Consider the following 285,556-nt stretch of genomic DNA (forward strand, 5'->3'; position numbering starts at 1 on the left):
GAGCAGTCCTCTACATTCTGTATGTATAATAGGTCCAAGGATATTTCGTTGCTAGGTTTAAGGAAGGTAATATTCAGAAACAACAGATAAATGTTAGGAATTTTTCCAAGGGAATATTGGGAGGGGTGGGGGAGGGAAATGGGGACAAAAACATGAGAAGTGCTATCAACGTGTGAAAAGTAATGCACCTACTATCTGGCAAATGGAACTGTAACCCCTCTGTACATTACAATCATAAAAAAATCCCTAACAATATCTATGATGGTCAGTGCCACAAACTTGTATGCTCATTAGAACTCACATGAAAGGATGAGTACAATGTGTATCCTTTTCCTCAGTTGTGAAGCTTAGCTCACTCGAGAGAAAGAGGGATTTCCAAAGGAAATTGTTTAGCCTTTTCTAGAAAATGTGGATTAAGGAGTTTTGTCATTTAAAATAAAATAGAAGTTGCATCAAATACCTGCTAGTTGCATTGTGCATACTGCTCAAGTTGAACCAATAAGTTGGGGTTTGACTTAGTTATTATTGAAACCTGAAGATGGCTTTTTTTTGACATATTACAATGCAAGAGATTCAAGGACCTTAGAGATATTTTTATTTTACAGATGAAAAATCTGAGAGTCTAAGAGGGCAAGTGAATAATTTGCCTGAGGGTACACAACCAGAGATTTAATTTCTACTGGATTTGCTATCCAAATAATCTCTAAAAAGAATGATTTATGATGAACTCTTCTAAAACCACAATAGCTTTAGTTTCCTGCAACATGTAATTGGATTGTATCCAAACACCCCATACTGAAGACAAATTCATTTAGTTTCCTAGAATTACATAAGGAAATGGATTTATTTCAAAGCATTCATCAGGAAAGTGCAGGAGAAAAGTTACTTATTTTATAACTGCATGATAGAAATTGCTTTATAACCATAGCATGCAATTGACAAATGTGCTCTCTGAAAAATTTCAGGTCAAAGTGATTGTTTACAATCTATGTTCTAGAATATGAGAGCTTCAGTTGTCCTATATTTTTCCCTGCATTAAAAGCAAACACTGGGCTATTTTCTGAGAAAAATCTTGCCCTTTTCTTCAATGCCTCTTTTTGCAGAGGTAGAATGACTTCTTATAAGGATTTTAGTTTCTGGTAAAAAGAATTTCAGCTCATTCTCTAGATGATTGATTAAAGCATAGGGATTTGTACATCACATACTCATCAAAAATCTTAACCTTAAACCTCTGGCTGCAAAATTCTGACAAAAAGCTTCCTAATGAGACATACTTAGAACTCTGCTTAAAAAGTTCATCATTTACCTATTACTTTAAATATTCTAATAATGATGATAGTAATAGCTCCATGACACTGGCAAGGTTAAGCTCATATCAACTAGCACATCAACTTTCATATAGCCTTTGGGTTTGTGGGGTTGCTTTGTTCCACAGTAGGAGCCCAAAATTTGCATTTTAAAAATAAATTCCTATGTGATAATAATGTTGTTCTGTGAATATATATATATATATATTTTGCCAGTCCTGGGTTTTGAGCTCAGGGCCTGAGCACTGTCCTTGGACTTTCTCAAGGCTAGAGCTCTACCACTTGAGCCTCAGCACCATTTCCGGCTTTTTTTTTTTCTATGTATGTGGTACCGAGGAATTGAACCCGGGTCTTCATGCATGCTACGCAAGCACTCTACCACTAGGTCAAACTCCCGGCCCTTTGTGAATATTTTTGACTATAGTTTGCTACCAACATAGAAGACACTTCAATCTGTACTTCTTAGATGGGGAAACAGACATTGAGGTTATGTAACTCATTCAATACGTAGCTAAGAGTAGTAGAGTTTGAATTTCAGCACTTGCTCCTTTGATTCTAAGTTGACATTTTTTTTTTGTAAAGATCTTATTGTTATTCTAAAGGTGATGGCCAGAGAGGCTATCATTACATAAGTCAGGTAATGAAGACATTTCTTTTTGGACAATGTCACCATTCCTCTCTCCCCATTTTTCTCTCCCTTTCCCACACACAAACTGCATAATATATTCTCAAGTGTCTAATGAGAACCATTGCTGCATTTTTTTACCCTTTGTCCCTCCAGTTCTGTGTCTACAATTCTTTTCTTTTTGATGGTCATGGGCCTTGAAATCTGTGCCTGGGTGCTGCCCCGTCCTTGCTAAGGTTAGTGCTCTACCATTTTAAGCCATATCATCACTTCCAGTATTCTGGTGTTAACTGGCCATGAGTCTCATGGATGTTCCTGCCTGGGCTGGCTCTGAACCCTGATCCTCATATCTCAGCCTCTAGCTAGGATCATAGGCTATGAGATATGAGCACCTGGCTTAGTCTTAATTTTTTTTTGCCAGTCCTGGGCTTGAGCTCAGGGCCTAAGCACTGTCCTTGGACTTTTCTCAAGGCTAGAGCTCTACCACTTGAGCCTCAGCACCATTTCTGGCTTTTTTCTATGTATATGGTACTGAGGAATCGAACCCGGGTCTTCATGCATGCTAGGCAAGCACTCTTACCACTAGGCCAAACTCCCAGCCCCTAGTCTTAATTTCTTTACTAAGTGGTTTCATCAGTATGATATTCTGGATAAAAGAGTAGCACTCTATAGCAATAGTAATGGAGTAGGAGCTTACTGCTAAGGCAGAACTCAATGACTTCCAGTAGAGAAATGCAAGAGTATTAAAAAATGTGGATATTCAGCCATACCACTCCTGGGCATCTACCCTGAGCATCATACTCAGGATATGATAAGGACAGTTGCACAGCCATGTTCAAAGCTGCACTATTCACATTAGTCAAGTGATGGAAATAACTCAGATGCCCCACTACAGAAGAATGGATAAAAAAAATGTGGTACATATATACAATGGAATTCCACATAGCCAACAGCAAGATAAAATAATGGCATTTGCTGGGAAGTGGATAAAATCAGAACAAATCATGTTGAATGAGGTAAGTCAAAACCAAAGGAACAAAAGGCGCATGGTATGTGCCTTGATAAGTGGCTATTAGATCCAAACAGTAAAAGAGTGATGACTCAATATTTGGGTGCCCAAGGTTACTGACAGTCTTGGAGATAAACGTAACTATATAGACATAAAAGTCTATGTTGGATATATACTCTATATCTATCTATGACAAAGTCTCAGCTTAATTTTAATTATGTTCTAAAATTTATGTGCCAGTGATTATATATAGAGATTCCCTTCTTGTTAAACATGGCATTTGAAATATGATGTAAAAAAAGTTGGAAAAAATATGGATACTGTATGATGGTTCTAAATGAAGCTAGGGTATTAGAGACCATGACAGGGAGGGACTTCCTTATGAAAGCAGAAATGAACTAGCAGCTCCCTTCACCAAAGGTTATATGACAAGAGGAAGACTTGGTTCCAGGTGTGCAGTGTGTAATAATAGACTTTACCTGCATCAGCCATCCTGATTATCTGGGAGTATTGTCCTTGTGTTGATAAATTTTTGTGTGTCTCAATGCTGGGCCTTGAACTCAAGGGCTGGGTACTGTCCTTGAGCATCTTTCTGCTTGCAAGGTTAGCACTCCATTACTTGAGCCACAGAGACACTTGTGGCTTTTTCTGAGTTTATTGGAAATAAACCTCATACTTTCCTGCCCCAACTGGCTTTGAACCATGAGTCTCATATTTCAGCCTCCTGAGTATCTAGGATTACAGGCATGAACTACCAGTGCCCAACTTGTGTTTGTAAATTTTATAAACGCTTGTGCTTAGAGAGCTATACTTTCCAAGAGGCTGTGGTTGAGGGTATTATGCAAGAAATAGCTTTCTTTCCTCATATCCTATTGCTCTGATTTCTGGTCGGAGGTAAAGCGGGTAGGCACTGGGGCTGTGCAATGTTCGATGAGGTGGAAAGTGGAAGCTGGAGGTCAGCAACAGCATAGGGTTGGCCACATAGACCCTGTATAGTGTCACTGTATGGGTTCCTATCACTTGTACCATCAAGGAATCTCTCAGGTAACCCAGGTAAGATTTTGAGTTTTGATAAACATGATTTCCTTCAATTAAACTACATTAAATTAAAAAAACTACATTAAATCAGCCCACTATAGCTATCTTCTGTAGAATGTTACCTCTAAGGACAAGGTTGACCTTCCTATTTTACCAACTTTCAGCAGAGTAAGCCTTTATTTCACTGCAGTAGCTACAAATTTTCTAAGCAACTTGAGGTAAGGGTGTAAAATGGGGTGGAGGACTCTTAAAACCAGTAGGTGAGGGAGGTAATTGGTGGACATAAATGTCTCTGCAGAATGTCTCTGAGAAATGTACAGGGGAGAGCTAACCTCTGCTTTCAGATGACACAGTATCAGAAAGAAATCAGGCAGGTTCAGTCATTGAATCTCAGAGTATTAAAGAAATCACGTTCATTAATGTTGAGGAAAACCTCAATGAAGCTGTTACATAAAATGTAGTGAGTGAGGGTGAGAACTCTGGCCTTTTCATTCTGGCTTGCTGCTTAATGAAGTCTTCTGTGCTCCCTGTAGAGTCTATGAGTGGCTCTCTGCTCAGTGGCCAACATGCATCTCTCTGTGAGTAAATGGTCAATTTGAAGTTTGGTCAGATTTGCCATTCACAAATAGCAACTGAGCAGGCTCTTCTGTATACTCACATTTTAATCATTGTTTTCACAAATTTACCTTTTTCCTTGTAGGTGGCAAATCTTTTCCTGTATAACATTTTTGAAAGGGAGAAGGAATGTGTTCAGAGATGGGAGAAAGGGGAAGTAGAAAGAAAGAGAAAATTTTAATGAAAAATCTACATTGAAAAGCTTCATGGAAATATACTACTAATAAAGGTAAATGACTTTAGATTTGAAGTATACCTATAATCAAGATATCCAACCTATAATAAGTTTTGCAAAGTCAAATCACTGATGAGGACTGTACAGTTAATGAATCAATGGGAAAAATGAAAAGTATGATTTGTCTACAATATTGATATGCCAAATCAATGTCAGTGTTTCTTAGGGTAGCTATACATACTGACACCATAGCTGAGTCGGTAGTAATTTGCTTATAGAATATTAGAATGATTCAGGCCTCAAAGGGCTTGCTGCTACTCAGCATCAGGTATAGTGTGCTAGATGGTAAGGATACAAAGTCTCTATTTTTGAGCTTGGCTAAGGTAGAACATACTAAGGACTCAGGGCAAAACATGTCAATCCTGTGAACATATTTTGCCTAAGGTAGTTCAGAGTATCTTCATAGTGTTTTTAAGCTTAGACAAATGAGTGGGTTTTTAGGTGAAGCAGACTAGAAACTAAAGACAAAAGGCAAGCAGGCATCCAAGTGCTTATTGTTGGAAACTACATTTTACTAGTAAGTCTGACTAGGATAAACCACTTCTAACTTGTGTATCAGACTCTGAGAAAAGTTGCTTAAAGTCTTTTGTGTTGTTTCCATAGCCCTGAAGCTTCTTGGAGACATATCTTTCCCTAGACTTCCTGTAATTTTTACTACTTTGTTTTGTTGGAACTGGGCTTCATGCCTGCTTGGCAAGTGCTCTTCTTGGGCTATTCCTACCCCAACCAGTAATCACTAAACACTTGTTGTTGGCCGAGTAGTTTGGTTTGTATAAAACCGGACATATCCAAATGTTAAAGTGGGTAGATCTCTGAGGCTTTGCTGTGTACTACAGCTATAATCCTGGGAAATTTACCTTTTTGGAAACATTGTTGCTCAATTTAGCACTAACAACACTTCTCTATTTTCATGTATAAAAAAAGCACATGTGCATTTTCCTGGAGATGTGGTTAGCTAAAATTACCTTTATTGAGCCAATCGTCTGTGGTCAGGTTCTCATAGGTAGAAGTCAGTTCCAGCTCTGAAGTCCAAAGCCCAAAGGCCAGCTGTGGCCAAGGGTGGTACAGCTGTAAGTTGGAAGAGGAACTCTGGTATGCTGATACTCTCCTTTCCCCCTTTAAAAAGAATTACTGCCACTTTGCCATACTCCTGTAAAAGCATGGTACATGCTGAAATCTTCACCAGGCACCTTGAATTATCTGATTATCTGATTGGAAAAATGAATCAGACTGTGAAAGAAGAGTTCTTGTGAAAGTACATAGTACTGTACCTACAAAATCTGTTCATTTATTTTCATAGCTTTCAAGATTTTTATTTAGCAAAGACTGATATTTACTCCACTGGCTGACAATAACAACTGCTCGAATCACTCATTTGGCAATCCTAACATAGATTTGTCATGTGGTTGAGCCTATCAATATGACCAGGTGATTTAATCATGGTTACTTTCCTTATCATGAACATACTCCCTAAAACTATCAATGTTTGGTCTGCCTCAAAACTAAGCCTCAAGTCTATTTATAATAGTTCTATTTCAACAAAGATCAGAAAGAGGGTAATGATTCAGATAACTCCTTAAGAAGCTGGTACTGCAAACTTTCCCAAAGTCTCACAAAACATTACAGTTGAGGGAAAATTAAGACTGCTCTTTAATTTTGCAAGGTCTTTGTAAAAATCTCTTACCATGATTGTTAAACCAAAGACTCTAGGAACATTTAACTGGAAACCCTTCCAAACAAAAATATCCCTCCTCAAATTCATAACATTCCTTCACATATCATGATTTAAAAAAGTGAAAAATACCACAATATTTTTAAGGGGGCAAAGTGGCAGTAATAAAAGTCTAAAAACAAAACCAGGCGTATTTTCTCTACTACTAATCCACTTCACAGCATTCATATCAAATAATTAGGAACATAAAAGATTTAGCAACACAATGTTTATTAGTGAAAAATTAGAAACCTAAAAATTCCACAGTGGTTTAATGATATGTGGCACTTATGAAACACCATGCGGCCATTAAAAAAGATGTAGAAACACAGGTGACACAGCAACACAGCAATGAGTCATGATACTGTTGAGTGCAAAAGTTACAAAACAGCTTATACAATTGATCCTGTTTTTTTTTTTTTAATCTATAAATAAACAAGTCTAGGCTAAATAATAGTGCTTATCTCTGGATGATGTCTGTAGCTGTATTTTACTTTTTGCTAACATTGCTAGGACACATTAAAAAAAAAAAACTAAACAAAACTGACAATTCTTTTTAAAAAAAAGTCCCAACTAGGAAAAAGAGGTGAGCATAGCAACCTGAGACACACCTTAGTCTACTGCGTTAGTGGTGTGGCAAGGTGTTTTGATGTTGGTCATCAGTTAAAAGGCACTGTACTGAATGAAAATGTAGGTGGTGTAGACTGAGGGATCCAAACTCCTAGAAACCTTCCACGGTACCCAGGTACAGATGTTCTGATATTTAACTTACACTAAACATACTCACACTTTGTACCCACTTGTAATATAGACCGGAACACTTCCTCTACCGTGCTGCCAAGAGTTACAGATGACAATTTTCAAGTGATGTCAGATAGTAGGCCTAAAGGTGAAAGGTGAGTTCTGCAGTTATTCTCAAACTTAACTGCGGCAACCTCATTCAAATGGCTTGTTAAAGATTGCTGGGCCTCACTCCTAGTGTTTGATTCTGTTTGTCTAGGAGCAAGGCTTAGTAATCTCTGTTTTCTTTTTTCATTCAACAAGTATTTATTGAGTATATGCTGTGAGCTAGGTCTTGTGATAAGAGCTAGGAATCTGATACAAAAGAATTAGTTTCTATCTCAGGAAGCCTGCATTCTAGTGCAGATACATACTATAACAACAATTTAAGTACAATTATTAGCATTAGAACATAGAAAAAAACCTAGTTTTTGTTGTAAGACATTTGAAAGCTATCACATTCAAGAGTAAAATCAATTACACAAGCCCTTGAAAACAAAAGAGGTACAAATAAATATTTGAAAACAGCAGTTTGCATTTGAAATAACTATCCAAGCAATGGGGATTTTGCTGGTGTGCATCTGAAAATCATTGCTGTAACTAGAATACTGGGGAACTCCATCCCAGCCTGTGTAGTCTCACCACAAGGAAAGAGCAAGAGAGGGTTAAGAAAAACTGGTTTTGGGTCTATCTCTCCTTTTTACCTTTTTTTTTTTTTTTTTTTTGGTCGGTCGTGGGGCTTGGGCTGTGGGCCTGGACATTGTCCCTGAGCTCTTCAGCTCAAGGCTACCACCCTACACCTTGAGCAACAGTGCCACTTCCAGTTTTCTAGTGACTAATTGGAGGTAAGAGTCTCATGGCTTTTAGTGCCCAGGCTGGCTTTGAATCAGGATACTCAGATCTCAGGCTCCTGAGTAGCTAGGATTATGGGCATGAGCCACTGGGCCCGGTTTCCTTTATAGCTTTTTAAACAGACTTCATGTGCAAGTAGGAAAACATATTTCAAACTGTCATATGTGAAAGACAGGGGATTCCCCCCCCCATCCCAAATCCCATCAACAAAGAATGGAGATATGCCGGCCTTTCTTAGAAATTAAGTCTGCTGCTTCTTGGCCCCTCATCATTTCCACTTTCCATTTACTTCAGATGTATGCTCCCCAAACCAGCCTCCTCTGCTCCTTTATTCTGGTGAGGGCTCACAGCAGACTAGGAGGATGTTATTAGCCCATTAGGGATGCTGGCCCCAGGTTCCTTATCTTTCCGTGTTGTCAAGCATAAGGCATGTTCCCATTTTGGGACCTCATCTTCCACAGTATCAGTCTTTTTTGATTAGCACCATAAAACCCTTGTAACATAACAATCTTGCAGGTTAGATTTAAGCACAGAGAGATACAATTCAGTCTTTTTATCAATTTGCAAAAGACTAGGTATTTCCAGACTTTAGTTTACTCATATGTACATGCTTCACGTTACTGTCCTTTTGAACTAAACTCAGGGACATATTTCTTTAAACAATTCTGAACTGCACCATGAAATAAAAGGCCTCCCAAGTTTTTTTTTTTTCCCTTATGCCTAAGAACCTTCTCAGGACTTCACCTGAGTAAAAACTAAACTATGACATTAAGCCCAAACCCAAATAAAACAAGAACCCAAGCAAATAAAACCCTACGAAAATAAAAATACAACAAACTTAAGAAGCTCTCTTATTAGCACAAATTTGTTGTAGACAAAGGTACAAGAAGACTCTGAACCTAGTAACACTATAGTAGCACATTAGCATGTTACTATAACACACTACAACAATATATCCCATTTCTCTGATGAAAGGCAGATGTTTCTAGTAAAGAATTTATGCCGTGGTAGGGTTCATTCAGGGTCTCATTTAAAGAATGTGGAGGACTGAAATGAAATAACCAGAGCACGGATGCAAGAAGAGACCCTTCTCATCCAGTCATGAGCAAGGTCCCTCATCTGAGTAGGTCACTAAGCCACAGGGACTGACGAAGGTTAACAGAATGGGTCTACTAGGTGCCAAGGCTTTACCTAAAGCACACTAATACAAATAACATTTGCTGCATAATGTTCTAACAGCATTAAGGAACATAATTATCTAAGTTTACTCATAAAGAAATGGCAATCACCTATCTTAAGATGAAGCCCAAAAGAGCTTAGTATATGAGGAAGGCTGGATATAGACTCAGATCATTTCATTCCGCTATCTGTGCTTCATCCTTGTTACTATACTTTCTATAAACCTGATTTGGGGTTGCTATGACTTTTTATTTCAAATGGCAGCTTATGTTATTTAAAATTTCCTTTCTAGATGAGGAGTAGCTCTGTCCATTTGGTTTTATAGAAAACTGGCAGCTTCTGAGGTGAAGTGTAATTCACACTGTGAATCAGAATTTCTTTCCTAATTTTTTTAAATTATAAGTTTTTTATAGCACAGAAATGAAAGTTTAGACTGAATTAAGTGATTAAGATGCTTACCAAGCTTTTAAGAACTTAGATATTCTAAGTGTTTAAACATTTAGCATGCATACTTATTCAGTCTTGCTTGCTCAGGTGGTGCTCTAATACTAGAGCCACAATGCTAGCCTGGCTTTTTGTTTTTGTTTTTTTTTTTTTTTTTGAGATACTATCTTAAAGACTCTTCTATCCAGGCTGGCTTCAAACCTGGATCTGAGATTCCTGAGTAGCTAGGAGAACAGGCACAAGCCATCAGAACCCAAAGTAAATACTCAGCATTTTGAAATTAAAAAAAAAAAAAAGCCACCAAATTAATAAAGATTCCCTGAATAAAAGAACTACATTTTGTAATTTATTAAGCCAAACTCAAATACTTATGCTGCACATCTTTTCCTTTCTATGTGGGATATTTCCTTCCAAAATATTCTTCTGTCCTCAGATTTGAGTTAGAGAATTCCTAACACAGTATAATACTTCCTATTTCTTCAACATAATACAAATCTTGCTTCAGAATAATTATTTACTCTTCTGGCCTTTAAACTCTGCAGGGGCAAGAACTATATGCATCTTGTTTATAATATACCCAGTGGACCAACAAAGCAGCTCTTTTTTTTTTGGCCAGTCATGGTGCTTGAACTCTGGGCCTGGTCACTTTCCCTGAGTGCTTCAGTTCACTCTATTAATTATGCCACAGCGCCACTTCCAGTTTTCTGGTAGTTAACTGGAAGTTAAGAGTTTCACAGACTTTAGTGCCCAGGCTGGCTTTGAACCATGACCCTTCCTCAGTTTCCTGAGTCACTAGGATTATAGGACTAAGTCACAGGTGCCCGGCTAAGTAGCTGACTCTTAACAAATGTTTTGTTGAATAAATATGAGATATCCTAATATAGAAAAAAATTTTCCATGTTAATTTAGAGCAACCACTGATTCACACAAATGTCTCAAATGACAATTCTCTGGCTCCAAATTTGTCACCAATAATTTCAATAGTGTGCTCTTGATAATTAGAGATCCTAACCATGGTTGCCTACCTTCACCAATAAAATTTCAATGTTTTACTAGTGAGCTAGAAGGAAGCAAGTTAAATTTTTATACAGGTGCAAATTATTCCATAGTGAATATAGTCCAGTAATTCACATTTTATATAGATTTTGTTTAATAAAAAATCTTTTCTGTACTAGTGTAGTATATTCTTAATGGATCTTTTTCTGATTATTAGGCTTTGTGCCAAATGAATGATCTAAAATGTTAACTACATCAGAGAAATAAAGTAATGCTTTAACTTAAAAGAATCTATTCACAAGTGTTAAAAAATAAAAATCCTAAACATAAAATTCAACAAAACAAACCCCCCCCCCCAAAACTCAGCAAAACAAAAAAATCTCCCCAATATGTTCAACCTACTAAAAACACTGTACTGAAATAATTTTATTTCTACTGGGCACAAGGTAAAAGTGGTATAATTTCATTTGTTTTGGGAAGCATTTAAAAACATTGTTTTCCACAAAAGATCTATATCTTAAGAGTGTTTTAAAAACCAAAAGTTGAAAATTTCTTTTCTATTCTTTGGCTATTAATTGTCCCTAGTAAATGAGCCAAGTATATCAAATTCACAATAAATTTATTTTACATAAAAGAAAAGGCTTGCCATTAAGGAAAAATTCAGTAGAAAACAAGTCTGCTTCAAGTTGGGGCTCAAAAGAAGAGTTGTGTATTAACGAAACTTCAGTAGAAAGAGAATTTTGTAAAAAAACATTTGTGGCATGAAATTTCTAACATAAATTTTGTAAGGAAATATTTACCATGCAATTTAACTAGTAGAAAGGATAGTTTCTAATGGTAGGATTTTTTCCTTTCAATCTCTTAAGACATTAACATGGAAGATACTTAAACCAGCTTTATTTAGAATTAATTGTATATAAATATGGTGTCATGATGGGTAATCTTTCATAGTCTCCCTATTTAATTGAGCAGTTCTAAGTAGGTAATTGGCACCTTGCCCTTCTGATTTCCTCTTTCCCCCATTAGCCAGTCTGAATCCATTCCAATGATACTGAACACAGTGATCACCTACAAAATAAAAATTCAAGTTATTAACTATACTAAAAAATAAACACATAACAAACAAATCAGCTTATTTAAACTGCTATTGTTAAAGAATTGTACTGCAGGTAGATTTATATACAACTATTCAGCAGTTAAAATTTTTGTGACATTCTTTTATGTTTAATAATAAAATCTTATAAAACATCTATATAAATATCTGAAATCCATGCAATGCTTGTGACAAAGTACAGGTAAGTAACAAGGAATCTGTTTTTTCCTTTACTTATAGTATTGGAGTTTGAACTCAAAAGACTTATGCTTATTATTAGTCATGTCTCCAGTCTTTCACCCTAATATTCTATAATATTTCTTAGAAAGTATGTCAATCTGTTGTATGTATTTCTTTTCACCCACATTACCCACCTCATCAGCCAAAAGTGATAGTTCAGTACTGTTTGCAGCATCATAATCGTAGAGAACCCTGGCCTTTCTGCTGCCACTTGACTCTTTAAGGTCACTGATGTTAGGAGATGTGATTACTAGGCCACTTGTTGAAGCCATAGCAGACGAACCAACCACATTTGGTAAAGCAGATGGCATAGGTGTCCCAGAATTGTGATTGTTGTTACAAAGATAATTAGAAGGAAAACTGCTGAAAAGAAAACAGCCGATTACTAATTTCCAAGAGACTAAAGGCTTCTTACTATCACCACTTGGTGGCACTGCTGCTATCTACCAATCTCAACTGAAAGATATTTATAGAAGCTATTTTAATACTGTAATGAGAAAGTATGTTGTCTACCTTCTTCATCCTTTTTGGGCCCCTTAGCCAATTTAAGTGGCATTCAAATATAAATCCTTAAAAGTTTATTTCAAAATTGTCTTTTTAATACTGACTTTAGATTTTTCTTTTTTGGGGGGGAGGGGGATTGGTCATGAGACCTGAACTCTGGGCCTGGGCACTGTCCCTTAGCAATTCAGCTCAAGGCTACTGCCCTACCCCTTGAGCTACAGCACCACTTCTGGTTTTCTGGTGGTTACTGGAGATAAGAGCCTCATGGACTTTAGTGCCCCTGCTGGCTTTGAATCACAAAGCTCAGATCTCAACCTCTTAAGTAGTTAGGATTACAGGCATGAGCCACAGGAACCCACCTCTGACTTTAGATTTTTAAGTGGTTATATTCCTGCTAGAAAATGGTTAATCCTGGGCCGGCGGTTTGACCCAGTGATAGAGTGTTTGCCCAGCATGCAAGAAGATCCAGGTTCATTTCCTCTGTACCATATACATAGAAAAAGCCAGAATTGGTGCTGAGGCTCAAGTGGTAGAGCTCTAGCCTTGAGAAAGTCCAAGGACAGTGCTCAGGCCCTGAGCTCAAGCCCAAGACTGGCAAAAAAAAAAAAAAAGGTTTATCCTCCAAACATTGATAAGAACTTCTATTATATATTACTAATCTGTCTCCTCTCTTCAATGAAAAGCTACATTTTAGAAGTTTTCTTGATTCACACTCAAATGGTATAACGAAATAATTAAAATGAAATATGAATAAACAGGATAATTCAGAAACATTACAGGCTCATATTGCTTTTTTTGAGAGAAAATAAATCTATTAATGTCAAAAATCTTTCGACTAATATGTTTACAAACAATTTGATAAGGCCACGGTTTCTTAAACAGGATAAAAGTAAACTGCATGCAAAGCAGTATAAAACAGCTGGCCTATTACCATTCTCATCCAACCATTTCTAAGGTCAGAAACAGGGACTGGACCCAAGGCCTAAACATATTAAAAGTATTTTCCTCATTATTACATTTAGATTTTTTTTTCTCTTTCCTATTCTCCCAATTTTCACTAACTTTATTCTTTCATGGGAAATGGTGCTGTAGCTCAGCTTTGAGCTGAGAGCTCAGGGACAACATCCAGGCCTAGAGTTTAAGCTCCATGACCAACAACAACAACAAAAAAGATTTCAGTGCTTAATACTTTCACTGTCTCTTGCTGCAAATGTCTCATCTCTAAAAAAAAAAACAAAACAAAAAAAACAAAAAAAAACCCCAAAAAACTCTTGGCTAAATTGTAGCTTAGTTCTTGGTAATTTTCATATCCAGTTAGACAATTTTCCAACATTTAGCCTCAGATCAATAAACTCTAGCAATTCAGTTGTCTCCCAATCCCCACACCGTCAGATGTACATACAACTTAGCATTTCAAATAACTACATTTTTCTATTAACTGAAATTTCTAGCATCCCATCCTCTCATCTTTCTAAATAAAAAGCACTTGCACTTCAACAACCCTATCAGGATCTATGACCCTACCAATATATATGTACATATACATGCCTGTTCTAGGGTCTGAACTCAGGACCTGGACACTGTCCTAGAGCTTCTTTGGCTCAAGGCTAGTACTGAGGAACCAAACCCAGGGCTTCATGTATGCTAGGTAAGCACTCTACCACTAAACTACTTTCCCAACCCAACCCTACCAATATTTCATTCTTTTATTACTATTTTTTTTAATGCCAGTCCTGGGTTAGGCTCAGGGCCTGAGCTCTGTCCTTGAGTTTTCTCAAAGCTAGAGCTCTACCACTTGGGTCACAGCACCACTTCTGGCTTTATTCTATGTATGTGGTACTGAGGAATTGAACCCATGTCTTCATGCATGCTAGGCAAGCACTCTACCACTAGGCCAAACTTCCGGCTCCCCAATATTTTATTCCTATTTATAGTTAATTATGATACTTACATTTGGGCATACACCCCTCTCTTAGGCCATTCACATCACTATACTTGATAAAAATTCCAAATTTATCTGTACTTAGTACGCATGCATCTACTGTGACATAAAAATTAAATAGAGGGCTTGGAGTTTAGCCTAGTCATGTAGTGCTTGCCTAGCATGCATGAGGACCCGGGTTCAATTCTTTGGTACCACATACATAGAAAAAAAAAAAAGCCAGAAGTGGTGCTGAGGCTCAAGTGGTAGAGCTCTAGCCTTGAGAAAGTCCAAGGACAGTGCTCAGGCCCTGAGTTCATGGCCCAGGACTGGCAAAAAAAAAAAAAAATTTAAATAGAAAACCATACAGTAAAGCCAGGTACCAATGGTTCATGCCTTTAATCCTAGCTACTCAGGAGGCTGAAATCTGAGGATTGTGGTTCAAAGGTAGACTGGGTAAAAAAGTCTCTGAGACATCTGCCTCTAGTTAACTATCAAAAAGCTGGAAGGGGAGCTATGGTTCAAATAGCACAGCACTGCTCCTGAGCACAAAAGTTCAAGGATAGCTCTCAGGCCCTGATTTCAAGTCTCAGGACAGACACAAAAATCCATACAAATAACAAATGCCCATGTTATTAGGTGATTGTAGAGCCTCAAACAGCTCTGCAATGCTGCCTGCAATGAACATTCTCTAGTCTATTCATTTTTTGTTCTCCCTTAAATTTCAGTAATTCTTCCCTAAACTTATGCTCAATTGATGAGTTTGCTTTTTAACTAAGAAGAAAAAGAACCATTAGGAAATTGGTCACTTCTGAGACTTTTGCAACATTTTTTTTTGTGTGTATGTCAGTACTGAGGCTTGAATGCGGTTTTGGTTTTTTAAGGAAGACAGACTCTCTACCACTTGAGCCATAGTTCCACTTCTAGCATTTTGCTGGGTATTTGGAGATAAGAGTCTCTTGGATTTGTTTGGCTTCAAAGTGGGATCGTCAGATTTTAGCCTCTGTGTAGCTAGGATTATAGGCATAAGCTACTGATGCCTGGCCTTGAAGCAATTTATCTTGATAATTCCTCTGAAATATCATAAATCATTCCTCTTGCTTCAATAGCGACATAAAACTCCTAACCATAATTTATACTTAAAACTTTAATATACATGGATGGTAAGACTTTGTCTAACTACTCTAGACTCAACTCCCTTAATTCTTTTTTTTTTTTAATTTATTTATTTATTTTTTTTTGCCAGTCCTGGGCTTGAGCTCAGGGCCTGAGCACTGTCCTTGGACTTTCTCAAGGCCAGAGCTCTACCACTTGAGCCTCAGTACCACTTCGGTTTTTTCTGTATGTGTGGTACCAAGGAATCGAACCCGGGTCTTCATGCATGCTAGGCAAGCACTTTAACCACTAGGCCAAACTCCCGGCCCCTCAACTCCCTTAATTCTTAACTTCAATAATATGCCAGAATGAACTACTGTATTTTTTCCTCTAGTCTTTTTATAAACAGGTCCTGAGATTGTATGGAATATTCCTGATTCATTTTTATCTACATTACTACTAAAAAACTTCCATCTAGAAAATTTTGCTAGACACATCTGACTTACAGATGTTTTTAGGCATTCTGCCCTTCTTGTACTTTTCCATTTTATTTATGTTCTGTATACCTACGGCTTGTGTTTCTAAGTGTTGTGAGAATGGACAAACCTGTTCTGTATTATTTCCAGTTTCACCTTAGGAATGCTGTACAGGCAAGCATTTTTGCATGCTTTGTTGGCTAATTTAACTGCAAATATAAAACAGTTCTTGGTACATGGTTAAGTATTCTATAAACATCTGATGAATGAATTATATACCTTACAAACTATCATTTTATTTTAGAATATACTAACAGCTGGGTACCAGTGGCTCGTGCCTATAATACTATTTCTTAAGAGGCTGCAATCACAGGATTGACTTCACTTAACTAGAAAGAAAAAGGCTAGGTTAGAGTAGATGAGTGCCAGCCATGATCAAGCAAGGAGACAAGATCAAGAAGAACCAAGTTCAAACCCTGAAGACACACACACATATATATATTACATGCCTGAAACAAGCATGTCAGTGTGTCAGAGGTTTTATAGAGTATTCTAAAACTTTTTCTAATAAGCCAATGTAGTTCTTCCCTAATCAAAAAGCAGAAAGCATTCAGTAGGAAGAGAAAAGAGAAACAAACACTTTTCAAGTTTTCTTTATATGGTACTGAACAGATATTAAATCATCTTCTTATTTCTTAACATCCTTATGTGCCAGGAAACCTCAAAATGTTTTGTTACCTAAGAAGTCTGACAATTACTTAAATACAACTCTTTATAAGCTAATAAAAGCCTTTAATTCTTCTAATCCTCATCTTTATATATTAGTTCACATCTGTAAATTTCTTATCAGAACTTTTTATGTTAAAAGGAAATGTCTACCTTCCCAGTTGTTTCTGGAGGTCTAACATGTACTGGTAACACTGGGCATAGTAAGTCATCTGGGCTTCTACAAAGTCATTCAGACAGCGGAGATGATGGGCCTGTAAAGAATAAGTTGCAGTCAGTTCTCAGCAGTTCTTCAGGGGCAAGGGACAGAGGACAACACTGCAATGAGGATCATGCACCTTAGTATCTTTTTAAAATCTTAATAATAAGATTGACCCTGATGAAGAGTAACCAAGGTTGCTTAGTCAATAAAAAGCCAAAAAGACAATTTGGTATGGCTAAGTGATCAGTTATATACAAATAAATAGTTTTAGAATTATTAGTCCTTTTTTAAAAAATTTGCTTGTTTGTATAAAGACAGGGTCTTGCTGTACAGTTCAGACCAATCATGCATTCAGTCCTCCTGCCCTGGCCTCCCAGATACTACATCAAAATCAAATTCTTTTGGTCCAAATCAAATTCCAGTGGATAAATACTCACATGTGTACTGCTGATTCCTTCTAGCAGAAGTCTGGTAATTTCAGCTTGACGATCAAATTCACTTTGAGTTATTCTTACCTCCTGTTCAGCCTTAAATTAGGACACAGTTTGGAATCTCATTAGAAAATTTATTTTATTTACATCCACTTAGTTAAAATTCATCAAAAAAAATCCCAAATTAGAGTCTGGTAATTTCTTGATTCTACTTAGGCTCTAAATTGCTCTGTAGTTTCTAGGCTTTACCTTTCTGAATCACTTAATCTCAAAACACAGTGATTCCTTAACAGCAGTTGACTCAAAAGAATCAATGCCAAGGTTTAATGTTGTTCTCATGAAACCCTAGAAAACTTAAAATAGACAGCTGTCAATATATTTTCAAGTACCTAGTCTGCCAAATTTTATTAAAAAAAATCTGAGGAGTATAGTTTTGTGTATAAAATAATTGTCAAATACCTCTTAGTTATTAATTTACACCAAAATACACGACAGTGATTTCAAATACAAGACAGTGAAAGAATTTTTCAAAGAATTCTTTGTCCTATATTTTAAATTTTCTTTCTAAACTATGTATCAAATAGGCATTAAGTAAAAATACTATGTGTCAAAATTAGGGTTAAACAAGTTTTTATGCAAATTTTTTGGTGCTGTTGTCAGCTGTTGTTATGATGGCATAATGGTTCTCAAAAAGGTTCTTATAGCCTGTGATAAATTCTGTCTCCTTGGATGGTTTCAAACTACTAATGTAAAGCTTCTGACTTTGGAATTCAATATGCCACTACAAGTTCAAACCATTTGATACATTTATACTGAAAGAAAATAGTTCACTGAAAAAAAAAATCAAAATCTAAAAAGTAAACACTAACAAAATACTTTCTAAACTTCTGTCAGGAGTGACTGGTAATAAAGAAACAGAAAATAAAACTTCACTGCTGATTCAAATAGGATGCCCATCATAGGGCCCTGGTGACAATGTCATGATGATAATTTTTACCACATTTTTAGTAATAGTTTCCCTCTATGCAAATTATTTACAACATTTCTACGTATACTTGGACTTGGTGGTTTTTAGTAGAAATGATAAAAAAAGGCCTACTAAGTGACAATATTCCTGTACAAATATAAAATAGTAAGCTAGGGCTGGGCTGCTAGTGGCTCACACCTATATTCCCAGCTACTCAGGAGGCTGACATCTGAAGATTGTGGTTCAAAGCCAGTTTGGGCAGAAATTTCTGTGATATTCTTACTTGCAATTAACTACCAAAAAGCTAGAAATGGATGGATCTGTGGCTCATGTGACAGAAGGCCACCCTTGAGTGAAAAAGGTAGGAGAAGCTGGGCTTGGAAACTCACGCCTGTAATCCTAGCTACTCAGGAGGCTGAGATCTGAGGATCACAGTTCAAAGCCGGCCTGGGCACTAAAGACCATGAGACTCTTATCTCCAATTAACCACTAGAAAACAGGAAGTGGCGCTGTGGCTCAAGGGTAGGGCAGAAGCCTTGAGCTGAAGCGCTCAGTGACAATGCCCAGGCTCAGGGGTGGGGTGGTAGCCTTGAGCTGAAGCGCTTAGGGACAATGCCCAGGCCCAGAGTCCAAGCCCTATGAACAAAAACAACAACAAAAAAAACTCAAAAACCTAGAAGAGTGCCCTGACCCTGAGTTCAAGCCCCACTACCAGTACAAAAAGCAAAAAGTAAAAACAAAAAAAAGGAATCTAGATAGCAGATTTATGTGATCAGGGAGCCTGAGACTAAATGGAAATAATGTTTTTTAATGCTAAGAATACTGAATAAAGACAATAATTTCATTAAGAACAAGGCATCAGTATTCTAGGTTTTAAAGTAGAAAAAGATACTATGTGTTATTAAATCTTAAAAAGTCATTCTCTATCATTTACACTTTAAATTTAGGAAAGATAAATAATAAGAGAGGAATGAATCTCATTTCCCAAACAAGTTTGTCTGTATGTTCTCTGACACATAAAATTGAGCATAATAACTTCAGATGCTCAGGAAGTTAAATTAGGTTGAATATAATCAATTTACTCAGGAAGAAGATATGTATGTTAGAAGACAGATGAGTAAAGTTTTGAAGATCATTTTAACCACTGATCTGTGTACCAGAATGTTACTCCCTAAACTTCATTTTACAAATGAGGTGTAGAGTTCAAGGAAAAGACCTTTTATTAGGAATTACTGGTACTTAACTGGCTAATCCATGCTATTTGATAGTATACAACAAGTTAAGCATATAGTAAAATTTCTTTTAAGATATGACTTTTAAAATGGGCAAGAATCTGTTGGTCTGTGACATCAGAATTATATATAAGCTAGAAATTTTTGCTAATCTCTACATCTTTATGGACCTTCATATTCTAGAAACATGAAATTTTATGATTTATGTTTTCAAATTATAAAAATTTCAATTGTAAAATGACAGAAAAACCACAGAAAAACTGTTCAAATTCATTCACATGTTGCCTTAATATTTTTCTTATGTAACTATATAATATACATATTCATTTTGTGATTATTTACATCATCTATTTCCCAAGCTTGTAGAAGATGCAACATCAAGTCAGATATATATTTTGGGGACTGGGCATGCCTAAGAAATCAGAGGGTAGACACTCTGGCTTTCTGTTCAACTTATTTCTCTCTTATCTTCATGCTGAAAGGTTCAGGAGGAAATCAGAAGCCAGGACAGACTCATACTAAATTGATCAAAATATTCACAGTGATACGAGCATAAAAATTTCATAATGGATTTCTAAATCATAGAAATGATAGCTCAATAACCTATGCAAGAAAGAGACTACAACCAACAATCCTACAAGTGCATAAAGAAATAGTTGCCACCTGTCTTTGATCCCCACCCAGAGGATGACTTTGTTAGGACTAAGCTTCTGAAGATCTACTATGTAAAACAAATATACATAAGTGTCATAATTTTATTCTTTAAATTCTTGCTTTATTACTTGCTTTACTAGCTCAGAGAAGATTAAAGTGGTAACACACATCAAGAGACTGAAAACGTTAAGTCATACAGACAGCTTCTAGAATTAACAGTCTGACACTGAGAGAAAGGACAAAAAAACAACAGTTCCAACCATTACATCTGGGATATTTGTACTAATGATCTTAACTGTAAATAAAACACTTGTCATCCTGTGTTTAATAAAGCAGTAAAGTTGATATTTCATAGATATTTTCTACAAAGGTGACAGAAAAAAAATTAGCTTTGGTGATGGAGACAACTAATTTGTTTAAAAAAATAATTATCGGGGCCGGAAGTTTGGCCTAGCGGTAGAATGCTTGCCGAGCATGCATGAAGACCAGGGTTAGACTTCTCAGTGCCCCACATACATAGCAAAAAGCCAGAAGTGGTGCTGAGGCTCAAGTGGTAGAGTGATAGCCTTGAGAAAGTCCAAGGACAGTGGTCAGGCCCTGAGCCCAGTCCCAGGACTGGCAAAAAAAAAAAAAAATAATAATTATCAATGAATAAATCAAGTACTGATAGGCTCAGCAAGGTGCTATAAAACTACAAACTTAATTATTCCCTAGGATTCATCATGGTGTGTGTAAACCACATCTCCACAGCCTTTTTCTATTGCTCTGTGGAGATGCCACTAGCCAAACAGACTTGAACATTTCCTTAACTCTCAAATTTTTTTTTTTTTTTTTTTTTTTTTTTTTTTTTTTTTTTTTGCCAGTCCTGGGCTTGAGCTCAGGGCCTGAGCACTGTCCTTGGACTTTCTCAAGGCTAGAGCTCTACCACTTGAGCCTCAGCACCACTTCTGGCTTTTTTCTAGGTATGTGGTACCGAGGAATCGAACCCGGGTCTTCGTGCATGCTAGGCAAGCACTTTAACCACTAGGCCAAACTCCCGGCCCAACTCTCAAATTTTTAAGATACAGAAAACTAGATTGTGACTGGCTTCATGGTCGGTGCTCAGTAAATGCTTACTGAATGAATGGTAATTAAATTCTTGTTTCATAATTCTGTAGTTTAATGATTTACTTACTTTTGTCACTTCCTCTGCCCAAATCTAGCCAGCATTAAAAATTAGAGAAAAATATAGAGCATGAAATAAAGTTGGAATTTAACATTTTCTACAATTATAGAAAAATGCATTTTAATTTATATGGCATACTTTTTCCAGAATCATTAACAAATTATACACAGTAGTAACTAAATCAGTCAAGTTTAATATATTGAATATGCCTTCTATACCTATCAATATGATCAAATAAAAATCTGTATTAACTGAATTATAACTTTCCCATTTTTGAAATATCTAATCTGTATTAGTATGAATTCTCTCAACTAAAAAATGAAATGTTTGGGATGATTTTAAATTTCTTTTTCAGGTATAAATTATAAAATTTTAGGAAATAAAAAAACAAAGTAAGGATATATGGAGACTAGATGCTGCTGATATAGTCATTTTGGAGAGACTATAAAATAAAATAAATTTAAAATCACCAGAGTTAAATATATCTGACTATAAGTAGACAATAACTTATATAAAACAGTATTTATCACATTAAGCAAAGCATTGCTAATTGTTAGGATATTTTTACCTAAAATGGAAAAAATCCCTGTAATTTATATACTCAATTAGCAATAATTGAAATATTTTCATGCTTTTCACTTATCTATAGCTAGGACAATGATAATAAATGAATGCATTCTCTTGCTATCTAAGGAAAAGCCCAAATTTAGACAGGGTTTCAATAATTATAAATTTTGAAAAGATCAAATATGAATTTAAGAGAGATTTTTTTCAGCTTTTAGTTCAATGCTAATGAAATAAAACAAGTCAATTAACTATCAATTTATCTGTACTGCAGATTTCATGTCTAAATGGGAATCAAACTATAATACGAAGACTTAATTTACACCGGCTAATGAATGAATTTTTGCGATTTCCTACTGTGTTAAAATTTTAAAAGTTCTAATATCAAAAGTTCCCTCAAAGTGAACTCAATATGCACATTTAATGTTACAAACAATTTTCATTCTTCATTTTGTCCCAGACTATCACCCTCCTGAAAGTGAGTTAGCATAGGATATGGAATGGGTGTGGCCACTGTTGGACTATTCAAACTCTTGGAGTTGGTGTTAGCCAAAATTAGCAGAAGAAACTAATTTTGTTGGGTTTGTAAATAGTGAGTTTTGAAGCCACCATGAATCAAAGTCAATTCGTGTACCTTTCCTTTTTTTTTTTAAAGGTAAAGCTTGTTAATTTTTAATGTCAATAAAATATGAAGTGCCAGCTTCGTACCGTAAACATTTCATCTCTATAATTCTAAAATTTGCATCTGGCATTATCAGTATATTGAGCAATTAGAACATATACTTTTTTTGGGCCAGGAGTGTGGCCTAGTAGTAGAGTGCTTGCCTAGCATGCATGAAGCCCTAGGTTCCATACCTTGGCACCATACATACAAAAAAATGAGCTGTGGCTCAAGTGGTAGAGTACCAGCTTGAGAAAGTCCAAGGACAGTGCCCGGAGTTCAGGCACCAGAACTGGCTAAAAAAAAGGACATATATATATATTTTTTCCATGCCCCAAATTTCAGGTAATACATTTTTCCAGACATAGTGTGAGTGTATGACTTACACCTTTATTTTAGTTTTATATACAGCTAATAACAAGAGAAGGCACTTTATTCAAGATGAAGAAAACACAGTAGGCCAACAAACCTTCAGCCATTTTACATGCAGGAAGTTGAGCATGTAAAAGAAATTTACCATGTTATCTCCTTCAAGGCGAGCTGAGTTTAGTTGCTTAAATGCATAGGTAAGAGACAAAGAACACATTATACCAATGAACACAGTGAAATAAGATTATGTCTGCACAATAAAGCAAACACTAAACAAGTCTTTAAAAAACTATTGAAAATGTTTTAAAAAATACAACTTTATTATTCCATGAAATTTCATATGGTGATGCCTATTCAATTAGTCTCATTTTGAGGTCTATCACTTAAAAATTGGCAACTAGCTAAAGTTATTGAAGTTCTCACCAATGAAGTAAAAACTTCTACTAACCCACACTTTCCTACTTTAAAAATCATTTCTGTTTTTTGAATTTAAGATGTCTTCAACCATGTTCTTTCTGAACCAGTCTCAGTCAGGTTTTGCTCTGAGTCTCTAAATACTAAACTTTGAAACCAGCTAGCATTTCTTTTTTTCATTAATGATACTAGATTGATATTGGGTTATGGCTGACCAGTGGTCCACACCTATAATCCTAGCTATTCAGAAAGCTGAGATCTGAGGATCATGGTTCAAAGCCAGTCTGAGCAGGAACATCCACTCTAATCTTCAGTTCATCATCAAAAAGCCAGAAGTGGAGCTGTGCCTCAAGCGATAAGAGTGCTAGCCTTGAATACAAAAGCTCAGGGACAGGGCCCAGGCCCTGAGTTAAGCTCCAGGACCAGCATAAGAAAAGAAAAGGATTAGGGAAATAGATGTAGGTACAATGAAGTTTAATTGTATTTCACCATTATACCTCCAACCTAAGGTAATTTTTACTTTGTTTCTTAGATTTGAGACTGGACCTAAGACTTAGGAATGTTATTGGGCTCAATATTTTTAAAACTATATTTTTATTTATTCATTGTGAAACATTATATTTTTATGTTAAACTAGAATATTTTGAGACATGTGTTTGATATTACCATTCTTTGATATGCAAACTAGTAAAACAATTTACTAAAACAGCAAAATTAGATATAAGAATTTTTTTAAACTGATAAGTCTATAATTAAAAAGTCTGAGTTTGATCTAGGATTAGGAGCAGTGGCTCACACCTGTGATCCCAGCTACTCAAAAGGCAGACAGCAGGCAGAAGGAGAAAAAAAAAATTGAGACCTCATCACAAATAAACAGGTCAGGTGCATTGAAATACACAATAAATTAGCCAGTCATGGTACTGCCTGCTTTTAAGTGAAGATATACAGGAGGACTTAGGTAAGAGTGCAGCTAAGAATTTACAGAAAAATAAAGTACTGGGAGCAAGGCTCAAAAGGTAGAGTGCCTACCCATTGTAAGGCCCTTAATTCAAACTCCATAACTACCAAAAAAGAAAAATGTCTAATCTAATCCAATAAATTGTGAACTAAGTATGTTGGAAATTTTACATTTTTACCTCTGAAGGCTTCACAAAATTCACAATAAAAAAGTAGAGAAGGTAAACTAGAGATCATAGGAAACTATTAAAATGAAAGTTTTACAAAAAATTAGTTACATGTGTAAGTTTTTTTTTTTTTTTTTTGCCAGTCCTGGGCTTCAGCTCAGGGCCTGAGCACTGTCCTTGGACTTTCTCAAGGCTAGAGCTCTACCACTTGAGCCTCAGCACCACTTCCAGCTTTTTTGTATGTATGTGGTACCAAGGAATCAAACCTGGGTCTTTGTGCATGCTAGGCAAGCACTTTAACCACTAGGCCAAACTCCCGGCCACATGTGTAAGTTTTAAACCTTACTAGTAAATCAGAAATTAAAGTCTGGGGTTAGATAAATCTTTTCAGTTGCCACCTAGGAACCAAGGAATGTGTCAAAAAAAGAAAAGAACAAAAGTCTGAACAATCTGTATTAGCATTATTTATGTAAATAGAAAAGAAATATAGAAGAAACAACAAAATAATCAACAAATACAACATTCTTTAATGTTTTCTCAAGTAAACACAGGCAACTTTTCTTATCCAAAGTAAGTCATACTTAACTGATACCGTGTCTGAAATAAGTTGATTATCTAGAGGAATAAAACTAAAACCAGAAAAAGTGAGCTTTTGTCTAGACTAATATCTTTAATATTTGGCTATAAATTTTATTTTACATAATAATGAAATTCTAGAAAAGTTATGCATAAATGAAATGGCTGGATTATGTCACTTCTACCACCTTGAAAGTTAAATTTTAAACAAAAATTTCCTCAGAAAAAAAATTTGTCCTCTAAAATACACAGCACAGAAAAATTGCCAATATTTTCCCCATATGTATTAAAAACAAATTTCCACAAACTTGTCTACTTTATATTGTATTTATATTTTTATGGCACTGGGGTTTGAACTTAGGCCTTGAACTTCCTTGGCTTGCTTTCTGTGCTGGCATTCTACCAGTTGAGTCACATCTCTAGCCTAGTTTTTGCTGGTTACTTTTGGAGACAGAAGCTAGTGAACTTTCATGCCCAAGTTGCTTTGAATTGAAATTTTCCAGATCCCATACTTCTGAGTAGCTAGGATTCTAGTCAGGAGCCACTGGCACCTAGCTTACCATTATATTTAATTCTTATAAATCTTAATACTAAAAATAAGTAAAAAAAAAAAAAAGTAATAGTAAAAATGTCATTATGTACTTCCTGGCACGTTTCCAGGTAAAAAAGCAAACAATCATTATGTTATATAATGCGCACAATGTGTGTTAAACTTTTGTAATACAACTTTAAAATACTAAATTGAATAATCATCATTGGACATATACAGATATTTTTTAAGGTTTTGTTCTAGTTCCAACATTCATTTCTACATAATGGTTAACTTTCTCCTGATTATAAAATTAGTATCTTAAAAACCAATGTGTTTATAAGTTCATTCTTAACAACTAAAAACTAGTAAAATAATAAATTGTAGGGTCTTTTGCTGTTTACAGTATCTAAAAAAAAATAAAACCCAGGGCACTGAGCAAATTAGGTAAGCAACTTATTACCTGAGATATTTGTCAGCACTACTGTATCAAAATTTAATTCTACAACTCATCACTGTGGATATGTGACAGTAAGTTTTGAGGTAAAAACAAAATTGAATTTGAAATATCAGAGATAGCTCTTCTCCAGCAGTAATTAGTACAAAAGTTTCCAAAAGGCAAATCCAATAGAAAAAGCACATTTTAGCTGGGTGCTGGTGGCTCACACTTGTAATCCTATGTACTTAGGAAGGCTAGAATCTGAGGATCTCAGTTCACAGCCAACTTGAGTAGAAAAGTCCATGAGACTCATATCTCCAATAAAGTACTCGGAGCCAGAAGTAATACTATGGTTCAAGCGGCAGTGTTACCCTTGAGCACAAAGAATCTTAGGGACAAAGACCAGGCCCTGAGTTCAAGCGGCAGGACTGGCAAAAAAAAAAAAGGGGAGAGGGGAAGGGAAGCCTGGAAGCATGGCCTACTAGTAGAGTGCTTGCCTAGCATGCACAAAGCCCTGGATTTGATTCCTTGGTACCACATACACAGAAAAAGCCAGAAGTGGTACTGTGGCTCATGTGGTAGAGTGCTAGCATTGAGAAAGCTCAAGCTAGTGCCCAAGCCCTGAGTTTAAGTCCTAGGACTGGCAAGGGGAAAAAAAAAAGTGTGGGGGAAAGCATATTTTGCTTATGTACTGGGGTAGTATCATGTCTCACTATAACACCTAGTTACCAACTTTTATTTCATGCTATATTATCTCAATCAAATTTAAAAAACTGACTTCTATCAGCATTATATTAATGTATTCACCAAGGGAATGATCCTGATAGCAGTATGGAGTTAGAAATGAGGCTAGAATTTCTCTTCTCAACAAAAATATAAGCCTTTGCAAATTAAGAATTCGTAACAAACTGGATTTGTTACAGTAAAAACTATTCTAGTTTAACTCTGAATAAACTTTTTCAACTTTGGACTGAAAATACAAATAGTAATTAGATAACCTAAAAAGCTTGTAAGACCTTACAAAACTGGGCACTAGCAGCTTATGCCTGAAAATCCTAACAACTTCAGGAGGGTGGGGTGTGAGGAGCATGGTTTTGATGCCAGCTGGGGAAAAAAAAATCCATGAGAGTCTTATCTCAATAATTTACCTGAAATCTTGGAAGTAGGACTATGGCTCAAGTGGTAGAGCACTAGCCTTGAATAAAACAAGCTCAACAGGCCCAGAGTTCAAGCCTCAAAACTGGATTACAAAAAGCTATATGTAAAATCAATGAATCCTTTTATTTACCATAGTTTGAAAAACAAATCTGAGGTTGAATTCAGAACTTAATTTATCCAAATGGGCTTCTTTCCCTTCAATATAGCTACTTGGGAGTCTAGGTTGCCACTTTTTGAATCCTTTTGGAACTATTCTTGGTAATAACCCCTGAAATGCCTTGAGTCAAATACGGAAAGTAAATTTATTTAACTTTTTAAGCTATATATATGTGTTTTTAAACTTGATACTTTCTCATGTTAAATTCACTACTGACGATATTTATTTCATGCTTCACCCTTAGAAGGTACAGTTTTCAGGCAACAGTTGATTTTTCCTCTTCAGAGGACTACTTTGTACTGACTTGAATGAATTTAGTTCTGATAATTTTGCTTAAACTAAAACTAAGACTCTAAAAGAATATTCTTTTTGAACTGACAGTCTGTGACTTACATATTGGCAAAAAATATTGCACAAATTGAAAAGTTAGTAATCTAAACTTTCATTAAAAAAAAAAAAACGCTACTTACTGAACTTTTAGTTTCTGCAGTTTTTGCCTTTTTTAGTCTGGTTTTCGCAGCATCCAGATCCAGTCTCTTATTTTGTAATAGTTTTCTTTCTTTCTATAAATTATAGAAAAGAAAAAAAGCTTAGCCTTTATAACTAAAATAGTAAGAATACACAAATTTCAGTTACTCCTTTAAGTACATGTACCATCTGATAAAAGGATTTATGACTACAAAATTTTTTATACAGTAACTATACAGACAATTTTCCTTTTCTTGCCCTCTCTTTTAGGATTTTTCATTTTAAAATGATAGACATTTTAGACATTCTACATATATCTGAGGAAAAAGCAAAGGAATATTAGCTTTAATATTTTGCTAGTTTGTTTTCTTGCCTATAGAGAACACATGGCAAAATTTTTTTGGTTGCTAAAATTAGAGGATGTTATTAGTGGCTGCTGAGTAGAGTTGAGGATGCTACTAAACAAATGATAATGCAACACAGTTACCACAACAAAGACTCATTTGATCTGCAATGTGAGTGGTGGCCAAATCCAGAAACCTTTACATTTTTACAGTTTATCCACGAAGTACTTAGGGTGAAGGAAAAATAAACCCAGGGCAAGGTTTCTTGATGTCCTATGTGATCTACTTCATGGACTGGGAAGATTGTTCTTCATGCATCATAGCAGTGAATGTAATGTAACTGCTCTAAAACAGAATTTCAAACATAAATAATGAATAATAAGCAGTGGCTCACATTTTTAATCTTAGCTACTCTGAAGGCTGAGATCAGAGGATTGCAGTTCAAAGTCAACCCAGGTGGAAATATCTGTGAGACTCTTATCTCCAATTAACTACCAAAAAGCTAGAACTGGAACCATGGCTCAAGTGCATAGTACATTAGACTTAAGCAAAACCAAAAACAGAACCTCAGGAACAGCAGCCAGGCTCTGGGAAGCTCCAGGACTGGAAACCTCCCCCCAACCCCCCCAAAAAGAACAAATAATTATTAGTAAAATATAGTAAAATTGGTTATAACTGCCCATTTTATGGTTAGATTCCATACATTAAATTTTATGCTTCTGGTATCTTTTAAATCATATTTCAGATGGTAGTTCTTCTGTCACGTCAAATATTTTACACAGAAACAAATTCATGGCAAATACACTGATGAAAAGTTTCTGTATTTTGTAATAATATATAAATTTCAGAAATACCTATCTTATTTAGGAAAAATAGGATCTTGGTGAGTTGACTGATTTCATTAAGGATTAACTGTATACATAACACGATTTTAATACTGCATCTACATAAATGTAATTGTTCAAATATGGGGCTGCATAATTATGGCAACATACAACATATAAGAATAGTTGGTTTTCTCCTTTCAAACCTCACTAACATCCTTTTGTATAATAAATTACTTTGTGAAATTAGCAGAAATCTTTTGTGAAGATATAAAGTAGTATGTATGTATGTATGTATGTATGTATGTATGTATGTATGTATGTATGTATTTTTTGTGGGTCATGGGGCTGTCCCTGAGCTCTTCAGCTCAAGGCTAAATGCCCTCCCTTGAGCCAAGCCCCATTTCCTGTTTTCTAGAGGTTAATTGGAGATAAGATTCTCAGGTCCTTTGTGTACGGGGCTGGCTTTAAATCTGCATTCTCAGATTTCAGCCTCTTGAGTAGCTAGGATTACCGGCTTGAGCCACCATGTCCAGCTTAGTAGTAACTATATTCTAATTTAACAATGTCAGTTTTTCTTCTCATTCTTCTTTTTGAATACATACAATGATGTCTCTGGTAATACGAATGGGCACCTGACATTCTAGTCACAACACTCAAGCCATATAAACATACACAAATTATCCAGTATTAACTCGAAATAAATATTCAACATAAATTATGACCTTCCTCCACCTCCAAAAAAGAAATATGAAAATTAAGTCAAAAGTTCTATTTACAACAAAGAACAACAAAAATCTTAGGAAAAAAAATCTACCAAGATCTTCATTATAAACAGAACAAATTAAGCTAAAAATAAACATTAACAGATTAGGTTTTGTAAAAAATGGTGATAATGTTTATACTTTGGAAATAAAAACAACACTATGAAAAAAAACTTCTAGGATACATGTGGACATAAAGTATAGTAGCAGAAATATACATTCCAATAGTTAGGTTTATGGCTTGGGCTTAAATAAATACATAATTCATTATTTTCTATACTCTATTTTCCCAAATAATCCATGAACTTGAATACAAACTTTAGTGTTGGTAATAAGTGAGAATGAATGTAAAGATATCTTTATAACCGTTAATGGTATTAATAGTCCATTGTTTTAGTTTAGCTTTGTGTTTTGGAGAGTATACCTACTTAGAATACTTAAGTGTTGGGGTGAGGAGTCTGGCCTAGTGGTAGAGTGCTTGCCTAGAATGCATGAAGACCCGAGTTCGATTCCTTGTTATCACATACACAGAAAAGGCTGGAAGTGGTGCTGTGGCTCAAGTGGTAGAGCTCTAGCCTTGAGAAAGTCCAAGGATAGTGCTCAGACCCTGAACTCAAACCCAGGACTGGCAAAAAAAAAAAAAAAAAAATACTTAAGTGTTCAGTTACATATGCAGTCATTAAAAAGGAAATTATTCATTAAAAATTAAGCACATATCTAAATTACTAAAGAAAAAAAGACAAGGAACATTTTCCAACTCACTGCAATTGTTTTGTAATCTCCTTCTATGAAGTTTCTTAAAGGGGTGAGAAAATTTAAGGCTGATGTTTGAATTAGCTCTCTGTCAGCTGTTCCAATTCGTTTTTGTGTTTCTCCACATTTAATAAGGGCATTACCTGCAAAGAAAAAAAAATTAGTGATTAGTTAGAAAGTTAAAAATTGTAGAAAGGTATTTCACCTCTTAGTTATGCTTAAAAGTTATTTGTGCCTTTTGTCAGTAATGAGAAATTTATTTAAAAGTAAATATAAGAAAAACATCTAAATGAGAAAGACAAATTCCATATCATATTAGTTGCACAAATTCTATCAATGACTTTAAAGAGAACAGATATAAAATAATAATTTTTAGTTATAGCTCAATTAGAGTAGTTATACTCAGAAAAATATAAACTTGGGCTAGTAAATAATGTTCAATGGTAGATTTTTGTGTATTTTAAGAAAATGTGTTTTATATAATCTTTACCTAATATTTAAATAGATTATAGCATAGTTGCTGCAAAGTAGAGTTAAAAAACAGAGCAGAAGCTGGGTGCCTGTAACTCTTACCTGTAATCCTAGCTATGCAGGAGGCTAAGATCTGAGGATCAAAGTTCAAAGCCAGAACAGGCATGAAAAGTCTATAAGTAATCTCTAACTACCAGAAATGAATGGAAACAACAGAATCCATGTTAAAAAAAAAAAAAAAAGATAACTTGTACTCCCAGCACTGAGTAGGCTGACACAAAAGAATCTTGCATTCAAGGTCAGACTGGGCCACCTGCCTGATTTCTGTCTCAAAAAACTGCCAACAATTTCAGGACTTATGACCATCAAAGTAGTGCTTAGCCCTATGCCTGGGATATTCATTTTACTTTTACTACTAATAGGTTCTCAAAGCCCAGGCTAAGCATCAAAATATATTTCCCAGAACTTCTAGAGGTTCATACAGATTAAGCAAGTTTAAAAAGGGAGAAAATATAAAACCTTTTTTCATTTCGTGCCAGTGAGCGTCTTGGGCTCAAGTCTAGCACTTTACCACTTGAGCACCACTTACAGCCTTTTCTGAGTAGTTTATTGGAGATAAGAGTCTCACACATCTTTCTTCCTGGCCTGGCTTCAAACCTTGATCCTCAGATCTCAGCCTCCTGAATGGCCGGCTATAAAAGTTTTTCTAATGTGTTTATATTCTAATAGGCTATTAGCTTGGTAGATGAAGAGAGCTGAATCTCCTTCATATAACTTTAAGAAGAGAACAAAAAAGCTTAATAAAACATGTTTAAAATATTTTTCTGAGGGTTAATTCCAGAGATAATTTCAAGTTTTAAGTATTTTCAGACATTTGAAAGGATTAAAATTTGAAGAACACACTGTAAGTATCCTAATGCTGTACATCTAAGAAAGTCATTCAATGGACCAGTAACTACTAAAACTTGACGGCAATGTAATTCAAGAATTTAAGAGCTATTTCATAAACCAAATCTGCAGAAATTCACTAAATGCCTCTATCAGTTCATAGTCAAAAAGGAATAACTTTTTTTTTTTTAATTGTAGGGGTAATGTATAGAGTGGTTACAGTTACATTTGCCAGGTAGTAGGTGCATTACTTCTCACACACTGATACCCCTTCTCATGTTTTTGTCCCCCTTTCCTTCCCCCTACTCCCTTCCAATCATCATGTTTTCCCCCCTTCCCTTCCCTATTTCAAATAAACATATATACAACACACCAGGTAGCAAAGTCAGATACAGTAACTACATGAGATTAACCATAAGGGAGAAAACAGAGAAAAGAAATAACTGCATATAGTATATTGAGAACAACAATCACAAAGATAAACCTCCTTTCCATATCCTAGAAATCATTTGATCATTTTGTACAGTCTCATCCTATATGACCATATGTACATAGCTTTTGAGCTATTGTGATCCTCTGCTAGGAGAGTCCTAGATGTGTACTAATTATTACAAATAAGGGAAACCATGCAGCCTACATTCTTTTGGGTCTGGCTTATTTCACTTAATATGATTTTTTCCAAATCTTTCCATTTCTTTACGAATGGGGCGATGTCATTCTTTCTGATGGCAGCATAGAATTCCATTGTTTATAAGTACCACATCTTCTTGACTCATTCATCTACTGAAGGGGCATCTAGATTGGTTCCATTAACTTAGCTATAGTAAATAATGTTGTAATGAACATTGTTGTGCTAGTAAGTTTTGTATGCCCTTGTTTCTGGACATGTGGGTAAATGCCAAGGAGTGGGATTGCTGGGTCACAGAGGAGCCCTATGCTTAATTAGTCTTTTGAGGAATCGCCATACTGCTTTCCAGGTGGTTGAATGAGTTTACACTCCCACCAACAGTATAGTAGTGTTCAAAAGGAACAATTTTTAACATAGTCTTAAAGAAAATTATTAGCTATATACATCAGAAAGTCATATATTGTTATGAAAGTAGCTATGAGTGATAATAAAGCTGTAAAACATCAACTTGAGAGCTGCATATTTGAAAGTACGGCAACTAGCAAAGCTAGCTTGACTGAAAAACAAAAATATAAAACGTATACAGAAAAAAATTGAAATGAAATATAAATCCAAACATGGAATTATTATCTAAAGTTAATAATTTAGGGGTAGTGATTATTAAACAAAATGTAAAAAAAAAAAAAACAGCCAACATTTACCATGTGTAAAGTGCTTTAACAGAAAAGAAAAACTCATACAAGAAAGCACAAAAAATGCTGGGCATGGTGACTCACACCTATAATCCTAGCTACTTAGGGGGCTGAGCTCTGAGGATCTTAAAAAAAAAAAAGAAGAAAGCACTAAAAAGAAAAAAAAGAGGATACATATATAAATAACTGAAATATAACACAAGAAGTATGAAAATAGAGTTGCTGGGAGATTGATAAGAATGTAAGTAACAGATTAAAAAATCTAAATGTAAGGTATTTATCAGAACCTTTTGTCCTTTGCTTACCATAAGCTGTTCCTGGGCCAAACTCAGTTCCTGCATCGATCATATATTGTCCCAAAAGTTCTGGGTTGTTTACACGACTTGGTGCTTTTCTATCCAGTTTTTCATAAACAAATTCTTCTATCCTGGCATCTAGGAGAAAGGTTAAAATTATTAATAGTTCCAAAAGAGCAAGTAGTCGGGTATGGTAGGTATCCTTGTAATCCTAGCACCTGAGAGGCAAAGGCAGGAGAACTGTAGTTCAAGGCTAGCCTGAGCTATAAAAGCAACAGCCTGACTGAAAAAACAATTTAAGTAATTATTTTATTCTTCTACCAGCAACTTACCCCCTTAAATAATATATAATTTATAGATCTAAGAAACATATTTTGAAGCCATTGCGGCTGCATTTTAAATTGTAAATATAATTACAAATTTCAATTTTTTAAGCTAGTAAATATACTTATCTAAAAGAATCAAAGACTCATATTTGACACCCTTAGTATGATCATGCACTCACTCTCTCTTGCCAGGTCTAAATATAAATGTAGAAGCTTAAGAACTGGAACAATCTAGTCTTAGAATAATCTCAGAAGTACAAACCCTTAGATTTAGTTATGCTTAAAGTACATAGGTTTCCAGGTATTAACCCTGAATATACATTCATTTAAAACAATTTAATCGTTAAAAATGTTTAAGGAAAAGGCGTGTATGGTATCCTTAATATATGGCTATTAGATCCACATAGTATAAGTGTAAAGACTCATTATTTGCGTACCCAATGCTATGGACATGGCATTGGAAATAAAAATGCAACTACATAGGCCTAAAAATTTATGACTCTATAGACATAATGTTTTATTACATAGATTAAAATGTATCTATGACATATAAACCCTCAGCCTAATTTTAATTATGTTCTAAAATCTAAGTGCCAGTGATTGTATATAGAGATTCCCTTCTTGATTACTTGTTTGTTAAATATGTCATTTGAATATGATGTAAAAATCAATGTTAATAAATTCTTTAATTAAAAAAAAAATGTTTAGGGCCAGGAGTTTGGCCTAGTGGTAGAGTGCTTGTCTAGCATGCATGAAGATCTGGGTTTGACTCCTTGGTACCACACACAAGGTAAAAACCAGAAGTGGTGCTGTGGCTCAAGTGGTAGAGCTCTAGCCTTGAAAAAACCCAAGGATAGTGCTCAGGCCCTAAGCTCAAGCCCAGGACTGGCAAAAAAAAATAAATAAAATAAATAAACATGTTTAAAATATAAGACAAACGATAAAAGGAGTAACAGACATTACAACAAATGGGGAAGGAAAAAAAATTCAAACTAGAAAAACCTAATAATGCTTGGTTAGGGTGATATTTAAGACCCAAGAAATTCGCATTTACATTGCGAACAGCAAAGTACTTGAAGATTAAATAGATGAAAGTTTCAGAAACAAAAGTAAATATAACATAAAATTATAATCCAAAATTCAGCAAAATCAAATAGGTTCCTTGTAAGTATTATACTGTATACAGATTCTTACGTAGTCATAATTTTCACAGTGTGCTGAAATTTTAAGTGTGTTGAATTAGCAACAAATTCTCCAGAAGTTAATAAAAGGTTGTAGTATATAAAAGGGATAATATGAAATATACATAATATAATAAGCCTGCCTTTTTTATATTACATGAAGTCTGACCATGGTCAAAACAAAAAACAAAAAAAAAATGAGGCCTAGAGTTTAACTTTAGCCTAGTGGTAGCGTTCTTGCCTAGCATGCACGAAGACGTGGGTTCTTCAATTCCTTGGTACCACATACATAGAAAAAGCTAGAAGTGCTGCTGTGGCTACAGTGGTAGATATCTATCTATCTATCTATCTATCTATCTATCTATCTATCTATCTATCTATCTATCTATCTATCTGGATAGCTAGCTAGCTAGCTATTTTGCTAGTCCTGAGGCTTAAACTCAGAGCCTGAGCATTGTCCTTGGGTTTTCTCAAGGCTAGAGCTCTACCTCTTGAGCCACAGCACCACTTCCAGCTTTCTTCTACTTACGTGGTACATAGAAAATTGAACCTGGGTCTTTGTGCATGCTAGGCAAGCACCCTACCAGTAGGCAAACTCCCGGCGCCAACAGCTCTAGCTTTGAGTTCAAGCCCCAGGATTGGCCAAAAAAAAAAAAAGCAGATGAAAAGTTAAAAACCACCGATTTGTGCATATATTATATAGCTTTTAATGTAGAGAAACTCTCGGTCAATCCTTCCTTATTGTCAGTTGTGTCTAAAGTATGAATGTTCTGCTGTTTCCCTACCCTTAAGGGTACTCCAAAAACACATTTTGTTAATATGCTTAATTTAAGTGATAAGGGAAAATCATCGATTGGCTGAAAGGTGGTATGTCTTTAGCAGAAGTTGGGTGGTATCATGGGGAAAAATGAATCCAGCATTCATAGTACAGTACTAAACTTTACATCCTGAGTATTTGTGGTTATCCTTTCAGGTGGTTTCCTTAGAATCATAAATCCATAGAAGGTTGGAATAATATGTCCTTTATAGAAGATTCTTATACAAAAATTAAAAAGCAAAATTTGAAAGGCTTATAATAGCTAAAGTCAAAGAGTATCTTAATTTCAAAACAAGCATTTAGGAAATGTTCATGAATTTTTTTTTGGCTTTTCCCTCATCTTTAAAAATTTTAAAGACCAATCTTATGCTGATCTGATGATTCAGTCAATCAGATGTTTGGCTTATTAATAAATAACTGATTAATTTTAAAAGGTCATTCAATAGATCATAAAATCATAAGAATGAAATTCTGCTTTAATTGAATACACATATGTATTCAACTTTTGGAAAGAATGTAGCTTATCAAAAAAAAATCTAACAGTAACAATAACAAGGTTAAAGAGGTGGATGTGGCTCCTGAGGCAGAAGATCAGTTCTGAGCAAAAAAGCCAAGTGAGTACAGGCACTGAGTTCAAGCCCCAGAACTAGCATAAAAACAAAAGAAATACCAAGACTTATAGGTCAATGAAAATGTGACTGTTCACTTAAAAATCAATGTAACTTTACACAGAAGAAGCAAAAACTTGTTACTATTACTTTACATTAATGGAGACAGACGAATGGGGGCAGGGGATAATTATATTTCTTACTAACTCATCATGTAAAAGTTTATTTGCCCTTCGGAAAAACAAGTGTGGGGACACACATGTTTCCTATGGGGAATCTCTGCAAAGAATAATGAATGAACAAGAGGGAAAATGTCTGCTACTTTTTAAAATGGGTTCTAGTATGTAATTTAGATGGCCTTAAATGAATAAGAAATATTATATGATGCCAAAGACAATAATCTTCACTTAAGGGTCAAAAGGCTTGCTTATAAAGAAAATTATAATTCAAATGTCAGAAATTTGCTAGTATTACTAGCATTTTTTAACCTGGTCATTTAGGACCCATGGGGGGGGGGAGAGGAGAGGGGAGAGGGGAGAGGGGAGAGGGGAGAGGGGAGAGGGGAGAGGGGAGAGGGGAGAGGGGAGAGGGGAGAGGGGAGAGAGAGAGAGAGAGAGAGAGAGAGAGAGAGAGAGAGAGAGAGAGAGAGAGAGAGAGTGTGTGTGTGTGTGTGTGTGTGTGTGTGTGTGTGTGTGTGTTTTCAGTCCATTGTGGGGTTTGAACTTTGGGCCTGGGCACTGTCCCTGAGCTCTTCAGCTCAAGGCTACACCCTATATCTTGAGCCATAGCACCACACTCTGGTGGTTAACTAACTGGAGATAAGTGTCACACAGATTTTAGTACCCAGGCTGGCTTTGAACTATGATCCTCCTATCTCAGCCTCTTGAATAGCTAGAATGACATGCCCTGCCTGTCATTCAGTTTTGATACTTAAAGTTTATAGCAAAAAGGGCATCAGTACTTTTTGATTTTAGTCATGTTCCACTTTTAAGTAGCTATGCTACGTTGGTTAAGAGGCTAACTGGGAGATTTCATTCAACAAGTAATTATTGTTATCTAATTGGATAATTGGTAAAACTTCATAGATATCTAAAAATCAAGCAGAATAATTTATGTGAAAATATAAAATATAAAAAATACAAAATATAACAAATTTTGGATTCAGCAAAGGTTTGAATAATGCTATTTGTAAATTTCTTAGCAGCTAAATAAAGAAAAGTGTTTATCATTTAATCTTTATCCAAACACACATGCACACTCAGCAAAGACCCTAAAGCCACAAAAATTTTCTTTGTAACATTAAGAAGACCTACTAGCAATATTTTAATAAAGATAGATTAAAAGTAAAAAATTTCTTACTTGGATTTGGCTGCAATAGTACTTCTGTTTGTTTCATTATTTTTTCTGTCCATATTTTGGTACATTCAGCTTTGCTAAGAAGGTTTTCTAAGTGAGCATCCAATTCTGTCTTCTCTGCTTGGCCAAGCTTTTCTTCCGTAAACTATTTAATAAAACACACACACACACACACATATATATAAAAGCTCAAATGTTAAAAATTATTTCAATCAATAGTAATCAAATTCAAAGCCAGGCAACCAGTGACTTATACCTGTATTCCTATCTACTCAGGAGGCTGAGAACTGAAGACTGAAGTTCAAAGCTAGCCAGGCAGGAAAGTCTTAAGAGACTCTCATCTCCAATCAAATCACAGAAGTGGTATGCTGTGGCTCAAGTGGTAGAATGCCAGCCTTGAACAAAAGGAGCTCAGAGACAGTGCCCAGACCCAGAGTTCAAGCCTCAGGACTGGGAAAAAACAAAAAACAAAACAAAAAAAACCCTCCTCAAATCCAAATAATCATAAATAAGCAACTGTGCTTCCAGTTTGTTGGTATGATAGCAAAAACTGACTAAGAGCCTTCAATCAGATGGATATGAAGTCAAATCCTGACTGTACTGCTTGTAACCTGAGAAGGCACTGAATACATATTTTAGTAACTATGATAAAAGCAAGACAATACCTTTTCATTTAGAATAAGAGTCCTGTTATCAGAGAAAATGTCCCCTCAATCTTAACTTTTAACAATGAAACTTTAAAAAAATATTAAACACATTTTAGTCATTTCTAACCTGTTCCCTTTATTCTAGTATGTTATCAAGCATCTGGCAGACAAAGTTAAGGGTTTTTTTTGGTGCTAGTCCTGGGGCTTAAATTCAGGGTCTGGTGAAGTTTAACATTCCATATGGTTAAAAAAATTAGGCCTGAGGCCAGCAGTATGGCCTAATGGTAGAATGCTTGGCTAGCAATCATGAAGCCCTGGGTTTGACTCCTTGGTATCACACACACAGAAAAAGTCAGAAGTGGTGCTGTGGCTCAAGTGGTAGAGTGCTAGCCTTGATGCTTTAATCATGCTCAAGTAGACAGAATATGAGATGTTTTGGAAAAGTGTTATTTGTTATCAAGTGTATATTCCAGAAATTCATTCTTTTTTTATTGGTTATTTTCTAATTTTTGTGATGGTATAGGGCTTGAACTCTGGGAAGATCTTGCTTAGCATTTTCCACTTAAGGCTGGTGCTTTTTCACTTGAATTAGTTCTCCACTACTGGCTTTTTACTGGTTAAGAGAGCAGTGTTTCAACTTGCATACATGGTTGGCTTTGAACCACAATTCTCATATCTCAGCCCCCTGAGTGGCTAGGATTACAGGCACTAGCCGTCAGGTCCCCAGTTGTGGAGGTGTATTATAGCCAGTAGAAAGGAAAAAGGGTTGATTTTTTTTTTTTATGGCGCTTACTGGAAACTTAATTCAACACTACATATAATGACTCAAGCAGTTTATCATGTATAATTTTCCTTTAAAACATATGATTTTTCTCTTTATTACAGGCATCCGGCAGTCTTTCTATGCTCAATCATGACTCATTTTTAGCTAACAGACCTATAGCTACCTTGACTTCTCATTTTCATTCCTTAAAATCTTTTCTACTTTCCTCTTTTCTGAGTTTCACTATCTGTTTCTCTGGGCTATCCCAAATCAACAAGCCCAGCTTATCTTCCTTCGTTTATTCTCCACCTCCTACCCCATTACTGAGGTTAACCTGGGACCTTGTATTGCTTGCTATTTTGTGAGGTAAGGCCTAGCTTTATGCTTGAGCTGGACTGTGATTCTTTTACTACTGTGCTTCCTGGTGTGACATATCCAGCCATTGTGCTTCTCCTGTAGCTAGGATGATAGAAACCAAGTCACTGGTGAAAATAGAATATGGCATATTATTTTTTGTTTAGGGTAGCCTTGAACTTCCACCCTCCAATCTTTACCTCTCAAATAGTTTGGATAACAGGAAAGAGCCATTCTGCCCAGCTCTTTATCTCCTGTTTTTAGCAGGCCTGAGTGCTCGGCTATTTATGAATTAACAATACCTGGACTTAATATGTTTAAAAAAATTCCATCTATTAAGCATTCATTAGGTACTCAAGGAAATCTTACAGGTAAGAATTTTAATTTTAGTGCTGAATAAATAGGAGTTTATAGCAGTGAAGCATTCTGCCCAAGGGTCAGTACTGACATTTAATTTTATCCATGTTAGAGTTATTAAGTCTTATACTATACTATTTTTACATTGAAAACTTGATAATTTAAAGAAATTAGTATTTACTTCTTCTACCACTATCTATTACACATTTTGTGCTTCCTTGCCTGAGTTTATTTGTATCTCCTCCAGCTCATTCCTGCCTTTAATGACTCTAAATAATTATCAAATTGAAGGCCACCTAAATGAGTTCTTAAACTGTATTACGTGTTAACAACAAAAAGTACACTTAATACATACATTTTTATCTACAACATTCTAAAGAATGTATAAACTACAAAAGGTTATTAAGTAACTAATTACTTATAAAAAAATTTATTTATGGGCAGGCACTGGTGACTCATCCCTGCAACCCTAGCTACAACAAGAGGCTAAGGATTGTGTTTTGAAGTTAGCCTGGGCAGGCAAGTCTATGAGTTTATCGCCAATTAACCAACGAAAAAGCTGGATGTAGAGTTAGGCTAAAGTGGTAGAGCACTATCCTTGAACAAAACAAGCTCTGGGACTGGCCCCAGCCCATGAGTAAAAAAACCAAAAGTAATTATGTGGAGGAGAATGATGATTGATCAAGATGCATTATACTCAAAACTGTATGGAACTGTAACCTCTTTGTACAATAATAATTTTTAAATAATAAAAATATTTAAGGAATTATTCTATTACAAGATGATCAGCCTATGATGTGATTTTGTCACAGAGTTTATGTTCTAGCTAGAGTAATAATGCTACTTATGGCAAATATAAAATTATAAATAATAGTACCCTTTCCAGAATACAGAAGACGTGATATTTCTCTTCTTTTTCTTAAAGATTCCTTTCCTGTTATTAAAGGTTTAAAAATAAACAAAAAATTTTCATTTTCAACATCTTCAAGTCCACATCACCACTGACTTTGTAGTTACTTGGTAATAAGACTTTATTAAAGACCAGAACTAATTTAAAGTGATTATTTTAATAAAGAGACAGTGGTAAATTATTAAGAACTTATAGTAAAAGTCAGAACCTAAGTAGGTTATAGAAATTCAAAGCTTATGTTCCCTAAATATTCAGATTCATAATCTTTTCATACTACTTCACTTGTAGCATAGTAAAATAATATGAAAACACAAAGTTTAATTCTCTCTTCTCTTTATATTTTTCCTAAATTTTTTTTAATTTTTATTTTATTATTGGGGTGATGTACAGAGGGTTTACAATTACATTCATCGGGTAGTAGGTACATTACTTCTTGAACATTGTTACCCCTTCCCATGCATTTCTCCCACTTTCCTTCCCCGCTACCCTCTTCCAACTAAATATTTTTTTTTTTCCAGTCCTGGGCTTGGGCTCAGGGCTTGAGCACTGTCCTTGGGTTTTCTCAAGGCTAGAGCTCTACCACTTGAGCCTCAGCACCACTTCCGGCTTTTTGCTATGTATGTGGGGTACCGAGGAATTGAACCCAAGTCTTCGTGCATGCTAGGCAAGCACTCTACCACTAGGCCAAACTCCCGCCCCCCCCAACTAAATATTTCTTTAAGAAAAGGATTGTAGCTGTCTTATGCCAGACACAGCAATATTTTTTCTTTTTTTTTCTTTCTAAACAAAATAGGCAAATAGCCTACAAAAAAAAAGAGACTAGATTCATACTTTTATAAGAAAGAAGAAAAGGTGGAAAATGTTTTTTAAAAGAAAGCTGTGTGATAAAAGACATCTATTTAATGTACACTGTGACTACCAATTCATTGGCTAGTAAAAGTCTAAAAATAATCTAAACTTCTTTGAAGAAATCAGTAACAAACTCTGAGTATATTAATTTACTAATGTGGACTGTTTCTCAATGTGGGCTGCTCTTTAGCATTACCTGAGGGAGGGGAGTTTCAAAAGCAATGTTGAGCAATAAATCCCCAAATTCTAATTTCATATGACTAGGACATAACCTACATATGGGTTGAAGATTCCCCAGATAAATTTACACATAGTCATGACTTAAAACTATGTTTTAGGCTTCTAATTATTTAAATGTGCATTACTTATTTTAGTGCAGTTGGCATTACTTTCCTCTTGGGCACTTTCAGGCTTGATTGTTATTACTGTCTCTTCACTGTAAAAGAGTTTTGCTTCAAAAACATTAGTTGGAGAAAAGGGAAAGGGTGGTTCAGGGGTGGTGGGGTAGCTGAGAATGTTAAAAGGGGTGACACTGATACATTGTATTCACAAACTGCTTTGTAAAATGGCAACTATTTTACTACTAACAACTATTTAAACATTAAAATTAAGAAAGTCAGTTGTGTTGAAGTTCTACTATGAAATCTGTCTTCAAATTAAATTTAAGTAATAGACCTACTGTTTCATCATTTCAAATAGCATAAGGAGTGAATGAATAAGGAAAAAAATAGTTTAAAACCATTTGTGACTTTTGTAATCACTTAAAAATATTTTCATGAATTATGATGAGTTGAAAACAACTTTTTAACTTCTGTTGTATAAGTGAAGCAGTACTTTGGCATAAATTTTAGCATCAGCTAACAAACTATCTTCTATCTAGTAGTTTACTAAATTAAAAGGTTGATGCCATCAAAGGATGTGAAAAGTTTAAAGTAACAGTAAACATGTAGGGCTATTATAAGAAAATGCAGAGATTGTAAATGTGGTATGTTTCATTAAAATTGAAAGATATAGTGACCTTATCAGTTTAAATTCTAAAAAGGAAACAGGATTTAAGAACAACAGAAGAAAGTTATGGAAACTGAAACTCCAAATAGGATACAGCAGGAGCTAATCATGGTATTATCTTTACATCTCTGGGTAAGACACTCCATTATGCTTGGTGAAAGAATGTGAAGACTAAGACCAATCTTAACTATGTTTTTAAGACCTACTCCCCAAGAAAAGAGCTGACATTCATAAAATTCATAGAATAACTGTGGTAATTAAAAGAAATCTTACAAAAATTTAAAAATGAGCTCCTTATCTAAGTATTTTAGTTTGAAAAAGAGTTTGGAAAGTATGTGTTCCCTTATTTTAAAGCTGGGAAATATCAAGTGTCAATTAAAAATGCACTCCTTATTCAATTATTTACTTAAAAGTTATCAGATGAAATGACAACCGTAATTCAAAAGGTAGATATACAAAAAATAAAATATTAAACTATGACAAGTTTGGTGCTAAATTATGAACCTGGTCTTACCCTTTCAGTGCCAAATATTTAAAGGTACCCAGTAAATGTGTGCTGAAATGAAAAGGACCCATTTTCTTTTAACATGCTAAATTTAACTTGTTAAATTCCGGTTGCCCTAAGAGTAAACTCCTCTAACTTCCTTGGCTAAAATGGTACAAAAATTAGGATAAACCATGCCTGATATTAAAAGAGGAGCGGAAAATAACAAGAGTTGATTCCTTAGGATATATCTTATGAAAGATGTAAAACTATAGTCACAGAATTTGAGAGCTCCAAAGGATTTTATATAACACTTCATTATAAGACAAATGTCACATGAACATAGAAAATTTAAAAATGTCAAGTGATTTCACATCAAATTCATATGTTTTCGGAAACTTTCATAGTTGCATTTGAAGCTGTTGTTTTGAAGGAAAAAAACTAACCAGAGAGGGATGAATGGCATTCAAGAAGAGTTTTTCAGAAGCCCATATTTAGACAAGTACCAGGCATTTTGGAAATAGAAAGAAATGGTACAGTAAGAATAGTCCTTACTATGTAAAAACAAGTTTACAACTTGATTATTTAAAGCTCAATTAAGGAACTTAGACTAAAAAGATTAAGTCTAAGAACTAACAAACAGCTATTAAAAAACCAGTAAACTAAACAAGGGATAAATTACCTAATGATTTTCATTTCATTGCTTCTTGTTTTTTAAAGCAACAAGTATACAAATAGACTAAATTCAATATTTGAACTTACTTATTCTACCTTAATATTTTTTAAATATCAAGGTTTACTCATTTTAGACAATACACAGTAGTGATAACTCATATACTTTTGAGCTGATAGTTTTTAAAACAAAACAGTTCAGGGTGTGTGTGTGTGTGTGTGTGTGTATGTGTGCTGCTCTTTAGGTCTGAAGGGTGAGTGTGTGTATGTGTGTGTGCTGCTCTTTATGCCTAAACTTAGGGCCTGTGTGCTGTCCCTGAGCTTTTTGTGCTCCTACCACTTCAGCTACAGCTCCACTTCCTGCTTTCTGCTGGTTAATTGGAGATAAGCATCTCAAGGACCTCTTAGCCTGGGTTGGCTTCTTGTACCTCAGCCTCTTGAGTAACTAGGATTATAGGCACGAGCCACCAGTGCCTGTTGTGGAAGTTTAAACTTAAAATTTCCAAAGCAAAATGGAAAAAAAAAAAAAAAAGGAAAAAGCAAAGTACAGTAGGTGGCTTAGCACAGGATTCTTTTAAAAGTACAATATGAATTAAATGGAAATTATTCAGGAAAGAAAGCTTAGACTCTCACTTGACAGTTTTCTACACTTACATAGTAACTGGCATAGCTCTGAAATTTTTTACTTTGGCAGCATAATGATACCATCTTAAGGGTAGCAACTTAGTTATTGACAAAATAATGAAATGAGAAAGCAGTCTTTTAAGGAAAGTTAACACAGCTTTTCAAATTTCACATTCTATTTTGGAGATATCGTTTTCCCTGATTTTATTTTTAAAAATCCTGTGGAAAATGTCAAACATATACAAAAATACAACAGCAAAGATGAAAATAGTACAAGGATGTTTTTATGACCCTTATTAACTCAGTTTAAACTATCAGCATTCTGCTGATAGATGTGCTCCAGAGCCACTCTCCTAGTCAATTCTGGACTATCATCTAAGTCACAACCACCTTCTTATTTGTCTTATGGCCACAGATCCCTAACTGGTACCTTCAATATTCTTGAAGTCCCAGCCTTTACACTTGTTTCTTCTCTCTGAAATGCTTTGCCTTCCCTAAATGAAAACAATAATAACATAAACAACACACTCAAAGCTGTATTTCACTGAGGTCTCTGAATTTCTTTGATTTGCCCTGACCATCTTATCTGAACAAGACAAAATCCACCATGATTGCCATTAGCCTATTCTCTGTCTACACATGGTATGTTAATAGCTTGTTCTTGGCTAAAATGTAAGCACCAGGAGAGTAGACACTCATGATTTTATTTACTGCTATATCAATGGTATTCATAATACTAACAGGCAAACTGGAGTATGCATCAACACGTGTAAGACTGAAGAGAAAATCCTCTGATGACCAATAGCTAAAAAGATAACTTAAAAAGCTTTTCCTAAAGCACTGAAGCAATAATTAAAATTCATCTACAAAGTATATCTTTTGAGAGATTTTCTAGATTTACCTTAAGTTGAATCCATCAACAATTTAGGTTTTTAGTAAATATATCCTATTTAAACAGTATGGAATATATCCAATTACATTGCATTACATCGTGTCAAGTCTTTATTAAGCATCAGAATCATTCCCCACTAAGACAAATCATCACCGGTTTTAGTTCTCTACTACAATCAACATTAAGTCTAAAGACTTAAAGTGTTTCAGAAGTTGAAATTTATTTTATACTCTCAATCTCCTCTCTATTTTTAAGGAGAGGAGCAGGGAGAAGAACAGGCTTGCTACTTACTACAGATTTAGGAAATAAGTTAGATGGAATTCTCCACCTCTTGTTAGTTGCTGTTGAAAATAAAATATTCTGTTTGTACTAGATGATCTTTAAGGTTTCTTTAGGTCACATCCTTTTACAGTTCTACAGATCTTGAACCTGTAATGTTTATCCAGAAAGATAAAGCAGCATGCAGTAATAGGTCAGACAGCATCTGGTTATTTACTAGCCATGCAAGTTAATCAAGTTATTTAATCTCTGAGGCTGCTTCCTTACATATAAAGGGGAGTTAATAACATCTGACAAAGTGTCAGACAGGACTGGAGATTGTATATCAAGCCAATTGCAGTGACTACCTTGCTGTAATGCTCCCATTCCTTTGCCAAGTTTAACGCAATGTATGGGTGAACTGTACTATTAAAAATTGAGGTAAAGGAAAAATAGGGAAAGAAGGCAAGAGAACATATTTACATGTCAGTACCAATCTGGCAACACATTTGAGAAAGTTATTTTTGTTTTCTAAAAACAAAAGGGAATGCTGCTGATACTCTATGCCACTAAACAACAGATTGTTTATAACCCATGTTGTGAAATTTACATGTGTTCACAGATTTGCCGAGTTAGCGCAATGTGGGTGATGACTGTAGTGCATTATCCAAGTTCCTCACCACAGACACTTCCCTGATTACGGAATCTTGAGAAGCAGCGAACTTTTCCCTTTACAATGCACTTGAAATAAACCACTGTGACCACGGACGCAACATCACGAAATTGCTCATCTTCCCCCCCCCCCGGCTTTACCAACAGGGAGTTACCAACGGGGGGGGGATGGGGGGGGGTTCGGAAGACCTCCCCTCCCCTTAATTCTAGGGTTCCCAAGGCCTGGACACCAACAGGCGATCTCCACTTCCTCTAGGGGCTGCCAAGCCCAGGGACCGTCTTTGTGGGGTGGGGGGGGTGGTGGGGAGCTGGTGGGAGCGGCGTTGGCAGCTTCCAGGGTTGAGGGGCAGGAAAAGGAACCTCCCTCCATGACCACGCAGCCAAGGGGAAGAGACCCGAGGGAAGGGTGGGGGCGGCGAAAGCGTGGTGGGCGTCGTCCTGGTCACTTCCCGGGTCCCCCGAGCCAGGCCTCCCGAGGGGTGTCGCCGGTCCCGACGGCAGGCGGGGCCGCGCCTCCGCCCCGGGGTGAACTCAAGGTGTCCTCCGGCTGTGGAGGAAGGTCCCGACGACTTCGCGACCCGCCCGGCCTCCTCAAGAGCGGACGGTTGGGCAGAAGCGGGGCGGGAAACGGCCTCCGCGGCCCCGCAGGAGCAGCAGGCCGTGGCCCTCGCCCAGGCCCCGGCGCCCCAGGCCGGGGTCCGGAGGAGGCAGCCGCCTCGGAGCTCGGCCCTTCCCGGTACCCTCCCGGGACACCACCACCCCGGCCGCGGTACCTGCACGGCGCGGCTGAGGAAGGTGCCCGCGTCGGCCGCCAGCTTCTTCACGTTGAAGTCCATGATGTTCATCCTGGGCGGCTGCCGGGCGGAGCCGCCGGCCGACCTAGCTGGGAGGCGGAGGCGCCGCGTCGGAGCCGGGGCGCGGGGCGCGGCAGGCGGAGGGAGGCAGCGCCAGCCCCGCCGCCGCAGCTGTTGTTTCCGCGGAGGGGGCGGAGGCTGGGGCGAGGCGGGGTGGGGAGGACGCCGGGCGCCCTGGAGCGTTGTTCAGCTCCCGGAGACCGCCGCCGGAAAAACGGCCTGTCGGATCCGGTGAGCCGCCGCTAACGCCGACGCCGGCCGAGGCAGGCGGGCGGGCGGGTGGGCGGGCGAGCCGGACCCGGGCGGGCGGTCCCGGTGGTGTGGGGCTGGCCCCCGACGCAGGAGGCCGGCGTCGGCGCTGGGCGGGGTCTTCGGGACGTTATCGCGAGAACAGCGACCCCTAGAGGCTCCCGACGGCCCAGGCTCGGGGCGCGCCGGAAGCTCCGCGCCGCCCCCAAGAGACCCGGAGGGCGTGGAGCCGCCCCGCCGGGGACTTAGTTCCTCTTTTTAATGTTAAGCTTGGACACGGAAATTACAGCACAGAAAAACAATATCCATGACATAAGAGCCGATGGACTCAGTCATCTTACAGTAACGGTAATGTCCCACTGACCCCCGAGGCCTGTTTGCAGAATAAGATTGAATTATTGTCCTCCATGACACTGTTAATCTGTGACTCTGCACTGCTGACCTACTATGTGCTAGGCACTGGCTCAGGGGCTGGGGAGAGCCACCTCTTAGTTTCCTTACTTAACCCTGGGATTTAACTGCGTTAAGAAACACCATTCTAACTTACATGTGAACACCAAGTTCCTACCTGCACTTTAAAAGATAGTGACATAGGCTAGTCCATAACTATTGAGCTTGAATAATTTTCACATCTATGTGACATAGGTCACTTCGAAGAACTCTTAAAGTAGAATTTCCTACAAAACCTATGCTTGAAAGAGATTTAAAAGTTACAAGCGTAGAGGGAGGCATGTTGGTATTTCAAGAATAATAAAACACTTTTTATTTTTTTGGTGTGGCTATGCCAGCTGGTGTGAAACAATGGGTCTGGGGGAATTGCAGGCAGTGAAATCTATCCAAGCTTCAGGGTTTTACTTCCAATAGAGAACACAAAGGCAATAGCTGTTGTTAAAAAAAAAAAAGAATGAAAGTGTAGTAAAAGCATTATTAGGACAAGAAAATAATATATAAGTATTTGTGTGGCGATGACAGAAACATCTACCTCCTTTTAAAATAACTCCAGTAGCAGAGGCTGTCCCAACTCTGAAATATTCCATATATTTCATCTCTAATCTTATCTTTCCAGAAATATAGAAAAGGAAATATATAAACAGGAGTTGAGTCCTGTTTTCCATAGATCTTTATGTTAAACAGCGCCAACCTCTCTTCAGATTATTTAAAACAGAATCACGTCTTAGTGCCCCCATTTTGAAAAATAACTCTACATCCTCTTCTTTGTGTTTCGATTTTCCTAGACATGAAAAACAAACAAAAAAACCCCAGCAAATCTTTTATTTTTAGTTTTTGGGCTCTTTACAGATTCAATCTTGTTTGTCTTTCTCTTATGTATTCCCAGCTTCTGGTGCTTATTTCCTTTTCTTTTTGTTATACCCAGGTCTTGAACTCAGGACCTCTTGCTTGCTTGCTTGCTTTGCTTGTGCATGGCTGACACTTTACCACTCAAGCCCTGCCCCTGTCCTTGCTTTTTGTTGACTTATTGAGGATGGAACCTCTCAGCCTTTTCTTTTTTTTAAACTTTTTTTGGGGGGAAGGGGTTCTTTTCATTTTTTTGGTACTGGAGGTCAAACCTAGGACGTTGCACTTGCTAGGCAAGTGTTTTGCCACTGGGCTACATCCCAGCCCATTCTCCGCTTTTTCTTAGTGGTCTGGCTTCCAACCATAATCTTCCAGTCTCTTGGAAAGCTAGGATTACAAAACTCCCTTTTTTCCTTCCACCTCCTATCCACAATGCTTCTTCCTCCATTGTTGTCAAATGTATCAAAGGAAAGGGGGTGGGTGTCTCAAGTGTTCTCTTCTACTGGAACTTCTGCTCTCTTAATCTTAGTTACACAGTAGCATTATTGGAGAGTCTAGGCAACCACTGACTCTTGGATCTCTTCCTGAGTCTGGGATATTTAGAAGCTCTCTCAGTTGACTCTAATACATATCCGTGGTTGAAAATGAACTCATCCTCTAGACTAGAACTTGTTCTTCCAGTTTACTTTGCACGCAGATCCATTCCATTTCTCTTACCAAGAGGATGTCCTTTAAATTCCTAGTAACATTGAATTTTCAAATAATTTGTTAAATGAATAGCATAAACAAACATGTACACTGTTTTAGGCTCTTTTGTGAGACTGCCACCTAAACATAAACTTTATTCTTTCTTGTTGTTTGAGACTGGAACTTGAACTTGGTACCTGATGGGTCATTTGCTGGTGCAATACCAACTCAACCATACCTCCAACCCCTAAACCTAATTTATAAATAGAGTCAATATTTCCAGTGATCAGACTATTGTTTGCTTTTCTCAAAGGTTGATTCTTTTTTTTTTTTTCCTGGTCATGAGGTTTGAACTCTGGGCCTGTGTGCTATGCCTAAGCTCTTCAGCTCAAGGCTAGTGCTCTACCACTTGAGTCACAGTGCCACTTCTGGTTTTCTGGTGGTTAATTGGAGATAAGAGTCTCATGGACTTTCATGTTTGGACTGGCTTTGAACCATGATCCTCAGATCTTAGGCTCGTGAGTTGCTAGGATTACAGGCGTGAGTCATCGGGCACTCTGGGGGTTGGTTGACTTTGTGTGTGTGTGTGTGTGTGTGTGTGTGTGTGTGTGTGTGTGTGTGTGTGTGTGTGTGTGGTGTCCATACTGGTGAATTGAATCATGCATGAAATCTCATAAGCCATAAATCTAAGACTTTGTTATTTTCCATCTTTGCTACCTCCAATGAATCTAATTTTGTAGTTTCTTCTTTAAAATGTTTTTTTATCTCTTGGTCTTAAAAAATTTGAAGCCATTTAAAACTAACAAAACAAGCAAGAATAGTACAAAAAGTTCTGCAGACCTTTTACCTAGAAACCTCACTCAGGCTTCAGCAAGTTGTTCCAATAACATCTTCCAAGCCAAGATCACATGTTGTAGCTAAGTGCAATGTTGCTCAATCCTCCTTCAGTCTGGAATATTTCCTCAGGCTTTTCACATACACCCATTTCCCCTTTCTTCCCTAGAAATGACCACCACTTTTAAGGTGGTATAATTAATTTCAATTGTATGTTTCTATCTTCCTAATTTATATGTATACATAAGTGAATATGTACTCATAAATGACACCACTATTTTATATTTTAAAACAACTTTTCTGGAGTTACATATATACTTTTCTGATTGGATATCCAATACTTTTATCTGCTGAATTATCATTTTTTAAATGGACATACATTTTGCTCCTGAAAAATGTTTCATATATCAGAAACTCTAAGGGTATCACTAAACAGTGAGGATTTTTTTTTTTTTTTGGTGGGTCATGGAGCTTGGACTCTGGGCCTGATTGTTGCCCCCTTCAGCTCTAGACTACCACCCTACCCTTGAGCCAACCTCCACTTCCTGTTTTCTAGAGGTTAACTGGAGATAAGAGCCTCAGGTCCTTTGGTGCCTAGGCTGGCTTTGAACCTTGATCCTCAGATCTCAGCCTCCTGAGTAGCTAAGATTACAGGCATGAGCCTCCACACCTGGCACAGTGAGGAATTTTGATATGAAATTCTTTCATGGCATGGAAGTTCCAAAATCACTGAGATGTTATACATTTGAAATTTAATCTGGGGTGTATAAACCATAGTTGTAAATTTTTTTTTCTTTTTTTCTTTTTTTTTGCCAGTCCTGGGCTTAAGCTCAGGGCCTGAGCACTGTCCTTGGACTTTCTCAAGGCTAGAGCTCTACCACTTGAGCCTCAGCACCACTTCCGGCTTTTTTCTATGTATGTGGTACTGAGGAATCGAACCCGGCTCTTCATGCATGCTAGGCAAGCACCTTAACCACTAGGCCAAACTCCCGGCCTCCATAGTTGTAAATTTTCTGGGGAGAATTTTCCTCATTTCCATGTGATAGAAATGCTTCAAGTGGAACTGGAGTTACTCATAGTTACTGATTCCACTTGTTCAGGATCTACCTCCAGTCTCTGTAGACTAGATTCCATACACAAATGAGATCATACGGTATGTGTCTTTTTGTTCCTGGTTTATTTCATATAATATATTGTTCTACAGGTTTATCCATATAGTTACAAATGACCTTATATCTTTTTTTTAAGGTTGAATAGTATTCTTTTGTGCATATACCTATCAGATTTTTTTTTATCCATTCATTATATGTGGGTTTAAACATTCAAGGATCTTTCTTATCCAACCCTTTCCCTAGTACAAACAAGGTTAAATTGTCTGTTCACATCTCTGATGCCCATTTTTTATTTCTACAAACTTAACATTTCCTTGTCCTCATGGTCACCTCCTCCTCCTCCTCCTCCTCTTCTTCTTCTTCCTCTTCCTCTTCTTCCTCCTCCTCCCCCTCCCTGCCCCTGCCCCCTCTCCCCCTCCCCTTCCCCCCTCCCCCTGTCTTCCTTCTTCCTCCTCTCCTCCCTCCTCTCCTCCTCCCTCCTCCTCCTCCCCCCTCCTCCTCCCCTCTCCCTCCTCCTCCTCCTCCTCCTCCTCCTCCTCCTCTTCCTTCTTCTTTTTTGCCAGTCCTGGGCTTGAGTGTGGGGCTTGAACACTGTCCTTGGACTTTCTTAAGGCTAGAGCTCTACCACTTGACCCTCAGCACCACTTCCAGCTTTTTTTTTTCTATGTATATAGTACCGAGGAATGGAACCTGGATTTTTGTGCATGCTAGGCAAGCACTCTACCACTAGGCCAAACTCTGGGCCCCCTTGTCTTCTTTTTGTTAACTCAAGAATGAACTAATTTTTTCTCTGCTTTTTGCTTCATATTTCTGTTTATAGTTATTTAATCTGTCTATATTAAAGAATTATATGTTCCAACCAAGTAATTTGGTTCTAATGAAGCTCAGAGGTAGACAATTTTCTGTTTCTGGTATAATATTATATGGTATGGTGGATTCTTCATTTTGGTTTCTGTCAGTCTGTCTGTGCTAACAAATATGAGGATGGAGATGGTAGGAAAAAACTGGGAGAAACAAATGAATGAGTGACATTGCCCTAAAAGAAATGTACTCCCTGACTTATAAAACTAACCCCTTTGTACATCACATTTAGAATAACAATAAAAATTTAAAAAACTAAAAAAAGTGTTAAAATATATGTTCCTATTTCTTCAGTGGTCTGTTCCTTGACTTGTCATGCTAGTTTTAAAATTGTATTATTTGATGACATACTAAGCAAAGAAAAACTAAAACATTTAAATAGTATGACTTGTACATTGCATCTTCATATTACACAACATCAATTTACAAAACAGAATATGAAAGCTAGGTTTTGGTTTTATGTTTGTGCATCCCTGTAATCCCAGCATCCTGGAAGCAGAAGCAAAAGGCTCATGATTTTGAGACCAACTAAGACTACATAGTGAAACTGTCTAAATTAGTAAATTAAAAAAGACACGTTTAAGAATACTTAATATGGATGCATAGCCATTAAAATTACAGATTATGGGTCATAGTGTCTATATGCATATGTGTTTTGTTCTCACCAACAGTAAAAATACTGAACAAATGAACTCAATTTCAAATATTTCATTTCTTGATATGTGCACATTCTATAGTACTCTACCTTTGACTTACTGTTGAGTAAGAAAAGATTGAAAGGAAGAGAAACTAGGTGTTGCCCTTTTATTCTGTCAATGGTTCCCTTATAAGTGACTGGCAAAACACTTACCTGCCTACTCATTGGTCTGCATTGGCTTAGGTGGGATCAGTAACATTCCCACAAGTGCTATATGGAATAGGAAACTAAGCAAAACTGAAATCTGAAGAAAACAGTAAGACACTGAAAATAAGAACCAATTAAAAGAAAAGAACCACTGGAAATTTAAAATACAGTCATTGAAATAAATCTTAATCGGCTATTAGTAGCATATTAGATATACACGAAGGGAGAAGAGTAAATGAAAGACCTTGAGGATGTTTTACATAGGGCAGCATGAGAAAAAAATAAATGAAAACCATGGGTTAAAAAATGAGACTAGAATGAAAACATGTAATATGTTACCTAATAAGGAAATTCTACTTTTTCTCCTTACATTCACGTTTATCTTCTTTTATTCCATTTCTCCCAGAATTTTTTGTTGTTGTTGTTGTTATTACTGTTTTTTTTGTGTGTGTGTGCAAATGTGGGCCTTCAACTTAGGCTAGTGGTAGGCTAGTACTCTACCACTTGATTCACAGATCTACTCCTAGTTCTTTGCTGGTTAATTGGCGAAAAGAATCTTATAGACCTTCTTAGTCAGGCTGGCTTTGAACCCTGAGATTTGATTCTCAAATCTCAGCCTCCTGAATAGCTGGGATGACAGCTTTGAGCCACCAGTGTCCACCTCAGAATGTTAAATCAATGGAGGCCATCAAACGTCTCTCCCTGTGTTACCCTTCAGCTTATTTCCACTATCACTATGATGAAGTAAAATCTTGAATATTAGCATGGTTGAATGGTTCCCAAGGCCTACTCGATAAGACCCCCATTTGTCTCCCAAAACTTCCTTCATGCTGCTGTTTTGCTCATAGCCATTGCCCTCTTTTTTCCCCCAATTCATTCAGATGTAAACCTCCTCTCACCTTTGGACCTTTACATAAGTACATAAGCTGTTCTCTCTGCCTTTTTTTTTTCTTTTTTCTTGGTATTTTTTTCTTTCCTTTTTTTTTTTCTTTTGTGCCAGTAATGGTGCTTGAACTTAGGGCCTTGCATGGTTGCTTAGTTTTGGTTTTTTATTTCAAGGCTGACATTTTGCTACTTGAGTCACATCTCCTCTTTCAAATGTTAGATAGTTAGTTGGAAGTATGAGTCAGGTCTTTCCACTTTGTCTGCCTGAACTGGCTCAGCTTCTTGAGGAGTTAGGGTTTTAGGCATTACCTACTGGTTCTAGCTTGGTATTCTTTAGAAATTTCCTTATCGTTTTCTCAGAGAGTTATGTCCTAAATTTTTATTAAAAGATTCTTTTATGAGTGCTTCATAGATCTAAACACAATTTATGATTATATTCCGTATATAATATAATTCATTTAATAACTTAATTCCTGTTGGTCCATAAATAACGAAAGGTTAGTGTCACATCTGCTTTTAAAATACTTTTGGCTGGATGAAGTGACTCAGTTTTGTAATCCCAGTTACCCGGAAGGGAGAGATCTTGAGACTCTTGGTTAGAGGCCAGCCCAGGCATCTCAGCAAACTGGGTATGATAGTTTAAGGCTATAATACCATCTACAAAAGAGGTGTAATAGGACAATCATGGTCAAGGCTGTCCTAGGACAAAAATGCAAGACTTGATCCAAAAATGTAAACAGACCAAGTAGTGAAAACCTGCCAAACAAGGCCCTGATTTCAAACTGTGGTACTGCAAAAAGTAAGTGCACACACATATGTAAAAGCATGTATATGTGCTAGCATAGATACTAAATGTTAAATATGAACAAATGAATGAATGACATAACATTTATGGAAGGTTTTAATCTAGTGCTTCACATATAAACAATACTCAAGTTGATTTTTTATCTCCCCCACCCAATACCCCCTTTCTCAATTAAACTCAGGGGCTTCATGCTTGTTAGGTAAACACTTTACATTTTAACAATGTCCCTAATCACTTTGCTTTTAGTCTGTTTTTGAGACAGGGTGTTGCACCAGCTTTGCCTGTTCTGGCCTCTAACCATGATCTGATCTTTCTATCTTTGCCTTCCAAGTAGCTAGGATTACAGGCATGTATGTGTTTCCTGCTGACTTTTTTTCTTAATTTTTTCTTTGTGTTTGTTGTACTAGGGTTTGAAATGAGGTCTCATTCTTGCTTAGCAGACATCACATCACTTAATCAACAGTCCAAACCCTGATTATGCTTTTCAGGCATTTATATTAGCTAGCAGTTGTTTACATAATAGAATGTTATTTGTTTCCTTTAAAAAATAAAGTGTAGGGCCAGGAATTTGGCCTAGTGGTTGAGTGCTTGCCTAGCATGGACAAAGACCCAGGTTCGATTCCTCGGTACCACATACATAGAAAAAAAGCTAGAAGTGGTGCTGAGGCTCAAGTGTTAGAGCTTTAGCCTTGAGAAAGTCAGGCCCTGAGCTCATGCCCAGGACTGGCAAATAAATAAATAAATAAGTGTATATTTTAAATATTTTGAATCACTTGTCCATCCACTAGATGTCAGGCTAAACTAAAATATTAATCACTGTACAATTAAAGTACTGAGTAGAATCCAGTTTTCTGTTAAAGTATTATAGTTCCTATGTTGTCAATCTAAAGAAGAGAAAATGCTTTAGTAGATATATTGCAAATTGAGAATGTAGATGCAGCATGACTTCATCACTATAGAGGATATAATTCTCATGTGCTGTAGAAAGTTGTAGAGATTTTGAATTTCATATTAAAGACAAATTATAAATAAAGTATTTGTGAACTATACAAAAAAATAATTGCTAGCATTTTATTGAGTAGCAATTAAAAGTCAACCACTTTGCTAATGCTTTCATTTTCTTATTTAATTTCAACTAGTGAGATATGACAATAATTAAAAGAATCTCAATAAAACAATCCTGTGAAATAAAATGGTGTTATTGTGTGTGTGTGTGTGTGTGTGTGTGTGTGTGTGTGTGTGTGTGTGTGCTCACATGCAAGTCCTGGGGCTTGACCTTAGGTCTGGAGTCCTGTTCCTGAGCTTTTGTGCTCAAGGCTACCACTCTACTACTTGAGTTACAGCTCTACTTCCTGTTAACCCATTTGAAAACTAGTTCATTTTAAGTACTTATTCTTATATTTTTGAGATAGCATAACCTATCATAATTATTTATAAATATTTACAGAATAAGTTCATATATCTAAAACAAAAGTTTTAATAATAAGGTAATTGTCAATATTCATGCCTCTTGGAAATCATTATTGTTCACAAGATACCTGAATAATGCTACTGGTTAGTGCAGATGTAGGATGTTCCTGGAGAGAGTGTAAGGTTTGGAATTGGATAGATGTGGGTTCACATTTCAGTCTCACCTTTTAAGCTTTGGTATGGTCTTAGTTATTTTACATCTCTGGGCCTCAGGTTCCCTTACTAGTTAGGTGAGGATATAGTATTATCTGCCTTACAATGCTGAAGTGATGGTTAAGGAATCTGGCTCATATGCGTCACACTGATTTTTATCTAGTAAGTCTTAGTTCAATAATCTTTTTTCTGATAAGTATGAAGGCAAAAGCTATTAATTTTGCAAATACTGTGGAATAAAGGCCACTTATATTTGGGTTCACGAATACATTACAAAACAATATTGCCAAGTTAATATCTGAAGGATTTAAAGTTTCAGTGCAGTTTACATACAAAAATTACTAGACATTTGGTGTTAGCTCATGCCTGTAATTCTAGTTTCACATGAACCTGACATCTGAGGATTGTGATTTGAAACCCACTTGGGCAAGAAAATCCATGAGACTCATCTCCAATTAGCCAGCAAAAAGCCTGAGTTATTGCTCCAGTGGTAAAGCAACAACCTGAAGTAAAAAAGCTGAAGGAAAACACCCAGCCTCTAGTTCAAACCCCAGTATCAATACTAAAAACAAGAACAAAATAAACTAGCAAAAATTCCCCAAAGATTATTTAATCTCCAAAATTAATGAGAATATTTACACTGAAAAGCTAAAAATTATCAGAATTTAAGACTGTATCTTGCATCTAGTCAATATTTTCAAGAACCTTTGGTGCTTGAATCCAATAGTAAAAGAGAGAAAAAATGTTTTTTCCATATGTATTACTACTTATCACATTGTTATTTAAGTATTTCTTTTTGTGTAGACCATAATGAATCCTAGATTATCTCTCCATTGTATGCTCCTTTACATAAGCAATTTCACAAGTGAACATTTCTAAAAGTACAGCTCAACCCATATTATAACTTTCTCACCCACTGCCAGTTCCATTGTCTACTGTGTATGGTAAATGTATGCTAATTTTAGTGACATCATAGAAGGTTTCCTCATTTTCCTATATGATGTGACCCTGTGTATATAGACCTAGGATATGTGGGCACAACATGTGATGTCTTTAACTTGTTTATATTTAGGAAATATTTGTAAATTTATTAAATAAGCTAGAATGGAATAGATTATTTTAATACTTTAAAGAAATTTTAATAATGTAGGAAAAAACCAAGAATAATAATATATACTATCACTTTCCTGATAACAGTCATATTCAATGTTTAGTCATTGTTTTATGAAGAATAAAACATTACTTTTCTAGGCCAACATAATGAAACTAACCTTCTCAGTTTTATTTACCTTTCTGCCCTCATCCAGAGCTTCCTTTATGAAGTGTAAAGGTAACTTCTGCTCAGATAAGAAATGTACTGTAAGCCAGGCACCAGTGGCTTACGCCTATAATCCTATTGAGGAGGCTGAGATCTGAGGATCATGGTTCAAGGCGAAACCAGGCAGGACATTCTGTCATATTCTTACTTCAAGTTAACTACCAGAACACCAAATTGGCAATGTTTTCTCAAAGTGGCAGAGCAAAAAAATCTCAGGGATCATGCTTGGTCTCCTAGTTCAAGCGTCATAGCCAACAAAGAAAGGAAGGAAGGAAGGGAAAAAAAAGGAAGGAAGGAACTAATTTGTTTATAAACAAATATAACCTTAATTTTTGCACATAAACTCATACTGTGCCTGTCATTTGTATATGCATTTATGGAGATAATAGAGCTTAAATTCAGTGTTTTTTCTTATTGCTAGGCATATATTCTATGTCCCATCTCCAACTCCTATTTCAGTGAATCCTAGCTACACAGTTTACCACAACACCAAGCTTTCTTCATATGTTCTGGAACCCAAATGTGTGTGTATATATATATATATATATATATAATATATATATAATATGTAATGTGTATATATATATATATATATTTTTTTTTTTTTTTTGCCAGTCCTGAGCTTGAGCTCAGGGCCTGAGCATTGTCCTTGGACTTTCTCAAGGCTAGAGCTCTATCACTTGAGCCTCAGCATCACTTCTGGCTTTTTTCTATGTATGTGGTACCAAGGAATTGAATCCGGGTCTTTGTGCATGTTAGTTAGGTAAGCAATCTACCACTAGGCCAAACTCCCGGCCCCATAATGTATGTTTTTTGATAAATATTATTTTATATGATCAGAAGCCTGTGATGTTTCTCTGATTATTAAATCTGTGTTTATTAAATCACTAATCTTGCCATTAGGCTTTTGCTCTAGCTTGAATATGTTTTGCTTTCTCTGAAACTCATGTTGAAATCTCATTACTATTGTGACTAGAGGTGAGGTGGGGCCTCTAAGAGGTGACTGAGTTATTTACAGAAGTTAATGCCTCAAACTAATACATTGTGTTCTTCCACTTACAGGACTGGATTAGGAGATAGGTTGTCAACAAGTCAAGCTGTTCTGATGTTTTATTTTATCTACATGTACCCAGTTACCCTCTGGCTTCCACCAATTACTGAAGCAACACAAGGCCCTTACCCATGGCAGCTGCCCCGCCTTGAACTTCTTAGTCTCCAAAACTTTAAGCCCCATTAAGCTTTTATCCTTTATAATTCACCTAGTCTCAGCTGTTCTGTAATAGTAACAGAAAAAAGACTGCTGTAGTGATAATTTATCTTCTTGTATTCTTTTCTTCCTTCCTTCCTTCCTCCCTTCTCCCTTTCTCCATTTTTCTCCCTTTCTCCCTTTTTCCCTTTCTCCCTTTCTCTTCCATCCTCCCTCCCTCCCTCCCTCCCTCCCTCCCTCCCTCCCTCCCTTCTTTCCTTCCTTCCTTCCTTCCTTCCTTCCTTCCTTCCTTCCTTCCTTCTTTTCTCCCTTTCTCCCTTTCTCCCTTTTTCTCCCTTTCTCTTTCTTTCTTCCTTCCTTCCTTCCTTCCTTCCTTCCTTCCTTCCTTCCTTTCTTTCTTTCTTTCTTTCTTTCTTTCTTTCTTTCTTTCTTTCTTTCTTTCTTTCTTTCTTTCTTTCTTTCTTGTGGGTCATGTGGCTTGAACTCAGCCTGGGTACTGTCCCTGAGCTCTTCAGCTCAAGGCTACCTCTCTACCCTTGAGCCAAGCCCCACTTCCCATTTTCTAGAAGTTAATTGACGATAAGAGTCTCAGGTCCTTTAGTGCCCTATGTGGATTTGAACCATGATCCTCAGATCTCAGCCTCCTGAGTAGCTAGGATTACAGGCCTGAGCCACTGTGCCCGGCCTCTTTTGTGGTTTCTTAATTTTTTTTCTTGTTAATATTAATTTGCCCCTATATCAATATATTTTAAGTATAATAGGTTTTAAACATTGAAAATGTCTTCCCTAGTCTACCAAGTATTAATTTTATTTATAATACCATTAGAAGTTCTCAATTTTATGTAATTAAACCAATCTTTTATGTATTTTGCCTAATATTTTGTGTTTTAGGTCTGATTCTCTTTTCTTTTTCCTTCTCTTTCCCTCTCCCCCTGCCCCCACCTCTCTCTTTTCCTCTAACCCAATCTTTCTAGTAATTCCAGACTGGCCAGAACTCTTTCAACAATTTAAATATCTACTAATATGTGTAGGTATGGTTTTTTAGGTATATTTTACATAGTGTTTTTTGAGTTTCTTGGATCTTAGGTTTGATGTCTCAATTTTGGGAAATTCTTTTTAAATATTTATTCATTTTTTGAACAATTTACTCCATTTTTTTCTACTTTTGGAAATTTTTTTTGGGGGGGTCATGGGGCTTGAACTCGGCCTGGACACTGTCCCTGAGCTCTTCAGCTCAAGGTTACCTCCCTACCCCTTGAGCCAAGCTTCACTTCCCATTTTCTAGAGGTTAATTGGAGCTAAGAGTCTCAGGTCCTTTTGTGCCCTGGCTGGCTTTGAACCATGATCTTCAGATCTCAGCCTCCTGAATAGCTAGGATTACAGGCGTGAGCCACCAGTGCCCAGCTTTCACGTAACATTATTTTTTTTCTCCTCGGCTGTGTCTAGTCTACTGATGAACCAGCCCATCAAAGGCATTTTCTATTTCTGTCATAATTTTTAAATTACTAACATTTCATCTCTGATTTTTTTCCTTAGGATTTTGTTGTGTGTGCTCAAGATTGCCCATGTCTCTGTTTTTAGCTGAGATTCCTTTTTCTGTGAAGGTGTTGCTAAATCATTGTTATTTTAAGTTCTGACAATTCCATAGTTTCTGGCATATCTAAGTGGTTTTTTTATGTCTGTTGCTTGGGTGTGTTTTGGTTTTCTGTCTTCAGATTTTTTTCTTTTCTTTTTAGTATGTCAAAAGCCAGACATTATGAGCAGGGTAAGATGAAGAATGGTAAACAGGTCATTAGTATGGGGTTTTGTGTCACATGGTTACCAGTTGGGCTGTGTTTACCCTTTGCAACAGTTTTAGGTGCCAGAGGCAAAAACTCATTCTAGTATACTTGTTTTGGACATGTGGGCTGTCTTTGAGTTTTCCTAGACACTGTTTCTTAAATTCAGTCAGAGGCCTCCAGTTCTTTCATGTACAACAGCCTACTAAAATTAAAATAAGCTTGTACATGTGCATGAAGGAAGCATCGCATAGTCCTGTAATTAGATCTCTGTATGTGCAGTGTGAAGTCTTCCCCAGACGTGGCTTTCATGATTGTTTTCCAAGCTTTTCCTCCATTGGTGAGGTGGGAATGTTACAGGCCTCTGGAGTGGGGTATTTTCCTCTCACCATGAAAGGCTAAGTGAGTTGGAGTAAGGTCCTTCCTTTTTCTTGAGTTGGCTAGGCACTAATTAGCTAACCAACTAGCTAATCAACTAAAGTCAGTGGGGCTTCCTTGAAGACAAACTGTGTGTGGTCTGTGTTTAGGAGAATAGAGGGCCCTAGGCATATTTCAAAACCATTACTATTTCCTAACCTCATTTGAAAGTCTGAGGTCTAGTTCTTACTCTGAGGATATAGTAGGAAGTGCTCAAATTCACTTACAACTGAATTTCTGGCAACTGAGCACTGGTCTCACTAGCAGGCTTCCGCTTTGGGTAACTTGTGATTCTTTCTAAATTTTTGGTAACAGGTTGAATTGTGTCTTAAATTCTCTGATGAACCTGAGTGTTGATTTTTATTTCAGCTTTTGTCATTGTGAAGATGAGAGTAAAGAATCAAACTTTCATGAATGTTGTACTTACTACTCATGTTTATAAAAATTGAATTGATGCCTAGTCGCTTTCCAGAGTTCACTATGAGTTTTTTTTATTGTATTAGATTTTAAAGGTTTTAAGTTTTTATTCTATTAGATTTTTAAATGTCAATAATGTAAATAATTCACCTTTTCCTAATTTAGTAAGCTTCCATTCAATGGCTTGTTATAGAAAGTTCCTATCATGTTCAGATAAAAATCTTCTATGCCTAATTTTTCAAAGAATTCTGAAGAATTCTGAAGAATTATAAGAATTCTGAATTTTCTTAAATGACTTTTCTGATTCTATTGAGATGGTAATATGATTTTTATTCATCATGTGTACTTGTATTAATTTTATTTTTATATTATTTCTGGTCTAATTTTCATTATTATGGGTTTTTTTTTGCCTGTCCTGGGCTTGAGCTCAGGGCCTGAGCACTGTCCTTGGACTTTCTCAAAGCTAGAGCTCTACCACTTGAGCCTCAGCACCACTTCCGGCTTTTTTCTATATGTGGTACCAAGGAATCGAACCTGGGTCTTCATGCATGCTAGGCAAGCATTTAACCACTAGGCCAAACTCCCGGCCCTCATTATTATGTTTTATGGTTCATATGCATTCATATAAGATACAATTTTACTGACTTGGAAACTCTGTAAACATCAAAACAAGAAGAATAAGTTTACATTTATATATACACCTCATGGACAATGTAAAAATAAACTAGAGAGAACTTTTAAAATATGAAAAAATAATAATGTAAATACTTACATCTATATATTACAACATTTCTAAATTTTTTGTCTTTCTTGGGGTTTGAACTCAGGGCTTGGCCACTCTCTTTGAGCTCTTTTGCTCAAGTTAGTCTTCCACTACTTTAAACTACAGCTACACTTTGGTTTTCTGGTGTTAATTGGATGTAAGAGTCTCATGGACTTTCCTGCCTGAGTAGCTAGGATTATAGATATGAGCCACCAGTGCTCACCTATATTTTTTCTTGTCATGTCATAACATTTCATTCTTTAGTGATTGCTAAAGCTCTAAAAATCATTTAGTATGTGGCCAGCTATAGGAGAAGAATGTAACTCTGCTGATCCTCTAACTTTTATAACTAATTTAATTTCTATGAATTATAGAATCTTAAGTAATTTACTTTCCTAAGAATTTAGAATTCTCTCTGATATCTGTTTGTATCTATACTTGAAAACTATGTATCATTTTTTTATTTTAAAATTATTCGTTTGAACTTCAAGGTTAAAATACTAGGTTAATAGTTTTTTGAAGATTTCATTTTGAATGAAGAATTGTAGGTTATATTGTGTTTTTAAGTACGTTATATGATAGCTTATTTCTAATAATAAATCACCTTTGGATTCCTGGATTGAATTTTAACTTGTTTTTTATATTTTTATTTTTCATATATTTGGATTTAGTTTGCTAATGTTTTATGATTTTGTATCATTTTTTCCTTTCATCTATTCAAAGCATTTCTGAATATTGCCTTATTAGATGGATTTTTAAACTGGGTGCTGATGACTCATACCTATAGTAGGTGAGATCTGAGGAGCTCAAATCAAAACCAGCCTGGGTAGAAAAGTCTTGCGTTTCTATTTCCAATTAATCAGCAAAAAGCTGGACTAGATGTGTGGCTCAAGTAGGAAAGCCCCAGCTATGAGCAGAAAAGTTGAACGAGAGTACAAGTCTTACGAGTTCAAGCTCCAGGATCAGAGCGCATGTGCATGTACACACACACACAATTTTCTTCTAGTAGAAGTCTCTCAGAAAATCATGCCATGGTATTAGTAATAAATTAGTTCACATTTTATTAGTTCACATTATCTAATAAAATGTTATATAATGTTATACAATTATTATTTTTTTTTGCCAGTCCTGGGCTTGGGCTCAGGGCTTGAGCACTGTCCTTGGACTTTCTCAAGGCTAGAGCTCTACCACTTGAGCCTCAGCACCACTTCTGGCTTTTTGCTATGTATGTGGGGTACTGAGGAATTGAACCTGGGTCTTCATGCATGCTAGGCAAGCACTCTACCACTAGGCCAAACTCCCGGCCCCTACAATTAATTTTTTGAAACCTGTTTCAAAAGTGTGTTGAATATTTAACTCAGGGTCTCATGCTTGCTAGGCAAGCTCTAACATTGTACCACATCTTTTTTGCCTAACTTATTTTTCAGACAGGTTCTCCCCAATTTGACTTGGTTTGCCTTGGACCACAAACTTCCTGTCTATTCTTCCTGTGTAGCTGGAACGATAGTTATAAACTACCATGCCTAGCTTAATGACTGCTATGGGAATCTTACTAACATTTTGCTTAGGTTGGCCTTGAGCCTTAATTTTCCTGATCTCTGTCTCTCAAGAAGCTGAATTGCAGTCATGAGCCACTGCACAAGGCCGCAATTTTTTTTTCTTTTTTGGTTTAAACAAGTGGTGTTAAGAGGTGAGGTTTATTATATCAAGTCCTTATGATACTCTGTACATGATGTAATGTGAGTATCTTTTTGATGTATTTGAATCATATCTGGCTTTTTCTTGAGTGTATAAAAGTATTGGTTTCTTTCACAAATATTTATTAAATATATACTACATGATAAGGATTATTTTGCTTACAAAGATTCCTGCAATGTAAATAATTCTTGCCCAAATGGAGCATCTTGGTAATACTTGTAAAGGTTGTCAAAAGGACAACCATGTAGTTTAGGCAGAAGAGAGTTTTATTAGGGGAACCAAACCACCAGCCTGTAGGTGAGCAGAGCAGAGCAGAGCATGTAGCTTCCAGCATGTTGCAGCCTGACTGATGGCAGAGAGAGATCATGTAGGAAAAGGTGAGGAGGAGGTATAGCCACAGCTGATGTGGAAGTAATCCTAGAGCCTGAGGTCCTTTTACAGACTCACAGGTGATTAACAGTTACAGGTGATTACTGGTTTGGAGCAAGTGATTTCTGGTAAGGCTACATGCTATTCTTCAGGAAGAGGAGGTGGGGAGAAGAGGGCTGTTCTCTTTTGATGTAAGGATGGTCAGTGTATAGATATAGAACATTATTGTGACAGTCTACAATTTCTGCAAAAGAGGATTCTTTTCAATTATAAAAACAAATTTGAGCTGGGTGTGGTGACTCATGCCTGTAATCCTAGCTACTCTGGAGGCTGATATCAGGATCTCTGTCGAAGCCAGCCCAGGCACTAAAGAATGTGACTCTTTTCTCCAGTTAACCACTAGAAAACCAGAAGTGGCACTGTGGCTCAAAAGGACAGCACCCAGGCCCAGAGTTCAAGCCCTATCACACACACACACACACACACACACACACACACACACACACACACACACATGCACACATTGATTTTTAAACATGTTAGGTCATTTTTATTGAAATTTTCTTTATAGCCTTTATTATAAATTTTATAAACATAAAGTATTCATTCATAATCTGTTGTGGGATATTATAATGTTATTTGTATAAACATAGTTTCAAATGACTTGTATACATTTTGATTTGAAGAATATGTCAGATAAGTTTGTAGCATCCTCTGAAGATGCTTCTTAAGAAGTCCACAGATACAAGTAAATGAGTGAAGTAGTTCTTGCCTGGCATGGGTTCAATACACAGAATTGTAAGAAAGAAGAGCACACTGATTAACAGCACCCAACAATAAAACCAGCAAAGTTAATGGAAAAACTATCCAGGAAATATTTTGATTTACATCTCATAAGATATTTATATTAAATAATTAGGATATTCATAAATTTTATACCAAAATAAGTATTAACTAAATATATATGACATTGAATTTCATTTGTGATACATTCTCTAGTTTAACTTACAGACAAAATCACAGCCAACCCCCAAATAGCTAAAGTAATAGCAGAAATATTGGTTCCTAGATCAGAGGTGCTGGAATCTTGTGGAACAATTAACTTAATTGCTGGTGGAATGTTAGAGATTTCTGAGGTAAGATTAGCTTCATTGTTGGCTTGGATTGCAATGTAGAACTTGGTGCCATGTTCCATTTTCAAAAGTTCTGGTTTAAAGTCAAAGGTTTCCTTGGAGCCAGCTTCCTTAGGTGTCAGACCAGAAGTATTTACTACAGCAGCATTGTCAAAATCATGTTGGAGCTCCTGGAAACATTTACTTATTCTTACAATGTAGTTGGCAGCTGGAAAACAAACAGGCAGTTGTTGTATCCCAAAACCAGTGTCCCTGCTGGCACACTGCCTGGTGGGCACCTATCAGAAATGCTCACTGTGATTTGGTTAGAGAATGCCAGAAGAGCTGGTTATACCATTCATGTTAGTTTAACAAGTCCACAAGATTTAAAAAATGTAGGGGCCGGGAGTTTGGCCTAGTGGTTAAAGTGCTTGCCTAGCATGCATGAAGACCCGGGTTCGATTCCTCGGTACCACATACATAGAAAAAAGCCGGAAGTGGTGCTGAGGCTCAAGTGGTAGAGCTCTAGCCTTGAGAAAGTACAAGGACAGTGCTCAGGCCCTGAGCTCAAGCCCAGGACTGGCAAAAAAAAAAATGTATTATGAGATCACAGAAAATTTTAATTCACTATCACTAAGCATCAAACCTTCTCTGCCTTGAACTCAGGACCCAGACACTGTCCCTGAGATTTTTTGCTCAAGACAATCACTCTGCCACTTGAGTCACAGCTCCACTTCTGGCTCCCCGCACCCCACCACCCAGTCAACTGGAGATAAGAGTTTCATGAAGTTCCCTCCTGGACTGGCTTTGAATGGTGTTTCTCAGCTCTCAGCCTACTGAGTATCTAGGATTACAAGCATGAACCACCAGTGCCATTATTAATTAAGATGCCATTATGATGTTTAAAAGTAATATTTGCCAGCCACAATTATCCTTCCTACCCTTCATAAGAAATAGGAAGATTTAAGCATTATGGTCATACATTTGTTGTTCTTTTCCAGTGCCAGCAACACATTACTCTTTTTAGTTTCTATAGTCAGCAGGAGGGACATTTCATAAGAATCTAGTCTTCCACTGCAGGCTTGATCTTCATTGAATTAAATTTAGAACTACATATTTGATTAGATGATTTCCTTCCTAGCTTTTTTTTTTTCAGTGGCAAAACGAATTTTTTTGCTAGTCCTGGGGCTTCAATTCAGGGCCTGGGTACTGTCCCTGAGCTTCTTTTGCTCAAGGCTACTCTACCATTTCAGCCACAGTGCCACTGGCTTTTTCTGTTTATGTGGTATTGAGGAATCGAACCCAGGGCATCATGATGATAGGCAAGCAGTCTACCACTAAGACACATTTCCAGCCCCAATACTAGTACTTTATTTGTTTCTGATATATATTTAAAAGTCATAAAAAATGATATATTTCAGAAGTAGTCATACTGAGAGTTTCCAATGTTGAAGCAGAAATGATTCATATATGGAATTTCTGTGTTTTTTGGCTTATGAAAGATATTTTCATCTGATAAAATAAATATGGCCGTGAGAATTCTATCTAGTAAGCGATTCGCCATTACCATCCATGTCTTAGCACTATGAAATGACTTGTCTAGTCATGTGACTTTTATGCTCATCTGATTTAATAGGGATAGTTTCTAGGAACCTCATATAGTGAGAAACTCAATGATAAATGAATTAAATTATGCAAATACAGAAATGGTTAGAAAAACAATTTTCCTTGCGAGAGACAGAAAGCTGTTATTCAGGTCTCCTCATTGTTGGAGGGTTCAAATTGAGAAAAGGAGAAAAGTACAATAGATTATGACAAAATGGGTTAGAATTCTAAGTTTTAGATACAACTTGGCCCAACTTCTGTGTCTTGGAGCTTCAGTTTTCACATCTGAAAACAACAAATATTATCTATGATATTATTATATTATTTAAATATTCAAATAACAATCTAAATATTTAAATAATATAACAACACTATTTGAATAACTTAAAACATAATTTAATACTAAAATTTAAATATATAAATTTAAATAACATTATATTATTTAAATAAAATTATTATATTAATTAAATATTTAAATAATATAATGTTGTTTATAAATTAGAAATTTATAAATTAGACAATTCTTAGTTAAGGGCTGGGAGTGTGGCCTAGTGGTAGAGTGCTTGCCTAGCATGCACGAAGACCCGAGTTCGATTCCTCGGTACAATATATATATATATGTATAAAGCTGGAAGTGGTGCTGTGGCTCAAGTGGTAGAGTGCCAGCCTTGAGAAAGCCCAAGGACACTGCTCAGGCCCTGAATTCAAGCCCCAGGACTGGAAAAAAAGAAAATTCTTAGTTAACAGAATTTCTTTTAGAAAACTTAAAACCTTATTATCAAGCTTACCTTTTCCTTTATCAAGGGCACTGCCAGGGGCAGTCCATGAAAGATGAACGTGAGCTCCTTTAACCTTAGCCTCCAAGTCTGTGATTTTACTGGGTGGGAACAAGGGAGCATTTTTACCAGCAGGAGGAGCTCCTGATACAGTAAACGACCCTCCTGAAGTTAGTCTGCTGAAATCTTCCAGTTCAGCTTCAGCCAAGTCTTCTTTAACTTCAGGTCTGGGTGGATTCAGTACAATCGTACCTATTCAAAAGTGTAGTTTTGTGACTTTTCATATTGCCATGGGTATACTTCATCTTGTACATGGATAGGTTAAAAATGTCAGCTATGGAAAAGTGACAATTTTTAGTGAAAAAAACCCTTATTTTAATGTAACTTTGAAATGAATGAGGAAATATTCTACTGTGTTAAAACTGCCTTTGTCTACTACTTGACTGGAAATTCTTAGAGGGGAAGGAACCTTTTGTTTTGTGGTAATGGATTTGAACCCAGAGTCTCATTCTTGATGCTGGATAGGCACTATATCACTTAAGCCATGCTCCAGACCTTCTGGGCATAGTTATGTTCTTTTTGGGGTAAATCAAGATTTCTACTCAGCCAATAATCTTCCTATTAGGCTTCCACTATAGCCAGGATGGCAGATGCATACCACCATTCCCTTCTTTTTTAGAGGTCTCAGGAATGTTTTGCCCCCGTCTTCCTGGAACTCCTGCAATCTTGCCAATCTCTACTTCCTGAGTAGCTGGTATGACAAGTATGAGACATGACCCTGGCTCAAGGATTGTGTCTAATTCATCTTTGTAGCTCAAGCATCTATTATTGTGCTGGCCTCATACCAGATGTTCAGTCCAAATTTTTTTATTGTAATTGAAATGAACCAAGGGAGATGTTGACAAAGCATATGACAGCCCGTTCTATGCTAGATCCAAGTGTGAATATGATTTTGAAACATAGAAACTAATTACATAATTAGAAACTTGGATTTTCCATAGTAAATTTTTCAATATTTCAATAGTACAAGTTTCAATATTTGCCACATGTAATGTATGGAAATGTGTGACTCATTTCAATTTAATGCTACTTACCATTTACAACATAGCCAGGTATATATAGAGACTTGCTCTGTTGTCTTAAACTCAGTCTAGCTGTGTGATTTCTTGCCTGGACACGAACTTTTAAACTGTATCTACCATTTCCATTGTACTCCATAAAATATCTGGAGTAGATGCCATCATTTTTGATAGTATCAGCACCTTAACATTCAAATATAATAATTACTTATCCAGTAAATAAAAATGATCAGTAGTGATATCAGCAGTTTGGGAGATAGCATAACATAAAGTGTATGAATGCTAGAGTCAGATTGTTTGCATTTACACCTTAGCTCAGCCACATGCCAATCCTTTAATACTGGGAACAGTCTAATAATTGTATGCATTCAACTGATATTAGCTGTTAGTATTTTATAAAGGAAACATATCCAAAATATAACTAACTAGAGAAATTATAATTTAAACACTAAGCAAAGTAGAGAAGGATTGTATTTATGTATTCTATGGGAAAAGTAAAATTGTTCTTGAAGTTGAAAGAAGATAAATGTATTTGTTTTTACTTTGTCAGGCTGAGTAAAAAGTTTAGAAGTATTATAACTTTAAAATATGACTTATATCCATCCACGTGTTATGACGGAGTAGAATCTTCTAGGAGGTATTTTAAGTCCAATGTGAGTTGAAGCAAAGCTCGTTACCTGCACCATTGTCCCAGAGTTCCAGTGTTACTTGATGTCCATCTTCAGTCTCTATCATGGCGGTTACATTGACTCCCAGAACAGGCATGAACCCTTGACTGACTCGTGCATAAACAATTACTGGGTTATGGTACTGGGCTGTATTTTGACTCATGTGAGCTACTGCAGTTATTGGAAGTAGGGAAGGATTTCTTGCTCGAGTAGTCACTGTCACTGATAGCAATTGAGGTTGGGCTTGATTATTTAAAAGGCTGTAAGTCCAAGTACCTGTCTGAAAAAAATCTCTTTAAGAGCCTATATGTATATATGTGTATGTATGTATATGTATGTGTGTGCATGTATATATATATATGCATATAGGTGTGTGTGCATGTATGTGTGATGTTGAGGATGAAACCTGGCTTCATCTATACTAGGTAAGTGTCTATTGCTGAGCTAAACCCTCAACCCCAACACTGATTTTTTAAAACTGATTTTACAAACTAGTAAATAATATGGATGTGAATTACTATATGTTCAAATAATTTTTGTTATGACAGCCTGTCATTTTTAATATTGACAAGGTATAAGAGATCATCCGTATTTATAAAGTTGTAATTAAAAAAACATAGTGACAATAAAAATAGAGTTACCTCTGCAATGCCTGGTATTTGAAGACGAGACAATCGAATATTTAGCTTATGTTCTTTGAAGTCTGAGGTACTATATTGCTTTCCTTTTGGATCTTGGAGAATGATTTGTGGTTTCTGTATTGTCCAGGTAATAACAAAGAATGTGTCACTTCCAATGGTGCTGTCCACAGACACGGTGCCGTTGACCCATGTCTTCCCTGTGACATTCAAGGCTTTGCTCTCTAACTGTTCCGTAAATCAAAGGAAACACATAAAACCAATTTGTCATTTTGGCAATACTTGGGCTTGAACTCAGGGCTTTATACTTGCTAGGTAGGTATTCTACCACTACGCTGCACCTCTAGTACTCTCTGGCATTAGTTATTTCGAGATAGGCTTTTACCTATGCCTATGCCTGGACCATGATTCTCCTATTCTATGCTTTTTTAATTATAGTTGGGAATGACAAGCATATATCTCTAACATCCAGCTCATTCAGCTGAGATTGAGTCTTGGGGGCTTTTTGGCATAGGTTGGCCTAGATAATAAATCTTCTACATCTCACCCTTTCTAGTAGTTGGCATTATACTGCCCCACTATACTCAACCCATTTCTCATAGATAATGTAACATTTTATAAAAATAGAATTTAGAACAGTTCTTAATGAACTAGCTTCTTATTTTACAGATGGATTAAAAACATACCAAGAACTTAGAGAATGAAAGCTAAAAAAATAAATTGATCCTTTGCAGAAAATAATATAGGAGTTAAGGAAGAGAGAGATTGCTTAGGTGTGAAAAGAAAGATGGAAGAGAATTAAAATCTGTTTTTTGTTTTGTTTTGTTTTTGTTTTTTGGTTTTTTTTTTTTTTTTTGCCAATCCTGGGCTTGATCTCAGGGCCCGAGCACTGTCCTTGGACTTTCTCAAGGGTAGAGCTCTGCCACTTGAGCCTCAGCACCATTTCCAGCTTTTTTCTATGTATGTAGTACTGAGGAATCGAACCCGGGTCTTTGTTCATGCTAGGCAAGCACTCTACCACTAGGCCAAACTCCCGGCCCTACAATCTATTTTAAAGATTTCACTTAAAATAACAGAATCAAAGAAATTTTAAGAGTACATATAAGAACTTGAAACAAGAGAAAAAGTAATTTCATTGAGGATTTTTTTCTGAACTGAAATACTTTCTAACATGGAATTATTTATCAGAGAAAAAAGTTAATAACTAAAGTAGTAAGAAGAAATTGCAACTGTGAGAAACTAAACAGTTTTCTTAGCATACTAACCTGAATAGCTTGCTCAGAAATGCTACCACTTCGTGATGAAATTCTGCTGAATGCATCAATAAGGCCATTTATGTCTTTATTGGCATAAAAACGATGCCCTCCTAAAATGAAATTTTCAGTGAGGAAATCACTTTTGTTTGCTGTGGTCAATAAGCTTTCAAGTCTATTTAACATTTCTCTTTAAACTGTACTAAAGATAGATTTGTAAGAACCACATGGACTTTTTGGTATCAGTCTCTTAAATATAATTGCTCAATATTTTTTTATTTATTTATCTGCTCAATATAATATCTGCTTAATGTGCTCAATCCTACAATATTTTTTCAAAAACAAATAATATAAATAAGAATGAAGGCAAAATTTACAGAACAGTTTGTTGGTTTTTTTTTACATCCATCTGTCATCAAATGTAAGTACATGTCACTTTTTTTTTTTGTCGGTCGTGGGCCTGAGCACTGTCCCTGAGCTCTTCAGCTCAAGACTACTGCCTGTCCTACCCCTTGAGCCACAGGGCCACTTCCAGTTTTCTAGAGGTTAATTGGAGCTAAGAGTCTCAGGTCCTTTTGTGCCCAGGCTGGCTTTGAACCTGGATCCTCAGATCTCAGCCTCTTGAGTAGCCAGGATTACAGGTGTGAGCCACTGAGCCCCAGCCCCATGTCACATTTTTAAAGCTGGTCTAATTACTAAGTGTGTTAGCAAAACGGAACTTAAACAGTTCCTAATGAACCAGATGCTTATTTCCTACATGGGTCAAAACATACCAAGAACTTGGAATGAACACTAAGAAAAAAATACAAATTGATTGCAGAAAATAAATAAAGGAAGAGAGATTAATTAATTGTAAGAGGTTAGACTGGATTAGAGAGGGCAGGAATTAACACAAGTGACTTCCAGAAATATGATGGTCGATACATATTAATGTAAAGTAGTAAGTATCAGAAAGGCCAGCTTAGGGTATGGAAGAAGTTCAGGCAGAAATTTGAAAGGGATGGATTAGGATGTGGTAGTAGAACTGGATAAAAGGGGAAATATATGAATATTCTCCACTTTAAAGAGATTTGGAGGGAACAGTGTAGGATGGTGAAAAGAGGTCTGAATTGACAAGCAAAATTCCAATGACAGCCATGGGCAAATCACTTGTAGTCAAGCTTTCTGTTTCCTTATCTAGAAAACAAGGATCTCTAAATCCTTACTCTTAGATTGAATGGTATTTTGGAATTGAGTAATAACTTTAGACTTGAAATTGGGTAACACTAGAGAAAGAACTTTGTGTTTAGTGTATATTGACATTGTGCAAAGAATGAAGGCAACAGGAACAATTTGAGAAGAAGCTTTATATGAAGAATTGGAGGGGGAAATAACTTAATTTGAAGGAGAAAAGGACAAAAATTAATTTCATGATAGGCAAGTTTTGAACAGCTTTACTGTTCTGGAGAAAACTCTTAGAAGGAGAGACTAGTAATATATTTTGTATAAAAATTGGCCCAGAGGCCGGGAGTTTGGCTTTAGTGGTAGAGTGCTTGCCTAGCATGCAGGAAGATCCGGTTTCGATTCCTCAGTACAACATGTATATAGAAAAAGCCAGAAATGGTGCTGTGGCACAAGTGGTAGAGCTCTAGCCTTGAGAAAGCCCAAGGATAATGCTGAAGCCCTGAGGTCAAGTCCCAGGACTGGTAAAAAAAAAAAAATGGTTCTAAGGCTGGGAGTTTGGCCTTGTGGTAGAGTGCTTGCCTAGCATGCATGAATACTTGCCTTCTATTCCTATGTACCACGTATAGAGAAAAAGCCAGAAGTGGTGCTGTGGCTCAAGTGGGTAGAGTTCTAGCTTTGAAAAAGCCTGAGGACAGTGCTCAGGCCCTGAGTACAAGCCTCAGGACTGTCGAAAAAGGAAAAAAAAAAAAGGTCCAAAGCCTTACCTGTCATGTTTGACAGGGTTTCCAGTTCTTTGGCAGCTGCAGGCCCCAGAGCAATGGTGTGGATGATTGCCCCACTTTGTCTTACCTCCCCAAAGCACTTGCTTATGCTATTATCTTCTCCATCTGTCAGTAATATAATTTCGGAGCCAGAAGTAGTCTGGTTACTCGAGGTAATTACCTGATAGTGGAAAACTGGATTATTAATTACAGAATGTCATTTCAGTTGAAATTAAGAATGAACTTGTTCTTTTAGTCTGAGAATTTTTAGTAGTATGCATTAGAATAAGCAAAAGGAAACTTCATTATCATTCAGGCTGAATGGCAAGTGGATCTGAGTGTAGTAAAAATTCTCAGAGAGATGCTTACCATTTCTAACAATTTCAAGTATACATATTAGAATAATTCCTGCCATGTAGTAAGTACTTAGTGAGTATTATCTGTCATCATCCTAGGAGAGACTTAGGAATATCTGTTTAATACATCTTATTTAGTCACTACTACAGAATCTTTAGGATTTACCAAGGGGAAAAACTGATGACACGAGGAAGGAAGTTCATAAAATTGCCAAGTATACTAAACACTTTTTTTTCCCCCTGACTTTTTGACTTCTCATTTTTCCTGACTTCTTGTATCAAGAGTATTAGTTAAGTGCTTTGGTGTTTGATAACTCATGAATAAATTACAGCTCTGCCATTTACTAGTCTCTCTTGAGAGTTAAAATTACACACAGACACACCCCTCACATACACATAATTGATGCCAGACCTGGGAATAGTTTGGTTATTGGAGATAGTGGCATGGTAGTCAAAAGCTGGGTTATTAATTACATAATGTCATTGTAATCATGGGGCTTGAACTCAGGGCCTGGGCACTGTCTTTGAGTGCTTTTTCTTAACTGTATTTTTTTTTCTTTTTGTCTTTTCTTGGTACGAAGGATGAAACTCAGGGTGTTGGACTTGCTGGGCAAGTGCTTTGCCACTGAGCTACCTCCCAGTCCCGTAATTCATTATATACAAACACATAATTTATATGTAGTTACATAATAGAAATATATATTATATACACACACAAATTGTATAGTTACTTCAGACCTCATTTTCTTCTCATGCAGAGTGGATATATTACTCAACTTACAAAACAATAGTAAGGATATAAAGCATTTAGCATAGACAATAATGTATATGGTCAAGACGTTAGTTATTATTATCATTTTGTAAGTAAAATGCGTATATATTGAGATGTTTTTATTGTATAAGTATTTAAGAACTACTTATGACTTTGAATGTAGATTGAAATAATATATTATGACTTGTAAATGACTTGTTTTGATCAGATCAGAATATAACTGAGAAACCTATGAGTTTATGACTTGTTTCAAAAGTACAAGGAGAAAATGAAAAGCAATAGTAAATGACCAATAATATTGGAGTTTAAAAATATTTTAACCTGAAATCCTGCTTTGAGTCCACTGCAAATTGAAGTTCCACCATCAGCACTTTGTGGCAGGTTTCCAGTGATGTTGAGGTAAGCATTGTCATCACCTATTCTTATTAGATAATTTTTTATTTTAGCCATATGGTCAAAGACAACCATCCCAACCAGAGAGCCTCTTTCAATGACTTGAATTAAGTATAGTTCTGCTGCTTGATTCAACCGAATAAGACGGTCTTCCTATAAGAAAAATGGCGTAAATAACTCTTGAGTCACTTTGGATCTTGACAGATTAATGGAAGACAGTAATTGGCCATATATCATGACAGTAATAAATTGATGTATTTAAAAGTATACCTCCATTTTATTAAAAAATTAAAAATTGGAGCAGCCACTGGTGGCTCACACCTGTAACACTAGCTACTTAGGAAGCTGAGGTCTGGAACAGTGTGATTCAAGTCCAGCATGGCAGAAAGCTGGAGACAGTGTGCCTTCAAAATAAACAGCAAAAAGCCAGGCAGAAGGTAAGGTTCAAGCGATAAGAGTGGTAGCCAAGCTGAGAGCATGACGACCTGATTTCAAACCCCAATACCAGTAAAATAAACAAATAAATAAATGAGGACAATTTTTAAAAGCCATCATTATATTTGAAAGAGTCTTAAAAATCTATATGCTTTTGCTTAACAGTTATATATTCAAGAATATTACCTAAGGAAACAATTTTAAGTGTGTATAAAGATGATCAATGTTATGTAGCTTTTTTTTCCCCCTAGTTCTGGGGCTTGAACTCAAGGCCTGGGCGGCACTGTCCTTGGACACGTTTTGCTCAAGGCCAGCACATTGCCTTGAGCCACAGCACCACTTTTGGCTTTTTGTATATGTGGTTCCAGGGAATAGTACCCAGGGCTTCACGCATGCTAGGTGAGCATGCTACCATTAGGCCATATTTCTGGCCCAGTGCTATGTAGCTTTTAAGAGTAGTAAGTTGAAAATCTTTACAAGGTCCAATGAAATTATTTGGCTAAATTATAGTACACATCTCTGATAAAGCCTTTAAACACTATGCCATAGAGAGATTTTTACATTATATAAAAGATTATTTATTTATTTTATTATTATTTTGGGATTGGTTCTGGGGCTTGAACTCAGGGCCTAGGCACTGACCCTGAGGTTTTTTTTTTTTCCCCTCAAGGCTAGCAATCTATCACCTGGGCTATAATTCCACTTCTGGTCTTGTGGATTTTTTTGGTGGTTAATTGGAAATAAGAGCCTCACTACAGTCCTCAGATTACAAACATGAGCCACCAGCACCCAGATATAATTACATTTTTGAAAAAGAAAAATAAATACATTGACAAAAATAAAATTAGAATACCAGGTTGGATAATGGAATTATAGTTTTATTTTTCTCTTTGTTTCAATTCTCCTAGTAAGTTAGATTAAAGAATAAGGAGTAAAAATTGTCCATGATTATATAGCCTTAATATAACAATCATTTTATATTATGTATTTAATATTTTATATATTTAGTGAGCTATTTTCTAGTAGTTTTTAATATAAAATTTCTGTGCTAAAATTTATTAGAGTATACATTATGTGTGTTTCTTAGCTTATTAGAACTAGCCTTAAGATTAAGCTATTTTCCTTATAATTTAGGAACGTTAGCAAAATACTGACTTACTGCACTCATGCTTCCAGATTTATCCAGTACCAAACAGACCACTCGCTGTTTGGACTTGAGTAATGAAAATGTAGGCTGAGGTGGCATTTTTATTCCTGTGATAGGAGATGCATTCTGAAAATCATGAGACTCTTTGATTATATCCCATGTGCTTCTGTGATTGCACATTTTGTTTTGTAGGTTTGGAGCTTCTGCATTATGTGTTTTTTTGGTACAAAATTCAGTCACCTGCAAAATAGTCAATAAGAATATTAGACATTTCAATAATTTGGAGACATTATCTTTTCCAACCAAGTGTGTGCTGAGCTGCTATGTATAGCAAGAATAATGTGAAGTAGATATTTTAATTCTGATAAAAGCTAGATCAGTTGTAATAGTTATCAAGTGATGCAACTTGAAAATGACAGGTTCAATACTAACTGTATATCTCTTAGCATACCTGTTGTTATACACTGAACTTTGCATATTTAAATTGAATGTTTCAGGTCAAACATTAGCTTTGTGAACCTTTTTAAAATATCAATTTTGGGATAGAAGTATATGTGGTGTTTTTTTGTGTCAGTCTTGGGCCTTGAACTCAAGGCCTGAACACTGTTCTTGGGCTTTCTCAAGGCTAGAGCTCTACCACTTGAGCCACAGCACCATTTCTAGCTTTTTCTATGTATATGTGGTACAGAGGAATTGAACCTGGGTCTTCATGCATGCTAGGCAAGCATTCTACCACTAGGCCAAACTCCTGGCCAAGTATATGTAATTTTTATATTACTTTATAATAGCTTGATTTACTTTAATGAGAAGAAATAAAAATAACAGTAAATCTAGAATGTCAGCTTTCTAAAGCTCCATTGTAGATTTCTTTAGAGAAATAATGTGGCTAAAACTCATAAGAAGTAGGTAGGTAGGTAGTTGGTCTAGACACTAAAGTCCATTAGAAGTCAGCGAGGGGGAGGAAGGGATTTTCTAAGAATTCATCATGTCACTTCACTGAGAAGGATACAGTGCCACCTCTCAGGAAAAATAAGAGGCTAATAAGAAAGAAATGCACAATTCCTAGGCACATCCTGACAGGAACTGCAGAGAATGGCATCTAGTTAATGGCATGAGTAAATTTCCTTCTTCTCTACTGGTACACACACTATAGAAAATCCATTTTCAGATACTTTTCCCTAAACATTTCTTAGAGAGATAGGAAAGGGGAGGTACTTACAGAATCAAAATTTTGCATGAACATTATGGAGTCCTTTGCAGCCTGGGATTTATCTGGGATAAATGTACATTTTGCCTCATACAACCCTGTCTGTGAGTCACGCCTACAGTGCCTTGTTACACAGCTTCCTCCCTGGCAATCATTGAAAACCACATTCCTACCAGTAATGCCAGTGGAACATCTGTAATAAAAGAGTTAGATTACAATTACAAATGAAGACTAAGTGAATGAAGAATAAAGACCAGTATCCTAAAAATCTTTTATTTCAGTGGCAATTGCTATAGATCATATACCATGTTTACCGTATATATCCTTTTGACCCCAATAAGAACATTCTTTTTTTTTTTTGGCCAGCCCTTGGGCTTGAAGTTGGCCTGAGTACTGTCCTTGGGTTTTCTCAAGGCTAGAGCTGTACCACTTGAGCCAATGCACCACTTCCTGCTTTTTCTATGTATGTGGTATGAAAGAATCAAACCCTGGTCTTTGTGTGTGCTAGGCAAGCATTTTATCAGTATACCAAACTCCTGGTCCCAAGAACATTCTTTTGGGTTCCTATCTAGTAAATATTCATTGCTTATCATTGTGATCAATAAATGTTCTGTCTTTGTGACATACTTTTTTCCCATATATTTTTATTGTAATTAATAGAAGGATCACATTATAGTCACCAGATAAAAGGTGCATTACTTCACATACATTGATACCCTTTCTCATGTTGTGGTCCCCATTTCCCTCCCCCCACCCCCACCTCTCATCCTGTTTTCCCTTTTTCCCTATCCTATTTCATATAACGCATATATCCAATATATCAGATAACAAGGTGAAATACTGTAACAATATGAGATAACCAAGGGACAGCAAAAGAGATGAGAGATTACATAGTACATTAAGGACAGCAATCACTCATTATATGGCTTTTGTTTCTATATCCTGGAGGTCCTTTCATTTATTGTCATACTATATGGCCTTATATATCTAGGTTTTGTTGTATTGTAAATCTCTGCTAGGAGAAACCATTGAGCCTATGTTCCTTTCAGTCTGGCTTACTCTTTGTGACATACTTTAAAGAGAGTTACAGAAAAATTGCTTCTTAGTGAGCAGGAGAGAGTCAATATTTTTTAAAATATAATTTTATTGTTATTCAGAAGGTATCAAACAGAGGGGTTATGTTTTTATTAGTCAGGTGACAATGTCACTCTTTCCTTCGCTTTTCACCAGTTTCCAATTCCATTCTCTTCCCAAGTTGCATAGTTCATTTTCTACATAGTGTCAATATTATGATTAAAGTGTTCTTAAATTCCCATTTTTGGTATACATAATTTTATATACCAATAGGCTAGATTGAAGGAAGATTAAAGTATGCATGAAAGTGTTTGTCCATTCAGGTAATGTGGTTGTCATGATAAAGGTAATTGTCTAGCCTTTGGAAAGGAATGATAGGGGAGGTATAGTATGGGTTAAGGAATTCTAAAGAGTGTCTGTTTATAAGTAGAATTTCCCCCCTCTCATTCTGGTTTTTTACTAAATTTCATGATGTTATACCTTAAATGATTCTAGTGTATTTTAACAAATTAATTGCATTTTAAGGATTCAGGGAGGTCGGAGTAGTATTGTCTAAGAGAGTTCTGGAGTTGGAATTAAAATTGAACTTACACATGATGAGACTTAACTGATTTAAAGTTCCTGACATAGCTGAGTGCTCGTAGCTCACACCTGTAATCCTAGCTACTCAGGAGACTGAGATCTGAGGATCCAAAGTTTGAAGGCAGAAAAGTCCATGAGACTCTTACCTCCAATAAACAACTCAGAAAAAAGTCAGAAGTGGTGCTGTGGCTCCAGTAGTAGAGTACTAGCCCTAAGCACAAAGAGGCTCTGGGACAGCACCCAGGCCTTCAATTCAAGCCCAGGACCAGGAAAAAAAAAAGCGCTTGGAGCACAAACAATAGTAGCTACATAAATATTGTTCTAGATACTTATTTCCACTAACTTATCTATTTTTACGAATTATGGGAAAAATATTAATACTTGGTTTAGATTTGACTTTATGATGACCTAATGACTTATAAAAGCACAGTCCTAAATGAAGTTAACAGTATACTGGGAAAAATATTACGTGGACAGTTTCTGCCCAGTGAGTGATGTAAGTGTGAGGGAATCCACACCTGTTATTGTGGGAGCTGTTTCAAGAACAGTTAACCTTAAGTGGATGGAGAGGAGAGAACCGGCATTGTTTAGGCAAGGGAGAGTTTCATGGGATGAGTGGGAAACTGAATGTCCCAGGCTAAGATCTCAGTCTGTATGAAAGACTTGCAGCTTTGCAGACCAAGCAGACAGTATGAGGGCTGAAACATTATTGGAGAACCCTTCGTCTAATACATTTTTCTCTCAATTTATTTCTTTGCTGTATTGATTTCTGTTGTTCAATACTTTTAAAAGTTCTATGCATTTGATACTGGTTTTTATTTAAAGGCTAAAACATTTGTTTGAAAAACAAAGGATCAAAAAAAAAAAAACAAACAAAGGGTCTTCACCCACTCCCAAAAGTAGAATTGTATTTCTTAAAAAATTGACTTATCCTCATGAGAAATGCTTTTTTTCTTTCACTGAAAAGTAAAATATATTTACCAGAAACTTTAACAATTTCTATTAAGGGAAGCAGGTTCCGTGAAAATGTAATGAATTGCATTCAACAAAAGAGTGGGTAGGTTTTAGTTGAAAAAACTCTTCTTCTAGTGACATGTTAGTAGAATTCATGTGGGTGAATACTGAAATGATTCCCAATTCCTGACTGATCTTTATTACAAGTTGGAGCTCCCAGAATTAATTGGATATACACAAATGACACAATACATATGTTAATTAATTGTACAAAGATTCAACCTCTTTAAATAGCTATTGTTTGCCTATTTAGAAATTTGAAGAATGATAAGTAAAAAGATTTGGAAACATGTGTTTTGAATACAGCGATACCTTGTTGCTTCAATAGTGTTCTTTCTGGAAATATAGAATGGCCGGTCCACATTATACTCATCAAATACTCCCCACCGGAGATGGGCCCACTCATGTACAAATACTCTGCCTACAAGAGAATAGTGTCATTTATGAACTTGTAACTATGATATTTTCATACTATTTCTTTTGGTTTTACAACTTTCTGCCTATGTCCCAATATTAGTGAGTCAAAAATTCTAGAAATTGTCATTTTTTTCCCTAGGTCAAAAGAGTTTAAATTATTGAGTTGCCAATAAATGACTCACATTATTATTAAATCCATGCACACAAGGAAGTAGGTGTATGTAACTAGCATACTTCTAAAAGTATTATTTAATGCCTGTTTTTTCCTTAAAAATAGTTAATCACAGTGGCTTATATTTTGTCTTTACATATTATATATTTTATGCATTTATGTGTTATTGAAAATAGGAGTATAAAATAGCTATTCCTACCTCGGGGCCCATAGATAGCTAAGTTGTCAGTCAACAGGAAATTTGGCGTGAAATGTATATATTGTCCTTTCTCTCCACATTGTCCATATTGTAGTGTGTAGGGATCATCTCCATATTTCAGATAAGGATAGGCAACTATTACATCTGCCTAAAAGGCAGAAGAACCAAAGAAAAAACCGAACCAAAACAAACACAAAGCAACAGCAAAAGCAAAAGAACCAACAAACAAAAATAAATCCCAAAACAGCAACAAGGGATTATAAAAATAAGAATGTTTTCATCTACATTTAGAAAAGTTACATTACTAATTTAATTACTAAATGAGTAGTAGCAATTAGCAAAAATAATAACTTAATTTAAGGAAAGCTTAGGAAAATGGTATCCGGGTCAGATGAAATACCTACCTGCTCATATGATTCTTGTTTGGGTAGTAAGTATTCAGACTTTGATTTCCAGGTCATTGGAATTAAAATGCTTACATTCCTGAAATAAACTGTTTGCTTGGTGGCATGAAACAGATAGGTTGAAGCTTCAGTTACCATTTTCTGACAAAATAAAAAATACTTTGTGGTAAAAACGTTACAATGAAAGTATTTATACAAACTAGAATAAACAAATTGGAGCTTATTTTATCCAAATATCCTTTTCAAAGATGACTGTAACATTGCTTTTACTGAATATTACTGCATCTCTCCAATCAGTTAGTTTGTTTTCATTTGTCCCAAAGCCAATTCTGTTTTTCACTTGTCCAAAATTGCACTCAGCATTTTTGGTTGGAGATGTAAATAAGCATAGGTACGATCCAAATGTGAGTAAGATTGAAAGCGTGTGGGAAAATTACTTACTTAACCAATTGAAGCTCTTATAACTGGGCTACTTAAATAAACTGGGAGTTAACTCAGCTAGGAGCCTCAGGCTCACTTGCCTTTCTTGGTTATTACTCTAAGCGATGCTTCCAGCCTGTTTTTTTTGTTCGTTATTTTGGAGTTGGAGTTCTGAAGACTTCTGCTCAGGCTAGATCTCAGCTTCTTGAATATCTAAAATGGCTGCAATGAGCCCCTGGTTCTTGGTTCAGATGATTATACTTTGTTAATTTGAAAAAAATTGCTAGGGTTTGAGATCTCATCATACAGGGTATGTTTATGGAAATTCAAAATTCTACCAAGTGATAATAACATATATATATATAAAATGATACATAAGTATGTATGTATGTGTGTAGGCATGTATGTATGTATGTATGTATGTATGTATGTATGTATGTATGTATGTATGTCTAATTGGCTTCAAGTCCCAATTTTCCACTTAACTATATGTCTGAACAAACCATTTAGTTTCATTTCTATGACAGAGTAATGTTTACTGCTCTTGAATATCCCATAGCAACAGAAGATCAAAGAAAATAGAATGTGTTAAACATCATAAATAATTTTTTATTGTACTGACTAATATAAATGACATTAGGAAGAGAAGTGAGCCTCAATTTATGTAAGTTTTTTTAAAGGTGAAATAAACAAAAAATTTCTATGGAAAAATATAAAATCTGGAGTGTAAATGAGGATTATTGTTCAAACTTTCTGAGAGTAGCTTTCTGTTAGCTTAACTAGTTGAAAAAATATAACTATTTTGGCCTTTTAATTATTCATTAAGGGAATGATTAATAATGCATAATGAAATCATAAAACTAAGCATATTTAATCTTGACAGTTTGGATCAGTTTTACCTAATGAATACTTGTAAAAACAACTTTGGGAAGTTATAACAGTTTGAGTGTTTGCATGTGCTGAGATGGGAATAATTATTAGAGTCAAAGTATATGAAAAATAAAATTTTTCTCTTACCTGGATGTTCTGAATGAGGTTTTCATCTTCTGCTACATTGGGGTTAATTGCAATGACAATGCCATCATACCCATTGTCATATAGCTTTACCATTGAACTTTTTACCTCTGGTAAGAGACTCAGAGCTAGGCATAGAATGACCCTCAGTCTGAACATCATTACTGCCCAGGATACAATTAATATTATAAAGATGCAAGGAGAGTATTTATATGCCTATTAGTGTAAGAATTTGAATAAAGCCCACAATATTTGCATAAATTTGATATGTTAAAATACACTAAATTTTCTAAGTGAACTTCCTCATCGTATTCATTCTAAAGATGTAGTTGTGATGCAGCAGTGGGGATTATGCTAACCATGTTTAGCATTCTTTGTGTGGATAGTCAAGGTGGTAGGAGTGAGTAGTTGTCATTGTCACCACCAAAGGTGTAAATCCTCAGGATCTCCTTACAGAAAAGCACTTCAGGAAGAGGTGAGAATGAAGCAAAAAGTATCAGGAAAGAGAAGATGAAAAAATCTTGGCAAAACAAAAACCTGAAAGGGACTGAAGAGGGAGTGGTAGTGAATTAAGGGTTTCTATTCTTTCTTTAGGAGGGACTGCTATAATCACAATGGTCAAAACAGCTGAGGGGCAGTGGGGAAATTTTTACCTTCTGTGATAAATGCTCGTTTATTTCAGTTTTCAAATGACATTGAATGCGTTTAGTCCTTGCATAACTTGGGAACTTAATATGTTTCAGTTAAGATTTCTTTCTCCTTTTTATTTTTTTTGGATTGAACACAAATGGTCCTTAGTGTGAACCTGTTGTACAATGACCTTGTGAGCTGGGTCTGAAGTTAGAAACATATAAACTCTATTCTTTCTTGCTTTGGTCACTTAAAACTCACATCATTCTTTTTTTTTTTTTTTGTAAGAGTTGCGTAAATTCAGTGGGTGGCATTTGTTTTCTAGAACCATACCATAAAACTACCCTCAGACAGCTAATTAGGACCCTACTGGCATGGGAATCTCCCTTAGCACCCACTGCCTTGAACTGTCCCTAATCTAGGTAGTCTTTGAAAACAGCTGTTCCTTAGCACCCACTGCCTTGAACTGTCCCTAACCCCTACCTTATCTCACTCCAATTAATTGCTGAATTGCTGTGTTAATGTAAATCTATAGCCTTTGTCTTTAAAAGCCCTGAAGAAAAGCTGTTCTGGCTTCCTCCTAGGCTCCCGCTGTATGGGAGTGTAGGACAGAGGCCCGGAGCTAGCCCTCTGAATAAAGCCTTGCTTTTGCATTTCGGAACGTATGACTCTCAATGGTCTCTTGGTGGTCATCTTGAAACTTGGGGATAACATAAGTACACAGCTTCATCTGTAAAAATCTACTAGGTCATCCACATTGAAAGTAATCTTTTTTCCTTTGAACTTATTTGTGCCACTATGTTTACCTAAAATCTGCATTGCTCTTGTACTGAGATTTTAAACCCAGAGCCCTGTGCTTCCTAGGTAAACTTGAACCACATTCCCAGTCCTTTGTATATGAGCTTTTTTTTAGAGAGAATCTTACAGTTTCATTCCAGGCAGGCTTTGACTGCAGTCCTCCTATCCACAGCCTCCTGGGTCACTATCTTTAATGGTGGAAGTCACCTCCTGCAGTCTCGTTTTTTGTTTTTATTGATATGCATAGTAGGTCTTCTTCTCCAAGGTCTTTCTTGGAGGGAAGATTTTTTTTTTCTGTGTTTCATCTTTCTTAATTTTTGTTTCTTTAACTATAAAATGAAATGAAATGAAGAAATGTTGTGCAGGTTAAATCCAATAATGTAGGAAAGTGCTTGTAATATGCTGCTGCATATTAGACTCACAAAAAATGTTTTAGTATGGAGAGCACTCAAACTATGTAATTCCTTAGAAAGTCTAACTCAGTTCAACAGTTCAACTGAGAAGCCTGTACTTGAAAGGGATGAGGTGGGATCAAGGGGTGGGGGTAGATGAATGAAGAGAAGAAGGGGGAGAGAATGCAGTCATAAATGTCAACTCATATCCTCCAAAATTGTGAAAGGTGAGGAAAGTGGTGTGTTGAGAGGGATGGGTGAGAACATTGAATGATCAAAACGTATTGTGTTCATAAACTGCTTTGTTGAAAGGCAACTCCTTCGTACAATTACTTAACTAGAAATATATTAAAAATAAATGTCTAGTACTTTGTTTCTTTTAATTTATATGAAAAAAAAAACCATGGAAGTGGCACTGTGACTCAAGGTATAGGGTGGTAGCCTTGAACTGAAGAGCTCAGGGACAGTGCCCAGGCCCAGAGTTCAAGTCCCACGACCAGCCAACAAAAAAACAAACAAACAAACAAAAAGTATGAATACTTCTAGGTGTCAGGCCCAGTGCTTTACTTTTGAGCAAGTATAGACTTGAGTAAATATAACATTACTTGCATAGATAGGAATTGTAAGAAAAAAAAGAACAAGACAAGATAGGGCAAAAACAGTTCTATAGGGGAGTTATAAGCTTATCACTAGAGAGCTGTAAATTTGGGGAATAATTTAGAGTGAAGGGATTCAGAAAGACTTTGGGAGAAGGCCATTCTTTAGGAGATTGAGAAACAGAGCTTATACTTTCAGAAAAGAAAAATTTTGGTATTGAAACTCAGGGCATTCAGCTTCAGAGCTTATACTTTTTTTTTTTTTTAGCATACTTTATTTTCTTTTTTTTGTTCTGCCTCTTTTTTTTTTTTTTTTTTAAGAAATGTTGGGAATCAAACCCAGAGTCTTATGTATGCTAGGCAAGTGCTCTCCACTGAGCCATACCCCAGCCCTCAGTCTGTTTTTAAACAAATGCCACGAAATACTTTTGACAAGAATAATCAGAAGATAATTAGTCTTGAAAATTATTTTGAAAGTGGCTCTTTCATAAACAATAGTTGTCTGTAGAAGAGTCATGAGAATGTGAACTGTGGGATTTAGGATTTGAACTCATAGCATTTCACTTGTCAATGACGTGATTTACCCCTTGAGCCAGGCCTCCAGCCTGTTATCATTGATTCTGTGTTAGTCAAAAGCATATCTTGTTTCAAGATAGAAACAAGGCTGAATAATGGAATTTTCTTGGGCTAATTTGCATAAAAACCTTAGAGTTAACTATGTCTTTCCAAATTTACTGATTTTTTAAAATTATTTTGTGGATAGAAAAGCTTTTCTGTAAATTATTTTAAATTAGATTTTAAATTGAAGTGGAAAACTGTAAAAAATCAGGCCAGGAGTTTGGCCTAGTGGTAGAGTGCATGCTTAGCATGCACGAAGACCCAGGTTTGAAAAAAGCTGGAAGTGGTGCTGTGGCTCAAGTAGGTAGAGTTTCAGCCTTGAGAAAGTCTAAGGACAGTGCTCAGGACCTGAGTTCAAGCCCCAGGGCTAGCAAAGAAATTGTATTATCACAATTATTATATGATTAATTATTAATATTATCATATTATTTGCAAGGTAATCTTTGACTAAGTTTCCTTAAATGTCTGTGTATGTCGGAGGGGCTTTAACTCAGAGCTCTACACCTGAGCTCTTTTGTTCAAGGCTAGCACCCTATCACTTTGAGCACAGTTCCACTTCTGGTTTCTTGAGTGGTTAATTGGAGAAGAGTCTCATGGGTACTTTGAGCAGGTGGGCTTCTAACTGCAACCCTCAGATCTCAGCCTTCTGAGTAACGAGAATTACAGGCTGAGCCACAGGTGCCAATTTGTGTGTGTGTGTGTGTGTGTGTGTGTGTGTGTGTGTGTTTTATTTGAAATGATTAATTTATTTCTCCCTGGATCACCTTCCTCAAAGATTTTTCTAGATGAAAAGATCTAAGATCTAATATCAGAAGCATGAAAATATTGAGCTAACAGCCCACTGGTTTTATACTGTTAAATTGTCTTCCAAAAAGCAAAATAAAGATATGTAATCTTAACAAGGAAATATTTAGAGCTTACCTATTGACACGGTTCACTAATTTAGAGATTTATGAGATAACTCCACACACCCACTGATATAATCATTCTTAAATGTCATAGTTAATTCCTACAGAGATTGTACTGGAATTATCTATTACACACACTTGCAACTAAAGAAAACAGTGAACTGGCATGATACCTTCATTTCCTTATAGGTACTCCCTTAGAATTCTCTTTATTCTTTCTTCTTCTTTTTATAATCTTTTCTTTGGTACTGGGGATCAAATCCAGAATGTTGTACTTACTAGGCAAGTGCTTTGTCACTGAGTTATATCCCAGCCCTGGTTTCTCTTTATTATATATCATTTATTTATATCATATATTTATTTATATCATATAAATCTTTCAGCTATTACTTCTTTACTACTGCTTTTATCTCATGACTTTTGGAAGGTCACTTTATTTGTTGTCAATAAACAAGCTATAAATTTGTAATGTCTTCTGTTTTCTCAACTATTAATCCAGTCATTCATTCACACACTGAACATTTGCACTTTGTCAAATGCTTTGCCTTCACAGAGGTATATAACATCGATGATGTCATGGTTCTGACTTTCCTCAAAGTACTGACCCTGCATGTTAATAATTATTTTAATTCATTTTTCTGTTGTGCTTTATACAATCTTAAACATTATTTCAATTCATATAATGCTGTACTCAACATTTTATTCTTGGCAGTACTGGGGTTTCAACTAAGGGCTTCGTGCTTGCTAGGCAAACAGTCTACCACTTGATCCAAACCTCTAGCTTCCTTTGCTTTTTTTGGTTTGTTTTTCTTCCTTTTTTTTTTTTTTTTTGGTCAGAGGTGTGGCTTGTCCAGGCCTGGGCACTATCTCTGAACTCATCAGCTCAAGACTATCACCCTACCCCTGGGCCTGGGTGTTGTCTCCGAGCTCTGCAACTCAATGCTACTACCCTACCCCTGAAGTCACAGCACCACTTCCAGTTTTTCTAGTGATTAATTGGAGATAAAAGTCATTTGGTCTTAATGCCAGGCTGGCTTTGAACCTTGATCCTCATATCTCAGCCTCCTGAGTAGCTAGGATTATAGGCATGAGCCACTGTGCCCAGTCTCTTGCTTTTGGTCCAGGTGGACCTTGAGCCTTAGTGTAGGATCTGAAAGGTCAAAACTACCTTGAGAATTATTTATTTGTATATTTTAATATTTATTATTTGATGATGACTCAAAAAGTGTAGCGGATTAAATTGTGTCTTTTTCAGCTAATGGCAGATTGCCCTGCTTTTCATGATATTAAAGGCAGCCTCTCAGAGTCTTTGTTTCTAATTTTATCAGATTTTTGTGTACAATAAAAACCTACTTGCGGCTAGTCATTGGTGGATTATGCCTGTAATCCTAGGTACTTAGGAAACTGAGATCTGAGAATCGTGGTTCAAAATCAGCTTGAACAGGAAAGTCAGTGAGACTCTTACTTCTAAGTAAACACCAAATAAGCCAGAAATAGAGCTGTAGCTTAAGTGTTCAAGTGCTAGCCTTGAGGACAAAAACCCAGGTCAGCATCCAGGCCCAGAATTCAAGCCCCAGACATCAACTCATAAAGAAACCAACAAAACAAAACAAAAAAGCCTATTTGCTCAACTTGTGGCAAAACTTACTCTATTTTGTAGAATGAGATGTTTTCTGATTCTAGAATCACAAGCAAATTCAGCTGAGGATGTTAGTAAATTTGTCATAATTTTGCCTTTGGGAAATATCTTGTGACTGTCAAAGGCTAGAAGGTAGTGTTGAAACCCCTGGATTAACCCAGGAGACTCATTACTGCTGATCCCTGCGTAGGTCCCATTTCTCCTTTACCGAATCTCAGCAAATACCCCTTAGATTTGAGTAAATAAATTCCTTTTTGTTTTGAGCTCCTTTTCCTCTATACATCCTTTAGCCTTCCATTCCAGGATTAGTTGGTGTTGCGCAGAAGCAATACATAATGTAGAAGTGGATTCCAAGATCAAACTATAGCTTGTAGAAATTCGTAGAAGTTTTGTGTTCTACTCTGTGTTGCTTTTCTTGCTTGATTATGTAAGGGAAAGTCATTGGCTAAGGTGGTCAAGAAACAAAGCTTTGTGTGACCCAACTCTGTGATATTTTCCTCTGTGACCTTTCTCGTAATAGCAATAATAACCATACTATTGTGTGGTCTCCTTTGTACATCACCCCTTGTAAAATTATCTTTTCCTTTTTTCTCAGCCTTGTAAGCTAAAAAAAACAAAAGGAAACCTAACTGCCGGAGTGAATTACTGCAGTAAAAAGATGTAGATAAGTGAAAGCTCTATATAACATCAAAGTATGGGCCGAGATTTGCTAATCTTGTTTTTTAATTCAAAGTAGAATGTTTAACTTACAGGGAAATAATAATGTGTTTGTCTAAAGAATTATAGGGGTTGACTCCACTCAGTGTGTAGCCTTCCTTTTGTTCCTTGCTTCACCTAACTCATAAAAGCCACCAGATGATGTGGATCATATTTGCAATCCTAGCTACCCCAGGATGTAGAGATTCAGAGGGTTCTGGTAGTAAGTTCATCCTGATTGAACAGTCATGAGACTCCCAAACAGTCAACAAGAAGCTCAGGTGGCAGAGAGCCAGCTGAGCAAGCAGGCTGGGCAAGTGTGAGGCCCTGATTTCAAACTCTGGTACTGGAAAATACGCAAGATCCTTTGTTATAGGTCTGATTTTAGACTTTTTCAGTGGCTAGATTTGTTTAAAGAACAACTCAATTAAGCATTATAATTTAAGGATGAGCATATTTAGTGATTGTAAATGATGTAGAAGTTTATAAAGAAACTTTAAAAATCTTTTTAGTGTAAATCCTTAAATTCCTGTTATACTGAATAAGAATACTCATAAAATTCCTGAGTCATTTCTCAGTTAAAATTCTGAAACATTAACTGCTGAGTTAATGTAACAGGTATTCAGAAATTGCTTTTGCAAAAGTGTAGACTATTCTTCACTTGGGCTTGCAAATGTCTAAATGGTAACTAAAACCAGAATAAACATTTGGCATCTCTACCTCCATTTTGTATCTAAATCTTTTGCTCTGAGCCATTCTACCCATGCAAACTACATAAACAGAATAATCTCCACTGCTAGAAATTCTGATAATGTCCACCTTGGAACAAGAAGTGAGTGTTAGAGATTCTGACAATGTTTTCCTTTTGATATGGGTGCTATTTTTTCAGAAGTTTTGAGTTCACAAAATATTTTTGGCTTATAAAAATTCACCGAATGATTGACAGAAATGAAGTTTTACATGCAACAATCTTTAGATAATGAACAAAATGAATAATATAAACAGTTTTATTTAGCCTAAAATATTTGAAATAATACTGTCTTTTGACTTTAGGCCACTATACTGGTGACCATTCAAAAAATAAGCAGGCCAATCTTTTTTTGTTGTTCTAATCTCAACATTCAGTCAACACTTTATTCAGAAGTTAGTGTGAGAAACCAGTGTTAGAAGATAAAGTGAGCAAAGAAAATAGATCATTGTGTTCCTCAGTGACTGGATTAAAATAAGAGAAGACAATAAACTTTCAGTTGTTATTGTTTCAGTTTTGTTGTTCTGTTGACTTGATGAGGATCTGCATGGAACAATGCTGTTTCAGGCAGATACAGCAAGCACCAAATGAGAAGGATTTTATTCTCTCTTTTTCTCTTCTCTCTCTCTCTCTCTCTCTCCCACTCTATCACTCTATGTAATATATTATCTATATCTCTTTATAACATACAGATATATAATATATAAGACGTAGATTAAGGTATGTTATATATCTTATATTTAAGATATTATAAGATATATACCTTATATATATTATATAAGATATATGACATATATATCTTACATGTAAGGTATATTTTAATATAAACAATATATTCGTGCGCATTAATATATAAATATATAACATATTATAAGATATATATGCTATATTATATATACTGATATGTATCTTCCTCTCTCTATCTGTATCTGTCTATCTATCTATCTTATCTAGTGCCAGTCCTGGGATTTAAACTCAGAGTCAAGCTGTCCCTGTGCTTTTTTAATCAAGGTTAATGCTTTGCCATTGAATCCTAGCTCCACTTCTGGCTTTTTTTGGTGGTTAATTGAAGATAAGAGTCTCACAGACATTCTCATTTGAGCTGGATAGCTAGGATTACAGGTGTGAGCACTAGTGCCTGGCAAAATTTTATTTTTTCCTGTGTGAAATAGTTTTTACCTTCTGTTGGATGATTCCTATAGAGCAAAAGAACTGTTAGGCAGACATGAATTAAAAAGTGGTAGATGTAACATATGGCCAATATCATGTGTTCCATTGTGGCAGCTCTGTTTTTTTTTTTTTGCCTGTCATGGGACTTGAACTCTGGGTCTGGGTGCTGTCCCCGAGCTCTTCAGCTGAAGGACATCCCTTGAATCACAGCCCCACTTCCTGTTTTCTAGTGGTTAATTGGAGATAAGAGTTTCGTGTTCTTTAGTGCCCGGGCTGGCTTTTAACCTTGATCCTCAGATCTCAGCCTCCTGAGTAGCTAGGATTACAGGAGTAAGCCACTACACCCAGCCCATCATGGCATCGCTTATTCCCATAGTACGGTGGGCTCCTGCTCTAATGCTTTTTCTGAAATACTTCTTTTCTTGCTCATATGTTTTTTCTTCCCATAAACATGGGTGCCCACTCAGTAAATGAAAAGAGACCAGGCAGTGCACTCACAAGCTACCCACCAATCACAAGTTATCCACCAATCAATGCAAAGCCTACCCCATATTACAAAAACTGCCCTCTTAAGAGGACTCCACTGGGCAACTCTTTAGGCACCTCTCCAGATAAATAGACAGTCTGGCTGGTTACTTTAAAATTTTTTTTATATAAACTTACTATTTAACTTACATGTTTTCTGTCTTTTAGCTCTTTAGGGGATAGAGAAAACATCCATTCTTCTATTTGGTACCAATAAAATGAATATTTCACCAAGTTTGACAGAATATTGGTTGTTTTTTAAGATTAGATCAGGGGAATAATAAAATAAAAATGAGATTGGTTAATAGCTGGTTAGTGCAAGTCATTTTTCTCATGAGAGTTAAAGCAGAGACTTTCTTATAGACTACAATTTTTAAAAATTCTCTCTCTTTTTTTTAGGACTGAGACAGGGACTCAAACTCAGTATCTGATGCTTTTGCACATTGATTGGTGCTCTACCAACTAAGACATGCCTCTAATCTCAAGGTTATACTCTTTATGATTGGGTTTTAGGAAAAATTGTTCTGTTGGGGAATTTTACCTTCTTCATTTATCATAAGTGACGTTTTGTTGTTGTTAGATCTGGTCTCCTGGGGCTTAATGCAGGATTCTATTCCAAAACAAAGACTTTTTCTGTCACTTTAACAGATGTTAAATTGGAGGATTAATGAAGAGGAGTTATGAGATAAAAGTTTCTTAGTTCAGTGAAAAGTAAGATACGGCCCAGGTCCTTTTCTTCAGTGTTGACAGAGTGACTCAGTATTTCTGGCTAAAGGTATTGTATTTACTCCTTATAACTCATACTTTGACTATCAGATTATTACTGAACCCATGTTGTTATCATCTGGTGAGTTGTGGGATCAGTATCAGTACCACTGATACTTGGGGAAGGCATTCTGTTCTTTAATTGAACAAATATTTATTATGTATGTTGACAGGCATTGAGGCTATAATAGAAGATTACTTTCTATCTTTAAGAATTCTACCATCTAGAGAGCGAAAGAAAGACAAATAAATAGCAATGATGTGAGGAACTGGGTGTGTGCCAGGAGTAAGAATTAGTTGTTAGCTGAGGTTAGATTAATGTAACTTGGTAGAGGCAAGAGATGGTGGGGGGGGGGGGGGGATGACACCTATTCTAAAACTCTACAATAAGCGTGAGTTGTCCAGAGAACTGTAGGGTATGGAAATGGAGGGATAATGGAGGGGAAGCTTCATGAATAATGAGGAGAGTCTCCTGTTACATATTCAGAACACTAAGGGCATGCAGAAAGGGTGGAACCATATATGGCATCAGGAATTGTGCGACCTAAAACTAGAGATGTGAACTGGCAGAAAAACTTTAAGGGGATTATGAGTTTCATAAACATGGTCAGGTGCAAAGGAGAGTCACTAGGCTTTAGAGAGGAAAATGACAGAACTAGATTGGACTTTCAAAAAGAACTGAACAACAAGGTGAATAGTTGTCACAAGTAGACCTGGATTTCTAGCACTGATTTTCTTGTGTGAATTAGAAAATAACTTGTAGGTTAGAACAAGGTACTTCCTCTGGGCACACACGTTGTTAAATATCCCCTTTCGTCCAATCCTAGGAGCTGAGTTAGACTGGATACACTCTGCTCCTTGTACTTAGGTGCTTCTAGGTAGGGCATGACTCAACAACTCAGAGTTGCTCTTTATGGAGAATTGTTTTGTGGGGAATCCAGATTGTAAATGCTAGGTGTGAATGAGGGAGACAGACATATGAAGGATGTTTTAAGGTATTAAGAACTGTCATGGGCCGCGAGTTTGGCCTCGTGGTAGAGTGCTTGCCTACCATGCACAAGGACATGGGTTCGATTCCTCAGTACCACATACATAGAAAAAGCTAGAAGTGATGCTGTGGCTCAAGTGGTAGAGCTCTATCTAGCCTTGAGAAAGCCCAAGGAAAGTGCTCGGGCCCTAAGTTCAATACCCCAGGACTGGTTAAAAAAAAAAGAATTGTCCAGGCTTAGTAACTGATGGGATATAGAGAATAAAGTAACAAGAGAGTAGTAAAGACTGCTTAATTTTATATATTGTTAGAATATTCAGCATTCTGCACTTCTACTTCTCTCTCTTATTTTGTCTCCTTCTGGTATACTGCTTTCCTTCAGAGAACTTATTCTATTAAACAGTAAGCAAGTGAATTTGGATGTTAGAAAACTATATGAAAAGTGATGCAAAAGAGGGGAATGGAGATAGGCAGTAGACATGGATTTTAAAAAGCATGCTGTACTTAAGAAGACAGATAAGGGAGATTGGCGGTTTCTAATCTGGGTTTTTTCCTGGAAGATGAGAGCATGATGTTCCTGCTAAGTAAACAGACACATAAAATAGTCTCTGGGCTAGAGTTAGAGGAGAGCAAGCTGGTAGTGAATAATAACAGCATTTCATATGCTCACATGCATTACTACAATAAAAAAATAGTGTGGGTTTTGGGGAAAATTGCATGTCTTTGATTTCAGTTGTGGTACAGAGAATGATGCAGTAGAAATAAGAAAGTGGAGGGCCCAATAATGTGTTCATTTATCTAACATTTGGGTGCCTTTCTTCCTTATTAGGGTGGCTTATTTACTTTCCATTTGCTAGATTTCCAACCAGCGGCAATAGAACTAAACTTCCTTTCCCAAACCTAGTACTTTCTGATCTAGTAGACCAACTATTGGACTATATGGCTTTCATAGAATGCTCATACCAGCACTTTATGGTGTAGGTACTACTACCAAGGTTTTTGTTTTGTTTTGTTTTGCATTTTTTTATTGTAATTAGTAAAAAGGTTACATGATATTTGCCAGATAGAAGGTGCATTAATTCACGTACATTGATACCCTTTCACTTGTCTTGGTATCCATTTCCCTCCCCCCCCACACCCTCCACCCCAAGGTTTTTGTTGTTGTTTTGGTTTTTGTTTTTTTTCCTTCAGTATTGATTGACAAGACAAATACTGCAGGCTTGGGATCTATGTGGATGTTCATAGCTCCTTGCTTAGACGGGCTTAATTTTTGCTGTTTATGTCTTAAAACCTTGAGTAAATTTTAAACAAAATGAGGTACCAGCAAACCCCAGACTCAATTTAAGTTGATGACCTCCTCAAACTAACCCTGGCCTTATATGCTGATTAAACAGTCAACTTTATAAGATGCTTGCTAAACAGTTTCACAAGGAAGCAGAAAAGGACAAAAATAGGAAAGAATAGCCAGGCAAGCAAACCCTTGTTCCTGTTTGCTCTGGCAGCTGTTTGTGGTGTTTGCCTTTAAAAAGATTGTATAAACCCTGAGCAGGAACTCCTCCTGACCTTGCTGTGCCGAGTGTCTGTGGATGAGTTCCATGCCTGGCATGTATCTTGCAATAAACCTTTGCTATTGCATTTTGGATGCCTCGATCTCGGTTGTCTTCATTGGGGGACCCCTCATCTGGGCACAAAATTTGGGGGCTCGTCCGGGATCCCCTAGGATCCCCACCGGGACCCTCTGAGGCCTGAAAGGTTTGTTGCTCAGTAATAGGTAAGAGTGCTCACTTTTTGTCTGTGTCTGTGTTTTGCTGTTTTCACTTCCACTTTGTAGCAGTCGATTGGTTGCATTTGTATCTGGCAGGCTCTCACTGGGACAGAAGTGTCCAGACAGTGATCCTGGAGGGAATGGGAGATGTCCTGATCCCCACATTGGGCAGGGGTCTTCTGGACCCTAAGCTGTCTGGGGGTACCAGAAGGGTGCCCATTTGGGCAAGGGGTCTTCTGGACCCTAAGCCATTTGGGGGCACCGAAGAGGAGTCCGTCCATCTGGTTTGACACACTGAGTGGAGTGTGTTTGGGCAGCTCCCAAGTGAAAGTAAGGGAATGCCCTTTGGTCCCGGGAACTTTCTGTGAAATTTGTCTCTTCAAATTTGTTGCTTGTTATCTTTTGTTCGTTTGTTTTTTAGTGTACCAGTCTTCCTATTTCATTCTTTTAACATGGGAGGCAGCATCTCTACTCCTTTAGATCTGACCCTTGCACACTGGCAAGATGTGCGGGAGACCACCAGTACTAACGGTGTAATAATTAAAAAGAGAAAGTGGGTCACTTTAGCCTTTATTAACCAGGCAGTGCCAGACATCAGGAAAAAAAATTACAGTTCTTGGAAAGACTTGGCGAGAAAGGATTAAGAGAGTTAGTAGCTGTGGCAGAGAAAGTGTATAATAAGAGAGGAACAGAGAGACTGAAGACAAGAGAGGCAAATAAAAAGGATTTTGGATGGACAGCAAAGGCAAATGGAGCAGGTGCTCCTAGCCACCAAAGGCAAGCCAGAGGATAAAAACAGAAGACTAAAATTAGGGAAAAACCAATGTGCCTATTGCAAGAAAGAAGGACACTGGGCCAAAGGATGCCCCAAGAATAGAAGGAAGGACTTTCAACCTTTGTCTCAAAAGTAAGTCAGGGAATAGCCTCTGCATTGGGGACAGATTGGAAATTCCATTGTGATTACTGACCCTACAGTTCAGGACAGGTAGAAAGAATGAATCGGACCCTAAAAGAGACTTTAACCAAATTGGCCTTAGAGACTGGCACAGACTGGGTGTCACTTCTTCCTTCTGCTCTATTTAGAGTAGGGAATTCTCACTATCAGCTAGGCTTTACTCCTTTTGAAATAATGTATGGACCCCCCATTTGTTAAATTCCTTATGTAATTAAGTTGTCTTGTAAAAAGCTTTGTTTTGAACCTAGTTCTCAACTGCAAGAGGAAGATTGGCAAAACTCTCATGATATTAAAACTTCCGGAAAATGAATGGCCGATATTAATTTTCCTCACTTTAAGATCTTTGTGTATGAATGGGTGTGAGTGAACATGTTCAAGGTTAAATTGTCAGCATGCTGTGTAAAACAATGGATGAGCTCATACTTGAAACACAAAGGCAATTGGGTAAATCTAAGTCTAAACTTTAAGAAAATTATTAGGTTTGAATGTTTTACAATGTCTCAAAGGATTATTGCATTATTTTAAAAGGAACCGGTTAATAGAATTTTTCTAAAGATTCTGCAATCTGCATTAAAAAAATCTGGTATTATAATGCATAGAGCTGTTTACATTATAAATATTGTATCCTGTTTAGCCCAGAGATATTAGGGAATTTGAAATACATTTCAAGTTAAAATTTGGAGATAAGTATCAGAAATTTAAATGTAAAATTGTTTATTAAGGTCAGAAAATTTGCCTGTCTTCTAAAATTGTTTAGGTAATCAAATGCCAAGAGAAAGAATGCGAAAACAGGATAGTCCTGTGTGGCCAACTTTAGGAGTGAGAGGGGAACTGGCAAAGGTGCAGCTCTGGGTTCCCATGGTGGAAAAGGCCCTAAGGGAGGGTCCACGCACGGTAAAAGATGAGCTGGCACAAAAGCTGTTCATTTAAACCTGGTCAGATGGACTGAGTGGACCATCTTCATCCTCTTTTTCTTTGCAAACTGACACTGGAAATTTGATGGTAAAATGTGGGTGACGTGATTAGTATTTCTTAAGCTGCCCCCTAAAATGTATTAAATTGGGAAAAAGGGTTTTAAAAGGAATGTTTAAAGGTTTATCTCTTTATGATTTGGCTTCATACTATTTTGCAATTGAATGTATTTTAGAAAAAAAGGAAACGAAGTCTGGACTTTTGGTGCACTGATGATGTTTATAGATCTGGCATTAAGGAGAAAACTTAAATAAGTTTAAACTGTTGCTGGAGTTCTAGGCAGTAACCTAAACTGCAAAAAGAAAAGAAAAAAAATGCCTCTTCTAAAAAAGAGGCCTGGAGGCAAAGGGAGTGTCTTGAGCCCTTAAAGGTTTTTCAGATGCAAATAAAGGCTAAAAGTGTTAAGTTTAAGCAAATATCAGTAAAAGTTTTAAAGAACATTAAAAATGAGTTTCTGAACAAAGTTTGAAAGTAAAGTTGTCCTAAAAGTTTGTTTCAAGGAAGAGAAAAAAAAGAGGAAAATTAGGACTACCAAAATGATTGCTTAATTGCTATTTCAGCTAGCTCTTGTAAGTTTCTTTATAGCAATTTCCAGCAGGCCCATGGAGAAGGACAGCAGATCCTTATTCAGATGTAAGTATTATCCTTACCAAGTTCCAGGTAAGATCATGCTTAGAGACTGTTTCTGTGTTGACCACCTTGTTGCTTTAATTGGAGTAAAGTGGCCTTATAAAGGACTCACTGATCTGAAAACTGCAGTTCTGAGCCAGCCCAGGCAAAGCAAAGTCCCTGTGAGACTGTGGTGTCTAATCCGCCAGCAGAGTGAGAGGAAGTGTTGCTTTGGAGCCCAAAGTGGCAGAGTGCTGGCCTTGAGCTGGAGAGCTGAGGGACAGTGCCCAGGCCCTGAGTTCAAGTCCAGCAACCAAGCAAGTGAAATGCCAATGGGACATTAATCCCTGAGTGGAGAGACACTACTGGGACAATGCAGTAAGCCACTGCTTGGATGGCAGAGATGGTGTCAGATCCTAGAGTCACTTGTGCTTGGCCATTCAAAATTAATCAGAACCAGGAGGTCATAGAATAGTTTGTAAGCATGCCTTACTACTGTCCATGTCCATTTACTCCATAACTGGACAGGAACTTGTCAGGCATCTGTAATAGTAGGTAGTTTATAATCCTGAACCCCATATTTGCTCAAAGCCCTGAGTGAATTTTGTATTGACACCAGCCACAAATCCAGGAAAGAAGTTTGTGGACCTGGGGGGTATGTCCCTATTGACCTGTCTAGGCCCACACTGGCAACTGAAGCATAGTTAGAGTCACAGAGGTTAAGCTCCCCAATCAGGAAAATGCCTTTGCAAATGGGTGCTAAGGAAACTACATTTTTGTAGCCAAAGAAAAAGTTTGTGCAGTTGTTAAATGTTTTATATGATCTCCAGTTTAGAGTAAAATATTGTTCCTAAAATATAATCCTGGCAACCCCTTGGTAAAATAGGCTAAGCTTTCAGGGTCCCTAGCTAAGTATAGAGACAACGCCCCTGAGTCAGCCTTAAGAAGTTATAGAAGATGGATCTTTGCCCATCAACCCACTTAAGATGAAGGGACCAGAGTCATTTTTTAAAAAAGTGAGACAGGCTAAATTAGAGGTATGAAAAAGAGTAGTAATAGATGTGCAAAGTGGAGACTACACTTGTGGGAAATGGCTACAGGTTCAAGTCTTCTATGCCTGTCTAGAGAATCCTAGCCTCATTTAAAGAAATCTGGTATCTGGTTATTAAAATTTATCACCCTGGTATTATTTTGGAATTTCAGCCTTATACTGTCCTAAAAACCAATGGGGTGCCAACCTACAAAAATGAGTGTGTTCAGGAAAAACAACCAGGGAATCATTGAAAGAAGTAATCAAAGTCAGGCCTTGGGTCAAACTTCTTTAACCAGTCTGTGCAGAAATTTGCAGGCCACCCAACAGGAAGTGTGAAGTTCCTTTGGAGCTACAGAGAGACAAGGTTGCTGCTACAAATCCTGTCATGCCTACAGCTGCTTCCTGAGAGGACTGGAACTAAGCCCTTGGTGGTGGGCCATTCTATCTGTGCTAAGTTCAAAGTCCCCATTATGCTGACTCTGGATGGGTGAAGAGAATTTTCCATGCAGTGCTGAACAGCCTAAAGGTGCAAATGTAAATGAGGGCTATAGTCAAATAAAAAAGAAATGTTAGTAAAAGTTTTGGGAGAGGAATTGAGAAAAAATGGCTTATAAAGGATTTAAAAAAGGATCTGAAAGGAAGTGTCTTCAAGGAGAAAATGTTCATGTAAGTTATAGAGTATGAGTATGTCTTGAGTAAAGTTGGTATGCAGTTAATGCAGTAATGTAAATAGAGTACACTGATGTAAAGAGTTGCTATGCTTGGATGTATATTTTCTAATTTTGAGGGCTATCTTGGGAGGGCACATTATATGCTCCTCCAAACCAAAGAATGCTATCTGCCCAAGTCTGATAACAATTGTTGGCTCCCCAAGCCCTGTGTTATCAATAAGGCCATACAATTCATTAAAAGCAGGATAGAATCCATTCAGTTGATAAACCTACAGGTGCATTATCAGAAGCTAGCTACTGATGCCAGTGACCCTTATGACCAAAGAGGGCACTATGAGGAGGTGGGACCCCAGGACTCCCCTTAAATGTCTCTTTGAGAGCTAATTCCAGGAATTGTCTAGTCTAATAGATCCAAGATTGGATCTATAGGTGGTACTACTCCAAGGGGGGAATGAGGTACCAGCAAACCCCAGACTCAATTTAAGTTGATGACCCCCTCAAACTAACCCTGGCCTTATATGCTTATTAAACAGTCAGCTTTATAAGATGCTTGCTAAACAGTTTCACAAGGAAGCAGAAAAGGACAAAAATAGGAAAGAATAGCCAGGCAAGCAAACCCCTGTTCCTGTTTGCTCTGGCAGCTGTTTGTGGTTTTTGTCTTTAAAAAGATTGGGTAAACCCTGAGCAGGAACTCCTCCCGGCCTCGATGTGCCGAGTGTCTGTGGATGAGTTCCATGCCTGGCATGTATCCTGCAATAAACCTTTGCTATTGCATTTTGGACGCCTTGATCTTGGTGGTCTTCATTGGGGGACCCCTCCTCTGGGCACAACAAAAGACCCTTCATTTTCATTGTGTACTGGAAAATATAAATGGTGTAGCCTGTCCTGACTATAGTAATATTTAGTTTACTTATTCTTTCTAATTTGTGACCAATTACTCAATGCCCACAGATATTAAGGAATTAAATCAAGGCTGGATCTAGGAGAAAATAGCTCATTACTGAGACTTATCTGCACCCTGGAGCAGAATCTAGAAGGGATGCAATCAATTTGGTAGGCTTTGACTGACTGTATGAAGTGAATAGTTGGAATAGGCACAGGGAAGTATCTCTGTCGCCAATACAGAATTTGAGGTCTTCATTCTCCTCTCAAGAGATAGAAGGCCAGTTGTTTAGCATATACTCTTACCCTACATTTTCTCTGTATCCATGATTCTTGGCCATTAGAGTCGGCTGAATAAGTGCTAGCCTGCTTAAAGAATGAACAGTACCAATAGATCTTCTGTTTCAATAACACAGTCCACAAATACACTAAGGCACAGCTCATTTATTTTAGGCATGTTGTGAGAGCAAGTCATATCTTCCTGGTCACCAGAAAGCTACTTTTTTTTTTTTTTTGCCAGTCCTGGGCCTTGAGCTCAGGGTCTGAGCACTGTCCTTCGGCTTTCTGAAGGCTAGAACTCTACCACTTGAGCCACAGCACCACTTCTGGCATTTTTCTATGTGTGTGGTACTGAGGAATTGAACCTGGGTCTTTGTACATGCTAGGCAAGCACTGTACCACTAGGCCAAACTCCCGGCCCGGTCTAACTTATTTTTATATCACTTTAAACCACAAAACCCTTTGACTGAAACAGAGAGATTACATAGTTAGTATAAGGTAAAGTAGGCAGAAAACAAACCATTTGGCAGAGAAATAGTTAGAAGAATACTATAATCTGTTTATTTTTTTGTTTGTCAGCTCTACTAACCATACCAAATTAATTATGCCAGGGCAGAGTGTAGCCCATATTGAAAGACTGTTAAAAATGATTCATGTACTCAATTTACATAACTTTGGTTTTGGCTTACTTCCTAATCAGCAAATAATTCCTGTTAAGGCTACTTGAGATATGGATGTAAATGATCAGATGTGTCATTTTCTTCCAGTTCTCTGGAAGTAAAAGTCTTTGTGTAAAGGGTAGAGAAAAAAAAGTATGAAGTAAAAGACATATACTTGTAAACTTGGACTCAAAAGAGGCTATAAATTTAGCCTATCAAGTGAAAATTTGCTCTCCTCAACCTATATCTCCTTGTCCATATGTCTCCTTAATCAATACATTTGTGATCCCTACTCTATGACTGAATAATGAATCAAAAGGTGTTTGGTTTCTGTAAAAAAGTCCATAAACAGTACCTTAAGTGTTTTTTTCCTATGATGAAAATAAAAGTACATGGGTGCTATGGCTTGCTAAGGAAAAGGAGATATATTTTTATATTAAACTGAAGTCAGGACCATCCATGATTTGAAAGCGGTATTTTTTTAAATTTCATATTCATGAATGTCAATATGACTTTAGTTATTATAGTATATAATTGGAAATATTAGATACATTATGAGACTATTGATTTATACTAAAAGCAATAAGACCTCATTCACTTTCCTCAGTATTGTTTGCTTTTATATCTTATTTTGACTAGACAGTTTTACTTACTTCACGAAGTTTGAAATGTCAGAACTGTCTAATTGAAATGACATGTATCCCACCATGCTCAGCTTTATTAGTTGAGATGAGTATGACAACTTTTTTGCTCAGGTTGGCCTTGAATGGTGATCCGTCTGATTTCTACTTCTAGAGTCATAGGAACTACAGGCACAAATCACTATCACACATAGCTCATCTCAGAAAACTTTTTTATCAGAAAAATAATACACATCTACGAACCAATATGAAAAACTATTTATCTTTATGTTAAATAAAATGAATGAATAAAATGGAAAACTATATTGACAATTATTCATATAAAACACTTCTTTATTTAATTTGTAACATTTCTGGGGCATTTAAGATTATTTTTATGTGATCATGATCATATAGGATAAATAAAAAATTCAGCAATATCCTTTATTGTGTTGTGTCTGCTTTGTTTTTTAAAATGTTGTTGAAGGTCTTCCTGAAGACTTTCTTTTTAAGATGTAAACAGTGGCCCCTACAATAAGACACACGAGTACCACTGATGCCACCACTGACAGCACTAGAGTGGTAATGTTAACTCCAGTCTTGATATTTCCAGGACCAGGGTGAGGACCAGGGTCAGGCCCGAGATCTGCCTCAGGAACAACCAGTGATACTTGTGCAATGTTGGATACTTTTGATGTCAAATTGCTTCTGTCTATACTTTGAATGGCAATGAATATGTGTGTGGCATTTTCTTCTGAGATATTTTCTGGCTTAAATGCAAAGGTCTCCTCCAAGTTGGCTTCACTTGGTACCAGGGTGGAAGTGTTAACTTGAAGAGCATTGTCAAAATGGTCTTTCAGGTCAAGCATATTTCCACTTATTCTTATGATATACTGTTGAACTAAGGAAAAAAACAATTGCAAGTGGTTTAGTAACTAGGATACCATATTACATTTCTTTCTACTAGTTCTAAAAAATATTGCTTAGCTATGTGAATACATGTTTATTTCAGCCTGAACATTTTTATAAAAGCTGAATTTTGAGTACTAAAATAAATTAATTTGTTGTTGTTATTGCTAGTTTGCTTTTTCTAAACACAGGATATCACTGTGTATCCCAGATGCCCTAGAAATCACTATGTAACTCAGGCCAGCTTGAAACTCACAATTTTTCTGCCACTGAATTCTGTCTTTTCAATGGTGCCAAATGCATTAGTTTATATTTAGTTGGATAAGGTTAAAATATGTCATGTTTGACTTATTTAAAAGTATTAGATTATAAAATTCATCCATGAAAAAGTATTCTTCCCTAACACATCTGCAAAATCTTCCTTTTCCAATGAATAACTTTCACTTATGTCAAATCATGAGATACTTTTTTCTTACCTGTTCCCTTATCAAAATCATCTCCAGGTGCTGTCCATGTGAGATTGATCTTATCCTCATCAAATGTGGCATAAAGGTCTATGATTTGACTTGGAGGAAACGGATCAGGCCAAGGATCATTTGGAACTTGTGACATCACAAATGCACCTCCGGATGCTGTTCTGCTGAAATTCTCTAAGACTGTCAGATCATCTGCATTGATTTCAGGTCTGGGTGGATTTGCTTGAACCTCCCCTGCATTGAAAATTCATTAGTTCAAAATAAGCAAAACTGTGCTAATATTTCTAGAATTCAATGTATCCTTCATATTATTTACCTTTTCATTATAATAGAATCACATTTTTATTAAGCCTTATGATGTAAGTAAGTTTCATAGCATTCAGTTAGTGGGAGAAAGCTCTACCAGAATGTTGTAGGATAAAACTGAATAACAAATCGCTTGAATGAGACTAGTGTCTCATTCACCAAAAGCCTTTTAAAAAAGGTATTGTTTTACTTCAAAATTATTTCTAAGGTAAGAATATACCTGGGGAAATTATTGCAGATTCCCTTCCAACCACTTGTACTGGGTCCTGTTCCCTCCTGCAAGTGGTGCTGAGGAACCCTTTTCCTTCTTCTTCCTCTTCCTCCTTCTCCTTACACTCTCACTTCACTTTTTCAATTAAGGAAGGCACTCTACCACTTGAGTCATGCCCCTGCTTTTTGTTGATTCACTGGAAATAAGAGTCTTATGGATCTTTCTACCAAGCCTGACTTTGAGCCTGGATCCTCAGATATCAGCCTTCTGAGTAGCTAGGGTTACTTCTGGAATACTTCTCATTGTATCCCAATGGAAAGCCCTTCAAAGTCACAAGATAAAGGGACCAAAGGAAAGTTAACAAAGATTGCATTATTTATTGTCAGTTGTGGGGCCTGAATTCTGGGCCTGGGCACTGTTCCTAAGTTCTTTAGTTCAAGGGTAGCACCTATCACTTTGAGCCACAGTGCCCCAGCCAGTTTTCTGGTTGTTAATTGGAGATAAGCATCTCATGGACTCTCGTGTCCAGAGAGTCCATGTCTTTGAGCCATGATCCTCAGATCTCAGCCTCATAAGTAGCTAGGATTACAGGAGTGAGCCACTAGTGCCTGGTAAGGTTGCATTCTTAACGCTTATTATCACTGTATTCTGTCCATTTTTTTCTTTTCAGTTAATAAAAAACACCACATAAATATTCAATCTTACAACTCATGTACTCTGAAAAGTAAATCCTACCACTGTCTACTTAGCCTCATCACAAAGCAGGTTGGTAGATTGCCTTCTTTTGTCCTGACCAAAAACTGGCCATATTATTATTAATATTGTTAAGCTGTTCTAAACTAACATAATACGTGCGGACAGATTTTGAGTTCTTACTAGATGCCAAGCAGTTTTCCAAAGCTCAGATTTACCTAAAGGCAATTATCTGAAAACGTCACTGTAAAAATAGAAGAAAAGCAATACTTTTACTTTAAAAGTTGTAAAATGTCAAGTTATATGAAATTGCAAATACTATTTGACTGGATTCTAGATATGAATTACTTACCATTCACTACCCAGCCAGGTATGAATGCAGCTTTATTTGCTGGATGCTGTAAGCTTCGCCTGGCAGAATGCATTCCTCCATGAGCTCGCACTTTTAAGCTGTATCTACCATTTTCTGTAAAAGCTGTAAAATATCTGGAATAGACGCCATCATTCTTGAAAGTATCAGCACCTTGTTATAGGAACAAATGTATTATTATTGTTGTTATAAATTAAAAGACAAATTCATATTTTTCTAAGATAAACAATTGCTCCTATTAATCTGACTCAGTATTTCACATTTAACTCTGGAAAATATTTCCATTATATGCTGCCAAAATGATTCATTGTTGATCTGCTGTCTGTTGAGTTATTTTGATACCAAAATATATGTAACAAAAATTTGCATATTGATTTTTATGTTGGCTTAAGTATTTTGATACCTCATCTTTGTATCAATACCTTATCATTTTATAAACAGATTATAGTACTCTTCTTAGTACTATTTTTTTGTCAGCCATTAGGTTTGAACTCTGGATTTAGGCACTGTCCTTGAGCTCTTCAGCTCAAGGCTATTGCTCTACCACTTGAGTCACAGTGCCACTTGCGGTTTTTCTAGTGGTTAATTGGAGATAAGAGTCTCACAGACTTTCCTGCCTGGGCTGGATTTGAATCATGATCCTCAGATTTCAGCCTCCTGAGTAGCTAGGATTACAGGCATGAGCCACCAGCACCCAGAAACTATTTCTTTTTCTTTTTTCTCAGTCCTGGGGCATGAACTCAGGGCCTTAGCACTGTCCTTGGGCTTTCTCGAGGCTAGAGCTCTTCCACTTGAACCACAACACCACTTCCAGCTTTTTCTATGTATGTGGTATGGAAGAATTGAACTCGGGTCTTCATGCATAGTAGCCAAGCACTCTATCACCAGGCCAAACTTCCGGGCCTACAATTTCTTTTTCTTAGTATTTCTCTGCTAAATGGTTTGATTTCTGCCTACTTTGTGTTATATTAATTATTTAATCTCTCTGTTCAACTCAAAGGGTCCTACTAAAAACAAATGAAGTATTGTTGTATAGGATTTAACTCTCTTTCTATTTAAATTTATATTTAAATTACTTATGTTGTCTCATCTGCAACAACCCTTTTCTCCTCTTTATCCTGCTCTTGCTTCACAATCACTTAATATCTCTTCCAATAGATGTCTCCATCCCATCTACTATTAGAATAAATAGAGCTGCTCAGAAACAAACCTGTACTATATGGGTAATTCTTATCACTGGATATTCACAATGGCTATAATCCTCAAGAGGCTGAGATGTGGAAGATTGAGCCAGAGCACAAAAGTTTTTATTCCATCTCCAATTAACCAGCTGGTTAGAATTTCTTCCTGGCTCTGCCTTTCCTTCATCATCTACATGGCTTAATTCTTCTATGCCTGTGACTTTTTTATGCCCCACATTGCCACAGATGCATAATATTTCCCAAGTTATATAAATGTAGACTGTGAATTTACCTGCACCATTATCCAAAAGTTCCAAAACTTCTGTGTTTCCATTGTTTGATTCAATGATTGCAGTCACAGTGGCTCCAAGAATGGGTGTATACCCTTGTAGAACTTCTGCATAAATGATCATGGGGTTGGGGAAGCTATTTTCATCTTTATTCATTTTAGCATTCACTGTGATTGGAGGCACGGAAGAATTTGCTGCCCGGGAAGTTACTGTAATAGTTAGTATTTCATTGTTTGCATTGGATTGAAGACTGTAGGCCCAACTGCCCACCTAAAAGGTTCAGTGGAAATTTGTAGTAAGTATACAGAGTCAAGCTATATCCAGTTTCTATTATGCAACAGTACAACAAATAGCAGAAGTATGAAATAGGATAAACAGGTTTTAAAAGGATGCCAATTGAAGTACTTGAGAGAGAATACCCAATCTAGTGCCATATATGACACTTATACTCTGTGATGTCTTGGCTGGAAAAATTAAGTTTTGAAGTTCGTATCTGTTTTGATATTCCTTGACCTCAGACTTACAGATTTTATAATCCTGATAAATCTCTTACAGGACTAACTATCTGCACACAAAATTACATAAATTCTTCCCATGTTTCTTCCTTAAAGTTCTTAGACTATCTTCCATTCTTTCATTTTTCCCATTGTATACCATCATAATTTTTAGGATCATATAAGCAATGAAAAGTACATAGCATTTTATTTTAATTTTTCAGATGATATTGGTATCTCTATGTCATTGAACAATTTATTTTCAGATTTTTGCTTACCTGTGCAGTTCCTGGAATAGTAACATAAGCCATATGAGAACTACTGTCCACTGTGAAATTATTGACTGGTGTTCCACTGGGATCCCAGAGCAATATACTGGGCTGCTGTGCGTTCCATGTAACTAGAAAGAATGTGTCCTTTCCCACGGTGCTGTCAACTGTTACAGTGTCATTCATCCAGGAATTAATAGTGAGTGATGATCCCTTACTTTCAAGCTGTATAAATATATTATAAACTTAGTAGTTGCAGATGATATTTTTTTTCTTGTTTAAATTATCTTTAAGTAATGGTATAAAATATGTTAGCTTATGAGCACGATGTATCTTGATCAATATCACCCCCTCTATCATTCATTCAGAAGAGAATAACTTTATTCTTTTTCCTTTTGAAGACAATTCTTAAATTTTGGTCCAAAACAAGCTCAGTTCTGTAGACCAAACCAACTTATACTTTGAATTTTTCTGAATGCTTACCGAGAGATAATAGTTGTCAGTCAGAGGTTAGAAGTATAGGTTCTAAAGAAAGGAATAAGTGTAAGAAAAGCCCTAGAGATGTTACATGGGTTCCAAAGTTGAGGCTGTGATTCTATTGTATTTTTCCAGTTTTCTAGGCAGCTACCCACTCTCTGTCTTTCTCTCTCTGTTTCTGTGAGAGACCCTCAGTTTATCCATTTTGATGATGACCCACAATAAAGTAATTATACCAACTAGAGTATTTTTTTGAATAGACATAGAGTAAATGCTAACATAAAGTCTAGTGAGTAATGGATACAAACACTCATGGGTATATTCCTAAATCTTGATATATTTTTTCACATTAGATAGAGAGTAAACCTCTGGATAGTAAAATATGTTCAAATAGAGATGAAACATGTGAAGTACAGAATTCTAAGAAGGTAGAAAGTAAAAGACAGGACCTTATCTGATAGCTTTCAAGAAGATACTCAAGTTCTCTGTTGGCAATTTTTGATCTAGAAGATTCAGTTGGCCCATCACTTGCTAGACAGGCATCCTTTCTGCTGAGCCCTCCACTACTAATATTTGCTTGTTATTTTTGAGATAGGATCTCACTTCCTGCCCAAGCCTCTGCCTACAACTCACCTATGTAGTCTTCCTCATACGATAATGGATGTGTGCCCCCTGCATCCAGCCCTTTTTCCAGAAGTGTTCTTAGTAACAGTTTTCTGCTATGGCTGAACTTAATGATTCAACAAATGTCAACCTCCAAGTATCTTAAGATTATAGGCATGAGCAACTGGGACCAAACAACTTTCTGTTTTAAAGTCATAAAAGTTGCTTGTACTTCTTGTGGATATGTATGATGTTTTGAAACATGTACATTTGTCAAGGCAAAATTATGCTAATCAGTGTAATTACTACCTCCTATAATAACTGCGTTTATTTATTTTTTGTGTATATGCACTGATCAAACTTAAATCTACTTTCTTGGCTATTTTCAAAACATGTTATAAATTGCAGCCTTTTGTATAATAGATCTCTGAATTTATTTCTTCTATCTAATTGAAATTTTGTATCATTTGTCAAAAATCCCTAACTAGCTGCTTCTATTAGTTCAAAGTTTTTAGATTCCACAGGTGAAATTCAGATACATGTGGCTTTTTTCTGCTTCATTTATTTCACCTAACACGAATGCCCAGAAAATCTAAAGTTACCTGCCTTCTGGTGCTTCCTAAAGTGTTCCATTTCATAGGAAATTCCATTTCTACTCCGACTCAATCCTTAGCCCAAACCAGCTTCAGGCCTATGTTGCTAGAAGCTAGTGACTTATTTGAAACATCATTACCATGGCAAAAGTGGACCTGTCTGTGGGTGGACATGAGTTAAATCTGAATGTTTTTACTTTTTATGCTCTCCATTAGGAAAGTCAAAGAAAGTAGATCATACTAGGGAGTGTGTAATGTAGCTTTTCCTCTGTAATCTACAACTCAAGCCCAGTGTTCTTATTCATTCATATTAATATGGCATGCTGCTAACTTCTCAGTATTTCTTCCATCTTTTTTACTTATCATGTATATGAATCCAGATTAATCTTGTAAAAATTTGCTTGCTTTGGTTGCTTCTTTAAGATATTTCAAGTACAGGGATCAAAAATTTATTCCTACCCTTTAAAAAAATCCTTTCTCAGGAATTTGAGCAACTCTTGTGTATAAATAACTCCTTTTTAGCTGTTTTCAATTTTCTGCTCTCACACTTTCAAATATCTTGGGACATTTAAAGTTTCCACCACTCATTTAAAAATACTAAATATAAAACTGGGTATGAAACACTATCCTCGCCATCATTCTTTTTCTTTTCTTGTCAGTTTCAGATCGTGCTATCACCATCGTCTTATATCAACCAGCTTGAAAACCTGACAAGTGACTTTGATTCTCCCTTAATTTATTCTCCACACCCTGCCAGGCTAGATAATATTTGAATATATTCTTAGGGCAAATCTGTAGACCATATCTCTGGATGAATCTGCCTACATTTTCTAACATTTGTTTTCCCTATTGTTGAGAACTAGAGAATGATAGGTTTGTTTAGGTGATCAAGCAAATTTCAATATAGGTAACTTGAATTGGAAAACTGAAGAAAAAGTCTTGCATTTAAAAGTCACGCTTTGTGCGAATGGAAAGAAGAGAAACAGACATTACTAGCACATATTTAGGTTGGAATAGTTAGTGCTGGCATTGTATATAGGTTATAAATTAAAGAGCAAGGTTTATTCAAACTTTTTATATATAAGTACTAGAAACATCTTGAACTACCAGTAAGAAAAGGAATAAGCTCAGAGCAGATGTGAGTAAAATAAAATGCAATTTAAATAAAATAGATTGAAAAGAAGGCTTTGGCTTGCAAATACATGATAATTTTTTGCCCTCTCTGCTTATTTCTAATATACATTCATTTAATATCTAAAGTAGGTGCTTGAGTTCATTTGTTAAAATATGTTTATAGCAATGAAGGTGTAGAAAGTTTGGTAGCATGAAATTTTAGAAATACATTAATTGGGGAAATGGACAAAGTGAATTTTTGGTAGAAAGTTTGTTATTATTAGACTACCCCTTGCCCAAATTTGATAGAAATATAAAAATTGATATTTTACCATTTGTTTTATGCTAATTTGGTCACTTAATTTGGTTATAGCTAAGGAATAGCTTGTATTTCAGGTTAAACTTCTTCTTTTTATTTATTTTTATTTATTTTTTTGCCAGTTGTAGGGCTTGAGCTCAGGGCCTAAGCACTGTCCTTGGACTTTTCTCAAGGCCAGAGAGCTCTACTACTTGAGCCACAGCAAGACTTCCAGCTTTTTTTGTTTGTTTGTTTTTTGTTTTTTTTTCTACGTATGTGGTACCAAGCAATCGAACTTCATGCATGCTAGGCAAGCACTCTACCACTAGGCCAAACTCCTGGCCCCGTTAAACTTCTTTTGGTTGTACTGATGTTTAAACTCAATGTCTTATTTGCTTGTATGGAGCCATATCATTCAAGCTATGTTTCCAGCCCTCTTTTTCTCTGGTTATTTTGGAGATGGAATTTCAGAGACTTTCCTGCTATGCTAGCTTTAAACTCAATCCTGAGGATTTTAGCCTCCTGAGTAGCTAGGATTACAGGTGTGAACCACCAGAGCCTGATATAGGTTACAGCTTTTATTTCAGTTAAAAATTAACTCAAGATGAATATAGAATTCAAAACTTAAAATTCTTTTTTTTTATGGTAAAGGAAAGCACAAAACTCTTAGGAGTATAAACTAACCTGCAGTGGTTTCTGAGCAGGGTCAGCATTTTCTGATGTAAGTGTCCCGAAAGCATCAATGAGGCCATTGCTTTCAACTGTATCTGTAGCAAGAAAATGTTGTCCTCCTAAAATGAAAATTAATTGGTTAAGTAGTTTTGGGGAAGTACTGATCACATTGTCATGATTAATTCTATAACAGTTGAAATAAGATTGAAGTCCTAGTATGTGTTATCAAAAATGATCAGTATCTAGTGGCAGTTAACATTGACAGTGAAATGCTAATTTTAGATTATAACTATAGAGCATGAGATGTGTGAATATTGCAATGAACTAAATGAATACATCAAATAGCCATAGACTACTTCAGAAGATGTTACAATTCCACTTATTTGAGATCACTTATTTGAGATGACTTTACAACAGTCATTTACATTTTTAAGATACAATACTAGCAAAGTGACTTTTCAAGTTTCCAGACAAAATCACCCAGAAAATTGGAAGGAAGAATGGGCTGCTTAATGGAGATACCCTGAACGGTACTGATCCTGAGAAGGCATAAGAGAACAGTAAGGGGGCCGGGAGTTTGGCCTAGTCGTAGAGTGCTTGCCTAGCATGCATGAAGACCTGGGTTTGATTCCTTAGTACCACATACATAGAAAAAAAAAGTTGCAAGTGGTGCTGAGGCTCAAGTGGTAGAGCTCTAGCCTTGAGAAAGTCCAAGGACAGTGCTCAGGCCCTGAGCTCAACCCAGGACTGGGGGAAAAAAAAGAAAAGAACTTTAAGGGATAGACAAGTTCAAACAAATACTACTTGGAATAGAAATAAACACAAGTAATATATTCAAAATCAAATACTTATGCTAATACCATTAAAGCCAGCATGATGTGGTATTTGGTATTTATGTAATAAATTTTATATATCTGTTATGTTTAAGGAGGTACTAGAAATATATATGAAACATATATTTAGAAACATATATGTTAGAAATATATGTTTAAGGAGGCACTTCACTTTCACCTCATGTTTATGTCTAAAATAACAGCCACTATAGATGGTATTCATGGAAACTTTGTTGTTTCTTTCCAGCTGGAGCTCTTCTGTCAGAGCTCATGTCCTCCCACCATACAGTGCATGCACATCTCCCAGCTGGGATCCTGTGCCCTGGTTTTGTGAGAACACTTCCATCTGTGTGCTTCATATTGCTGCTGCACTGTAATTTTTGTTGTTATACAACTTCTGGTTACCTTTTCTCATCCTTTCGTATTTGCTAGAAAATTTCATCAATGTTTTTAAGGTCCAGCTCACAAGCCATCTAGTATCTCATGCCTTACTCTGTCTCTCTCTATCACTGTTTCTGCCTCTCTGTCTCTCTGTCTCTGTCTGTCTCTCCCTCTCTCCCTCCATTGATTTTTCTCCCCTCCATTCATACCTTCTTGATTTGCAGGAATGTTATCTGATTCTGTGATTTGATCAACAATTTTTTTTGTCTCTCTAGATAACTGGACTCTGAGCACTATCAGTACAGTGATGGAGTTTGATTTAACTCTAGTTTCTAACTCCTGGCACAACACTTGTAGGGGTGTTCCAGAACTGTCAAACTCTATACATTTTTCACATGAGGATGAAAGGTTTGGGATCTGTGGATAGATCTTTTTACCTGTTAAATCTTTTACCTGTTAATCTTTTACCTGTTAATCTTTTACCTGTTAAAGCAGTCATATTGTTTACTGCATTGTCAGCATCTGGTCCTAATGCAATTAAATGAATGATGGCTCCACTTTGTGTCACATTATCAATGCACATCTTTGCAGTGTTGTCCTCTCCGTCAGTCAGCAATACTATTTCAGACCCATCTATTTGGGGATTTTGCTTCTGGATCACCTGCAACATTCCAAGCACAATTACCATGTAAGATCTAACATACTGATAGGAAATAGAAAAAATATAGAGAAATAAGATGAGTGCAGAATAGAAGAAATGCTCTTTAAACAAATCATAGAATTTAAAGTCAACAATCTCCAGAGAGCTTAAACATTTTTTTTCTGCCTCTTAATTGCAGAGAATATTCATTCAAATTAAAGTAAGTAGAAGCAGTACTTAAGAAATCTCACTTGAACCAAATTATTTATTGGAATTAGTACAAAACTAAGCATATTAAATTGTGCTCAAAGACTACATGAATAATGTTTCCTGGGTATTGTTTATATTTTGAATTTTTTTGAACTATAAATTTTGTTGAACTATAAAAGTTCAGCATCGGAAATTCAGAGTTCCTAATTTAGGTCCCTTCAACAGAAGATAAGAGGGAACACAGCCCAGGATAACCATCGTATTTAATAATCTCTGACAGTTTTAATTGGTAGTGATTTCTTTTAGCACCACTTTGGAAATTGATTCCAGGCTGAAAGGAAAGAATACTGAATTAACACTGGCTCTTTTGGGCACAGGATGGGTATCTTATATAGATAAGGAGTGGGTATTTGGAATGTAGAAATTCTTTTTTTTGTGTGGGTCATGGAGCTTGAATTCAGCCTGGGCTCTGTCCCTGAGCTCTTCAGCTCAAGGCTACTGCCCTACCCTTGAGCCAAGCCCCACTTCCCATTTTCTAGAGGTTAATTGGAGATAAGAGACTCAGGTCCTTTTGTGCCCAGGCTTGCTTAGAACCTTGATCCTCAGATTTCAGCCTCCTGAGTAGTTAGGATTACAGGTTTGAGCCACTATTCCCAGTTAGAAATTCTTAATAAAAACTGGTATGTGGGACACACACCATATATATTATAGTTTTTACATGTTTTGAGGCAAACAACTATTGTACATATTACAAAATAAGGGAAATATAAACTGACACGCATTGAAACCACAAAGAAATTAACCAAAGTCTCTTAACCAAAGGCTCTTAATTATATGTCACATACACAACATTCCCATTATGCTACTCTTATAAAAATGAAGATCTAAGGTGCAAAATGAAATCTAGAGAAGAACTAGAATTCTCTTTCCTTCGTATGCCTTTTGTGAATTTGTGTATTCACTGATCATTTACAGGTCATCAGTTACTGAGCTGTTGATTCAGCTGGAAACACATCCATGGAAAGAACTGAATATTAATTGTATCAGAGATTGAAGAGATAGATAAATGAGCAACAGACACAATAATAATATATTATATATATTATTACATAATATATATTATTATAGTATGACTATTCTAAAGTTGAAACAAAATAGTACTGGGCTACCATTTTTTTGTTCATTTGTTATTCATTAACTATGTTCTGTGTATTTTGTAATTTAATCCAAGTTTGAGCTCTCATACTATCTCCTTATTATAACTCATGCTCAATTTATTTTATAGGAGCAACCAGAGACACTTTCCTCAAATACAAATTGACACTCAGACTCTGACTTTCAAGCCCTCTAGTAACTTTCTGTTATGCTTAAAACAAAATTATCCTCGTATACTTTTTGTCAGACCTTAGTGTCACTAGCTTTTATTATTTCTTAGAATAACCAGTTTCTTTCCACATCTCTCAAGAAAAGATTTGCTCACTCTTCTACACAAATGGTTGGTTCTTTCTCCTCCTTCAAATCTTAGCCTCAGTGAGTCTCTAGTGAAAGTGATTGCTCTCCTTTCTCATTATTCATTATTATATTGTCCAACAAAGTGATGTTCCACAATGACAATTATGTTACTTTTTATATCAGCCAATAGGGTGATTGTTTACAATTACTGTGTTTATCAATTTATTCAGTATTTAGATTTATGAAGAATTTTAGTATGCAAAGATGGGAAATAATAGTGATTACTACCCAGGCACTGTGGCTCATGCCTATAATCCTAGCTACTCAGATCTACTGAGATTGAGGATCATAGTTCAAAGCAGCTGGAGCACTAAAAAGTCCGAGACTCATCTCCAATTAACCACCAGAAAACCGGAAATGGCTCTGTGGCTTAAAGGGTAGGGTGATAGCCTTGAGCTGAAAAGCTCTGGGACAATGCTTAGGCCCAGAATTCAAGTCCCACAACCTACCAAAATACATAAATAAATATTAGGGATTACTATTAGGAAAGGAACAGAAAGGTGCACTGCCTGTGTGCATCTGATGATACAAATCAATATTTACTGAAATGACTCCAGGAAATGAAAACATGAATTTGTTTCTTTTTGCCTGTTTTCCTTTTGTTTTGTTTTGTCTGTCTGATTGTATGTCTTTGGGAGTGCAAGAAGAGGCACAGAAATGGAAGAGCAAAGGGTAAACAAGTGTAGCAAGATACTATGTTGATATGTTGAAAATTAACTTCAGAACTTGAGGATGGGAATAGGAGGGAAAAACCGTAAGAGTGTCAGGGGTGACATTGTCATAAAAGAAATGTATCTGACTGTAACTGTTACTCCTTTTTATATTACCATCAGTATAACTTTTTTGTTTTTGCTGGTCCTTGGGTTTGAACTCAGGGCCTGAGCATTGTCCTTGGGCTTTGCTCAAGGCTAGAGCTCTACCACTTGAGCCACAGCACCATTCCAGCATTTTCCTATGTACGTGGTACAAACCTGGGTCTTTGTGCATGCTAAGCACAACATATATGAGAATAATTCTGTTTTAAGCATAACAGAAAGCTACTAGAGGGCTTGAAAGTTAGAATCTGACTTTCAAACCTGGGTCTTTGTGCATGCTAGGCAAGCACTCCTACAACTAGGCCAAACTCCCGGCAGGAAAATAGGACAACTAATATTATTGCTCAAGATGAACATTTACATAATATGATTGCATAGTATAGGGGTAATTGTTCTAAGTATGCAGATATAGGACTTCACTTTATATACCAATCCTATGAGGGAGGTATTCCAATTTTCTATATGTTATAGATGAAGCTTAAATAATAAATATTAAAAAGTTTATGTAAGAGCTAGAAGGTTTACTTCCAGAACTAGAACGTAGCAGAGCTGCTACTCTGATGTCAAACCTCATGCTCTATGTCAGATGATAAACCCTAGCGATTACAGCCTCTGCTGCCTGGACTTTAATAAATATGTAAACATAATAATAAATACATGGAAATAATAAATATATAATTGGGCTTTGGTAGCTAATGCCTATAATCCTAGCTACTAATCAGGAAGCTGAGATCTGAGAATAGTAGTTTAAAGCCACTTTAGGCAAGAAAGTCAGTGAGATTCTTATCTCCAGAAATGGAGCTGTGGCTCAAATGGTAGTTTGCTAGCCTTAAGCAGAAAAGCTCGGGGGTAATGCCCAGGCCCTGAATTCAAGCCTCAGGTCTGACATACAAAAATAATAACTAAAAGTAAAACAAACAGTAAGATACATAAATATGCACATATACTAAAAGAGAACTGGCTCAAAATGGAATCACAATATGTAATCTGCTTCATTGCCCCAGACGTTAATGGCTTTTCTACCTACACTAACTTAGTATGAGCTACAGTACAACAACAAGAGAGCAAAGCCTCTGTCTTCATCAGGCTTATAATCTAGTCACTTATTCCCTCATGATTTATTTATTGATTCACCGATCCATGAAAAAGCACATGAGTTGTTTCCTTGGGTTTTGTCTCGTGTTTTAAGACTAATTATGTTAAAATTAGGCTGCTAATATATGCAGCCACATTTTACATTAGGAAGTCCTAAAAACAAAAACATGTAAATTATATTTGCATTCTGATTTTCACCTTAAATGCAGAGTCAATTCCAGAGCAGATGGAAGTACCTCCAGCAGCGCTTTCAGGTAAACTTCCCACAAGCTTGTTTCTTTCAGTGTTACTGTTGATTTGGATTAGTTCGCTTTTAATAGAGGCAGTGAAATCAAAGTGAACCATCCCTACCCAGGACTCATCTTCAACAATTTGCAGCAGAAAGTATTTTGCTGCTTGATTCATTCGATTGAGGCGATTCTTGTTCTGAATGAAAAAAAGGATAAGAAAAAAAATTCTCAATGGTAAGATTATAGTAGATCATACAGAATGTATATGTAAAATTTATTGGTAAGACAGTTGTAAAATAGAATATGGTTGTCTGTAGTCTGTGATATATTGAGATATAGATTAGATATAGATATTGATAGCTCAAGCTTTTTACTTAGAGCAGATTCCTGACTCTAAACAGGAAGTGAAATCGCCTGACTTTTGGGGGACTAGTCTACCTTTCAAAAGCTTACCTTTCTGAACCTTTAACATTCTCATGTTTGAGAGCTCTCTACCACTTGACATTGCCTTTGTATTTACTATCATTCTCTTTAAGTGAGGCTATTTTACTCTTAATTAAGAAAATCTTTGCTTATAATATGTCCTGGAAACTTGTATGTGCTGATATTTAGCACTTCACTGTGCTCTGTGAAATCCTGTTGCTGTATAGTTCATGTTAGTAATCTATATGATCATTTGCTTTTTTCCATAACCACCTTTTCCCTATTTGCTGAAATTTTATTCCTGGTCTTCAGAATGCTTTGTCCTGACTCAAATGTGCCATCCTTACCACATTGTAGTTGCTTATTTGTAGTTCATGCATTTTAACAATTAGTCATTCATCTCCCCTATCATGAACTCTAAGCCATAGGAATACAAAGATGCATTAGATAAGTTTCCAATTTCCTGGAGAACTGTTTGTTTAGTTGGCAGATACGTGTAGTCTCAATGAAAAATACAATAATAAAGGTATGCACAGAGTATTGTTGGGAATCAGGAGAAGTGTCTACAGTGTCTTAAAAGCCAAGGCACATCTCCTGAGTTCAGGTCAGTTCTCCTGCCTTAGATTTCTGAGACTGTAAGCATGCCCTAGGTCCTAACTATGAACTTTTCAAGGTTTTCAGACCTTAGCCTAATGCCTTCAATTCTTTGAACAATAATAAAAATGAATGGCTATATTTCAACAAAATATTCTTTAAGTCAATGTTCTTTTGGGAGGCTTTGTGCATGAAGAGATCACTTGTACAAATAAGTCATGTTAAGATTGAACCAGAATAGTAACAAACTAATCTACTCCATCCTTGTGTCTCTCAAGCATTCTTGTAAAAGTCCATGTTTAAAAGAAAGTTTATATTTTAATTTCTAGTTCTGATGTTCCAACTAAAGTGTGTCTAATGAACCTCAGTGTTCTTAGTTAACCATCCATTTTCTGTGGACAAATCAGAAACATTTGAGTTGTCTTAACTCAAATGATATCTCTCTTTTACTATAATATTTTGTTGTAATTAATATCTTGGGGTTGTTGATCACAGAAAGTGATGGTACTTTAGGTTACCTTGTAAGTTAGAACAATCTGGGTATATCTGGAGTTTCGTGTATTATTAGCATTCAGTTATTCCTAGAAAGAGTGGACCCATAAACTTACTTGCATGCTTCCAGATTTATCAAGAACGAAACACATAATTCTTTCGCCAGGCCTCAGCAAAGAAAAGACAGGTGGAGGGGGTGATTCCTCCATGGGTGTGACCATTGCAAAATCCTCAGAACTGCTGATTACTTCCCATGTACTTCTGTAATCGCACTTCGTGTTCTGTAGATTTGGAGCTTCTTGGTTGTGGTTTTTTTCATTACAAAATTCAACCACCTAAAGATTTCACAAAGTTACAAAATAATTATTGTCATACTGTGCATTAAGTCCTAAGAATAAGCCTGAAAAGTTAAAATATGCTGTACAAATATGATTTTGTGAATGAAATATAACTAATTGGAATCAATGCTTTAGTACATTTAACAATAATAACTAGTAACATTAATTGAATGCTTACCATGTATGTGCCAGTGTTCAAAAAACTCTATATTAATGTATTTAATCCTCATGTCATCTGGTGCTGGGAAATGTATCTTAGTGAGCTGACTGCTTAGCATGTGAAAGGCCCTGAGTTCAATCCCCAGCATAATAACACTTTAAAAAGTCAATAAAATTAGATATATCTTTTGATTTTTAAATGTAATTTTATTGTAATTATTAAAGTATTGCATAGAGAGGCTACTATTGTATCTTATAATTCTCATTGAGTTGAGTACTTGCTTAGCATGTGAAATGCCCTGAGTTCAAACCCCAGCATAATAATAATAGTTTTAAAATAAATAAAATTAGATATATTTTGATTTTTAATATAATTTTATTGTAATTATTAAAGTATTGCACAGATAGGTTACCATTATAGCTTTCGGTTTTTAAATTCAGGAAGCAATAACTGGGATACTTACAGAATCAATAGTTTGCATAAACATTATGGATGCTTTTTCTATTTGATCTTTGTCAGGGAAGAATTGACAGCTTTTTTCATACAATTTTGTGGCACTATCGATTCTGCATTTTCTAACGGTACAGCTGCCTCCTTGACAGTTGGTAACTCCATTTGTCCCAGAAATACCTGTGGTACATCTGAAAAATATGACAGTCTTTGAGGCCATGTAGTCATTAACACTTCAAAAAATCATTACATGCTTCAATTCATAATGATGTTTGGATCAAGGTTTTTTTTTTCTATGTGTGGTCTATTTCCTTTACTGACAGTAGGTTGAGAATTCCAATCAAAGATAAAATAATGAAAGAATTGAAGTGGGAGCTCCAGGTATACATAATGATTGAATTCTCTGCTAGGATTAACACTTCTGGTTTCTTGCTTAGACAGCTCTCCTGCTGGCCTGTGGTTGATAACTGAACTGTGAGAGAATGAGGAAACTTATGAAAACATTTATTCTAAGTAGCCCAAAATTCTCAGCAGATATCTTTTAAAGAAGCTATCCCTCAAAGATTGGGGAAAGTCACAGCTATAAGTATTTTGATTATTTAAGGGGTATTTTTGTCCAAAGGAAAATGCAACTGAGAGCAAAGAATGAGGTATATTCAGAAAGACAGTAGAATAAAGAATGATGGAAGCATTTGAGATGTGTATTTTATTGCATGGAATTGGAAAAACAGTGGCAGTGATTGTAGCCAATATGCTGAAATGTAAGTCCCATCTTTTTCAGTTCCTGTTCAGTAAACAATGGCTATATTCTATTCAGTCATTTAGGTGCCTCCTAAAAATGTCTGTACTCCAAGCCTTGGTGAGCATAATGAGGCTAACGATATGAACAAAAGTGATGAATGTTGTGAAGCAGAAATTGGACATACAGAATAAATTGGAAGGCAGAGGAAGGGTCTTCACTGAAGTCAGGTACCCTTCTATCTGCAATGTCTCAACCCTGCCAGGACATTTAACACTAATGAGGCATATTGCCCCCATTTTAAATAAATCTCCCCAACTATTCTGCTCTCTTGACCTCAAAATCAATAGGATATTCCTAGATGACTTACCAGAGCTGCTTGATTTCCTCCTTAGCTCTCATTTAACAATGCTTAGCTATTTTTGTTATTTCTTACCTAATGCAGATAACTTTGATGGTACCCCACCTATAGTTAGTCCATTTACATGGTGTGCAATTTCAGTATAAGTGGATTATGGCTCCTATGGCAAGGAGTCATAAAGTACCTTGATATTACATACCATTGAAGTTACATGTATGTTAAGTGCACAATCAGCTGCTTTAAAATAATTTTCTTTAGATTTACAATAGAACAAAACGTAGATAGTTAAGGCCATATAGAATGATGCTGAATGAAAGGACTACCAGAATATAGAAACAAAAGCCATATAATGAGTGATTGTTGTCCTTAATGTACTGTTTTATCTCTCATCTCTTTTGCTGTCCCTTGGTTATCTCATATTGTTACAGTATTTCACCTACTTATCTGATATATTGTATATATGCATATTTGGTTTTTTGAAGTCAGATAGGGAAGGGAGGAAAACAAGAAGGGGGGGAGGGAAATGGGGACCAAGACATGAGAAAGAGTATCAATGTATGTGAAGTAATGCACTTTTTACCTGGTGAATATAATGTAACCCTTCTATTAATTACAATAAAAATATATGGGAAAAATAATTTTCTTTAAAAATAAAAGCAGCATATAGCATCTATTATTTACATTTGGACAAAAATGAATGGTGATCGTTTGAAAGAAGTCCAAGCAAGAAAAGTAAGGCCAGTTAAAAGCCAAGCATTATGTAAAATAATTTAGAAGTTCACTAGTACCTTGTTGCTTCGATTTTCTTTGACTTACTAAAGTAGAAACGCTCATCATCATTGTATTCATCAAAGACTCCCCAGCGGAGGTGGGCCCACTCGTGAAGGAAGAGTTTACCTGTGGGGAACATTTCCATGTTCATAACTCAAGTGACAAATACTTTGTCTAAAAATTTTAATGGCACACACTTGTCATTCCAGTCCCTGGAGGCTGGCATGGGAGAATCTCAATTTCCAGTCCAACCTGGGTCACACAGACCCTTCCCCAAATGATTTTGTATGTTCATTGTTGTTGTTCACTTGTGAAAATCTTCATTCTGCTCCCTAACTCTTTTGTGTATAGAAAGAATCTATGTGTATAAGAAGAGTCTTTTGTGTATAAGATGAAGGTAGAATTTTATTTTTATTTTTTTGCTAGTCCTGGGGCTTGAACTCAGGGCCTGAACACTGTCCTTGGGCTTTCAAGGCTAACGCTCTACCACTTGAGCCACAGCTCCACTTCCAGCTTTTTCTATGTATATGATACCGAGGAATTGAACCGGGGTCTTCGTGCATGCTAGGCAAGCACTCCACCGCTAGGCCAAACTTCTGGCCGAAGGTAGAATTTTAGAAGTGCATTTTCTTTTTACTCATCAACAGGTTAAATTAATGGAATAATGGAGTATATATGATGGTCAAATTAGACTAGTATTTGGGTTTTGATTCTTGTAGAGCTAAAGGTCTTAACATATTGCAATAGTTTATGGGTTTCTGAACTTGTACTATCAATGGTAATTCTGTTGTATTCAGATACAAAGGGTAAACAATTAGAAAAGAAAGTATCCAGAAATGCTCCTGAGGATGTTGGTAGTGGTAATTACACAAAACAATGATTTTAAATTATATATTTTTAAAATTTAAGTTTAAATATTTTAAATTATATATTTTATATAATATCAGTAAGAAATATACATATGTCTTTGATGTGGAGAAGTTTTAGAAGGGTCAGACTACAACTTTATTTTCCTTTCATGATTAATGGAAGGATAAAGGTCAATCAAAAGTCTGAGATATAGAAAGAAAAAAACAGAATGCCAGTGAAATTGGAGAAAACTTCAGAGGAAAATAATGAACAAGAGCCTAGAAATACAATGTACATTGCTACAATGTACATTTAGTAGTCCATATGACTGACTTTATATGGGCCTGAAAATGGAATAGTGGGAAAGGAGAAGGTGAAGGGCAGAAACAGTTGGGAAAAAGTCATGTTTCTGTTTCAAGTCTTAGATGCTAGAAATGTGATCTAGATTAGTGTCTAGTTATTCCTTTGTGCATTAACCTTTAAAATGAGGTGTTTTCTTTTTTAAATTCTGGGAACAATGAGCAGAAATATAATCACAACTTTGATATGGAAGATATAGGCCTTACCTAGAAGTCCTCCAACTCTGCAACAGTTGGGGGTAAAACATGAGAGGGAATTGATAAGGAGAGCAGGTAGAGGTTTTCATAAGTTTGAATTCAGACAGGAAGAAAAAGGGGCTTCTATCTGCTCAGTCATAGCACATGGCACCTGAAGTGAGTGGGAGGGAGTAGAATAATTAGCAATTGAGGAGAATGGTGGAATCTAGAAGGTTTCTTTAGGGGAAGAGAAGGAAGCTAAGAGGAGCCAAGTGAAAACACTGTTGAATAACACTGAGGGTTTCACTAAGGTTAGAAACTGTAGTGATCTGAATTAAAAAAAAATAATTTTCTTTTCTTTTATTGCCAGAGATGTTGAGCATTTCTTCATGTGTCTATAGGCCATTCTTATTTCTTCTTCAGAGAAGTCTCTAAGTCTTTGGCCCATCTTTTAATGGAATAGTTGTTTCTTTGGAGATTAGTTTTGGAGTGATTTAATTTTTTGTGCTGTTGATATATTTTAGATATGAGGCCTTTGTCTGTTGTATATATAGTGAAGATCTTCTCCCACACAGTAGGCTTTCTATTTAGCTTGCTAGCTGTTTCCTTTGCAGTTTAATGCAGTCCCACTTATCCAAACTTTCTTTTATTTGCTGTGTTTCTGGATCTTTATTAAGAAAGTTTTGACTCTGAGATTCCTCACTCCAGTTAGAAAGGCCATTATCAAGAAATCTAATAACAATATATGCTGGCAAGGATGTGGCCAGGAGGGATCACTATTACATGGTTGGTGGAAGTGTAAACTCATTCAACCACTATGGAAAACAGTATGGCAGTTCCTCAAAAGACTAAACATAGAGTTCCCCTATGACCCAGCAATTCTACTACTTGGCATTTACTCACTCATCCAGAAACAAGGACATACTAAATCCACTAGCACAACAATGTTCATTGCAGCACTATTTACCATAGCAAAGATATGGAACCAACCCAGATGATGAATGGATCAACAAGAAGTGGTATTTATATACAATGGAATTCTATGCAGCCATCAGAAAGAATGACATTGCCACATTTGTAAGGAAATGGAAAGACTTAGAAAAAAAATCATATTAAGTGAAGTAAGCCAGATTCAAAGGAACATAGGATCAGTGGTTTCCTTCATTTGTCATAATTAGTATAAACCTTGGATTCTCCTAGCAAAGGTTCACAATAGGGGAAAACCTAGATACATAAGGCCATATAGGATGAAGCTAAGTGAAAGGACCTCCAGGATATAGAAACAAAAGCCATATAATGTGTGATTGTTGTTCTTAATGTACTATGTTATTTCTCATCTCTTTTGTTGTCCCTTGGTTATCTCATATTGTTACAGTATCTTACCTTGTTATCTGATATATTGTATATATGTTTATTTGAAATAGGATAGGGAAGGGGGAAAACAAGATGAGGAGAGGAAGTGGGGGAAGGGAAATGGGACAAAAACATGAGAAAGTGTAGCAATGTTTGGGAAGTAATGCACCTTTATTTGGTGAATATAATGTAACCCTTCTACTAATTACAATAAAAATATATTAAAAATAATTTTCTTAAGCAATTTGGGAAACCCAGAAGGAGATGAAGATACAGGCTGGATCAAACTGTATGAGAAACTTAGCAAGCTGAATGATAGCTAAGGTTCGAGTTTTGAGGAAATTTAACTATTGGCACTCATGGTTGAAGTGATTGTGTTTGTCATTGCTGGTAAAAAGAAAACAGTACAGCTTGGAAAGGACAAGAGATTAGAAGGAATGTGAGAATAAATATGGTTAAGAGAACATATGAAAGACAGGTAAGAATGGGATGAGAGAGGATAATGGAACTTTCAAGACTGGAGTCGGGAACCACTCTAGATAATGGTTGGGTGTTGGCTGAATGTTCGGAGACACTTAAACACTCAATGAACAGGCAATAGGAGAGGGAGAAGGAGGAAAGGAGGGCATTTTGGGGCATAAAGCATCATGAAAGTTTTCACTAAATGGTGACAGTAATTGGACCATTCTCTAACATTGATTTATATTTAAAATACCATGTACTGATGTTCATTGGAACAAATAATCTTAACATTTAGACTTAACATTGCCATTTTAATAGCCCTAAATGACCAGTTGTAGCCAGTTTCATCTGGCACAGCCTAATAGGTGGGATGATAATGTCAGTGACTAATCGCTTATGAATATTGCTTTTGACCAGCAAGTGGTGTGCTGACTCCTTCCAGCTTGCAAGACATCTAGTTTTCCTGCTGCTGCCATGTGACTGATTAATAGTTAGCAGTGGAGAACTGAAAAATTAAAATCTAAAAGTATGCCTTACAAAAACATTTATTTGTTTTGTGTTCAGTTTGCTGAAGGCATTGTAGGTACTGAATTAAGTAGTTGACAAAAATGCTAAAAAAAAAGTCACAAACCACAAAAATGCACCTTTTACAATATATAACTTCCTATGCGGTCAGTCACTTGTTTAAGATCACGAGGTAATAAGTAGAGGAGATGAAATTGGAACTTCAATACTCTTGCTCCAATTCATGCACACTTTTCCTGGGAACAGATAATCTACTTCTTGCAAAATCAGATGTTTTAACCAAATTTCTCACCTGATGGTCCATACTCATTTTCTTTTTTTCCCAGTACAACGTCAGGGGTGAAATGAATGTATTCTGCTTTCTCTCCACATGCTGTGAACTGTTTGGTGTATGGGTCATCTATGCCTGGGATGGTAGGTGGTGCAACTATAACATCAGCCTGAGAAGAGTTAAAAAATGCCAAAACTTCAATATTTGGTTAGAAAGACTGACACAGTCCATTTATGGCAAAAAATTATAGAACATCAGAATACAATCATGTTTGCTGGAGAAGATTTTGACACTTACATGGGTGTAGCTTTCATGCTTTGGCTTTCTATACTGAAGACTTGGCTTCCACTTCTCAGGAATTAATATAGATACTTTTTTGAAAAAAAATCTTTTTTCTGTGGCTTCAAACAGGTAAGTAGATGCATTAGTCACCATTTCCTGTTATCAAATGGAAAAAATTTATAGGAAGATGACCAAGTGATAGTAAACTCCCAGACCAGGGACTCACATATGGAAATTTCCCACTTTTAATTGTTAATACTAAAGTAAGGGCCTCTGCCTGTAATTTCAATGACACTAGTTATTTGCTAATCCCCAAATCTCTGCCCATTAAAAGGCAGTTTGTCCTCTTATCTCAAAAGGCAACTAACTTGCTATATTTGGTGATTAGATGTCTTAATACTTAATATGAATGTATATATATATATGAAGTTATTTACTTGGAAATAATATTAGCATTTGTACTTCCTTGGTGATAGATCTTGAACTGGTTTATGTAGTGCTTTGAAACTTGGTTTCCTTATCTCGTTAATGGAAAACATTATACTCCATATCTTTATAGTTGGCAGAGAGAATGAATTACAAAGGTCTCCTGTGTAAGCAGTTCTATTATTATTTGATATCTTTACTAGTTAGAAGAAATATGAGTCAAAAGCAGGGTGCTGGTGCCTCACATCTGTAATCCTAGCTACTCAGAAGGCTGAAAACTAAGGTTTGAGGTTCTAAGACAGCTTGGGCACGAAAGTCCTTGAGACTTATCTCTAATTAACCACTAGAAAATCAGAAGTGGCACTGTGGTTCAAAGTGGTAGAAATACTAGCCTTGAACTGAAGAGCTAAGGGACAGTGCCCAGGCCCAGAGTTCAAGCTCCACAAAGCAAACAAACAAAAAATATAATCAAACAACAAATCCCAAGCAGATTTAGTTGGTACTTTAGCCTGTAGAAATTAGTTTTAGAGCTAGGTGACAGTGGCTCATGTCTATAATCCTGGTTATTCAAGAGGCTGAGATCTGAGGATTATGGTTCAAAAGCAGTCTGTGTAGAAAATTCTGAGATTCTTAATTCCAATTAATCACCAAAAATCCAAAGTGGAGCTGTGGCTCAAGTGGTAGATCACTAGCCTTGAGCACAAAAGCTCAGTAATTTTTGGAATAGATTACTCAAGTCTAGTACGTATTGATATGAAGATGAATAATATAACCAGAATATGCATTTAGTTTTCAGAAAAAAATAGAAAATGAAGTGAGATTTTTTAAAACAAATTGTGAAAAAGCAATGTATTTTTTATTTATACATTTATTTGTTTATTTGAAATAGGAAAGAGAAGGGGGGAAAACAAGATGATTGGGAGGGAGTAGGAGAGGGAAATGGGGACAAAAACCATGAGAAGGGGTATCAATGTGTGAGAAGTAATGGACCTACTACCTAGTGAATGTAACAGTAACCCTTCTATACATTACCCGGACAATAAAAAAATAAAAAAATAATAAGACTGATGACTCAGTATTTGGGTACCCAATAGTCTTGGAGATATAAACATAACTACATAGACATAAAAATCTACAATGGGTATGTACTCTATAGACATAATGTTTTATTACACACATTAGTATGTACCTATGATATACAAACCCTCAGTTTAATTTTAATTATGTTCTAAAATCTAAGTGCCAGTGATTATATATAGAGATTCCCTTCTTGAATACTTGTTTGTCAAACATGACACTCGAAATATGATGTAAAAATCAATGTTAATAAATTCTTTAATTAAAAAATAAATAAATGCAAAATAAAAAGGAAGCTCTCAGTTCAAAGCCAGCCCAGACAGAAATTTCCACCAGATTCCATCTTCAAAAGATCCAGCAAAAAGCAGGGCTATAGGCAACCCAAGCAAATACTAGGTCCCAAGCTCAAACACTAGTATAACAAAAGAAAATTATTATAACCAAATGATAGTAATCCTCATTTATAATGTGCTCCTATTTCCTATTCCATTCTGGTCGAAAAAGCAATGTATTTTTCTGGAAAAAGTATACCTTCTGCCTCTACTCCTTACATAATAAGATAACTCAGATGAATCTCAAAATGCAATAACCATAAAGTTAAATTTAAAACATAGATTTTTTGAGAGTCCTGAAGAACATTTCTGAAGTTTAGAGAAATTGTCAGTGCATGTATAATATATGCTAGTTAGCTTAACAGATGTGAAAGAAATGCCAACCAAATTTCAATAAAGCTGGGTGTTTGTAGTTCATGCTTATAATTCTTGCTATATAAGAGTCTGAGAATGGGAGAATTATAGTTCAAGACCAGCCTGGGTAGATTCTTTCTCAATAACTCCATCAGGGCACAACCTTCCATCTTTACATATCGTTTTTGAAAAAGAGGGAAGTATTCTTAAGGAAAGAGATATAATTCTTTTATCTGTCTTGGGTTCAGTGCAGTAATCTCAAATGTACCTTAGCATTTTTTTGACAGAGAAAAGAGATTTATTATCATTATCATTATCATTATTATTATTTTGCCATTTCTGGTCTTGAACTCGGGGCCTGAGCACTGTCTTTGGGCTTTCTCAACGTTAGTGCTCTACCACTTGAGTCACAGCACACTTTCTATGTATGTGGTACTGAGGAGTTGAACCAAGGTCTTTATGCATACTGGGCAAGCACTCTACCACTAGCTCAAATTCCCAGCCCCTACCTTAGCACTCTTTAGACCACTTTTTCTAACTCCTGGCCAGTACTCTAAGGGCTCACTTCCTGAACTCTGGCCTTCTGACTAATCCATGGCTCTGAACACAGTTGATTTGTATAGTAGCTGTGAGTCAGCACACTGGAATCTCCTCAAGATCAATAGGAAGGGTGCCCTGAATTCTAGAATAGTTCTACGCTAAGTTTGGTTTATACCAGGATACATCACAGTGAAGCCTGACTTGATAAAAAGAAAAGACTGAAGTCTCAGAAATGTGGTTTGAAGCTAACCCAGAGCAGGAAAGTACATGTAGCTCTTGTCTCCAGAAAGCCAGAAATGGAGCTGTGGCTCAAGTTGTAGGATCTCAGACTTGAACAAGAAAGTCAAAGGATAGTGGCACAATTCCTGAGGTTCTTGGAATTCTGGTATTATAGTTTGGTCAAAGAAGATAAAGAAGGCCTGGAGTTTGACCTAGTGGTAAAGTGCTTACCTAGCATGCATGGAGACCTGGGTTCAATTTCTAGATACCCATACATAGAAAAAGCCAGAAGTGGTGCTATAACTCAAGTGGTACAGGTCTAGCATTAAGAAAGCCCTAGGGCAGTGCTCAGGGCCTGAGTTCAAGCCCCAGGACTGGCAAAAAAAATAAAAAAGAGGAAGATATTAGTGTTTGAGAAAGTAATATTCACAATAAAATACAATTTAAAAAAGAAATAGAAAAAATAATATTCTCAGCTGTGATGCAGCAGAGTTTTAGAGAGGTAGATGACAAATCTTGGCCGAAAATGACCTAAGCACAACTCAAGCATCAGGATCCAGAAACGGGGAAATTGAAAATAAGGAATTTTAGATATAATATCAGTAATTTTACTGGGTAGAATATTATGAATGGAAGAAGCTTTAGAAAATCAGTCATGGTTTTAGTCCTGGAGTCATTCTTTTTCCGCTTGCAATCACCTAATGAACTCATATCAGCTTTACTTGGATGCTTCTCATTCTCAAATTTTCAGACAGATAATTTACAATCCTTCCTCTCTACTCAATGTTTAAAGAGCATCTCAATTTAAAAATCTCACAAATTAAACCCCTAGACTTCCAACTGCCATGCTTTTCCATTTAGTTTTTCCTTCTCAATTGAAGATAATCTACCCTTACAAGTATTTAGGCTAACGTTTTCAGTGCTTCCTTGGTTCTTATCTTCTCCTTACCTCCTTCCCCTACTTCACACATCTAAACAGAAAACATTCTCTATGATATTTTAAAGTATAATCACAATTACACAGTCTAGTGAACTCTAAACATGACACCTCTGTCCTCCTTACCATCCTGTTCATAGGTCCCAGCTTTCTGTCTGCATCTTCTTGCACTTCTATGATGCATTTTCTTCACACTACAGTCTGTATAACCTCAGAATATGCATAGGAACACATGCCTCCTTTGACAAGATCCCTTCTAGAGATGCTGTGTCATCGAGGTCTTTCCAGTGGTCTGGGCCCAGCAACTTTTCCCATCTTCAGTTCATTGCCCACCTCCCCTTTCTCAGTCACTAATTTCTTGGTCCCATCAAGCTGCTTCCATTTCTTAGGGTGTCTGGGCTTTTTTTGTCAGATATTATCAGTAAGGTTTTTTTCAATTTCACATGAAACAAAAACTCATATCTCTCTTTATTCCAGCCATACTCCACACTTTGTACCTCATTTCCTGATTAAGTACACACTATCACCATCTAGTCTGCTGTTTTATTCAGTTTTTAAAAATTATGTTTCTGAAAAGAATGTATATTTCATTTTACTAGAGGGTTTTTCTCCCCTTGATTTCTCCATGGATTTTTCTCTCTTTATTTTAGAATGTCATAAGTTTTCAATAAATAATTATTTTAAGTAAGATGAATCAAAATGCGAATTTACAGATGAAAAAACTGAGGACTATGTCTTGTAGTATAATACTGATTTCTATCTAGAACCTTCATCTCTCTCTGCCCGTGCTAGCATTTTTTTCACTGTAACATGCTGTGTTCAGTTTCCATTACAATTATTCACTTTTCTATAATTCAAAATGAAAAAACCCTGTTTTCCCTTACCTGTATTTTTTGGATTATTTTTTCATCTTCTGGCACAGTGGAGTCTATAGCAATAATAATATCTTCATAACCATTGCCATTCAGATTAACAAGGGAAGTATTTGACCCCTGTAATAGGTATAGAAGTAAGAAGAAGACAAAATCTTTGAATAATCCCATTATTTGTCCTTAGTTGAGCCAAGTGTTTTCTCTGACCTATCTGCCTCTTTCCTGGTATATATACTCCTAAAAGGTAGCATAGTTGGCTGATTATGGGAGATTGACAGTCTAAAGGTCACAGTTATACATTAGGAAACTATGTAACCTCAACGTGTGCACCAGTTTTATTGTATATTGTTGTGAAGTCATCAAGAAGCGTGATAAAATGCACTAAAAGATTTCCTCTGTCTACATCTATGTATCTATATATAGATATTTGGGGATGAAGTTTTAACTTAGGACCTTGTATTTGCTAGCAAATATTCTACACTTGAGCCTCTTCTAGAAGATGTTTTTACATATCTAAACTTTGGCTAAATATAGACATAAACTTTATTTTTTTTAATGTAGTGAGATGTCAAAAGTAATAAAATCATAAAATGAACAAATAATGTTAATGCTTTTTCTCATTTTTTTAAAGGTCCTCAAACTATTTATTTTCAACTCAATGAAAGACAAAAAGGCACTGGAGTCATTTATTCACTGGAGTCACTTGAGTCACCTGCAAGTTCCAATTCCCCTAGGTCTATGTCCACAGGTAAATTAGTTTTCTTCTTTCGTTTCTTTGGAACTGCATCATCAGCACAAACTTTTGACATTTTAATGTTTGGCAATTTCTTCAAATCAAAATCCCATTCCCTAAAAGCTTTAAGATACTTATATTTAAAATATCTGGTATGTCGAAGCCATAACCTTCCTACTGCTGCTGCTCCCGCTCCATGGTCTGCTTGATGACAGTCTCATGGGAGGAGTGCTGCCTGCCCTGCGGGTCCTTGATGCTGTTATGTAACTGGATCTGCTCGGGCTCACCACTGAGTCGACCTAGGTACCTTTCAATTAATTGACAAGCATCTTTTTTTTTTTGAATATCTTGTTTTTTGAGAGTCCAGATGATTATGAAACCACTGCAGTTTTTCACCAATAACGTTGAGTCGCAAGGCCTTTTCAGTCTTCGTTTTTTCTTCTTTGTGGGTCTCCCTCTTAAGCTGAGCTGCTTTCCTACTGTAGGGATGGATGACCTTTCCCCCCCCACCCTGCCCCCTTTCCTGTACTTTTTCCCTTTAGTATTTTAGGCATCGTGACTTCTTAGCGCAGCACTCAGCACCCCTTGGCCCGCAGTGTCACTGCCGCAGCTGCAGCCGGGGTCGGTCCCCTTCCTTCCGGGATACACGTGCATGCAGAAGCTTTTTCTTATTTTTATAGAGTAATTTATTATCTAGGTTGTCATCTAGGTATTAATTGTTTAAGTAATGCAAGGTAGTATAAGATTATCAAGTATAGACATTTCCCAATGAGATAAATCTGAAACCTAAATTAAAAAAAGATAAATTTAAGATCTTAAGTCAAATTATTAGAAAAAACTAGAAAAATTCTGTACAGTAGAGAATGAAATGAATTTGCTTTCATACAAGCATATAAAAACACCTGGCATATAGCTAGTCACTTATATTAATAGTTGATACTCAGTCCTCACCAATACTTTCTATATATTAAATATATGTATTATCTTATTTTGTAATGGAGAAAGTGAGGCATACATAGTGTAAAACTTTCTATGATCTCACAGCTTGTAAGTATCTGGCGTTCTGATTCCAGGCCTCAGGGATTTAATCAGTCTACAGCAAGGTCACACTATTTTAGAATGCAAATAATGTAGTAAAGTTTTTTTTTTAAGGAGCAAGTGAGAAGTTCAGGAATTTCCAGGATAAATCAAGGTATCTTATCCTAAAGTAAAGCAGAGGGCATAAAGGAGGATTGAAAAGTAGAAAAGTGGAAACTGTTTTTCAAGAATTTGGAATAGAAGACTGATACAATTTTGAATTCTTGGCCATATTCCCAAGATTGATCCTTTATCCCTGCGTTCAGACTCTACTTTCTCAGGTGATAATCTCGCATCCTCCTTCTATCCTCTTAGTAATAATGTAAGATAACTGCATGCCCACAGAAATGATTGCTGTTTAAGATGCTGGATGAAATTGTTGTGCTGGAAACCCTACATAACCTGTGATGTTGTGGAGTAGGAAAGAGTCAAATGTACCTGTACAATTCTGTCCTGTTATGGATGTCTGTCTAACTGAACTCCAGTGAAGTGGCTGCCTGCAGACCAGACATGCTCCTGACATCCTATTTATTTTCTGCTCAAGAAACTGATTTTGACTGGTTGATTGAGTGATGATCCTTTTAATCTCAAATTATGATGTATCACAATCTAAAAAAGAAGCTTGTCCATCTTGAAAAGGTTGGAAATACCTGGACAACTTGTATCCTCTTCATTGTTTGGAGATTTGCCTTGTTTATTTTGAGGAGGGATTATTACTCCCTCAATGCATTAGAAAATTCTGTTAGAGGATTAGAAGGGCGAAATTTCATCCTTGGCAAAGGACTATGGAAAGCTCCCTTGGGCAACTAAGCCTGAGATATCTAGTGAAAATGGGTAAATAATTATAATAATCTCCTGTTCATTCTTGAAATCATAGGAGCCTTGGAATAGGAGAAGAATGTGTGTCCATTTAATTTTTGTCTGTCTTCCTGGTGTCTGCTTTCTTGGTAAGGAGGACAGTGGGTAGCTGCTCTGTCAACATTCTTGTCCATATATACTCCTAAAAGTATTTTTGCATTATAATTAAAGTGAACTGTAACTAGTTCATTTCTAACATATTTCAAGTAGGTTGGTCCAGCTACAAGTCTACTGTTGTGGATCAATCCAACCTTACAAAGATATTCTGTCAGAAAGGACCATATTAAGTGGGTCTGGACTAGATCATATCCCGACTGTTTTGTATCCATCACTTAAGGGGAATGAGATTCTTTGCTTTTAAGAGCAAAGAAAAAAATAGTTGCTAGGTATCCAATTTAGTGTATAATAGAAAAATGTATCTAATGTGTCAAACTCACATTTTCACATGTAGTACTGTTAGACTCATATCAAGTTTTTTTCTTTGTGATACTGAAGACTGAAATCAGGATGTGGGCCTTTTCTTTTTCTTTTTTTTTTTTGCCAGCCCTAGGCTTGGGCTCAGGGCCTGAGCACTGTCCTTGGACTTTCTCAAGGCTAGCACTCTACCACTTGAGCCTCAGCACCACTTCCAGCTTTTTGCTATGCATGTGGTACCGAGGAATCGAACCTGGGTCTTCGTGCATGCTAGGCAAGCACTCTACCACTAGGCCAAACTCCCAGCCCGATGTGGGCCTTTTCTGTCTTTTTTTTTCTTTTAAAGTGAAGTGATAACCAAAGGACAGCAAAAGAGATAAGAGATAACATAATATATTAAAAATAACAATCACTCATTATATGACTTTAGTGCTATGTTATCTCTCATCTTGCTTGTTGTCCCTTGGTTATCTCATATTGTTACAATATTTCACCTGGTTATCTGATATATTGTATGTATGCGTATTTGGTTATTTGAAGTTGGATAGGGGAGGGAGGAAAACAAGATGAGGGGTGGGGGTGGAGGGAGGGAAATGGGGATTAAGACATGAGAAAGGGTATCAATGTACGTGAAGTAATGCACCTCCTATCTGGTGAATATAATGTAACCCTTCTATTAATTACAGTAAAAATATATGAGGAAAAAAAAGTGAAGTGATTTGAAGAACAGTGTTAGGAAGCAAGTAGAAGAGGTGTGGGAACAGGCAAAAGTCTTGAGGTTGGCACATGCATGGATGAGGTTAGTAAACTGAGTCTATGGTAGCGTGCATATCTCCTTTTAAAACATTGACTATAATTTCACAAAATGGACTATAATTTTACATTTTAATTATTGATGAAGATTTATATGTATGTAGTTTTCCAGTTTGAAGGACTATAGATATGAGAGAAAGCTTTCACTTATGCTTTCCACTTGTCCCTAAATTACATTTAAAATTACTTTGGGGGGTTATTGTTGATGACACTTGTACTGAATTAATTTGTGGAGTGTAGAGTGTAGACTTGCTCTGTAGCTCAATGTGGATTCAAACTCACAATCCTCTCCCCCTCCACCAGCTTCCTGAGTACTGGTATTACAAGAAAGCAACACAGAAAGGGTGGATCTGTTTGAACCCAGGGCCTCTTGACTGCATGTTAGTCTAGCAAGCAGGAACCAGATGCCTACTACAGAGCAACCTAAGACTGCAACCCTAGCGGGCTCTACTGGCTGCAGAACCAGAAGGGCTTTGTGAATCTATGTAAAACTTCCACAGGTAGCCCTGTTTATTTTTTCTTTCATTAGTCATTGCTTTTGTTATTTACAATTTACTATGTAATTCTCTTTTTAGTTTCTCTAGGGAATTTATTTTTGTTTATTTTATTGTTATTTAAAAATAGATGAGAAAGCTGGGTGCCAGTGGGGCATATCTGTATTCCTACCGCTCAGAAAGCTGAAATCTGAGGATCATGGCTTAAAACCAACCCAGGAAAAGCTCTTATAATTTTAATTAGCCATCAAAAAACCTGGAGTGGAAATGCCACTAAGTGACAGAATCATAGGTGTGAGTGAAAAAGTCAAGAGAGAATACAAGGTCCTGAATTTAAGCCCCAGGTACAGGAAAAAAAATGTTCAACAATTCCCATTTTACAATGATAGTATATTGTTACTGTTTTTACTTCTATTTTCTGCACATGAGTAAAAACTAGACATGTGTTCAAAGATAATGATTTCCAATTCTATTTTCCTTTAGGGTAGGCAGTTAATGTATACTATAGAGGAGCGAATTTGACCAAAATACATCATAAATATGAAAATATTACAATAAAATTCCTCTGTATAATTAATTTGTGCTCATTAAACATGTTTTTAAAAGTGTTCAAATAAGTACTCAGAATTCCGTTTTGTCCCATTTGTCTTTTTTTTAAAACTAAGTTAATGACTTTCTTTTTCGTTTTTTATTGTAATTGATAGAGGGGTTACAGTTATATTCGCAGATAGAAAGTGCAATACTTCTCACACATTGATACCCCTTCTCATGTTTTTGTCTCCATTTCCCTCCCCCTCCCACACCTCCTCCCCTCAGCTTGTTTTCCTTCCTTCCCTTTCCTATTTCAAATAAAAAAACGTATATACAATATACCAGAGAACAAGGTCAGATACTGGAACAATATGAGATTAACCAAGAGGCAACAAAAGAGAAGAGAAATAACATAGTACATTAAGAACAACAATCACACAAGATAAAGCTCTTGTTTCCATATCCTGGAGGTCCTTTCATTTAGTCTCCTCCTATATGTATCTAGGTTTGAGCTATTGTAATCCTCTGCTAGGAAAGTCCAAAGTTTGTATTGATTATTACAAATGAGAGAAACCATTGAGCCCATGTTCCTTTGGTTCTGGCTCCCATGTGTCTTAATATATACTGTTACAATTCAAAGACTTTCTTATATTACCCTATTATTTTTATATAATTTATTAGCTTGATTTTAGTCTAGATTTCTTCTTTAATTCCCAGTCTATTTTGTCCTAAAGCCACTGAGTATTCACTAACTTCAGGTTTAGTTAGACAATTTTTTGACATGGAGATAAGCTCCTGCTGTTAAGTCCAGCCTGGCCTTGAATTCATCATCCTTCTACCTCAGTCACTAAATTACTAAAACAATAATGTGTTGTTACCATGACTGGCCCAAGCTGTACCAATTTCTGTTTTCTTTTGAAATAATATATCTAGGTTTATAGAAGCTGCACTACAAAATTGCTAAATATTTAATTTTTTAAATAGAATTACTATGCATTGTTTCTGTAAAAATTTTTACCACGCATAAAATATTTATTCAACTTTGAAATATAGCTTTAATTAGGTTCATTTATCAGCTCACAACTCAGAAAGAAAAGCATATAATCAAGACAAACTGTAAATTCAGCATATCACAGTGAGTTCCATTAATAATGTACAATTATTATGTGTTAATTAAAAAAAAAATTTCAGAGGATACCAGTACTAACAAATTAAGTAAATACTTAAGATCTTTGGAGAACTTAACTATTTTAGTAATTTTTTCTTCTTTTTATTTTAACAGACATTTTATGGACTCAAGAACCATAAAATATTTGTACTTTCCCATGTTAAATTTATCATGGAGAAATTTCTCATCAAAATGCCAGTAACAGAAGATAAGGGTGTTAGTGTTTTAATATCTTTTCTTTTAACATCTGAATCCAAGTTCTTTTCCCGGTCCTTGGATGAACAAGACTGAATTTGCCAGGAAGAAACAGATCTTGTAGTTACCACAGTGACAGTGAAAAAGGTGACTTTTGGTAAGGGAGTTCTGTTGTTGGTGTTACTACTGTTGTTTTTGTAGTACTGGGGATAAGCATTGAATTCCCCGTTTAGCTAATTTCTGCCTTGAGAAATTAACAGTGTCAGTTGCTTACTAAGAGAATTATGGCTATTTTCTTTATGATTAAATTTGCATTATAGTTAAAGAAGAATTGTGATTTCACTTGTTTCCTGGAAAGAATCTTATTCATAACATTTTCAGTTAAAGAAATAGAAAGAACTTTTTAAAACTGTTAGGTGAATTACTCACCCTAATAACTTTCTGAAGATAATAGTGGATTTTAGATATTATTACTTATTCACCATTAACATAAAACTCGGGAAAAAAAAGAGCTTGCAGGGCTGAGAGCTTGACCTAGTAGTAGAGTGCTTAAGCCCTGGGTTCGATTCCTTGGTACACAGAAGAAGCCAGAAATGGTGTGGTGGCTCAGGTAAGTAGAGTGCTAGCCTTGAGAAATATCAGGGATAGTGCTTATGCTCTCAGTTCAAGCCCCAAGACTGGCAAAAACAAAAACAAAAGTAGAAACAAACAACAACAACAACTTAGAAAATGCTTTGGACCTGGGAGCCAGTTGCTCACTCTTGCAATCCTAGCAACTTAAGAAGCTGAAATCTGAAAATCACAATTTGAAGCCAGGCCAGACGGGAAAGTTTATGAAACTCTTATCTCCAAGCATCAATAAAGCGGAAAATGAAGCTGTGGTTAAAATGGTAGAACGCTAGACTTGAGCAAGAAAGCTTAGGGCAGTGCCCAGGCTCTCAGTTCAGGCTCTTGGACTTTTTTCATTTTTGTGTTTCTGTTCTTTCTCTTCATCCACAGATGTGTTTTCTGCTCCACATTCCTTGTGTAGAGCACATGGCTCCTAGAGACAGATCTAGAAACCACTTTCTCTTTTTCTCTATCACCAAGTCCGTAATTCCTGTAAGCTTTCGTTTCCCTTTTTACCTGGACAGATAATATCTGCTTTTCCAACAGTTATTCTGGGGTGTCACATGGAGTGCCTTTCTGAGTTCTTGATGGATTTGGTCAAACTATACTTGCTACTTAAATTTCACCATACATATTGCTAACATTTTAATCATTTACTTGGTTCCTGTGTCTATTTCCAAATAAATTCTAAACTCTGAAAAGGAAATGACTTTATTTATTGTTTTTTGCCAGTCCTGGACTTAAACTCAGGGCCTGAGCACTGTCGTTGGGCTTACCTCAAGGCTAGAGTTCTACCACTTGAGGCACAGCACCACTTTCAGCTTTTCTATGTGTGTGGTACTGAGGAATCTAACCCAGACATCGTGCATGCTAGGCAAGCACTCTACTACTAATTCCCGGCCACATGGCTGCGTTTTTATCATGTTTATAGCTCTGATAAACTAAACAGGAACTGTGACATCACATTTCATTATCAAGTAGTTTTATTGTTGCCCCTTCTACTTCAATTTCATATCCAGTGTTCTCCTCTTCTTTTCTCTTATTCTTCCTCCTTCCTTCTTAGATTGCTAGATTCCTGGAACCATAAACCTTCTTTGTATTTGCAAAGCAGTAGTGCTTCATCTTTTCCCCATTTCCTTTCCCAAAGGTGAATATTCAAACCCATAAAGGGGAGCTGAGTATATTTAGAAAGATCTATATAGCCTTCTCTAATCAAAGGGCCTCCTCCAGGCTCATGTGCTCACTATTGTTGGACTCTGGTTTGGTTAGCCAGGCTCTTTACAGTATCTTTATGAATCAATAGAAAAATCCTTTAATTACGAGTTTTTTTTACTTATAGCTTGTAATCCTTCATAAAGATTTCCTAGTTAGCAGTTCTTTCTGGCTCTGATTTCTCTTACACACCATTAGTTATAACATATATACCATCCACCTTATCTTTTTCGAATTCAAGAGCCCATCATTGCCTTAGGTTGGCACAGCTTTTTTTTTAATTGTAGAGGTTGTTTACAAATGGGTTACAGTTGCATAACAGCATTACCTCCTCTTCCTCATTTTCTCCTGCTTCTCCCAACCATTCCCCTCTTTCCCAAGTTGTGAAGTTCATTACCATCATAGCATCTAGAGAGTGTCATTGTTGTATTGGTTCACTCTTTGTTCTGCTGTTTCAGTGATTCCCCTTCCCTTTCATAAATCAGATAAACACACACACAAGACAAAAGGGTACAGAAATTCTTAAAATGACAACAGGGCATAAATCAAAGGAAAAAAGAACAACAAAAAATAACTGATTATTACAAATGAGGGAAACCATAGAGCCCAAGCTCATTTGGGATTGGCTTACATCTCTTAGTATGATTTTTTCCAAGTCTTTCCATTTCCTATGAATGGGGTGATATCAGTCTTTCTGATGGCAGCATAGAATTCCATTGTGTATAAGTTCCACATCTTCTTGATTCATTCATCTACTGTGGGGCATCTGGATTGGTTCCATCTCTTAGCTATGGTAAATATTGCTGCAGTGAACATCGTTGTGATCATAGTTTTAGTATGGCCTTGCTTCTGGACATTTGGGTAAATGCCAAGGAGGAGGATTGCTGGGTCATAGGGGAGCTCTACGTTTAGTCTATTGAGGCATCACCATATTTCTTTCCAGAGTGGTTGAACAAGTTTACACTCCCACCAACAGTGTAGTAGTGATCCCTCCTGGCCACATCCCTGCCAGCATCTGTTGTTTAGATTTCTTGATCATGGCCATTCTAACTGGAGTGAGGTGGAATCTCAAAGTTGTCTTGATTTGCATTTTTTGTATAGCCAGAGATGCCAGGCATTTCTTCATGTGTCTATAGACCATTTTTATTTCCTTTTTGAGAAGTCTCTCTTTAAGTCTTTAGCCCACCTTTTAATGGTATGACTGTCTCAGGCTTTGTTTTTGAGAGATTCATTTCTTTCCATATATATTTTTATTATAATTAATAGAAGGGTTACATTATATTCACCAGGTAGCAGGTGCATTACTTCACAAACATTGATACCCTTTCTCATGTTTTGGTCCCCATTTCCCTCCCCCCACCCCTGCCCCTCATCTTGTTTCCCCCCCTTACCTATCCTATTTCAAATAACCAAATAAACATATATACAATATATCAGATAGAAAGGTAAAATGCTGTAGCAATATGAGATAACCAAGGGACAGCAAAAGAGATGAGAGATAGCATAGTACATTAAGGACAACAATCACTCATTATATGGCTTTTTCTGTATCCTGGAGGTCCTTTCATTTAGCATCATCCTATATTGCCTTATGTAGAGAGATTCAATTTTTTTTAGCTGTAGGTATGAGGTCCTTGTCTCTTGTATGGCTCATGAAGATCTTTTCCCACTCAGTGGGTTTAACTTGCTAGCTATTTCCTTTGTCATACAGAAGCTCTCAGTTTAGTACACATTTAGGATTCTCCTAACAGAGGACCACAATAGCTCAAAAGCTGTGCAAATAATGTAGGTCATACAGAATGAGACTAAATGAAATGAACTCTAGGTTAATGAAACAAGAGGTTTATCTTTGTGATTGCTGTTCTTAATGTGCTATGTAAAGTTATTCCTTTCTCTATTTTTTCCTCTTATGTTTAATCTCATGAGGTTACTGTATCTGAATTTGTATATTGATATACTGTATACACATTTATTGGCTTATTTGAAATAGGGAGGGAAAGGGGGAAAACAAGATGATTGGGAGGGAGATGAAGAGGGAAAGGGGGACAAAAACATGAGAAGGGGTATCAAGTTTCAAGAAATAATGAACCCACCACCTGACAAATATAACTGTAACTTCTCTATACAGTACCCTGACAATATAATACAATTTAAAAAACTAGGCCGGGAGTTTGGCCTAGTAGTAGAGCGCTTGCCTACGCATGCACGAAGACCCAGGTTCAATTCCTCGGTACCACATAAATAGAAAATGCTGGAAGTAGTGCTGAGGTTCAAGTGGTAGAGCTCTAGCCTTGAGAAAGTCCAAGGACAGTGCTCAGGCTCTGAGCTCAAGCCCAGGACTGGAAAACAAAAACCAAAAAAACTGATAATAGTGTATTATAGAAACTTCTTGTTTCCATTTCTTGGAGTTTATTTTGACAAGCTTCATTTCATATGGTCAATAGCTATTGAACTATTGTAATCCATGCCAAGAAGATCATAGACATACTCTAGTTATTACCAAAGAGGGAAAACATGAAACTTGTGTTTCTCTGGTTCTGGCTTGCTTTGGTTAATATAATTTTTTTTTGTCGTCCTGGGCTTGAGCTCAGGGCCTGAGCCCTGTCCATGGACTTTCTCAAGGCTAGAGCTCTACCACTAGGCCAAACTCTTGGCCCTGTTAATATAATTTTTTTCAAGTCTTTCCATTTCTTTATTAATGGGGAAATGACATTCTTTCTGATGGAAGCATAAATTCCATTGTGTATATATGCCACTTTGATCCATTCACCTAAAGAAGGATATCTGGGTTGGTTCCATATGTCAGCTATAATAAATAATGTTGCAATGAACGTGGTTGTGCTGGTAGTTATAGTGTGGTCTTGTTTGTGCTCAGTTGGTTATATGCCCAAAAGTGTGATTGCTGGATCATAGGGAAACTCTGTGCTTAATCTTTTGAGGAAGCTCTATTCTACTTTCCAGAGTGGTTGAGCAAGTTTACATTCCTACCAACACCTTATTAGTGTTCCCCTTTTGCCACACCCGCACCAGTATCTGTAATTATTAGTTTTCTTGAGAATTGCTGTTCTAACTGGGGTGAGGTAGAATCTCAATGTTGTTTTGATGCTCATTTCTTTTCTGGCCAGAGATGTTGAACCTTTCTTCATGTCTATTGGTCATTCTTTTTTTTCATATATTTTTTATTGTAATTAATAGAAGGGTTAATTATATTCACCAGATACAAGGTACATTACTTCACAAATATTGATACCCTTTCTCATGTCATGGTCCCCATTTCCCTCCCCCCCTTCCCCCCGCACAACTTGATTTCCCCCGTCCTCTCCTATTTCAAATACCCAATTAAGCATATATAAAATACATCAGATAACAAGGTGAAATATTGTAACAATATGAGATAACCAAGGGACAGTAAAAGAGATGAGAGATAACATAGTACATTAAGGACAACAATCAATAAGATGTGGTATTTATACACAGTGGAATACTATGCTGCTATCAGAAAAAGCGATATTGCCCCATTTGTAAGGAAATAGAAAGACTTAGAAAAAATCATATTAAGTGAAGTAAGCCAGACTCAAAGGAACATAGGCTCAATGGTTTCCCTCATCTGACATAATCAGTAGAAACCTTGGGCTCTCCTAGCAGGGATTCACAATAGAACAAATTCTAGATAAATAAGGTCATATAGTATGACGCTAAATGAAAGAACCTCCAGGATAAAGAAACAAAAATTATTGGCCATTCTTATTTCGTCTTCAGAGAAGTTTCTCTTTTAGTCTTTAGCCCACTTATTAATGAGGTTGTTTGAGTATTTGGTTTAGAGGGGGTGTTAATTTTTTGAGCTCTAAGTAAATTTAGATATGGGACCCCTTGTCTGTTGTATAGCTAGTAAAGAACTCCCCATCTATGAGCTTTCTATTTATCTTGCTAGCCCCGTCCTTTACCATGTAGAGACTCTGCAATTTAATGAAATCTATTTACCCAGCCATATTTTGATTTGTTATGTTTCTGGGCCTTTATTTAAGAAGTTTCAACCTGTGGCACAGACTTTTAATTGCTCTTCATAACTCATCACAATCTGGCTCCAACTTGTGATTTTCAACTTGTCCCTATAAAATAGTTATTCTCTTCCTATTAAAGTGGTCTGCTAATTTTGTAAAATGTTCTATAATTTGTAAAAATTAGTTTTACTTTTCATCATGTGGTTAAACACATTTCTTATTCTAATGCAGTTTCGCTTCAATACTCAGTTTAAAGTTCTACTTACAAATGTTTCTTATGCCTGTCATTTCCGGTCTCTGGACTTTTGCACCCTTTGTACCATAGAGACTTACCTATGTAAATAATTGGCTAGTTCAGGAATTAGGAGTTGAAGTTTTTTTTTTGTTTTTTTTTTTTTTGCCAGTCCTGGGTTTGAGCTCAGGGCCTGAGCACTGTCCTTGGACTTTCTCAAGGCTAGAGCTCTACCACTTGAGCCTCAGCACCACTTGTGACTTTTCTATGTATGTGGTACCAAGGAATCGAACCCGGGTCTCCATGCATGCTAGGCAAGCACTTTAACCACTAGGCCAAACTCCCGGCCCCAGGAGTTGAAGTTTTGAATAACCACATAACAGAAATTTAGTGCTAGAAAGTATTGATTTGAAGTTGAGAACACTAATGTGTGAGAAAATTACCTTACACTGTGTTTTAACCCAGCTTCTTCCTAGTCAATACTATACCACTTCTCTTGAGCTCCTTTTGATGCTTAAATTTGTTACATCAGCTATACAATGAGTACAGAACACCAGTTTCTTAAAAGTTGTAAGTTAGCTAATTCTACAGAAATATGGAGATATATGACACATATGTAGTCATCTCATAATCAGAAAAAATTTAAAATCCAGAAGTAGAAATATCTTTAGAACAAAATTGCCTTTAAACTGGGTTTATCTACAAAATTTCACATCAGGAATAGTTAATGAATCATCTGTTCACTCTGATCTATAAAAATCTATTCTTCGGGGCTAGAATGTGGTAGAGTGCTTACCTAGCATGCATGAAGTCCTGGGTTTGATCCTTCAGTACCACATAAACAGAAAAGGCTGGAAGTGGTATTGTGGCTGAAGTGGTAGAATGCTAGCCTTGAGCAAAATAAACAGTACCTAAACCTAGTACTTAAACCCAGTACCTAAAAAACAGTACCTAAACCCAGAGTTCAAGCCACAGGACTGGTAAAAAATATATTCTTTGTGTATAACAAATATTATGAGAGTTAGAGAGAACTAATATGAGCTGGTGTATGTGGGTATATCTAATATCATAAAAGTTGTTTTACATTAAGTCATTGTTTTCAAAGCCACTCTTTAAAATATATATTATCAACTGATTTCTATAAGAGGTGAAATAGAAATGTTAAGTTAGCCAAAAAAGAGGAGGAAACAGGATTTGAACCTATATTCATCTGTCTCTATCCCATGCTACGGTGTTTATATTACATGTAGCTGGTTACACCTTGAGTTCTGATGTTCTGCCCAAATCTTCTCATACCCCTTTCTATTGTTCTTGCATCCCCTTATGCCTTCACAAACATGCTCTTGCTTCTATTGGCTCATGATTTTCAATTCTTCTTTGGAAAATGATCCCGAGGCTACTGAATCAGCTTCCTGCAGAGAATAAGAAGGTAGCTTGCATCTTTAGCCAATTGCTAACAGTGCAGGAAAATGAAATTTTGGTGCCTTTACTTTGGGGTGGACCACATTCTGAGGTATAACAAATTCCTGCATGATAGGTGCTATCTCGATGGAACATACCTGCTTCGCTGCTTCTTTTCAGTATTCCTGTTTCCTCTATCTCTTTATCATGTTTTTTTTTCTCAGAAAATTTTCTTAGTAAATTGCTTACACACAAATCTTTGTCTCAGAGTCTGCTTTAGGAGAGTCCTGCCTAAGATAAGGTATCTTGCCTTAACTTACCAAATAAATTTTATTAAGAATTTATTACATGTAAAACAGTATGAGTAGCTGTCAAATCTTCATTTTACAAATGAGAACTGAGTCTTGGCAAGCTGCAGTCAATCACACGCCCATTGTCAGAACCAAGTAGCACTTATCTGATGCTAAGTCATCATTATAACCCTTATGCTTTATTACTTGAGGATATGTTATTTCCCTTTTCAAGGGGGGTGAGAAAGACTCTTAAAAAGAAATAAGTAAATTTCCAGTGGAAAACCTAATTGTCATATTATTATACAATTTTGTTATTCTTACCCAGAGTGTAGATTCCTGTAACTAAGGAAACAATGATTTCTTGTCTGAGAAAAACCTATGACAAGTCAGAGTCTGTACACTAATCCCTTGAACATTTATGAGGCATATGATTTATGATAAACTCAGAAAATATGTGTTTTCTTCTCTTTAGGGATGTGCCATTTAGTGGGGAAGATTGATCTATGAAGACATAGCATATGATCTGATAAGTGTCATATAAAAGTATATGGTAGCAAAAAGGATGATTCAAGCAAGCACTACTCCCTACTGATTACTTGGATGAGTCAGCACTGGTAATAGAGTTAGGGAGTAATGAAAGCTTAATTGCAAAGGCTGGACAACATTTTGACATTTTATTTGATTCTATTATGTTACTCTTCTTTCTAGTTTATGTTCGGTTCTGTTCTATTCCTTTCCTTTCCATTCCATTCCATCCAATGAAGGAAAACTGCATACCAGAATCATGTTGGAAATAGACATCTAAATTACACAAGTAGAAAATGGCTTCTGTCTCTAATTCTGCCATTTGAAAACTAACACAAAGGCCTACATCCTAAAAAACTTGCTCTCTTAGGTATAGCTTCAGTGGGAGGAACCAGTGTCAAAACAGGAAGATGAACAGTCCTTGATAAAGTACTCAGGAAGACTGTAGCAGAATCTTTTCAGTAAACCGGAGAAGAGGGTATAAATGTGACAATATGCTTGCAGAGCAATTGAAGAATACATTGGGGTGTCCTGAGCAGCAAATTAAAAGAATGCTGGGTTACTTTCAAAAAATACTTGGTGTGGACAAATTTGGGAGTTTAAAATGCTAAGGTAACCTTGTTAAGGATGAGCTCACCCCATTGTGCTTAAGTTGGAGAAAAACCCCTTCATGCTTATAGCAAAGAGAGGTTAATAGAACCATTTTTTAAATATGTTAGAGCATTCTGTTCTTAACAGGCCTATCTTCAGGAGAAAATAGTTGACCAACGCTTAACCTCCAAGGATTTTAATAGAGTCTGAATGGGAAAGGAAAGTACTAGTCCAGTGAACTCTACACTTCCACATGGAGAAGAGTTGTACTCAACTGTGATGACTCTAGACATCCTGCCCTACTTTTGGAGGGGGAAGAAACCTGAGAAATACTTTTGGCATTCAAAAGCCAGAGAGGCATAGGCTTATAAAAAGATCGAGACCTATGCATAGGATCATAAACGTTTCTACCTTAGTATGTGCCTAGTTCCTGAATTTGCATTTCAACAAGAACCCAGATAATTCAACTGCACATTAACTTTTTATAAGTATTCGTGTTCACCAAGTTGTTATAGTTAGCGCATTTATAGTTAGGTTGATTTGAATGCAAATCTGTTAGTACCAATGACAGCTATATGATTAAACAGGATATTACACCCACATAGTCCTTCATGCTTGACCCACAATAACACAAATAACAATGTGTGATAATAAGCAATAACCTCAAGAACAGGAACTGCATTTTATACCTTTACAATTTCTGAGAAAAGAACTGATTAGGTTTCTTAGGCAAATACTTTTATGAGAGGGAGATGATATAATTGGACCTTCTTAAATCAGATGGCAATCCCTAAATAATCAAATGTGTCAGAATATGGGTACTATGTAATAGAAAGACACCTTTCAAGATTGTAGAGAACTGATGAGGCAAACTTCATCCAACTTATTCCTTATTACCACAAAAGAAGGCGTTATATGGAAATAGGGCCATTGTAGGTATAATTGGTTAAGTGGAGATAAAACTAGTATAGTGTGGGCCCCTATTCTGTTAATGACTCATTTTTTTGGTCAGTTGTGGGGCTTGAACTCTGGGCCTTGGTGCTGTCCTTGAGCTCTTCAGCTCAAGGTTATTATTGCTCTACCACTTGACCCAAAGTGCCACTTCCATGACCCAGGTTCTTAGAAGGAAAATTTAGCTGGGCACTGGTGGCACATGTTTGTAATCCTAGCTACTCAGGAGGCTGAGATCTGAGGATCATGGTTCAAAGCCAGCCTGGACACAAAAGTCCATGAGACTTTTATCTCCAATTAACTGCTCAAGTGATAGAATGCTAGCCTTCAGGTAAAGAGCTCAGAACAGCGCCCAGGCCCAGAGTTCAAGTCCCAAGACCAACCGAAAAAAAAAAAAGAAGAAAAATTTAGACATATATCCTCAAACATAAAAATTACTGTGGTAATCTGAAGAAGGATTTGTAGACAAAATTCTCCAACAAGAAGCAAAATAGATCTAAGAATCAATATTACATAGGAAGTAAACAAACATCAGTGAATAATTAAGTAAACTTTCTTGTATAAAAGGAGCAATGAATAACAATCCAAATCTATTGAATTGTTGTGTGGTAAGTAGTTTAAACTCTAGAAAAACACCAACAAGAGGCAGATTGGTGTTGGTTTTGACAAACAAAGGAACTTCCTGAGTCATTTTTATTTGGGATAATATGTATATATATATGCTTAAGAGTTCTATTACAAAAAATTAGATAAATAATAAGTATAAGAATAGGCTGTAAATTTAAAAAGCCATCAGCAGAACAAAATCACACTGTAATGGTCAATCCAGTAGAATGAAATTCAGACTGTCCAAAGAAAATTATGAAAGAAATGAAACATAAGAAACAAAAAGAAACTTTGAAAGATCACAGAAATATGCCTTTAAATGATGACAGTCGTCTTGCCAAGCACCCACAGAATATTTTATTTACCATTTGCACAGCACATATTCTTTTCAAAAGCCCATGGACCTTTCTTTAGCCCATATTTTAGGGCATAAAGAAAGTATTGGAAAATATAAGAGAATGCTGGGCAAACTGGCTCACGCCTATAATCCTGGCTACTCAGGAGGCTGAGATCTGCGGATCAAGGTTCAAAGCCAGCCCAGGCACTACAAATGTGAGAGACTCTTATCTCCAATTAATCACTAGAAAATGGGAAGTGGGGCTGAGGCTCAAGAGTAGGGTGGTAGCTTGAGCTGAAAAGCTCAAGGACAGTGCCAGGCCCAAAGTTCAAGCCACAGGACCTGCAAAAAAAAAAAAAAAGAAAATATAAGAGAATGGAAATTAGTCTCTGCATTCTGTCAGATCATAATGGAATAAAAGTAAAACTCAACAACCAAAGAAGATCCAGACAATACTTAAATACATAGAGAATTTTAAAAAAGTAATATTATTGAATGTGTCATTAACACAATAAGGAGAGGAACCCAAAATTTCCTAGGTTTTAATGAAAATGAGAGCACAATCTACCAGAACCTTCAGTATTAAGTGGAAATTTTATAGCTTTAAGCCCCTAGATTAAAAAGAGAGGTGGCGATACCAAATAAGCAATTAATGATAAACCTCAAGCTCTCTGAAAAGAACAAACCAAACCCCGAATTATCAGATGGAAAGTATTACAAAGAAAACAATGAAATAGAGACAAAGAATTTATACAAAGAATTAATGAAACAAAAGTTTGGCCTTTGAAAATTTAAGATTGTTTAGCCCTTACCCAATTTGACTAAGAATATAAGGAAAATGACCCAAAGATATCAAACCATCCGGAATCCAGAGGATGATGAGGGAATAATTTGAAAACCTATATTCAAATAAACTGAAAATCTAGAATAAATTGGTATAGGTCTATGAGCACTTGAATTACCAAAAGAGGAACCACTTAAACAGATCCATAATAAGCAATGTGATTAAAGCAGGAATAATGAAGGGTTTCCAAAGAAGAAAAGCCTGGGATATGAGGGATTTACTGCTGAGTTCTTCCATACAATCATAAAGAAAACTCTACTTTTCCATTGAAATAGGAAGAGAAGAAATGCTATCAAAGTTATCCTGTGAACCCATCATTACACTCATTTTAAAACCACACAAGGACAAAATAAAAATAAAAAGAACTATGATAATATTAAGTAATTGTAATAATACATAATAATATCAAAGAACAATCTGATGAGCACAGATGCAGAACTTTTCAATATAATATTTGCAAACTGAATTTAACAACACATGAAAAAGATACACCATAATCAAGGTGTCTTTATTCCAAGTAGTGGTTGCTCACTAAGGTCAGGAAAAAAATTCAGTCTCTCCATTTCTATTCAATGTTTTACTGGAATTCCAGCTAGGGCAATAAGGCAGAGAGAAAAAAAATTAAAAGGGATCCAAATAGAGAGGGAAGAAGTCAAATTATTCCTACTTGCAAATTATGTGATTGTATAATTAAGGACCCTAAAAATTTCATCCCAAAAGTCCTGTATCTGACATTTTCCTCAGAATAGAAGGAAAGAAAGTTAACATACACTAATCAGCTTTTCCTTATACCAACAATAAATAGGCTGAAAAATAATGAATAATTGCATTCATGATAACCTAAAAAAATAACCTATTAAAGTGCATTAAAAAATGATAGGGGCCAGGAATTTGACCTAGTGGTAGAGTGCTAGCCTAGCATGCACTCAGGTTTGATTCCTCGGTACCACATACATAGAAAAAGCCGGAACTGGTGCTGTGGATCAAGGGCTAGAGCTCTAGCCTTGAGAAAGCCCAAGGGCAGTGCTCAGGTCCTGAGTTCAAGCCCCAGGACTGGCAAAAAATGGTAATAAATAGTCCTATGAGAACTGGCTAAAGTCACTTTTACTAAGACTCTGCTGAAGTTTTCTTAAATAGATCATAAGAAAGATGGAATACTTGTAACAGATAAGGAAGATAATAATACCATTGCACATTAGCCTCACTAGCTTCAATGATTTTAATTTGTCCTAACAGAACATTGTGTCCTACTCAATTACTGGTGCTTGAACCCAGGATAGAGAACACTTTGCCTTTATCCTAATTCTTTTCATCATATCCTCCAACACAATATTTCTAATATAAACATCATTTTGTTCTATTGTTACCTTTTACAATCATTATGCATTGCCTGCAGGATAAAGTCCAACACCTTTGGAACATTATTAAAATCCAGCTTTGGTTTGTATTTCCCTCATCACCCCTTACCTTTCTATCTTCATGAGTTTTCTTTTTGTTTTGTTTTGTTCACATTTATCCTAAACGACTTAGATGAGGTGTCACCTGTTCCATGATTCTGTCTTTTGTGTTCCTGTGATGTATTTCATTGTTGTAAATTATTTTGGTTATTTGTCTCCCCTTACTAAACTATAATCAACTGGAAGGAACCAGTCTTCAACATGGTACTTGCTATATAATACACACGATGTTCAACGTGTCAGTAAACTCACCAACAAGAAGAAATATGTCTACCACATGTTTTAGTTAATATCATGTATACAAGACCAAGCAATCACAGACCATTCTGAACCCATGAACCAAAATAGAATCAGGCTTCCCTTAAAGTTCACTCAAGTAGTTTGACTGCTGCCATGGAAAAGTAATGACTACATAGACCAGTAAGTAAGAAGCAAAAATGCAGGAAGTAGGTTCTATGCTACAAAGAATTTTTACTTAATTGAAAAGAGAAGATAAACAAGTTATATCTTGAAATAACAATTGGATTTGTATGAGTTTTTGTTTTTTGATTTAGATGACAAAATAAATAAATCAATAAATATTGATAAATGTAAAGCACACTGTTTCACAAGACAATGCAGAGGCAAGGCTGCCCCTAGAGCTCAGATTCAGGGAGATCCGGGGACCTAGGGACAGAAATGTAGTCAGGTTTCTACCAATCTCTGGACCTCATCTTTTATATCACTTTTTTCCTGTTAGCAGGAAAATATAGAGCATAACTCACAACACATAGCTTTGTGCCAAAGAGAATGCTCTTCCATAGTTCTGCCTCTCAAAGTCCTGGTAAAACAGCACTGATAAGCCTTTTGTGAGTCAGGTACCCACCTGAATGAATGAATCACCTGGAGCCAGGAAACTTTCATCTGCATGAGTCAGGTGTCCACCCTGATGAATGAATCACCTGGAGCCAGCATAGGACACCAAACTGCTACTCAAGGAAGATCAGATAGTCAAGGAAATGAGAAATAGGGTTGATCTCAATCTGCTTTTTCAAACATGACCAAGTTCCTGGGTCTATGAATCTACTGAACTCAAATTTTTGTTTGACTAGCTCTCTCAAGTCATTTGGGCACATGTACAATTTTTTATACATTAACCAGAAACCCCCTTAACATTCTACACCCACCACCGTCCCTGACCCCAACCAGCATAGAGGAAAACACCCCCCACCACACAATACTTACTCCCCCAAACCCCCCCTTACAACTGTTCTCTTCTTTCTTCTGCGGCTGGAAAATAAGCACTAGTCTTAAATTTTTTTTTGCCAGGGCCTAGGCACTGTCCTTGGGCTTTCTCAAGGATAGTGCTCTAGTACTTGAGCCACAGTACCACTTCTGGCGAACTCTATACATATGGTGCTGAAGAATTGAACCCAGAGCTTTGTATATGCTAGGCAAGCAATCTACCATTAGGCCACACTTGAGTGCTTACAACTAAAAATATTATTAAACATTTTAGATTTAAAAAAATTACAAATACTAGTTTCTTCTGGGGTAGGGTACAAAGAAAAGTGTGCAAGGAATAGACATTTCAAGTTAGTTTATAACATTTATGTTTATCGATTTTCTCTTCCTATACATTATAGGTAAGGGGTACAAGATTCTTTGTGACAACAAAGAATTTGTTTTTTCATTTTGGTTGCATGGAGCAAGAAATATTTCCAAGAATCAATTGTCTTTCTCTTTTCAGAAAGTCAGCAGGACATTTACAAAAATAAAACTTTTCTACTAGTTAAAAAATGGTTGTACCCACTACCTGACAAATGTAACCGTAACCCCTCTCTATGTTACACCAACAATAAAATACAATAAAAATAAAGTAACTTAAATAAATGGATAATTACAGACTCCCAAAAGATTAAAGAATAGTTCCAAACAAGCATTGACTTTTTTTTGGCAGTCATAGGGCTTGAACTCAGGGCCTGAGCACTGTCTTTGGACTTTCTCAAAGCTAGAGCTCTACCTCTTGAGCCACAACACCACTTCCAGCTTTTTGCTATGTGTGTGGTACCGAGTAATCAAATTTGGGTCTTCATGCATGCTAGGCAAGCACTCTGCCACTAGGCCAAACTCCCGGCCCCAGAACATTGACTTTTTAAAGAGTTGTATCTGGTTTCTGGATTTAATGAATTTAATGATTATTTTTTCTAATAGTGCTAATTTCTTTGTTAATGGTTTAAGAAATTTTGGATTTTTTCTCCTTTTTAACATTTTAGTAATTTTCATAATCAAATTCAAGTCATATTAGGCTTTCATATAATCTAATTCACAGTGACAGAGTTTGAGAGCCTTCCTTCTTTCTTTCTTTCTTTCCTTCCTTCCTTCCTCCCTTCCTTCCTTCCTTCCTTCCTTCCTTCCTTCCTTCCTTCCTTCCTTCCTTCCCTTCCTTCCCTTCTTCCCTCCCTCCCTCCCTTCTTCCTTCCTTTCTACTTTGGACTTGAAATCAAAACCTTGCACTCCCTTTCTACTTTGGACTTGGAATCAGAACCTTGCACTGTCTTGCTTGCTTCCCACTGGTGCTCTAGTTCTTGAGATACATCTCCAGCCCAGAGTTTTGCTATTATATTGGAGATGGGGGTCTCAAGGCTTCCCTTCAAAATTCTCTCCTCAGATCTCAGTCTACTAAAGATTACAGGCATGAGTCATTGGCTTCCAGCATGATAGATTCATATTTATGCAAAGGAAATTGGAAATTAGAGTTTTTCTGGGTTACAAAATAGTTTTATGCACTTGTGCAGAAATGATAGTGAAATGTGCCTTGGGGACATTTTCAGAAGGTCCGGGCCATCATTTGGACAGCCCGGGTCACTGTGGTGGCAGCTATGATTGAGTCGCCTCATTCAGCTGCTCAAAGTCAGAAGGGTGAAAGTCAGCTTGGATTACTCACCATGTGAGGATCAGGGCCTCCCAGAGCACCTGCCCAAGGGCCAAGCTCCAGAACTGAGTGTCACCTGCTGGAGGGGGGGGGGTAGGGTGGGGGAGAGGAGTGGGAGGGTGCTTAGCCTGTTGGGAAATTTTTTAAATTAAAATAAATAGAAGAAAAATAAAGCAAATAAATGCATCCACGAAGAGTCAGAAGGCCTGTCTTGGAAATGCAAGGCTCAGAGTTCAAACTCTAATACTTAAGGGAAGGAGAGGAAAGAGTGAGGGAGAATGGGGAAGAGAGGGAGGAAGGGAGGGAAGGAAGGAGAGAGAGTGAGGTAGAGAGAGAGAGAGAGAGAGAGAGAGAGAGAGAGAGAGAGAGAGAGAGAGAGAGAGAGAGAGAGACCAATACAACTACTGAATACTTTCTGTGACTTTAAAAAAAGATTAGCATGTACTTGGTGAATCTCAAGGGACACTCCTCTTATTTGTATGCCATTGAGTCTGCAATTTAGTAGAATAGGTCATGATAAAAAAAAGTGAAAGGCTTACTTCACTTAATATGATCTTTTCTAAGTCTTTCCATTTCCTAACAAATGGGGCAATGGTTTCCCTCATTTGTCATAATCAGTAGAAACCTTGGGCTCTTCTAGCAGAGATTTGCAATAGAGCAAAACCTTGATACAAAAGGCCATATAGTAGGACGCTAAATGAAAGGATCTCTAGGATATAGAAATATAAGCCATATAATGAATGATTATTGTTCTTAAGGTACTATGTTATCTCTCATCTCTTTTGCTGTCCCTTGGTTATCTCATATTGTTACAGTATCTCACTTCGTTACTTGATATATCAGATATATTTGTATTTGGTTATTTGAAATTGGATAGGGAAGGGGGGAAAACAAGATGAGGGGTGGGGGTGGGGGGGAGGGAAATGGGGACCAAGACATGTGAAAGGGTATCAATGTATGGAAATTAATGCACCATCTATCTGGCAAATATCATGTAACCCTTCTATTAATTACAATAAAAAATATATGAAAAAAAAGAAAAAAAGTGAGAGGACAAAACCATATTGCAACTGATAGTCCCCCCCCCACAAAAAAGAATACAAACAGCAAATGCTGACAGAGAGGAGGGGAAGAAGGAAGTGAATACACTGTTGGTGGAAATGTAAATTGGGGCAACCACTATGGAAACCCATGTGAAAATTCCTCAAAAAACTAAGCCAAATCTATGATCCATGAATTCCATTCCTGGGCATTTACTGGAAAAATTGTATTACAGGATATCTGCATACCCATGTTCATTGCAAAAGAAATAGCCAAGAAATAGCCTGGGTGCCCTACAACAAATGGATGGATCAAAAATGCTATCTTGCCGGCTCACACCTGTAATTCTACTCAGGAGGCTGAGTTCTAAGGATAGCAGTTCAAAGCCAGCCCAGGCACTAAAGTTCATGAGACTTCCCAATTAACCACTAGAAAATTGGAAGTAATGCTGTGGCTCAAGGGGTAGGGCAGAAGCCTTGAGCTGAAGAGCTCAGGGACAGCACCCAGGCCCAGATTTCAACCCCCACAACTGACAAAAAATGTTATCTATCTCTACATATTTATCTGTCTACATATAAACAATATATATGTATTAAATTTCTACCATGCACATATCACATAACATACACTCATACAGATAGATAGATAGATAGATAGATAGATAGATAGATAGATAGATAGATAAGAATTCTATGTAGCCACCAGGAAGAACAAAATATCATTTGCATGAAAATGGATCTAAAAAATATAGGGAAGAAAGCCAGGACCACCTGTATTGTCTCATATGTGGGCAAACCCACACTTAGGCTCAAAACATAACCTCCCATGTAAACACTCATAGGGACATTTTGGATGTAGTATAACATGCAGGAAATTCCTGAAATATGGAACTCCATATATTGTTTTTGGAATAATAGCTAACTATAAGGAACTTGAAATATGTTTGGAGTAGTTAGGGCAATTGATGAATGAAAAAAGAACAAGGGACAATACAGTCAGAGTGCTAAAGGAAGTGGAAGACATGAAGTGAAACTTGGGGGAAGGGACAAGGAGAATGGGAGAAGAATGATGGAAGAGAGATGACTGATTGAGAAGCACTGGACACATATTCAAGTATAATCCCTTATAGGACCATTTGAAGTTTAGAAAATTTAAAATTTCCACTATGTAGAAAATCATAAAAATACTTTTATTCTTATATAACATGCTTAGAAAAATATTGGAAAACAAAGTTTAAAGAATAGCAAAGATATGGAACCAACCTAGATGTCCCTCAGTTGATGAGTGGATCAACAAGTGTGGTATTTGTACACAATGGAATTCTATGCTGCTGTCAGAAAGAATGACGTCGCCCCATTTGTTAGGAAATGGAAAGACTTAGAAAAAATCATATTAAGTGAAGTAAGCCAGACTCAAGGGAACTTAGGCTCAATGGTTTCCCTCATTCGTCATAATCAGTAGAAACCTTGGGCTCTACTAGCAGAGATCTGCAATAGAGCAAAATCTTGATACATAAGGCCATATAATGTGAAGCTAATTGAAAGGACCTCCAGGATATTGAAACAAAAGCCATATAATGAATGATTGTTGTCCTTAATGTACTATGTTGTCTCTCATCTCCTTTGCTGTCCCTTGGTTATCTCATATTGTTATAGTATCTCACTTTGTTAACTGATATATTGAATTTATTTGTATTTGGATATTTGAAATTTGATAGGGAAGGGGGGAAAACCAAAAAGGGTGGGGGGTGGGGGGGGAGGGAAATGGGTACCAAGACATGTGAAAGGGTATCAATGTATGTGAATTAATGCACCTTCTATCTGGCAAATATCATGTAACCCTTTTACTAATTACAATAAAAGAAAAAAAAAGAAAAGTGATTTTAATTATACACACCACATATACACTTTCCCCTTAAACCATTATGATAAAATTATTCAACCACTTACAACTTAAACACTACAAATAATCCACCAAAAGGTTATTTTGGAGTAAAAAGGACAATAATATGGGTAGTGAGATGATTAATAATTGACTTAGATTTTCTGTGATAAAAATAGATGTTAGAGAATACATTAACTTAATGTTACATAGTATATATATACATAATAAAACATGACCTTATTTTTAATGATAATTACATCACATGAACATATACTGTTATTGTTTTGGGGTTGTTTTTGGAAGTTCAAGAGTATTAAGTCAGGACTTTGCCTTTTCTGGAAAAGCACTCCACCACTTGAGTAAAGTTTACAGTCATACTATTGTTTTAAATTCAGGATCTTTGCTATCAGTTTTATTTATGATATATGTCTGGACATAATTGATATGCCAAGGAGTTAGGAATTGCATGATAACTAAGATTATCTACTGCTAATTTATAGCCTCTGAGGAAGTTTATAAGACCATAAGCCTCACTAGATTAACACTTGAAAATAAGTTCATTGGTTTGGAACATAAAAAAATGATATGATTTTGGGCCGGGAGTTTGGCCTAGTGGTAGAGTGCTTGCCTAGCATGCAAGAAGACCCGGGTTCAACTCCTTGGTACCATACACATAGAGAAAAGCCGGAAGTGGTGCTGAGGCTCAATTGGTAGAGTTTTCCAGCCTCCAGCAAATCCAAGGGCAGTGCTCAGGTCTTGAGTGTAGCTCGGGACTGGCAAAAATTAATAATAATATGACTTCAGCTTGGAACTGGTGGCTCATGCCTATAGTCCTGTCTACTCAGGAAGCTGAAATCTGAATATCTCAGTATGAAGCCAACCTGGGCAGGAAAGTCAATGAGACTCTTATCTCCAATGAACTACAAAAACAAAAACAAAGCAGAAAAAGTGGAGCTGTGGCTCAAGTGGGTAGTATGCTAGCTGTGAGCAAAAAGCTCAGTGCATTTGTCTGGAGTTTAGCCCCCAGGGCAGGTACAAAAAATTTTACTTAATGAAATGTTTTTTTTTATTATTGATACTAATTGTTCAAACTGCTTATAGTACTGAAAAATTTAGGATGAGGGAATTGAACGGATGAAGAAACTGAACAAATCAGCCCCAGTGCTTAGAATCTTATGTTTACTCTCTTAGTTACCTTTTCACTATTTGCTATTCAAGATCACTGATTTAATTCCAGGCATACATGTCTACAAAGCAGTCAGAGTCACACAGGGCAACAAAACAGAAAGTACCTAGACAACAGTATTATGATGTTACCAACATTATACCTATATTATACAGTACTAAAACTGAAAAATAATCTAGGCAATTAACCATGAGCATTAAATTAGTAAATTTGATTGGCACACAGTGCTAAAGTCAGTAGCTACGTTGAGAACAATCCTATGAGTCAGTTGGATTTTTCCCTTATTTCCTGGTTCCTGGATATATCTTAAATTCAGATAAATATATTAAGTACTTATGTGGAGCCCTGCATAAAAACACTATAAAGTAGTTCCTGCTTTTTTTTAAAGACTTCTGTCTATAAAACATGACATAAATAATTAAAATTTTTTGATTTATAATTAGAATATTTAAAAATTGTGAAGAGTAAATGTAAGAAATGCTGTTCAGTATGAATTTCTATCATATAAGATAATATCATATAAGATAAAATGCTAGTCAAGTTTCTTATACTATTATTATGAAAAATAGCCAAAATTACCTTGTTTTGGTCACTCACTTTACTGCTACCTGCCTGCAAGAAAGACTCTAATGAAGAGATGGTTCAATGTAGCCAACTTCTGAGTTCAACATGCTGATTTTATAACTAAGTAGCTGTATGATTTTAGTGTGCTAAACCACTGCCTTGGCCTCTTCATTTTATTAAATACAATTAATATATTGTTACTTCTGAGAATTTCTGTAAAGAGAAATGAAAAATTTTAACAGAACCTGTTAGAGCAGTATCTGAAATGTAATAGGTCAATAAGTACTAGTTATTTTACTATTACTACTAAATAACAATATTTTTATTCTGTTTTCTACCTGTTTTCTACTTAGGAGTAGCTGACATCCTTTCAGTTCACAGTGCTGCTGTCTTGGAAATAGATTAGTACAGTTGTTTCCCATGCTCATGTCTTGGGAACGCATTAATATAGTGATTTCTATAGCTAGACTGCAAACAAATGAACCAATTAGCCTGATAATGCTTCTTGGCTATGAGGAACAAAAACACTAAAAATCTGAGTCTAGTATAACACTGGTCCAGGTTCTGCAAATGAGTTTCTGTTTCTACAGAACTAGAATAAATAAGCTGATTAGAAATCTCGGTCTCCAGAATCAGACTAACTCTGAGTTAATACTGTATCGGTCTATTACCAGATGAGGTGATAGGTAGAATATTCCCTTAACATTTTAGTTACTCACCTGTGGAGCTTTTATTGTGTGTGTATGTTAGTCCGGTGGCTTGAACCCAGGACTTTGACTCTATGCCTTAGGTTTATGCTCATGGTGAGAGCTCTACCATTTGAGCCACAGCTCCACTTCTGAGTTTTTGGCATGTAATTTGGAGGTAAGAGTCTCATGGATTTTCCTTCCCAGGCTTCCTTTGAATTATGATCCTCAGATCTCAGCCCCCTGAGTAACTAGTATTATAGGTATGAGCCACTGGTCCCTTGTGGTGAACCTTTTTGATAGGACAATTTATTACTAGGCTCTGCTCTGGCCTTTCTCTGGTTGTGCCTCTTAAAGGGCTGGGTTGGTGGGCATCAGACCATATAACAGCAGCTTAAGAAAAATAAATAATGAAGAAATTCCATCTTTCTTTCCTTATTTGTGTTATTAGTGGAAATAATGAAGACACCAAAGAAAATTGTGGAACACCTCATATCTTACCTTTCCTGTCATTTTCTTCCTTGTCAGGAAGCCACAGAGAACACAGATAGTAAGCATATGAGGTAAAGTGGAAACATTTGGGTCCATTTTAGGCAATATATATGTGTATATATATATGCATATATATGCATACATGAACTACAAGTATACACTGTATATTCAACATTTAACTTAAATGCTCTTTATAAAAACTGAATTTCAAAGTGTTAACAATACAAAGATGAATGGTGAAATTCATTTGAACTCTTCAAAATTGTAATATTTTTACTTTAATGCTATTAAATGATGGAAAACTAAAACATCCTGACAAGCTGAGAAACAGTAAAATGAAGGGAAATGTTCCATATGTTAGTGTATTTTCTGCTTCCTGTTTGAAATAGAGGTCCTATATTCTTGTTTTGCATTGGATTTCCTAAATCTTTTAGCTGGTCAACTCCTCTTGATGAGGTGAAAAGTCCACAGGGCCAAGAGGTTGTCTCCACCAATGAATGTCATTCTCACAATATAATTCACATACCAGAGATTCCCTGGCCAGTAAGTATCTTCCTTGTTGTCATGCATGACCAGAGATGACTCTGGTACTGGGCCAGTGCACTATAGGGCATGTGGTGGAAAGGTGAGTCTACCTCCAGGTTGGTATGATGACCAAAGGGCAGCTGTTCGTGGAGTATGTGTGTGAATGATGCCATGTGACCAGATGAAGGAAGTGCTTCAGATTTAGATTGTGCAATAAAGATTAGGAAGAAAAGAAGGCCCATCTTTTCTTGAGTTGCCATGTTTCAGCATAATACTGAATAATTCTCAAGTATTTTGAATTTTAATCTGGGCTTCTAGGTCAAAACAAAAGGTGTATTTTTCCTTTTGTTTTCTTTTGCCAGTCCTGGGACTTGAACTTAGGGACTGAGCACTGTCCTTGGGCTTTTTCCTCAAGTCTAGTGTTCTGCCACTTGAGCCACAGCACTACTTCCGGCTTTTCTATGTATGTGGTACCGAGAAATCGAACCCAGGTCTTCATACATGCTAGGCAAGCACTCTACCACTAGGCCAAACTCCGGCCCCCTGAAAGGCATATTTTTTCAAGATGGAAAATAAGCACATTTTAAACACTGGTTATTTGTTTTATAATGGTATCTGGATCTTCATTTTTACACTTGTCCCAGAAACTTTCAAGTTCTATATGTGAGTATTTTTAAGCACGTAGTATCTGGCACTCAGAAAAAAAAAAAAGCCAGTTCTTGGAGTTCGTTTTGATATGTTTCATTTTATATGGTCATATGCAACTAGGGATTGGACTATTGTCATCCTCTGCTAAGAATATCATACAAATATTCTAGTTATTACATTCCTTTGGCCCTGGCTTGTTGCTTAATATAATTTTTTTCCAAGTCTTTCCATTTCCTCATGAATGGGCAATGCCATTCTTTCTGATGGAAGCACAGAACTCCATTGTGTATACATACCACATTTTCTCAATTCATTCTTCTACTGAGAGGTTTGGAGTTGTTTTGGTTGTTGTTGTCTTAATTTCCTGTACCCTTTGTCTTGTATATAACTTTATCTGGTCCACGGAAGGGAATCACAGAAACAGCCAGATAAAGGATGAACTAATGCAGCAATGATACACACTAGACCCTATGTTAGAAACGAACTTTACAACTTGGGGTGGGGAGTAGGGAGGGGAAAGTGGAAGAAAATGAGGAAGTGGGTAACAATAGTCAGAAAGAAATGTACTTATTACCTTACTTATACAACTTTAAACGCCCTGTTTATCACATTTACAATTTAAAAGGCCAGTGCTTGTGATTATTATCATCAGATAATATAATGAATACTAATTTTAATGGTGCTACATCTTTCTCCTCTTAGCCAAACACTTGAAACTCAACTCTGTTTCCCTCATCTTTCCTATACCTATTCAGTTGGGTTATGATGGTAATAGTTGTGTTCTTCTTTCCAACTCTCAGAACTGAGATTTTGCTCTGAGTGGCCTGGTTGCTGCATCTTTCGGCTAGGATCTACCACTCCATGCCATTCTACTACATTTGGTTGCATTCTATTCCCAAATTCTGAAAAAGTTGATGTGCAATCTAGAATTTGAATTATGTTTTCCATATATAGATTTTTTTATGCCTTGTATTCGCCCCTTCATTTTACATTCAAAATTGCTCTTAAAAATTAGGAGGTAAAAGAAGGTACTCTGAAAACTTTACAACAAAGAATAGGAGATGCACTAGGTCTCCTTGGCACAGGTCAAAACTTTCTTAATAAGGTCCCCAAAACACAACAAATCAAAGAAAGTCTGGATAAGTGGGACTGCATTAAACTGTAGAGCTTCTTTATAGTAAAGGATATAGCTAGCAAACTAACTAGAAAGCCTACAGAGTGGGAGAAGATCTTCACTAACCATACAACAGACAAAGGCCTCATATATATATATATGTGTGTATGTATATATATATATATATGTATATCAACAGCTCAAAAAATTGAATCACTTCAAAACTAATCTCCAAGAAACAACCATCCCATTAAAAGATGGGCCAAAGACTTAGAGTCTTCTCTGAAGAAGAAATAAGAGGGCCTATAGACACATGAAGAAATGCTCAACATCTCTGGCCATAAAAGAAATGTAAATCAAAACAACTCTAAGATTCTACCTCACTCTAGTTAGAATGGCCACAATCAAGAAATCTAATGACAACAGATACTGGAGGGGATGTGGCCAGGAGGGATCACTACTACACTGTTGGTGGGAGTGCAAACGCGTTCAACCACTATGGAAAGCAGTATGGCAGTTCCTCAAAAGACTAAACATAGAGCTCCCCTATGACCCAGCAATTCTACTACTTGGCATTTACCCAATGGTTTAGAAACAAGGACATACTAAATTCACTAGCACAACAATGTTCATTGCAGTACTATTTACCATAGCAAAGATATGGAACCAACCCAGATGCCCCTCAGTTAATGAGTGGATCAACAAGATGTGGTATTTATATACAATGCTGCCATCAGAAAGAATGACATTGTCCCATTTGTAAGGAAATGGAAAGACTTAGAAAAAATCATATTAAGTGAAGTAAGCCAGACTCAAAGGAACATAGGCTCAATGGTTTCCCTCATTTGTCATAATCAGTAGAAACTTTGGGCTCTCCTAGCAGAGATTTACAATAGAGCAAAACTAAATAAGGCCGTATAGGCTGATGCTAAATGAAAGGACCTCTATATAATGAGTGATTGTTGTCCTTAATATACTATGTTATCTCTCATCTCTTTTGTTGTCCTTTGGTTATCTCATATTGTTACAGTATTTTACCTTGTTATCTGATATAGTGTGTATATGTTTATCTGGTTATTTGAAGTAGGATAGGGAATGGGGGAAAACAGGATGAGGGGCAGAGGTGGGGGGAGGGAAATGGGGACCAAAACATGAGAAAGGGTGTCAATGTTTGTGAAGTAATGCACCTTCTATCTGGTGAATATAATGTAACCCTTCTGTTAATTACTATAAAATATATGAAAAAATTAGGAAAGGGCTGGGAGTTTGGCCTAGTGGCAGGGTACTTGCCTAGCATGCATGAAGACCCAGGTTCATTTCCTTGGTACTACAGATGTAGAAAAGTCAGAAGCGGTGCTGTGGCTCAAGTGGTGGAGCGCTATCCTTGAGGAAAAAGACCAAGGATAGTGCTCAGGCCCCAGGACTGGCAAAAAAATTAGGCAAATATTTATGCTTAGTAACAGTCGGAATAGGAAGAATCATTTTCTTTTTTGATAGTGGGTCTCAGAAATGTGCTCAATGGATTTTACTCAGTTGAAATTACTATACATTGTGTAGGTTTTCCAACTCAAAGATTTTTCTTTCCTCATTTTAGGGCCAGTTGAATTCATTGAGGTCATGTGTCTTGTAGTTAAAGTAATAATGAAAAAAATGAGTGTACACTCTTTCTCTCTTTCTGTAATTTATTTACCCATGTTTTTAGCATCTGACACAGAGCTTAGGCTACAATACAGGTGCTTGTAGGTATATGTTGAATGGATAAACAAAGGTCTCAAGCCACCCTGCAATACTTAATGCAAAAGTAAATATTTTCAGAACAAGCGTGACAAGAGGTGACAAGCAGAGGCAGAGGTGTCAACATGAAGGAGTTGTAAAGGAGGAAGTTGCATTGATGCACCAAGTCATCTACAGGGTATAGAGAGATGATGATGATGATGTACCAGGTTAAAAAAGAGACACTGTTGAGTGATAAGCACCATCATGCAATTAAAAAGCCAGCTCAGTGGGGAAGTGAGCAACTCAGAGAGTTTGCAAGTTGTGGTTAGCATAGGATATTGGAACATAAGATATCACATAGGACCTGATGTTTAGTGCCTGTAGGGGGAACTCATTCACAGAGGTACCACAGAACAATAGTTGGAACTGAGGGCCTGAAACCCTCTTCACACTAATACCATCTCGGGCAATGTGTGAGTACCATGTAATGGGTCTACATTTGTACCCTTTTCTCCTTTTGCTTTCTGCTCCTTTTGTCTGTCCTGACTTAGCTTATCCTACCCTTTTTCAGCCCATTATACTATCCTTAGAATCTCCTTTTAATGCAAGCTGTGTTCTGATTTCAGAAACAAATCCCCAAAGAATCTTTATTACTTTAGGGGGGAAAAAACTTTTTACTTATTTTTGTGTTCTCAGGGCTTTGTGTAGCACTGAAGTATAGTTAACAGCAGATGAACATATATTTGATGAATGAATTGAATTACATAAGCGAATGTACATAGATCATTAATGGAGCACTTGGCACAAAATATAAAATATAGGTGCATTTCTCAATCACTTGGCCTGCAGCTCCCTTTCCTACCCCACTTCCACCACCGTGGTTCTAAGAGGGTACTGACACACACGTGTAATTTCATGCACATAATATGTGTTGCTATACGTAGACTCCTTAGATCCAGTTATTTCTATATACACTGTATTTCTATATACAATGTACCTTTATACATCATGTTGCTAGATCTACAGAAAATGAGGCAGATTCTTGGTAACGTTGTTCTAAAGCTCCTAAGTAATGAAGTCAGGCCTTTTATCTTGAAATAATTTGGTTTGGATATTTCTGGCATCCTTCAAAAGAAAACAACTCCTAGCAAATTCTATTAGATTAGGTGGAACTGCATGCCCCTTTTAGCTGTCAGAGCTCTTTAAAATGTGTTAAGACATATTCCCAATATTCCCACTGATTGATGCAAGCACCACTTGCATTTAGTAGTCAAAGTCATTATTAAAAGACAGCAATAATTATGTTTTAAATGATTTTAGTATGCACATGAGTTGCTTCATTTTTATTTTATTACACTGCCCTCTACAGGAAGTCTAAAGTACATTTTAGAAACTTCAAATAATCCAAAAGAAAGGAGTATTCATTTGATATATTTCATAAAAACTCAGTGCAAACCTAGTGACACTTGCATTTCTCCAATCCACTTCCACATAATTTTAAAAAATTGAAGTCCAGAATTAGTGCTATTGACTTGAAGACAAATAGTACCGCTATCAGTGGGACTAGGTGACTCTGGAGGAGGAATAAGCAGAGAGACCTGGGCAATATTGGATATTTCTGATTTCAGATTCACTTTATCAACAGCCTGAATAGCAATGAAAAGATCAGTGCCATTTTCAAAAATGATGTTTTCTGGTTGAAACACAAAGACTTCCTCAGAGTTGGCTTCCTTTGGGATGAGACCAGTTGTGTTAACTTGAACTGAATCATTGAACTTGTCTCTCAGATCAAGAATACTTGTACTTATTCGAATGATGTACTTGTGAGCTAAAAGGGAAAAAATGGAAAGAGGATGTGAATTGTTAACTCTCAAATTTGAAGCTCTAAGAGTCTATTAGACATTATATTGTTATAGAAGGCTGAGATCTGAGAACTGAGGTTCAAAGTTAACCTGGCACTACCAAGCCTTGAGACTCTTATCTCCAATTATTCATTAGAAAATGGGAAGTGGGGCTGTGGTTCAAGGGTAGGACAGTAGCCTTGAGCTGAAGAGCTCAGGAACAGCTCCCAGGCCCAGAGTTCAAGCCCCATGACCCACAAAAAAGAAAAGAAAAGAAAAAATATCATCCAATAGAGTTCCAGTGATAAATGGATTTAGTGTTTCATATTATAGGAGTTAATAACTCTTTTATTTTCTTGTTTATGTTATGGGGTCAGGAGGAGGGGATTCCACATCCCTCCAGGTGGGGATTCCACGTCCCACCAGAGTCCACCACACAGAGACAGTCTCTTATAAAAAGGTGGATTTATTGGGGAAGTAGATGGTGAACTGACCAGTCCAGGGACACAGTGCAGACTCGGGAGCTGACACTGTGACCCCAAGCAGCGCTCACGTTGAGTTTTTAAGGGCAAAACCCATGTGGTCGAATCTGGCCACACACAGGTGGCCAATGGGATAGTCACATACACAGAGGGACCATAGCCAGCTCCGGCCACAAGCAGGTAGTCAATAGGGTTGCAGCCCAGTGTTTAAATTTACCTATTACCTTAGTTGGAATTGGCACACAAATTGGGAAGGTCTCCACACAAAGCAGGCCCACCCCCACCCAAGCGGATATCCCTCCTCGTGGGGGTGGGGAGAAGGTCAAGGTTGCCCCTCCCTAGAAGGGCAAAGGTGGCTGGGCTGTACCATTGACGACCTTCCACAGTCCCTCCTCCCCTTAACACTCCCTGCTCCCCTTAACAGTTTATATATCCTGACAAAGCAGTAAATGTAAAATTGGATTGGTTGTGACTTAAAGCCTTTGTTAGAATTTTTGGGCCATGGACTTGGCTGACAGAGGAGATTGTTATCTTATTATTTAAAGAGTTATTTTTATGCCAATGCTTCTTAAACATTCATCTGCATAGAAATCACATAGGAGATCTCAAAACACAGATTCTGGTTTATAAGTTCTGAGGCAGGACTGGGATTCTCCATTTCTGAGATGTATTCATGTGATATGTATGCTGCCAAATTGACAGCCCACGGGATGAGAAGTGAAGTCTGTCAAGAGTTCTCACTCATGTATTATTCTATTTCTCCAGGACTCACCAGTGAAAATTGGATTTCCTTTAAGACTCACCATTTGACAAAAAGAAAAATCCTGCAAGTTGGTCATTCCTGCCTATAACTTCTTACTCCTCATAGCTTTTCATGTTTTAAAATTTGCATATCTAAGAATCCTGACTTTTCATTTAAGAAGACATTCTCCCTACTAGCCGCCCCCTCCTGCCTCTTAACACTCCCTCTGGTCCATCTCCTCCTTTGCCTCTGCTTGGCTGGACGCTCCTTCACGTTCCACTTACCTTGCCCATGGTCATAGTCATCTCCAGGAGCTGTCCAAGTTAGATTGATGAGATTATCCCCTTGGAGTTTTGCCTTCAGGTCAGTGATTTGGCAAGGTGGAAAGAGGTCAGGGATGGAAGCTTTTGGGACATTGGAGGCCACAAACGAACCTCCTGAAGAAGTTCTGCTGAAGCATACTTGTTTCACTTGAAGTTTGTTATTTGTTTCAGGATATGGTGGATTCCACTTGATTTCACCTGTATTAAAAAGTACTCCAAATATAGTAAGCAACACCACAAAATGGCTATGCACCTTTATTTGTCACTGAATCAGCGGCTTTCCATTCTTCTCTTTCCTTTCCCCCCTACCAACCAACAAAATTCACTTCAAATGTTTGGTGATAAAACCCCATACCAGGTTACATCAGAATTGTCTGTTTTCTGGACATCATTTTTTCCACTTGACACATGTGTTCTTAGTGAACATGTGGGCTTATAACTGGGAGCTTTGTCTACTATTCTCCTTTCTACACAGGAGAAAATAGAAGGAAATGGAGACAGTAGGCTAATTGTGAATGATAATTGAAATAGATAATAAGCCCTGAATTATTATATCTTTTTGTTTTGTGGAAGTGTCATTAACAGTAGGAGTTTCATTACAAAATCCTTTTAAGTTTATTGCAAATGATAAATCATTTATTGAACACTTGCTATTTGCCAGTGGCATTATATTGGGTATACATACGGCTTTATTTCTCATCACAGATCCTATGTTAAAATGGAAGGAAAGGAAGGACAAAGATAATATATATATATTATTTGATAAAAGAGTAGGACTTCAACCAAGGCAATCAAAAGCTGTGTTCTCTCTAGTGACTTTTCAAGTGGGGGTTTTTTTTCCCCATTGCAGGACAATGGAATATGGTAGGGAATATTCTGATTGTCATAACTGGGCAGGGAGGGCTGCTACTGACATCCAGCGGGTAAAGGCCAGCGATGCTATAATGCACAAATAAATGGCCAGCAACAGAGGATCAAAATGTCAATAGAGCTGATGTTGAATGATCATGAGTGATCCAGCATTATCCCATCTCCCAGGCTTAATGCTTTCCTCTTGATCCCAAATTATTTTACTCAACCAGTCAATCTACTTAGTTTCCTTACCATTCTCAATCCAGCCAGGGATGTACCTGACTCCATTCTGCTGAGGCATTGCTGTCTGTGTGGCTTCATTTTTTCCTCCCAGAGCCCATATTTTCACGCTATATCTACCATTTGCTTCATAAGCTGTAAAATATCTTGAGTAGACACCATCATCTTTGGTAGCATCAGCACCTTGACAGTGAGATGAACAAATTAATGAATATCCTAAAGGTAATGGGATATTTGTAGGTTTCCAATCTATTTTTGGATTAATCTTATTTCTTTCTCTTTTTATTTTATTTTATTTTATTTTTTGTGGTTCATGGGGCTTGAACTCCAGCATTGTCCCTGAGCTCTTCAGCTCAAGGCTACCACCCTATCCTTGAGCCAAACCCCACTTCCTATTTTCTAGAGGTTGATTGGAGATGAGTCTCAGGTCCTTTTGTGCTTTGAACATTGATCCTCAGATCTCTGCCTCCTGAGTGGCTAGGATTATAGGTGTGAGCCACCATGCCTGGGTTGGATTAATTTTCTTAAAGCAAAGAGAAGTTCAGAATTGTGGTTTGAAGCCAGCCAAGGTAGAACAGTATATGAGACTCCATCTCCAATTAATTGGCAAAATGATAATGTGGAGGCATAGTTCAGGTAGAAGAATGCCACTATAAGCAACAGACAACAAAGCACTAAGAGCAATGAAACCCTAAATTCAAGTTTTAGTAACAGTACTAAAAAATCATTCATAGATTTATAATGTAGTTTTGTTTATGTCTTTTATACATTATTATCTATCTACCTAGGGAATACTTAATATGAAATACTAGTTTGGTGGTCTGACAACTCCCCATTTAAACCTTGTAAAAGCTAGAGGTAGGGTCTTCCTCATGTTTTCCAGCATTTTAGAATAATGGATTAAGGAGAAGCAGAGAATTTATTCACTCAAATTCCCAGTGCCAGGTGCTTTGCTTTTAGCTATCTTTCCTGTCATTCTCTGATTGCTTATTGGAAAGAGAGATGTTTTTCTGATTTTCTTGATGCTTACCTGCTCCGTTGTCCAGTAATTCCAAGGAAATTGTTTTTCCATTCACAGATTCGATCAAGGCTGTGACTCTGGCCCTGAGGACAGGGGAAGCCCCGTGGCGAATAGTTGCATAAACTACCATAGGACTGGGGAATTTGCCTGTGTCCTTGTTCATCCTGGAGGTCACTGTAATTGGAGGCAGGGTAGCACTTGATGCACGGGAGGTGACAGTTAGAGTCAGGGTTTGTGAACTTGCTTGCAGACTGTATTTCCAAACACCAACCTGACCAAAACAGATGAAGATATTCTCATGAGCAACTGTGGGTAACAAAGACCTGACTTCAGTACTGTAAGGTTCACTGAAAGGAGATGGCCACATGGTTTAGACAGAAAAGAGTTTATTGGGGGAGAGCATACTGTTGGCCTGCACAAGATGGAAGTGTTCAGGAGCTGAACAAGGGAAAAGAGTGGAGCTAATCTTGGAGACTGGTTATATAGGGAGAGGGCAGGGAAGGAGGTATGGCCACAGTGATGACCTCAGAGCCTGCCAGACCTCCCCCTCCCCAAGGTGGGTTAGTTACTTGGATTACAAGTGCTGCATAGGGACTGCTAGAGAAGGGGGTCACGTGCACAGAGTTGGAAACAAAGGAAAGTGCCACCTGTAGGAAAGCCTATCTGCTGCATATATATATATATATATATACATATATATATATATATATATATATATATAGAGAGAGAGAGAGAGAGAGAGAGAGAGAGAGAGAGAGAGAGAGAGTGTGTCATGGGGCTTGAACTCAGGACCTGGGATTTATCCCTCAAGGGGAATTACCTTCCTCGGGCTGGCTTTGAACCTTGATTCCTAGATCTCAGCCTCCTTAGGATTGCAGTGAGCCACTGGAGCCTGGCCATTCTCTAGATTTTTGTTTTTGTATTATTTTTTTTGCCAGTCCTGGTGGGCTTGAACTCAGGACCTGGGCCCTGTCCTTGGATATTTTTTGCTCAAGGCTAGCACTCTGCCACTTGAGCCACAGTGCCACTTCTGTCTTTTTTTGTGTATGTGGTACTGAGGAATTGAACCCAGGGCTTTAGTCATGCTAAGTGATCACTCTATCACTAGGCTCTACTCCTAGTCCCATTGTGTAGATTTTTAAGAGATGTTTCTGAGGTAAAGGAAATAGTTCCCTTTTACTACCATCTTTATAAAATATCACTAATTTCCTTTTCTCTTGACTTGCTGGCAAATAGAATGATTTTTTTCAATGGATGAAAAGTTTTAGTGTCTGTCTTCACTTCTGATATATGTGTGCCTATTAACTGAGACTTCAACTCAGGGCCTGGGTGCTGTCTCTGAGTGTGTTTTGCTCAAAGCTTTTCCACTTGAGCCACAGTTCTATTTGTTTGGGTTTTTTTTGTTGTTGTTGTGTTAAGTTGGACTTGCCTGCATGGGCTGTCTTTGAACCAGAATTCTCATATGTCAGTCTCCTGAGTTGCTAGGATCACAGGTGAGAGCCACCAGAGTCTGGCTTATTTTTCTCTTAAGGCAGTACTGACTTTTCTCATAGCAAACACTGCCATTTTTAAAAGCCATCCCTGTCCGTCCTGTAAAACAATTTGTTTGATTTTGTCAAACTGTAAGCAAGAAATAAGAATCCCCATACCGTGGCAGTGCCTGGGACGAGAAGGTAGGCCATTTTGGTATTTTTGTCCACTACCAAGCCGTCTTGTTTCTTTCCACTAGGATCCCAGAGAAGGATTTGGGGAGGCTGTGTTGTCCAGGTGATAAGAAACAAAGTGTCATTTCCCACAGTGCTGTCCACGATCACTGTGCCATTCATCCATTGGGTGTTCTGGAGAGTCAATCCCTTACTTTCCAGCTGTTAAGAAAAACACCTCTTTACTTTCTAGAGAAAGGTCTCATGGTCTTTTCTACTCGACTGCAATTGCCACATGCCTGTCAAGAAGCCATGAGCAATTTCCTAGTTCTTGGTTTGTCTTTCTCTGGTATACTTTTGAATTATAATTTGAGCCCCTGTTTCCATAGTATTTTTTTAAATATATTTTTATTGTAATTAATTCCATAGTATTTCTTCCTTTGCCACGGCAGGAGGACTTCTCAAAGGATTCTTAAGAATCCTTGACTTCATCATGCTGTTTTTCCTAGATATCTAAGGCTTCCTCATCATGCAGAATTCTCTTTCTTCATGAAGCTGTCTCTGATGTTCATCTTACTTGTTAGATGTCAATCATCTCTCCTTCCTGAAAACTCCTAGAGGACTTTGTTCCTATCAGTCCTTTGATGTTTATTACACTGTGCTTTATTCACATCAAGTGAGTGCACAGTTCATTTCTTTTTTTAAAAATTTTTTTGCCAGCCCTGGCGCTTGAACTCAGGGACTGGAACACTGTCCTTGGGCTTTCTCAATGTCAGTGCTCTACCACTAGAGCCACAGTACCACTTTCAGCTTTTTTCTATGTATGTGGTACTGAAGAATCGAACTCAGGTCTTCATGCATTCTAGGCAAGCACTCTACCACTAGACCAAACTCCCGGCCCCACAGTTCATTTCTTTTACCAGATACAGTCTTGTATCTTACCTGCACAGAGACTGTTTAAATTACAGATAACACATAACTAGGCAAAGTATCATGGCTGTCCCTAGGAAGATGGCTTGAACTGTAAAAGAGGAACTGCAGTGCAAGGATTGAAGTTGGGAAGGATTTAACATGATTTGTGCAAGAAATGTAGTTTGAGAGTTGTTAGCTAGACAGTTTTCAATTATTCCTAATGAGTTGATACCTACATAAGCTGATTATGCTGTTAGGGTTCTAGTTTGGTAGGCAGATTAATAATAATTTTAAGTGTAAGGGCCTTTACATCTGTTTTTATGTGACAAGTTGCTAAATAGGACCTGCTAAGTTCTCATTTTTTCCCCTTCTCTTTCTCCTCTTGGTGCCTTAGATACAAAAATTATTTGTAGATACTCTTTGCTTCCCCCCCCTCTTTTTTTTGTCAGTTATGGGACTTGAACTATGGGCCTGGGTGCTATCCCTGAGCTTTTCAGTTCAACATTACCACCCTACCCCTTGAGCCACAGCGCCACTTCTAGTTTTCTGGTGGTTAATTGGAGATAAGAGTCTCATGGACTTTAGTGCCCAGGCTGGCTTTGAATTGGGATCCTCAGATCTCAGACTCCTGAGTACCTAGGATTACAGGCGTGAGGCACCGCATCCATTAGGCATTGTCCTTTTTAACTACTTTGCTAGTATTTGCTCCTTTTTTTTTTTTTAAACTAGGCCTTTTGGCCTGGAGTTTGCCTAGTGGTAGAGTGCTTGCTTAGCATGCACGAAGAGCCGGGTTCGATTCCTTGGTACCACATACTTAGAAAAAGCCAGAAGTGGTGCTGAGGCTCAAGTGGTAGAGTTCTAGCCTTGAGAAAAATCCAAGGACAGTGCTCAGGCCCTGAGCTGAGCTCAAGCCCAGGACTGGCCAAAAAAAAAAAAAAAAGACAAAAACAAAACAAAAACTAGGCCTTTTGTTTGATTTCTACATCTGACTCAGGATAATAGAGATAGGCATAACTGCTATTATCTGAGACTGAATAAATGCTACTTTCATTGACCTAAAAGACTATTGTTTTGAAATCTGTCATTTAGGTTTTATTATTATTATTATTATTCCTTCACATCAACCCAAACTTTTACAATAAAAGTAACAATTCATACTAGTGGTTGTTTACTTCATATAATTTAAAATATAATAGGTGAATGATTTCTACAGCTACAATAAAAGCATTTGAAAAAATATATATCCTTTAAAAATTGTCTCAATAATTTGAAAGATAACTTGGTTTCCTTGAAATTTCAGAATCAGTTATATCTATGAGAACTATTTTTCTGGTTTTTAGTTGTCCAAGATGGACAGCTAGGTGTTTGGATAGTCCCAAGGGCATCCCACAGTGCAGAGTGCTTTCCCTCTATTAGGTGGAAATCCTGGGAAACGTTCAGGAATTTGAAAACAGAGTAAGAGAATCTCAGAATACTTGTCTCAGAAAATTTGTGATTGAGATGATCTATTCTGAAGAAAGTTCTGTGCCAGGATCCCAAGTTCTCGATCTTGTTAGTAGATTATGTTTTTTGGACTGTGCAATGAGAGATAAACTGAGTTTCCAAACAAGTAAAGGTAAGTTTTTTTGTACAGATAATGTTGTACTGCGAGAATATTTTCTAACCTCAGGCTGAACTTTCTAGTTGACCAGAAGAATGCAGAACTTGAAGGGCTTAATCATTATTTTCTCCATTTTGGCAAAAAATATGAATAAACATGAAAACCCCAATAGTAAGAATGCCAACCTGGATGGAGTGCTGGGAGAGAGCTCCGTTTCCTGATGAGAGGGCTGCAAAGGCATCAATTAGGCCATTGTTTTGAGCCTGATCTGAGGCAGATGTTTGCAATCCTCCTAAAATGCAACGATATTATTAGAAGTTACTTTCAGTATTTGCTTCCTGGCAAAGCTGTTGCTAAAGTAACAGAATGCGCAAAATAAATATTCCACTGTGCTATTGAGGTAAAAATCAACATCAACTCTATTCCCAAATAATTCAGAAGTTCAGAAGTTCAGAAGTTCAGAAGTTTTAGTTCTAGCCAGAAATTATGGAAGTCACATCTCTGTCATTTGGCTACTTCACCTACCTGCAAATTAGTCACAGATCTCTCAGAGGCCAACATTACTATCACATAATCTACATTGTAAAGGTCTGGTACTTTCAAAAAATGGATAAGACTTATTCTAAGCAACTTGACTTTTACTGTTATTTACTTGGCTTTTGAGTGTGTGTGTGTGTGTAACTATGGCAAGAAATAAGAAGACAAAGGGATAGTGACAGAAAAGGAATATACATAGTAAAAGTGAGATAATATACAAGCCCTGGCAATGGTGGGTTATTTAGGAATAGTATTACTATGACGGTAATGTAAAATCACTTTTTAAACTATTTACATACCAACTCAAGTCATGAAAGAATTCTCACAGCACTGCTGACAACCCAATAGCCCCTTAGCCTGATGTGTGCCTCCCGCTCTAAGTGTTGGCTACTAATGGCTTCTAGGTGCCTCCTTTACCAGAAAAAGTCATACTAAACAAGACTTCCCTGCCTAGACAAATGACACATCTTTCACCTATGTGTTGCTTCTCTGACTGTTCATGGCCGTTGACTGATCAAGGCAGCAATACAAAAGGCAACCTTGTTGCCTCAAGCTGTGATCAACTCTGTGATACAGTGCCTGGGCCAGGGCCTTATATATGGTCAACCTTTTGGTTAAACTCTAAGACTGCATCCACGCTGAGCCCTTTCCCCTGCTCTATCCTTCCTTTCCTCCTTTTTTTCCTGAGAGCTTTCCTTCCACAAGCTACATGTCCCCAGATCGCTGTCTTAGACTCTACTCCTAGGAAATCCAGTCTAGAAAAAGTGATATTGGGCTCAAACAGTCCTATCATTTTTGCTGCCCTAGAAAACTAACCAGTGTCATAATTTGTATCCTTAAGTTAAAAAAAAGAAAAAAATATGTGCTCATCTACTTTGCAACATAAGCCAGGGAAGTATAGGATCTAATTTTAGCCATCTGTCTGTATGTTTGCATATGAGATTTAGACAGATTACTTAATGTTTTGTAAAGAAATTGCCTTGTGTGCTACATTTCCTGGATCAGCTCTATGGACCATTTTGTGGAAGGGGAACTAATTAGTGCTTACCATGTGTCTTCTCATCCCACCTGCCTCTTGCTCCCTCCTTCCCTGACAAGACAAAGCAGCAGGCCTCTGCAGGTCATTTCTTACCAGTCATTTTGGACAACTGCTCTAATTCTTTAGCTGCAGAAGGCCCCAGAGCGATTGTGTGGATGATGGCTCCACTTTGCTTCACCTCATTAAAGCACCCACTTATAGTGTTGTCCTCCCCATCTGTCAGCAGCACAATTTCAGAGCCATCAGTTGGGTATTTCTTCCTAATCACCTAAAGACAAGATTCAGAGCTTGAGGTAGCAGTCTTGAGTGGCCAAGATATTTGTGAAAGCTGCAATTACATGGGCAAGACATTCCAGAGGGGGAAAACACCAATGTCTGGGAGTATTCAAGTATCCGTCAGTTTTACCGCAATGAAGGTTCACAGCAACCTCATGGAACTTCACTTGGTCTTTTCTCTCAGAGGAGCTGTGAGGAAGGGCCATTCTAGAGATGAGCAGTGCTGGGGTGATAGCAAACATTTTTCTAGCTTTTATTACCTGATCTCTCCTTGACAGACTTCCAGAAATGCCAAGATGCCTTCAAAGAACATCCCTATAATGGGGATTATTTGGAAAATATTGTACCTAGAAGAAATTGTAGCTTGGATAACATTCAGTAGTCTGACACTATTAACTTGTGATGGGTATTGGTTCTGACTGGCTGTTAACCAGATCATAATGGGAGTTAAAACTTTTAATATCCCTTCTGATGAAGACAAAACATTTTGGTTCTATGAATGTATGTATTGGGTTCCTGTTACAAATCAATCACTCATCTATCTATCCACCTGCCTGTTTCTCTGTCTGTCTATTATCCATATTTAGTTTAAGCCCCAATACTGGCACCACACACACACACACACACACACACACACACCAGTGAGAATACATAAATACATAAGTAAAGATGACACTCTTGGGTCTTTGTGTACCTTTTCTTCTACTACTCACTTATTACACACTTGTGGTGTGTGTTATTATGTGATAAACGCATCCCCCCCCCCCGAAAAATTATAAGCTCTGTGACAGAGGTATGGTACCTGCTTGGCTTTTCCAGTAGTCTTAGTGCCTATCGCATAGAAAAATACTTGATTGCAGACATACATACACAAAAGGATGAATGTACTGATGCAGAAAACCAACAAGGCTTGAATGAATGAGCTAATACTAGTTTTGGAGGGCTTTGACTTTGTATCATTTGATTTGTCCTTGGTTGTCTAATTTCATTAGATTCAACTGGAAATGGACATTTCATGGAACAAAAGTCACAAGCACTGAGAACACTGAGAAACTACAGTAGTGGAGCACATCTTACAGTAAATGCCGAACGAAGTCCAGAACAGATGGACGTCCCTCCTGCTGCTACAGTGGGTAAGCGTCTAGTGAGCGCATCCCTGTCTGTCCCACTGTTTATCTCTCTGAGTTCACTTTGTACGAAGGCAGCTCCGTCAAACATCACCATCCCCACCCAGGACCCCAGCTCCACCGTCTGCAGCAGGAATAGCTTGCTTGCTTGATTCATTCTGTTAAGGCGATCGCCAGTCTGGTTGGACAAATAGAGGAAAAGCAGTCAGATTGAACGCATGTGAACAGATAAATAACACAGCAGGCTAGATGGCATTTGGGAATGACTGTGTCAAAATGCAGAATAAATGACAAGCAGCTGAGACACATTTCTCATAGGGAATTTTTCATTTTGATTTGTGGCATCTTCAGATAGCCTTTGCATGAAAAGCAAAAGATGGAACCATATGGCACAATCATGGAAATACATGCTTGTTCTCATTAATAGTTCTAGGTAAATCATCTGTGGGATTGTAGGCCTATGGGTTGTTAGAGAATCTTAACTAATCAGGTGCCAAATGGCTCACAAGTATAATCTTCACTGCACAGGAGGCTGAGATCTGAGGATCCCAGTTCAAAGCCAGCCCAAAGCAGGAAAGTCTGTGAGCCTCTTAACTCCAATTAACCACCAAAAAGCCAGAAGTGAAGCTGTGCCTCAAGTGGGCACAAAAGTTCAAGGTCAGTGCCCTGGCCCTGGGTTCAAACTTCAATACTGACACACAAAAATATAAATATGGAGCTTATATACTTCACCAGATCTTTGCTCATAAATTGACGGCAGTTTGATGTGGCAAATGAGACTGTTGATACTGAACGCATGGAATGAAGGACTGAGCTTCTGTGATGCAATACTATCGTGACAACTTTGACAATGTTGTTATATTGAAGCCCAGCTAGTTAGAAGTTGTGATTCAGATTATATCTGACACATATCTATGATTGGCACCGGGAGGACCCCAGGTCAGTGAACGTACAGACATGCTTCCAGACTTATCAAGGACCAAACACACGATTCTTTTTCCAATCTGCAGTAATGAGAAGGTGGGCTTGGGTGGCTGAGTGTTCATAGGAGTGGTTTTCTTAAAGTCTTCAGAATCTCTGATGACTTCCCAAGTGCTCCGGAGATTGCATTTTTGGTTTTGCAGGTTTGGGGCTTCAGCATTGTGGTTCTTTTCTGTGCAGAATTCTACCACCTGAAATTGTCAATTAAACAACATAGGTAACAGTAAGATGCTGATCATTAAATCACTTGTCCCTCTCCCTACGCTGGGTTGCCTACCTATCATGGTGCCTGAGTCCCACAGTTACTAGAGGTCACTGCTAGAGAAAAAATCACAGTCAAGGTGCCAAGTACTGTCTCAAATCATGCCTTTAACTTCCCTGAAACTTTAGTGCTTTTCCACAATGCATTTATGTGATCTAGGTGGCTTCTTTCCCACTCCTCAGATTTGTTTGTTTCAAGCCATCATCACTCCCTAAGCCACTCTCCATCCTTGTATCATAGAATCCCACTACTCTCCTTTCTACCCACTGACCAACATCCCAGCCTCCAACGTCCAACATTCAACATGCTAACTCTCTCTAAAATCCATTCAGGTATCCCAGATTCTTCCAGCTCCACACATTCATCAACAATCTCATCACATTTCTCCCAGTCCTCTTCATGTATTTCCTAACTTGGTTTCAACCCTGTGCGCCCAGTCACCTGATACAGAAAATGGGAGATTTCCTGCCTTTTTTCTCCTACAAAATAACCAAGATCTGTACACTTTACAATATTTCCAGTTCTTCACCTTACCCCTTCTTTACAATGGACTCTCCATCATTCATGCCCTAGAGGGCCCTCCCTCTGACTCAGCAATCTCTTATCTCACTTCCTATCTTGCTGCTCTCTGATTGATCCACCTCCACCAGTCTTTCTTTTTCACCTGTAAATAAGACCCTCTGTGTGTTCCCAGTTTTCCACAGGCTATGACATGAACCACTGGCATCCAGCTGAACCTCATTTTTTCATTTACAAAGCAGTGACAGTTATTATGCAAAAATTACACTAAAACATGCAAGGATATTGATACGAATACAATCACAAATTTCCTTTTTTCTTTGTTGTTCATATCTTTGTTATTTGGAGGAAAGAAACAGTACAAAAAGAAGCAGCCTATTTTCTCCTCTTGGAAACTTTAGAGTTTTATCATTTTTACTAAAAGCCTAAATAACCAGGATTATAGTAATTTAGAAAGCAATTAATAGTCACAAAAGATTCAATGTTTTTTTCATTTGCATTTTTCAAGTCATCTGTTTTGGTAATATTTCCCTGTTATCAGAGTGGCTACTTTTAGCAAGGTAACCTATATAAGTTCTGTGTTAAATACTAAACAGATGTTTCCAAATTTAGCTCTAATTTAAAATACAGTCAGCTTTTAACTTAGAATTTTTCTACTTCGTGGTAGTGCAAAAGAAATACATATATAGGAGCCAGGAGTTTGGCCTAGTGGTAGACCACTTGGCTAACATGCATGAAGACCAGGGTTCGATTCCTTGATACCACATACATAGAAAACAGTCAGGAGTGGTGCTGAAGCTCAAGTGGTAGAGCTCTAACCTTAAGAAAGCCCAAGGACTGTGCGTAGGCCCTGAGTTCAAAGCCCAGGACTGGCAAACAAACAAACAAACAAAAACAAAACACATATTCAGTAATAACTTTAAAAAAATATTTATTTATTTTTATTTTTACCAGTCCTGGGGCTGGAACTCAGGGCCTGGCCATTGTCCTTGGATACTTTTTACTCAAGGCTAGTGTCCTGCCACTGCAGCCACAGGTTCAGTAGTAACTTTGTTCTGAGTTTTGATCTTTTTTGGAGTCACTTTCTCAAAATACTAGGATAGTGTCAGTAAGCCACAATTTTCAGGTCAACACATGATAACCAGGAAAACAACAAATACTCAGGTGTATTAGATGCATTTCTGCTTGTGACATTTTTAACTTGAGATAGTATTGTTGGGATGTAGCTGTGGTAAGTCAAAATGAATCTGCATATTATTGATAACCACTCCTGGAGGATCTAAATAGGCCTTCAAATGCTCTTCTGTGTCAGAATGAAGGACAGATCTGTGCACAATGATGCATAAAATTTTAAAGACTGATGCCACATTGTTATTTATAGACCCTTGCAAATTGTTTCACCCTCCTTTCCCAGACGGAATACATAACTTTATCTAGGATAAAGTTGGATACTGAAAGATGAAAAGGATTCTCTCTGAAATTGTTAACTGATATATTTAATATATTTAATCTTTTTTGGTTGTTGGGTTTCAACTCTGGGCCTGGGTGCTATCCCTGAGCTTTTCAGCTCAAGACTACCACCTTACCCCTTGAGCCACAGCACCACTCCAGGTTTTCTTGTGGGCTTTAGTGCCTGGGCTGGCTTTGAACCTTGATCCTCAGATCTCAGCCTCCTAAGTAGCTAGGATTACAGGCATGAACCACTATGCCATGCCCTGATATATTTAATCTTAACTTTCATAACTCTGCGCTATATATTTAGCACTGACATAGTTAATTAGTCATGTTCAATTTATGACCATTTGGTTTTTAGAAAAAAAAACAGAAGCATTTTAAAACTACTAAGACTGTGGAAAAAATTCCCAAGTATTAATAGTCTTAAAATACAGTAAATGTCAGTTCACAACCAAAGGCAAATACACATCCTGAAATGAGTTCTCTGGAAATTAAAGGACTACTGTTCAAGTTTTTGTTAGTTAACAAAAACACCTGACTAGTCTCCTCAGGTAAATGTCTTATCTACGAAATGTGCTTATATGCCTTTAAGGGCATGTGAAGTGATTCTAAGCAGTTAAAGTCAGCAGAAGGTAGACTGTGGAGAAGAAAGAATGAACAGAAGAGAGGGTACACAAGAGGCCTTGACTTTATTTCAGAGAGAGCAAACCACTGATTTCTCTCCAAAGCTGAGGATTTCTATAACATTTACTTGAAACTTTGAGAAATTACACAGAGTTCATAAGCGATTGAGGAAAATATTTAAAAAAAATAAGGAACTTACAGTGTTAATACTTTGTGCAAACATTATGGAAGCCTTCTCAGTCTGAGTCTCATCAGGAATGAACTCACATCCTTTTTCATATAGTCCTGTTAACTTGTCAAATTTGCATGCTTTGTCTGTGACACAACTACCTCCCTGGCAGATTTGTATTCTATTTTTACCAGTAATTGCTTTTGAACATCTGAAAATAAAGGTTAGATGTTTAGGCAATGTAATCATTTCAAATGAAACAACAGATACTTTTATTTGTGATTTCTTCTCATAAACTAAGGAATTAACACATAATCTTACACAGAGATATTATTAGATTTCTATCAAAGTTATTTCTGCTGCTGGAAAGCATCTGAGGACTACTAAAACAGTTCCAGAATTTCTATAAAGTGAAAAGGCTTAGTCTGGCTAATGGCTTCTATTAGCATTAGTCTGGCTTGAAGTCTTCAGACTCCTGTTCATCTCTCCTCCTCCTACTGGGAAATCAGGAGCCTTCTTTGTTCCATTAAAGATTTGCTGATATTACTTAACTCTTTTTAATTGGCTTATTCCAAATAGGTTTTTCATAGCTCTTGGTTATTAATTTATTAATTTTTAATTTTTGCCCGTCCTGGGGACTGAACTCAGGGACTGAGCACTATCTTTGGGCTTTCCTCAAGAGCCACAGCACCACTTCCCACTTTTTCTGTGTATGTGGTACCGAGGAATCAAACTCGAGTCTTTGTGCATGTTAGGCAAGCACTCCTCCACTGGGCCAAACTCCAGGCCCTTAAGATTTTTATGTTATATGCTTGAGTTGAGTTTGTTAAAAATAGAATGGTTTTCTGGTGGTATTTTATTTTTTATTTTACTTTTGAGTATATAAGTAATATGTGAGTATGATGAAGTATTTACAAATTCACACACAAAGTATAAAGAAGAAAAAAACCCACATTTCTTTCCATTAGAATTAAATTACTGTTAACATGTTGAAATATTTACTACATGGCTTTAACATTGCACACAATTTGTTTACTGCTTTTTTTAAAACTTGGACTGTATGTTTAAATTGTTAATATATAATTTCATATTCTTGAAAAATATGATTTTAATAATTCATCTTTTCATATCATATAAATCCAGCTTAACTTGTTTAGCTTAAGTTTTCCTCTAATTTGTCAGTACTAAAAATAAAATAAAAATGAATAAAAAGCTTTTACATGAAATTTTGACTCTACTTCCAAGTTTTTCATGTGGTTGGTATGCAGAGTTGTTGATATGGCTCTTTCTACTAGTTCCTTAAGAGGGATTTTTAAACATGAGCCAGGAAAGAGGAAAACATTACTAAATTTGATATGTCATCCAAATCACTTTCCAGAAAAATTGCTACAACTTACACCTTTATTGAAGATCCCTGGAGCTCTCAATCAGAAGCAGTAACCTGCTAGGAAGCAGATGAATCTCTCTTCACATTTGCACCTCTTTGAAGTCTGAACACTTAGTATATTTAGTGGCTATTTTATTTCTTTTTTGGTGAATTATAGTCTCTCTTGCTTATGTTTCTATTAGGATTTCATGGGTTTTTCATATGTTCTTCCTGAGTCATAATAACAAGGGTCTAAAAATCTTGATTTAAAAAAATTGTGAACACATTGTCCTGTTTTTATTAGCATTACACAGGAATTTAATATTTATTAATTTGATAAGCATAATATAATCATTCTTAAATGCACTAAAGATCTTTATTAATTCATATAGTTTTATATTTATTAGCATTTTATTTTTACTGTATTAATTTCTTAATATTAATCATTTTTACTATGATTCTGCTTTTGCAAATTTTTGTTAAAAATTTTCCTGACTGATATCTGGGGCTGGGAGCGTAGCCTAGTGGTAGAGTGCTTACCTAGCAAGCGTGAATACCTGGGTTTGATTCCTCCATACCACATACATAGAAAAAGCCAGAAGTGGTGCTGTGGCTCAAATGGAATTGCTCCAGCCTTGAGAAAGCCCAAGGACAGTGCTCAGGTCCTGAGTTCAAGCCCTAGGACTGGCAAAAAAAATTCCTGATATCTTACGAAATTTTATCTTTCTTCTTAGATTTTAACTTAAATGATCAAATGTTATACATACATGTATGTATACATATATGTATGTATTTTATACATACATAACAGTTGACTTTTAATTCTTTATTATTTTATTTTAAAATTTTATTGTCAAAGTAATATCTAAAGGGGTTACAGTTACAGTCATTAGGAAGTGGGTGCATTACTTCCTGCACATTGATAACCCTTCTCATGTTTTGGTCCCAGTTTTCCCCCCACCCCATCCCAATCATCTTGTTTCCCCCCTCTTTCCTCCCTATCTCAAATAAACAAATAAACATATATATATATATATATGATACACCAGGTAACAATTGACTTTTAATTCTTTAAATGCTAACAGACCCTGTTTTAATTACTGTCATCTTATATTAAATTTAATATTTGGCTAGTAAAATTGCCTTTTTTTTGTTGGTCATGGGGCTTCAACTCCAGGCCTGGGTGCTGTCCCTGAGCTCTTCAGCTCAAGGCTAGGGTTCTACTACTTTAGACACAGCACCACTTCCAGTTTTCTGGTGGTTAATTTGATATAAGAATCTCACTTTAGTGCCTGGACTGGCTTCCTGAGTAGCTAGGATTACAGGTGTGAGTCACCGGTGTTCAGCGAAAATTGCCTTTTATTATTATTATTTTTCTGAATGAGCTGTAGAATTAACTTAATTAGCTTAATTAATTAAATCAATTTTGCTTGGTGTTTTGAAACAGGGTCTTGCTATGGGCCCAGGCTGGCTTCAGCCTCATTCTTCCCAAATACAGGCATGTGTCATAACACTTGGCTTAAAATGATTTAAAAATAAATGTTCCTTTGACTAAAATTTTTTAAACAATATGTCAAGTTTTGATTAATTGTCATTTTTCATGTATTGAAAATCTGTCTTGGCTTTCTTTTATATCTTTTAGAGTGATTTTTATAGACATCTCAATTTTAATTACAGTTTTTTTACCATAGACTTTCTATGTGAAATACATGTTATTTGCATAAAGCCATTTTATGTTTTGCTTTCTGGTAGCCCTTTTTTTTGTGATGTCTCTCCTTTATGTGTGCGTGTGTGCACATACACACATGTACATACACACACATGGCTCAGATTCTAGGCTTTCATAGACATTCTGTATCATAGTAAACACTGCTCATTCTGAGCAGTATTTTCAATTTTATGATTATTTCTAGGATTTAAATGTGATTAAAAAGTTTGAAAGATAAGAATCAATGCACAGTATTAATATTTATAGGGCAATTTGTCTTAGGAGGACATGATAATCCTATCAGCCTTGCAAATGTGGTTATCTGTAGTTTTCTGTGGAAAAAGATGTCTAGAAAGGCATATATAATAGTTCATGCTTCTCCCAAGGGAAGATACAGTGTCTAACTCTCTGGAAGCTGAGAAAAGGAAAGTGGGAGTGGCAGATGCTGGGTTTGGAATGGTGCCATTGGTAGAGACTTACTTGCAAGGTGAAACTGGCACTTGATTGTATCAGGGAAATGACCCTGGGCTGTGGTCTGTGTAACATAGAGGTCCAAGCTGAAGGAATCTGGTAGACTGTGTAGTTGTAGAAACCACAGTGTACTTATGGTTTATTTGTCTGAAGAGTTCTAACAATGAGCAAATATATAACGGGAGCAGATCCTACTGATAGTTTGAATGTCATAGTCACTGGGGAGAGTGAAGAACAGTGATGCTCATGAAGGAGAAAGGGGAGGTCAAGGTTGAATTCCAAGCTCAGCGCAGCTCTCCCAACTGAGACAAGACCCTACTGAGATAAGACTGTAAATGAACCACAGTTTATGGCTTCTCCTTTAAAGAGCCAACAACTGAGCAAGACTGCAAGCAGAAGTGGAGAGTGTGATGATTCAACTTTTCTGCCAAAACAGATATCACTGCATTCAAGAGACTGAGATGGAGGATCACAGGTTTGAAGCCAGGCTGGGCTAAACAAACAAATGAGTGCTTTTTTAACCCCAGAAATAAATGTGCAAGTTTACCAAGTTGCTTTTGAGAATCTATTGGAGTACATTTTTAAAAATTTTCCTGCCTTACCGGATGAGGTGTATCAGTTCCTCACCTGACAAGACAACATTTTTGGAGTGCTGGAAGCATCCTACTTGGCCTTGGTATGTTTGTTATCCACTGTAATTTATTACCTTTTGTATAAAATCTTTCCCTCTTTTATTTTTATTTTTTGCCAGTCCTGGGCTTGAGCTCAGGGCCTGAGCACTGTCCTTGGGTTTTCTCAAGGCTAGAGCTCTACCACTTGAGCCTCAGCACCACTTCCGGCTTTTTTCTATATGTGGTACCGAGGAATTGAACCCGGGTCTTCATGCATGCTAGGCAAGCACTTTAACCACTAAGCCAAACTCCTGGCCCTATCTTTTTATTTTTTAATTTTTAAATTTTTCTTTATTATTTTGTTTTGCATATGTGAGTCATGGGGCTTGAACTGGGCCTAGGTGCTGTCCTAAGCTCTTCAGCTCAAGGCTACCACCCTACCCTTGAGCCAACCCCCACTTCCTGTTTTCTAGAGGTTAACTGGGGATAAGAGTCTCGGGTCCTTTTGTTCCTGATCTAGCTTTGAACTTTGATCCTCAGATCTCAGCCTCCTGAGTAGCTAGGATTACAGGCTTGAGCCACCACACCAGGCTTTGCCTCCATCTTTTTAGAGAGTGATAATTACATTTTCCCTCTACTCCATCCAATAGGCACCTGATTTATGTTAGCTCTTTAAAATAAAGAAGCAGATTCCCTATTAGTTGGGTTTGTGTCAAACCAGTTTATATGCACATAAATTGCAAAACCTTGCCCATTAAAATCATAACAGCCAATAGTACTTTCTAAGTATGATACAATTTTCTTTTTTTGGACACCATACTGGATTCACTTCAGACTATGATGTGATTTTGTTAGCATATGGATTGCCTTTCTGCAAATTCTACAGGCACTCACAGGCCTTGTCATTCTAATACTGTCTGTGCAGATAACATTCTGCCTTAGAAAGCCCCAGGAGTTCTGTGGCTGTACATTTATTTTTAAATACCTGGCCCATTTACAACAAAAGGTAGATGACTTAAAAACTGTAAAAACAGATTTCAATCAATGGGAATATCTGCTAAGAAAATAAATGTGATAGTTTTGTGGAAATCAGAGAAAGAATATATACTATGACTAAGAATGACTTTAAAAGGAAGACCAAAAACTGTCATTTTAATGCAATCAATTCAAGAAAAAATACTGTTGCACTTTAAAATCCTAAGAGAAGAATGAAATGTAAATATACATACCTTACTGGTGTGGGTTTTCCTTTGGATAAGTAGAACTTCTGGTCATTACTGTATTCATCAAATACTCCCCACCTTAGGTGCGCCCACTCATGGACAAATGCCCTTTCTAGGAGAAAATATTTTAAACACCTGAATACAATAAGGAGGGTAAAATGACCCTTTTACACTAGAGAAAAATGTTTGGTTTGCTTTGCTAGGCTCTTTGAAAATTAGAGACATGAATTCTTTTTGTTGTTGTTAATTGTGGGTCTTGGATGTAGGGCCTGCGCACTGTCCCCAAGCTTTTTCACTCAAGGCTAATGCTCTATCATTTTGAGCCATACCACCACTACTGGCTTTCGGGTGGTTAATTGGATAAGGGCCTCATGGACTTTCCTGTGCAGGCTGGTTTTGAACCACAATCCTCAGATCTCAGCCGCCTGAGTAAGATTACAGGTGTGAGCCATCAGTGCCCAGCAACATGAATTCTATAGATGAGACAGCCTTGACTATCATTGCCCAGTGCTTGGTCCAGTGGAAGACACACAGGATCAGACAATTGAAATGCTTCAAGGTGTGAGGATTGAGCCCAACTCCTAGTGCAGCATGCTGGAGGCCTGATGATTGAGCCTTGCCTCTCTAAGCTTGATTTGCTGTCGTTTTCTACCTTCCTTCAATACTCTTAATTCCAATCGATTCCTTAACTAGTACATGACAACTTATCTCTGGATCCTTTTATATATATCTCCTTCAGGAATCTCTTCTCCCTGTCTCTGCTACTGTAATTCCTACTCTTTCTCATGACTGTCTGTCCTGGCAAGCTCTTATTAACCCAGGAATTCCTCTAGTGCACGTCTTTCATGTTCCATTAAGGCACGCATCATGCTCTGCTGTGGTGGCTGCTTCATGGCTAATCTCCCTCTAGGCACTTCTCTTCTCTGTGAAGGCAGACAATATGACTTCTTCATGGTACTATCTAGACACATCCTGTCTACAAAGAGTCACCGAGTCAAATATTTATCACATTTGGATGAGTTCTAATGAGTTATATACAACTTTGTTTTTGTTTTGGTTTTGGTTTTGGGGGTTTTTTTGTATTGAGAATTTAAGGTAGGCTGGATAGGGATGGGTAGGTGAGAGAAGGCCAGCAGAGGGAGCCCTAAAACCCCACAGCTAGGCATTTATATGCTGACGACTAAGGGGCATTGGGTGATCACAAGCATTGAGTAAGACAAGGCAGTGCAGGAGCCCAGGGTCTGGAGTGGTCTTAGGAATGTGACATAGCAAATAGACACAGCATGTGTTTGTGGAGCCATGGGCTGGGAATTTTCTGTTTTTATTATGGAGTTGAAATGAGCAATTGTAGAATAACTGAGAAATACGTATGGTGTCTTCTGGATAAATACTCTAGTGTATTTAGGGGTGGGATATGGAGGCACCAGGGCTCTTTGCCTGCTTTTTTTTCTCTGTCTTGTCTCTTAAAAAAAAGAAAATTAAACTGATTCTGGAAGAATTTAATCTTTTTAAGACAATAAAGATGTCTAATTCTATTTTCTCAGTGACGAATTGCATTTGGTTATACTTTGAAAAATGTAGTTTAGGTCCATTGTCGCTGTGTATTTCAATGCTTCCTCTAGTTCTATCAGCACATATAGAAATGACAAAGGATTTTCTTTTACAAAAGCATATCTGATTTTTGGGGTGTGTGTGTGTGTGTGTGTGTGTGTGTGTGTGTGTGTGTTTACATTTGTGGGGGGGGGAGGAGGATTGTTCTGTTTTTAAACAGGATCCCATTTTATAGCCCAGGCTGATCTTGCCAGGGCTGCCTCACTGTATTTGACAGTTCCCAATTTCTGAGAGCTGAGCAGCAGTTATTCTTGTTTGCTACTCAGAATGTGGCACATTTCCCTGAAGTGGCAGCATCACTTGGAAGGGTGGTTCAAAATCAGATCCATTCCCTGCCACATCCATAACTACGGTGTCTGTGTTTTAACAAGATTATAGTTTGAATGTTCACAGATGTCCAATAATGCTGGTGGGCATCACATGAATTGCAGGAGGAAGGTTTCATTCATTTAGTTTCGCGTCTCCTCACAGATCTATAGAAATTTAACACTATTAATTAACATCAGGTGAGTTCACAAGGTATAAAATAATTTTAATAATTATCAATTTATAACAAATTCAAATATTTTTGTTGCCAATGCGGGGGCTTGAACTCAGGACCTGCGCACTGTCTTTGGATACTTTTTCTTTAAGGCTAGTGCTCTGCCTCTTGAGCCACAGCACCAATTCTGGCTTTTTCCCATGTATATGGTACCGAGGAATTGAACTCAGGGCTTTGTGCATTCTAGGTGAGCATTCTACCACTAGGCTACGCTCCTGGCCCAACAAACTCAAATATTAAAAGACTACATTTATACACACATAAAAGCTAATAAATTAAAGTACTGCTGAGAAACACACTACTCTTATTCCTTGTTTCAAGTGGAAAAGCTTGCTTTGTCAGTTTGTTTATGCTAGTTTACTTGATCTTTGTGGTATTGCTCACAGAAGCAATGTGAATTTATCTGCTTTGACAAAAATATTAGCTTTATGAATAACATAGTGGAATAGTCCGTCTGGATCCATACCTTGGGGTCCATACTGAAGCGACTTCTTCTCTGCTAAGAAGTTAGGAGTGAGGTGAATCCTCTCCCCCATCTCGCCACATTGTCCTACTTGCTCAGTGTAGGGTTGGTCATTGCCTAGAGGACTGGCTTCAGCCACCAGAACATCAGCCTGAACGTTCAGGAGAAATTGTTCATTAACATATCATGTGAGCAAAGAGACCTCAGACAAAAATATTTGAAATACAATTTCATTTCATTTTAGAGTGTTTTGACTTGGGGAAAAAGATTACAGAAGAAAAAGACTTGATTTGCTCACATTTTTGAGGGTCTCGAGTTTTGGCCTCACATAGTCAGGTTTTGTCTTCCAGTTTTCAGGAATCAAAATGGCAACATTTTTGAAGTAAAATCTTTTCCCTGTAGCTTCAAATAAATATGGAGATGCCTGAGTCACCATGTCCTGAGGAGAGAAAATGTTACATAATCATATGATTGAAAACAGATGAAATGCCAGTTATTAAAATTTGCTTGTGTGTATTACCTTTCAAGCACTTTGATGGAAAGGGGTGGGTGTGGAAATGCCTTTATTAGTCACACTAACCTGTCTAAGCATTTGTCATATGGTCAGTGGTGGGTGATGCATATTCTAGAGGAAGATGTAATCCTGACATGGCTACTTCCTGTGCGACAATAGGCATTTTCTAATCCTGAGGCCACTTACAAAATGAAAAGTAATATATGTCTGATAAGGCTGGAGTGAAGAATGAATGAGATGAAAACATAGGACTAGCATTAGTGCTTATTAAGTGCCATCAATAATTTCATTGCTTTTGATCCCTTGAATATCAGTAAGTCTGAGGGAAATGCTAAGAATGAAGACAGCATAATCTTAGGGTCTCACAGCAAACAGGAGTGTTGAGCATAACCTCAGCACCTGCTGAATCTCCTGATAATCCTGGAATTTCAAACTAAATTTAATGCCATATTTAGAATGAGGTATAAAGAAATAGCATTATTACATGCTTTCAAGTTATAAGTAACTTTATTTCTCCACAATTGAAAGAATAGCGACTGCTACTAAATGTTTCATCCAAGCCAGCCAGTGGCTCACACCTTTCATCCTAACTACTCAGGAGGCTGAGATCGGAGGATCGCAGTTTGAAGACTCTGTCTGGGAAAAAATATGAGATTCTCACCTCCAATAAACTACTCAGAAAAAGCTGAAAGTGGCACTGTGGCTCAAATGGTAGAGTGCTAGCCTTGAGCACAAAGAAGCTTACGGTCAGTGCCCAGGCCCTTAGTTCATGCCCCAGGAGCAGCAAAACAACACCACCACCACCACCAACAACAACAACAACAACAGCCAATTCCTTGAAATGGTTTATGATAAGCTAGTTCAGTTCAGAAAGTCTTATGAGCAAATCCCGTGGGTCGTGAACACTAGGTCTGTTAAGACCAGGGTGTTGATGTAGGAAGGAAGGATTTGAGCTTTTTTTTCATATATTTTTTATTGTAATTAATAGAAGGGTTACATGATATTTGCCAGATAGATGGTGCATTAATTCCCATACATTGATACCCTTTGACATGTCTTGGTCCCCATTTCCTTCTCCCCCACCCCCACCCCTCATCTTGTTTTCCCTGGTTCCCTATCCAATTTCAAATAACCAGATACAAATATATCCAATATATCAGGTAACGAAGTGAGATACTGTAACAATATGAGATAACCAAGGGACAGCAAAAGAGATGAGAGATAACATAGTACCTTAAGAACAACAATCATTCATTATATGGCTTATGTTTCTATATCCTAGAGATCCTTTCATTTAGCGTCCTACTATATGGCCTTTTGTATCAAGGTTTTGCTCTATTGCAAATCTCTGCTAGGAGAGCCCAAGGTTTCTACTGATTATGACAAATGAGGGAAACCATTGAGCCTAAGTTCCTTTGAGTCTGGCTTACTTCACTTAATATGATCTTTTCTAAGTCTTTCCATTTCCTAACAAATGGGGCAATGTCATTCTGACAGCAGCATAGAATTCCATTGTGTACAAATACCACATCTTGTTGATCCACTCATCAACTGAGGGATATCTGGATTGGTTCCATATCTTTGCTATGGTAAATAGTGCTGCAACGAACATTGTTATGCTAGTGGATTTAGTATGTCTTTGTTTCTGGACGATTGGGTAAATGCTAAGTAGTGGAATTGCTGGGTCATAGGGGAGCTCTATGTTTAGTCTTTTGAGGAACTGCCATACTGCTTTCCATAGTGGTTGAACGAGTTTGCACTCCCACCAACAGTGTAGTAGTGATCCCTCCTGGCCACATCCCCTCCAGCATCTGTTGTTACTAGTTTTCTTGATCCTGGCCATTCTAACTGGAGTGAGGTGGAATCTTAGAGTTGTTTTGATTTGCATTTCTTTTATGACCAGAGATATTGAGCATTTCTTCATGTGTCTATAGGCCATTTTTGTTTCTTCTTCAGAGAAGACTCTCTTTAAGACTTTGGCCCATCTTTTAATGGGATGGTTATTACTTTGGAGATTAGTTTTGGATTGATTCAATTTTTTGAGTTGTTGATATATTTTAGATATGAGGCCTTTGTCTGTTGTACGGTTGGTGAAGATCTTCTCCCACTCTGTAGGCTTCCTAATTAATTTACTAGCTATGTCCTTTGCCATACAAAAGCTCTGCAGTTTAATGCAGTCCCACTTATCCAGCCTTTCTCTGATTTGTTGTGATTCTTGGTCCTTATTAAGAAGGTTTCAACCTGTGCCAAGGAGGTCTAGTGTATCTCCTATTCCTTCTTGTAAAGTTTTCAGAGTGTCGGCTTTTATCTCCAGGTCTTTGATCCATTTGGAGTTAATTCTAGTACAGGGTGAAAAAGAAGGATCCAACTTTAGTTTTCTGCATGTGCTTAACCAGTTCATCCAGCACCACTTGTTGAAGAGGCTGTCTTTCTTCTATTCTATTTTTTTGGCTCCCTTATCAAAGATTAGGTTTTGAGCCTTTTAAGGTGTGCAGAGACAAAGCTAGCCAAAGAGACAGGAGGAGTACTTGGTGCTCTTGAAGAAGCACAGATACTCTACTCTTTCATGTTTTAATAAAAAAAATTGGGTTTCTGTTCCAGGTTCTGGTAAGGTGACCCGCATGCCCAAATAGACTTCCATTCTCAGGCTATAAGAAGAGAATGGGCCCAAACACCCCAGGACAGGGAAAGTGTAGCATGTTGTTCACAAGTGGATTCTTAGTACCCTATGTGATGCAGATACTCGGAAAATATATCAAAGTGAATGAACAAATGCTCAACAGAATAAATACAGTGGTTGTGGTGGTTGGTAAATTGCAATGCCAAGACAGGCAGAGACTCAGCTTTCCCATACGTTGATGAAACTGAACTACTCTGTGTGTGTGTGTGTGTGTGTGTGTGTGTGTGTGTGTGTGTGTATGAGAGATGGAGAAAGAGAGACAGAGAGAGAGAGAGAGACAGAGAGACAGAGAGAAGAGAGAGGGGGGGATCAGGATGAAGGACAGAGGAACAGTCTAGGTTGTCTTCCTGACTCCCTTTTCTCTTCTGTGAAGTTTCTCCAGGTCTTCTCCAAGGAACATTTGCAGGAATGCTTCTGACTTGCATAGAACTGCAAATCTCTGCATTCCATCTCTGTCTTTCCATTTCCTAACAAATGGGGCGATGTCGTTCTTTCCATTTCCTCAGTTCTGGTTTAATTTTCTTTTTCAGGGTTTTAAAGTTTTCATCAAAAAGGTCCTTTACATTCTTAGTTAAGGTAATTCCTAGGTACTTTATTTTCTTTGAGGCTATTGCAAAAGGAGTTGCTTTCCTGATTGTTGCCTCATTCCTCTCGCTGTTGGTGTAGAGGAAGGCAGTTGATTTTTGAGGGTTAATTTTATACCCTGCTACCCTTCCAAAGTTTTGAATCAGCTCAAGGAGCTTGGGAGTAGAGTCTATAGGATTCTTTAAATACAGAATCATGTCATCTGCAAAGAGGGAAAGTTTTACTTCCTCTTTCCCTATTTGGATCCCCTTTATGCTTGCTTCTTGCCTTATTGCACTGGCTAGGAATTCTAATACTATGTTAAAGAGGAGTGGAGAGAGTGGGCATCCTTGTCTCATTCCTGATTTTAGAGGGAATGGCTTTAGCTTTTCGCCATTAAGTATAATACTAGCTGTAGGTTTGTCATACACAGCCTTTATTATACTGAGGAATGTTCCATGGATTCCTAGTTTCTCCAGACCTTTTGGCATAAAGGGGTGTTGTATCTTCTTAAATGCCTTTTCTGCATCTATTGAGAAAATCATGTGATTTTTGTCCTTGCTCCTGTTGATGTGTTGAATTATATTAATTAATTTGCGTATGTTGAACCAGCTTTGCCTCCCTGTGATGAATCCTGTTTGATCGTAGTGTATAATTTTTTTGATGAGTTGTTGTAGATGGTTGGCCAGTATTTTGTTGAGAAGTTTTGCATCGATGTTCATCAAAGAAATAGGTCTATAGTTCTCTTTCTTTGATGAATCTCTGTCTAGTTTGGGGATGAGGGTTATACTGGCTTCAAAGAATGAGTTTGGTAAAGAACCTTCATTTTCAATTTCATTGAAGAGCTTGAGGAGTATTGGTGTGAGCTCTGCTTTGAAGACCTTATAGAATTCAGCTGTGAATCCATCTGGCCCTGGGCTTTCCTTAGGTGGAAGTTCTCTAATAGCCATTTCTATTTCAGTGCTTGAAATAGGCCTGTTGATTTGGGTTAGTTCTTCTTGGTTCAGTGTGGGTATGTTAATATTGGCTAGGAATTCATCCATTTCTTCTAGATTCTCAAATTTGTTGGTGTAAAGGTTTGAGAAGTATTCCCTCATGATATTCTGGATCTTGGTAATTTCTGTCGTGATTTTACCATTTTCGTCTGTGATTTTGTTTATTTCGGTATGTCCCTTCTTTTTTTGGTAAGATTTGCTAAGGGTTTGTCAATTTTGTTAATTCTTTCAAAGAACCAACTCCTTGTTTTGTTGATTCTTTCTATAGTTTTTTTGGATTCCAAATCATTTAATTCTGCTTTGATTTTAATAATTTGCTTCCTTCTACTGGTATTAGGGTTGGTTTGTTGCTCTTTTTCCAGGAGCTTAAGGTGACACATTAAATTGTTGCTTTACTTCTTATTTTTGGCCCTCTGTTGTCTAAAACCTTTTTCTAATACCTCCACTCGACATCAGTTTGTACACTTTTGCCAGGACAAAATGCTTCTCTGCTCCTTTCCTTTCTCATGGAAGGGGCAACAAAGTGAGGCACTGACCCCTCTGAATCCCTGAGAACATGCTTTGATGTGGGGGGAGGTTGATAAAATGCAGAGTTTCTTCCCCTTGCTGGGTCAAGATTGCTCTTACATCAGATCTTGCTTTTTGAGTTCCCATTAGCACCACAGGAAAGGGGGATACAATTTAGAGAGTACAAAGAGAATCAAATATGTACCAGTGGGAACATCAGACAAAAGAAATACTCTCTGTGCATCTCATCACACCTGCCAAAGTAATCATCGCTGCCCTACTGTAGAGTAAAATTATTTTCAGTGGAGTAATTCACAGTACATAAATATTCATGTCATTTATTAAATGCCAATGAGGCATCTAGGTTTGAATTGTAGGCACTGCATTCACATCATCTTTTACATCTTTCACAATAATTTTTTTTGTTGGGAGGGTTGGCGGTCCTGGGCCTTGAACTTTGGGCCTAGTCACTGTCCCTAAGTTACTTTTGCACAAAGCTAGCGCTCTACCACTTGACCTATAGTACTATTTCTGGCCTTTTCTATGATGAATTAGAATAAAAGTTTCAAAGACTTTCCTGCTGGGACTGGCTTCAAACCAAGATCTTCAGATCTCAGCGTCCTGTGTAGCTAGGATTACAGCTGTGAGCCCCCAGCGCTCAGCCCCCCAAGAACTTCAATGGCTCATTTCCATTTTACTGATGAAAAAAACTGAGCCTCAGATATAAAGATCACTTTCCAGTGTTATGCAGCTGAATCGAGAATTCACATTTTCTGTATTACCACATTATACCTGTGCAGACAATTACTGTCCATTAGCAATTATCAACACAAAGAGTGACAAGCTTGGCCTTACCTTTATTTGTTGAATGAGCGTTTCGTCTTCTGGCACACTTGGGTCGATGCCAATGACAATGCCTTCATAACCATTGTTGTTCAGCTGAATGAGGGAACTGCTTAGGGCTCCTTCTAGAAGATGAAGGATCACCAGAAAGGCAGAGCTCTGCCATGACTGCATTGCTGCAAATCGCCCTTTGGTTTCTTGTGAAAAATGTTGGTTGTGGAGGTGTCTTTCTTTACTCCCATATTTATATATGAAAAAATGTAGGCAGGGATTGTCCAGCTAGTCAAGGGTGGTTTATCATGGGTCGTTAACCCCTTGACCTAAAATCGTTCCATTATTGCATTTGCCTTCAGTGTGTGAATACTTACAACTTCGGATCTGCTTGTGTACTTCTAAGAGTTTTAATTGAAAAGGAGGAGCTTTGGGCTTTGCCAGATGCTAGAGTGAGGGTGGGAGCACTTACGCCCCACTTATCTGGAAAATACTGATCCCAGACAAGGTGCTTGTTCATCAAAAGACTTGTTTACTTACAAATATTTGCCCAGCCAGCAGCACTGACCCACCCCAAACCACCCACAGCCCTCACCTGGCCCCACACATGCTTTACCTTTCCAATAAGCATTCATTAAGTATAAGCCGTCTATTTTGTTATCTCTTATTGTGGTTTTTATTTTTATCTTCACTGATCAAGTAGTATTGCTATTTTATAGAGGAGAAGAAATTGACATCATACCACTCTTTTTTCTTCTTTTTTGATGCTGGGGCTTGAACTCATGGTCTCAGGCAATATACTTGAGCTTTTCAGTTCAGGGTTACCACTCTACCACTTGTGCCAGCAGCTCCACTTCCAGCTTCTCTGGTGCTTAATTGGAGATAAGAACCTCACAGATTTTCCTAGCCAAGCTGACACCTAACTTTACTTCTTAGATCTTAGCCACCTGAGTATCTAGGATTACAGGCATGAGCCACCAATGCCAGCTAACATTTCATCTCATTTTTTTTTAAAAAATAAATTCCCTCGGTCAGGAGTTTGGCCTAGCAGTAAGAGTGCTTGCCTAGCATGCATGAACACCTGGGTTCTTTTTCCTTGGTACCATATACATAGAAAAGGCTGGAAGCGGTGTTGTGGCTCAAGCAGTAGAACTCTAGCTTTGAAAAAAGCCCAAGGACAGTGCTCAGGCACTGAGTTCAAGCCCTGGAACTGGAAAAACAAATAAATAAATATTTCCCCTAAAGTTCTGCCATCGCACTTCTGCTTTGTCCATCCCATGTCTCCTACTAGTTAGCATAATTTAAATTAATAGCAAAATATTTTGCTTTCATTAAATGTCTCTCAGAACATGAACTATGGACTGTCAATGACTACCTAGATTTTTTTTTTAAGTTCATAACACACCAGATGAAACCTCAAATTTAACCAACCTTGATCCTGGACTCACTGTGGAATCAGCCTAATACTTATCAATCTATAACTGGATGAAGACAGTATGGTATAAATAAATATCATTTTTATTATGCATTGCATAATGCATAATTGTATACAATATTGTATACCTATACAACAGAAATGTTGTTTTAATGTATACTGGCCACCCAGGTGAAACTTGAACCTACTATGGAACTTGTCGATGTGGTGACATCTCACCACCACTCAACGTCAGGGTGTACAGCCATGTCCAGCTCACCCACAGACTCACCCAAAGCCAGCACACATGGCCTGACCTCCCAAGTGGGTCTCAAACCTATAAGCCATCCAGTGCACACCACACAAAACACCTCTGGAACATTTTCATTTTACCATTCTGTTTCAGTCAGCGCCGCTCTGTTTCAGGTGGCAGTAGATTCCTGCAAACATTGGCTGAGGGGTTCCTCGGGGACAGAGGAGAGATCCCAGTTCCTTCTTGGGGCTAAGAAGTCCAGTGTCAGCAGCCGCCCTTCTGCCATGGAGTGGGTCTCCCCACCCCATGGTTCCGCATCCGTCAAGGCCTGAGTCTGGTTTCTTGTTGGGGCCTCCAACTGATGTATACTGGCCACCCAAGTAGGACTTGAACCCACGGTGGGACTCAAACCCATGGCCCTAAAGTCACCAGCACTGTCTACAGGGCTAGCAATCATTTATTAGCCTCGCAGCGACTGCTTCCCACTATCAGGATAGTAGAGAACAGCCCTGAGTGTCAGTGCGGTTAAAACTATATGCAGCAGGTTACCAGGCAGCTTCTGCTTAAGCAAGCAAGCAGTTACAGAAGCCAGATTTTACAGTTAGCCATGCAACTTTGTGTAACAGGAACATATTTTTCTCAGAGTGTCCTGACCTTGCTTATCTTAGTGCGCTAGAAGGCTAGCTACCATGGAATACTATCTTTCCCAAATCATCTCATTCAGACTTCAGGTCCTTCTAGGCCTTGCAGTTTTAACCCATGATTCTCTGTGGGAGCAATGTATGTGACTGGCATACATTGAATGAAATCTGTTACAATTATAAAAAGAAGAGAGGGAAGTAAGCATGAGAGGGATGAACATGATCAACGTGCATGTATAGAAATATAGTGAATTCTCTCTCTCTTTTTTTACAAGCAATGTATGCTAATAAAAACAAAATGAAATATCCTTTCAGTCCAATGCAATGTAGTTTGCAGATAGGAGCAAGCACAGATTTTGCCTTGTCTGTCCCTTTTTCTTTTACATTGGCTCATAAAAATTAGAAACTGCAAATGTAAATCTTAAGAAATTTGAAGACTGAAATAGAGTAAAAGTACTAAACTATAAAGTGATTGTTCAGACAACCCAGTATATGCTTTGATATAAAAGGTGAAAGCACACACACACACACACATATACATATACCAAATAAATACTAGGTTCCAAAATATTTGACTCTGAGCTCTTTGCAGCTTGCTTAGAGCCGAAGGCAAAGCTGATGGCTTCTGTGAGACTTAGACCCTGCACATGGAAAGTGAGGTGAAGGGGGAAAGTAAGTCAGGAAAAGCAGAGGGGAAACTTAATGGGCTGCTGCTTTATAATGAGGAGATCCCATAGTCCAGCTGAAGCATTCCTGCCTTGTGCCAGAATGTCTCCCATAAGTCTCGATGAAGAGACCAGGCCTGGAGAAACCACAGCACAAACTAAGAGAAAGTGTTTGGCTGCTCATCTCATGGGTGATCAACTTCCTTGCTGTTGCATGGGAAGAAGTCTCTGTTTTCTGTGCTGTGTGAGGAGCCAGAGATTCCAAAAGGTACCAGTTGGTCTCAGGCAGTGTACCACTTAATGATTAAGGTGGAACCACTGAATGAGGCTTTGCTGAACAGATGGTAACAGGAAGATGGATGGACATTCAATAACTGCAATAAGATAAGCTGCTCTGAATCACCCTGTTTTATTTACCTTATATCTAGCTCCAGTACTACAGTACTATGTAATGAAGGAACCCTCATTATATAGCACCCTAGTACCCTATATAATGTGTGTGTGTGTGTGTGTGTGTGTGTGATATGATTTTGTGCTGTCTTTTTTCCTGAGAGGATGTTCAAATCCAATTATTCACAGAATCTCCTTCAAGTGGTTAACTAATACCAATTTCCTTAAATACTTAAGTCATGAGAGTTACTGGAATAAATGGCAATGTGTGCTGCTACAGTTGGTCCCAAAGCCATTATAGGTATTTATTTTTTTCTATCCTTCATCATCAATTGCTTAGCATTTTGGTTGCTTTTTGTTGTTTGGTCCTTGGGTGGGGCCTTTAGTTGCTCTTTGTTGTATTGAAGCTGCATCACTTGCTGACGACAGGGGGCGCTGTGTGACAAACACAGTCACCGCATATTTGCTTAACCTTCAGGCTGCCTTGGGCCTGACTGCTCACTCACTCGGTGAGGCATCCTGGATGACACAGTTTCTACATCTGCTAACCTCTGGATCTTCTCAGCTTCCTGAAGAGAGGGCCTAGTCTGGCATGGCAGCTGCTATACAGACATCAGTGGTTTTCTCTGGTGCCAGAGTCTGGCCTGCCAAATGTTCAGGAAATACCATGACACTTGAGATCTGACTTTCTGGTTACCTGGGCAGCCCGAAATTTGGCTACCTGCCAAATCACACAAATGAAAGGTGTAGGGAGTTAATACAAGGGAGGACCTTTCACCAATGACAAAATATTTACAACCTCCTAGAAGTGTCTCTGTGTTCCTTCTGAGTCAAAGTCTCCTCCCCAAGATAATAATGAATGTTCTGGCCTGTATTACTATATAGATTAAATTTTGTTTGTTTTTGAACTTCATTTGAACATGAATTTACTTACAAACTTTTATGTCTGTCTACTGTGACCTCATATTTTCTATATAAAATTCAACTATGTTGCATGTGACAATAATATATTCTATTTCCAGTATATTCCATTGTGAAAATACACTACAGCTTGTGACCATCTGCTGTTGATAAGAATTTGGATTACTTCCAGTTCAGGGCTATTGTAAATAGACTTGGAACAGATATAAGCATCATTTCAGTTGGGTGTACTTAAGAGTAGATTACTTGGTCATCAGGTGTATATGCCAAACCTTTAGTCAGTATCTTGAGACATATATATATTGCCAGTCGTGGGCTTGAGCTCAGGGCCTGAGCACTGTCCTTGGACTTTCTCAAGGTTAGAGCTCTACCACTTGAGCCTCAGCACCATTTCTGGCTTTTTTCTCTGTATGTGGTACCGAGGAATTGAACCCAAGTCTTCGTGCATGCTAGGCAAGCACTCTACCACTAGGCCAAACTCCCGGCCCCCTCTTGAGATATTTTTGACTAGATTTTAATTGTGCTTCCTCATGTCCTTATAGAATTTAATTAGTGCTAAATCAATTTAGAGTGTATAACTTCTTCCACCCTGTCCTGCTTCTAGCAATAATCCTATCAAGTAAGTTTAGCCATAACTCCTGTGTGTGTGTGTGTGTGTGTGTGTGTGTGTGTGTTTCTGCAAGTGCACTTGCACATGCTGTGGGACTAAAGATTGAACTCAGGGCTTCATACATTTGCTAGGCTTCTTTTCATTCACAGCTGTAGCCACACCATACCTCCAGTTGTAGCTTTCACTGATTAATTGGAAAATTGTTTGCCCTGGCTGGCTTTGAAAATCCATCCTTAGATCTCACCCTCTTAAGTTATGATTACAGGTGTGAGCCACTGGTGCCAGCTATCCCTCCCCTTTGATGCTTCCTCTTAATATGTTTCTATGTCCTGAGCCTCCAGCCCATTCCTTGTTGTATAACCCTACTTATTCTCATTGAAGTGGAAAGTACAGTCTCCCTTGTTTTCCCTTTCCTACCATGACACTTCACTGAAGTGGCTCCCCATACAATCTTTAACAAATATTTGGATGGTCCACCTTTCAAAGTAGTTGTACCCATTGTTCTATATTTTTGCCAGTCCACAGTACTTTCAATCTTTCATCTCAGTGCAGTTGAGTTGCTCTGTAGTTTTAAAATTGAAATTTTCTGATGATTAATATTCTTTTTTCCATATATTTTTATTGTAATTAATAGAAGGGTTACATTATATTCACCAGATAGAAGGTGCATTACTTCACAAACATTGATACCCTTTTGAGAAAGGGTTTTGGCCTCCATTTCCTACCCCCAACCCCCGCCCCTCATCTTGTTTTCCTCCCTTCCCTATCCTATTTCAAATAATCAAATAAGCATAAATAGAATATATCAGATAACAAGGTAAAATACTGTAACAATATGAGATAACCAAGGGACAGCAAAAGAGATGAGAGATAACATAGTACATTAAGGACAACAATCACTCATTATATGGCTTTTGTTTCTATATCCTGGAGGTCCTTTCATTTAGCATCATCCTATATGTTCTTAAGTATCTAGGTTTTGTTCTATTGTAAATCTCTGCTAGTAGAGCCCAAGGTTTCTACTGATTATGACGAATGAGGGAAACCATTGAGCCTAAGTTCCTTTGAGTCTGGCTTACTTCACTTAATGATTTTTTCTAAGTCTTTCCATTTCTTACAAATGGGGTGATGTCGTTCTTTCTGACAGCAGCATAGAATTGCATTGTGTATAAATACAACATCTTGTTGATCCACTCATCAACTGAGGGGCCTGATGATTAATATTCTTAAGCACCACATCTTTCTTGTTCTGCAAAGTACCTGATCAAAGTTTTATGTCTAATTTTTAATTGTTGTCTTTTTATTGATTTATTTGAAAGCAATTGACATTCATGAGGGATTTATTAAAATATAATGATAAATGCATTTTGATGTTATAACAGTTACACATGCAAAACAGTAATTGCAACATGCTACATGTTCAACAATAAAAACATAGAATGACATTTTTTTTGTACTTGGGATCTAACCCAGGACAATGCACTAACTAGGTAAGTCCTTTGCCACTGAGCTACATCCCAGACCAGAATGGCATATTTTTTTTTTGGCCAGTCCTGGCCTTAAGCTCAGAGCCTGGACACTGTCCTTGGATTTTTCTCACAGCTAGACCTCTACCACTTGAACCTAAGCACCACTTCTGGCTTTTTTTCTACGTATGTGGTACCAAGGAATTGAACCTGGGTCTTTGTGCATGCTAGGCAAGCACTCTACCGCTAGGACAAATTCCCAGCCCCCAGAATGGCATTTTTTTTTTGCCAGTCCTGGGTTTGAGATCAGGACCTGAGCACTGTCCTTGAACTTTCTCAAGGTTAGAGCTCTACCACTTGAGCTTCAGCACCACTTCCGGCTTTTTTTCTATGTTTGTGGTACCGAGGAATTGAATCTAGGTCTTTGTGCATGCTAGGCAAGCACTCTACCACTAGGCCAAACTCCTGGCCCCTGGAATGGCACTTTAACACACATGTACACACACAAAGGAATTGAATAAACAATATGGTGTATGTCTGTATTTAAAAAACTCAGTATAATATCTTTCATTTCTTAAAGTCTTATGAAAACTATAAACATTTTCATTCAGTTATTCCCAATACAATGACTTAGGAAGCTACTTTATTTTGCCAGTCCTGGGGCTTGAACTCAGGGCTTGAGCACTGTCCTTGGGCTTCTCAAGGCTAGAGCCCCACCACTTGAGCCACTGTACCACTTCTGGCTTTTTTTGTACATATGGTATCAAGGAATAGAACCCAGGTCTTTGTGCAAGCTATGGAAGCACTCTATCACAAGGCCAAACTCCTGGCCCCTGAAGCTACTTTTACAACTAATAAGTTTGATAGATATTTGTTACCAAATCAGTATGAAAGGCAAGGATAATAACTGCATTTTGATGTTACCTCTTAATAATGAAAAAAAAAAGACTCTTTGAGCATTGATGGTAGTATTTGATCTATAGTATATTTAACCAAGTGGTGAAAGAGAGAGACCTTTACAATAAAGGGACTTCGTACACCTAACACAACTTGACTGTCAGTCGTAAACAAGCAACCTGCTCTGCACAGATAAGGACAGTTATACTGCACAATTTGGATCTAATCCCCTTTTCTGTACTTGGAGCTATTTTTATACTTCAATGAAACATGCTTTTTCTTTATATTTCTTTATACTCAGATTCAACTTTGCTCTTGTCCTTGCCTTTAAAGATATTACCTTGAAGAATAATTCCATTATTTTTTCCAAAACTGAAAGCTAAGGGCTTTATTATCTCCCCAAGAGAATGTTAGAAAAAAATCTTCAGCTTATTTGCTGTGCAAAATCTAAACTAAACAAAATTAGAATGCATTTACATACAGTTTGGTGTTATATCTCAGAAAGAAAGTGCTATTCTATATTTGTTCATAGTAACCTTATTCCATTCCCTTCCTTATCTGCTTTCCTCTTTTTTTCTAAAATACAGTGTATTACAACTATAATAAGGCAAACAATTCCTATCAAACTTACTGCTGTTAAAACTCCTTTCAATATAAGATAATTTCTGCTAAGTTCAGGAACAGAATTTTGAGGAATAAACAGAGATACCTGGGCGATATTAGACACAGCAGACCTCAGGGAGTTCTGATCTATTGCTATAATGGCAATATAAATTCTGTGGTTGTCTTGGGTTTCCCCATCAGCTTGATGCTCAAGTTCATCGGTAAAAAGTTTAGGCAAAAATGTAAATGTCTGTCTGGTGCCAGCTGGCTGAGTGTTTAGTTTTGATGTATTCACTAAAATGGCACTGGTAAAGTCATTTTGAATACTGTGTAGACTTCTACTTATTCTTATTTCATAGCTTGTAGCTGAAAGTAAAAACAGAAAAGAAAAGGTTAAGTCACCTCGAATAACAGTTTCAGTTTATTAGAAATGATGAATCAGAGTAGAAACAAAGTGTCAACGTATTTAGGTATAAACATAACAAGAAAAATAAGTGCTGGACTCCCCAGTGCTCACATTAAAACCTGAGCAAGACACCCTACGTTTTTTGAAAGCAATATATAACATAGTAAAGATGTCATCTTCCTTTAAACCGTTAAGTGATTATATTTCCAATGTCTCTAGTTCTTGCTGTACCTCATGAAGCTTATGGTAAAGTTTATATGAAAAACAACTAACAAAATGGTCACATAATATCTAAAGAGTAGTATCTAAAGAAAGTATCACCCTACCAGCTATAACAAAACTGTAATTCCTCAACAAATAAAATTCCAAGGTTCTAGTTTATGATTAAACAAGAGTAAGTCAAATTATATTTAGATCTATTACCATATATTAATCCAATAAAGATGGAATTTAAGTTAGTTGGAAGAAATTTTTAAAAATTCAATAAAGGATAGTTTAATGGTAAAAGTATGGAAAAGGTTGATGTAGGTAGAAGCCTGGAAGCTAGCAAAAGCCTTAGTAAGGATAGTAGACAAAGGTTACATGTAATATCCTTAAAAATGGCAATAAGAGGGGCTAGGAGTTTGTGTGGTGGTAGAGTGCTTGCCTAGCATGCACATAGACCCAGGTTTGATTCCTCGATACCACATACATACAAAAATTCTCCTATATAGGTTTCCTGCCATAGCTGAGATTTCAGAAATATGCCATTGCACTCATCCTTTTATTTTGAGATAGAGAGGAGGAGGGGGAATCTCATGAACTCTTTGCTGAGCTGGTCTTCAATCTCATCTTTCTAATCCCAGTCTTTCAAGAAGCTAAGGTTATGGGTCTGAGCCATTTGCATCAAATAACTTAATGGTTTCTGTGACAACCTTTGCACCTTTTTTCATCTCTACATCCCAAAGACTTTTGCATCCAATGAACTCCTTCCTGACAGCTATTAGACGTGCTGGCTTGTGCAAAAATTAATAATGAAGCTAGTAAACCCACCTTTGCCCTGATCAAAGTCTTCTCCAGGGGCTGTCCATGACAGGACCACTTCCTCTTCTACTTCTGCAGCTTCCAGGTCAGTAATTCTGCATGGTGGAAACATGTCAGGATGGGGACCAGCTGGAACACCCCACACGGAAAAGGAGCCCCCAGAGCTGATGCGGCTAAAAGCCTGCTTTTGATCCTCCTTACTTTGGTGCACCAATTTTCGTTGCATGTTCATTTGAATATTACCTGGGACACACAGAGAAAAGCTAAAATTATAAACTACAAGTTTCTCACATAGCTTGTTCTTGAAAGAGTACTAAGATATTTTCTAAACCTTGCTATTACATTATTTTAGAATAACAGAGCTTATTTACCCATTCCATTGATTGAGGCAATATGCTATACCAGTATTTGCTTTGGGAGAAGTGCCTCTGCCATCTCAGTTTAGAGTGAGTTAGCATACACCAGAGGTGTATGAACCACCCAATCATCCAGATGGATGGGAGAAGATGGTGGTTTCAAAGGGGAAGCAGCAGTGAAGTAAGAAAGGACAGTTCATAGTGCACCTAGCCAACAAAATCAGCAAAAATTGTTGATAGATTTCACAGCAGTGAAAGGGGTGGTGGTGGGGAGCCTAAACTACCTATAACCCTTCTACCCCTGCCCTGATTTCTAACCTGAGCAATTTCTGAGGAACAGGCTAAATAGAAAGTTACCACCAATTAAGTTGTAAGAGTAGTGAAAAATAGCAAGTAGTACAAGGCCTTAAGTTCAAACCTCAGCATCACTAAAACGTTCCCAAATATATTAATGTGATATATTCCGTCTCTCTCTCTCTCTTTCTCTTTCTGTTTGTCTCTTGGCCTTGATCTCTTTCTCCTCCCTTCTTATTATGTAAGCACATATACACACTCATTAAAGATCTATACATGAAACGATATCCCTTAGATTAGCAGTGATAATGATCCTTACCATTTTCAATGTAACCTGGTATATACATAGCACGGCTTCCTGGGGCAAAGTAGGCTAACTTGCTTATGCTGGGAGAGTGATTGACGTGTATTTTCAAGCTGTATCTACCATTTACAGCAAAGGAAAAAAAATACCGTGAATAAATTCCATCGTTTTTAATAACATCAGCACCTGAATATGTGGATAGACAAAAATTCAATGTCATCACTTGTTATAACAGCTGTTGGCAAACATTTCATGTAATTATAAACAAGATTCACCTCTTCCCCTCTTCTTTCCATTTGAGAGTAAGTTATATGGTCATAGATACTTTTGATATTATCAGATAGTTTAAAATCTGATGGCTCCATAATCCTGTGATTCATTATCACTAAAGAAGTTGTTTTTGAAGGGAGAATTACTTTCTTCCTTCGATGTTAATTAAACATTTAAAAATAATCTTTAGCCTGGTACCAGTGGTTCACACTTATAATCCTAGCTACTCAAGAGGCTGAGATCTAAGGATCATGGTTTGAAGCCAGCCTGGGAAGAGTCCCTGTGAGACTCTTATCTCCAATGAACTATTCAAAACCATGGCTCAAAGTAGTCGAGTGCTAGCCTTGAACAAAACAGCTCAGTGACAGCACCCAGGCCCAGAGACCAACAACAACAAAGAAATTATTTAAAGCTCTTAATCACTGAACTGATTTACTTTTCTATGAAATCAAACACACCTCAAGCTTATTTAATAGATGTATACTTTTTGTGTGTGTGGAGGGGGGGTCATGTGGCTTGAACTTGGCCCTGCCCCGGGTTGGCACTATCCCTGAGCTCTTCAGCTCAAGGCTACCACCTACCCTTGAGCCAAGCCCCACCTCCTGTTTTCTAGAGGTTAACTGGAGATAAGAGTCTCAGGTCCTTTTGTGCCTGGGCTGGCTTTGAACCTTGATCCTCAGATCTCAGCCTCCCAAGTAGCTAGGATTACAGGTGTGAGCTACTGTGCCCAGCTTAGATGCATACCTTTTGAAGTGAAAGATGTGTCTAAGAAATACATATGAACACATACACTTTTTTTGCTGCTATTTCAATGGCTTAAGAATAATCGACAGTCATTTGACTAAAAATCATCGATGAAAACAAACAAACAGACATAAACAAAGGAAAAACTTGGCTAATTAGTTAACTAGTATGGGCTCTGTTCCAGATTCAAAGGAGCTTGCTGATGTTTAGTCTGGCAGTTTTGTTCAATGTGCATAGTTTTGAATGCTAGACCTGTACTAAATGACCTTTTTTCTTACTAATTTTCAAGTCTCTCAATTCCAAATCAAGTCTATGGCTGAAGGGCAGAAGGAATTATACTTGAGGGGAGCAGTAGGAAATCTTTGTCTGTGGACCAAGCCAACTTAGTCCATGTACAGGTTACACTGACCATTCATGTGTAAAGATCCCACATCCAGCCCTATATTCCATATGCTATCGTCACTAAAGTGTTGATAAAATAAACAAAATATATTGTCAATAAAGTGTCTTCTTCCACTGCAGAGACAATCACATGAGAAAAGTAGGCATCTGTTTAAATAAATACTAAACATATCATCCATATAGAATTAGAAAACAATTTCTTTCAAAAGAAATCACATCTTGACATTTGGCTTAATGATGAAAAACAAATGTGTTGAAAAATTGGCAAAGGAAAAAGGCTCCATATTTCAATCAGTATTGTCACTTAATCACTAAAGGAGAGAGATGGGAAAGACCATTGACTTGGGAGTAAGAAAACTTGTATTCAAATTCTTAGTTTTGGGCTTAAGGTTTCTCAGGCCCAGTCTTATTATCTACAAAGTGAAGATAAATTATCTCATGGAGTTCTTATTGAGAGTGTGCATAAAAAAGTACACTATAAATTATAAAACACCCTGTGTACAAATTTTATTATTGCTAATTAATTTAAGCTACTAGCACACAAATCTTGCTTACATTTTAGAAAGTATTAATTATAAACACATATGTCAAATATTAGAGAAAAACTAAATTTACACTTTGGTGTCTAAGCAATTGTTTTCACTGTTTCTTTCACTAGTAGATGTCAAAGAAATAAAATGATTCTGGGGGAAATACAGAAGCTTATTAAGCTCAATCAGGTGATGTTTTCCAAAGACAGCAAGGTCTGTTCTCCAAGATAGCCTACAGGGCTAGGGTAAAGATGAAATTTTCTGCAAAGTGCAGAGCCATGCACAAATGAGCAGAGCCTGAGATGATGTTTGGCTCTATTCCAGTAGGCCAAAGGAAGAGATTTCTCTGCTATCCTGCTGAAGTAAAATTGAACAAAAATCCTCGGAATGAGCTTTTGTTCATAAAGTAAGACACCATTACTTGGCAAGCTCTTAATGGGCTGCCCAACTTAAGAATCTTGAAAAAAATAAACTTTGAAATAACAAAGGGCGAAGTTTGTAACTTTATCTGTAGATAAAACTCATAGGGCAGCCACCATAGCCTTTAAGGTCTATTATTCTGAGAATTTAGTTGGTAAAGCAAGCAGAGAAGAGAAAGAAGGAAGACGGAAGAACAAAAGACTTCCATTTATGTCCTCAAAATGTTGGTAGGAAACAGTCTGAGTGCTGTGGGTTTGCTGGTCTAATGCTGTGCTTGCTGAATGTGCCTACAATTACAGACCCCCAAAGCAAGGTTTTGTCAGTGGTGGAGAACCTCCATGTGGATTCTACTAGACACCCAAATAAAGAACGTTGTTTGTGCCAGTGATGGACCATGTCCTCTCATGAATCCAGATTCCTGGCCAAAGAGCAGTCTCTAGTCATCTTTTGGGTCCTGAATTCAGTTTCTAGGTTTATTTTCACAGCTGAGTCCAAGGAGAAAATAAGAATTCCCTGTCACAACATCCTCCTGCTAGAGTTTTCTTTTGCTATTTTAGTTTTCCAGTCTGGTTATTTCAGTGAATAAGGCCATGTAATCTTAGAAGAATACAGACATGTCTTAAGGATGTAATATGCTGTTCCTGTGTGACCACATCAAGTGGGAGTGGCCAGTGCCACTGGCCACGTGGAAGCTAAGGCAGAGCATCAAGCACCAAATATCATTCTTCCCCCTACCCCTAGAGACACTCCGACTCATAGGACTCCTCACCAATTAAGCCTGTAGCTACTCAGTATGTCAGTACTTCGGAAATCATTTGAGAGTCAGATAAGATTTAATAAGAAAAATAATTGAACTGAAGACATTTTAGAGGTACACTTTATATCACTACAACCTGGCCACAGCACAACTCTTTTTTTTTTTTTGCCAGTCCTGGGCTTGAGCTCAGGGCCTGAGCACTGTCCTTGGACTTTCTCAAGGCTAGAGCTCTATCACTTGAGCCTCAGCACCACTTCTGGCTTTTTTCTATGTATGGGGTACCAAGGAATTGAACCTGGGTATTCGTGCATGCTAGGCAAGCACTCTACCACTAGGCCAAACTCCCAGCCCCAACACAACTCTTAAGGACAGGTAAAACACCACGGCATTCCTTGTTACCTGCTCCATCATCGAAAAGTTGCAGTGTGACAGGATCTCCAGTCTCTGATTTGATTGTTGCGGTGACAGTAGAGTTAAGAATGGGGTAAGACCCCTTTCTCACATTTGCATAAATCATCACGGGATGGGGAAAATAGGTGCTGTCTTTTGCTACGAAAGCTTCCACAGTGGCTGGAGGCACAGTGAAACTTGAGGCTCTGGAGGCTACTGTCACTTTCAGGGCTTGAGGAGAATGGTAGGTATTGTTCAGGGTATAAATCCAGATCCCTGGCTGCAAAACAAAGGCTTTTAGTTTGTAAAGTGTGAACAAAAACACCAACACTTAATTTCAAAGCACATGTCTAAACCCTTAGGGTCCTTTTTCCTGTTGATCTTGTATTTTTAATACAATAAGAATAGTAGGGAAAGTGACATTGATTAAAGGAAGATCACAAGCTCCTTTGTTAGGAAATGATAGGGAATTATACCCTGGGTTTATTTTGGAAGTGGGGGAGGTTTCTTGAGTCATATGTTTAGAATATCATGGTAACTCTGTCTAGCTTCAAAGTACTTTGCAAGCATTAATCTGGACTCCTTTACCATAAAGGAAGTTAAGTAAATTTTTAAATTTTATAACTGAGAAAATCATTTCAGATTAAAATATCTGACTGGCACTCTGAGCTAATGTATCTGCATAGAATATCATACCCACTTTCTGGCAACTTTGTCCTCACATTTCCATTAATATGTTGTCACTTTCAGAAAAGCTGCTTTTTTTTGTCCTAATAGTACCCAGTGCTTACTCCTATCAGGCATCTTATTGTAAATTATCTACAATATAGGAGGTAAACAAGATACAAAAAAAATCTTTACTCATATTACAAATTTGATATATAGTTTTTCCTATACAGAGGAAAACATCTATATGGATTATGTAAAGAAAGATGTACATTGGAACAAAGTTATTTTTGCTACTACTGTGTACACTAATTTCCAGTTGGTGAAGTGAGAAGTTTTCAGTTATTATTTAATTCTGTAATTTAAAATATATTTTTAAGTAGTTGCACAAAGGGGTTTCAATTCAACATGTCAGTTTAGGAGTATAATGCATCTTAATCAATATGATACCTTTCATAATTCTCCCCTTCCCAGCTATGAACCCCACCTATGCCTTCTAGTTACCTCGTTCCATCTTCACATATGTACATTGATGATGGTGATGATGATGATGATGATGATGATGATGATGATGATGGTGATGATGAAGATTTGGTTGGTCATGGGATTTGAACTCAGGGCCTGGGCACCGGCCCTGAGCTGTTTTGCTCAAGCCTAGTGCTCTAACACTTGGAGCCACAATGTTAATTTCCTGTACATTGATTCACCCACCTTTTCTCTCTTTCTCTCCACTCATCAGCCTGCTGCCTCCCTCCTCAACCTCATTCCTCAGCCCTGACAATGCATATGATCCAGTTTCCTGGGATTCATTTTATTAAACTAATTAATTGTTCAAAGGAATGATGCTACTGGACTCCTCTCTTATGTATATCATACTTCAGTTAATATGTTTGTGTATAAATACATATTGCCCTATATGTAGTTTCATATATGTTTATAATTTAGATCTAATTTCCACCTTAGAGAAATATGTGCCATTTGTCTCTTTGAACAGTATTTAAAATTTTGAACATACTTCACTTGCTTCTCTTAAATTTTAGCAATCACAAAATGTCTTAAATTATTTGATATGCCAAAATAAATGCAAGCATTCAATCATATAATTCTGTTGAAACTTATATTCTTATCACAATATCATTATGAACAAACTCTATACCTACCTTAGCAGTTCCTGAAATCCGAATGCTAGCTGTTTGAAAGGCTAAATTTGTGATAAAATCACTTGTGTAATATTTTCTTCCATTGGGATCAGAGAGTACAATTTCAGGTGGACCACTGGTCTGCCAAGTGACTAAAAATGCAGTGTCATTGCCCACACTAGCATCTACAGTCACACTGTTTTTCAGCTGTTGGTAGGGCTCAACAATTTCACCCCGATTTTCAAGCTGTTGAAGAAAGCATAGATGTTGAAGTTTCTACTGTATACATAATAATTGCTTTTCTTTTTTCTTATGACAAAAATGAACTGGTAACATAAAAATCATTTATTTCAGCCTTCTCCATGCAGTATGGTTCCTGAAAGCTTATTCTATATGCCCTTTCTTAGGCTGTGAGGTGGGTTTTGCTATACCTAGTTTGTTCAAGAGTTTTAACTATAAAAGGATGTGTAATTCAGTTGATGTGTTATGAATTTTGTTGATTTTCATGTTGCGCCTTTGTCCATTTCTGACAACAGCAATCTTGGTTAAGTGTAAGTGCCTAGGAATTTGTTAGTCTAGCTAAGGGCTATACTTGTTTATTCATTTTGGAGAACTAGCTCTTTGCTTCATTGACCTTTTCTATTTTCTCTTTGTTTTGTTCTGATACTTATTACTTCTTTTCTTCTAGTTTTGAGCTTGATTTGGTCTTGTTTCCTAGTTCTTTGGTATAAATTGATATCCATCTTAATTTGACATAGGTTTATTGCTATAAAGTTCTTCTTAGTACTGCTTTTACTATACCTTATAGGGTTTGGTATTTTGTGTTTGTATTCTCATTTTTTTTTTCAGGGAAAGCTTAAAATTTCCTTTAGATTTCTCCCCTGACCTATTGGATGTTGAAAAAGAATTTTTTACTTTCTACATATGTGTATTGGCTCCAAAGTATTTTTTTATTAAAGAATCTATTAACATTGATTTTTACATCATATTTCAAATGACATGTTTAACAAACAAGTGTTCAAGAAGGGAATCTCTCTATACAATCACTGGGACTTAGTTTTTAGAACATAATCAAAATTAGGCTAAGGGTTTATATATCATAGATACATATTAATTTATGAAATAAAACATTATGTCTATAGAGTCATAGATTTTTATGTCTATGTAGTTCCAAAGTATTTTTATTGCATTGTGATTAGAAAAGATGAGCAATGAAATTTCAAAATTTCAGTGTTTGTGGGTTACTTTAGGTCCATTTTATGATATATCCCTCTTGGGAAGAATGTGTATTCTGCAACTATTAGACAGAATGATCTATAGATTCCTGTGAGATTTGTTTAGTTCAGGGTCTAATTTTACTGTGCTCTCTCCTTGTTGATTTTCTAGTTGATCACTGCATTGATTAACTATTAAATACTAATTCACTTCTTATTATTTTATTAGAATATATATCTCCATCTGGTATTAGTATTTGCTTTATTATTTGGGTGTTCTTTGGGTACATATGTATTTAGAATCATTACTTCCTCTGGCTCAATTTACCTTTATGACATTGTATAATAACCTTCTTTGTCTTCCCCCACCCCCATTTTCTACTTCAGAATCTGTTTCATCCAGGATAAATATGACTATGCTTGCTTACTTAGAGTCCATTTGCTTTGGATATCCAAAGCTCTTATTTTATATATATCCTTAGAAGTGAAGTGAGTTACTGGATTTGGGCTATCTTTCTTTCTTTTACTTGAAGAATTTAATCCACTTACATTTAAGAGACTTGTTGCTGGATAATGTCTTTTTAGAACCCATTTTGTAACTTGCTTTCTCATTTTTTTTTGTAGTACTAGGATTTTTAACTCAAGGACTTAACACTGGTAAGGAAGGTGCTTTACCACTTTATCCAGGCCAGTGGTCCTTTTTTATTTTCTAATTATTTTCCCAGTAAACTCTCATGATTTTGCCGGTGGTTTGCTACATACTAAGGTCCTCCAGCCTATATCTCCCATATTCCTGGGACTACAGATGTTCACTACTTTGCCTAGCTTGACTGTTAGGATACAGTTTCACAAACGCTTTGACATAGCTGGCCTTGAAATGCAACCTGTCTAATCTTTACCTCCTGAGTATTTGGGATTATACTCCAAACTTTCTCCCAGTCCTGTTTTCTAGTTTTATTGTAGTTTCTCTTTTTTCTTTCTGTCATTTTTTAAATTATTTACTGTAGCAGTATGCTTTAATTCTTTATTACTTTCAGTCTTCCAAGTACAGATTTGTATTTTGTGGCCTACCAGAGGCTTACAAAAAATCTCCTTTTATAGTATAACCAACTACTTCAAAGTGTCAGCAAAATTACATGATTGTAAAGTTAAGAAAGAAACAAAAAAACAAAAGAAAATATAATAGAAAACTTTGCACTTGCACTCCTTTCCTTTCCACATTTTGAGTTTTTTGATTTCCCATTTCACTTTTTCTATTTTACTTAGCTTTCTGGCATACTGATACAATTATTATTTTTCGGGTTTTTTGCTTTTAGTTTTCGCACAAACAGGTATGAGTGATTTTATGCACCACATTAAAATATTAAATTATCCTGAATTTGTCCTTATATTCTTAGCAGTGACTTTTATTTTCTGATGTTTTCTTCTTACCTCTTCACATCTTTTTATTTCAGTTTGAAAACCATCCTTTATTATATCTTGAGGGACAGGTCTTATTTTTTAGCTGTTGTTTTAAATACTATCTTTGTTTCCCTCATGTATGAAGGACAGCTTTGGTGAGTGCAATAGGCAGGTTTTCCCCTGTAGTGCTGTCAAAATTCCTTCTGGCCTGTGAGATTTCTGTAAAGAAATCTGCTGTCAGACAAATTAGGCTACCCTGTAAATTATTTCTTTCTCTTCCTGCCTAGAGAATATTCTGCTCATATTTAATCTTTGAGATCTTGAGTATAATATGTCTTGGGCATTTTTAACTTCTAATGATGGAATGATGGTAATTGCCTTTACTTTGTACATATAATGTTCATGTTAAATACTTCCAAGCAGTAATTTACTGAGTTCATTGTTTACATGAAGTCATTAACTTTGGCAGCTTCATTAACCATCTGTGAGGAAACTACAGATAAAATTATTAAGTTATGTCTAACATATTAGATAAAACTTTTATGATTAAAGAGCTAGACATATTTAGAATCTGATGAAATTGTTGATAGCCCTTATTCAATAGAGGAACTTCACAGTTGTTAGAAAGCAAAACCAAAATATAGTAGAGATAATGAAAAATGAGTACGAAACTAAAACTTAGTATATTGTTTTTCGTTTTTCTTCTGGACCTAGCTTCTACTTTGTCTCTGTCTCTCCCTGTATTTTGAGCCCTCGAGACAAACTAAGCTTGCCAAGCCCAAGGAACCTTTACAGGAAATGGTTCCTAGAAGCAAGCAGCACAGATAGTCAAGTAAAAATGAGTTTTGGCTCCTTACAACCCTTTAAACATAGATTACTACATATTTAAACTAGGTTAACCAAGCACTAGCACAATTCATCTGTTTCATTTCCTGACTTCTTCCCCATTACTACACATAACATTGAGGAAACTCTGACCTGAACAATTTGCTGAAAAACATCTCCAGTTCCAGAGGAAATTCTACTGAATGCATCAATCATGCTGTGGCAGTTTGATTTCTCTGGAACAAAGAACTTTAAACCTCCTAAAATACATAAGAAAAATATTAACTATTAAAATGGATAAAATACAACAACAATAAAAAGTTACATGTTTGCCTATATAACTATAACTTTTTTTCTTTGCATCAGAGTGCAAGTTTTAGGGGAAGTAGGAGCTGTGCTTATTTTTCATAATCTGGCTTGTAGTCTAAAGAGGATGGTTTTGCCTGTTCTATTATAATTGTACTGTCAGGGGCCTGAGCGTTTTTTGGGTTTTTTTTTTGCATTTTTTTATTGTAATTAGTAAAAGGGTTACATGATATTTGCCAGATAGAAGGTGCATTAATTCATGTACATTGATACCCTTTCACATGTCTTGGTACCCATTTCCCTCCCCCCCCACACCCCCCACCCGTCTTGGTTTTCCCCCCTTCCCTATCAAATTTCAAATAACCAAATACAAATAAATTCAATATATCAGATAACAAAGTGAGATACTATAACAATATGAGATAACCAAGGGGCAGCAAAGGAGATGAGAGACAACATAGTACATTAAGGACAACAATCAATCATTCGTTCTATGGCTTTTGTTTCGATATCCTGGAGGTCCTTTCAATTGGGCCTGAGTGTTTTTGTTTTTGTTGTTTTTTTTGTTTTCCCTCGAGGCCAGAGCTCTACTACCTTAGCCGTACTTAGCTCTACTTCAGATTTTTGGTGGTTAATTGGAGATAGAAGACTCCCAGTGTTCCTGCCAGAACTGCCTTCAAACCATATTCCTTATCAGCCTCCTGACTAGGTAGCATTATAGGTGTGAGCCACCCACTGGTGTCTGGCTCTTTCATTTGATTTTTTTTCCCAATTAAGCCACAAAATCTGAGTTTTATCATTGTACTTTGAATAGTCAATTTTTACAAACTGCTGTAAAAGGCAAGGTTTTAGACATGTTTTTAACCTGTGAGATGTGATAGTTTCTCCAGTTTTCCAACCACAGATGAGCCCAGGGCAATGGAATGCAGGGTGGAGCCACTGCTCAGCACAGCGGGCAAGCAGTCTTCCACAGGACCATCTACTCCACTGGTCACCAGAATCACCACAGAGCCATAAGTTTTTCCATTGAGCTTTTCAACCACCTGAACAGAGAGCATCAGGCATTTGGAAGGAGCACTTCAAATTGTCTGACAGAGCTGAAGAATTCACTGTCATTTAAATTTCCCACCAGCGGAGCACATATCTCGTGGAGATCCTTTACGATTTTGTGTCCTTGCTCTTCCCACATCCAGCCCCCTCCTTACCCCTTCACAGCCTTTGCCGCTCTCATGTGCCATGGTCAGCTTGCTTTTGGGAAGGAGGATTTCCTGTTTGTATCACTATGATGTATGCATGGTTTAGAACAGGGTGCAGCATTACTGCATGGGAGCCTTGCCTCTAGGATACAGTAACTGACTAAAAAATGGACTGAGAGCAGCAGTTCTCAAGTTTAGCTCCACATCAGAATTAGATGGGAATGGGGATTTTAAAAATGTTACACATTTGATCTATGAAATCAGAATCTCTGGGAATGAAATCCAAGCACTGGATTTATTATCATTAATGATCATTTTGGTGTTTAGGATGAAACCCAGGAACTCATGAATGCCAAGTAGGTACTCTGCCATGGAGGTAGGCTCCCAAATTCCTACATGATTTCTAATCAGGTGATTTTAGTGGAAAGCCTAGGCCAGGAAACATTTGGCTATAATCAGGGACAACCACAGCTGATAGCTTTGTTTGTACTATGATGCTTGACATATGGGTCCATACTAGATTCTGATGGACTCTGATATTTTGGATTCCTATCTCTAACATTAACTGACTCTTACATGACTATAAGCAGGTACCATTCATGCCAGTTTGGGCTTGGAAAACCCAAGGGTAACAATGGCCACAGCTCTAAACAAGGACAGTCTCAAAACAGGGACAGTTTATAAAGTGCTCGGTTGGTTAGCCTTGACCAGTATAGTCATTAATTTATTCATCCTCTCAGTGAGAATTAAAGCAACTATTAACTTTTTTCTAGGCACAGAGAATACCATGTGAACAAGATCTGACTCATGATTTTAAGCTGAAGTGATTGCAACCACGCTGTAACAGATCACTTCTAATCAGAAGAAGCCTCAGATATAAAAAGAAATCGCAAATCATGATGGTGGTGACTGAGGCTTTGAATACTCTACCTCAAATCCTTTCTTAAGCCCAGAACAGATGCTGGCTTCTGTATCAGCTGATACAGTGGTAGGCAAATATGAAACCAGTAGTTTTCGGTCATCATCACTGTTAATTTGGTGTAGCTGAGTTTTGATTTCTCCTTGGCTATTAAAAGTAACGATGGCTACAAAAGTATGAACTTCTACAATCTGCATCAGGTAAAATTCAGCTGCTTGTTGCAGTTGAAGGAGTCTGTTGGCCTATGTTGCAAAAAGGGAGCAAAGAAAGGGGGAAAATTGAATGATAGACAAAAGTATAACCAAGTATGTCAGTTAGCAAATACCTCAGTACATTGTGTAAATATGTTGCCTCATACTATTTTGGGTCGTAAAGAGTGATACAATGCTAGAATACCTTGACTGATTGCAGGACAAAACACATGCTGTAAAAAAGCTAGCTTTTGTTATTAGGTGGAAACAAGCTATTCCATTCAGAATTTAAAGGTCCATGGAGAGCTGAGCACCTGCTATGATATCTGTCTCCAACCCAGCTATCTTCCTTAATATACAGACCTACATCTCACCTTTTTAGACTTCTCAAAGTCAATATATTTTTTTTGTTTTTTTGCCAGTCCTGGGCTTGAGCTCAGGGCCTGAGCACTGTCCTTGGACTTTCTCAAGGCTAGAGTTCTACCACTTGAGCCTCAGCACCACTTCTGGCTTTTTTTTTTTAAATTTTTCTACGTATGTGGTACCGAGGAATCGAACCTGGGTCTTCATGCATGCTAGGCAAGCACTCTACCACTAGGCCAAACTCCCGGCCTCAAAGTCAATATATTTTTAATTCAATACCTCTTTCCTAAAGTGTTGTTTCTTATACAAATTGGGGAATAATTTAGGAAGTGGACAAAACAAGGACTTTGAATCCCCCTTTTATCTTTGCATTATTATGTGACCATAGAAAAATTCATTCTCTTTTTATAGCGTTGGTTTTTTCGTCTGCACAATGAATATTGTGTAAAGGCTCAGAATGTAACTATTGCCATCACCATGATCATCAACTCATCATTCCTAATCAACTCCCAACTAAATGAACCAAAACCCAGGGGGGCTCTCTTTTACTGTTTGTAAACAGTAAACAGACTAAATCCTTAACAGATCTGTCAACTCAGTGTCCTAAATTTTTCTCAGATCCATCCATATATTCACTCAATTGGTCACTTTCTCAACGGTAGCCACTGTCAGTTATAGCTATACTAAACAGAACTTCTTTTTAAACAAGTCCCTCTGACTTTGCCTCTTGGCCACTACATAATCTTTCCATTCTAGAAATGGCTTCTCTTTTCTTACCTAACCTCACCTAACCCAACTAATTATATTTCAAGGTTCAATTCAAGTGCACCCTGGTAGTGAAGTCTTCTTTTACAATACGAGGTTGCTGCTTTTAGTAGTGCTGCCACAGAAGTTTTGTGTGTGCATATCACACTGCAATGTGAATGCATGATAGTACATCATGTTTCAAAGCAGACGCCTTTCCTTGCCTTCTCTATATCTCCTATGCCAGCACCTGATAAGTCTGAGCACCTGATAAATGAATTACTGATCAAGATTAGTCAAAAACAGTACTTTTAGGGAAAGGGAGGAAAGGTTTCTTTACTATGAATGTGTTACTGAGCTTATTTCCCACATATTTCATATCTTCTCTTGAGTATAAGCATTCTTTCATACCATCTGTTCTTGCTTAACAGAGACAGATAACCAATAGAAATCACTCAGAGACTATATCTGAGAAAATCTTGCCCTAGTCAAATGCAGGTAGGCAATATGATAAAACTACCCATTATAATTTTACTTGCTAGTGGTGTTCCCATAATAGCGAGATAAGTCAATAAAGGTATATACTCAGGATTATAGATCTGGAGACTAAAGCAAGGTTCAGTACTGTAAGTAAAATATGATTATCATTTATTAAGTTTTATGAACACAAAACTTCAACAACCCCATCCCCCTAATGACCTTATTGCCACAGCAATGTTCTGGCAGTGTTTAATGGCTAGTCTTCTTATTTTTCAGAAAACAAACCCTAATCTTAGCAATTGCTAGTTTCTTTGGGATAATATATTATTAGCATGGTTGACTTCAAACTATCAGTGTGACATCTCTGGATACAGAGATGGGACAGAACTTTTGGTAGCATGTATAAGACTAGGAAAAATCTTAGGAATACAGATCAAGGATCCTTTTGGTAAAGGGCTGGATGGCAAATAGTTTACATTTTTTTTGTCAGTCCTGGAGCTTGAGCTCAGGACTTGGGCACTGTCCTTGGGCTTTTTCAAGGCTAGCATTCTATGTGTGAGCCACAGCACCAGGTCTGTCATTTTCTGTGTATATGGTACCAATGAATTGAACCCAGTGCTTCGTGTATGCTAGGCAAGCATTCTACCACCAGGCCACAATCCTGGCCCATTTTATGAGCCATATATTTTTGGTTGCAACTATTATAGCACTAAATTAGCAATAAATAATACACAGCAAATGAGTTGTTGTATCCTAATTTTATAAACATTGAAATTTGAATTTCATAAAACGTTAATGTAATAAAGTACTATTCCCTTGGGTTTTTTTCCTTAACTATTTAAAATGTAAAATTACTCCTTGCTATTAGCTGTAATAACACATGTTGTTCATCAATCTTTGGGCACAGTTTGCTGTTCCTAGCTAGACACAGGTAAGAGTTAAAAAAAAAACAAACAGAAATGTGTTTTTGTTTTAGTAGATTTGCTTAATTTTAAGTAAAAATTTGATGGTGTTGGAAGTGAACCCAGGCCTTCAGACATACTAAGCACCTACTAACTGAGCAATATCTCCTGTGTATCCTATTTTTATAGTGCCCCTGCTTAACAAGTGAATTACGTGTTTCCTAAAACTTTAACAGTTCAATGTTATGGAAGCAGGTATTATTATCCTCATTTTACAGGAAGAAAGTGCCATGTTTTAGGAAATCACCTTACTCTTGATTACACAGACTATAAGTGAAGACTCCAGGACCTTGCAAAATCTGTTTTGATTCCTTTAACCTCTATGCAATCTGTTGTTTTCCTGAATGTGTTTCCAGAAGACTTCTATGTCACCAGATGACTAAAACAGGGTCTTCTGTCCACAAGATGTGGAAAATAAACAAATAATGGACATGCATGCTTACTTTAAATTCATTTTACTGTCTCAATGAGGTATGCTCACTAAAAGAATCTGACCAGATAGAAGATACATGTCATATATCAAAGTTGGCTGGGAAAAATGAGAGTAAAAAGTTATCTGCAGATTTTATTTATTTACTTACTTACTGTAATTTCTGTGTCACACTTTGGATTCTTTTTCATCTCAAAGAAAATAAGATGCTTTTGATTTCCAAACCTTCACTCACCCACCCTCATTCTTAGCACTTGAAAAATAAAAATAATTTAAACCTGATAGAAAAAAGGATGAATGCTTATAATCACTTCAGTTGAAAATGTTACCTCTGCCATTTTGCTAGAAACATCCAGCACTAAGCAGACCACTTTGTCGCCAGTCTGTAGGATGGAGAATGTAGGTGAAGGTGGAAGCTCAGTCCCATTCATGGGAGAGCTATGCTTAAAGTCATCTGAATCTGCGATTACATCCCATGCACTTCTGAGGCTGCACATTTGGTTCTGTAGGTTTGGAGCTTCTTGGTTGTGGGTGCTTGCATTACAGAACTCAACTACCTGGAAAAAGAGCAAAGTCTAGCAGAGAGAAAAAAAGCACTCCTCCCAGACCAAACATACTTCTCATTCCCAGGCAATTAAAGATAAAAGAAAGGGTAAACTAAAAGGGAAGTGCTACTGCTTCCTGTAAAAATGACCACAAGTTTACAAATCAGCCTTGACACCCTGTGTGTGAATCACTAGCTCCCTGATGGTACTGAAAGCAATTTCTATTAAAGTTTATTTGTGTATGGATTACAGAGTGCAGATCATGTATATATGTTTTAGTCTTAAAAAACACTGTCATGATTTCCTTAGCATGATTATGTTAAGAAAACATGCCAGGAGATGTTATCTCGGTCAGTCAACTCTTTGGAATCATACTAAATGAATACTTTACCTTTTTATAGATTAGTAAGTATATATTATCTAGTCCAAATATTGACCTGTGTAAGTACAACTTAGATGGAAAAGCAAATGTACTTTCCTCAAACCCTCTTCATATTTAGAAATATATGTATGATTCATTTAATGATAAGTAAACTATGTCAGCGTTCCACTTTAAGATATCGTTTGCATTGTAAAAATAAATGATCATCATTTATTCCCATTGGTTCTATTCCTACAAGAACTGAAACTGTTCACCATGTTGAAGAAACCTTTGGACTCTCCAGTCCCATCTTTAAGTTCATAGACAAGGAAGCTGAAGCTTTGAAAAGTAAATTCCTGCTTTGGACATGAATTTCTCAGTAGTGTGGGAGACAGATGCAGAACCAAGCTTGTTCCATTCAGTTCTTTCACCATCCCCACCCTTTATATTTAGTGACTATACCTAGACAAATGTGAATTTGTGATTGCATATTTTCAGTAGGTCTATCAAAACATTTTTATAAGATGTGTCAAATACTATGGATCAAATACTGGAACTAGGTTGGCTTAAAATGTGAAAGGTGTACATTAAAAATGTAATGAGTAGGATAAGGAAAACAAAGTTGAAGTTACAAATGATGTCTACTCTTAATTAAAACCAGACCCAAAGAAAAAGTTACCTAAAAGATTAACAGACAAAAATAAAAACAATGCTTTAATCTCAGCAACATCTCTCAGTCATGGAAACAGAAAACTCAACAAAGGTGTCTGCCCATCGCACTCTCACTGGGTTCTGGGAAGTTGTGTACATATATGCAATCAGGAAGGCAGATTCCAAAGAACCTCTGAATTGTTAAGCCCCTTCCTTTCTGACTCTATGTTCTCTCAGAGTAGGTTTCTGGCAAAAAAAATTAGGCTATCCGATACAACATCCTTCACAGAAACTGGACTGGCCAGATAATAGAAGATTCCCATCACAGAGTACCCTTTTAAAAATAAAGTTATAAAATAATATTTTAGATGTAATACAGGCATCATATGTGAGTAAATATGGAATCATGGCAAGGCTTAGGTACAAAGCTAAGGGTTAGTTAACTTCCCCTGGTGACAGATACTTTTCAAGTTCTAGAACAGTTAAAATATAGTGGTGTTTGCTACCTCAAGTAAGAGAAGTGCAAGTGTTTGTTATTTCACTGTCATTAACCTTATATATTTTCCTATGAATGGATATAAATACACTACCACATGAGTAATTTCCTCTGTGGCCACCAGAGTCTACTTGTTAAATCATCTTCCCTGGAAAGCCGACTACCTTTTTCTAAAGGAATATCCATTTGTTATTATCTTGAGGGAATTCATCTTTTCAATATGCAAAATAAAAATTAAATGAGTGAGCTGTAAGGTCCCTAAATTGGATGACTATGCATCTTATTTGCTTTATATTTTAAATAAGAATTAGTTTATCTTGGGAAGAAATGGAACCTTTTATAAACTTGTAATTTCAAAGACATACTTACAGATGACAAACTTTGCATGAACATTATTGATGCAGTTGCATTTTGGATGTTATGGTAGAGAAATGCACATCCTTCTTTGAAAAGTTTACTTATAATACAGTTTTCTTGGGGACAAGGGCCTTTTTCACATACAAAAACGCCTGTTAGGTCAGAAGAACATCTGAAGATAGAAAGAGAAACAACTGGGAATCGGATACATTTTAGAAATATTTATAGTTATTTTTTCCTGCTTCTTTTGGTGGTATTGAGTTTGAACTCATGGAGTCCTGCTTGCTTCAGTCTTCATAATTTTTTTCAGGTTTACTTTCTAAAATTTTATTATCAGGGTAATATATAGAGGAATTACAGTTACACTCATAAGGTAGTGAGTACATAACATTTGAACACTGATAGTCCTTTCCATGTCAAGTTGTAAAGTTCATTTCCAACATATTGTGAATATCGCTGTTATACTGGCTCATTATTTTCCTCATTGTCTTGACTTTCCCCTTCCATTCCCTGATTCAAATACATTTATTTGATTAGCTTTTATAATAATTTGTAATAAGGATTATAGCTTGCTACACATACATTATTTAAATCTACTCTTAACTTTAGAAATTTACTTTATTGTGTTATTAGAACATGATGAGGAGCTTTTTTTAATTGCTGAAGGGTTCAACATCCAAACTAAACAGGGCCACAGCAAAACATTAGGAAATGGTCTCCACTTTTGGGAGGCCAAGAAAGGACATGAGCAGTAACATCCTGGGGTAGTATTCACTTTGGATTCATAAAGGCAATTTGTTCATCAGGGAACAAATAGAATGATGATATTTAAAAGAATTCCTTCTTCAATGAACAACCTGAAATATTGTCAATGAGCTTGAAACCCTTGCTTTTAGGAAAAGAGTCAGTGAATAGCTACCAAATTTACAGCTGAGGCCAGTAGTATGGCTTAATGGTAGAATGCTTGCCTAACATGCATGAACCCCTGGGTTCAATTCCTTGGTACCACATACACAGAAAAAGCCAGAAGTGGTGCCGTGGCTCAAGCTCTATCCTTACGAAAGCTCAAGGACAGTGCTCAGCCCTTGAGTTCAAGCTCCAGGACTAACAAAAAAAAAAAAATTACAGCTGAGAGAAGAACTCTTTGAGCTTCTATTTCTTGGAAGAATCCAATAGCTTCATGAATCTTCTTGCATATATAGGAATAGTGTATGTATAATATTATGACTGTGTCATTTGCAATAGCAAAAGATTAAAATAATCTGAATATCTAACAAGAGGAGATTGATTGAATAATTATGGTATAATATAATATTATACAATTCTTTTAAAGAAAGAATATATGTTCACATTTATTGAATTTTCTTGAAGAAATACAAAAATAAGAAACTAATATTAGAAGTTACAAAAAAGAACCCAATTAAGACAATGGTAAAAGCAAGACAGCTAAAACTATAATTTTTATGCTGTTTTGATATTTGATTCATAAATATTCCCATTTGAAAAGGCAATTTAATATAAAATCAAAATGGGATAGTCTTTTCTCTGTCAATTAAGTTTTCATTGCCATTGCCAACACTTTGTCTTATCTGTAAGATTTTTTTTTACTTCCTGTAATATTTAAATATGGGTCAATGAGGCATTTAGAGACATTTCTTTATTGTAAAGATGATCCACAATTTTGAAATATTAAAAGTAAGCTCAGGGGCCGGGAGTTTGGCCTAGTGGTTAAAGTGCTTGCCTAGCATGCATGAAGACCCGGGTTCGATTCCTCGATACCACATACATAGAAAAAAGCCGGAAGTGGTGCTGAGGCTCAAGTGGTAGAGCTCTAGCCTTGAGAAAGTCCAAGGACAGTGCTCAGGCTCTGAGCTCAAGCCCAGGACTGGAAAAAAAAAAGTAAGCTCATCAATGCTAGAGTAATAAATAATAAATTTGAAACACAAGAAAAGTACTGACCTTGTACTTCAATTTGACTTCTCCTATTTATGTAGAGAGGTTTGTTATAGTTATATTCATCAAACACACCCCAGCGGAGATGGGCCCATTCATGGACAAACACTCTACCTGTAAAAGGGAGGACTTCTGTTATTTATTATTATTATTATTATTATTATTATTATTATTATTATTATGCTTCTAGAAATCTAAGGAATGGACTTGCAAGCCTAATCAGTTCAAAGGGTCTTGCTAACCCTCAGTCCAAAGAACCAAAGTCCAATTCTCTCTCGTACTTTTTCCTATTCTACATCCAATCATCATTAAAAAGCAGCCTGAAAATATATTTGGTCCTGTAAATGCAAAGCAGTGATTTACTCAATGTACATCTGTTAGAGGATAACAAGGAATCCCATATTCTCTCATTTCCCCAATGAAGCTGTCTAACAACTTTCTATTTCGCTTCAGAATTATTTAGTTCAGAATTTCCTCTTGGAAAATATCTATCCAGGCAAGTAAATAAAGCTTTCTCAGCCTTCAGCCTGTGCTACGCAAGCATGTCTGCTTTTATCTTACAAAGTTAATTATATCTACAATGATTGAAACCCAGGAACCAGGGAGGAAGAAAGGATCAAAAATATCACAAAACCTTCTTGGCTATGCCCTTCTCTTTTGTTTTATTCATTGTCCAAACATATTGAAGGAAATTCCTATTCTGAGCATCAAATCACTTATAAGTTTATGTCAGTCTCTTTAAGTTTCACATTTCTTCCAAGTTCAGCTCATAACTTACTTCTTCCTCATAGACACTTTACAAATGAACTTCTTCCCAAAGTACCTATTCCTTTTTAGTGCTGGAACTCAGGTAGTAATTCTCTAAGCTGACTCGGGTTGTGTAATATTGTGCAATTGCATCTTAGGACAAATGACGAGAAGAGAAAAGACTGGATTAATGTCGTAAGGGGAAGTTTATGTTGACTCATGAAATTTAGATGTTCTGATAAAGGCATATGCTGGTGGATTATTATAACCTCCTTGTACTTTTTTGCAGGGTTCTTTTTATTTATTTATTTTTGTACTGGGTCTTGAACTCAGATTTTAGGTACTGGCCCTCGGCAGTTTTGTTCAAGGCTTGGCACTCTACCACATGAACCACAGCTCCACTTATGTAAAAAGGTTTTCAAGAAAGTATTCTATTGTATCTTTTTTTTTTTTTTTTTTTTGGTCATGGCGTTTGAACTCTGGGCCTGGTCACTGTCCCTGAGCTCTTCAGCTTAATGCTAGTGCTCTATCACTTGAACCACAGTGCCACTTCCAGTTTTCTGGTAGTTAACTGGAGATAAGAGTCTCAGGGACTGGCTTTGAACCATGATCCTCAGATCTCACCTTCCTATGTAGCTAGGATTATAGGGAAAAAAAACCCAAAACAAAAATTATGATTGGACAGTTAGTCCTAGGCCTGCACTTACTTGCTTCTTCCTTGGATATCACTTGGTGTTCACCAGCCTATGTACTGGGATATGACTTGGTGCCTTCTCTCCTAAGTCCTCCCCATCAACATCTGTCCATATCTTGACTCTTCAAGAAAGACAGCCCACTGCACCTTGCCATCTTCTCACATAAATCCAGACTTAGAGTTTCCCCTTTCAGAAATATTCTCTGTTTCTGATATGTCCTGTTCATTACACCATTTGCACAAAACTCTTACCTTTTGCTGTGCCACAGTTCATGTTTCTATTTCTCTTTTTAAAGTCTGGGATATTTCTCATCACTTACAGTTGTTAGGATAAAATATGAAAATACTTAAGTATTTAAGAAGTAACAGGCACATAGGAAGTCCTCACTGTTCTGATAACTTTCTTGCCCTTGTCTTGCTGCCTCCACTCAAGTCTCTTGGCCTCATTCTTGGACTTTTCCCATTTATCCACCTGATATCCAGTTTCTCCCTTATTGATCTGAGTATTCACAGAGACAGACTGATGAAAACAAATCTTACGATGGTGTTGCTCCTGTGCTTAGAAATCTTCAGTGGTGACTTGAATATGTCAGCATTTTAGGCTGTACCTCACATCAACTTCCCCTTATGAACTTTTCAGCATTTTCTTTTTTAAAATTGTATTTTATTGTTGGGATAAGTATAGAGGGGTTACAGTTACATCCGTCAAGTAATGGTTGTATTACTTCTCATGTTCATTTCAGCATTTTCTCCTGTACCCCATCTGCATTGTCAGTAGCCACAATGCGCTCAAACATGCCTTAGATTCCTTGGTAGCCACAGAGTCATTCATACTCTAATTAAAAAGATGTCAGCCCTGAGGCTCCTCTCCTTTGTGAGTTTTGTTCTAACCGCCCATGCATAAAAATTCCTTCACTGGATTCTTCTGGACTATTAATTTGGTGCTTAACTTTTCTTTGTCCCTCATATTTGCATTGTACTTGGCCTGTCTCCCCATCCAGATACTAAGTCCTTAACAAGTTTCATGTTCTCTCAGCACCAAGCACAAAATACTGTGAATAGTATTGTCTAGTGGCTTCTTTTTGATAAGTTGAACCTTACCTCGTGATCCATAGCCAGCTGTCAAGTCATCATTCAACAGGAAATTTGGTGTGAAATGAATATATTTTCCTGCTTTTCCACATCCTCTGTACTGTAAGGTATAAGGGTCATCTCCATGTTCACCATTCCAATTGTTCACTATAATATTTGCCTAAATAGGAAAAAGGAAGTGTGGTACACTGTACCTTAACATATAACTTTCATATACCTAAGATTTGAACCATTCATGATACCTTGCTTTAAAGCCTGATTGAAGGAAAAAAAATGTTCTGTAGATGAAATTGAGAATGTTCTCATAGCTAAGCATTACCTAAATCATTTGACACTTTCAAAAACATCTATATAAAAAGAAAAATATACCAGTTTCATGCCTATAATCCTAGCTAAGAGGCAGAGGTAGAAGGATCTCAGTTCCAGAACAGTTCCAGTGTTTAATGTGAAACCTTATCTGGAATAACCTAGAATGAAGGACCAGGGGCATAGCTCAAGTGGTAGAATGCTTGTCTAGCAAGTAGAGGACCTGAGTTCAACCCTAGTTAAACAAAAACCACATTAGCAAATTTTCATAGAACTTTCTTACCTCCTTTGACCTTATTATTTTCCAGATTAAAATATTTTCAAGACAACACTATAAAAGTCTGATGTTATATGACATTACAAAATACAATAAAATATTTAAAGAACTTTTAAGAGCATTTACACATCATTTGGAACTGTATTGTAAAGAGTCACAGCCTTTTGCAAACAAATTTCTGTGGGCTACTGCATCAGTGAAAACAATACAATATGTTCTTTTTCTAATGTTTTATTATTTTTGTATCTTTTTAATTATAATTAATAGAAGGGTTACATTATAGTCACCAGATAGAAGGTGCATTACATCACAAACATTGATACCCTTTCTCATGTCTTGGTCCCCATTTCCCTCCCCCACAATATGTTTCTTTTGCCTGGTTCATAGCCAGGCAAAAGAAAACAATCATTCTAATGAAATTATATTCCATTATGTGTCTTGACCATTTCAATTTCTGTTATTGAAATGACTTCTTCAGTAAAAATTTACATATTATTTATATAACCATACAGTCAGCATAATTTTATAGAAAACATTTTCTCATTTTTAGAAAGGAAGATAACATCTTATCTGGGACATATTCTTAGAAGTTAAGTTTATAGATTTAAAAAGTGGCAGTGGGACAGTAATTGTAAATAAATAGAGATTGCCTCCTTGAACACTTGTATGTTAAACTTGTCATTTAAAATATGATGTAAAAATCAACGTTAATAAATTCTTAAAAAAACTGGTAGTGAGAGTGTAGGAGACTTGAATTTTAAACCACTAGTTCTAATATAATCGAATACATATAATTATGATTAATATGCAAGGAAAATGCATTGTAAATGTATATGAATCATTGAATACAGAAAATATTTTCCATGTTATCCTTAATGTACCATGTTATCTCTCATCTCTTTTGCTGTCCTTTGGTTATTTCATATTGTTACAGTATTTTACCTTGTTATCTGATATGTTATATATATATGTTTATTTGGTTATTTGAAATAGATAGGGAAGGGGGGAAAAAAGATGAGGGTCAGGGTTGGGGAGGGAAATGGGGACCAAAACATGAGAAAGGGTATCAATGTTTGTGAAACAATGCACCTTCTATTTGGTGAATATAATATAACCCTTCTATTAATTACAATAAAAATATATGAAAAAAGAAAATATTTTCCATATTTCTACATGTTGAGTTTTTTCCACCAATGAACAAAAATTAAATTTAAAATAATTAACATTTACTTGTAGAAAGCCAAAGTCATTACAACACACACACACACACACACACACGCACACACGCACACACCAACACCTCAGTTTTAACAGCAATCAATTTCAGGTATGAAACTGAACATATGAGATTAAATAGCATATGCAAAATACCCAGCATCCATCAAAATTTAATATACACCACCCCTCTTCCCAGTCTCACCTATCCATCATTCTTTTTTTTTTTTTTTGTGGGTCATGGGGCTTGAACTCGGCCTGGGCACTGTCCCTGAGCTGTTCAGCTCAAGGTAAGGCTACTGCCTTACCTCTAGGCCTGGGCATTATCCCTGACCTCTTCAGCTTAAGGCTACCACCCTACCCTTGAGCTAAGCCCCACTTCCTGTTTTCTAGAGGTTAATTGGAGATAACAGTCTCAGGTCCTTTTGTGCCCCAGCTGGCTTTGAACCTAGATCCTCAGATCTCAGCCTCCTGAGTAGCTATGATTACAGATATGAGCCACCACACCCACCCAGCTCACCCTATCCATCTTTCTTAGTGTCTAGAATTGGGAAATACTTTCATTCAGTTATTTATCACATGTTTTTAAGATTTTCTTTAGCTTCAAGACATGAAGATATCGATGTCCATTGCTAGACCATTCAATTTCTAAGCATATCCTCAAAGGATAACTAAGAATTGAAGCAAACTTATGAAATTTTACACCAATGTCACAAATTGATGTTCTCCATTAAACAACCCCCTTCCAGATTTCCCCCTCTTTCTTCTCACTCCTATAATTCAGCATGCTTGATTTAGGTTATGGTTATCTCAGCTATTTTCACATTGGCCTAGGAGGATAATAGTATTATTTTTATATAGCTGGGTGATTTATCTATCTGAATATACATGTGAAAAGATGTAAATGAAAATAGTCTTCTAAGGTACAAAATAAAGAGATGCTTGGGCAATAATATTTTACTAAATTTACCCCCATAATTTAATATTAATATATTTTATTTTCCATTCATTGTTATTTTCTCTTCTTTAGCTAAAAGAATTGATACATAGTAATTGCTTATGTTTACAAGGTACAGCGTATATATTTTTCCAATAACTCCACCCAGAAATATTATCCACCTATTTTAATAGCAATGACACTTCATATTTTGAAAAATTTTTCCTCTAAGTCAGTGAAGTTTATTAGATAAAATTCCAACTTTTTACCTTTTCATATGATTCTTGTTTTACTTTGCTGTAATTATGAGCATTCCAAGTGGCAGGTATTAAAATTTGTACAGTTCTGAAAAACACTCTTCTCTTAGTAGCATTGAATAGATAAAAAGAAGCTTCAGTTATCATTTCCTATAAGTAAGAAAAAGAAAAACTCATTTTTATCACTTAAATCTTTTATGTTTTGGCTTTTGGCTATAGTTAATGAAAGTGATAAAATGGAAATTTACAAATAAAATAAAAAATTCAGATGATAATCTGGGAGAGATTTGGGGACAGTGATTGTGGGCCTGGACTTGTCCTTATGATTTTCCTAACTTTTTTTTCCTTTAGAAAAGCTAAACTTAGATCATCTTACAATGAATCTCCACAACTGTACAAAAGACAAATAGAAAACTCAGATATTTGTGGGGGGGCAAGAACTGCTGCCTCCTACCTCACCAGGAGCCCCCTCTGACCCTCAGCCTCATGGGGGGTAGGGCAGACAGCCTCACACTATCAGGGAAAGCCTTCACTCCTAGGCCAGTGGAATTTAAGGGAAAAAAAATTAAAAAGGTAAAGTCGTAACAGGCACTAAAATTTGCAGGATATCACTTTTTTGGCTTTACATTAAAAAGTTTACTGAATCCAACAAAATATCTTAAATCACACAAAAAGGAACACATATTAACTGTAAAAAGCCCGAAATACCCCCAGAATTTTCCTAACTTTTTGAAATGGTTTAAAGCTTTTACCAAGCAAATCCTCATGTTCCACCTATAGGCATGTTCAAGACCATACCTTATAAGGATATAATTTTCACTCAGGCAGCGCAGAAAAGGGCTTTTAGTGTCCTTCCCTTATCACAGTAACATGAAAATAGTCACTTTATGAAACAGTAAGTGAAATTTTCTGTCTGAAATTCTCACCTTCATGATAGGATGCAAAAGATGATTTTAATAAATACTTATCATGTTTATTCATCAGACAAACATTCTGTCTTTCTTTACTATATTGGGTTGATATTTTTAAAAGTTACTATCCCTAAGTCATACAGGAAAAAATCTACAACAAAATCCTTAACAGTTGCCAGCAGCAACACCAACAATAACAACAATAATAACAACAACAACAAAAGAGGGCTGGATTGTATAATATGAACTAGACTACACTGAGCTAGACGCAAAAGCTGAATTGATCATAATCACAATTTTTAGTACTATCTTTAAAAAAAATACTGCTTTCTTTATGGCTCAAATTCAAGCCAGGAAGGTTAGTTTGTCAGCTTTTTAGAGAAGGTAATAGGTAATAGGTCGGGTCTAATGGGAAAACAATATTGATTTTGTAATGTTACTCACCTTAATGTTTGGGATCAGGCTCTGATTCTCTGGTACCAGGGGACTAATTGCAACAAGTAATCCATCATACCCATTGCCATGAAGCTGCAGTCCAGCTTCCAGGAATAGAAGTTCTGTATTTAGGGCAATCAGAAGAGTTACAAACTTCAGGCAGCAAAAGGCTCTAGCATTGCCCGTGGGGGTCATATTTTAGAGGCCCCCCAGTTTATTCACAGAGGGCCTGTATTGTACATTATACTTTGTGGTCAGTTTGGAAGCAGATAGCTTCTTCCTGAACTGAAAGGTCCTATTACAGATAATGAAGGAGGTGGCTTCTTTTAAAAATTTGGGGTGGATCTATGTAGGACCTGTCTCTACAAGTTCTTTTTCTATAAGGTGATGCCACACTTGCCTGTTCTGTAGTTGAGCTTCCTCCTGAATCATAGTTGGGCAAGAAACCGTCCACCTCTTCCTCATTTTGTATCTTCATAGAGGGGAGAAGTAAATAAAATCAATGGAGCTTAAAAGCAGGAGTACTGCCTGGCTGGGCTGGAATTCAGTATATTTAGATTGATCTTCTTACAGTAGAAATACAAAATCCTCTGGTGCTTTTTCTTTGCTCCTTCTCACAGCCTCATGTTTGTCAGTACAACTAACTACTTCTCTTCTGTGCTCTGTTCATTGTTGGTCATAAGATTCCTTGCCTGCTTATTTTGAAGACTAGGAAATCACCCTGCAGCCAAGTTAGGCAGTCTGGGCAAGCTCTCAGCAGATGGCTGTAGAGAAGGTATCAGATATCTCTGGCCCCTAGGGAAGGGTAAGTGCCAGAAATTTGGATGCAGTGCAAGCCAGAAGGCCTTTTACCTGGCCCCACTTTGTTTCTTTTCTGAATCAGAGAGAGAAAATGATTTATTGCTAAAAAAAAAACATTCTCTTGAGAGCAAACCCTGCCTGTCAACCTAGTTTTCCATTATCCATTATGATTTAATATACAGTAGGATTCACAATTATTTTATGAGAAATTAATAACAGGTGGTCATTATATATTGGTCTGAGTTCGTAGATTAACTCAGTTAAATATCAATTCCCTGATGCAGATAAACCTTTATTTCCATTTTTAAGAAAAGACACTGAATCTCAGGAAGATTTCTGATAGTCAGTGGGAAAGGAACACATGCTTTGAACTGAATAATGGGTTTCATTATGCCTATTTTGTACATATTTCAAATGTTCAGAATATCTGAAACATTGAAAAATTGAGTATTATCATAATGTTAAAATAAGACCAATGGACTCTAAATTCATTATTGTTTCGGATATTGTTTTCTCTGCTACTCAGTAGTTCTAACAATATCTAGTTCTCCTATATTTACACAGAATAACTCCATATTCAGTGAGAACTATTTATTTGTGTGTGTGTGTGTGTGTGTGTGTGTGTGTGTGTGTTTTATTGTTGGGATAACATATAGAGGGGTTACAGTTACATTTGTCAGGTGGTGGGTACATTATTTCTCAAAACTTGATATCCCTTCTCATGTTTTTGTCCCCGTTTTCATTCCTTTGTCCCTTCCAGTCATCTTGTTTTCCCCCTTCCCTTTCCTATTCAAATAAACAGATAAATGTGTTTATAGCATACCAGTATACAAATTCAGATACAGTAACCTCATGAAATTAACAAAAAGTGGGGAAAAGGAGAGAAAGGAATAACTTTACATGGTAGATTAAAAACAGCAAGCACAAAGATAAACCTCTTGTTTCATTAACCTAGAGTTCATTTCATTTAGTCTCATTCTGTATGACCTTATGTATACAGCTTCTGAGCTGTGTGGTCCTCTTTTAGGAGAAATGTGTACTAATTATTACAAATGAGGGAAACTGTAGAACCTATGTTCTTTTGAGTCTGGCTTACTTCACTTAATATGATTTTTTTCCAAGTCTTTCCATTTCCTTACAAATGGGACAATGTCATTCTTTTTAATGGCAGCATAGAATTCCTTTGGGTATACATACCACATCTTGTTGATCCACTCATCAACTGAGGGGCATCTGGGTTGGTTCCATATCTTTGCTATGGTAAATAGTGCTGCATTGAACATTGTTGTGCTAGTGGATTTAGTATGTCCTTGTTTCTGAACCATTGGGTAAATACCAAGTAGTGGAACTGATGGGTCATAGGAAAGCTCTATGATTACTCTTTTGAGGAACTGCCACACTGCTTTCCATAGTGGTTGAATGAGTTTGCACTCCCACCAACAAGAGTATAGTAGTGATCCCTCCTGACCATATCACCTCCAGCATCTGTTATTAGATTTCTTGATCCTGGCCATTCTAACTGGAGTGAGGTGGAATCTTAGAGTAGTTTTGATTTGCATTTCTTTTATGGCCAGAGATGTTGAGCATTTCTTCATGTGTCTATAGGCCCTCTTATTTCTTCTTCAGAGAAGACTCTCTTTAAGACTTTGGCCCATCTTTTAATGGGATGGTTGTTTCTTTGGAGATTAGTTTTGAATTGATTCGATTTTTTGAGCTGTTGATATATTTTAGATATGAGGCCTTTGTCTGTTGTATGGTTAGTGAAGATCTTCTCCCACTCTGTAGGCTTTCTAGTGAATTTTCTAGCTATCTCCTTTGCCATACAGAAGCTCCGCAGTTTAATGCAGTCCCACTTAACCAGCCTTTCTTTGATTTGTTGTGTTTCTGGGTCCTTATTAAGAAAGTTTCAACCTGTGCCGAGGAGGCCTAGTGTATCTCTTATTCCTTCTTGTGAAGTTTTCAGTGTGTCAGCTTTTACCTCCAGGTCTTTGATTCATTTGTAGTTAATCCTGGTGCAGGATGACAAAGCAGGATCCAACTTTAGTTTTCTGCATGTGCTTAACGAGTTCTGCCAGCACCACTTGTTGAAGAGGCTGTCTTTCTTCTATTCTATTTTTTTGGCTCCCTTATCAAAGATTAGGTGGTCATAGGTCTGTGGTTTAATATCTGGGTCCTCAGTTCTATTCCATTAGTCTTCAGGCCTGTTCTTATGCCAGTATCAAGCTGTTTTGGTCACTATAGCTCTGAAATAGGGTCTAAAGTTTTTACCTTAGCCTTCATTAATAAAGTGTCTTCCAATTACAAATCAGCACTTAACAGTTTTGAAAAGACAAGGAAATATACTATCTTAGGTTGGAAAATTTAAGTATTACCTATTATAATTGGTTATAATTTTACCTACCATATAGTAACTGGCATGTAAATATTAGATTCCTCTGTTATTACTGCTGTACCTTGTCATTTATAACCTCTTTTTTTCTCCCCTCACAATTATTGTGAATGCAATGCAAGGTGAGAGACACTGGCTATATTAGGAATCAAGGATCAGTCCCCAAGGAGCTCACTCCTAACAAGAAAGTTAGTTATGGAAGCATAATCCCTAGATGATTGGGAGGAGGTAGGAGTTGGAAAAGTGGAAGAAAAACATGGGAAGCGATATCAATCTTCAAGAAGTAATGTATCCACTGCCTGATGAATGTAACTGTAACCCCTCTATACATCACCCTGTATATCACCCTCTATATAGCACAATAAAATACAATAAAAAAGGATAATAAATGAAAGTGATTGCTTATTGCAGTTTTCTCCTTTGCATTAGGTCTTTGTGGATACTTGGGTGTGCTGAAGAATGGAATGTTGCTTGTCACATGGCTGCTAAACTTGTCTATCTACAGCTCAGAACCACACAAGCTACCTTGTTTTCTGAAGCTATTTCCCAGCCTGGATTTGTGGGATTTTTCCATCAGCTGATGTGGCAACTCCAAAGGTCTCCCTATAATTGTGACTCACTGAACTGAACAATGCACTTTAATCCGACTTTTCTTGGCAGTTTAAGAAAAAGTTATTCATAGCAGTAAAGCAAAGTATTCCAAAGCTAAACTTGTGTCTAAACTGTAAGAATAGCTTATTTTCCCCAGCAAGCAAGGAGTCTTTTGCTAGCTTGTTCGCTATTGACTCCTTAGTGAGGGGTCAATTTAGTATTCTCTGTACTTGTTGTTCTCAACAGCTTCAGTGGCTTCCTTAGGATGTGAGCATGAAGACTGGTTAGAGAGTATGTGTAGCTTTTAAAGAACACCATCCATAAAGTGACCTTGCCTAATTTCAACTGACTTAAAACCAGAGCAGACACTTGAGATTTGATGTCTGGGCTGAGACTTCAAGCAACACAACCACTTACGTTGTTTTTTTAGTCCCTAGTTCCGGGCCCAAACCATCTCTCTGGCCACTTTACTGGCCTCCATAGTTGCTGTTTCCTCCAAGATTCCCCATCACTGACTCAATTTCTGACCAGGTCTCAGGAATCACATTGACTTCTGAAAGTCTTCCCATCACATGTGTTCTGACCTGCCCTTCAGATCTCACTTTCCTCAGCAATCAGGCCTGGGAACTTGCCAGGTGAACATCTCTTCTTATTGCCTACTTCTCTCACTTGGCCAATTCTACAGAAGAAAAAGCTAAAAAGCTGGAGAAAACTGACATGCCTGAATAATTAAAAGTCATTCCTGAACACAGTGTTCTCTTCTGATAAAGTGTGATTCCAAATGAACAATTTCTACTTTCATGAAAAAGTATTTGCTGGTTGTGTCAATAGGTTTTATGATATCTAAGAAATAAAATATATCTGGGGTGGAGAAAAAATGGGACTTCTATTTTCAAGGTTTTATTTCAATGTTATGTAAATTCTAGGAATCTGCTCTGTTTTTATTTGCTTTCAAGAAAACAGTTGTTATTGAATTTCAGTAATTAGAGAATCTAAAGCACATCTTTGTTCATTGTCTCATCTTGCAGTTCAGGTTGGTCTCAGAAGGGCTTGCTTGTTTCTTTTCATGGAGTCCCTTGGTATAGAGCTACAGGCAAAACAAATAAATCATCTGATTGGTATCAGGAAAATGATGAGATGTGACACCTTGGCTCAAAGAAAGTTTTAGATCCTTTCCTCACATTTTGCTTTGACAATTCCATTTAGAAAAGGAAAGCAGGGGCTGGGAGTTTGCCCTAGTGGTAGAGTGCTTGCCTAGCATGCATGACACGCTGGGTTCGATTCCTTGGTACCGCATACACTGATTAAAAAAAAACAAACCCGGAAGTAGTGCTGTGGCTCAAGTGGTAGAATGCTGGCCTTGAGGAAAGCCTGAGGACAGCGCTTAGGCCCTGAGTTCAAGTCCCAGGACTGGTTGGGCTATGAAGCTTATTGGCCAGCTAGTGTAGTTAAGGCAAAATTTATGAACTAAATCAAAATAGGTATGGGACAAATGATCAAATATAAGAATTTATGGAAAAGTTAAGTTTCCCAAGGACTCAGTGGCACATTCCACACCTCCATTATCCTAGCTATTTCAAATACATACTTATTGTCAAAACAAAAGAACAAAGTTCACAAAAGGTGTGGGAAGGGTTTTCTGCTTGGTCAAATGGGGATGAAACTTAAGTACGTAACTGAGCATGTCAATGAAACAAGTGCTTGTCAGAGACAACTGTTTGAGAGCTGGTGATGCAAGAGTCCCAGAATTGAAAAAACAAAAACAAAGGTCAGGACTCATGATAGAAGGAGGTACTGAATTTGAATACTATGAAGACCCTAGCAGAAAAAAAGACTTGACATCCACAGTTATTATTAAAAAGAACCCTTCATGCTTGTATGATGCTTTATTGTTTTCAAAGCACTTTCTCATACCTGATATCATGGATCACAGAAAATGACTTTCCCATTTGTGGAAATGATGTTGAAGAAAAATAAAAGTAGTTATGTTTTCTTGAGAATCTTAAGTGAGCTCTGTGTTGGATACCAGAGTAGGATTAGGATCACAGATTCTCCAAAATTCTCTTTCTGCATATCTACAGGGTATATACCACATAAATGAGAACAGAAGAGACTGGTTATATTTATTTCCTTCACAAAAATTTTAAGTATTTTTCACTACTGAGATTTGAGCAGAGAGCCTTGTTCTTTGCAAGTTGTTGTCCCTACCTAATAATGCTTTAGTTATTTCTGATAGAATCTTATGCTTTTTACCCTGATCAGTCTCCACCACAATTTTCCTATTTATCGTTCCATGTAGCTAGGATTCCAGGCATGTTTCACCAGGCTGACATAATTTTTCAGATAAGGTCCAGGTTCCTCTTGAATCACAGCTTGTCTACGTTTATCTCTCAAGTAAGGAATTACAGCCCCAAACCACTGTATATGGCTCAATTAAACTCGAGTCTTGATTTAATCATTTCTAAGAAAGAAACATTCATCTGCTTAATCCAATCCTATTCCTCACATTCTTTAATTCACTGTTACAATGAACAAGTAGGTTACCTTGTGTACACACACACACACACACACACACACACACACACACACACACAATTTGGACAAAATGAATGGAAAACAAGAACTACTATAAATAGCAACTCAATAATAAAATGATGGGCATTATATAAAACATTTCTCATTTGCAAAGCAGGCATAAATTGTTTATTATGTATCAGATATAACATTTTATGGGTAAACTATTTTATTTTCCAGAGAAGAAAATAGGAAAAAGTACAAATATATGGTATCTTGTTTTATTTGTTTTTGGTGCCAGTCCTGGGTCTTGAATCAGGGCCTGGGTGGAGTACCTGATTTTTTTTTTTCTCGAGGCTACCACTTGAGCCACAGCTCTACTTCTGGCTTCTTGAGTAGTTTATTGGTGATAAGAGTCTCATGAACTTTCCTACCTGGGCTGGCTTCAAACCATGATACTCAAGTCTCAGCTTCCTAAGTAGCTGCTAGCATTAGAGGTATGAGCCAGGCATGGGAAATCCTTAAACCAATGAAAATTAACTAGGAACACAGAAGTACTTCTTGAGTTTTTCCCCAGCCTTTCAGTTTCTTCCTGCAATGACTAGTTTCAGTACATCTCTGAGACCCCAGTGATATGGTAACCTCTTTTGCTGCCTCGAAGTCCACTAAGGAACAGCAGGCCAATTCGGTTTTCTTCCTCTATTTCTCCTGCTTTTAATACATTACATAAAGCCAACACAGTTCACACGCAGCACCTCAGGAAAGATTTGGGAACTAGATTAGAGCTCCCTCTTCTGTTGTGGGAATGCAGGTACTGAGGCTCAGAATCCTGAGATAAAATCCTTAGCAAAGAATGAAATTACACAGACTGCTTTTCCAGGGTGTAGCAAGTGCTATTTGGCACAGAGTCTTCCAAATTTTCATGAGCCTAAGAATAATCATCAATTCAAATCTGGATTCTGACTCTGTAGGTCAACACGAGAGTAATACTCTCTTATTATGCTCTCATACAATTTCAATATAAATATTAATTCAAAATTGTCATTTTTTTCAAAATTGTCATTTTAAATTATGATTTTCAACTGAATATGAATTAAGGGATAAATTTACATTTCAGCTTCACTAATAGCCTCTTACATTGCCTGTAAAGTTGATAAATTATTGTGGTATTAGTAACTCACACTAAATTCAGTGTGACCAATAAATGTGTGCTGTACTTATATGGTTTAGATTCTTGGGCCTTGCTTGGAGTAGTCTCTGTATCTGAAGAGCTGCAGGGAATATACAAGGATGTACTTGTTGATTATATAGCCAATGCAAGAGGAAGTCTGTGCCATCATTAGCATATTTTAAATGTATAAATTGAATTTCATGAATATAACATATTTACCTCCCATTACCCTTCTAATTCACTTTCAAATGGAAGCTTTTATTCCCAAATAGGTGTCCTTGCACTTTTATATCTGCTTGTGAGAGAAAATAAATGAGACTTGTATGAGTCTGGGTTATTTCACTTAAAATGATTATTTGTGTCATTTCTTTGCAGGCAATATTTCATTCTTCTTTATGGCCAAAAACTCCATTGTGTACACATGCCACATTTTCTTTATTCATTTACCTCATTATATCTATGTCCATCATAATGACTATTGTGAATAGCAATGCAAAGGGGAGTATACAGAAAACTCTGTTGTATATTGGCATTGATTCCTTTGGGTAGATTCCCAAGAATGGTACATTCGATCATATAGCAGTTTCTTAATAACCACCATATGGTACTAATTTATATTTCTACCAACAGTGTATAGGTAGCCCTCTCTCCTTTCATATAACACACGGTTCCTTTCTCAACATTGTTGCCAGCACATGATTTTTGTTTTCTTAACAGTACTGAGATGAAGTCTCTATGTTCTTTTGTTTATCCCCAATGGCTGATGTTGAACAGTTTTTCATATATTTATTGGTCATTTATGCTTTTCCTATTAAGAGGTATATGTTCAGTTCATCTTTACTGGCTGGATTGTGATTTGGGTATTTATCATTTAGGTATACAAAGGGGTTTCAATTCAACACACCAGATTACAAGTACATCTTCATCAGTACCACCCTCATTTATAATTCTCCTCCATATAGTTAAACCCAACTCATCCCCCCCATTCTCCCACTTTTATTTTCACTGTTATTTAATTTCTAGGTTCTTCATAAATTCTGGATATTAATACCCTGTGAGATGAATAGTTACCAACATTTTTCTCCCATTCTGTATACTCTCTTTACTCTGGTAATCATTTCCTAGCACAGAAAGCTTTTAATTTGTTGCAATAGTACTTATTAATCCTTGTCAGAAAGTCATTACTTATGCCAATATCTTGGAAGTGTCTCCCCTGTGTTTTCTCTGTTTCAAAGACTTAGTTCTTCTATCAAGGTTCTTGTTCCATTTTTCCATTGATTTTGATACAGTGAGGAATAGAGAATCCAGTTTGCCCAATACTGCTGACCAGAGGATGCCTTTTCTCTTATATAGGACTTTGGGACCTTTGTTGAAAATCTAATGGCTGTAGTTGCTTAGATTTACTTCTGAATATTGTTATTCCTGTTCCATTGGTGTCTATTTTTATATTGATACCGTATTTCAGTTACCATAGCTCTGTAATATCATTTGGAATCAGTTATTATATCTACAGTATTGCTCTTTTTGTTCAGGATTGCTTTGGCTTTTGGGATCTTTTGTGCTTCTAAATGGATTGTCACTTGATCTGTGATGAAAGCCATTGGAATTTTGATGTAGATCACACTGAATTTGTATAGTATTGGACAGTATGGACATTGTCACAATAGAATTCTGATCAAATGCAAGGGGAAGGTCTTTTATCTTCTAGTGTCTTCAGCTTCTTCAATAGTTTATTCGTTTTCCTCTTTGGAGGTCTTTTGCCTTCTTTAGTTAAGCTTATTATTGACAGGTAAGGAGGAAAGGGATCAGGAAACTATGTGAGACAGAAAGTAGTGAGAGGGGAAGGAATAAGCATAGCAAAGTAAGAGATGGAGTGGGGTGATCCAGAGGACAGGATGGCATTGGAGTACCACTAGGACACAGATCATGGGAGACTTGCTGCTCAACAAGTTCACTCTCTTGGCAGAGCTACCTTGGTACCCAAACCTTGCCTTTAAAGAAGATGACAATGTTTCAGATATTCTTTTGTAAAGATTACTCTGGTTTATCTGTAGAACATGGATAGGAAAAAAACCCAAGAGCGGAAACAGTTGACCATCTAGGAGTTACTGCTGGAATGCAAGGGCAGCAGTGGACATGGACAGAGTACAGATCACAGTCCTGATCCTTTTGTCTCCTTCCTCCAGGTTTCTAGGAACTTGTTTCTCTTCTCTTTTGAATATCCAGCTGTGTGGATGAAATAATAATCTTTCCAGCTTGTAGGCTTACTAATGAGAGAAATCAAGTCTTTGCTTGGTTGGGCATTCCTTTGATGACTGAAATAGGAAAAAAAAAAGGACACAATGACATAAACATGATCTGAGACCTACAATCATCTGTAGTGTTTTGTGATGGGCTGGAATGGTTTTTCCCATTTAATTAAGGAATAAGATATCCTGTAACAAAACTCAGTATTGAATCTGATTTTAGGGGCAAATTAGATCTAGATTGGGATGACATTTACTCTATTTGTACAATTCAGTTTAAACTGTAAATTTGAGACTATATAATTATAGGAAATCTTAGATGTTATTGCTTTATGATTGCATGCTATCAATGTGATTAATTGAACACATTGATTAATCATGAGCTTCTGTTTAGTTATTTCTTCAACTATGACCAATTAAGAACTTCAGCTAGTGGTTAGCACTGGATAGACCAGAATTGTGTATACATCTCATTTTATTTTTTGTGTACCCGTCCTTGGGCTTGAACTCAGGACCTAGTATTGTGTTCCAGCTTTTTTTCCTTAAGGTTTGCACTCTACAACATGAACCACAGCTGTTTATTGCTTTTTGGTAGTTAACTGGAATTAAGAGTCTCTCAGCGTTGTCTGACAGTGCTGGCTTTGAACCATGATCCTCACTCAGTTTCTGAGTAGATAGGCTTACAGGCTTGAGCCTCTGGTGTCCGGCGTTGTTCATGTTCTTAACTCCACCACTACAATTCTCTTTCTTAGAAAAGAGAGAGGTTAGATGACTTGGCAAAGGCCACAGACCATCAATTTCAATCTCCAGCACTTTGTAAGCAGGGCATAATGATAGGAATTTTTAACTCTCATGACTTTTTTGCTGGGCAGTCACAGGGCTTGGGGAAAAACAAGACATTGCTGAATCTAATAGTAAAAGCAAATATTAGATGGGAGCCTGAATGCTAAACATACGTATACCAGGAGCACAGAAGTACCGAAAGAGCTTCTAAGCTATGTTTGTTCTGTCTACCAGATGGCTGTAGGAAAGATACCATGATTTGGCTCTGAGGAGGCATTTTCAACACTACAGTTCTGCTCTTCCAACAAAACGGAGCACCGGAGCCCCAGGTAAAGGTGAACAACATCACACACTTCAGGCAAGGTTTCTTTCTATCGTAGTTTTGCCTTGGCTTTTCCAAGCTCCCCTTTTAAAATAAAACCGGAACGCTTTCAGGCCTACAGTCAGAAGAATTGGAATTGGTCGTGTTTTCTTTCGTGGATGAGCTTGGTTAAGTTTGCCCGTAACCACACACAAGTACTGGCCTTTGGCATACAACAAAGCCTTGAGGAGGGAAAAAAAAGAATCTTCCAGAGAACCGACCCCAGCGACTGAGCGTCTCCCGGGCCTCGCCTCCAGACTTCCGCCCGGAGAAGCAGGAGGGAAACCCGCTCTCCCGAGCCGCGACCAATCAGCGCCACGCCGGCTGAGGGACGCCGGAAGGGGCGGGACAGCGGTTGCCAGAGAAGCCGCTGGCCGGTTACTAGCTCTGCGTTTGTCACCACATCCGGGAGGGCCCTGTGGTCCCTCTAGCTGCTCTAGGAATCCTCCTGCCTCGGGCCTCGCGACCTCTGCCTCCATTCCTTGTCTTTCACTCACTCCTCGCATCCCGTTTCCCCTCACCTGACCCAGCTGGACCTCCCAGGTACACTGGCCGGCCTTCCCAGCGGGACGCCAGTCTTCAGGGACCTTCCGGCCCTTTGTGCGTCGCGGCGGCTGACGTCACGACGCCGTGCGGACGCCTCGGCGGGGGTCGAGCGGCGGCGGGCCTGGTGGGCTGGGAGGGCCAGCTCCTTCTCTGACAGAATGGAAGTGACTCGGTGTCGGAGCTAGTACGGTGGCTGGCCGCCCGCCCACGGAGGTCTGGGACCGGGGTGGGTCACGGGGCGGGTCCAGGAGTTGACAGCCGCGGCGCCCACCTTGGCGTGTTTCTGCATCCTCCCTTCCTGGTCCCCAGGAGGAGGCCGCCGGACTTGTTTCCTGGGGTTGGGCCTGTTTTAGCCCGAGGTGGGCCTGTCTCCTGCAAAACCCAGAGTAGGGCTGAGTTTCAGAAAGAATCCTTTATAATCCTCCTCCCCGCCCCCCCGCCCCCAGCACCTAACATTAAATACCAGATTCAGAGAAGCCCGGTAGCTCTTTAAGTGAGGCTTAGTCCACTGGGACCTTAGGGAATAATTCCTTCTCCAGGATTCCTAATTATCTTTCTGTAGACGTTTGTGAAAAAGCCGAAGTGCTAAGACACACTGGGTTTAAGTGGTCAAAGGCACAGATCTCGTTAGATTTTACCCATGGCTCACTCTGAATCCTCATTTTTTGAAGGGAACAATGTTCATCTTTTGAGTGTAATTTGAATTTGGGAATGATATTAAAAACTGTACCAAGGCGAGTTTGTGCTATTACTTTGTGGGACGCGGGTCTTTGTATTCACTCATATATTAGTATCTCATGGTTTTTAGTTTAAAACCCCACTAGCTATTTGGGGGCAAACTAATTCAGGGAGGAAACCTGGTTTCCTCTAGCCTGTGGGTGGTAGATGTTAATACCATCTTTATAAAGCTTTATGTGAGAAAATATTAAAGTCATTGCTAAGTAAATGACAAAAAATAGAGATCAGGTTGGGTGAAAACTTGCTCAGGATGGACCTGAGCACTGAACTTGGGCTTTCTCAAGGTTTGCATTTTACCACTTGAGCCTTTGCACCACTTCTGGCTTTCTATGTATGTGGTACCCAGGAATCAAACCTGGGTCATCGTGCATGCTAGGCAAGCACATTACTACTAGGCTACACTCCCAGCCAGAATACAAACTTTTGTTTGGCAAAGAATACCGACTTTGTGACTACATGGTGGTGTTCTAAATATCATTGGTCCTGTCGTATGGATAGTCTATATAGAGTGGCCCACTACAGGTCAGAAGTGTCCTGGCTGAACAAAAACATGGTTCATTCATCCTCATAGCTATTGAAGAACCCTGTGTAGGTTTACCACTGTGTTAGGTAATTTTTGACAGCAGAAAGTAATAGGTACATTTGCTCTCACAAAGTTAGTAGCAGGTTTAAAAGAAAGCTAAAATATGAACACCCTTGACTATGAAAACTAGTACTTGACAGGCTTGAGTTTTCACTGCAGTAACTTTGAAAAAGAGAAATTCCACCTTGGACCTTGAAGTACATATTCTGTATTCATCATTCTTATTGTTAGTGTTCCTACTGTACTACCTAGTTACAGCTCATGTAAATGTAAATTTCCTTTTTATTCACTGTAAAAGGTATAGCTGGTTATGCAAGTTAATCTCTTTGTATCAGAAAAAGTTATTTCTCTATTTTTACTTTCACTCAGTACATTTTAACCCTGGGTCATTTCACTCTCCACTTATTCCCAAGTTTCCTTAACTTTTTTTTTCTTTCTCTCTTTTGGAATGTTACAGTACTATAGTTTTTAAATTACATTTTGACCAGATGTCAGAATAGTGGGAGAGGGAGAAACAAAAGCAGCATTCCAACATCTACTTTGTGATCCTTGCGGGATATTTCATGTTTGTTTTTGCTTTTCTTTTAGAGAAGCTATGTGCTTTTGTTTGAAGTCAAAGCTGTTTTTCAAAAATTACTATAAGGAGAAACAAAGTCTGAAGGATTCATATGCTTTTTTTTTTCCACCAGTGAGATTAATTGTATTTGTATGATGCTGATCTATTTACTTAATAGTGATTGAGGGGCTAAGAAAGGTCATTGCCTATAATTTTCTTTTTCTCTGACCATTGCAATATCATTTTTCCTGAACAGCTATCTGTCTTGTTGGCTACATTGAAAAAAGTGGCTGAATGAATGTAGGTACGTCAGCATGCCTTATAAACACTTCTGGGAAAATCTTTAAATATAGCTTTTTTGGTAGATGAGTAATGTTATTCTTACATAGGAGATTAATTTCTTCAAATAATTTTGTTTAAAAAAAATTTTTTTTTGCCAGTCTTGGGGCTTGAAGTCAGGACCTTGGGATTTGTCCTTGAGCTTTGCCAAGGCTTGCACTCTACCTTTGAGCCACAGTACCACTTCTGGCTTTTGTGTGTGATACCAAGGAATAGAACCCAGGATTTTGTGCATGTTAGGCAAGCACTCTACAACTAAGGCACACTCCTGACCCAAAAGAATTTTTTTAAAATCAGTAATCTTTTTTATGAATTTTTTATTGTAATTAATAGGAGGGTTACATTATATTCACCAGATAGAAGATGCATTACTTCACAAACATTAATACCCTTTCTCCTGTTTTGGTCTCCATTTTCCCTCCCCCCACCCAGCCCCTCATCTTGTTTTCCCCCTTCCTTATCCTGTTTCAAATAACCAAATAGGCATATATACAATATATCAGATAATAAGGTAAAATACTGTAACAATATGAGATAACCAAGGGACAGCAAAAGAGATGAGAGATAACATAGCTCATTAAAGACAGCAATCACTCATTATATGGCTTTTGTTTCTGTATCCTGGAGGTCCTTTCATTTAGCATCATCCAATATGGCCTTATGTATCTAAGTTTTGATCTATTGTAAATCTCTGCTAGGAGAGCCCAAGGTTTCTACTGATAATGATAAATGAGGGAAACCATTGAGTCTATGTTCTTTTGAGTCTGGCTTGCTTCACTTACTATGATATTTTCTGTCTTTTCATTTCCTACAAATGGGGCGATGGGGTTCTTTCTGACAGCAGCATAGAATTCCTTTGGGATATACATACCATATCTTGTTGATCCACTCATCAACTGAGGGACATCTGGGTTGGTTCCATATCTTTGCTATGGTAAATAGTGCTGCAATGAACATTGTTGTGCTAGTGGATTTAATATGTCCTTGTTTCTGAACCATTGGGTAAATGCCAAGTAGTGGAATTGCTGGGTCATAGGAGAGCTCTATGTTTAGTCTTTTGAGGAACTGCCATACTGCTTTCCATAGTGGTTGAATGAGTTTGCACTCCCACCAACAAGAGTATAGTAGTGATCCCTCCTGACCATATCACCTCCAGCATCTGTTATTAGATTTCTTGATCCTGGCCATTCTAACTGGAGTGAGGTGGAATCTTAGAGTAGTTTTAATTTGCATTTCTTTTTTTTTTTTTTTTTGCTAGTCCTGGGCTTGGGCTCAGGGCTTGAGCACTGTCCTTGGACTTTCTCAAGGCTAGAGCTCTACCACTTGAGCCTCAGCACCACTTCCCGGCTTTTTTTCTATGTATGTGGTACCGAGGAGTCGAACCCGGGTCTTCATGCATGCTAGGCAAGCACTTTAACCACTAGGCCAAACTCCCGGCCTGCATTTCTTTTATGGCCAGAGATGTTGAGCATTTCTTCATGTGTCTTTAGGCCATTCTTATTTCTTCTTCAGAGAAGACTCTCTAAGTCTTTGGCTTAAAGTCTTAATGGGATGGCTGTTTCTTTGGAGATTAGTTTTGAAGTGATTCAATTTTTTGAGCTGTTGATATATTTTTAGATATGAGGCCTTTGTCTGTTGTATGGTTAGTGAAGATCTTCTCCCACTCTGTAGGCTTTCAAGTGAATTTGCTAGCTATCTCCTTTGCCATACAGAAGCTCTGCAGTTTAATGCAGTCCCACTTATCCAGACTTTCTCTGATTTGTTGTGTTTCTGGGTCCTTATTAAGAAAGTTTCAACCTGTGCCGAGGAGGCCTAGTGTATCTCTTATTCTTCTTGTAAAGTTTTCAGTGTGTCAGCTTTTACCTCCAAGTCTTTGATCCATTTGGATCTGTTTCTTTAAAGAATGATTTTGGGATATTGATGGGTATTGCGTTGAATTTGTAGATAGCCCTTGGCAAGATTGTCATTTTCACGATGTAAATTCTTCCAATCCAGGAGCATGGGAGATTTTTCCATTTCCTCAGTTCTGCTTTAATTTCCTTTTTCAGGGTTTTAAAGTTTTCATCAAAAAGGTGCTTTACGTTCTTAGTCAAGTTAATTCCTAGGTACTTTGTTTTCTTTGAGGCTATTGCAAAAGGTGTTGCTTTCCTGAGTGTTGCCTCGTTCCTCTCATTGTTGCCATATTGGAAGGCAGTTGATTTTTGAGGGTTAATTTTATAGCCTGCTACCCTTCCAAAGTTTTGAATCAGCTCAAGGAGCTTGGGAGTGGAGTCTATAGGGTTCTTTAAATACAGAATCATATCATCTGCAAAGAGGGAAAGTTTCACTTCCTCTTTCCCTATTTGGATCCCCTTTATGCTTGCTTCTTGCCTTACTGCTCTGGCTAGGAATTCTAATACTATGTTAAAGAGGAGTGGATAGAGCGGGCATCCTTGTCTCATTCCTGTAAATCAGTAATCTTTAAGGATTGATTATTACTCATATTTGCAAAATAGACATGTTTCATCATGAACAAGTTCTACAAAAGCAAAATACTGTGTCAGTTGGTGATTTATTGCACATAATACAGTTCGTTGCAAAACATCTGCTTTTTCATACAAATACACATTTTTCAATTAAAATGATAGCATATTATATAAAGGTAGATTTTAGTTTTTGTTTTATTTATTTTGAGACACTATAATACTTAAAAATGGGCATAAAGATTTCTCATAATTTTGTAAAGAATAACAGGACTTTTGAAGATAGTATATGGAAATTGGCAATTGAAGAATGATGTGCTATGCAATTTTGGTCTATTTTTAGAGTAACAATGAATTGTAATTAAAATTTGAGTTCTTGAAATGTATTTTTACATCAAAATTTGCATCTTTGTGTTATATCACAGGGTAATGAGAGAGCAAAATGAATGTCTACTGAAATAATATTTAATAACTAAAATTTTCATTTCAGTTTCTGTGGAGAAATTATTGAATCCCTTTACTGAATTTATGGAGCAGCTTATCAAAGATGGTAGCCATTCTGAAGAACTCTTTTCTCATCTTAAAAATTCACCAATGAAAACATATTTACAATGTTATGCCAGTGAAGGACATATCAACAGGTATTCTCATCATCATTTGGGGAAGTCTAATTTTCTGATTTTAGTGTGTCATGTTTTGTCCATAATGTGCATTATCTAAATCAAACATAGTATTCTTTCAAGAATATCCTTTACAAATTTAGCATTTATCTTCAAAATATATTTGTTTAATCTAATCACAAATGTATTCACTTTGCAGAATGTTATTTTCCCCCTTCTTTATCAGTTTTTTTTTCCAGACAAGTCTATATTTCATAGCTCAAGGTGGCCTCCTATTGAGTTATCTGTACTTTCACCCATGAGTGCTAGAGTTAACAGGTATAAGCCACCTTGCTGTTATCATGCTTTTGTATCATAATGATGGGAGGATAAAGGAAGACTGTTTAAGAATTTGTAAAGTACATCTTTTAAACTCACATAAAAGAAAATACAAGAATGCAGGCAAGAATCCATTGTGTATATGTATACATATATACATATAGCCTCTGTGTGTGTGTGTGTGTGTATACACATATATACCAAAGAATTGAGAAATATTAGGGAAGGGAGGGTGGATTGAAGAGAGGTGAAGATGTTGAGGGATGACACAAGATGCATTGTACACATGAATTGTTTTGCCAGATGACAGAAACTTCAATTCATGACCTAAGATTATGATGAGTATGACAAACAGTGGCTTTGGAGAAGTGGGTTGATTAAGATGTACTGTGTTCATGGACTGCTTAGGTGAATGGCAACACTTTTGTCCTACTACATAAAGATAATAAAAATATTCAAAAGTATGGATATTGGAAGTATACTTGATGAGTACTAGTATACTGTCTTTGGAATATTGCTGCATAACAAATATTTCTTGTATTTTATTTTTCTAAAATGGGGGATATACTTAATTATATGATTCATGATTCCCCTTAATAGTAATCTTTAAAGATCATTAATGTCATTATTGATGATGTAGTCCAGCTTCTAGTTTACTGGCTATGAATGAAAATGTTTTATTTGTAGTAATTCATGACTTTCTGTCCATTGCTTTTGTTGTTGTTGTTGTTGTTTTTGCCAGTTCTGGGCTTGAGCTCAGGGCCTGAGCACTGTCCTTGGACTTTCTCAAGGCTAGAGCTCTACCACTTGAGCCTCTGCACCATTTCCGGCTTTTTTCTATGTATGTGTTACCGAGGAATTGAACCCGGGTTTTCGTGCATGCTAGGCAAGCACGCTACCACTAGGCCAAACTCCTGGCCCCTGTTGTTTGTTTTATGTTGGTATTAGGCCTTGAATTCAGGACTTGGGCACTGTCCTTTCTCTTTATTGCTCAAGGCTATCACTCTATCCCCTGAACTACAGCTGTACTTCCAGCTTTTTGCTGGTTAGTTGGAGATAAGAGTCTCTTGGATTTTCTTACCCGGCTGGATTTGAATGATGATCCTTCGATCTCTGGCTCCTGAGTAGTTAGACTTTCAAGCATGTGCCTTGATGTCCATTGATTTAATGATGGACAGTTATTATTTGTCTGTCATAATCTTCTCAGGCCCTTTGCTTTAACCCAATGATACTTTAGAACAAAATCTACTTCTTGGCGTAGATTGTAAGATGACATTAATTATAACCAAGTCCATATACAATGTTATAAAGAAAACAAAGCTACCAAGTAAAGGAATATCCAAAACGTCAGGAAATTTGGGGGCTAGAGCCGTTCACAGAAATATTTTGAATCAAATGCTTGTCAAACTGAAGGTAGGCTTGACATATTTTATCAGCACATGCCCCAAATCTTTCAAATCATTTTGTGATGTTGATAAGCTTTCCTGCTCACTCAATTCTTCTCTAATACCTGTTTTTCCTAGAAGTTAAGTATTAAAACTCTGTTTCTGAGTTAATCTTTAAAGTTTTTATTCTGTCATTCTGTAAGTTTTGGATATGTGCTGATAGAGACAGGTCAAGACTTCCTTGTGACACATGAGGATTGAGAGAAGCAGCAGAGCACGTCTATTACCAGATAGTGAAAACAAAAAAATCTTACCACAGCACATGGTAATATCCAGATGAACATAACTGAGAAGGCCGATAGTTTCAACTTTTAGTGTTAATAGATATATTCTGAAACTCAATGTGAAGGACTTTAGTTCCCTGATTTGCTTTAGCTTTGGTATTGCATTTGTTTTGAGAAAGTTTTTGTGATCTAGAAAGGCAAATCTTTTTAATAAATAGAATGAGTAAGTAAAGATAAAAAGACATGTATACATTAGCAGATTCATTTTATATATCAGAAACTATTTCTATTATCTTTGTTTTAATAAAAATTCTTCTATATATAGAAACTGAATATGAAATATACACATGTAGGAAAAATGCCCACATTTTCAGTGGCAATTTACTATCACATTTTGTAGAGCAATTTATTATCTATAATAGTCAATTTGTGCCATGTTTATATAAAAATGTAATTTGTTTTTGTGATTGATTTAACTTGGAATTTTTTCTTTTTGTATTTGTAATTAGCCTGAGTCAAGACATTTTAAATGAAAAGACTGGATTGAAGGCAACACTTAAGGAAGCTGAGCTGGCAGCCTGTTCGGTAGCATTACTTTTACCATTATTTAAGAACACTGTTGAAGAAATCAGTTTAGACAGTGTGAGTGTTTGATTTATGAACATCTAATAAAATATAAAACTAGCATAGTTATAAATGCATTAACTGAGGTCTCATTCTTAAATAGGTATGTTTGTATGTGACAGTTTAATGCCCAAGTGGTATTTATAATGTTCTTTATTCCTGTGTCATTAATTATAATTCTTTCCTTAAAGGTATGACTCACACATGTATTTCATAAGAGGCTTAGCTGGAAACTCTGTATTTCATATTTTGATGCTTAACTTACTTGTCCTTGAAACAGAGAATAATCTTAGAATAAACATTTCTGAATGGAATTAAAGTACATTTTCATTGGTATTATGTGGAATAGTAAACTATTTTAAAGCATTGCCAAACAAGTTTCAGTTAGAGTCCAAAATAAATTATGTTCTATAATTCTTATAATAAATACTGAACTGAATTTAGAATGTAGGTGTTGGTTTTTTATTTTATTGATCATGGTACAGATCCTACCTACTATTAATAAATTTGCTATTACTTTATACAAAAGAATGACAGTTACTAGACAAATTATTCATTGATAATACTGTATTTTAGAATGTTTAATGCTGTGTATTAAAATATGTTCTTATATTTTATTAGGCTAACCTTTCTGCATTCAATTTGAAGATTTCTGAACAGAAGGAAATATTATCAAAAGAATTAGATACTTTTAAGCGTGTACAACTGGCCTTAGAGCATCTTAGAAAGACAGATTACAAACAAGTAAGACTTGACCCTATATACTCACTTGAAAGAAACTTGATTTTTCTATCCATAGAAATGTAAATTGGTGTATTGAAGTGCAAAGCATTCTTTGAATATTCGTTTGAAATGGTAATCATTCATCAGTTGATGGACACTCACGTGGTGTCTATTTCCTGCTTATTGTGAAGTGTGCTGCAGTTAATTTAGGATTGCAGGTATCTCTTTGAAAAACTGAATTCAGTTTCTTTGATATATATCTGTGAGTGGGATTGCTGGATTATGTGGTAATCTGAGGTATTTTGTTGTTGATACTGCTCCCTTGATACTTTTTTTCAAATATTTATTGTAAAGATGATGTACGGAGGAGTTACAGTTATATTAGTCAGGTAGTGAGTACATTTCTTTTTGAACAGTGTCACCCCTTCCCTCCTTTTCGGCTGGCTCCCAAGTTGTATAATTCATTTCCAACATAGTAGTAGTCAGAGTTTTTAAGGAACCTGCCTCTACACTGTCTTCCCTAATGGGTGTAACTAATTTACATTCCTGTTATGAGAGAATTTCCTCCCTTCCCCCATATTATTGTTTTATTTGTTACCTTATTATATTTTTACATTTTGGTAATAGCTATTTTTACTGAGCTGACCATACTCATTATGTCTGAATTACCTGATGTGATGTTATTTTTTTCATGTACTTGTTTGTATTTCTGTATTTTTTTTTAGATTTGTTCATTTAGATGTATTGTCTATTTTAAAATAGTTTTATATGTACATGTGAATATCCTTTGTATGAAAAGCATGCATAGCTTTTTCATATATCAAGCAGGAGCCTGACCATCAAAAACAAATACTCTTTGTGTTCGCATTTAAAAATGGTTACATATAATTCTGTTATTAATTTGCTATCATTTTTGAGAAATTCCTTAATTTTAGAATTTATAATTTTGATTAACCATAAACAGCATTGCATTGAACCCCTTTTATAAATGATTTTGTGATTAAGGAGTCTGCTGTTCGCTCATGAGTTATTTGAGATTAATTTAGAAAATGAGTTTATAAATTATGGGTAAATATGATTTAGAACATACAGATTAAACTTTCTGATGACTATTCTAGAAATTAATACTGTATGTAGTAGTTGTCCATGTAAATTTTGGAGTAATATTTATTCTACCTTCTATTTTTTGTTTTTTGATGTGGTTCTGGGATTTGAACTCAACCTGGGCACTGTCCATAAGCTGTTTTGCTCAAGGCTAATACTGAAACACTTTAACTGCAATTCTACTTCTAGCTATTTTGGTGGTTAGTTGGAGATAAGAGTCCCCTTTCTGGTTTTGACAGATCTCAGCCTCTTGAGATTATAGCCAGGATTATAAGCATGAGCCACTGCTGGCCTCCCTCCCCCCAGCTACTTTGTGAACATTGATTTATGACCTCCTTTCTTCACAGGCAGGAGACAATTTACCCAGCATGTTGTTAAAGAATCTAACTGATAATGAAAGTGAAAATAATGTAAGTTTTTTTTTTACTTTATATCCATTCTTTTCTTTTCTCCTCTCCCTCCGTTTCTCCCTCTCACCTCCCCCCTCTTTTTCTGTGCTTATTTGTATGCCAGACATTATTGTTCAAATTGTAAAATTCTATTCTTACATTATATTTGCCAAAGAATCTTAAGAAGAAGGTTTTGGAAAAGGAAACACATATTCAAGAACTTTCATGTTTATTTCAGAGTGAAAAGGTTAGTAAATTTTGAGCTTTGAATTTAATTTGTCATATTTTCTTAATATTGACACCCCCTTCCCTTCTTCCCATTCTAGTCTAGTTCCATATCCTCAGAAATAAATACAAGAAAGGCTTTGTCAGTCTAGATTATTTGTGTATTTTATGTTGATGTATCAAATATCCCTATATTTACGGATTTTAGTCAGGACAGTTCACATAAATGACTACAAATTAGGAAACTGTAAATTTGTGTTTCAGTTTGGGGACAGATTAAGGAATTAGTGTATTTCTAAGAGAATTTTAGACATGCCTAGAGCTGTACATAGGAGGATACATAGGGATTTTTACAAAGATAATTATCAGGAAGTATTAAAATGTAGGTAATAGAGAAAACATAGTTTTACAAGAAAGTCATTTGTAGTTGAGCAGCAGTTTATATACAGTAGACTTTGCTTTTTAGCATCATATTAGATAGTTACTGATTGAAATATGAGAAATGGTATGAGAAATATAGCAAATAACATTTTGTTATTTTTTTTCTTTTACAGGCTAATGCTTTGAAAGCAAATCGTTTTTCTCAGTCAGTGAAAGTAGTACATGAACGACTACAGGTCCAAATTCATAAAAGGGAAGCAGAAAATGCTAAGTTAAAAGACTACATAAAGGTTATAAATATTTATTCATTTTTATAGTTTAAGTGAAATGAATGAAAAAATGTAAAGCCATTCCTTCATTGTGGAATGTGGTGATTATGAAAGAATTTGGGTCCTTCCATGGACATGTTTATATTAAAGATAAATCTTAGTAGAAACACTTCAGGCCCTTCTAAAAATTTGGGTTCAGATCAATATATATAATGCTATCTTTTTTCAGTGCCAAGTTTGGATTTGTAGGGATTGATTTACTTCAAAAAAAAATCTTTCTCTTGATAGAGTTAATTTAAGTTTACTGAGAATTTGTAGTAACTAGAAAGCAAAAGCGGAATACTGGTAGCTCATGCTTGTAATGGTAGCTACTTGGTAGCCTGGGATCTGAGGATCATGATTTGAAACTGGCTCTAGGCAGGAAAATCCACAAGACTCTATGTCCAGTTAACTAGTAAAAAAATAAAAGCTGGAAGTGGTAGCTCAGAGATAGCACCTAGACCCTGAGTTCAAGTCCTAAGACGGGCACAAAAGTAAAATAAGTAGAAAACCATAAAGTAGGAAATAAAAATATAACAAAAACCTTGGAACTACTGACAACATTCTGGCATATGTTAGTCTAATTTCATTTCTATGTCTTTATGTACATAATCTCATATGTAATGAACAGGCAATAAATTTAAAATTAGTCTAGTCTTGATAGTCAGATACTTGAGCAATTTCTTTTGCAACAGGCCACTCAAGGGAAATTTTTGGTTTCATTGTGCTTTTGCAGTCAGAGTCACTTTTTTATTTTATTTTATTTTTTACCATTTCTGGGTTTGAGCTCAGGGTCTGAGCACTGTCCTTGGACTTTCTCAAGGCTAGAGCTCTACCAGTTGAGCCTCAGCGCACACTTCCAGCTTTTTTCTATGTGTGTGGTACCAAGGAATTGAACCTGGGTCTTTGTGCATGCTAGGCAAGCACTCTACCACTATGCCAAACTCCTGGCCCAGTCAGAGTCACTTTTAAAGATTTGAAATTTCATGTATTGACACCTACCTGGATCCAGTGTTTTGCTAAAGGAAAAGAAGCAATATTTTCACTTTCAGAGAAATAAAGAGACTGAAAGCCCGTTAAGCATGAGGCCTTCTAGTTAGATTTTTGCTTGTTTATCCTCCTAAATCATATCATATGTCTGCAACTTATGGCACACAGTTTAACACTGTGCTCAGGTTAAAATTTTGTTTTTCCTATGGAGGGTGTAAACTTTGTCCTTTATTCTGCTCCATGTTCTTTGAAGCACTGACCTCTATAAATTCCCTGTATCATTTGCATCTGGTGTGCTAATCCACTGCAGATGAAAGGTATATAGGGAAAGTGAATAGTGGTGATTTAACCTATCAGGTAATCATCTGCCACTGATTAACTTAAATTTTTAAAAATGTTCTCATATAGCAATTGGGGACTTTTTTTTTAAAATAAGGTGATAACAGAGGTGATATTCTTCAGGTAGTGAGTACATTACTTCTTGAACATTGATACCCCTTCCAATTGGGAACATTTTTGAAAATATAGTGTCTTCAGTTTAAAAGTATAATATGGAAATACTGAATGTCTTTTATTTTTGGGCTGTACTTGGGTCTGAAGTCATGGTCTCATGTTTACTAGGGTGGCACTCTACCATTGAGCCAAATGTCTGCCATGACGCTTGCTAGTTATTTTTAGGATAGGGTCTAATGTCCCATCCAGAGTTTGGCTCATACCTAGACTGTAATCACCTCCTGTAGGCTGAGATCGCTATAAACACAAGTGCAAACTACTGTGTCCTGCTTTCCTCCAAGGAGATGAAGTAAGTATTGAGGACTTTTCTGTCTGAGCCGGCCTGGAACTTGTACTCTTCCCATTCTCAGTCTCCCACAGAACTTGGATTTCTGGCATAAGCCACCTGTGCTTGATTTAGTAAAATGATTTTTTAAAAAGGCAGTGATAGTTATTGATAGTCTTGATAGTTATTATATACTTGAACATTTGGAAAAAGAATATAAGAAAGAACCTAGAGATTTTGCCATGATATTCTCCTAATACTAAGGTCAATTGCTTTTCAGGAGTAGAATTATTAAGATATGATTGGGGAAAATGCCTTACTTATTTTTCTATTGTTTTTCTCATATGCACTTTTTGAATTTAAAGCATTAGGTAATCAGGGATAACAGTTGTGATTTTAGGTTTAACAATTTTATTCCATTTTTTTTTAAAGCACTAAGACTTGGTTTGATGGTAAACCCCACTATGTGGAAAGCAAAAATGTTAGGACTGAGGTTAGAGGCTGCCCCCAGCTAAAAACAACAGTTTCTATTTGAAAAATAAACTAAAAGCAAAAAGAGCTAAGGTTATGGCTCAAGTAGTAGGGCACTTAGTGCAAAGTCCTGAGTTTAAACCCCAGCTCATTAATAAATAAAATTTTATAATTCTTTGAGATCTACTCCAAAGGTGTTTTAAATAATTTTTTCTGTCTTTGAAGTATAGTAATTAGAATTTTTAAAATGCTGTTAGAAGATGAGAGAATAATTGTTTGTATAGTAGGCAACATGTACATAAACAGTAAAAGACAACTACAAACCCATTCATTTGGCAAATGACTGAGCAGTTGTTTATTGAGAAGCTATAAAAATAATTGGATAGCTTCAGCATTACTTCATTTTCTTTTCTTTTCTTTTCTTTTCTTTCTTCCCCTCCTTATTCCCCTCCCTGTCTCCCTTCCTCCTTCCCTTCCTCCTTCCCTTCTTTTCCCTTTCCCCTTCCCTTCCTCCTTCCCTTCCTCCTTCCCTTCCTCCTTCCCTTCCCTTGTCCTTCCCCTTCCCCTTCCCCTTCCCCTTCCTTCCCTTCTCCTTCCTTCCCCTCTCCTTCCTTTCCTTCTCTTTCCCTCCCTCCCTCCCTCCCTCCCTCCTTCCTTCCTTCCTTCTTCCCTTTTTCTTTTTTTTTGGTGCTGGGGAATCAAACTCAGGATATTAAACTTAGGCAAGTGCTTTTCTACTGAGCTTTATCTGAGCCCTCAGCATACTTCCTGATGGGATTTAATAAAACTAGTGAGAAAATCTAATTGCCACCTTATTTTTCACACTTCTTGTGTAGATTGAAGGTAGGTGTAGCAACTATTCATGGTATCATGATGACCCCCTGTGGCTCTTTAGAGGAATAACAGTTGTACTTTTTAAGGGTTATTCCTTTCTCTTTATGTTGATGCGATGTGTTTGTTTATATCAAACATTTATTTAAAAATTTATTCTTTTTTTTTTTTTTTTTTGCCAGTCCTGGGCTTGAGCTCAGGGCCTGAGCACTGTCCTTGGTCTTTATCAAGACTACTATCTATTCAGTCTCAGCACCACTTCTGGCTTTTTCTATATATGTGGTACCAAGGAATCGAACCTGGGTCTTCGTGCATGCTAGGCAAGCACTTTAACCACTAGGCCAAACTCCAAGCCCTAAAAATTTATTCTTAAGGACATTTTAAGATGTTTTGCTGCTTGTAATTTAGTCTACCTAATCACTCTTCAGAGATCAAATGTAATGATATACTTTTTAATCTCAAACTTTTTTAAGAAGCACAAATTTTGTTGATTATAGAATTAAGCAGAAAAGCTTCATCTTATAAACCCTTTAACTTTTTATTAAAATAATTGCCTGAGGAATTGGAGACTAAAAACCAAATTTCTATGGTATTTTCAGATTCTTTTGAGTAATACACAGTTTTCTCAATGAAAAGCATTAAAATCTCAAGTGTTTATGACCTTAAGTACAAAGTCTTAAAATAATTGGAAGTAAAAACATAAATTAACATATCATACTAAATTAACATATCATTCTTCTGTGTTAATATTCAGTCTTTCATATTCCAAAGAGATTTGTCAAGAAAATCATCATGCCAGTGATGATTAACATCATTATTACCACCCAAATCATCTGATGAAAATCTATCTTCAGACATTTTTTACCTTTATTTATATTATGGCTCTAATATTGTTAATTTATCTAACTGTATGTGTGATCCTAGAATCAATCTTTATTTTCATAATTTACTATTGGTAAATCAGTACTTTAAAAACTGAAACCCTATTAGGGCAATAACTTTAGTAAATTAAAATTATTTAATTTGCTGTCTGTTTACATTTTCAGAGTTGCCTTTTTTCTAAGCTTTGCATGCCTATTTTTGTGATCATTTTCTAATTCGTTTGTGGGTTTTTTTTGTTTGTTTTTTGTTTTTTGCCAGTCCTGGGCCTTGAGCTCAGGGCCTGAGCACTGTCCTTGGGCTTTCTCAAGGCTAAGCTCTACCACTTGAGCCACAGCACTATTTCTGGCTTTTTTTACTATGTATGTGGTACTGAGGAATCAAAACCAAGTCTTCCTGCATGCTGGGAAAGCACGCTACCATTAGGCTAAACTCCTGGTCCCTCATTGTGTTTTTTAAATGAATTTCTCAAACTAGTTCTATGTGTTACATTTTAGATGTTGAACTAAGAAGAAATATCACTGTTTACCACATAAAATAAGGAAGTTAGCATTTATACCTTTATTACCAACATTAGTCTTTCAAATAATATGAGAAAACATGTTAGATAGGCTTAAACCTTTTCAATTTACAGTTACAACTATTTACAAAGAAACAGTGTGAATCATTGTTTTACTTTTATTAATCTTAGGATTAGTTGTTTTAAAAATTTGATGAAGGGGCCAGGAGTTTGGCCTAGTGGTAAAGTGCTTGCCTAGCATGCACAAAGACCCACGTTCAATTTCTTAGTACCATATACATAGAAAAAGCTGGAAGTGGTGCTGTGGCCCAAGTGGTAGAGCTATAGCCTTAAGAAAGCCCAAGTACAGTGCCCGGGCCCTGAGTTCAAGCCCCAGGACTGGCAATAAATAAATAAATAATAAAAAAAATTGGTGAAAATAGTATGAATGTTCTTATAATGTTGACACTAAACATTAGAGTTCTGAATTTTTCATACTTTTTTTTTTCAGAGCATAGAGAATAAAATAGCCAAATGGAACTTGCAGCTGAGAATGAATAAGCAAGAGACTGTAGCCGTGAAAGAAGCAAGTCAGCAAACAGCCATTGCCCTGAGAAAAGCATCAAAAATTTATCAGCAACGGCTTGAACATTTTACAGGAGATATTGAACACCTTACTTCCCAAATTAGAGACCAAGTAAATATAGACGTTCTTTTCTAAAGAAGATAGATTTTACAAAGTGAAGGCTATAATGCTCAATATAGTAATATTATTATTATTATTATTATTATTATTATTATTTTGGTCGTGGTGGGGCTTGAACTCTGGGCCTGGGCACTGTCTCTAGCTCTTTAGCTCAAGGCTACCACTTGAACCACAACACCACTTCCAGTTTTCTGGTGGTTAATTGGAGATAAGAGTCGCACGGACTTTTTGCTTAGGCTGACTTTGAACCACAGTACTCAGATCTCAGCCTCCTGAGTAGCTAGGATTATAAGCGTGAGCCACCAATACCCAGCAGCAATTTTATTCTCACAGTGTAATTATTATTTTAAAATTTGTACTCATAATTTTTCCTTTTATTTATATAAAATTTGAACTATGATAACATTTTCTTGGAAAATTTATGTAAAGGCAATATTTTAGTGTATCACATTACATGGACCATATGGCAACCTACTAAGGAAGGCTTCATACCCTTTGCCCCTTGGAAAGTTACAGTACACACAAGTGTACTAAAGGCCTAGAGAGGGCACTCTGAAGCCCAGAGTAGTGAGAATATTGAACTTAGAGTTTCCCACATTCACTTAACCACAGAACTCTTCTTTTATCCACGAAGCCACTTTTGGAAATGGTTCTGAGAAATATCAGTCTGAGAAATGCTGATTTATGTTGTTAGACCATATGATTTTATTCAGTAATTCACTTCATTTAATCTCTGTAATGCATTTAAAACCATATGCTGACGTAAACACACCATATGAAAGATATCTTTGGGTATAGTTCAAAGTTGAAAAATAAACCTAATAATGCTTTGTTGTTTTTTGACAAATTATATTTATTCAATTACCAACTAAAATATTTATTGTTTTTAATGATTTACTTGTATACCAACCCTTAAGAACTCATGTTAAGGCTTATGGAATTATTAAAGACTTTGAGAAATGAAAGCAGGCTTCCATAAAATCTTGTGCAAAACAGCTTAATATTTTATAAGCTCAAGTGTTAACATTTTAAGGTTCTAATATTTAACCTACACTCTTCAGATTAAAAGAAAAGAGTTAAGGACCAGGTTCTAAGTCTACAAGGTTGTAGACTTGGTTGAATAACTGAAAGAATTCTTTTTTTATGTCTATGTAGTTACGTTTATATTTCCAATGCCATGTCCACAACCCGAATATTGAGTCATCGCTCTTGTACTGTTTGGATCTAATAGCCACATATTAAGGATACCATGCACCTTTTGTTCCTTTGGTCTTGACTTATCTCACTCAACATGATTCGCTCTAGATTCATCCACTTCCCCGCTATTGCCATTATTTTATCTTGTCTATTGACTATGTAGAATTCCATTGTATGCATATATATATGTTTATATGTATATATATATATATATATAACCACATTTTTTGTATCCATTCATTTGCAGTAGGGCATCTGGGTTGTTTCCATTGCCTGGCTATTGTGAATAGTGGAGAGATGAACATAGCTGAGCAGGTGTCCTTATATCCTGGGTTATGATGTTCAGGATAGATGCCCAGGAGTGTTATGGTGGGATTGTAGGGAAGGTCTGTTTTCAGTTCTTTAAGAATCCTCCAAACTGCCTTCCAGATGAGTTCAGAATATTGGCCATTCTAATTTGAGTAAGGTAGTATCTTAGGGTTGTTTTTGTTTGCATTTCCATTATAACCATGGATGATGAGCATTTTCTCATATGCTTTTCTGCCATTTTAGCCTCTTTTGATAAATCTCTCTTTAGTTTCCTTGCCCATTTAGTGATTGGTTTGTTGGTTTTGGGGGGGGGTATTAGTTTCTTGAGTTCCCTGTAGATACTGGATATTAAGCATTTGTCTGATGTATTATTGGTAAATATCTTTTTCCAGTTGGTTGGCTGTCTTTCTACTTTAGTAGATATGCTTTCATTTGTGCAGAAACTTCATTTTTTGATAGTCCCATTTGTCGATTCTCTCTCCAGTCTGTTGTGACCCAGGGATTCTGTTCATGAAGTTTTTGTCTGTGCCTATGAGTTGCAGTGTCTCTCCAATTCTATCATGTAGCGGTTTCAAGGTTTCAGGTCTGATATTGAAGTCTTTGATCCATTTTGAGTTAATGCTTGTGCATGGCAAAAGGTTAGGGTCAATTTTTAGTTTTCTGCATGTGGCTGCCCAGTAGTCTTTAGGTTTAACAGGTTAGATTAGGCATACTTCTTAGGGCTTTGAAGGCTCTTGGTCTAAATAACCAATTCCAAACAAAAGTAATAAATCTGATCATCTTTGTCAGCACCAACAATTGAATAGGCTGTGTTTGTTCCACTGTAAATCTTTAGCTCTTTTGTCAAATACAAGTTGACTATAGGTATGTGGTTTTATTTTTGGATCTTCTGTTCCATTGATCTTCTGGCCTATTTTTGTGCCAATACAATGGTGTTTTTGTTATTATGGCTCTATAGTAGAGTTTGAAGTCTGGTATTGTAATACCATCTGCATTGCTCTTTTTGCCTGGAATTATTTTGGCTATTCTGGGTTTTTTGTTGTACCATATTAACATTTGATTACACCTTCTATTTCTGTAAAGAATGTCTTTGGGATTTTGATGGTGATTGCATTGAATTTGTATATCAATTTTGGCAGTATGGCCATTTTCACTATATTGGTTCTCCCTACCCATGAGCATAACTGAAAGTATTCTTGAGAGGTAAAGATTAATGTTGTCATTGGGTTTCTTGAGATTTTCTTATTGATATAACTCTTGCACCTTGTCAGTGCAGCAAGACTTCTCCACTTACTAATTCCTTGATTTTACACAGAGAACTTAACCTTGCTTAGATTCAACTTCTTTTCTGTAAAGTGGAGGATAACACTGCTCCTTAGGTGATTGTAAGGAAGGATAAATGAAGAAATAACACATCAAACCACACTGCATGTTTACCCTATATTTTTGCCATTCTGTCTTCCTTTCTAGTTCTCTAGTGCAGTAGTTTGCTGTTTTGTCACCTGATGCTCCGACCTTCCTTTTTTTTCCCAGCTCATCATAACTAGTTCTTTGTTTTTAATCATTCATGTTTCTTTTGAGTTGGTATCAGAGATCTTCCCTGGCTATTTTTTAAGAAATAATCTAGTAACATTTAATCATACTTTTTTTTTTCATAGCACCTTATCACCATCTGGAAGTTATCTCATTATGGTTTTATTGTGTTTTGTTTTGTTTAGTGCTTCCACTATATTTAAAATGTACTTTAGGTTCAAAATGCAAACAGTTAAGAAATAAGAAATTTTACTGAGCTATTATATAGTTCATCACAGATGTACACAATGCTTAAAATTATTTTATAGAGACATCAGAGAGTAAAAATTTGGAAGAGTCCAAGATTGTAATTTTTCAGTTTCAGTGCTGTAGGGGAAAGGATGAAGGGGCTTTTGCTTGGTGTCCCTGTGTTTGTGAGAATGGGTTACCGATAGTGGTAATTATGTTGAGTAATTATACATACAATGAGTTAACCATTTCCTTCTTTAAAAATTGGATAGACCCTAATTTTGCTCCTAGTATTCTAGATATTCTAATTGTTTAAAGCAACAAGAAAGCTGGGCACTCGTGTCTTACATCTGTAACCTTAACTACTTAGCAATCTGAAATCTGAAGATCACAGTTTGAAGCTAGATTAGACAAACCTGAGTTCCTAAATACCTGAATTTACATTATAATATAAATTCACATTTAAAAAATTTATTCCTCATACATAATTTATAATTTATATGAAAATTTTATGTAAAACTAGGATACTAGTTCACAATATGCTTAATAACAATAGAAAATAAATTGAAAGGAAGAAAAAAACACAAAAATATATTTTGAGATAAACAATTTTTTTTGTCAGTCATAGGACTTGAACTTTAGGCCTGGGTACTGTCTCTGAGCTCTTCTGTTCAAGGGTTAGCACTCTTCCACTTGAGCCACAGTGCCACTTCCAGTTTCCTGATGGTTAATTGTAGATAAGAGTTGCATGGACTTTAGTGCCAGGGCTGGCTTTGAACCACAACTTTCAGATCTCAGCCTCCTGCATAGCTAGGACAGGCGTGAGCCACTGGTGCCCAGCTTGAAGTAAACATCTTATACACAGATGTTCAATAAATCTATGTTAAGTGATACGAATTGTGGTATGATAAAAGGTATGTCCAATAAGTGTTAATTACCATCAGCACTGTTTATCGATTTTCTAATCTTAATTAACACAGTCTGTTGTATTCCAGTCAAATTTTTTTTATTTTTCCTAGTCACTGCAGCTGTTTAGGCAGATCTTCAGAGTTGTTTGACATTCAATAAGTGCTTGCTGTGGTCTAGCACTCAGTGTTCAAGACCCTAGAAACACAGCGGTAAAAAAAAAAAAAAAAAACAGACAAAAATCCCTAGTTCATGAATCCCTACTTCACATATAAGTTGGATTAGCCACTGTTGCCACTTTGTCTTTCGTTCACACTAACAATGTTAGAATGTTGACAAGGGTGACTTCAAAAATAGAGCATGGCATCATTATAACAAAGATAAATAAGGCAATGTTTTAAAATGGTATGGAATTTTGAAAGTGGGATATTCCTATACATATATAGAAAACTAATTTTTCCTCTGGTAGTTGTGTGTTTCTTAACATATTGTACATACAGAATATAAAATGCGGCCAGGTGCTGAAGGCTCATTCCTATAATCCTAGCTACTCAGGAGGCTGAGATCTGAGGATTGCAGTTTTTGCCTGCTTGGGCAATAAAGTCTGCGAGACTCTTATCACTAATTAACTACCAAAAAAAAAAAAAAAGCCAGAGTGGAGCTGTGACTCAAGTGATAGAGTGTTAGCTTTGAGCAAAGAAGCTCAGAGACAACACCCAAGCCCAGAGTTAAGTTTCAAGGGTGATGCATGAAAAAATTTTTTAAAAAATGGTAAGTTGGAGTTGTCATTGGATCCATATCAAATAGCACTAATATAGATAGATATTTTGTTAAAATTTGCTTTCAGAATTTTCTATAAGAAAAGTTATATAATTATGTTTATTTGGTTATTTGAGATAGGATAGGGAAGGGGGGAAACAAGATGAGGGGAGGGGGTGGGAGGAGGGAAATGGGGACCAAAACATGAGAAAGGTATCAATGTTTGTGAAGTAATGCACTTTCTGTCTGGTGAATATAATGTAACCTTCTATTAATTACAATTAAAAAAAGAAAAGTTATATAATTTATTGGAAAATGTTTACTTAATAACATATTTGCATAAGAATCTTTAACATAACAAAAATAATTCTATTACATGATGAGTACTTGATGTTTTTTTTTTTTTTTAGGAAGCCAAGTTGTCTGAAACAGTTTCAGCTTCCAATGCCTGGAAAAGTCGTTATGAGAAAATTGTAATTGAAAAAGCTGAATTAGAGGTTCAGATCGAAACAATGAAAAAGTAAGAATGGTTTTAGAATCTTTTTACTGTTTAGTGAAAACTATTTTTAGTTCTTTCCTGTTCAAATAGTTTGAGTAGGTTGTATTATTTCTTTTTGGATTTCATGTGGTAAATGTACTATTTATGGACTTAAAATTCTGCAAACTTTTCTTATTCTATTATAAAAAGTAGCAAGAAAATATTACAAGTTTGTTGGTACTTCCATTTTGGAGTTTTGAACTTGTAGATGAGTGTTTTTTATTTGACTGTGTGTCATCTGTTACTTATAGTATTAAGACTTAAATAGAAGTGATACTTTTCAAGTAATCCTGAATGTATAATATAAATGTAAATGATTTGAAAGTCCTAAAAATTATTATCTCTTAGTTAATGTGACATAAAGCTATAAGGAAACAATTGAGTATAAATACATTTATTTAATCTTTTAAACTTAAGTGCTGATAAACTTAACATAATAGAACCTTAATACCTATTTTAAATGTTTTATTTGCAGTGTATTGTCTTAAGGGTTTGTGTGTATGTGTGTATGTGTGTGGTTCATGGGGCTTGAACTTGGCTTGGGACGGTCCCTGAGCTCTTCAGCCCAAGGCTACCCCTTGAGCCAAACCCTATTTCCCATTTTCTAGAGGTTAACTGGAGATGAGTCTCAGGTCCTTTTGTGCCCGGTCTGACTTCGAACCTCGATCCTCAGATCTCAGCCTCCTGAGTAGCCTGGATTACAGGCGTGAGCCACCATGCCTGGCTGTCTTCAGTTCTATCATTAAAAACAAATGTGTGAAATAAGACAACTTACATATAAGTATATGCAACTAAAGACTTGTAGTTGTCTTACTTGATCTTTTTCTTTAAACTTGTTCCTAAAATTGTGTGTATACGATAATCGTTCAGACATTCTATCACTTAGCACTATTACTTTTTTTTTTACATCAGTAGCTATTTTACCAGTTACTTTATAGATTCCTTTTTCCAGATTCCCCTACTCTGTAAATTCTTTTAACATTTTGGACTTCTCCTGTTTGAAATAGTGTATCTTACCAAATTGATGTAGAAAACACTTAATGTGTGTTATGTAAATGAAATTTTCCATAACTTCTATAAAATGTATTTATTTTATGAAGGCAAATCACTGATCTTTTAGAAGACCTGAAGAAAGTAGAAACCCAAGGGAAAACTTCATGTGAAGGAATTCTTAGAAAACTTAACTCACTTGAATATGAAAGTGAAACTCTGGATCTTGAAAATACAAAATTAAAGGTACTGTGCATGTCTGTTTGTCCATTGCTTTATGTCAGCTTACACCACTTATAAAGAAATAAGCAGCAGGTTAGAATAGTGTTCTGTATCATTTTGTTTGTTAATGTTTCTTCACAAATTATAGTACATACAGATATAAGTCTATGTAACTTATTTGTGTATGTATATGAATATATCCACACATTTATGTGTATTTGATGTATGTAGTTATTTATACTGATGCATCTTTAAATTGTATTTTGCAGAATAAAATGAAGCTAATGAAGTTGAGCAACTCAAAAAATTACTCTAATTTTAGCAGTTAAGAGAATCATTCAAAATTATATTAAGTTTAATATGTAAAAGTATTTCTAGATGTCATGGTTACCATAGGATATAACCTCAGGCATGGTCTGTTTGAAGAAGTATGTTCTTGACTATATCATAACAAGGAAGAATTTTCCAACCAAATCAAATCCAAGGGTGATTTACTTGTATGTGTACCAGAGTGAAAAAATGGGAAAGAGATGTTTAGACTTTGAGATGAAAGATATTTAAGTTCTCCATCATTCAGAATTATACACAGCCACGATAAGACTTAATTAAATACTACTTTTGTAGGACGAAAAATAGAATCATGGGAGATGGAGGTGTGGTTTAAGTGGTAGAGCACCATCTTTAAGCATCAAATAAAGGTAAGAGAGCTAGACCCTGAGTTCAAGTCCAAGTACCAGCACACAAAAAGTATGGGCACTGGTGACTTACACCTATAATTCTATCTGCCAAGACCTTTGAAGATTGTGGCTCAAAGCCAAACCAGGAAGGAAGGAAGGAAGGAAGGAAGGAAGGAAGGAAGGAAGGAAGGAAGGAAGGAAGGAAGGAAGGGAGGGAGGGAGGGAGGAATGAAGGGAGGAGGGAAAGAGGAAAGAAAGGAAAAGAAAGAAAAAGAAGAAAGGAAGGAAAGAAAGCTAGTTATTCATTGTACATTGTACATTGCCTCTATCAACCCCCAGGACTGGGGGAGGGGGGAGAGAGGGAGGGATGGAAAGAGGGAGGGAGGGAGGGAGGGAGGGAGATAGGAAGGAAGGAAGGAAGGGAGGAAGGAAGGAAGGAAGGAAGGGAGGGAGGGAGGGAGGGAGGGAGAGGGGAGGGAGGAAGGAAGGAAGGAAGGAAGGGAGGAAGGAAGGAAGGAAGGAAGGGAGGAAGGAAGGAAGGAAGGTGCCGGGGCCAGCCGGCAGCAAACCAGGGTTCGCGGATTGGGATTCCTGAAATAGGGGCAAGGACTAGGAAAAAATAGAAGAGAGACAAACAGATGGAGTTCGGGAGGACTACAGCCCAAATCAGCGGTCCAAGAAGTCTGTGAGCTCCAGACTGCTGCCTAAGACTGTGTTTATTTTAAGTTCCGACCTTAAATACTCTTGTTAAAACTAGGGAGTTGCCAGAGGCTACATTCATACAAAATAGTAAACAAGTCACATATAGGATAAATGAGAAAGGATTAACATTGCTTAAAGTCATCCTGATAAGAACTGATTAACATTGCTTAAAGTTATCCAGATAAGAACTGATTGACATTGCTTAAAGTTATCCTGATAAGAGCTGATTGACATTGCTTAAAGTTATCCTGATAAGAGTTACTTCCTTATGTATACAGTTGTGTAGGTCCAAGGTCAGGTCCAAGGTCACTGACCCCACAGTCGGTCCCCAACATCTCCCCCGTCTTTCTTTTAAAAGATGCGGACTCGCTTGTCTTAGGTTGGGTGGATCGCTGACTCTGCCTTACCCGTCATGGGGAACTTCTTCAGATCAAGCTGAAGGCCCTGTCTTAGGTTGGTCAGAGAGCATCCCCTCTTATCCCATCCTTGACTGCGATTCCTCTCGGGGGGGATTCATCCATCTGGGGCTTAGATCTGCGGAGTTGTTCGATTGGTGACTGTTGCAGATGTGACCATTGGACGGCTACTGGCCATAGGTGTTGATTTGTTCCCAACCATAGCTTCAGTTGTCACTTTACTTGGAGTAGAAACAACAGCAATTGGCTTGATATTGGCTGTTGGTGGATCTGAAGTGCTGGCAATTCCTCATTCTTCAGAAGCTGCAGTAGTTTTCAACGTGATCTGTCTCTGCTGTTCTGGGACCTTACTAGTAGGTTCTTGAGGCTCTTTTTTCGGCTCTAAGTGCCTCCCTTGATGCTCTCGGAGTTCTCTCTCCAATTTACTGATTCGACCTTCTTAATGGGACTTAAGAGCTGTCATACGAACATCAAGTTCATTTTTTTGCTGATCTAATGTTCCATTCTCCCCCTTCTTTAAAACAATGCAATAATTCAAACCTAAATGATTTTCTTGATTAAACCTTGAACATGTTCACTCACTCATTCACACACATTCATACTCAAAGATTTTAAAGTGCACAAAATTAATATTGGCCATTCATTTTAAGGAAGTTTGTGTCAAGAGAACTTTGCCAATTTTACTCTTGCAGGTGAGAACCAGGTTCAAAACAAAACTTTAAAAAAAACATAAGGATCCATATTTAAAACTGGTACCAATTTCAAAGACAAAACTGGACAAGAAAAAATATGTAACATGAACAAGACAAAGAAACAGAGACTTTTACACTTAACACAAAAACATGAATTCAGGTCTTTTCCGCATTACTGGATGCATTACTGGAGGGTTGGGGGTGAAGGTCCAGTGGGTCGCTGCTTGGATGACCACTGTCACTCTCCACAATCCGAACATAGCGTTCGGGCAGCCAGCGGGCATCATTTTCTTCCACAGGGTGGGTCCTTCACCTTGTCCCAGATTTTCAGGTCCCTGTTCGGGCGCCAGTTGCCGGGGCCAGCCGGCAGCAAACCAGGGTTCGCGGATTGGGATTCCTGAAATAGGGGCAAGGACTAGGAAAAAATAGAAGAGAGACAAACAGATGGAGTTCGGGAGGACTACAGCCCAAATCAGCGGTCCAAGAAGTCTGTGAGCTCCAGACTGCTGCCTAAGACTGTGTTTATTTTAAGTTCCGACCTTAAATACTCTTGTTAAAACTAGGGAGTTGCCAGAGGCTACATTCATACAAAATAGTAAACAAGTCACATATAGGATAAATGAGAAAGGATTAACATTGCTTAAAGTCATCCTGATAAGAACTGATTAACATTGCTTAAAGTTATCCAGATAAGAACTGATTGACATTGCTTAAAGTTATCCTGATAAGAGCTGATTGACATTGCTTAAAGTTATCCTGATAAGAGTTACTTCCTTGTGTATACAGTTGTGTAGGTCCAAGGTCAGGTCCAAGGTCACTGACCCCACAGTCGGTCCCCAACAGGAAGGGATAGAAAGTAAGCAAGCAACCAAGCTAGTTATTTATTGTATATTTGTCCCTATGTCTTATTGTCCATAGTTTAGTATTGTCTTTGGAGGGAAGAATATATCTAGCTAAATGAAATGGCCAGGATTTTAATTTGGATATGGAAAGGAAAACAAGACAGAAAGTTATATAAACTTGGTTAAAATGTGGAAGAAATTTCCAGAAATCAAAATAATTCACAGCTCTAAGGAACTGTCTTTGATGTTTTAGTAAGTTTTTCACTAGTTAAGATTCAGCTTTACTAAGTATAATAAAATCCTAAATCAGGTGGAAGGAAGTATTATGTTTATTATGTAAGCAAACTCTAACATTGGTATATGTTCAGAGCAGAGAGGTTATCTGATAACTTGGCAGAACACAGAGGTAAAAGGCCATTGCTTATTTTCAAAACCTAGATATCTGCTGAAGGTGTAGCCACTATAGCCAAATTTGAAACAGAAGAGAGGGAGGGAAAAAGGTATTATGCCCACCTTTATCATCTTCTTCCCATTAAAGAAATTCCTTTACTTACTTATACATGTGACCTATGTTACTGAAAGGGAATGTAATCTAGTTATCCTAAGCTCTGGCAAATTGGCAAGTGCATTATTTTCTGAATGGTTCTATAACTTCCTTCATAGGTCCCTATAATTTTACTATTTTTTTGTATATTTTATTCTAGTGTTTAAATTCTTTTTTGTATATGTTGGGAGGAACAGGAGAAAATGATTAAAGGGATTATTACATCAATAAGAACATGTTGTACTCATAAACTGATTTGTTGAATTGTAGCATTTTTGTATAATTACTCAGAGATAACAAAACTAAGTGAATAAAAATTTAAATTCCTTTAAAATTTTGTTCAAATGTTTCTCGCTCCCCAAATCTTATTAATGAGGATGAATCTCTCTTTACATGCTACCATCTTTGTGCATGTAGGGTGTCCATGTAACATAAGATGTTTTATCCTTAATCAGAAACTGTTAAATGAACATTTACATTGATGAGCTTTTGTCTACTGTTTATTTTCTTAATTTTCTTCATACCTTCTAAGAGAAAGGCCTGGGATAACTAATTATTAAATCTAGGTTTTAATCATATGACAATAGAATTAATTTTCAATTAATAGCCTATAAAAGTCATTGAGTAAATATTGCAACATATTCTGTTAACTCAGAAGTATATATTTTTAACTTACATTAGTTACACATATATGGATTTCATTGTAACATTTTCACACGTTTGCAGTTTCTAGCATATATGTAATTTTTATATTATATATATGATTTGTTACTTCTAATTTTATGCTATTGTAATCAGATATGATGTTTTCTTTAAGTCATTTATTTATCTATTTTGCCTACCTGTTTTCTTAGGATAAATTTTGAGATATGGAATTGTCTGGTCAAAAGACAGGCCCATTTTTAATATTGTACATTTTCCTAACTTACTCATTGTAAACATGTGTACCTTATGCAAAGGGATTGGTGTACTTGTTTTCCAATTCTAGAAAAAATTCTAGTGTTTAAAACAAAAATTTCTAGGCTGGGAAGTTGGCTTAGTAGTAGAGTGCTTGCTTAGCATGCATGAATACCTGGGTTCAGTTCCTCCATATCACATAAACCAGAAAAGCTGGAAGTGGTGCTGTGGTTCAAATGGTAGAGTGCTAGCCTTGAGCTAAAGAAGCTCAGGGAGAGTGCCCAGGCTCTGAATTCAAGCCCCAGGAGTGGCAAAAACAAACAACAACAACAAAAACAACCCACTAAATAAAAATAAAAATTTCCAAATTTGATTTGTAGTCTATCTTATTTAGTCTTGTAGCTATGTGATTCAGCCCAAAATGTCATTCCCACTTGATTTCAAGTATGATATAGTTTATCTCTTATTCTTGGCCCTTTTCTTTTCATTTCTTTTTTTTTTATCAGTCCTGGTCTTGAACTCAGGGCCTGTACCCTGTCCTTGGACTTTCTTAAGGTCAGAGCTCTACCACTTGAGCCTCAGCACTACTTCAGGCTTTTTTCTATGTATGTGGTACCGAGGAATCTAACTGGGTCTTTGTGCATGCTAGGCAAGTACTCTATCACTAGGCCAAACTCCTGGCCCTTTTTCTTAATCTGTTTGATCAATACTGAAATCTCCAGTGTTTAGAACATTTTTTTAGTGACCGGTAAACAGCATATTTGTTCATGTATTCATTGATCATTATATTTCTCTGCACTTTTCGGTGGGGCAGGTCCTGGGGCTTGAACTCATTGTGGGGCACTGTGCCTGAGCTGTTTATCCAATGTCCACTTGAATCACAGCTCCCCTTCCAGTTTTTTCCACGGTTAATTGGAGAGTCTAATAGCCTTTTCTGCCTGGGCTAGCTTTTCACTGGGACCCTGGCCTTTTTCTGCTTTTTTTTTTAATACTGTAATCATTGTCCTTTAACTTTTTATTAGAACTCATAAATATTAGAGGTCTTAACTTTACATTTGTCATGTTTATTGTGACTGATGACATGAAATGTCACGTGTACATATATATGTATATATATACACACATACATACAGGGGCTTCTGTGGAATTGTCACTGTTCTACATATCTTACAGGTAGAGGAATTAACTTCCTGAGATCCAGATAATCTTTTCAGGGATATATGCTTAGTCATGCTTGGGAGTTAGTAGTATTTCCCTTTGCAAAAAGCAGTTATGCTTACTGTAGTAAACATGTAATGAGTGTAGGAAGTACTGAGAGAGTCAAGTTCCCCATTCTTGAGTTTGCCTTTCTATAATCCCACTGCATATGCTGTTTGCACTTGGCTTTTTTTTGTTTTGCTCCATTAGAGAAGCAATTTAAGAAACGGACAAAAATACTAGCAGTTTTGATATTTCTATTGTTGTAAGTAATAAAGTCCTCATTCTCTAAGGACTTGGTGTTTTCTCTTAGTATCCAGGAAACTGGTAGGGTAACTGGCAAAATCTCAGATGCTTACAATTCTCTAATCTTCTCATCTCTCCCCTCCCCTTCAATCTCGGGGCTTGAACTTAGGACCTGGGTACTGGCCTTGGACTTTCTTAAGGATAGCATTCTACCACTTGAGCCACAGTACTACTTCCATCTTTTCTCTGTACATGGTACTGAGGAATGGAACCTGAGTCTTGGTGCATGCTAGGCAAGCACTCTACCACTAGGGCAAACTCCCTGCCCTGTAACTGAGACCCTTTGTGTTCAAGGTTAGCATTCTACTTGCACTACAGTGCCATTCCTGGGTTTTGAGTGGTTAATAGGAGATTAGAGTCTCAAGGGGACTTATCTACTCAAGCTGTTTTGGAACTGGCATCCTTACATCTCAGCTTCCTGAGTAGCTAGGATTACAGGCTCTTTTTAAAGTTTTTATGAGTTGAGTTTTTGCTATTCTAAACTCCATTATAGATTTACCTGGATATTCCTTGAATGTTTTCTTTTTCTTTTCTTTGTTTTGCCAGTCATGGGGCTTGAACTCAGGGCCCGAGCACTGTCCTTGGACTTTTCTCAAGGCCAGAGCTCTACCACTTGAGCCATAGCACCATTTCCAGCTTTTTTCTATGTATGTGATACCAAGGAATCAAACTGGGCCTTCGTGCATTCTAGGCAAGCACTCTACCACTAAGCCAAACTCCCAGCCCTATTCTTTGAATGTTTTAAAATTTCTGTTTTGTAAAATAATCCTTAATACATTTGATATTTCTTCAATATTGGGTTGAGGCAGGTAGTCAATCAGTTTTTATCAGTTACTTTTCATATTTCTGAATTTTACATGGTAGTTATATGTTGCAAAGCCAAATATTGTCAATTAACTTTGTTGGTAAATTTTTATCATTAACAATAGTTTTATAATCATTTTTATAATATTTTGTTTTATAAATTTATAAAAGTTTTATAATTAAGTTTGTCAATTGACTTATAAAAGCTGCTATGTATTCCTGTCTAGACTTCACTTGCTGCTTTGAAGGATGAAGTTGTTTCTGTTGAAAATGAACTCATAGAATTGCAAGAAGTAGAAAAACGGCAGAAAGACCTTATTGAAGTATATAAAACTCAGGTGACCACTGCCATCTATTTCAATGTTTGTTAAAACTTTAGATACTTTAAAACATGTTATTTGTGAGCTAAATAAGCAGAACTGAGATTGGTATACTATTTTACAATATATACTGTATGTTCCACTCATTTCATAAGGTCTCAAGTACCTTTGTAATACTGCCAATTCCTGATTCCAATACTACTTGTGGGTGAATTGGATATTCCTAAAGGTAGATTTAAAATTAGTTGCATAGATGTAATATAGCTTCTTTACTTACCTTGGTATTGTTAGGTCCGCCTGGAAGAAATTATTTCTTCCCTTGGCTCTCTCCCCCTATACCCTGGAAATCCCCGCCCAGCACCAGTAACCCTGGCAACTAGCATACCTGGGGGCAGTGGGAAGTTCCCCAGTCTGAGGCACTTCCCCATCCTCTGAGATCACATCCACTTCCACTTCTGCTGTTGCTACACCCCTCCTCCTATATAATGTCTCACTTCCTGCTATAACCTCTCTTCCATTTTGGGTGGCAGGAAGTCTGTTCTTTCCTCACACAATAAACCCTCTTCTCCTGAACTGTGTGGAATTTCCTTTCAGCAAATCTTACAGGTATATGTACTTGTCATTACTTAGTGATACTGACTTAGAATATAACTACCTTTTAAGGTAATTAAACCTCTGAATTCTCTTTCTCCTAGTATAATTAAGATTTATTCACATGAAAGACTTAGAAAAGAATATATGGCAGTATATGTGAAATAGAACGTGTCCAGTTTTATTCACACAAAAGCTTTATGTTTTAGAGGTATAATCAAGTCATGGAAAAGATGACATTCAAATACTTACTTGATGGGTAACAAATTAGTAGTTAAAGATAGGAATTTTATCCAGGTGCCAGTGGTGTACCAATAATCTTAACTACTCAGCAAGGTGAGATCTGAGGATCATGGTTCAAAGCTAAGCCAGACAGGAAAAGTCCATGAGATTCTCATCTCCAATTAACTACACCCCCCCCCTCCAAAAAAGCCATAAGTAGAGCTATGGCTTAAGTGGTAGAACACTAGCCTTGAGCACAAAAGTTCAGAGACAATGCCCATGCTTTGAGTTCAAGCCCTAGGACTGATGTGTATACCTGCCCACGTGTGTGTATACAAGCACAACATCTGCATTTTATTGGAACAATAAGAATCCAATTTAAAGAATAATGATGGCCTGGGGTTTAACTCAGTGGTAGTATTCTTTCCTAGCACGTATAAGACTTTGGATTTGATTCCTAGTAGTGCCCTCTAGCTACAAAAAGAAAACCAGAAATAAAAAGAATAGGCAAGTATAGGGGTTACATTTCGAGGGGTGAGATGGGAAGATGGGAATTGAGATATTTAGTTAGAATATTCTAAACGTGGTAATAAGAATGGAAGTTGTAGTTGGCTTTTCACGTTTAATCCCTCAATAAGAATATTATGACCAATTATCATATTTTAGCAACGTTGACATTTGTATAAAGTCTGACTTAGTTTTTGATTAGAACGATTATTAGAAGCCGGGCGAGGTGGCTCATGCCTGTAATCCTAGCTACTCAGGAGGCTGAGATCTGAGGATCAAGGTTCAAAGCCAGCTCGGCACAAAAGGACCTGAGACTTATTTCTAGTTAACCCTAGAAAAAGGGAAGTGGGGCTTGGTTCAAGGGTAGGGTATTACCCTTGAGCTGAAGAGATCGGACAATGTCCAGGCCCCAGGGTAGGGTGGTAGCTTTAAGCTGAAGAGCTCAGGGACAGTGCCCAGGCCAGGCCAGTTCAAGCCCCATGAACTACCAAAAAAAAAAAAAAAAAGATTATTAGAGTGAGAGCTGGTTTGGATCAGAGACTTAATTTTTAAAGTGATATTACCTGGGAATGAAGTTATCAATTTTTAGCTTTTATACTCTAGATGTATTGATGGGAGAAAACAAGTGAATCATAGAATGACTGCAGAGTAGAGTAGATTAGAGCACTAAATAATTCCATATTTAAAGAAAATAAATATACTGAGGATGTTAAATATATAGTGAGTTATTTAAATTTAGAGTTTTTATTTCATAATATATTCTTAAAAGTTAGATAGTACATGATGCTCTAATAATGTATTTTTATTTTCAGGTAGAAAAGTTGGAGGAAGCAGCAGAAATGGTGAAAAGCAGACTTGAAAACTTACTAAAGGAAAATAGCCTAATAACAAAAAACAAAAATAAAAGAATAGAGAAGGTAAGCTTGAAATTGAACAAAATAATATATATGTATATATAGTCACTTGATGAATATTAAATTCTTCATTTTAGTTATTTTTTTTTAGTCCATCCTCAACTTCTGTAGGAGTTGGTTTTTTTCCCCCTGCTTAAATAATGTTTCTTCCAGGTTTGAAATGTTTTTTTGTGAATGAATGTTTTTTCACTTTTTCCTTAGTATTTGAAAAATATAATGAAGGTTTAATTTTGTTGATATAAGAGCATATATAAATGAATGCAATTATTACTGAAATTCATCAGCCACAAAATGCAAACTAATTGCTTCTTTTTTTCTGAGTGTAACTCTTTTGTTTAAAAAATTTGCATGAATTCTCTACTAAATGCATTTTTGGAAGGACAATGATATCTCTTTTTAAAAAAGATCATTTCCTTCTCTTCACCCTGTTGCAACAGAATGAAGAGAAGGCCAGTGCTGGCAATGACGTTGTTTTGTGAATATTTCTGAGTTTTTAAATAAAAATGCATTCCTCTTTGTACTTTGAATTGTTTGGGGAAGGAAGTGATTGGATGCTGACTCCTAGCTGAAGAGGTCATGAGATGTTAGTGGTTAGTTCCAACAGAGGGTAGTACAGCTACTATCTTTGAATTGTTCCCATATGTGGGATTGAGAAGTCAGACTGAGGCATCTCTGTGAAGTAAAGGTCAGCGGAGGGTGGGGGGGTATTACTGGCACTGAAATAGAGATACAACAAATGGAGAATAGCTCATCACATATGTAACTCACTATTTTCCTAGAATTAATTTTTACCTATTTTTAGCAGACCAGAGAAGATACCATTTCTTGTCTTTTGGTCTCTCTCTCTCCCTCTCTCTCTCTCTCTCTCTCTCTCTCTCTCTCTCTCTCTCTCTCTCTCTCTCTCTCTCTCTCTCTCTCTCTCCCCATCTCTTTCTATCTTTTTATTGCCAGTCCTGTGCCTTTAACTCAGGACCTAGGCACTGTCTTTGGGCTTTCTCAAGGTTAGAGCTCTACCACTTGAGCCACAGCACCATTTCTGGCTTCTTTTCTGTGTATGTGGTACCAGGGAGTTGAACCCAGGTCTTCGTGCATGCTAGGCAAGCACTCCTACCACTAGGCTAAACTCCCAGCCCTTTTGGTCTCTTTTTTTTCTCATCATGCATTCACATGCAAATGTCTCCTTTTCTGTTAGGCAGCACTATACATAGAAGTCTCTTTGAGCAAAAGGTTAAATTTCTTTTTATGATCTGAGGAGAATCCAGAGTATTAGAAGCCTATTTTAAAATACTTGTTCTAAAAGCAGAAAGGAAAAGTGGTGCTATGGCTCCAGGGGTAAGGCAGTAGCCTTAAGATGAAGACTCAGGGACAGTGCCGAAGCCCAGAGTTCAAGCCCCACAACTGACAAAAAAAAAAAAAAAAAGATATTTAAAAGCAGAAAGGGACTTTTTTTTCCTTAGCTACTATGAGGTCACAGTGCTTTCTTACTGATCTGTAAGCAAAGACATTGTGTGTGTGTGTGTGTCTCTGTGTCTCTGTGTCTCTGTGTCTCTGTGTGTGTGTACATTCTTGTTTCAAAATGGTACAGTGAGAAACTGCATAAGGCAAGGGAATTAATGAACAAAATTAAGAGAGTTTTTCATCACAGTATGAGAACTAAATATCAGCTATTTGAAAATAGTATGCCTTAAAGCCCACTAATTTGGGCCAAGACGGCTCTAAATTTAGTTAAATAGCTAAGTCCTAAGATTGAATGACTGAAGATAACAGTTTCTTTTTTTTTATTGTCAGGGTTGAAGATAACAGTTTCTTAGAGCTGATGGCAGGCAGTAGAAACTAGTATGTCAGATTTTTTTAAAATAATATCTGTACTTGCATAAATTAAAAAAATTGTATATAGAGATTCCCTTCACGAACACTTATTTAACATGATATTTGAAATACGATGTGAAAATCAATGTTAATAATTCTTTAGTAAAAAAATTTAAAGAAAATAAAAAAATTGCTTTGCTAGGTTAAACATTCTCTCTCAATTTGCTGGATAAACTTCAAAACTTTTTAGTTACATATTCATATGGAGTCGAATCTAAATTAATATTTACTCATATTTGTTTGGTTAAATATAATTGCTTAAAACTATTCTACCTAAAATACTTATTATGTAGTAACGTATCTAGTATTTAATAAGAGAGTAAGAATATTCCTGCTGAATATGTGACCTTGCACTTATTTCCTCTAATGTTACAACTCAGATGAGAGGCCAGATGGAGTCTCATCTGAAGGAGGTAGACAGTGTCCGCGATGCCTTGATGTCAGCTGAACGAAGGCTTCAGGAGTGTCAGGAGAGTCTGCAGTGCTGCAAGGACAAATGTGCAAACCAGGCCAACACCATTAGGGAGCTTCAGGGCCAGGTGCCCAATGGTTGTTCTATGATTTACAATATGTATGAAAATAATGCTTGGAGTCCTTTAACCAGTTGAGGGCACTTATGTCAGGGGTTCAGTTATTTTTATTCCCATGTACATAATTGGTGAATCAACATTTTCATGTGGATACAGTTAATACTATTTTGCAGATTTTTTAGTATCTTATGGTAACATTAATAATTAAGACTGCAAATTTATGGGTTAGAGACATGGATCCAGGCTTGAGTGCCTGTCTAAGCCTTGAATTCCTATAGTACTAAAACAAACAGAAAAATTTCTAAGTTACGTTATTCTTGCAAATCTTTATTTTGACATGGAGGGTATAATATAGTAATGGAATGAAAGAAAAAGAACAAAACTATAGTTATATATGTTTCTAGATGTCAGAATAAAGTAAATGTAATTTATGAAAATGCATTTCAATTTTTGGTAAATTATTGTAACAATTAGAATGTATTTTCATTATAATTGTGCACCAAAATTTTAGAAGTTATCTTCCATCTTTTTTTTTTCCAGTATGTCATTTTTTTTTTTTTTGGCTAATCCTGGAGCTTGAACTCAGAGCCTGAGCACTGTCGTTGGGCTTTCTCAAGGCTAGAGCCCTACCATTTGAGCCACAACACCATTTCTGGCTTTTTCTGTGTAGTGGTACTGAGGAATTGAACCCTGGTCTGGGCAAGCACTCTACCAGTAGGCCGCATTTATGGCCCTGTCATTTTTAAAAATTTAATCATAATAGGGAGCAGGTAAGTCCTGCTATTCAGTCACCATATAGCCATGCCTGACTTAATACATACCACATAGAAAGCACTAAGTGTTTTGTTTTTGTTTTTTTCCAGTCCTGGGTCTTGAACTCAGAGCCTGAGTACTGTCCTTGGGCTTTCTCAAGGCTAGTGCTCTACCATTTGAGCCACAGCACCACTTTCAGCTTTTTTTTCTGTGTATGTGGTACCAAGGAATTGAACCAGGGTCTTCGTGCATGCTAGGCAAGCACTCTACCACTAGGCCAAACTCCCGGTCCCAGCACTCAGTATTTTCAAATGAGTTATTTTTCTCTCAAAGAAGTGTATGTGAGGATGATGCTGAGACATTTTTAGTAAGTACTTTCTGTCTTCCAATATAATCTGGATTTTCATTTTGCAATTCATTTTTTAAAGCAATGTGTAGACCATCTTTTGTGAATTTAAATTTCTGATAAAACAGTTTTCTGGGAAAATATCAGATTATATATTTTAGCCTAAAGTATTAGTTAAAAATTTTAGATTTATTATTAATGTTTTTATATTATTAATGCTTCTGCCTTTGAGGCAATAGGAAGAATACTTTGTCTTGGGATGGACTGTGTGTTATTTGTTTATTTTATTTTGCTACAGCAATATTTTTATCTATGGTTAAAACTTTATACATAATCAAATATCAGACATTATTATTATTTTGATGGTACTGGGGTGAGAACTCAGGACCTGGAGCTTGTTAGACAAGTGCTTTACCTCTTGAGCCTTGCTCTGAGCCCTTTTTGCTTTAGTTATTTTTCAGATAGGGTTATGTGCTTTTTGCCTAAGTCAGCTTTGGACTGTGATCCTGCTACCTAGATTTCCTGTATAGTTGGAATTACAGGCAGTGTTACCAAACCCAACTTAATTATTTTTTTTTATTAAAAGATTTTATTAACATTGATTCTTTACATCATACTTCAAATGTCAAGTTTAACAAATAAGTATTCAAGAATGGGATCTCTATAGGCAATCACTGGCACATAAATTTAAGAACAAAATTAAAATAAGCTGAGAGTTTGTATGTTCTAGATACATACATATCGATCTACATAACATTATGTCTATAGAGTATATATCCCATCATAGATTTTTTATGTCGATGTTGATTTATTTATATCTGAGACCATTGTTTTCATATATTTTTATTGTAATTAATAGAAGGGTTACATGATATTTGCCAGATAGAAGGTGCATTAATTCACATACATTGATACCCTTTCACATGTCTTGATCCCCATTTCCCTTCCCCCAACTTATTTTTATAAATAAGGTCTCACTACTTTTTTGTTAGACTGTCCTTAAACTATTGTTCCTATTTTCACCTCCTAAGTAGTTGGGTTTATAGTCATGAGCCACAGTACCATGAAATGTAACACCATTAAAAAAAACCTGTAAGTATTCAACAATAGATTAATACTATTTAAAATTTTTATATTAAAACTGAAAAATCCACCCCTTTTCCATAAAGTATTGATGATAATATTTTTTTTTGCCAGTCCTGGGCTTAAGCTCAGGACTCTTTTTGGATTTTTCTCAAGATTAGAACTCTACCACTTGAGCTTCAGCACCACTTCTGGCTTTTTCTAAGTATGTGGTACCAAGGAATCGAACCTGGGTCTTCGTGCATGCTAGCCAAGCACTCTACCACTAGGCCAAACTCCCAGCCCTGATGATAATATTTTAAGTCAGAAAAAGTTATTTATTCTGCTGCTGCTGGGGCTAGAACTAAGGACTTCAACACTCTCCCTTAGATTTTTTTTGCCTAGGGCTGGTACTTGACCACTTAAGAATACAGCTCTATTTCTGGCCTTTTAGTGGTTAATTGGAACTGAGAGTCTTGTGTACCCTTCTGCCCAAGGCTGAGTTCAAATTTTAGCACCACTAAAATAACTTGTATTTTAAAATGTTAACAATGACTTTTTGTCTAGGAATAACTTTCATATCTTCTTGTTTCTTGTGGTTATTCTAACAATAAATATGCAAATTATTCTTGAAACTTCTTGGAAAGAAAATAACCAAGAAAAATTTTTTTTTTAGTTTGATGGAAATCATAGTCTTCTGACAAAGCTTTCTCTTGAGGAGGAAAGTTATCTCATTCAGTTGAAGTGGGAAAGCCTTAAACAGTAAGTATTGAACTGCCAAAATTAGTATTATGTGTTTCTCTGTAACAGTATAGTTCTAAAATATATATTTATTGTAAAAAGAAAATTAGAACTGATGGATGCAGAGAATAAGGAGCTTGAAAAAAAGGTAGCAGACCAAGAAGAATGTCTTAAGCATGGCAATCTGATGCTTAAAGAGAAGTCAGCAGAATATACAGCACTGGCCCGGCAACTGGAAGCTGTTTTAGAAGAAGGAAGGCTAAAGGTATGGATGGACTTTATTTAAAAACTATTTTAATTAGTTTATCTATTTAAATAACTGGCAACCTCTGTACAAAACCTACAGTTATTGTTCTTATCCTGATGACAGGGTAGGAGGAATAGTTTTACCTAATTTTCCCTAGGAGCAACACATAATATTGCTATGCCAGAGTTATTTTACCAGATGATTGATGATGTGGCAAGATAGCAGGCAGAGATGGAAAATGATTTGAAGGTATAATCCTTTCCCATTCTTCTAAAATGTAAAGCCAATTTGAGTGTGCAAATAGTTAAAAATTTGGCTTCAGTTGGGATCCAGTAAGCTGCAATGCTCAAGGCCTTTTTGACAAATATTTGTTGCATAAATAAATACAAGCAAGAATTAAGTTTCAGTTCAGTCTGTTAAATTACCATTCATGATAGACAAATATGAGAAGGCCTGGCTTCAGTTCTCATTACACTCAAGTGAGTTAGGAAATAACATAAGAATAAACAAATGTAGGTGTGGTAGTCAGAGGAAGGAAGGCTTTATGGGATGCCATGAATGTATCTCAACCAGGAGTGTAGGGAAAAGGATTGAGGAAAATTTCAAAATTTATCCAACAGGGTCAAACTCTAATCTTGAAAGATTATAAGGTAGTGTTTGGAATCCAATAGGAACTACATTTCCGTTCTGGCTCTGACACATTGTGTCCTGACAAGGACAAGTTACTTCTCTAAACTTCAGTTCTTAGCCAGTAAAATGGGAGTGCTGAATGTACTTGTAGGACAAGAGCTGCTAAAAGGTGGCCATCTTCACCCGGGTCACTCTCATATGTAGATATTCTGAAATAACCATCAAAAGCAGGGTTGTTTCAAGTGGCCAAACCAAGCAAGTCTGAGGCCCTGAGTTCAAACTAGTACTGCCAAAGCACAGTAACCTAAATAACAAAATACACTTCCAGTTGTAGAAATGTAATAATGTATCTCTCAGCTTTGTCATCCTTTGGGAGAAAAATAAGAGGTGATTTTATCATGGGTTTAGTTCATGTGGATCTGGAACATGTCAGGTACTCTCAGATTTCTCCTGCAGAATGGTGAGAGTGCCAGAGCTACACTGAATTACAGGGAGAATCTCTAGCTTTTTATCCACTTGAGAAAGGCTATGTCTCCCACCTTGAGGGGTCAGTGCCTTGAGCATTGTTGCTTGTCTTCACAGTTCCTTCCCCCACAGACATCATATTCTGCTATCATCCCAAACTCACAATCAATTCGGCACTTGGGTAGAAGATATCTTTGTAAAGTGCTGTGCAGTAACAGAACTGAATCTTGTGGAGATAGTTTGGAAGGTAGTTCTTCCCACTAGCTCTTTGCCTCTGCTCTTTTTTTTGTGACTCCAACCCAACCTTTTTTTTTTGTGGATCATGGGGCTTGAACTCTGGCCTAGGCTCTATCCCCGAACTCTTCAGTTCAAGGCTACTGCCCTACCCTTGAGCCAAGCTCCACTTCCCATTTTCTAGAGGTTAATTGGAGATAAGAATCTCACAGACTTTAGTGCCTGGGCTGGCTTTGAACCTTGATCCTCAATCTCAGCCTCCTGAGTAGCTAGGATTATAGGTGTGAGCCACTGAGTCCAGTTCAACCCAACCTTTTCTATAGATAAGTTCCTACAAGTCTGTATCTGATGAAGATGGCTAAGCTAGACCTACTACTAAGTTATCAGTCAGGGAAATATTTACACTCATAATTCAGACCACATTGGAAGTACATGAATGAAAAGCCAGTATGTTTGTGCATGTGTGTGTGCATGTGTGTGCAGATGGGTATACAATGTGAACATCATTCCACTCCATTCCATCCATTCAAATGTATACTCAGCATTTAATGAGAATTTTCTAGACATCAAGGTGAGTGAATGTCAATACTATTAAAAATGACATGTGGTCTTAATACATTTAAAAACTAGGAACCAGTGGCTTACACCTTCAGTCCTAACTTCTCAGGAGGCTGAGTGAGGACTACGATTTGAAACCAGCTCAGGCAAGAAGACTTATTTTCCTCTGCTAATCTACCAAAAAAGCCAGAATTGGAGTTGTGGCTCAAGTGGTTGAGCTCTAGCCTTAAGCAAAAGAAGCTCAGGGACAGTGCATAGGCCTGAGTTCAAGCCCCAGGACCAGTACCAAAAATAAAAAATAAAAAATAAATTGTTGGGGAAAATACTTAATGGCCAAACAGTGAGAATGTATATAACTCTCCCAGCTTTCCTTTGCAGCCCAATTTTACAGATACTTAGGCTACAAAGATGAGTAGACAGACTTGTACTACTTGTGACTTTTAAAGATAGAATATACCTTAAACATGTTCTAATTAAATTAGCACTCAATATATATCTGGAAATGAAAAGTACAATTTAATTTTAAGTTGCATTTTAAAGAAAATGCATTTAGTTATTTTATTCTCTTAATAACAATTGCAGGTTTCTGAAGAAGTAGAAAAAATGTCATCTAGAGAGAGGGCTTTACAAATTAAAATACTAGATCTGGAAACTGAACTTAGGAAGAAAAATGAGGAACAAAACCAACTTATTTGTAAAATAAACAATGTAAGTATTAGTTTGGCTTAATATATTATAAAAAATGAATCCACATTTAACAATCATGTCATGTAACTTATTAAATTGCAAATTGAAATTACTCAGCTAATTACTATTATATTAAAATAACAGTATAAAATGCAAAAAATGTAAGTGTCAGGCTAATGTCAAGGCATTAGTTCTCCTGCATTCCTGGTAACATCTTTTGCATTGCTCCAAAGTCTCTTCAGGCCCTTTGCTGCCCATTCATTTGTATTATAGCTGCTTAATGAAAGTTATAGGTATAATTAGCTTACTTTTTTATGCTATTCATTTTTTGTTTTTTAAAAGATATTCACTTTAAACAATTATAGATTTATACCTGCCTTGAACAATGAATATTGTATTTTGGAAAGGTATAATTTGGCATTGAAAAAATATTTAGTGATGTCAAATTTGCATATGAGATGAATGCTTTGATCTACTCAGCCATTAAATGAGAATAGTAAATTGGCTGTGTTTAATTATTTCTCTAATGTTCTTCTCCTGAATATTCATGAAATAGACCAGATTAGTTTTAACGTATCTTATGATAGTCTTAAAGCTAGAATTAGTCATGATTAAATTACTTAATGACTACCTACTTATAATGATATAAGGAATAAAGATTATTTTTCCAGGAATTGGAGACGTTGGGTTAGCTACCATTTTATTATTCCCAAATGTCTAAAAGTTAAAAACTTAAAAAAAATTGACAAGTTAAATGACTTTGACATATTTAATTGTATTGCCATAAAAATTTAATCAGAATAAAAAATATATCATTTTTAATTTAATACAACCTTTCTCCCCTCTCGCCCTCTCTTTCTTTCTCTCTCACTCTTCTGTTATTCCTGGGGCTTGAACTATGGACCTTGGCACTGACCCTGAGCTCTTCAGCTCAAGACAATTGCTCTACCAGTTGAGCCACAGCACCACTTCCTGTTTTCTGATGGTTAATTGGAGATAAGAGTTTCAGGGACATTAGTTCCTGGGCTGGCTTAGAACTGTGATTCTCAGATCTCAGATTTCTGATGGTTAATTGGAGATAAGAGTTTTAGGAAATTAGTTCCTGGCTGGCTTAGAAATGTGATTCTCAGAGCTCAGTCTCCTGAGTAGCTAGGAGTACAGGCATGAGCCACCAGCTCCCCAGCCTCCTTTCTCTTATTTTTAAATTCATAAAATAACTTCATCATTAGAGTTTCTGGTATCATAAACATGTGATATTTTTTGCTATCAAAGCATCTAGAAAAATAAGGAAACTAAGATAAGATGGATTGTACCATGACATTTCTAGTAATTGGCTGATGCTACTGAAATATGGTGCAAAAATGTATCATTTTGTACAAATAAAAGTCTAAGTATAGATTTTAAAATAGGTGAAAAATCAGTTTAAAGTTCTTTGCCTTCTCTAAGAAAGTTCAGAGGGCGTTTATGTATTTCATGTATATAAAGTTAAATGGAATTATAAGCACTTAGATTCTCACACTTAGCTGCATGATTGATTCATCCTGCTGGCCTATTTATATTTTTGGTCCAAGTACTCTTGTGTGTGGGTGATGAGGGGTGTTTGTGTATGAATGTCATGAATATACAATCAAAAAAATGACCTCAGTAGTTTAATCCACGGCAACCCTCCTGAAGCTCAAAGCATTTTTAACTCTTAAGTATTGTCATGAATTGAGTAAAATTAGCATTTCATAGAGTCATTATGAATTTTTCCACAGAAAATGGCAGAAACAGTATGGGAATAAATATGTCATGGTAGTGTAATGGAAATTGGTTTTAACACTTTTTTTGGGGGGGGGGTCAGTCATGAGGCTTAAACTCTGGGCCTGAGTATTGTCCCTGAGCTCTTCAGCTCAAGGATACCGCCCTACCCCTCGAACCTCAGCATTACTTTAGTTTTCTAGTGGTTAACTGAAGATAAAAGTCACCCAGACTTTAGTGCCCAGGCTGGCTCCTAAGTAGCTAGGGTTACAGGTGTGAGCTACTGAGCTGGTTGGATAAAGAAAACTGACATTAATCACATTAAATATGTAATAATTTGGAGTTAAGTAAATGTGTATTGCCAAACCTATATCAAAGTAGAGATTAAGTATATGTGTTCTTTAATTTCTTTTTTTGCCAGTCCGGGGCTTAAGCTCAGGGCCTGAGCATTGTCCTTGGACTTTCTCAAGGCAAGAGCTCTACCACTTGAGCCTCAGCACCATTTTCGGCTTTTTTCTATGTATATGGTCTTCGTGCATGCTAGGCAAGCATGCTACCACTAGGCCAAACTCCTGGCCCTTCTTTAATTAATTTTATAAAAGGAAATGAAACTTTAAAATGTTAACAATGGACAAATAGGATATAAGTATTCTTTTAGCAATGCTTTAATTCTTTTAAAAATTATGTATTCTGAGTCTGAGAGTTAGGCCTAGTGGTACAATGCACGAAGACCTGGGTTTGATTCCTCGGTACCACATACATAGAAAAAAGCTGGAAGTGGTGCTGAGGCTCAAGTGGTAGAGCTCTAATCACTGCCCAGGCCTTAAGTTCAAGGCCTAGGACTGGAAAATAAATTAAAATTGTGCATTCATTTATTGAATATGTTTGTTACAAATACCATTGTTAATTATCTGTTTTTCTTTATTCAGAAAGCGCAATATCAGGAAGTATGTTTGAAAGAAATACAACACAGTCTTGAGAAGACGGAGAATCAAAATGAGAGTATTAAGAATTATTTACAGTTTCTCAAAACATCCTATGTCACAATGTTTGGATAAATTGTTGAATATATTTTTTATTCTAATAGGTTTTGATTTATAAGTGTTAGTATTAGTTCCAATGTGAAGATACTAGAAACCTAATTTATTACTTAATGGAAACTTTAAGACACTATAACTGTAGTTTTTGTTTTTTTGTGTAATCATTCTTATTTAACATTGGTTTAATTCCTTTTGAAATTATATTGGATTTTAGAATGTTTTTCTCATGTATTAACAAATCAGAATAAGTCTTTGTAAGATTTTTACACCATTCAAATGAATTTGTAGTATATCTAGGCCAAATATGTCATTTTGTATAACGTATATATTTGTTTTATGTTGTGGTGTTATGTGAATATAATAAAAGAAAATATGCTGCATTTTATTTTTTACTAGTGATACAATTACATACATATGTTTCCCCCTGGTCCTGGAGCTTGAACTAAAAAGTTCCACTACTGGCTTTTTGGTGATTAATTAGAGATAAGACTTTGATGGGCTTTACGACCTGGCCTGGCTTTGAACTGTGATCCTCAGATCTTAGCCACCTGAGTCACTAGAATACAGGCATGAGCCATTGGCACCTGGCTTCATATCCACTTTTTGAAAATACAAAATGTTTTGGTATACTTAATATTGCTTAAGGTACATGCCCAGATGGCATTATAATTTCTGTTATTTTAAATATAAGTTATTTAAGTTATAGCTATTAAATTTCAGATGAAAACTTGGCATGTACTGTTTCTTTATAAAGAATAGGCATTTAGGCTTTCCCATGAATTCATAGATTTTTGCTCATTATGTTAGAGAAATCTGGTATTACAGTTGGCACTCAGAAGCCTCTGAGCTAACTGATAGATTAAGAAAAGCTAACTTCCCTTCTAGCCAACTCACAGGAGACAATTAGAATAAGCATTTTTATGTGAGAAGTTTTACAATAAGGTCTTTGTTACTGGGATAAAGTAGGAAAGAGATCAAGAACTTGCTAAACGGTCTCCTTTTGAAAGGAGATGCATGTAACCAGGGATCCAGTGATTGTGAATCATCTTGGACAATGACTTAAGAGCTGTTTATTTAAAGGGGAACACTTAAATCTTAAAAGACTGAAGAAGGCAGATTGTGTACTATATAGTTCCAGCCTTTTAATCGAACTGTCTGTCCAATGAGTTCTGTCCTTTACTGTGATCATGTACTGTGCTCCTAGGACTTCCATGTCATCCACAAGTGTTGATCCTCATGACCCAACTGCTTCACAATATTCTCATTAAAATAGCAAAATATAAATTGTCAGGGACTGGTACCTTCTTTTGGCCTAACGATTGGTTGTTGCCCTTTTATTTGTTTTAATCAATACTATGGTAGTATAAAACATACTTAACCCTTGAGGCCTTCTGTGCATTTTTCTAAAACAGAAAGAATAGAGACAGGCTTTTAAATGTTGCTTATTAGAGTGAAGTTTGCAGTTTAAGGGCAGAACTCTGTCTTACTTGTGTTTGTCTCTTAGTTCCTACAAAGTGCTCTGTAGGTACCAAATATTCAGCTGATGTTTCTGGTGTATAGGCAGATGGATATTCAAAGAAGGTACACATTTTCTTTTCTTGTTTTAGATATGAAAGTAAGCATAGATGGACTAACTGCTGTGACTGTATATGTGTGTACCAGCACATGTATGCACACCTGCATTTGTGACTTGGAATTAAATTTAGGATTTTGTGTTTGAATTTGAATGTTAAAGTTGCCATTTAAACTCATATCTTCTGATTCCAGAATTAAGTTTCCCTGTTGCTGTCCTTCTGTTATTGCAGGAGTGGCAGCAATGTCATTGCTGTTGTTTTGTAAGCACTTGCTATGTATGAAGTTGTAAGTGTGATACATTTATTGTCTACATTTCAGGAAACAGACAGAGGCTAATTAACTTCCTCTTATCCCAGAGTTAGTGAGAAGCTTACAATTCCATGTCCACAGTTTCTGTTCTTAACTATGACCTTCCCATTTTTAAATCATTTGTATCAATTTCTCTAGGATATTGTTTTTGATCATGAATGTAGTT

The 285,556-nt window shown here is 36.8% G+C and overlaps 6 protein-coding genes, 1 long non-coding RNA gene and 1 pseudogene across 30 annotated transcripts; 2 read left to right on the forward strand and 6 right to left on the reverse strand.

The window, feature by feature from the left end:
• Nucleotides 1-4,424: 4,424 nt before the first annotated feature.
• Sh3glb1 (SH3 domain containing GRB2 like, endophilin B1) lies at nt 4,425-47,595 on the reverse strand. 18 transcript variants are annotated; one of them, XR_016535921.1, is made up of 15 exons: nt 47,168-47,595; nt 37,908-38,049; nt 33,626-33,754; nt 30,651-30,784; nt 27,959-28,051; nt 23,192-23,275; nt 21,507-21,530; nt 17,486-17,575; nt 17,000-17,100; nt 12,259-12,487; nt 11,785-11,859; nt 7,341-7,423; nt 5,795-5,897; nt 4,666-4,694; nt 4,425-4,555 (listed from the first exon to the last, which is right to left on the reverse strand). XR_016535921.1 is itself a non-coding variant. In XM_090334479.1 (13 exons), the coding sequence occupies exons 1-12, from the start codon at nt 47,237-47,239 to the stop codon at nt 7,385-7,387; spliced, it is 1,212 nt and encodes a 403-aa protein (XP_090190605.1). In that variant the 5' UTR covers nt 47,240-47,595; the 3' UTR covers nt 5,891-5,979; nt 7,341-7,384. The 18 variants fall into 18 exon arrangements, 16 of the variants coding, with proteins under 16 accessions (XP_090190605.1, XP_090190606.1, XP_090190604.1 ...); XM_090334479.1 differs by lacking the exons at nt 4,425-4,555; nt 4,666-4,694 and having other exon boundaries at nt 5,891-5,979; XR_016535922.1 differs by lacking the exons at nt 4,425-4,555; nt 4,666-4,694; nt 5,795-5,897 and adding an exon at nt 5,901-5,979 and having other exon boundaries at nt 7,328-7,423.
• Nucleotides 47,596-47,711: 116 nt separating this feature from the next.
• On the forward strand, nt 47,712-107,331 carry LOC150061553 (uncharacterized). The gene is made up of 6 exons (XR_016535923.1): nt 47,712-47,845; nt 92,442-92,568; nt 103,404-103,583; nt 104,564-104,658; nt 106,589-106,722; nt 107,188-107,331. It is a non-coding gene; the product is annotated as an uncharacterized LOC150061553 (long non-coding RNA).
• LOC150061554 (calcium-activated chloride channel regulator 1-like) lies at nt 65,118-83,235 on the reverse strand. The gene is made up of 15 exons (XM_090334469.1): nt 83,077-83,235; nt 81,640-81,780; nt 81,236-81,383; nt 80,760-80,868; nt 77,790-77,970; nt 76,583-76,810; nt 74,917-75,141; nt 73,471-73,648; nt 71,555-71,655; nt 70,293-70,517; nt 69,661-69,931; nt 68,999-69,166; nt 67,917-68,156; nt 65,421-65,752; nt 65,118-65,183 (listed from the first exon to the last, which is right to left on the reverse strand). The coding sequence occupies exons 1-15, from the start codon at nt 83,233-83,235 to the stop codon at nt 65,139-65,141; spliced, it is 2,751 nt and encodes a 916-aa protein (XP_090190595.1). The 3' UTR covers nt 65,118-65,138.
• On the reverse strand, nt 102,325-130,213 carry Clca4 (chloride channel accessory 4). The gene is made up of 14 exons (XM_090334495.1): nt 130,038-130,213; nt 125,284-125,424; nt 125,008-125,155; nt 121,008-121,116; nt 119,133-119,310; nt 118,288-118,506; nt 116,631-116,858; nt 112,644-112,821; nt 110,959-111,065; nt 107,200-107,415; nt 106,430-106,697; nt 104,939-105,109; nt 103,377-103,610; nt 102,325-102,892 (listed from the first exon to the last, which is right to left on the reverse strand). The coding sequence occupies exons 1-14, from the start codon at nt 130,194-130,196 to the stop codon at nt 102,462-102,464; spliced, it is 2,787 nt and encodes a 928-aa protein (XP_090190621.1). The 5' UTR covers nt 130,197-130,213; the 3' UTR covers nt 102,325-102,461.
• A 462-nt stretch (nt 130,214-130,675) lies between these two features.
• LOC150061556 (translation machinery-associated protein 16 pseudogene) lies at nt 130,676-131,312 on the reverse strand (annotated as a pseudogene).
• Nucleotides 131,313-163,406: 32,094 nt separating this feature from the next.
• On the reverse strand, nt 163,407-193,130 carry Clca1 (chloride channel accessory 1). The gene is made up of 14 exons (XM_090334468.1): nt 192,892-193,130; nt 187,075-187,215; nt 186,780-186,927; nt 184,168-184,273; nt 178,813-178,993; nt 175,726-175,944; nt 174,723-174,950; nt 173,463-173,637; nt 171,979-172,085; nt 169,288-169,503; nt 167,648-167,909; nt 166,630-166,800; nt 165,487-165,723; nt 163,407-163,965 (listed from the first exon to the last, which is right to left on the reverse strand). The coding sequence occupies exons 1-14, from the start codon at nt 193,051-193,053 to the stop codon at nt 163,583-163,585; spliced, it is 2,736 nt and encodes a 911-aa protein (XP_090190594.1). The 5' UTR covers nt 193,054-193,130; the 3' UTR covers nt 163,407-163,582.
• On the forward strand, nt 175,411-283,537 carry Odf2l (outer dense fiber of sperm tails 2 like). 7 transcript variants are annotated; one of them, XM_090334474.1, is made up of 18 exons: nt 239,907-240,095; nt 242,232-242,279; nt 245,267-245,417; nt 247,893-248,025; nt 248,629-248,751; nt 250,182-250,244; nt 250,399-250,470; nt 251,003-251,119; nt 256,097-256,282; nt 261,634-261,743; nt 262,862-262,997; nt 270,278-270,388; nt 272,503-272,607; nt 274,854-275,012; nt 277,841-277,926; nt 278,008-278,170; nt 280,622-280,747; nt 283,396-283,537. In XM_090334474.1, exons 2-18 carry the CDS (start codon nt 242,270-242,272, stop codon nt 283,522-283,524), a joined length of 1,980 nt encoding a protein of 659 aa, XP_090190600.1. In that variant the 5' UTR covers nt 239,907-240,095; nt 242,232-242,269; the 3' UTR covers nt 283,525-283,537. The 7 variants fall into 7 exon arrangements, with proteins under 7 accessions (XP_090190603.1, XP_090190600.1, XP_090190602.1 ...); XM_090334473.1 differs by lacking the exon at nt 239,907-240,095 and adding an exon at nt 240,179-240,324; XM_090334472.1 differs by lacking the exon at nt 239,907-240,095 and adding an exon at nt 240,179-240,311.
• Clca2 (chloride channel accessory 2) lies at nt 200,654-228,891 on the reverse strand. The gene is made up of 14 exons (XM_090333966.1): nt 228,706-228,891; nt 227,363-227,500; nt 224,368-224,518; nt 221,828-221,939; nt 219,885-220,044; nt 217,792-218,019; nt 214,304-214,534; nt 213,043-213,220; nt 212,025-212,131; nt 208,453-208,677; nt 206,636-206,906; nt 203,129-203,299; nt 202,169-202,402; nt 200,654-201,096 (listed from the first exon to the last, which is right to left on the reverse strand). Exons 1-14 carry the CDS (start codon nt 228,889-228,891, stop codon nt 200,654-200,656), a joined length of 2,835 nt encoding a protein of 944 aa, XP_090190092.1.
• Nucleotides 283,538-285,556: the final 2,019 nt, after the last annotated feature.

The sequence above is a fragment of the Megascapheus bottae genome, chromosome 6 (assembly GCF_031878675.1).
Source record: "Megascapheus bottae isolate mThoBot1 chromosome 6, mThoBot2.hap1, whole genome shotgun sequence".
Taxonomy (NCBI): Eukaryota; Metazoa; Chordata; class Mammalia; order Rodentia; family Geomyidae; genus Megascapheus; species Megascapheus bottae.

Bases quoted from the DNA above. Each gene is read 5' to 3' on its own strand.
- Clca4 (XM_090334495.1), bottom strand. From the start codon at position 130,196: ATGGGATTATTCAAAGATTTTGTCTTCTTCTTACTTCTATACCTATTA. The intron at 121,117-125,007 runs GTGAGAAATTTG...TGTTCCCCACAG, and splicing joins AAATGAGTATGGACCATCAG to GTAAACTCTTCCTTCACGAG. The intron at 106,698-107,199 runs GTAAGCAAAAAT...TGAACCTTTTAG, and splicing joins CTATTCCAGGAACTGCACAG to GTGGGCAGTTGGGCCTACAG.
- Odf2l (XM_090334474.1), top strand. The intron at 248,752-250,181 runs GTAAGACTTGAC...CTTTCTTCACAG, and splicing joins GAAAGACAGATTACAAACAA to GCAGGAGACAATTTACCCAG. The intron at 272,608-274,853 runs GTAAGCTTGAAA...GTTACAACTCAG, and splicing joins AAAATAAAAGAATAGAGAAG to ATGAGAGGCCAGATGGAGTC.
- Clca1 (XM_090334468.1), bottom strand. From the start codon at position 193,053: ATGCAGTCATGGCAGAGCTCTGCCTTTCTGGTGATCCTTCATCTTCTA. The intron at 175,945-178,812 runs GTAAGTTCCTTA...TGACAATTTCAG, and splicing joins TTGCACAAAGTATTAACACT to GTGGTAGAATTCTGCACAGA. The intron at 169,504-171,978 runs GTTGGCATTCTT...TTTTCTTAACAG, and splicing joins TCTCCCAGCACTCCATCCAG to CTGGAAAGTAAGGGATTGAC.
- Clca2 (XM_090333966.1), bottom strand. From the start codon at position 228,891: ATGACCCCCACGGGCAATGCTAGAGCCTTTTGCTGCCTGAAGTTTGTA. The intron at 212,132-213,042 runs GTTAAAAACATG...TATGTATTTTAG, and splicing joins GAAACTATCACATCTCACAG to GAGGTTTAAAGTTCTTTGTT. The intron at 206,907-208,452 runs GTAGGTATAGAG...TTTGTTTTGCAG, and splicing joins GGATTTCAGGAACTGCTAAG to CCAGGGATCTGGATTTATAC.
- Sh3glb1 (XM_090334479.1), bottom strand. From the start codon at position 47,239: ATGAACATCATGGACTTCAACGTGAAGAAGCTGGCGGCCGACGCGGGC. The intron at 30,785-33,625 runs GTAAGCAAAGGA...TTTTCTTTGCAG, and splicing joins TGGCCCAGGAACAGCTTATG to GTAATGCCCTTATTAAATGT. The intron at 17,101-17,485 runs GTGAGTATTTAT...TATTCTTTACAG, and splicing joins AAGGAATCAGCAGTACACAT to GCCCATCATCTCCGCTGTCT.
- LOC150061554 (XM_090334469.1), bottom strand. From the start codon at position 83,235: ATGATGTTCAGACTGAGGGTCATTCTATGCCTAGCTCTGAGTCTCTTA. The intron at 81,781-83,076 runs GTAAGAGAAAAA...TTATTTTGTCAG, and splicing joins ACCTCATTCAGAACATCCAG to AAAATGGTAACTGAAGCTTC. The intron at 81,384-81,639 runs GTAGGTATTTCA...TCTGCCTTTTAG, and splicing joins AACAAGAATCATATGAGCAG to GCAGATGTAATAGTTGCCTA.